Genomic DNA, 288,358 nt, shown 5'->3' with positions numbered 1-288,358 from the left:
CTGTCCCTGGACTACCATTATGGATCCTCATCTGTTTCTATTCTGGTTTTGTTTGTTTGTTGCCAGGACCTTTTCTCATATGCGAAGATTCCACTTTCTTGTTTTGGAACATTGCTTTTTTTAAAACCATGAAGGAGGTTTCAGTATATGTTCAGCTAGCCATTTCATCACTTAAATTTTATTTTATGGGATGTAATTTCCATACAATAAACTGCATCCCTTAAATTGTACAATCAGATAGGTTTTGATTAACCTATGTCTGTGCCTGTGAACTCACTGCCACAGTCAAAATATGTATTGACCACACATACGAGGTTCCTCAAAGTGCTTCGCAGCCAGTTCTTCCTTTTTCAACCCCTCCCCAGGCAACCACTGATCTGGTTTTTGTTTTAGTTAAAATTCTCTAAAATTTTATATGAATAAAAGCATGCACTGTGTGCTCTTTTGTGTTTTGTTATTGTACTTTCGCTTCCTTTTCCCTGCTACATAGTGTTCACGTTTTGTTTACCCATTGATGGACATTGAAGTCATTTCAGTTTGCAGTCTCTTATGAATGGAGCTGTCATGAACACTCACATACACATATACACATCTCCATGTGAACATACACCATTACTGTTTTTGAGTAAATAATTAAGAGGGAAATGGCTGGTTTGTATGGTAGGTGTATGTTTAATTCTTATGGACATTTATGCTAAATTGTCTTCTAAAATGCTTATATGATTTTATATTCCCACCAGCAACATATGAAAGTTCCAGCTGATCAGCACTCTCATCTCAGTACTGTCTGTCTTTTTTATTTTACCTACTCTAATAAGTGTGTAAGTGGTATCTCATTATGCTTTTAATTTGCATTTTTATGACTAGTGAGGCTGAGAAACATTGTTCTTTTTTACCAATTGATTTATGTAATCTAGATCTTTTGTGTTTCCAAGTAAATGATAGTAATGACTTATCAATTTTAAAATTCCTGCTGGGGTTTTTGTATTGGACTTTTCTAAATTTGAGGAAAATTGTCATTTAAAAAAAAATTATTTTATTGTGCAATTACAGTTCTCTGCATTTTCCCCCTACCGCTCTCCCTGACTCCAACCAAACCCACCTCCCTCCCTTGCTTCCACCCTCCCCCTTGGTTTTGTCCATGTGTCCTTTATAGTAGTTCCTGAAAACCCTTCCCCCCATTATCCCCTCCCACCTCATATTAAATGCATGGATATGTGCACAATACCATAAGACAAATACAGTGTAGTTAAGCATAGATGTCTCTACTAATTAGCAAGAACAGCAGGATAAACAATGAAAAGGAGGATGAATGAGTTTCTGTCATTATTCCCAGGAAGAGCATTTCATTCATTTTAAGGAAAGAATTTCATAAAGGCTGTTTAACTACTTTAGAAGCAAAACATACACATACTGGAAGCACTAGAGACTTTTTAAAATGAATTTACTGCCAAAAAACAAACAGATCTACGCTGCAAAAGTACTGGAAGTTAAGATGAATTTGTTCAAGTGTAATTAATCTTTCTGGTTATTTCCTTGCATAACAATGAGCTCATTTCTCTGTCAAAGCTTTCGTTGAAAGTAGGACTGAGTTAACACGTTGGGACTCCTTAGTACAGTTTTCCCAAACTATTTACTAGTATTAGAAGAGATGGTGTTTATACATTTCTCTGTCGCATTATTTTTCACATTTTCACGCAGTAAAAGAAGTGAACTGCTGACACACTGCAGCATGGATGGATATCAAAATCATCAAGTTCTGGGAAAGAGTTCAATCAAAAAGGACTTTATCCTACATGATTTGATTTGTGGAAAATTCTAGAAAAGACAAGACTCTAATGGTAGAAAGTAAGTGTGTGATTACTTTCAGGAAGACTGGGGGGGGTGGAGAAAATGGACTGAAAAGTTTGGTAATAGATGTATTTTATATCATGATAATGGCGGGGATTAGACAGCTGCATACATTTGTTGGAAACCATCAACTTATATATTTGTGATTGGTGAATTAAATTCCCAGGAAAGTGAAAAAATGTCAGAAGCCAAAAAAAAATCAATTTCAAATTGTTTCAAAATAAATATCCTCTAAATCTGGCCATAAAATTCTTATTAAAATAAAGATAAAATAGTTGAAAAAACTCTTTGCACAACCAAAGGTTAAGACGAAAGTACTGTATATGCTCTATACTTGATTGAGATTGCTGCGGTGTTGGAATCTCAAAAGAATGTAAAGTATTTTATTTATTGGATAAAAAATAAGAAATCTAACCCTTGAGAAATGAAGATTATGTCTATATGTGAAACTGGCCTCTTTTAAGGTTTTGACTAAATGGATGAGTACATTTTGCATATCAATCAATCAATCAAATTTGCATGGATTTAAAAATGATTTCAGCAGCCCATTCTTTATTATAGACACAGTGTACTCACCATTTAATTGTAGCTCCCCAGGCTTCATACACATGTAGGCAGATGACTCAAGTTGTTCAATTTATAAAAGCTGGTTCATGAGCCACTCATTCATACCTCCATTAAAAAAATTTATCTACTTCATTTTCCTGACTGTGTGAAAGACTGTTAAATTTCTTCTTATGGAAAATTCTGAAATGCTATAAATTTCACAACGATGCAATCATTTTTGCCCCCTTCATTATGTTAGCTTATAATTCCACAGACACGGCTTATTTGAAGTAAAATAGGTTATTATAATAAGCATGAATTATTCAGGTGTGGCCATATGTTCAAACATTTCCGGAAAGAAAATTTATTTTTCAGTTTGAATTATGCTACCAAGCAAACCAATGATGTAGCAAAGGCAATTATTTAACAAAAATCCCAGTTTGGTTGTCATCATTTTTTTTAACCTCCAAGTGTTCAGTCATCTCAAAGAGTTATTTTCGAAACATGAATCAAAGATGTGTGATTAAGTTTACCCACTGAGCTAGTCTGATTAGTTACTAGGCCAGATATAAGCTGCAATTAGGTAAAACAATAATTTTAGACTGTCCATCAGTGCCAAATGTGGAATGACAGAAAAAGTCCCTACTTTTAATTTCCTGCTTAAATAGCAAAGAAAGCATTAAAATTAAATAAGTATAATTTAAAAAGCCTACTAGAAACATAAAACAATGAGCTCAAATGTTATACAACCAAGATAAAATTGCAAAATGAACAACAGGAAATATAAATATGATATAAAAATAAAAATTAGAATTGCAAAGAATGATGAAGTAAGATAGAAATGTTAAGTAATATAAGGTATTCATATACAGGGTAAAAAGCAAGGAAATTGCATTATCAGTAAAATTTAGCCAGAAAAAGAATTAAATAGTATCTAAAAATAAGTGACTTATAAAATCTATGACTACAGAACACGGCAAAAATAAACTACAATATTTTATTTTTGTGAAGAGGTAATTTAAAGGACTTTCCAAAGCAGAATAAGCAAAGGCAGAAGATTCGAGTGGATCCAACCTATTCCCATGGCCTGACATGGAAGCAAGCAAGAGGAAAGTTTTTTGTTTAATTTCAAAAGTGTCATCAGGATTTCTCACAAATGATTCCTGAGAATGAAAATCCCCTACAGATAACTCCATCATAGAGACAAGCCCCAATCCTCTTGTTCACAATTTTGAACTTGTAGATGCATTTTTATCTAAAGACAAGACAATTTCCAAATTGCATCACGCAAGAGGCACACCCAGGGAGACGGTTTGTGCTATATTTCTCATCAAATAGGTAGACCACCCTTTTGCCTGCTTCAAAATAAATGCACACCAGAAGCAATTTTTATATAACCCTAAACCATCCACACTGCAGATACACAACGCACTGTACCCTAAAGTCATGCTTAGCTCAAATCTTTTAGACTCATTGCTCTTCGAAACAAAGTCACAACCCTATTCCTTATCAAGATTAATACAATTTCCAAGTACGCATTTTTAAAACAATAGAAAACAAATGGTTATAGCTGTTCTCATTTTCAGGCATCATACTGTATGTTTTCCTCAACAGCTAGAGATGATTTTATAATATAGTTCTAATTGTAATTGATTGCTAAATATTATAACATAATAACATAACAGGCACACAATGAAATCAATTACGGTGATTGACTTTACTGCCCAGATTTAGTAATTTCCTGTTATCTTGATGAGCCTGTTATTTCCAACTGAGTGGAAATAACAGTGTATTTTTTTAAGAAGACATTTAAAAAAATAGAAGACATTTAAAGAAAAGAGATCTCTTTTCTTTATAAAAATAAAGAAGTATCTCCTTTTCCTTATTTCCAACAGGACAAGATATGTTCTACTTCTGCAGTATTTTGTTCTCTCTTACACTCACGAGAAAGCAAAATCTCTCTAAAATAAGTGAGTCGTCTAGGCAAACAGGTTTGTGTGCATTCGGTTAAAAATTGGTTAAGCTGCAGAACTGACTTGGGGACAATGTGGAGCCAGCCAGTTTTGATTTATTGGGAATGGTTGACGTTAGTAACCGGCCATTGGTTTAACTCAAATAAACACAAGGGATTTGTTACTGGATAGAAGTGAACCTGTTTGGGACTTTGTATTTGTTCTTGTTTGTAAATGATTTCCTTTGCCAGCATTTCTTTTCATAAATTGTTAACTAGAACATTTGGTAACTGTCTTCTTGTATTGACTGTTCAATGTTCATCAGTTTTACTGAGAATGATGTCTCCAAAATCTTACGACAAATTGAGACTAATTTTAGAGATGTAATGAAGATGTTCAGTATTTTTGTTCTCTGATATTTCATCAGTGCTAGCTCAAAGCCCATTAAAGAACAAATATTTTAAAAACAAACAAACTTTTATTAGCATATTTTTTATATCTAACACAGGGAGGCCTCCAGGAAATGTACAGCTACGTCTTTTTTCCTTTCCAGCTGCTGGTTTGTTTTGGTTCCGGGTCACATTTTCTATACCAGTTTATCCGCAATTATCACTGAGTTAGAAAGGAGGGAAGGAAGGGAGGTTTCTAAATTGCCATACTCATGCCATTTTATGATGAATTCTGCTGCTGCTCAGGTAAACAACTGTTTTCTTAAATATTTGTCACAGAATGGAAAATCAGCGAGTTTTCTTAACGATGACAGTACCTCGGTTTCCAGGTAAGGCATATGACTCTGACCGAATGGCTAGAAAATGATGAGGCCGATTAAAAATAAAAATTGTGCTATCAATATATTATCTGAGCCCCTTCTTCATAACTTTGCCTCTATGGAGAGAGAGAAAGGATGATAAATAGGCCCATTTAGAGCAAATTGCAAGGCCTTTGTTTGGGATCGTGGGTCTTCTCTTTCCAGGTATTTTGCTCCTTCGTGTACCCATAAGACACTAATGGAAAAATTCAAGTACTATCTTCAGATCAAATCTGTGTTTTCAGTGAATCTGTTTTCTGGGGGCTTTCTGGTCATCTAGAAAGAAATAGAGTCATGACATTTTAGTGCCGGAACACCCTTTTAAAGTGACGTAGACCAGATCTCCGGTTTTTACAGAGTTTACGGTGAGATCCAGAGCTCACTGAATACTTGCCCAGGGGAGCTAGTTAATCAATGAGTCACGGACCACAAGTGTCCCTCTTCAACTCAGGGCCTCTCCACTCTCCTCTGACCCTGGCTCCATACAGTTATGTCCACTGGTCCCCTTCTCCCCAGCAAGGTCTGTAACAAGGTGGGATGCTGCGACTTGGAATCCCCTGGAAAAGAAGATCCCAATTCCCGACACTACCGTACAGAGCAGCCCCGATGCACCAAGCAAGCAACTTTTAAGGGTTGGAGCGACTTCCCTGCAGAGGCCTGTGTCTGAGAAACAATGGCTCTTGATCAATCTTGTTGACAGCAGACAGGACTTTTCCAGCTACGAGGGGAATTGTTGGTAGGGGGAGAAAATGAAATCATGGGGGAGGAAGAGCTGATTCTGATGACAGACAGCCCCAAAACAACATTCAGAATAATTTCCTCCTAAACAAAAGGAACACGTTCCACAGAAGCAGGTGAAAATGTGATTTTCCGAGCAGTTGATAAGGGTCCTGTCTCTGACTTGTGTTTATTCTGAAAGAGCCGGGGCATCTGTTGCTTATTTTGCAGGCAGTATGTGGGGTCAGTAAGGAGATTCAGGGCTGGTAGTGGTAGGCACAGTCTCTTCCCCAGTTGAAGACCATTATGGTGTTTTGAAAAGGGCAGGAAAATCAATCCTGACTAGGAGGGGTGGCCGTGAGATGACATCAGTGCAAATGCAGCACCTTGGTCAGGAATGGTATGAGTGAGCGCCAGTAACGTGTGCAAGAAATGAGGGAGCTCTGTCTGGCTTAGGAACTTTCTTGTCTTTTCGCAAATGACCAAGCAGTGCCTGAAATTTACCTCAAGGTTGTATCCATCCTTGATCCAATTTAAGAGAAATGTCTTCTCAGTTCCATTGTCTCTTCAGCCTGATCTCTTGTTCTCCCAAACATATTCTGTTCCAGGGACACTTCTCCTTAGCCACCTTTACATGCAATGTGCCTTTGCAGGTGAAATATCTCTCTCTAGAGAAATAGTGTCTCTCTTCTTCCCTAGTTCATGCTCCTGACCTCATCAAAAAAAGCTTCGCAGGGTGTCTCTGCCAGTGGGACTTCTCCTCATTAAATCTTTCCTATCCCAAGTAGGTACTTGGTATGATGCCTCTTGATATGCTTGTACTTGGATTATATGGCATTGTTTTTGATCTGTAAGTATTTTGTTTGACAAAATGCTTGAATTATTGCTATGGAGTTCCAAAAACTCATGGAAATTTTTTCTTATTTGCTCTCCACTTTTACTGAAGAATGTAGTGCATTGCCTGGCGGGCAATGGACAGCCACTGCTGGGGGGTTTTTTTTGTTTTTTTTTTTTACCATTTCCAAAGGAATCCAGTCCAATTCTCTACCATTACTCCTTTTTTCACCAGTTAGTTCACCACGAGCTGTGCCAATGAACTGTATTAAGAAAGAGGACAAACTAAGAAACAAAACATCCAATATGCTTGATTGGATTAATTTTTCCAAAGTAAATCATAATTTTTATAGATATGTTGACCCTAAGAGAGGATTAAATACCACCTGCTTCCACTTAATTTAGAGAGGTAACCGGTCCTATACTATTTTACCCTACAGTGTGCTATACTATATTGTACTCTACCATACTGCACTACATTATGCTACATTATTCTATACTGTACTACATTATACTATATTGTACTACACCATTCAATATTCTACCATACTATTCTATAATACTCCATGCTATTTTATACTATATTACACTGTTCTACATTATTTTACACTATACTCTGCCATTTTATACTACACTATGCTGTGTGATACGATGCTTACTATAACATACTACATACCCTATATTGTACTATACTGTACTGCACACGAGAAAACATGACCCGAGACGGCCTTAGAGCATTTGTCTGGTGTCCTCTGAACTGACCTTCAACCTCCCCAGGCTGAAGACCTGGAAGACAGAAATGGAGACGGAACTCTCCTTCTGCCCTAGGCCTTTGGCAAGGGATACCCTGACTTTCATTCTCAATAAAACTCTAGTTTTTAGAAAGCATCCCCAAATTTGTAACCTGTAGGTAATAGGCAGGAAAAGTCCATTTAGGAACTGTTTTAAATGATGTGCTGTTCTTCTGGTCCCACTAATACGACAGAATCCCTGTTGTTAAAGTCTTTGTATAGCTGTTCTTCCAGGGCTTTTGCTTTTTTAGCCTGGTTACGGCCAACCAGCATTTTGACTAATGCTTACATGGACGCTTCTGGATTCAGACAGTTAATTCTACAACAATACTACACCGCAGGACTCTTTATTTGAAATCTGTGTGACAGTGTTAGGAAAAATCATTCACACCATGGGTAAACATAAAAATCTACTAAAAACTAAAGTTCACTATAGTCGCCATTCCTGCTTTACAGTCAATCATTCATTATTCACCACTTCATTTAAGAAATTTGTTTGAAGGACTCAAAATGGCTCAAAATATGTGGAGGAGGACAAGGACAAACAAGCTATGATCGCCAACTCAGGGAGCTTAGAACCTTTTTGAAAGACAAATAAACATATCATGTGTTCCAGTTTCCCTGGGGACTCATCTCCTTGTGGTAGAACTCACACCACGGAGATTAAGTCAGTGTCTTACCTCTTCACTACAGGTGAGTGCCATGGACCACGGAGGGGGTAGGTTGGGAAGTGAGATGGAAAGTACAGAACATTCCAAATTACCCGCAAAGGGCCAGTGGGATGGGCCCTGATGGAAACCACCCCGCCGTCATCTTGTCAGGTCCAACTCACTTGTTCTCCTCCAGCTGAGAGTGCCAGGGGAAGCAGGGACCATAGTTCATGAAAAGGAATTGTACTTTTAGAGTATGCAGTCGCCCCCAGCTGAGAAAAGGCTCGCACTAAGAGTCAGTACCCAGGACAGAGAACTCCATCTGAAGACAAGATCGTGCTTTCTGTCTCAGGCTTACTTCACCCTTTTTGCTCTTTGAGTGGAATGGAGGACTGACATTCCACACTATTTATTTATTTTTTAATTAGTTGAATTCTCAAATACAACATGGTGTGACCCCACTATCTTTTTGTCACCGTGTTTACTCATTTTGATCCTCTGGCTGTGTCCGTAGGTCTCTCTCTGTCTCTCCCTCTGCTTTTCTCCCTTTTTCCCTCTTCCCCCTATACTTTGCATGGGCTTGCCATTTATTCTGGGGTCCGAATATTGAGCTGCACAAATTCTACGCCATCTTTAGAGTCCAGCTTATTTCAGCTCTTGCTACTCCTGTTGTAGCTGTAGCTCTTCACCTTGGCTTTAGTTCTGCAAATATTAACTGAGCATCTTTGTTTTGGGCACTGTGCAAAAACACAAATCAAAATACAAGAACATTTACAGTCCAGAGGCACTATTTTCATGATAATTATTTTTTTTCTTACTTTTTTTTGACCTCTAAAATTTTCATAGTTACATTGCACTGCTTTATTCTGAGTTCAGCTCACCCTCATGCAACAAAGCTGCCACACTCATTCGTGGCACTGAATTTACACTTTCTAATCCAGGTCATGAAATTCCTACCAGACATCTTCCTCCTATTTCATCATAAGGAGCCAACCACACGGCAGCAGAGTCAGCAACCTCCTTACTCTCTTCTTTTCTAGTCATGCCATCATCCTTGATTGCTGGTGCCAAGTTGCCTAGTTTTACTTGGTTTTGCAGCGAGGTTGCCTTGCTCTCTGCCTTGTCTTCTGCCAATTGGAAGTGACTTAATTCCCATGGGCTGGAGTGGAGCAGGACTAGCTTCCCAGCTGGGAATTACTATCCTTGTGGTGTATTTTTAAAACCTCGAATTTCAGAATGCTCAATTGGCCCCCTCTCTGTTTCAAAGCTTTCCCCCTCCAGTAGCTAAAGTATAATACAACTCGTCTTCCAAAGATGCCTGTTCGAATTTAGTTGCAATAGTTCCAGAAAATCTTTGTTTTGAAAAACAATCTGTTGGCTATTTAACATTTTCTTGCCTACGGCATGGAAGTAATTCAAGTATAATTTAAAGTGTTGCCACTTCTAAGAAATCTCTTTCTGGAAAGTCATTTTCCGTGAAAGAGCTAACTGAACATTTGGAACCACACCAGCCAGCCTGAGTGGACTGAGTCTGATTCTGTCTGAAATAGACTCTTTAAAAAATTTTTAAATGAATTTACTGGAATGACATTGGTTAATAAAATTATACAGGTTTTAAGCATACAATTCTATAATGCATACAATTCTATAATGCATCATTTATTTAGAGATTGCATTGTGTGTTCACCACCCAAAGTCAGGTCCCCCACCATGACCATTTATTCCCCTCTTTATCCCATTCTACCTCTCTGGCTCTGGGTAATGGGAGAGAGACAACCTGAGTGACTCTTGCCCAAGCCTCACCAAGGAAATGCCATCATTCTTGACCAATGAACAAAATGAAAACTCTGATTTAAAAAAAAAAAAGCATCAGCTATTCAGAAACCACCACTGAGAGATTCTTCTCAAAGGTACCTACACAGGTCAAACAAATGATTCAAAGGATAAAAGGACATTAAAGGTTACGTGACAAGCCTTTTATCTATTTTCTCACTGCTCTACCTCGACATCTAAAATAGTGCCTGGAACACAGCGTGCCCTCATGAACTATGCGAGAAATGAATGCAAATGCTTTTTTCAGCAAAGCTAAAGGCAATGCATACCCAAAGGAAGCAAAGGTGATCTAGGAAGGACGTTCTGGAACGGAGAGGGGAACTCGGTGATTGCCCTTTGTGTGAAAATCCTGTCTGCGCTGAGGGTGTTGAAGGAGGAAAACGCACAGAAGGTAGAGAAGAAGCTTGTCATTGTGAAGAAAGGCGGAAGTAGCCATGGGGAGGACTTCTCCACAAAGTGGTACAGAATTAACTGTCCCTGGGAAACCCGTTCACATGCTCAAAAGCTTTTAGTTTCACTGTTTGGTGAGGACGAATAATAGGTTTTGTAAAATCAAGAGAGAAATTCAGTCCTCTTGAGATTAAGACAGGCCGATTTTTACCCTTCCATGTGAGGAAGGAGTGGCTATTCTCTCATTCCAAACCCTCATATTTTTGCTTCTCTCTTTTCTTACTCTGGCAGTGCTCAGCCTTGGCGGCCCATCAGAGTCGTCTGTGGCGCTTCAGAAAAAAATGTCCCGATGCTCCCAGACCATTCCCACTTCATTGTGATTTATTTGGGTGGGCTGGGGTCGATGCATTGGAATTTTTCCAGTCTCCCCAGCTGATTCTAAAGTGTGTAGATGGCAGAGAAATTTTGCCCTGCCCCATTTTTTATTATAATTACTTGTGTTAAAATTTTATTTATTTATTTTTAGAAAGAGGGGAAGGGAAGGAGAATGGGAAAGAGAGAAACACCAGTGTGTGGTTGCCTCTCATATGGCCCCCAGTGAGGACCTGGCCCACAACCCAGGCATGTGTCCTCACTGGGAATCGAACTGGCTACTCTTTGTTTCCCAGCCCGTGCTTGCCCTGCCCCATGTTTGACTGAGGTATATGCTCTCCCACAGACAGGATATACTAATTTTTTTATGTGAACATTTTTATGGATCCATGTGTCATCTTCCCCTTTCCCCTATGTTACATTCTGCATTCTTTAGGGGTCTCCAGGAATACACCATAGGATTCTGGACTTTCCTTCATGACCACTCTGACTTTTCCAAAAACATTGAAAAACAGATATTTCAAAAGACCTCTAAAAAGTTACTTGCACACATCAATCCACACAATGTAGATGTCCAATTTTATTCTCTTTTGGTTCAGAAAATGACTATCTCAAGAAAGAAAAAATGTCAACAACAGGAGGTCCTTTAAACAATAAACACCGCTGAGATCACTCAGTTGGAATGTTAGCAAATCTAGAAGAGGAGAAATATCATAGCTTGATCTTCAAACGGCTTTTCTCTATTTCTTTTTTTAAAAAAGAAATTAGCTCTGTAGAGTTAAAAAAAAAAAGAGGTTCTAAAGCCAAAGCAGGATAGAGGCCTAGTTTAATGACTAATAGGCAGAGATGCAGTTCTATAGAAACATTGTTTGCTTTTATACAAATAATTTAACCTATCTATAGCTTGCCTTTTATAGCTACAAAATGAAGAATATGGAATATGTCAGCCCTGATAGTCCATAAAATGTGATGGATAATCAGTACCCTGGTAGCATTCTTTGTTTTCCAAAGCAGATGAAGGGTTAAATAGAAGTTTTCAAAGCCTAAGTGCTTCTAGACCAGCTACTCCTGCTGAAGTAAACCTACCTCCTCGTGCATTCACTTCAGAACTCTGCAGCGGGCTGCGGGGTAACACACACCTTTGGAAGGAAGTTCTCAATCTTAGGCTCCCTGGTCTTCAATTGTCACTCACCGTATCCATTTAATAGGTGCACACTGATGAGATATGAACTAATTCTTCCTTCATGTTCTGGAGCAATGCTGTTCTGATACAGTTATGGCAAATTTGGGGCTCTATCAGCATACAAATTTTTTGACAAAATTATGTTCCAACAATGCTTTATTTAAAGTATAATTAAATTAAAGTCTAAGGTACTAAAGTAGAGGGGAAAAAAAGAAGTTCACAAAATTTCTGGGACTTGACCTGAGATAGAATTATTAGTAGGTATTATTAAGAGAGCGAATCATCCAAAAGTACATAGGAAATTGAACAATATAAAAAATCCCAGTCTGGCAGCAGGATTCTTACCATTTTTAAGATACAGCAAATGCTCTTATGACATGAGATAATTCCACAGCCCAGGACTCAAGAATGGAACTGTTCTTTATCTGTGTTTTAGTTTATAAAAGTAAGCATTAGCCATATGTGCAAGAGGAAAATGTTAATAAGAAAAACCTGAAGAATCAGGTCCTCTGTAAGGAAGTGGGTGGAGATGTGGAGTTGATGGATACCATGTGAGGACTATTTGGTAAACTGAGTGCAGTGCAATGAAGACTGAATCCTTTGCACTAAGATGCTTGGCTAGCAAACAGTAGCTACAGGAGTGTGTCATGATGAGCTCTCATGGTTGTAAATGTGGTTGTGGTAAAAAGCCTTCCCCTACTAGTAAATTCTGTGTTGAATGTGTTTTCCTATAAATGGCCAAAGAAGAAAGGAGATAGAATAAAAAGTTGGCAAGCTGAAATGACTATGTCCCATTTAAAAAACATCATTTATTATTGATCACTCATAAACTCCAGTCTCAAGTTCAACTCTTTATTCAACCTCTTCACTTGGATGTCTAGTAGGCATCTCATGATTGACATGCCCTAAAACTCACCTCCTGATCTCCCCTCCTAACTTTTTATTCCAGCCTCCTCCATTTCCGTTCATGGCAATCGCATCTTTCTGAGTGCTCGGGGTGAAACCTTGGAGTCATTCTCTTTCTCACCCTGCATTCAGTCATATAGCTTTTGCTACCTCCACTAACACCAGAATCTAAACTACGCTAATCTCTCACCAGATTATTGCAAGAGCTCTTTAACTGTTCTTCCTGCATCTGCCTTGCCCCTCTCCTTATTATAACATACTCTCAACACAGCACCAGAGTGATTCTATTAATCTGCAGGTCAGATAACTTCCTCCCTGCTGTTCTAGGACTTTAAATGGCCCATGGCCCCCAGAAATCTAAGTCCTTATGCTGACCCACAAGGCCCCTCCAAGACTAGAATCATGCCACCTCTCTGACCACATCTCTTCCAACATTCCCCCTGTTTTCTCAGCTGTAGCCACACTGGCCCCTGCAGTTCCTCTAATATGTTAACCAGGCTCCGCATCTACTGTTGCCTCTGCCAGTGAGCCCTGCATGCTGTTTGCGCGCCTCATATCCCTCACTTCTTTCAGGTGTTTCTCCTAAAGTCACCCTCCCAGAAAGACCTTCCCTGACCATTGTACAAAAAAATGAAGCACCTACCAACATGGAGGGGGTCCCTAATCCCCTTTTTAGGGTTTTGTTTTCTCCATAGTCTTTACCACGTGATGAACTGTATATGTGTGTGTGTGTGCACACGCTCGTGTTTATCTCTGCTTCTTTTTTTCCCCTTTAACTCTGCCTCTGACACCTCTTCATTTCTGTCTTATCTCAGGTTACTTTTTTCCCTGGCATGCTTCAATAATATCCAAGCATAGGGGCAAGGTCCCCCAGAAGATGACTTGCCCTTCGCCCAGAAGATGTGGGAGACACAGATTCCCTCCTGAAACCTCTGGGCAATCAATCATCTTACAGTACAATGTTTCATACGGCTGTTGACTGTGACCCCCAGGGCAGATCAGTTCCTCTCGAACACAGCACCAAAATGTCTGACTCATTTCACATCCTCTGCATCTGCTACTACTCCGTCCTAACTGTAATGGAGAATATATACACCGAGTGGGGAAAAGGAGGTTTACAGTTGCTTGTATGGAAAACCTATCATATAATAATTAATAAATACTAATGCAGGAATAAACTCTGCTTTGCATACTCACAACTCTAAACCTACTTTTGTTCCACCCTGTTTGTGTGTGTGCATATGCTTGTAAACATTACCAGTAACATATGTTTATTATCATGGAAGCTTGTATCTTTCTATCACTAAATCGCCATTTATATTCTGCAAAGGACTGAAATGATATGGTAAAAACAAAAAGAAGCTATAAACATTAGCCCAAGAGACCAGCAGAGATGGTTGTAAATAATAACTAGCTAAATATAACAATGCTTTTCTAAAAAAAAAAAAAAAAAAAAACAATGAAAATCCCTCATGGAGAAATGTCTAATGTTATTAGTTTAATTTCAATGCTGACATTTGGATATATGTAATTATTTTCTCTCTTACTTTAATAAGATTGTTCCAGCTGTCTTCTATAAATTATATTATGTAAATGTACTATTGATGAATATAATAAATCCCAATTATATTTCAACATATTAATATTAAGCTTATTATATTGCACTACAGATATGACAAGTTAATTTTAGGTCTCATTCTTACTTATGTTTATAATCAGAATAAGCTTCCACTTACATGAAGTCATAAATTCTCATTGAGAGTTTCACATATCATTAATTATCTAATTTTTATTAATGTTTCTTTAGTTTAATAAGTTTACATACTATGTGATTTTCAATATGGAGTAATTAAGAAAAGTAATTTTATTGATTAGAAGAACTCAATATTCAAGGCAAAGCATATGCCGTTTTTCAGTACTCAGTAGAGCATCTTGAATAAAACATTAAAATTTTAAATTATAACAAAGTTTTCAATTACAATACCAAGTCAATTTTATTGTCAAAGACTATTAAATCAGACATACTTTTTCAATGCCTAGTGTTTAGACTATTTTAATGATAAAATTATGTAGATGTGTTCCTTCACTGAACATTAAATTTGTATTCAGAGCTGCCCTGTTGTAGAACCCCAGCATTTTAAAGGATTCTTGACTAATTAGAGATAGCTGAGCTCTCTTAGAGTGGGATAGTTCTCCTTGGGCATCCTACAGACGTCAGGAACTCTGGAAGGAAGCTTTTCCTCCAGGATTGCTTCCTCGTTCCTTGTGAGACACTCCTCTGTTTAGAACCTGGTGAGCTTCATGGAGGAAGCACCCTACAGCCCCAACTGTTCATCAGAAGACCTGTCAATATCAGTCTCAAAGACCTGGTTGCCTTCTGAGTCCAGTCTTTAGTCTAGTCCAAGACCAATTGTAAGCGTTTCTACTCATTTTTTTTTAATTTAAAACCTCCTGGTTTTTAATAAAATGAGTTTTTCATTTCTATTTCTCATTTATTTATAGATTCTCTCTCATCTTTCTACTTTAAATAAGATTTGGACCACTGAACCCCTCCATGTACATAGATTAAAATTATACATTTTAGCCTTTAACTTAAATATGTCTTGTTCCATTAAATAATCGCATCCCTTATAGAATCATAGAATTTTCCATACGGAATTATTTTAGCTAATATCTTATGCAAGCCTTTCATTTAGTTCATTTAGTAGACTGAGGCTTGGACTGATTCAAATACGAGAGTTATAGCAGGGAAGAAGTTTGAAACTTAAGGTTTATGTCAAGTTCTATGTAATCACAAAGAGCGAGTCCTACTTGTTCCCTCACTTGGTCACAGATACGCGTAAATTGTCTTCTCTCTGGACCCTCAGCTAACATCATAATCTTGCCCATGGATACCTTTAATTTAGGTAACTGCACATATTTGCTAGGGTTACACTCAAACGCAAATCTGACTATGCCATTTTCTTATTTAAACCTTTCACTAAAACTTAGCATGGCATATAAACTATAGCATTTTTCATTTCACAGAAAGGAAACTAAGAATGAGAGATGAAATAACTTTCCTAGGGGCAAATGATTAACCGAGGACCAGAGCCAGAAGTCAAACTTGGCGCCGTCAGCGTTGACACGTGGAGAGCTGGTAAAGAGATCTGAGACAGCTGAAGGGGAAGACTGGAGCTAGCGAGATTTTATTTGGTACCTGTCACATGACAGGCACTTTGCTAATGGCTGGTGCTGTAAAAATAAGTGAAATATTAGTCGCAGTACAACGTAAAGTAGGCGTGGAAGAAATTATTTGTCGTATGTCATTTAATTTTCTTTCCTGTTAATCCAGGATACTACACCATGAGTAATTTGTGAAGTTTCCTACGATATGATTGTGGTTCCTCCTCATTCTTCCAATAGAGCAGCACAGGAACATAGCTGTTAAGAATGTGGGCTTCAGATTCCAACACCGGGGACTCTCGCCTAGCTTCCTGCAGTGTGGTTGTGAGTAAAAGTGGTAATTTGTGGAAAAAAGTGGAAAGTCTTAGTCCAATCAGGGTAAACAATACATTCTCATTCCGTACTAGCTATTGTTAAAAGGGTTTGTACTTGTCTTCCTACTGGTCCGTGGGGTTCAGACATTGATGGTACTACGTCATTCCTATCAGGACCCATAGTCTATCAATGACTGGACCATGTAGTAATTTCATAAAAATGACTTGGAAAAATGACATAAATTGTGTTTCTTAAGCATGGACAAAGGCAAAGACTCAAGAGAGGACAAAACTGTTTTGAGTAGCTTATAATGAACTTGCTAAGCCATACAGAATAGATTGAAATTCACCCTGAACAAGGGAAAAAATAAAGCATTTTATGCTTGATAGCACAATCAAATTTCCAAATTTTAAGCACCAGTACTGACTGTAATATGGAGGTGATGTTGAACAGGAACCTAGTGGGAAGGAGGAAGGATGGGTAAGAGGATCTTGATGGAATGAATCCAGGTAAGAAAGTAAGAAGAGCCTTATGAAAGGAAATGACGGTAGAGACACATTTGAGAACCATTGAAAGGAAAAATACTCAGAACTGTTTTGTAAATTAATGGGGTGCTAAAATAGGAACAAGTCTGTGTAAGAAGCCTAAATACCAGTGTTCAGACTTGCAAAATAAAAATCACCTTGGGAAGTTTTTTAAAAATATAGTTTAAAATATAGTTTCTGGGCTCACCCTCAGAGGTTCCAATTCAGTAGTTCAAAGGTAGGACCCAGAATACTGTATTATTATATTTTAGTTCCCAACTGCAGCTTTTAAGCATCACTTAAGCTTAAATTGCACAGTGTTATAGATTTCTTTTGCCATAATCAATTAATGGCCAAATTACATCTTTCATGTAATTTACATCCTTCACACAACCACTGGCTAGCAGTGTTCTAGCTGATGTGGTGCATATGAGAGCAATGAAACCATTCCCAATTTAGGTATCTTACACCTTCATTGAGAGGACAATGATAACATATATCAAACAATTAAAGAACAATTAACTGCCAACCCAGAAGCTACTAGCGACAGATGGTATAAAATGCTCCGGAGACACAGATCGTCATGGGAACCAAAGCAGACCTAATTTGAATGAACCCATAATAGAGAGAGTATTAGAACACTAAAGAAGGAGACACGACAAAAAAACTATGATAAGATCAGCACAGACTGAGCCCTCACGTGGCAACAAGTAAGACTCAACCATCAGTGGGGTGAAGGAAGAGTCAATGAGTAGCTGGAAATCAATTTAGTAGCCTGGGCAAAGATAATGGAGAACTTCAAAAGAACTCTAGCAACGTGGCCATACCATGAAGAAGGTGAACTGAAAAATGGAAAGCCGAGGAGGAGGAAGACTAGCCTGGGGAGGGGGTGGGTCTGCTTTAATCAGTTCAAATAGCAGGTGATGCGAGCATAGGTTGAAGGTAGATATATAAGTGGAAATAAAGTATAATAATTAATTTTGCTTGTTAAACTTGGCCAGGCTATGGTACCTGATTCTTTGGTGAAACACCGGGCTAGAGCCACTGTTAAAGTATTTTTAGATGTGAATAACACTTAAAATCCAGAGTCCAGCACAAATAGTGCTCCTTTTTTGTTACAAACTCTCTTATTACAAAATCATAAGCATGTAATTCCATAATGCAATCATATCACACTCAAGTACACTGTATGCCAGCTATTTTAAGTGAAATATTCAAATTAAAACTATAAATTATTACACCCATATTATTGCACTACCAACCACACTCAGATAGGTATTACTTCTGATGGACCCTGGGTTTATATCACTGGGTTTTTGAGTAAAACCGATTACTGTATAAATAATGTGGGTGAGTTTCATCCAATCAGTTGAAGGCCTTCAGATCAAAGACTGAGATTTACCCAAGAAGAATCGTCCTCAGGTATGAGACAGAGAAACGATGCCTAAATTTCTAGCCTGGTGCCCCGTGAAATTCAAGCCTAAGGCTGCAAACATTAACTCAGACCTGAATTTCTAGCCCACTGGCTTGCCCTACAGTGCAGATTTGAGGCTGGTCAGTCTCCACCATCACACAGTCAATTTCTTAAAATCCTTCTCTCTGTATATAACCTATCAGTTCTGATTCTCTGGAGAACCCTGACTAGTCCAGAAAGGATGAACACCAGAGATATTTTGAAGGGAGGCAATCTGAAAATAAAAAGAAGATTTTTTTTTTAAATCAAAGGTAACTTCAAAGTCTCCAAAAGACTGAAAGCAGCTGCAGCTTCTGGAGCTGGCTGTGATCTATTGTCTTCAGGTGCTTCCCTCAAAGGAGGTTTGCCCCCCTGAGTGTTTGATGGGGCTGGTGGGCGGCTGAATTATATCACCACACTGTCAGCGATTCCACTGACCTTCTAATGATCCGGTTCCTCTTACTGTCGGTACCATGCAATTTAGACTTTTCTTCTAATCATTTGATGTTTTCTAATTTTAGCATGTTTCAAACATCCCATTCAACTTAAATAGATGCTTAACTACCTTGGAAATTCAGGGCCGAGGTCCCCCTTTTAATATCTAAAAGAACCAAAAGGAGCTACTCCCCTTAGATTTCAGAATCATGTGTCTGCTTTCATGTCAATAGGAGGATCAACACAAATATAACCCTGGAGTAACCAATTATTCTCATTACTTGAAATGGCGATTCAGTTCTATAACCTAACACCTTTCTGCCTCAGTTCCAAGTACGTTCTAAAATGTCCTCCTGTTCAGACTGACCTCTGATGAATAAGTTTCCTCTGACAAAAAGTCAAGGGGAAAAAAATCTCAGAAGGCTTTTGTAGTGCTGTAATTTTCCTTAAATATGGTTTTCTATGCCTACAGAGAGTTCTGTTGAGTACTTGTTTCATGGAGTCACCCTGCTTGCCAATTTCCGTGCATTTCAGCTCACCACTTGGGCTCATTGTGCACCTTATTATTTTCAGTTCTGTTTAGATTATTCAACACAATGCCTTGAATTAGTCAACTGCACTAACTCTTTGCAACAATAACATCAACAAAATTAAAACTTAGCTACCTGCAGGACGTGGAATAGCCGTGATCATTTGCAGCTTAAGAGATGAACACAGAAGAATGCTCTTTTTGTTAACGAACTTGCAAACTCCTCTATGTTGTAAATTGATTAATGTATAAATAAGCACATGTAGTAAACACTATTTTTTCTTGAAAACCAAGCATGAATCCATCTATTTTTTCAGAACCCCGATTTCTTTCAGGTATCCAGTCTCATCTATATGCTTCAGGGAAGCCTCATTGGTTTCAACCACTTCTGTCCAATAGAACATTCCTGATGTAATGAGGAAAATGTTTTTCATCTGTGCTGTCCAATAACAACAAATTATGAGGGAAGCAAAGAAACAGGAAAGTGTGACCAATACTGAGGGGAAAAAAGTACTGAAAATAAATAATATGACTCCAAGTTGTTCCAGGTCTTGCATGTAGCAGACAAAGATACCAATAGAGTTATTACAAATATATTTAGGAAAATTATGTTTAAACAATTAAAGGAAAATATAATAACTCATCAAAGTAATCTCAAAGTGAAACACAAAGTATGAAAAAAGAACCACATGGAAATTCAAGGGCTGAAATTCCAATAATTAAGTCACCAGAAGATCTGGGCTAAAGAAAATGAATTGGTGAACTTGAACATAGATCACAGAAATTACCAATTAGAAGAACAGAGAAAACACGGCCTAGAATAACATCATTTCGTTCAATGTTGTTTTGTTATAACATTGATGAAAAAAATCAATTCCTGGCCAGGGCCACTGTTTGGTGTGGAATTTGCACATTGTCCCCACATCTGCTGGCTTTTCCCTGGGCGCTCTGGTTTCCTCCCAGGTCCCAAAGATATGTGTGTTAGTAAATCAGCGTGTTTAAGTTGTCCCAGTCACAGTGACTGTGGGCACCTGTGAGTGTCCCCTACGATGAAAGAACGTCCTGTTCAGGGCAGATTTGCACCGGAGGAGCCAGGATAAACTGGTCGCTTACAACCCTGAACTGAAATAAGAAGGTTGGTAAAGCATTATCTTCTTCCTTGCTCCTATTATCTGTCGGATGTTTGCATAGCTCGCATTTATTTCAATGTTAAATAGTAGAAGTGTTTTTGGTTTTTACTTTGAAGTTTGGGGATGGTTTTTGTGGCCAAAAATATACCATGGGAACTTATCAGTGAAACTCTGGTAAAATTGGCTTTGTTATGTCTCTCTTCAAGGCAGTCTTTTCACGTGCACAAGAGTGTTCTCTAGGCAAGACCATACACTGGGCTACATCACAAGACTCAGTGAGGTTTTCCAAAAAGATAACCAAGCCAAGTATACTAAGTATGTCCCTGACCACAACGGAATAGAATTAGAGGTTGATACCGAAAGATACCAGGAAAATTCCAAATATATGGAAACTCAAAAGAACATTCCTAAATGGGCCAAGAAGTAATTTAAAAATATGTTATTTTAAATTGAATTAAAATGAAACTATAATATATCACAATGTTTGCAGTGCAGCTGTATATTCTGTAATGTCAGTGTGCAAACCCAATACATTTGGTTAAAGTCACTTCATGAAAATGACTACAATCAAAACAAAAATACTAAGTGGAGGTGTATATCTGGAGTGAATGGAACCCTTCCATTGCTGGTGGCGATGTAAAATGAGACCATCACCTTGGAAAACTTGTTAGCTTCTGAAAATGTTAAACATAAGCTTGCCAGACATCACAACCATTTCACTCTTTAGTAATCCACCCCCCCAAAATCAAAACATGTTTAAATAAAAAATAAAACATATACATACGATGACTTGTATGTGTATGTTTATAGCAGCATTATTTTTATGAGCTAATACTGAAGATGAGTCATCAGCTGGTCTATAGATAAGTAAGACGTGGTAGAGAGATACAATGAAATGCCATCCAGCATTAAAAAGGAACAAGATGTTGATGAAAGTGCAGCTCTGCAGGGCTGAATCTCCAAAGCATTATACTAAGTATGAGAAGCTAGATACAAATGGTCACATACTGTTTGATTCTGTTTCTAATAAATGTCCAGGGTAGACAAATTTAGAAATCTAGAAAACAGACTGATGGTCGCTTGGGGTGGGTATAGAGATTGGTAAAAAAACAAGCTCAAAGATATTTTTTTGTGTGGTGAAAATGTTATGTAATGATTGTAGTAATGGTTGTACAACTCCATAAATTTACACATGTGAAAAGTTGTCATCCAATTCAATATTTCTTCTATTTTAGTTTTACCTAAATATTGTCATTTGAGAAATTACCTAAATTTCAACAAATTGCTAAAAGAGTTCAATTATAAAAAATTAATACTTTGCCTTGAAAACAGGTTAATTAACTCATTATTCATTTTTGATTCAGGTTTTAGATTGACAAAAGTATTCTTTGAAAGATCCACCATCAATGACGAATTCATCTGACATAAAATTTCCTAATTATAATTTATTGCTGCACTGTATATATACAATGTAAATTTATTTTATGTATTTTAAATCTATGCAAGGTTTATAACATAAAACCATGACATGATTTACAAAATAAAATGGAATCTTAAAATATATGTACTACCTAGCTAATGTTTGAATGGCTTCAATGAACTAATCTATGTGATTTTTCTGTGATAGAATTATTAATAACACCATGTGTTAATATGTTTAAAAGGCTGGATAAAATTCACCAAAATGAGCACATCGAATTTCAAATATTATTAAAGTGCCAGAGAGCAGAGGCATGCATACAAATGGGTGGAGCTAATCTATTCAGAGTTTTCCAGATGAGAAATCCCAGATGAAAGAAGGCTTTGACAAAGGAAGTAGACAATGAGTGGGGAAGGCCAGACAAAAGGACAGCAAGTTCAAGACAGGATAACTCGGTTGGCTGGAGATCATTTTGGCAAATAATGACAAAGAAGAGAAGGAGAAGGTGGGGATCGGAAAACATGGGCAATGAGCAGGGGAACTTCTCTTTTACCTACAGTTTTACCCCAAGACAAGCCAGCATCGACCTAGATCGGTGATTTTCAACCAGTGTGCCACAGCACACTGATGTGCTGTGAGAATTTTTAAAACATGCATTGCCTGACTACTTAGTTGGGGCTGCTGACCTGTGCTCTCATGTTGTCAAATTAAAAAATGACAACAGCCAGCACCACAAGAGCCGCCCAGTATAAATGAATCAAAATCATACCCATCTTTTTGTCAGATCAGCAAAAAAAATAAAAATAAAATAATACATTTGTTGGTGTGGTGCAGAATTTTAATAATTAGTTTTAGTAATTCACATGTGCCATGAGATGAAAAAGGTTTAAAATCACCTAGATGATTTCGAATGAGTCCACCATTATTCACAGGAGGTTCAAATATCACTAAGGAACATTGCTCAATTGGTGTACCCTACAGGTGTTGGAAATGAATCTGTCTCTGTCCTCTGCGATTTTTCTCACTTTTTTAGAAGAGAAATGTGCTTTGGGACTTGATGTTCTTTCAAATCTGTGAAGTGAAGCCAAAATGTACAGTTTGGGGTCCACTAACTTTATTTAGATAAGAAAACATTTCCTTTGAGAGTTCTCTTGATTACAGAAACAACTAACTTCGCATAATAAACAGGACAAAAATGACTTGAAATAACCGATATTATAATATTGTATTTATGAAGCCTCACAATCTCATTTGAAACAATTCTTCAAAACTGTTGGCTTTAATCTTTTCCCCGGCACCGAGGTGCCCATATGAACTGGTTTGTCACCACTACGCCAATCGCAATTGCTAATAGGGAAGCTAGGAAACTGAAAACATTATTTAAACTTCAAGAGTCATGGGAGAAAATGTCTTTTGGCGTCCTATTACTGGTGTATTTTACTCCAGTCATAAAAGTACACTAGTTATGAAAATCTCAATGAAAATACATAGATCTAAGTGTAAACCAGCCAAACTTGTATGTATCAATGAAGTAGAAAATATACAATTTCATGTGCACCATTAGTGAAATAAGTTGGTTATCCAGAAGCCCTAACAAGTTTTTTCATGTATACCCATATAGATCCATGTTGTTCTCACCCTCTATGGCCCTTTCCAGAATCGCCTTCTTGCATCTGAAGGCTTCCTTGGAGTTCCTGTCACTGGTCTATCTAATCATCAATCTTCTGTCTCTGTGTTACCTATCAGGTTTCTTTTCTCTACCAAGCCCAATGTTTTCTTCTCCATCTGGAAGCGCTGCCTCATTTCTCATGATTTGAACTTCCTCTTGACCTACCAGACACTCAGTCACCCCCCTAAGTGCATCCATATTTACATTTCCAGGGACCTTCACCTCTACTCTACAAACATCCACAGATACTTGTTGGCCATGTCTTGGACTCGGTCATTAACTTGAGCGCCTCATTTCCACAATCTTCATTACCAACTCCGCGTTTTTAATCATGCTTCTGTGTTTCTTTCCTCATATATTTTCGCTCCTTTGACTCTTCTACTTTCTCCTCCTGTCTTCACTGGTTTTCCTATTTAGTTTATACACATTGGTTCGTTATTATGCCAGTCTCTCATTGGTATTTCAAATCTCTTCATGCACTATCCTTCTGTAGAGCCAACTCTGAAGTCTAAATAAATAAAATGAATGTTTTTATCACACCTGTGTGGCTGAATGTTGTTTTTTAAACACAACATAGAAAGCACACAAACTAACACCACTATAAATTCATGATACACTGCCTAAACTGAGCTCTCCAGGATGCCTGGGAATTCCTCTATGCGTATCTTTTCAGTTCTTGGTAATCTCATTTTTCACTATCTTCAGTTTTCTCCAACTCAAGCCCCAGATTCCATAATTTGCTTCCTCACTCATACCCAATCACTTTACCTCTCATTTTCCAGAGGAAAGAGAAGATATAGTTGGGAAATCATCTAACTTCTAGTTACCTTCAAATTTAGTTCAATCCATACCTATTCTGTCTGTTAATTAGAAAAATTATCTGTTATCCTACTGGACTGTAACCTTCCTATTCTCTGGATCCAGGCCCTACTTGCTTATTCAGGCTCAAAGCACCATCAGTCATTTCTTTGCATTTCTTGGATTTCCTCACATTTCAATTTCTACTTCTTCCTCCCTATCTAAAAGGCCTCTCAAACCCTCACTCTCCTTTGGATTTCCAGACTGTTTCTCCCCTAGCAAAGAGTTTTCTACACTTTCTGTATTTATTCCCTAATTTTCAATTCAATTTTCATTCTATCTGACTTTCTTTTACACAATTAACACAGAATCCAGTCTCAACAAGTTCTCCTAAGAAGACATCTTTTTTGCTAAATTCAATCAACGCCTTTTATTAATTACTTAATACCTCAGCATATTTTGTTGTTGTTCACTTATTATTTGAAATGCTTCCTCTCTCTTCTTTCAGAATGGCACAATTGTGTGATTTTCTTTCTATTTTCTGAAAGCATTTTATAGGCTTCAAAAGACCTTGCAAGTAATTTTTCATATTTTCTCATAAATGCATTTATGACATTCCAATAGTTTATTTACATATTCATCTTATCCCACTAGTTTGCAAGCCTCTTAAAACCAAGAAGACCATGAATCTTGTTCACCACTATTACAACAGCTAGCATAGCTGTTTGTACATAATAATCTAGTGAGTGGATGAACATAAATAAAAATATAAAACCCTACTAGTCCAGTCTAGAATCACCAGAGCGCATTGGTTGATCATTGCACCCATGCTAGAACCATTAGATTTACTCTTTAAGAAGAAGAAGTCATAAACATTAATGCCAGCAAGGAACAAGTAGGAAGCACAAGTGAATACAAGCAGCTGGTGGGGGGTGGTGGGAACGTAGTAAGCAAAAGAGCAGAATCTTTGATTAAAAGGAGGAGTCACTTCTTAGCTATAGTTGGTTGCTTTGTGGGAATTAGAGCCCAGTGTTGCTAGATCTTCTGATTTTAAGAAATAATCAAGAAATCTAATCTTGATATTAAATCCTCATTTTTGTACAAATGATTGAAAACTGTGCAGTTCAAAATCAACAACCAAAAAAACACACATTTGTAACAGAAATTCAACTCTCAAAACTCAGTTTATGACTGTTCAGCAGCAGTGTCATACTAAGAAGGAGGTACTATTACTATATCAAATTAGAAAGTTTTCTTCTGCATGGCAAAAGAATAAAAAGACAAAATGAAAAGGCAACATATGGAATGGAATTAAATCTTTGAAAATCATATAGCCAAAATATATAAAGAACTTATACAACCCACACAAAAAGAGAAACAAACCATTTGATTTAAAATTGGGCAGAAAACTTGGAGAAGACCATTTTCCAGCGATGATATGCAAATGGCCAAAAGGTACATGAAAAGGTGTTTAACATCACTAATCATCAGAGAAATTCAAATCAAAACGACAATGAGATATCACCTCACACTTGTTAGAATGGCTATCATTAAAATGATGAGATGGCCATTGTAATCAAAACAGCATGGTACTGACATAAAATTAGACATATAGATCAATGGAACAGAACAAAGAGCCCCAAAATAAACCCACACGTTTACAATCAATTAATATTTGACAAAGAAGGTAAGAACATACAGTGGGGTAAAGACAGTCTATTCAATAAATGGTTTTGGAAGAATTGGATAAATATGTGTAAAAAATGAAACTAGACCACCTTCTTACGCTGTACACAAGAATAAACTCAAAATGGATTAAAGTCTTCAATGTGAGACTTGAAACCATAAAAATTCTAGAAGAAACTATAGGCAGTAAAATGTCAGACATTTCTGGTAGTGATATTTTTCTGATATATTTCCTCAGGCAAAAGAAACAAAAGAAAAGATAAACAGTGGGACTACATCAAACTAAAAATTTTTTGCACAGCAAAGGAGACTGTCAACAAGATGAAAAGACAACCCACTGAACGGGAGAACATATTCATCAATGATACAATGATAAGGGGCTAATATCCAAAATTTATGAAGAAATTCTACAACTCAACACCAAAACCCCCCCAAACAATCCAATTAAATGTGAGCAAAGGGCTTGAATAGACTCTTCTCCCAAGAGTATACACAGATGGTCAATAGGCATATGAAAAGGTGTTCAATGTTACTAATCTTCAGAGAAATACACATTAAAACCACAATGAGATATTACTTTGCACCTGTCAGAATTGTTATAATCGATAAATCAACAACAAGTCTTGGAGAGGATGTGGAGGAAAGGGAACCCTCATGCACTGTTGGTGGGAATACAGACTGGTGCAGCCACTGTGGAAAACAGGATGGAGATTCCTCAGAAACTTAAAAATGGAACTGCCTCTGACCTACAGATTCCTCTCCTGGGTATGTATGCAAGGAAACCCAAAACAGCATTACTTACCATAGTCAAGCTATGGAAGCAACCCAAACACCCATTAATAGACAAGCAGATAAAACAGCTGTGGAACATATCTACAATGGAATATTACTCAGCCACAAAAAGTAAAACCTTACCATTTGCAACAGCATGGATGGACCTGGAGGCTATTATGCTAAGTGAAATAAATTAGTCAGAAAAAGACAAATACCACATGATTTCACCTGGTGTGGCAAAAGTGGGTTTACAATTTGTATGGAAAATAATACAACAATTTATGATATAAGAATAACCTACTTCTGCTCCACCATCTATGTGGAATCTGAAGAACCATAAACAAACAAAACAGAAACAAACTCACAGATACAGAGGACAAACCAATGGTTGCTACAGGGGCAGTGTTGGGGGACAGGTGAAAAGGTGACAGGATTAAGAACTACCGATTAGTAGTTACAAAAGAGTCCAGGGGATGTAAAGTACAGCATAGGACATATAGTCAATGGTATTACAATACCTACGTGAGGTGCCAGGTACGTACTGGAAATAATAGGGGGAACAATTTGTAAAGTATATTATTGTCTAGTCACTATGCTGCATACCTGAAATTGATACAAATTAACATTCAATGTGAACTGTAATTGAAACAAAATTCTAGAAAAAGAATTAAAAAAAAACAATAGGGGGGAAATCAACAAGAAAGACCAAGTATTTGTGAGGATGTAAAGGAAAGGAAACCCTTGTGCGACAACTAGGAAAAAAAAGCGTAGCGGTTGCTCAAAACACTTAAAATAAAACTTCCATGTGAGCCTGCAACCCCCCTTCCAGGTGAACATCGAAAAGAAACCAGAGCACTGTTTTGAAACGACATCTGCACCCCCTGTTCATTGCAGCATCATTTACCATAGTCAAGAAATGGAAACAGCCTACGTGTCCAACTGCGAATGAATGGGTAAGTCTGTGTGGTGATGAATCTTAGTTCAACTTCTTGTAGTAATATTATACAGTACATGTCTATACCAAATTTAAAATGATTATCTTCTCTAGGTCTGTCATACAGAGGGACATTTTAAAGTTGATGAGATGCAAACACGACTTAACATTCTTACTTCACCTCCATGCTCTTGACATGGGATCAGAAATGCATTTCCATCCATGTGCACAGAGATACTCATTCCTGTATTAATATGTGACAGGGAAAGTAACTATGAAGGTGCTGCTATGCGCATACTGCCTTTGAAAACTTTCTCCTTCGGATTGTCTTTGCCTCCTCTGTTCCCTTTTGGCCTTCTCTTTACTGCAGACTGTTGTGAATTCCTAATGATTTGCCTATGATTCACCCCCTCCCCATCTGTCTGTAATCTTCATCTGTTTCCTTCTAATCGCCCAGTCAGTTCCTTCCCTATAACGTGACAGCAAACAGTTACGAATGTGGGTAGAACTGATTTGCACGGGTGAGTCCACAGAGATGTGGGTGTGCACATACCTGAATGGAAACCTGGATGAACAGAGAAGGCAGAGTGCCCACAACAGTGATTAGAAGGGTTGCTGGAGTCCTCTAATATTGAGAAATACTCCACTCTTTCTCGACTTTTCTGTAGCATTTCTTTTCCCTTCGCCCCACCCCACTCAGGTACCATTACACCAACATACCTTTCAAAATGAAAAACTCTCTTCATTTTGGGATGTCAGACCTGATCTTATCTCATTTTCTCTCTGTGAGGTTTTTTTTTAAGTCAAGTTCTTCTGGGCTTCCAAAGTAACATTTGGCCCAATTATTTCTGACGTGCGCAGACTTGTTCTACAGCAAGGCATACAATAACAGGCAATTTGAGCAAGGCATTTCATGTCACTTTTAAAGGACCTGTAGAACATTTTTGAAAAATAGAAAGCAAACTCACATCCATATGAAATCAACATAAATTCGGCTTTGACACGGCTGTGCCAAAAATGCTCGGTGCTAAATTGCAACATTTAGTTAACTTTTATTCCAGAGACCATTGAAATGGGCTGTTTGAACAAATCATTGCCTAGAAAATAAATACATACATGGAGGGTAGGTACCTAGATGACAGAGTCATTGCATTATTATTCTATCTCTAAATTAGGTTTTTAAGTGGACCTCTTACTGTTCACTTTTCACATAATAGTACCCTCATGATTTCTTTAGCATTATAATTATCAGAGCCTATAGTACTCATATTTGGGGGCAAAATGTACCTTTGGGGGTTTTTCTCCCTGCAAGCTAATATTAGCTAAAATGTGTTAAGTACTTACTACTTGCCAGGCAGTATGCTAAGTGCTTTGTTATAGAATAGTAAGCGGCAAAAGCCAAAATTCAAGCTTGGGCAGTTGCGTTAGTTTCTTAGGCCGGCTGTAACTAAGCACCACAAATTGAGTGGCTTGGGGCAGTTGCGTTAGTTTCTTAGGACGGCTGTAACTAAGCACCACAAATTGAGTGGCTTGAAACAAGAGAGGTTTATGGGGTCACAGCCCTGGATGCTAGATGTCTGAAATCAGGGTGTCAGCAGGACCGTGCTCTCTGAAGGCTCTGAGGAAGGATCTTTCCTTGCCTGGTCCTAGCTTCTGCGGGTGGCTAGCGGTCCGGGGTGTTTCTTGGTTTGTTGAAACACCTGGACATCTCTGCCTCCACCTTCGCATGAACATGTCTCTGTGTAGCTCCTGTGTTTTCTCTTCTCTTCTTGTAAGGACACCAGTCATATCAGAATAAGAACCCACCCTCCTCCGGTATGAACTTAGCTTAAGTAAATACTTGTGCAAAGCTCCTATTTCTAAATGAGATCCCATCCACAAGGACTACAGGCTAGGAGTTCAACGTGTTCGGGGGGATATGATTCAACCCACCACAGCAGGCAAACTTCAGGGCTCTGCACTGTTTAAAAGTTTTCCTCTTCCTGCCCATCTCTCCCTCCTCCTTGTGCTTCCCACCCTTCTGCTGATGTCCTGTTTGCTCAGAGTAATACACTGTAAACACTCTTTTCTGAACACACTACTTAGGGATCCATACAACAGGATACAATTTACCCAATTTACCCCAAGCTCCAATTAAGATAAAGTGTCAGCACTTTATTCAGTGCTTGGTAAATGACAAGGGGCTAGTTAACCAAAATCGACCAAAGGGAAATTTGTCTAAGTTGTTATTTTATACTAATGCTCCAGAGGGATGCCTTTCGCAGATTAAAAATGAATAAGTAAAAAATAGAAAAGAAATCACTTCTAGAAACAATGTCTTTCCACTACAAAATACAAAACAAACAAAGACGTTGTTACAAGAATGGGAATTCCAAAAAGCCACATAGCCTCATTCTAAACAGTGCTGGCTTCCTTTTACTCAACCAATGGAAAAAGTAAGCCCACAGCTTAGTTCTCTATTAGGCAGCTGGATCCTGATGGTGAGGATTTGATCTCTCAGAAAACGGTTACTCCTTTTTCAGGTTTGGGGCATATTCTGCACCCCCCCCCAAAATTGCTGGTAGAAAGCAGAGCTTCTTAATCCGTTTTCAAGGCTTAGTTCACTTTTACAGACTAAAGAATAAGTTGGTACATCTAACAACATTGCATTTGGCAAGGTCCGATGACAAACTATTCTTGTACGGAATATTAGAAAAACGGCAAACATGCTGAGCATTCTTAGTCTCTAAGCTATTGATATAATTCTACCTTGAAAGTGACCCAAAATTGACTTCTTCTGGCCCTACTGGAGTAAGAGGTACTAGATTTACCCTCTTTTTGTGAAATAAATAATCGGATAAAATACACAAACAACAGTTTTACACATTTAACAACAGGCAACACGGGGTGGGATCCCTGAAGAAAGCAAAGCAAACGAGGTTGCCCTTCAACTGGCCCAGCTTACTGCCTGGAGATATTTTCCCAGGAGTAACACAAGGTGAAGGAGTCCACACAGGGCCTGAATGTCCTGCTGAGTTAAGGGTACAAAACGCAGAATTCGGGGAGCCTGGCTTTAACAGAATTTATGGAGCTGACTACCAGAAAGTCCCTGCACAGAGAGGAAACTCCAGGGATCTGCAGAAGGAATCCTTCAAGTCTTGGGTGAAATACTGATCTAAACAAGCATGTGAAGAAACTTCTCAGGACAGGGAAAAAGCCAATTTAAAAAACCTTCAGCTAATCGATTTGTGTGGCTCACAAAGGTATGAGAATAGTTCATGTTCCCACCAGCCAGAGAGGAAAAACCAAGTAATGCATGGGTCAAGAGTATAATTATCAGAAAGAATCCCTGCAAGAAGTAGGGATTAAATCATCCCTGGGTTAAATGAAGGCCTGAACCAACTCACAAAGTTTAAAAGTAAGCTGGGATTAAAGGTGAATTTTGTTTTTACATTACCCAAAATTAAAGATAAGGAGAGAATCTTAAAAGAAGCAAGAGAAAAGGAGACAGTTACCCATAAAGCAGTGCCCACAAGACTGTCAGCTGATTTTTCAAAAGAAACTTTGCAGGCAAGAGGGGATGGAAAGAAGTATTCAAAGTCATGAGAGGCAAGGACCCACATCCAAGATGACTCTATTCAGCAAAGCTATCATTTAGAATGAAAGGGCAGATAAAGTGCTTTCCCGATAAGGTCAAGTTAAAGGAGTTCATCATCACTAAGCCCTTATTATAGAAAATGCTAAAAGGGTGTATCTAAGAAAAAAAGATAAAAATATGAACAGTAAAATGACAATAAACTCACAACTATCAACAATCGAACATAAAAACAAAAACAAACTAAGCAAACAATTAGAATAGAAACAGAATGACAGAAATAGAGATCACCTGAAGGGTTATCAGTGGAGAAAGGGAGGGAGGAATAAGGAAAAAGTTATGGGGAATAAGTAGCACAGATGTAAGTAGAAATTAGATATGGGGAGGTTAAGAATAGTATAGGAAATATAGAAGCCAAAGAACTTATATGTACAACCCATGGACATGAACTAAGGCTGGGGGAATGTGGATGCAGGGGGGTGTACAGGGTGGAGGGGAATAAAGGGGAGGAATGGGAAAACTGTAATAGCATAATCACTAAAATATATCTTTAAAAAATGAAAAAAATACATAATCTAAAATGGGGGANATGGGGAATAAGTAGCACAAATGTAAGTAGAAATTAGATATGGGGAGGTTAAGAATAGTATAGGAAATATAGAAGCCAAAGAACTTATATGTACAACCCATGGACATGAACTAAGGCTGGGGGAATGTGGATGCAGGGGGGTGTACAGGGTGGAGGGGAATAAAGGGGGGGAATGGGAAAACTGTAATAGCATAATCACTAAAATATATCTTTAAAAAATGAAAAAATACGTAATCTAAAATGGGGGAAAAGATGGCTGTTACTGCTCAGCTTTGGTCAGTTATTGTCATGAAATGATTCCCATATGGACAATGAAGTCCCTGTATGCCCAGATCATCTATCTTCTCCAGAAAACTAGAAATCTGGATTTTTATATAAAATATCCCATTTTCAAATGTTGGTAATCAATTCAAAAATCACTATCTAGTGTGGGCCAACAAAATATGTCTGTAGGCTGAGTTCAGCGAGTGGAACCCAGTTTGTTTCTGCTGCTATGAACCATTGGACAAATGTTAGGTATTATTAATATTCATAGTGATGATAATATTTATTGTGATAGCTTTGACAAACACATGAGTGGCTCTAAGCAATAGCCAAATATAATTGATAAAACATGGATGTTCATAGGGAGATCAGAATCTAATGAGATTCACAATGGTTAATATTTTAAAGAAGATGACACAGACTTCCAATTACCAGGACATTTTCTGTTTGGACCTAAAAGTAGTTCACTCTGAGTTTCAGCTGGTAAAGCAAGTTCTAAAAAAGGTCATTGTCATGGAGCAGGAGATGAAGATGGTCTGCTCTTGTTTCTGTACATCCCCCAATTATAGTTGGTTAATTTATTTTTTCAAGGGTTAGGAAACTTACCAACATCATCCATTTTCAACTCTTTTTGTCTGTTAAGCCAGGTAGCTCAGTATAGAGCATTCCAATAACTACACTCATGTAACTTCCTTTCCATTCATTTTCAGCCCTCCATCAATGTCTTGTTGATGGTCGTATGTAAATTCCCTTCTCTCACTTATGGTATTTTAATCATTTAGTGGGATGATTTCTTAATCATATTGTAGCTGGTAAAAAAATGGCATAATTCTTTTTTATAAGGGCAAAATAAGTGTTGAATAAAGAATTTGTTCAACCTAGAATCCACCACTAAATTGAGGAAAATTGGTTAAATAAACAAAATCTACTACTCCATTCATTCATACAATCATTTAATAAATAACACATGAGCACATTCTTGTGCAAAATAATTGACTAACACTTTTCTCCCTATATCCTCCTTATGAAGGGAAGAAGAAAGAGTAAGAGAAAAGGAGGGAGACGAGAAAAAAGAGAAAGTCAAGTTTCCTCCAGTTTTCAAAAAATGAAACTGAAAAATCTGTCTTTGGGGAACTGTATTTTATAGGAAGTGGAAGATTTGAGATTAGCGATTAACCTAGCACACAAATTCAGAAGGGAAGCTACATCTTTGAGGTATTTACCAGACTTACTACCTCACTGAAATGAAAATAGTCACTGAAATAAGATCCTCGAACAATGTGAGAAACAGTTTTCTACTCCTACCCACCTGCAGGAAGAAGTCCTAAATCAAATCTAAATAGTTTCAGGCCTGAATTTCAACTTGAGTAGTAAGTAATCAGATAGCTACTGTTTTCTTACAAGAAAAAAAAAATCCGTCAAGAGATCTTTTTCACTGCAGTTGGGTATGATGTGCTAATCTCCCCCCTAAAGCAGCAAAGCACTTGAACACCTGTGATCTATCCCAGACTGGATTGTGAGTCCACAGAGTTACAGGGACAAAGAGTACCCTACTTGGAATTTCTGCCTGTGGCATTTTCCAAAACTTCTCATTTGTATAGATACTCAGCGGGCACCCCTGTTCCCAACTAGATTCCTCTTTTCCCTTTGTAGGACTGGGTGTTTATGAAGGCCCCCAGAGGAGGAATACAAATGAAAGAAATAAGGCAGAAGATGCTAAGAAATTCTGCTATCACCCTGAAATGAAAAAAGCGTTAGAAATCAGAGGAATGAGAATCAAGAGCAAGAGATTGGGGCAGGGTGGGGAAAGAGCCCTCCAAAATTGCCCTGGACATTTCACTCCTGTGCCCGATAAAAAGAGATGTATTAAGTCTGTCGACTATAGGATCTAATGCCATGAAAGACCTATCTTTGCTCTCTAATCCTTCAGAATATATTTACAACACGGTGCACACACAAAAATAAGGAAACGTTGTAGTTGGTCTGGAAATACTAGGCTTTGGGGAGTCACTTGAAGTCACCTTATTTAAGCTCCTCATTTTTCAGGTGTAAAAGACGAAGCTTCCTCAAGTAATCTTACCCCAGTGCAACACAGGTAATTAGCAGCCAAGCCAGGTCAAGAAGCCTCATTTTCTGATGCCTGGCCTTCTACTCTGCTCCAATGCCTTTGTCATTGCATGATTAGTGAGTGTTTGGTAGCTGTGAAATGGTATCAACAAAATTTTTAAAGGCCAGATAGAATAAAAATTAGTTTCAAGAAGAAAAGAGTCACTGATGAATTAGGAAGGCACTCATATCCTTGCTTCTTTAAAACAATATATTTCAAATTCCAGTAGAATCCTACAATTAGAAATATGTGTGTCACCATTCTGAATTAATAATAAGGCTTTCTAAAATGTTGCTGTTGTCAGGGAAGCACATTTTCCTCTTTGCTTCTCACAGTGCAAGAGCTGAATGATCATTGTTTATATTTTTGGACACAGAAAAGGGACCCAATTGTCTGCGGTTGTCTTCTTCATTCTGTCTCTAGCTTTTTTGTGTGACCTTCCCCACACATGAGAACATGACCCTTGAGTGAAGAGCAATCAAAAGTCTATCTTCTGCAAATGAGATACTCAAGAAAGTGAAGGTTTGGATGAGATGGCTTTACACACAATACTGTGAGGACTTGGACCCAACTAGTCTTCATCGAGAGCCCAAGAGATGCCAAGCACTGTGTTAGATGCCTTTGCATCTATTAGCTCGTTTACCATCTGAGCTTCTGAACACACTCGGCATGTGTATTTTGGCAGACTCCACAGACGTAATTGAGTTCTGCTGTTTAATAATACTTTCATTGGTCTCTTTGGATTCCTTCAGTCTCAAGGTTCCAAATAAAATGGACTGGTAGCTTCCTCAATTCTTTGTTTTGTTTGGCAGATACTTTGAAAAGGCATAAAACTCAGAGAAGAATATATAAATGAATGGTATAAGCAGAAAAAAGATTAGTACTTGACATTCAGGCCAATGTCCTACCAGCTGGGTCCTTGGGAAAGATATCACTTCTTAGGTCTTAGTTTCCTCATCTATAAAATTAAACTCCTAACTTCACTTCCTCTATTATAGGCAGATTGTGGAGCAAGAATGTGATCACAGTAATAACCTACTATTCAGGGCAAGGCGTAAAATGTTCTCATGAAAAAGAATGAATGAATTGAATTATCATCAGGAGTTTTTAAAAATCTCAAAAACTCTGTGCATGTTTTATAACAGAAGTGATAATTTGACCAATTTTGGCCCTTATTATTGAAATTGGATTTTATCACTAAATTTCATTTTTTATCATTAATAATCCTGAAAGATAACTTGATTGTGCAAATGAGTTTTGAAACGACCTTATTTGTAAAAGTAAATACTGTCAAAATCACCAGGAGAGCCTACTGGCTTACAAAACGTGCCATCGGACAAGTCAGCAAGAACTGGGCCATCACCCTTAACTTCTTTTCATGACCTGAAAAGAATACTCGTATTATTATGATTATTAAGAATGAATAATCACATACTTCTTGCTCACTGAACATGTGTCCAGCCAAATACAAACTCGGGCATGTTGAATTTGGCTTCTTAAAGAACACATCATGCCATTCTCATACTTAAATGTATGTGCTGCTAATACTTAATCATCATTTTACCATCATTGACCCATAATGTAATAGAGGCCTTTAAAAGAATCTAAGAAAACCTGAGAAAAGACATTAATAAGAGATTAATGCAGATCAATTATTTTTCCTGGAAACACTGATTTCTTTCATAGGCTTTTAGGACTAGTCACAGATTCTACCTTAACTAGTTTCCTTATCTGGAATGTTCACTTCCCATTTCTAACAATTATGGTAACCTATAGGCTATAATGAATAGACCCCAAAATGCATAATGACTCAAACACAATGGAGGTTTTCTTTTAATTTATGCTTACATAAAAGTACTCACTGGTAAATAAGGAGGTTGTCACCAAAGCACAGCCTAGTGTATTTTGAATTATTAAAAACATAACTACGTAATTTTCCTCATTCATATAAGTAAACGTATTAGTTTGCTGGGGCTGCCATAATGGATTCCCACAGGCCTGGGTGGCTTAAACTATGGAAATGTACTTTCTCATGAGTCTGGAGGCTGGAAGTCCGAGATCAAGGTGTTGGAAGGACAGGGTTCCACTGTGATCTCTGTCCTGGGCTTGTAGAGGGTGGGTGTCTCCCTGTTGCTTCACTTGTCCCCTCTGCACTTGCCTATGTCCTAATCTCTTTTTATAAGCATGCCAGTCATATGGGATTAAATGTCACTCTAATGACCTTATTTTGATTTGATGACTTCTTTAACGGTCTTATCTCCAAATACAGTTATATTGTGAGGTACTGAGCATTAAAGTTTCAACATATAAATTTTGGAAGCACAATTCAGTCCATAACAGGAATGTTTGTTCACCTGGCCTACAGTGCATCTTTTTATCACTTATCTAGGACAAAGCAGAGATATACATCTGTGGCCAGAGGCTAGTAATTAATTTGAGATGATGCTCCAAGAGCATCTAGACCAATTCAACTTATCCATCAATTTTGGGTCAGAAAGACATAGATTTATTTCTACTTTTCATAAAACATAAAAATCTAACAGTTGCATCCATAAAGACTCAAAACAACCATAGAAATAGAAATAATTGGTCAAGTAAAGAATGTTTTCATTCCATTTAATACACTGCAACCTCTTGGGATAAAAAGAACTTCACTTTTTTTTTTCAGTGAACAAAGATTGCCTCATGTAGGGACAGAAATGAATAAGTAGATGAATTAATGAGTGAGAACCAAGAATCCAAAAGTTGGCACTGATTTGATTTGCATGGTCCAGGAGTATTGACCATAATTTCTCCAAAATGATATTTTTATGAGAAGATTGGGTATCTCGAGGCATGTGTATCTCAGGAGAGTGTGTATCTCAGCAGGAAGCATACTACCAAGATGTTAATACAAACACCTTCATGAATTCTTATCTGTTTCTCCCAATGACTCTTCTTCTATCAGTAAGGGGTTGGATGCCGAGATGGCTGAAAGGACCAAAGTAAAAAAAAAGAAAAAAAGTTCCTGGTGTTGCAAATGGCAGCCAATTTCAGGCATATGGAGAACGCCAAAGAAAAAGAAGCAACAGTTGTCACCAGTAGAATGACACTGCGTGGTAACTTAGCAATGAGACCAGTATAACATCTTTGGCCCCTCCCATCATTCACGCAATGGCGCTGAATCATGGGCATTTCTCTGACCTACTAGGCAGAGGAAGAGCAGCCCTCCCTTCCAATGCTACCGTGGAAATGTATCTGATGAAAAGGTATTTACAGCCTGTAAATATTGTGCTCAACTCAAATATTTTTTCCATTTTAAAACTATTGTTCTCCACGATTTAATTCACCAGTGACTTGAATACGGAGGTGGAGGTACATTACAATTGAAGGAAAGAACTAGAAGTAAGGAACCAGTTTTCTGGTTCATCTCTATGATAAATAAGCTAAGTGGTCCTGAGTGAGCCACTTAATCTCTCTGGGCGTCAATCTCTTCATTCATAAAATCAGAAGCCCAACACAAGATCTACTGAGACTTTTCTCTTGTCAAAGTGATGGGTCAGGGGGGGCAGAGCCCGGCACATTCGGCCTACTTGCCCACAGACCTCCCCGCAGCACCACCAATGGTCCATGGGGAACCTTCTTGAAACCCAGGGCTCCTCGGCTCAGGCCGAGGACACCGCTTGCCTAGAAGCTCACGATTGTCCCCCACTAATTAAAATTCTGCAATCCATATGAGTTTTTCTTTTTTAAGTTCCCGAGTATAAGCTGAAACCTGTTTTATAGTTTGAAGAAACAAATTTGCCTACATTTTCGGTGGCACACTCACTTAGGTTTTTTCAAACTTTGGACATCTGCTGTTGTAGATGCCTGCAATTCACTCTGCTCCTTCCCCTAACATGTTCACCATTTCTACTAGAAAACTCCCGTTCTTCCCTAAAAACCCTATTCAGGCTTTCTTACCTCCACTAGGAAGCATTTCCTGGGTACCAGATAACCCTTCACTGGTTCTCAGACCAATTACTTTATTTTACTATCCCTCAGCCACACCCAGATCCCTATAATTACTGGGCCTCCCTGTCTTGTGATTATTTCTATAGATAAATACCTGCCTTCCTCTGGCATGAACTCAAAGGAAGAAACTGTGTCATACTCATTTTATTATCCCCACCCCCACACATAAAAGTGTTTTTAGTGGTTATTCACATGTACTAAACAAAAAAAAATGTATTGGCTTAAAGAGATATTCGGGACATAGAACAACTTTCTAAGAGTAATACACAGAAGCCAGTCGAGAGGTGAAACTGAGTTCATGGACTCCCCCAGATCCAACTGAGTTCATTGATCTAACATCAAGCGGATCTGAATTCTTCTCTGATAGATTTACCAGGAGGGAAGTGGGATGGCAATGCAAGTGGGCTAAGGGGGAATTTTTAGCATTGCTACATTACAGTGTTAGGAAGAATTTCCCCTCTTTGAAAGTCTGGCTTTATACTCCTCTTTAGTCATTTTTTTTCCATAGGAAATTAAGAACTCCTATTTAAAGATCATTTTTTTCCTCTGGAGTACCTACCGTGGGCTTGAGCATGATGTCCTAGAACAAAATACTCCATAGAGTGATCTGAATGAGGAGACAGAAACAAGGTCATTTTCAAACCAGCTTCAGATGTCAGCCTGTTCCAAGTCTTTTCCCAGAAGCTAGACCCGAAAGCTAAAAAGGGGTGATCTGGGTTAAACCGCTGACTCCCTAAATGTAGCTGCACACCCCACATACTTACTGCTCATTATGAAAATGTGGAGTACACTGACATTTCGGTGGGGGTGAGTTGGGATGGGGCTAGAAAAGCAGGCTATTAGTGCTAATTACACCTTACCTTTCACCTTGCTAGCAAAGCAAAGGGACAAATGTAAGGAGCTTGACAGAAGGCACTCATCTTGACTAGGCACTTTTCCTTTTAGTAGCTATGATTTTTTTTCAGTTTTACTAGCAGAGAAAAAAATCAATTTCTGGAGGATAAGATGTTGAGACTGATAACGCTGCAGTTCTCCCAGGCTGGAGCGGGCCGATGGCTGGTTGAGCCGTCATCTGAAAAGCAGCCCCATTCTGACAGCATAATCCAAATTAGTTGTTGGGAGTCCTAACCTGTCCTGAAAACCTGTGGCACGTGTGACAAATGTTGTGACTTCATGTAAATAAGAAACCCTGTGAAGAGGGGAGGGTAGAGGGCCTGGTGAGCGCTGAATATATAGTCACAAATAAATCGACAACAATATTCTGAGCTTCTTATTCCTTGGCTTGTGCAAACAAAGGTCTTGGGAAGAGGTCAAAGCTGGGTGACTTGGAAACAGGTAAAGATCTCCTTAAATTTGCAGTTCCCGTGGATGGGGAAAAGAAGTTGACTGGGATGAAATACAATACTAGAGCATCAGAATGTGACTTTGCAATTCAGCTTCACTAAGCCCTATACCATTTTAAAATCTTTTTTGTTTATAAAAGAATACTTTAACTGATGCAAGTGGATAAATGTATGTGGATCATACATTTGGATAAATACATTGGATAAATAAAATTTATTTGGAGTAAATAAATTAGACTCCAAAGTCAACATATTGCTGGTTCTACAGGAAAAAATGAGAAAGATACAGAACTTGCATACATTTCTAAGGAACATGTGAAATGAATATCAGGACAAATGCATTTTATGAATGCTCTGAGCATCTTCAAAGAGGCAATAGCATAATTGGTCGTAACCACCAAGAAACTGGAAATTTCCTCTGGCACTGTCTTTTCCATATGTTGAGGAGATCCAATCCCTGAAAATGCTGGCATCTGTCTCAGAACACCCTGAGATGGTGATGTAGACAAGGATGTCATTTAAGCTAGAACAACATTTTGCTCTCAGAAAATGTACTTGCATTCTGCATGTGTATCTGAACCACTCTGTGGGGTTGAAAGTAGATACACATTATGGGCTAAATGTTTGCATCCCCTCAAAATGCATATGTTGAAACTCTAACACCCACTGTTAGACTGTATTTGGAGTTAGGGCTTCCAAGGCAGTCATTAGGGTTAAATGGGGTCAGAAGGGTGGAGTCCCAATCCAATAGAATTAGTGTCCTCAGAAAAAGAGGCCCCAGAGAGCTCATAGGAAAAGCCATGTGAGGATAAAGCAACCAATGACAAGCTAGGAAGAGAGCTCTTGCCTTGATCTTAGACTCTAGATTGTGAGAAAATAAATTTCTGCTGTTTAAACCACTTAGTTGGTGGTATTTGGCCATGACAATCCAACCAGGCTAACGCAATGTACTATTTGAAGTACATTTTTAAGTACATTTTTAAGTAAATCACATTTTTAAGTTTTTTAATATTCTTCTGTTAGTCATTGCTTTTGTCCTCTGCTAGTACCAAATGATAGCAAATCTCAGAGATTTAAGAAAAAATCAAAGATAAAATAAGCAACACTCCTTATTAACCCATTTTTCTATAATTTTAAAAGAGAACATCGTGTATTTCAAGTCAATTAGCTTGTTCAACTCCTGGAATACCATTTTTTTTTTGAGGGGATGACCAGAAGCCAATGAACAGACAAGAAATGTCATAAGCTTTGTCAGTTTGAGAATACCTTTTACTGTGAAGATTTTTGTTTTTAAATTGTTGTTTATTTTGAAAATAATTTTATAGCTAATGAATATATGTTGGAAATTTCTGGAGAATAAATGTATTCACAGTACCGTTATCCAGTCAAGAATCTGAATCCACATCAAGATGTGTCTCAAATTCTGTGACTCAAGGGGTACCAGCAGCTGCTGTTAGGGTTTGGTATCTAGGATACCAAACTTCTCCTTCATTTAGGTGGGTCTGGGTCTTTGAATTGCCTCATCTCCAGAAACTGGGTAAGAGAATATGACTCTTTTTTGTGTTGACTTAAACAAGTCTTTATTTCCCAGTCCTTCATTGTACCAGTTATAAAGTTGACTGCCAGTATATTTTATACTTAAGTACTTTGAAAAATTAGCTTTTGCCAAGAATCTCTGAAAGCTGAAACTGATTATAACCCTAACCCCACATATTTATACTTTGCAATTAAGTACTGCTATCTGCCATGTTAATCCCTTGGAACATGCTGGGATCTCCTTCTAACTGTGGGTAAGGAGCCAAAAATGGGTGTTACAGATAGATCAGGAGGAGAAAGAGAAACTAAGTTCTGGAAGGTAACTGCTGGCTTTTCAGGCAAGGGAATGACAGAGTCTTCAGAAAGGAGAGGAGCTCCTTTGAAAGCAAAAGACCCTCGGGTGGTTTCATGTTGGGAACCACCCTGCCTGGTTTCAGGAGCTGTAACCCCGCCCCCCGTAGCTAAGGTTGAGTGAGCCACCTTTGGACCATAAGCCACTAATGAGACAAAGCTTATCTCCCTAGCAGGGGTGCCGCTTCTGTTCCTTTTACTTCACCCTGCCTGTCCCTCTTGCATGATCCATTAGCCAATGACAGGTAAGATTCCTAAAGGGAGGAATCTAAAGGGAGGGATGACCTAAGACAGGCATGATCATGGCCGTCCCCAGGGAAGGACGTGGGGAGCTATAGCAAAAAGGAGTAATGGACCCTCACTCCTCAGCTTTGACATAGCCTGAGTCCTCATGCTGTCTTCAAGAAGTCTCCTAATCTCTTGGCTGCCTTACTTCCCCTGCCTGACTTCAGCCTGAAATAATACTGGTGGTGGGTGCCACCCTGTGCTGGAAAGGGTGGGTTCCCTAGGGTGATCAGAGCTAAGAAAGAATATGTAAAATCCTGTGAAGACTGCTTTGTTTAGAATTCTCTCAATTAAATGATAAGGGTCCAAGCAAGAAGTGAGTTTGTTCCCCAAAGTTTTATGGCCCTTTAGCTATCTGACCCTGACTCAAAATAGGCCCTCAGAGTCCTTTGTATGCTATCTATTATTTGATCCTTACTTCCTGACAATGATTGATGAGCTTTCCCTGTATTCCTGTGCAAAACAAACCCAATAAAAGCCCACGGAGGAAAAGGCTCTTGGCCCTTCTCCTTTGAGAGATCGGCCACCTTTCCTCCCCAAGCAGATCATGTCTTGGTAGATTTATTCTCATTCGTGGCAGCTGAGGGGAGCCCTGCAGGTGGAGCCCTTCCACAGTTTCAGGGTTCGAGGTCCTTAGACTTATGTGAGTACTTTCAATGTCCCCATTCCTAATATAGTTCTCAGGGTCCTCAAGGTCCCATCCCTTACCAATCATCACCCTAACTTTTATGTACGTGACCTTGTGAAGCAGTGAATTTTAATTACATCACAATTCTACAGCCCACAGGAATGAACTGGGGGTCTGATTCTCAAATGCGTCCATCCTGAGTTTATAGACTACAGTAGATGAGAGATTTGGGGGGAGGGGGTGCATCAGTAAAGATCTGTGGTTGTCTGACTAAGATGGAGCTGGGAGCTAAAAATACTGAGCTTTTTATTTTCTTTCTGTAACTCTCAAGTGAAATCAGAAGCCGCCAACAAAACTTCAAGTCTTTGCAATCATCCCTTCTCATCTCAGCAGACGATTGGTCTCCCGAAGTCTTTCCTGTAGGAGACAACTTATCCCAGGCCACTATCAACCACAGTTTCCGAGTATTCCATTTTCCTCTGTCATTTCAGATTATCCATGCTCAAGCACAACCCAGTCAATAATCAATCCCGGATTCTATCTTTGAGGGTTTGTTTTCTAGGATCCCTATTCATACTATTGTTGTTATATCTGAACTAGTCAGGAAATTAAACTCACTTTAAATTTTTTAAAAAGAAAATGACTCAGTGAAGAAAGTTGGTTATAAAAGTATTTGAGGAGCTGCAACAGCAGAAAGGAGAAAGAGTTTATTAAGGGTCAGGATGCTACTATTGCTTCTAAACCATAATGTGGTATGAACAGAGGTACCAATGGGCTGCTGTGTGTTAACACGGCACAACCACAACCGAACAGGAATACAGAGATGCACACTACACTACTGCTAAAAAGCTACACTCCCAATGCGACTGCAGCTGTTGCCCGAGCTCCACCAGAAACAGGAAAGGTGGCGGGGTGGCAGGGAAGGGGAGAAGCATCTTCCCTCATCTCATCTTCCAGTTTGCCATTATTTCTCCCTTTGCAGGACCCAGCTAGGAGCTAGCTTGCAAAGGCATCTTGGAAACGTACTATGTAGCGTGCAGTCTTCTACCTCATTCCCTGCACTTGTCCATGGGCAAGACAGTTGGGAACAGAGCTGTACAAGAGAGAGAATGACTCTTAGAACAGGAATTCTATTCATATGCGTTATCTCATTTCCTTCTCCTAACCATATCCATGCTGGACATTCTAGGAAGACTTATCTTCAACTTTCTGACACTTCTCTTTGCCTGGAGCGAGGAAGGATGGAAACTAAGAGAAGAGTAGTGCTGAGCAAGTTGTATGAAAGTATAAGAGTCTTTGGTATTTTTTTTCAGGTAATAAAATTGCTATGTAAATGTATGCCTACAAATAGCCAGGTACTCTTTATCAATAGCATCAATGCAATACTTTAGATAAACACCTTTAGTGGTGATGAATATTTCTTGGATACCCAGTAAAGCATATTTTTCCATTAGAGGATGTTTTGTGACAGAGAAATGAAGCAGCATGGGTGGTATAGGTGAACTTTTTTAAAGCATAAGCCTCTGCTCCGAAGTCGGGCTTTTAAGGATCTCAGTCAGGCCTCCCTGGCTAAATACTAATGGATTTTTGGGCAACCGCATCATGTGAGAAAACTCATGTCGTTTTTTGTGCCCAAACAGAAACAAACCTTGATCAATTATATACATTCTTCCTTTCTTTATAGACATAAAAATGTGACTTCTGTGCTGTGATTCACAAAGTAAATAATTTTTTGGTGTAACTGGAAATTGTGGGTCTCTGACTCAGAGTTGCCAGAAATTGTAATCAGACTCTGGAGATGTAGAAACATATTAAAAGGATATTCTGTTCTGATCAGATGAGATTGAATGGGCCCAAAAATCTTCCCTTAGATATCAAACAGAGTTGAATTAATAAAAAATCCATATAGAATTTAAAAAGCAAAAAAAAAATTAAATTAAATTAAAAACCTCCAATATCTAAGCTAAAAATAAATCCTGATTCCAAGGCACAGTTTCTTTCTCTTTCCCATTCTATGTGTCAAGCTTTTTATAAAATTCCTTTCACTTCAGTCACAAATGTGTAGTAAGTGCCTACTGTATACCTGGCACAGGTACAGATACTTGAACTACATCATTCAACAAAACTGACAGAGTTTCCTGGACTCTGCCTTGTGGAATTCATATTCTAACAGAGAGACAAGAAAAATGCATAATAAAGAAATTACATGGTAAATTAGCAGATTACAAGTAACGTAAGGGGAGAAAAAGTAAAGCAAGGAAAGAGATTAGAAATGCTCAATTTTAAAGCATACAATTTTAACTACGGTGGGTCAAAGAAGTCTCAAAAGAAATCTTAAATTATTTTCACCAAATAAAAACACAATGGACCAAAATTTGGGGGGGGGTGCAATTAAAGAAGTGCTTAGAGGAAAGTTCATCACATTGGACATGACATGTGCACTGGGAAAGAAGGAGCACGTGAAGTCAGTAATCTAAGCTTCCACTTTAGAAAACTAGGAAAGAACCTTTTAATAACAAGACAACAGAAGAAAAGAAGTAATAAAAATAAGTGCAGAAACCAGTGAAATTCGAAACAGGAAAACAACAGAGAAAAATCAATAAAACCAAAAGCTTATTCTTTGGAAAAAAATCAATAAAAATGATAAACCTGTAAACAGACTAACCAGGAAACAAAGAGAAAAGGCACAAATTGCCAATATTAGAAGTTAAAGAGAGATCATCGTTACTGAGTCCACGAACATTAAAAGAATAATACACACTTGCAATGTATAAAATAACACTTGTAATTATTCCTCAAAAACATTTTTAAGGATTATAAAGGGATACTATAAACAACTCTATGTCCACAAATTTGATGACTTAGATGAAGTGGACCAATTCCTAGAAAGACACAAGTTACCAAAATTCACACAAAGGGAAATAGACTATTTAAATAGGCCTATATCTGTTAAGTAAATTGAATCAATAATTAATAACCTGCCGAAAAAAGAAACACCAAGCCCAGATGGTTTCACTGATAAATTCTACCAAATACTCAAGGAAGAAATGATACTAATTCCTCACAATCCCTTCCATAAAATAGAAGCCAAGATAACATTCTCTAATTCATTCCAAGATCCTAATATAACTCTAATGACAAACTAGACTAACAGTGACTTCATTTGCCATTCCTCCAAGGAGATTTTTAATTTTAAAATAAAAATCTCTACTAGTATGACTATCAATCACTCTGGTACCTGAATGCCCTTGAGCCCCCTAAATAACGTCACAGAGAGGTAACCCTGGGCAAAAGGCTTATCTTTGAGGAAAATATGGAGACTCTTAAGAAATACAGGACAAAGCTGATGACACTAGTTTCTTGACTTTTTATTTGCTAAAAAGGGTAGAAAATGCATTCTCGGTGACATTAGAGGCTTCTCGCCTGTACTTCTGCAAAGCCAAAACCTAGTGTTAGCCTGAATAGACCAGCCTGGCTGTGCTCTGTTTGACCTTCCACCCCTTTACTGGCCCTGCCTCCCCTCCTTGATCTCCATTTCCCAGGAGCCTCCCGCGTGTGGTCTGGACAACCCCCCCCCCCTCCCCTATGCTTCCTTCCTGGCTCCCCTCTGTCCTCCTAGTACTGGTTCTTCTCCTTCTCCCCCTCCCTGCTGTCACCCACGGTCCTGGCACCGAGAGCATGATCCAGACGTATTGCTTCCCCATATCACACGCCCAGATATCTGGATACCATAGAGCGGACAGAATCTTTCCTTTTGCTTCCAAGGATTGGCCTGTGATTCAGGCAGAGTCTCTGTATGGTCTAGTTCAGCTCTGGAAATGATCAAATTATTTGTGAAGAAGAATCAAACAGACATGAGGGTGAGGGACTCCAGTGAGTTTAAAGAGATCACCCTAAATTTGACCTTGGCAGCCAGTTTTACTGAGTTAAGAAACATGTGCAAAATCTTTGTCTTCGTACTGAAATACCTTTTGTTTAGCCTTCGAGGGGGTAAAGTCAGGGACCAGTTGGGGAATTATTTCTCCTTTGTAATTCACTAAGAACTTTTATCCCAGAGAGGGGTAGGGACACAATCTTCCTCTTTAAAAGCCATTAGAAATATCTTTGGACAAAGCCCCGGAAACTTTGACTGAATGAGGTAATGCAATAGAATTTCATACTTTTTGACCTGAGAACATATTGATTTGGAGCATAGGCAATAGATCATGTCATTTCCACTTGACCTTTTGAATGAACTGGAAACAGCAAAATGGGAATTGGAAAGTTTTACCCATGGGATGCAAAACTTACGAGGATATTTGGTTTTCCTAGGGCAGAGTGCAGATTGCCGGAATTATAGCCATTTGTAATCTCCAGGGTGTTTAGTTTTACACTTTAGGTGCTTGTCCCTTTAACACGTAAAATAAGTATCTAAGTACAACGATCAAATATGGTCCTTCCGCTGTATCAATTCTCCATTCTTGGTCTAATTCAAACTTTCAAGCATGTTTATCACACACAAAAAAAGAGAATGACAAACTTCATAATGATCAGTAATCTTGCAAGGAGTTGAAAGGCGCTGTGCTTCATCTGTTCTGTTAAGGTGATTTATTTGGGAACTATCTCAGTCTTTTAAATCTGTGTAAGCAAAACTGTTTAGGTCAACTACTTATGACACCCGCACTCAGAATGTCCTAGGAAAAGTATTCTAATTTAATTTGAGGACAATTACTTATTGTTTTACAAGATAATCCAATATTGCCTTTTATAGGTAGATATGGTTTTTAGGCAATTTTATCCTTAACATCACAAAACCAACCATAAGATCAGTTCAAGACATTTGACATTTGAGTTTTCGGTGAGGGTAACTGGCTTCTCCTCCTTCAGTGTGGTTCCCTGGAAAGAATGACCCTTGAGGCTCAAATTTGGAGGCAGCTGCAAAGTTCTTGAACTACAGAGGTCTGGTTTTTTTTTTCTTTTTAAAATTTTTTGTTGTGTTTTTATTGTGGTAAATAACACAAAGCATAAATCACTCCCTTAATGTTTAAGCGTGCACTGCAGCATTAATTAGAAGCACACTGCAGTCCGGCAGATTTCCAGAATTTTCACCTTTTGTGACTGAGACTGTACCGTTGAACAACTAAGGCCCCATTCGCCCTGCCCCCTGCCCTTGTGTGTACTGTTCTACTTTCTGTTTCTACGAGTTGGAGTACTTCAGGTACTCTATGAGTAGACGCGGGCCTAATCTCTTTTTCTACTTTCCTACTTCATCATGAGCATCGATATTTAACACGTGCGCAGCATGGTGTCGTTTTATTATCTAATTGTAATGGTTATGGCTGGTTTGCCCAATCACATTTCTCGCTGGTTGTGTCTTCTTGACCTACAGACAGTGCAAAACTAAAAGTAAGATTTCTCATACTTCCGGCTGAGCTCTGGATGCCATTTTGGTTCTGCCGTATGGATGCATAAGATTTGGAAGATTTGTGTAAGATTTGGAAGAAGTGAGACAGAGGCTGTGTTCGTGGTGCTGCTGGCAAGCAAATACTTGAGGACAGAGGTTTTGCCTGGTCCGGTCATTTTCTTTGTGGGTGTTGCAAGGCAATTGGTAGTACTGGTGGCAACTGGAATCCGTGTTCCAGGATCCAGATGGCAACTTTGTTGTGCCCATGAGGCAGCTGGATCAGAAGGGACCGGAGCTTACTGGCCATGGATTGCAACTACAGCAAACTGTCCTTGACGCCCCTGGGTTTGGGGGCCCATCCCGGGCCTTCTGCTTCCTGCTTATGTTAGACGTTGGCTGCTTCACGGACAGGCCAGTTCAGCCAAATATTGCATTCTAGGAGTCTTTCCTAGAGACCCAGACTAGTGTGCATTCCTTCAACCTTTGCCATCATTTTAAAAAATACTTTATGTATTTACTTATAGAGAGGGGGGGGGAGGGAGAAAGAGAAGAGAAACATCCATCGGTCGCCTCTCATCTAGACCCTGGCCAGGACATACCCACAACCCAGGCATGTGCCCTGAAGGGAATTGAACCCATGACCTTTTGGTGTATGGGACAATGCTCCCACTATCTGAGCCCCTTGCATCAGCACTGCCATCATTTTTTGAAGCGTCTCATCCACTTCAGATTATTGAAGCGTTCTTCATTCCCCCAGCTGGCTCTTGGCTGAGGCACCCACGGAGAGGATGATAGCGTGTTTTAACCAGATTCTAGCTTCACTGCCCCTCCTTCTCCCCTCAGTTTATTAGATTCCTCGGCCTTTAATCAGCTGCAAGCAGAGATGGAAAATCACGATGCGTCATTTTAGGGCTAGTCTTTCCCTTTGCTCTGATTGCGTTGCTGCAGCAAAATGACAACCCAGCATCTCAGCATTTGCTAATTATCATTTTGAAATACTATGCTAATACCAGTATTTCACTTTAAAATGTTCAGAATTCAGAGTATTGTGAAGACCGATGAGACTAAAAATGTAATCGATTTTAAATTTAAAAAACAAGTAAAAATGTCAATTAATTTATATGTAAATATAAAACCAATTCTGATTCTGATTCAACTAGTAGAGGATTAAATGAATACAAAAAAGTATTATCAGAAAATAGTAAGTCCAACGTTCACATAAGATAACAAAATAAGTAGTGAAGATTTTAAATAAAAAATTGTTTCAGGTATTTTTTTTCAGTGCCGATTTGGCAGCAGAAAGCGTGCATACATGCAAACGTGACTTTGTCAGGTATTTTGTGCCAAATATTTTAAGCTTTAGTTAGAAATTCTGCACTGTACCTGTAAGTAGAACGTTGAAGAGTTAGTCTGGTGTCCATCCACACATTTCCCTCTAACTCATTCAAGCAAATACCTATGTTTTGACTTATCATTTTAAAGGAATCTTTTGATAGACTTTTACTTGGGGGTGGGGCGAGAGATCTGAGGCTGAGATCTCTCTATGGAGAGTGAGATGCTCTTGTCTAAACAAAGCGCTTCTTGTTTGCCCCTCTGCTTTCGTTTCCCCGTGGAGAGGTGGAGATTCTGATCCAGAATCGCCTGCATGGATTTGGGTACTGCCATATTTTCTTTGTTTGAAATGTCTTCTCACTAAAACACAATTTGTTTTTCAACAGAAGCTGGCCAGAACCCTGATGTGGTTGCTTAAACTCATGCAGGCTGGGATGTGTTGAAAACCGCGGACTGTATATCATTTCTCCCATCCAAGTACTAACGAGGCCTGACCCTGCTTAGCTTCTGAGATCAGAGGAGATTGGGCGCGTTCAGGGTGGTATGGCCGTAGACTGCATATCATTTCTTAAAACAATTTTAACAATAGATTTTTCAACTCTTCTTATTGATGTTCAAGCACAGGTGTCTCCCTTTTCCCATCCCTTCCACCCCAGCCATCCTTGATCTTACCTCCCCTTGGTTTTGTCCATGTGTCCTTCATAGCTGTTCCTGAAAACCTTCCCTCCTTTTCTCCCCATTATCCCCTCCCAGGGGGGGATACTGTCAGTTTGTTCTTAATTTCAGTTTGTTCTTAATCTCAACGTCTCTGGCTATGTTTTGCTTGTTTGTTTGTTTTGTTGATTAGGTTCCACTTACAGGTGAGCTTATTGAACCCAATAGAAATACTATTATTTCAACACGTAATCAATACGAAAAGCTAACAACAAGATTTTTACATTCTTTTTTTTTTAAATCAAAAGGTTGGGAATCCAATGCTTACACTCACAGCACATCTCAGCTCTCACTTGCCTCATTTTTCCTTTTGCACACCCACTTAATAACAACCTAGGCACTGAACTTCATCTCACGATGTGAATTACTGAGGTTGCAGACTTTTTAAATTTTTTATTTATTTTTAGAGAGGGGAAGGGAGGGAGAAAGAGAGGGAGAGAAACATCAGTGTGTGGTTGCCTCTCACATGGCCCCCACTGGGGTTCCTGGCCTGCAACCCAGGCATGTGCCCTGACTGGAATCAAACCTGCAACCCTCTGGTTCACAGGCCTGCGCTCAATCCACTGAGCTATACCAGCCAGGCTGAGGTTCCAGATTTTAGAAAACAGCAATATATACCCACAACAACGCAGTTTTCCACACAGGACTTTATTCCTCCACGCCCCTGCTCCACCCACATATTTCTGTTCAACCTGTCACCCCTCTATCTCCCTGACTCTCAGAGGAGTGCCCGCTCCTTTCTTTGTGTGAAAGCAGAAGCCTTCCAATAATTGCCCTCACGTGATGATTTCTCTTCATTCCAAGCACTTTTGTCTTCACATGTGTTGTTTTTCATCTTTCCTTTTTCTTTTTTTTTTTTCTGTCCCAGGGGAAGATGGGTATCGGCTTCTCACCTGCTTCTAATTCTTTCTCTTCCTGTCTCCTGGGAGCCTCATTCATTCATTCTCCATCTCCCTTCCCAGTTTCCCATCATCTCTAACTTCTTTTATCTCCATTTCCAAAAAATGTGAGTTCTCCTTATGTTTTTTTTCCTGGTATTTCCCATCCATTTCCTTTTCTCTTACAGAAGCAGTACAGTTTGGGGGGGCCTGCGTGTTCCGCCTGCTGCTCATCTTCCCGAGTCCGCAATCTAGTCCCCAACTGTCAACAGTGGGATCTCCAGCAGGTTACTTAATCTCTGAGTATAAAATGCTGATGATGTCATTATTAGCTTGTTATGATTCTTTTGTTTTCAGAAAGATGAGCCATGGTTCCCTTTCTTTTCTTCTGTGGCCTCTCTTCCTTACCAACTATGTAAGTTTGAAATTTAAAGTCACAAGACAAACATACCAAAAAGGAACTTTATTGTTTTGTAAGTGAATTTAACTCGCATGTGAGCCACATTTCCGCCCCATAACAGGTAACACAGAAATTAGCCCTCGGAGGAAAAGGAGGTGAAGCAGACTTGAAAGGTTGCCTCTGATGCATTCAAGTGCCATGTAAGCCTCTTCCATTTATGCATCTAATTACATCCAAGGGAACAGAAGGAAGCTTAAAGCAGCTCTGTTGATAGCCGCCTTGGTGAAAAAGAGTGTGTAGCAGGTTTAGCCTTAGAATCAGAGACAGAAATCTTTATCCTACAGCTCAATTTCAATTAACAAAAAGGCAATGGAGTGTAGCCTGCAATGGGGTGTTTTGTTTTGTTTTTTTACCACAGCATTATATCTGAGAACTAACTTCTACACATCATGGCCGTGTGTATCTTTCTAAAGGATGGATGAGACCTGTGAGCAGTATTCTACTATGCTTTTTGGCTCAATGACTGTTCCGTAACATTCTACATTACTTATTCTTTTAACATCAGCCTAGAAAAAAATGTACTAAAACAAAAGGCTTAAAGTTTTTAAATAAATGTATGCTTGGGTGTTGCGGTAGCTGTGTTAAATTGACCCAGCAAAACAAAAACAAAAACAAAATTTTTTGGTTTGCACCAAAAAGGCATCGAAACATAATCTTGGAGCCCTGGCAGGTGTGGCTCAGCTGGTTGGAGCATCGTCCCATACACTGAAAGTTTATCCCTGGTCAGGGCATGTATGTAGGTTGTGGGTTCAAACCCTAGTTGGGGTGTGTACCGGAGGGAACCAATTGATGTTTCTCTCTCTTTCTCTCTCTCTCTCTCAGCCTCTCTCTCTCTTTCAGAGCAATGAAAAAATGTCCTCTGCTGAGGATAAAAAAATAAAACATAATCTTGGAAAGTTCATTTTTGACTGCTCAGTTTTTTTTTTACAATGGATTGTAAAAGGATTAAAGATTTCATTTAACTGAGACAATCCCTGCTTTTTCTGGTGCATCAAGTCTTATCTCTCCGGCTCTTGGAGTGATGCCTGCAACAGCCGGAACCGCAGGAGGAAAGGCCCCTTAAATCCAAGAGACCATCCTGATTAGATGAGACTTCTTACCAAATCCATCAAGTCTAAATTAGATGGAGGTTCCAGAAAAAAAAGGGGGGGGATAATTAAACAGATTGTAGGTGGAAGATTATTTATACTCTGAGGGAAGATGCGCTCTGAGAGTTTCTTCCCCCCTAAAGTCCATCCGAACTTTGCCCCCTTCCCTTTCCACTTCTTCCCATCATGCTGGGCTGAACACAGTCTTCACAGATACCAATTACAGAATTAATTATCTGGGTGACCAACCTCCCTTAACAGAGTGACCAGCAGGTGCTCAGGCAGACTACATACAGCTTATGCAAGAATGAAGACATCTGCTGCCCCCGATCGCTGTGACACAGAGCTCAGGTCGGGGGGTTGGCACATACCACAACACGAAGGCAAACGGACGGTCAGCCACTAAACCACAGGTGACAATACCCATTTTAGAGTTGAGCCATTGCCATTGAATTTTTCTGTAAACATTAGAAAATAAATAAATTTGAAGTCATTCATACTTGACAGACATAAGGGAAAGAAGTGAACAATTTATGTGCTTAAAGAAACCAAATTGCTCTATTTTTATTGGAGAAAATATGTGTACTGTATGAACATGTCTGCTTATTTCTCTGCTAAAGATTCTAATAAAATGGATTTCATCATATCTTAATATACATGACGCAAATTCTAGAACCATACGTTAACTAAGCCCATTTTTAATTTACATAAATACTAAAACATTTTCCATTACAAATAAAAAATTAGTACATCAAGCCTATTCCTGCAGGCCCTAGCTAACATGAGAAAGAGGGTATAGCCTTTTTTTAAGTATAGCTACAGAAAAATGCAAAAATCTTAAGTGTATAGCTCAAAAATGTTTTACAGAAGGAAACACACCCATCCAACTGCCGCAACATGGAATATTATTTACCTGTATCCCAGGTGAGTCCTTCCTGCTACATCCCAGGACTTACCACCTCAAAGGGAACTGCCTATCTGACTTCTATCACCGTGGATTATTGCCGCTGTGCGCAAACCTTAAATAAGTCGGGTCATACAAAGGGCACATATGTGTACTCTTATTTGTCTGACTTCTTCCACTCAATAGTTTGTGAGATTTAACTACAGAAAGGTTCATTGTTCCACAGTTCACTTGTGGAAATATATCCACAGGTGTTTATCCATCCCATTGATGGCCATTTGAGTTGCTCGGGGCTGTTAGACTCCACGCTTCTCTCTGACCCCTCTGGCACACACCTTCAGGCGCACGCACGTGATCATTTATCTTGGGAACGAACCTAGGAGTAAAACTGCTGCGTCATGGTTCGCGGGTGCTGTCAAGCCATTTTCCAAAGTGGTTTCCCAAACATAAATTCCCACCAACAGTGAACAAAAGTTCCGTTTGTTCCCTATTCCCAGCAATTTTTGGCATTCTTGATTTTTAATTTTTGCCACTCCAATAGATACGTGGTAGGATCATCATGTTTTAATTTAAATTTACCTACTCAAAGTTTCAGCGTTTTCTTAAATGCTTATTGGTCATTTCAATAGACTCCTTTGGGAAATTCCGGTCCAAGACTTTTCCTATGTATTAATTAGATTGTCCTGTCTTTCTCGCATAGATTTATTATTTGTGTCTCTCTATATCTACATATAGATATACATATACATATACATACACATACTCATATATACATATACATACATACCCATATATAAACATATACAATGTACGTGGAGAGAGACAAATGGACAGAGACACAGAAGAGAAAGGTGAGGGAAGCAACAGGCAATGATATTCAAATTCATGTGTGAGTTTATTGTATCTTCCTGATGAATTGACACGAGCATTATCAAATGTTTTCCTCTCTCCTGAGTAATGCTTATTTACCCTCAATATCTGCTTTACCCTGAATATTTGAGTTTCAATCATACATTTTAGCCCTGGCTGGTATGGCTCCATGCATTGAGTGCCGGCCTGTGACCCAGAGGGTTGATTCCCAGTCAGGGCACGTGCCTGGGTTGCGGGCCAGGTCCCAGCAGGGCTATGTGAGAGGCAACCTATGTTTCTCTCCCACTCTTGCTCTCTCCTCTCCCTCCCTTCCCCTGTCTCTAAAAATAAATAAATAAAATCTTTAAATAAATAAATTTTACATTCTGCTATTTGTTTTGTACTCGGCCTGCCTGTTTAATGGTTCCTATTTTTTAAATACCTTATGCTTTTTAAATTAATAAAGCATTCCTTTCATTTTTTCGATCGTTATTAACTTGGTGATGATGTATGTTCATATTATTTGTGTTTACCTTGGATACTAAACAGGCATCTTTCCCTTAGTAGAGTCCGTTTTAAATTTGTACTTTTCTCTACTTTCTCAACTTCATTTTCCTCACTTCCAAAATGACATTGTAGTTTTCACATATTTAAATTCTACATATATTTGAAACCACCTAAGATCGTTTTAATGGTTTTAGATGGTGATACTCATATATATTTGCTCATATATTTACATGTTCCATCGTCCTTCATGCCTTCCTGCGTTGCCATGGTCCCATCTGGGATCACTTTCCTTCTGATGAAGAACTCTGGTATTTCTTTTGGTATGTGTCTCCTGTTGACACATTCTCTCAGGGTTATTTGTTGTGGTTTTTCTCACCTGAATTTTTTTCAAAATGTACTCACCAGTCAGCAATCATTTCTTAGGACTTTAAAATTATATCTGCTGTCATCAAGCTTCAATGCTTTCTGCTGAGAAGACTTCTTTCAGTCATCTCATATTCCTTTGATAATGTGCCTTTGTTTTTTTTCATTGCATGCTTTTAAGAATTTCCTTTTTTTCCTTTTCTTTTAAAGCAGCTGTACTCTGATGTGCCTATCTATGCTTTTCTTTGATTTTGTTCCATATGGGATTTGTGAACTTCTTTAATCTGCCTTGACATTTCTAATCAGGTTTAGGATATTCGTAACCATTATCTCTTCAAATTTGATCATTTCTTATTCTCTCTTCTTTAATGGGGCTCTGATATATCAGACCTTTTTACCACATCCCATTTGTCCTTAATTTTTCCAGAATGCTTAAATATGAATATTTTCTATGAATTTAGTCTCTAGTTCACTAATCATTTCTTCTTCTGTGTTTAATCAGTTATTAAATCCCTAAATTTTCCATTTCAGTTACTATAATTTTAAGTTCTAATTTTTATTTGATATTTTAATATTTTCTTACTCTAACTATAGCTTCAGTATTTCCCCATCTTTATGAACATATTGATTACCATTATTTTGAAGAAGATCTGGTGATTCAAACACCTGGATCATTTATGTGTCTATTTCTATCATCTTTTTTCACTTAGCTTCCAATCATTTGGTCCTGTTTTATGACATGCCTGTTAAATTGGGACAGTGACATTTTATGTAAAATACTTAGACACTTGGATTCTGTTACATCCTCCAGATAGGATTTAATTTTTTTCTGGCATTCAGATAGATCGTGGACAGATTGTTTTGATCCAGTCCAGGACTGAGATGATTCACAGCAGTGTTTTGGAGGCTATGAGTGCCCCTCTATTTACTGTTTTCCCCTGCGTGCAGGGCTCTGACCTTCAGACACCTCCACTGAGCACTTGGGGTGTTGACCTGGTTCCTGTTCTTAGGTAGCTCTGAAGTTGATAGAGGACTCAAGACTTGGAAATTTTTAGCTTAACGTAAAAAGTTACAAGTCTAGCTAGTAATGTGTATGTTAAAGCTTTTGTTAAGGATAAGGCCAATCCCTGCTCCTGGGAAAATAGCAGACCTCCTGGGGTGCTGCTAGAAATTATTGCCTGGGGATAAGTTGGAGGCATCCAGGCCTTTGTGTTCCCTGGAGAGACAGATGACCACCCTCCCCGGGGAACAGCTAACCGCCCAGGACAGGAATGTTGCAGCTTCTTCCATTCAACCCTCCCTGAATCTCAAAGCCCTCACCACACCTTGTTTATCCACCTTGTTTAAAAGATCTGGCTTGGAAAGAAAAGACAAGGTGGTCTGTTAGGGTATGAATCCACCATCTTCTCAGCTCACCAGCCATCTGAATAAACCACCCATAAAAGATTCAATTGTTATCACTACTTATTGGGTTTGGTAGTGACAGGCAGCCAGAACGCTAGTGTCTTTTCCAGTTACAAAGTCAGGTTAGCTCCTCAGCATTATAACACTTTAACAACAACAACAGTAATGACAACGAAAGTCCCCAGCTTGGATTTTTAGCCCCTTAGCTGTACTTCTGATTGTTTCTTGACCTCTCACCTCACATGCACAATTTAAGAATTGGTAAATTCCTTATAGGGAGATTTTGTGCAGAATGTAGCTTTTCTACAGTTCCCTTTCTATAAGTCTTGGTTGCTTTGATAGCCCTGAACCCCAGCGATGATCTTTCCAGCCCAACTAACATGCCTCAGCCTCTAGGCCACCATCACTATAAAGTAACAAATAATCAGATCAGAGACAGCAGTAGGTCTACAGGGTTTACTTCAGTGTTTCCCTTCTCTCTAAAATCTTGACTGCACGAGTTCTCTCTGTTTACCTGTTCACTTAAACAGTTGAAGTTTTGTGTATGATTTCATTTTTCTTTTTTGAATTTTATCTATCTTTTATTTGGCCTGATAGGATCCGTTCTTCATACCCAAAATCTACAATTAGCACAATATGGCCTCTCTTCCAAACACCTTTAATAGTTACAAACAGGTAGTTTTCAAGAAATAAATTACATACTTACTTTTTAAATAATGCATTTTAATTCTGTACATAAAAACCCCAATATTGTTATACTTAAGTTATCTACATAGTCTATTGTTTATTGGATCCCATAGCAGAGATGAAATGTCCATCTAATTTTGGCATAAATGTAAAGAAAAATTTTCTATTTGTTTGTGGTATTAACTGTGTCAAAGAGAAAAATAAAATTTCTTAAACTGAAAACACAGTTTGACTAAATAATTACTGATATGAAAATCATAAAAACAAAGCAATTGATGGGTCACGAAAACTCTGCCTTTAATTTTCTATAACTTCCTTGGGGTGACAGGCACTGTTACAAAAGAAAAAGTAATAAATGAAATCTTCTATTCTTTATAATTTCCTTGGGGGGGGGATATTTCCATATGTAAGAATCCCAAACAAGTGCTAAAACACAGCACAAATTAACATTGCAAATGAATGCCAACACAATGAAGAAGACTGAGGAATAATTGACATCTTTAGAGACTACAAAGCACTGTCGCCTATAGTATTCCATCTGACCTTGGCAATGACCCTCAGAGCAAGGTATATTTTCAACACGATTACTGGTGAGGAAACTACCATTGACAGAGTCAACAAGTAGGGAGATCTAGGCTCAAATGTAGGTCTTCTCACACACATTCACTCTGTCCCCCGTGTGCAATGCTACTTACCAACTTTGGGCATTCGCTGGGCTAGGAGGCATAGTGCAAAGACTAAAACTGAAGTTGGCAGTGCTCTCCTGAAGCTTCCGAGGCATCAAGAAGTCAAAAATAAAGAGTTCTCAGTGATAAAATCCATGATGGGGCAGTGTGGGGTAAAAACATCAGATCAAAGACAGATAGATGGTCATGAAAGTTTTTTGAGAGAAGGAAACCTCCAAGATAGATGAAATAAAACCTAGAGGTGGGAAAGTACTGGCTGTTGGATGTGCTGAAAGGAAATCACCATGGTTGGAAAACAAAATGTGGGCATCTGGTGGCCCTGGGTGAAGCTGGACATTTCTAAGTCTATCTTCTTAGCCTAAACTATAGACTTAATAAAAGAATACTAACAATTATTACGTGCTTAAGAGATTTAAGAATGCTGGTCAGCTTGCTACATTGTATTGAACAACTGTAGTTTTCAAACAGATTTACTTTCCTAATTTCTAACTATTATTGATAATTAATTTTTAGAACACTGCTCAGAACGGTCAACTGGAAGTTAACTAAGCAAGCACCAGAACTCAAATTCCAGGAAGCAAGGCTAAAGTTGGAAGCATTAACAGACTAGTGTGCACTTGGACCACCCAGGAAGGCAGATGTTGAAACAAGGATGACTTTCAGACCCTCTGCCTCTTTGTGGTGAATCAGCACAGTCCCTGAAACACCTGGGTAAATCCCTGGGAGAGGCTGCTTAGGATTCAACGAGAAATCTGGCCTCTTTGAGTCAAGGACTTGTACTTGGCACGTAGATCCTATCTCTAAACCACAAAATGTACAAAGGTTTTTAGGTCCTTTTCAGCCTTGTTGCCAGCCCAGAGAACTTTTCTGGGAAAAACATGCTCCTAGAAGCAGGCATGGTCCCTTCACTGGGCAGCTGTGGGGATGTATAATGCAGCATCAGACGGGCTACTTTAACCTGAATCTCACCACGGTTGAAAACCTGGAGTGAGCGGGCAGTGCCTTGTGGAAGGAAGATACACCATAGTCACTGTTGCTAAGGCAGAAGAAGGAGAGAGCATCAGCCAAGCCCATGTCATAAATCCTGCCCACTCACTTTATGTTTTAATGTATTACCCCTTCCCATTGCTGAGTCATGCTCACTGTGATGCTCCAGGTGCCTTCCAGGAAATCTGTCCCAAACCTTTTCTATGGTCATCCTTCCAGCTTCCCAGCATGAGTTCAAATGTCACTATTGATATCAATTTATTCTATTACTTTAAAGGTTACTTCTGGAATTTACTATAAACTAATGTATTTCTTGGCTTCAGGGGGTATAACCTATTGGAACAAATATGATTACAGATCTATAATTTCAGGTCCTACATGTTATTTTAATAAATCAAGATAAATATTTTCCAAAATTTTAATTGGGCTTCACCCCCCACCACCACCCCAACTTGATAAATCTCTCTCATCAGAAGAACCAGGCTAACAGGGATAATAACTGCCCCAGGAAATGCAATTGCCCAGATATTAGAGGTTTGGAGCCACCTTTTACTTCCCTCTCTATTGTCTTTCTCCTTGGGGAGGTTATAACTGCTTTCTAAACAAACCACCATTCAAATTACTTAATTCCATGAAGCCAAACTGGTGAAAACTGGTGAGCTGACTGCTCCATAACAGCCAGTTGACTGACTTAATTGTTCCATTTTCAAACCTTGCCATAATACCCCTTTTCGTGTCTGTGTGGAGGTGAACTCGGAAAAGACACCTGCATTCTGGCTGCCTGTCACTACCAAACTAAATAAGCAATGACGGCAATGGAAACTTTATGGTGCTTTGTTCAGATGTCCAGCAATCTGAGAAGAGGGCGGGTTCATACCCTAACAGACCTTCTTGTCTTTTCTTTCCAAGCCAATGTTTTTATAACAGGAAATAAACAAGGTGCGGTGAGGGCTTTGTAATTCAGGGAGGATTAGTGAAAGAAGCTGCAACATTCCTGTCCTGGGCTGTTAGCTGTTCCCAGGGGCGGGTGGTCTTCTGTCTCTCCCTGGAACACAAAGGCCCAGATGCCTCTAACTTGTGCCCAGGTGGTAATCTCTAGCAGTGCCCCAGGAGGTGGGCTGTTTTCCCTGGAGCCAGGATGAGCCTTATCTGTAGTTTCTGAAACAGAAGCTTTAACATATACATTACTTGCTAAGCTTGTAACTTTTTACCTTAAATTAAAAGTGTCCAAGTCTTGAGTCCCCTATCAGAGGTACTGAGCGCACATCCATGGCAGATTACCACCCAGACAGCAGGCAGTGTGAATCTGCTTTCGATTCTCCAAGGGTGCTCACATGATTGGTTCTTTAGGTCCCTCTTCTCCGATTACTGTAGCACAGAGTCAGCACAGAGGTAGATTAGGTCTGAATCCTGGCTCTGCAACTTGCTAGCTCTACAACCTCGATAATTACTCCACCTCTAGGAGTTTCCATTACTTTCGCTATAAGATAATAGTCAGGAGCTCCAGTGGCGCAATCGGTTAGTGCGCGGTACTTATAAGATAATAGTCCTATGACAACTATTTGGCACCACACAGAGTGGGTTAAATGAGTTATTTGTGAATGCTCCAACAGAGTGTAGAAAGAGAATACATACTATTTTTTTCCTGTCAGTGCCTGGAGTGTATATCTTTTTCTTTGATCTTCACCTGGAGATTATTTTTTAAATTTATTTTAGAGAGAGAGGAAAGGAGAGGAAGAGAGAAACATCAGTTGCCTCCTGTATGTGTCCGATAGGGGAATGAACTCTCAACCTTTCGGTGTATGGGACGATGTTCTGGCCAACTGAGCCACCTGGCCAGGGCTGGTGTCTGCATCTTAATCTCTTCTCTGAATGCTTACTCCACCTCCCTGCCTTAAATAAAAGAAGCTCTCCCGAAGCCGGCACTCAAATCCTCATCACTCCTTGTGACAACAGTGTTGGTGAGGAGAAGAGGCGATTTCCCCTTGGACTTACTAGCTTTTCCAGACCTTATTTTTCTAACCTCTCTGGAAGATCAGCCTTTCCATAACTTTATGTCTCCATTTTTTAAATTCCCTTGACCTCTGAATATCATCAAACATTTCTTATTCTATGAAAGTACCTAAAGTAAACTGATAAAAAGCCTTTTTCTTGATTCAATGCCCCTAATTGTCATAATAATCTTGAGTGGAAAGTCAAGAATATTTCTTTTACTACATCCCATGCTATGAGCCATGAAATAAATAAGTGAGCATTCTTGCCCTGAGTTTGTACATGGTACTAAAAATCACACATCTCCATTATCATGTTTAGTACCTTGTACTGTGGCTCTGTTCCCTCATTTGTAACAGGAGGTATAAAGGTTTATTTCTTGCTCATGCAAATATGATGTGACTCTCAAAGCCTTCCACACACCCCATGACCGGGGAGGAGAGAGCTTCGGAGTCCTATGTGACATTTTGACAATTGTAGGCCACTAGCTTACATTGCTCATGGTCATGTCCAGTCGACCAGAACTAAGTCACATGTCCCCAACCTAATGACAAGTACAAGGAAAATGAAAATATAGTTTTGATGTGTTCCAGGAAGAGAAAACTATGCTGAGCATACGGCATTATTTCTGCTAAATATTACCATCTTTTCAATCACTATTTCTTTCACTTCCATGTAATTTCTTCTAGGATATATATTGCTTCTCTACTTCCTAACACAGAATCCAGTCTATGGCAATCACTCAGTAAATACCTGTTAAATGACAACTGACTCATTGCCCATATGAATGAGTGCCTCAGAAAATAAGTGAATGATTAATGTCTAAAGTACCTGCTAATGGTTAAGACTACAATCCAATATCACAATATTCCTATCAGGAGATAATTCTCCAGAGGTCTCTCACATTTCTACACATTTTGCAAGTAAGTCAGTGGCTACCCTTTGCTCTAGACTATTATTTTAAGGATGTTTGCCTAGTATAACAGCCTTGGAAGATAGAGATAATGTCTCTCTCAAGAGCTAAGAGAAGTTTTGCTCACAGCCTTCTAAGACAGTGGTAATGTTCCAAAGCAAAGGGCTGGGATGACTATTATTCAGGCTGATAAAGGTAGCATCTAAGTTGAGAGCAAAAGGAAAGCATGCCCACTGCCCTTCATAGCAAATTCTGGGGCCCAAAGCTCAGAACTCCTCTCCTCTGATGCCACCCACCGAGCGGCAGGTGCCATTGACTTCTCTTTGCATCACCCTGTAGGAAGAGGGCCTCGGAGAAGCAGCACAAAAATGCAGACACTCTGGCTACTGCTGTTGCTGTAAGTAATAAACAGGCTCTCATTTCTGACCCAGGCACCTCATGCCTTCTCCCAGCATCCATGAAACTGTCGGTCAATCTTGTTAGCTTGTACGTAGAGTAAAATCTCAGATCCTTCATAGTTCTTGACAAGACCTTCCACTAGACATTTGCATTGTCTTCTACTATGTTCTTTCTGCTTTGTTTTGCCTGACCTTCACACAGACACCTAAAAATCCAGCTTCCAAAAGCAAATGTTCTGCATCTCTGTTTGTTTTGACTCGTGTTTTGCCAATAAATGTAAAAGCAGTTTCCTGTATTTATTTACCAAAAAACAACCATTTTGTTACTGATGTAAAAAATATTGTCATGCTGCTGCTGCTGATATATTTTTGAGGGCTAGTAAAAGCTGTTGATGTCATTACCTCTCCTTGCTAAAGTTGCAAAGGTTCCTGTCCACAAAAGGCATTAGCAGACGCTGCTTCTGAGTGATCTAACACGCAGGAGGGTCCGTGAGTACACGGCGAGTTCCAGCAGTTTGGAAGGCTTCAGGATGGCTCTCCACCTCCCCTTCGTTCCGGTGAGCACAGTTCTGCCAGAGTGCAGGGGGGTCTCTGTGGTGGCTGTCCTCGAAGGGAACGAGCACCATGCCAGAGGCCAGCGGAAGTGTTTTTCCAGTTTCCCAGGGGAAAAATCAGCTGGGATGGTAAATCGCTTGGAAAGCAGATGAAAGCCAGGCATTAATGCATGGATTCGTACTCTTCCTTGTGCTCTTAGACACCCACATGTTTGTCTTCTGCTACCAATTGGAGAAAAGTCAGAAGAGAATACATATACATTTCTAGAGGATCAAATGAGTTTTCCCTTGGCTAACACTGAGGGCATCCTCAGCCTCCAAGGGGTTCTTCACACTCAGTACTTCTACACTGATTCTCTTGGAATCTTCCAAAGTGGAGCCGTGCTCTGTGGCCTTAAATAAGGTGGAAAGATCCAAGCTGCTGCCCGAGAGAGTGGAGGAGGGAAGGCATAGCCTTCTTCACGCCACTGGCCAGCGAGACAAAAGGCACAGTGTTCTGGGCTGTACATAGTTACGTGTTTATAACTAAAGAAACAAGTTCCCTCTGCTTCATGGAAGATTTTTAATGGGTTCATCTCTTGGTCCATTTTCAGCACCAGCCATGTTGTTTTTCCAAAAGAAATGAAATCCAAGCAGCCAGAAAACCTAGAATTTGAGGGTTTCGAGAAAATCTTTTCTCGTTTCAAGTAAGGATTATGCTCTGTAATATCGGAAAGAGTCTCAGAGAGAAACAGCAAGTTTAATTTGCCGCCGATTAGGTTCCTTAGATGGTATAAGAAATCTTGTTTCTATCAGTACTTTTTGATGCTGCGAGGCACCGTAACATGGAAAAGTTTCCGATGCACAATTAATAACCACGAGCTGTAGTGCTATATCTTTGAACTTACTCTTTTGATGTGACGTCAAGACTCCCATACACAGTACACAAGTCATCTGAACCCTTCTACAACAGGGTTCTTCAAGGGCTCTGTCTCCTCGAGGTTTTTGCTGCAGGTTTGCACCGGGCGGCTGGCTACCTCTTTCCTCGGTGCTGGGCGACAGGCGCCCTGTATGTTGCTCAAAGAGGCCACCCAGCAAATAATTGTAAAATTGCGTTAAGATGTCTAAGCAAAACGCTTCCTCTGGCATCTGGCACAGTGCTCACCCTCCTCCAGGACAACCGTCTCAGCTACCTGCAATCTAGCAAACACGGAGTTTGCTGGAACTAAGGAGAAGCGGCAAGATGGTCCTAAACACGCCAAGCTGCTTGGAACCTGCCAAGCATTAGCAGACCCTCATAGGGTTAGACCCTTCTAATCATGTCTGCTAATGCCTTTTGTGAACAGATACCTCGTACCAAATCAAAGCGAGAACCATGAACTATCCTTTGCTCTCTCCTGTTTGCATAAATGGACTCTTTGAGAACTAACTGAAAATGGGGTGTTAGCATGGGGTTACCCATGCATAGGGAGAGGGGAGAGGAGAATAAGGTCCTTCTTAGATCCCTTTAAGGTCCAGAAGCAGAGACAACCGCTCATGGTTGCTTTTGTTCTTTATAGCTACCACTCAGTGCAAGCTATTTTGAGGTCTCCATTTATTTCCTTATATAGCTAATACATATCCACTGTAAAAAAAGACTAGGACATATAGAAAAGCAAAAATATATGGTGCCCCACCCAAATCATTCGACTATTTTACCGGCATAGACAGTCACTGTTATGTGTTGACATAATCCAAGGGTCCCAGTCAGGCTGGGGCAGCTGTAACAAAAAGCCAGAGACTGAGTGGCTTGTAAACAGCAGAAATTTGTTTCTCCAACTTCTGGAGGCTGGAGTCCCGAGACCAGGATGCCAGCAGAGTAGGGTGCCAGGGAGGGCCCTCTTCCTGGGTGCAGATGGCCATTTTCGCACTGTGTCCTCACATGACGAGGCGCCAGGGAGCTCTGTGAAGTCCCTGTTTAGGAAGGACACTACTCCCATTCTACACTCCTTTCATTTTTGTTCCCCTTTTCCCTCCTCAAACCCTCCCCCCAGGGCCAGGGAATACCATCCCCCACTGACTGTGTAGGGAGCATCATCCTCACCTCATTCTCGCAGTAGGTAGCCCCACAGGCTCTGAAGTCTGTCTTTCATCATGGCCGCCACCTGGGCATGAGAGAACCAGGTTCTTCTTATGTGTGTATGTGAATGGGCATCTCCGTACTATTTTCACAAGGTCAAAACGTCCTTCTGTCCAGAGACTTGGCAAAACAGAAGCCCACCTGATACGGGTGGCTGAAATTTAAGAATTTGCTTTCTGCCTTAAATTCCATCCTGCTAACTATGGACAGACGGGGACACACCAAGTGATGTGCCAACCACTGTGTCCCGCAGCAAGTTTGATTCGGGCCAGATGGCGGTGCCAGACAGGACACATGAGTGGGTTAAACTAACCTGCTCCGGTTTCTGGGTTATATTCAAGCAAAGCTAGTCTTCCCATCATGCCTCTTGCACTACACCAGGTATATGGGCCTGATTGCTCGTCTTTCAACACACCCTCACTTCTCACTCCCTGCTCCTTCAGGGGGCATTTTTCTTTTTCAGTTTGGAAAACTTAACCAGAAGTTTCTCTTTAGCACACACACAAAGGCAGGAAGTCAATTTTGTTTGGAACAAGCTGAACTAGATCAGCACCATCCTTCACTGCTAGTCTGGGCTCTACATTTCCTGTCAAACATGCATGACAGTGGATTTGGCTGGTTTTTTAAAAGATTTTATTTATTTTATTTTTAGACAGAAGGAAAGAGAGGGGGAAAGAGAGGGAGAAAGAGAGGGAGAGAAACATTAGTACAGGGACCTGGCCTGCAACCCAAGCATGTGCCCTGACTGGGAATCGAACCACTGACTGTTCAGTTTGCAGGCCAATGCTTAAAATCCCCTGAGCCACACCAGCCAGGGCAGATTTGCCTGTTTAAAATATGCTGCCTGGCCTGGCAGCCCAGCTTTTGGCATCACTGACCTCTGCCCACAGACAGGCTGCTCCTTCTTCTTTGCTTGTATCGCTTCGATTTCCTCTTCAGTCCCCAGAATAATTTCCCTGGTGAAGGTGACTTTGCTTGATTCATCCTTTGAAATGAGCAGTAGCAAAGGCAACACCCTGCCCTGCCCCATCTCATGATAAGCTTGTCCTTGGAGCCATTCCCGTCACATTGGCAAGGTTACCGTGTCAGGAAGTCTGGGGTCTGGACTGAGCCATCTGTCACTTTGGTGGCAGAGTCACACTGCACAGGCAACATGCTATTCTTTCCTTCTAGCATTTGAAACACAATAGTCACACTCTGCGTGGGGGTACCATTCTAAGGAAAATGCATTTCGACCTAAAAATTCTACTAAAAGAACATGGTCTTGTCTCCAGAAAATGTGAGATTTGTTTTTGTTGATGCCTTTAATAATGCACGCATCATCAATGCGTTTATCTACTATGGCAGCAGGCCTTGTATGGGCAGGATGGTCCATCACGACCCTAAAAGCAGGCGTCAGAACTGTGGCATGCTCAGAAAGTGTGTGCAGAATGCCAACATGCATGCTTTTCACAGGAATACTGAATTAGACTTGGAAACAGAGGCGCCCAGGCTCAGTCAGACCTGGGCTCTGCCACTCGCTAGTTCCTGGCCCTTGGGCAAGCAAGCTTCAGATTTCATCCCCACCTCTATCAATCAAACGGGGGTGGGGATGATAACCAGAGCTACCCAGTCCTACTGTGTCCCAAATACCATGCTAAGTGTTGTCTACCCATAGTGTCATTTAGTTCTCGCAGCAAGCCTGTGCGTTAGACAGTTGAATGACCCATTTGACAAAGAAGGATGCAAGACTCAAGAAGGTTAAAGGTCCACAGAGAGTCGGTGTGAGGATTCAATGAGGTGAAGTGCTTCACATGCTCTTCAGGAACTGTGACTGCTGTGGCTCTTGTCGTCACTAGTGATCCCCTTCAAAACTGCCCAGTACTTTGGTCCAATTTGGTACTCGTTTCTTGGAGCGCACCCTTGCTTCTTGTCACACCCTTTCCCTCGCTCTCTGCGAGATCCCATTCTCCATGAAGCTTCTATGAACTCATTACAAGTGAGATGATCCACGCTTGTAAAACAGAAAGTGTAACTTGGTTTCTTCAGCTTGACGATCTTAAAATAAAAGGCACCCTCTCTCAACTGAACATACGGAAAATATTTAAACCCTGAAGCTGATATGTTTTCTGTTTCTTGATTTATGATCCTCCAGACAGTCTTCACTTAGGCAAAGTTGGCAGTCCTCTTGAGTTTCATTTTTAATTTTTCCAATTTTCCCAATCATATAAAATCCAAACATTACAGAAGTGATTACCTTTAAGAAGGAATATCCTCCCCACCAAAAATCTACCTTCCAGAAATGTCCACTGCTATAGGATACAACATATCATATTTCTCCATCTTTTCTCCATATATGCTGTTATTGCTGTGATTTTTATACAGGAACAGAGCGGGGGTGGGGAAGGACAAGAATGATGAGGTTAGATGTGGCTGAATATATGGCCACAGAAAGAGACTAAACTTTGGACAGTGAGCACACATTGGAATTCCACATGACATGTTATAAAATTGTACACTTGAAACATATCACCTTATTATCCCATGTTAGCCCTAAATAAATTTAATGTTATAAACAAATAAATAAAAATCCAGCTCTACACCCTTTGTCTCGGCAGGCTGGGCAGATGGTGGCAATGTCTCTGTGCGGGAGACAAAGGACAGGCCAAAGCCAAAGAACGAAAAATGTCCAGACTTCAGAATCACCAAGGAAGCTTTTACAATTACAATGGTACGTCTACAGTCCTAAAATTGAACCAGAGCCCAGAGCTCTGCATTTAATAGGCTGCTCAGGAGAGAACGATGCAGATAAATCTCTGGACCACACCTTGAGGGTCACCGAAGGGTCTGTGCTCAAAAGCAAATGAGACTAAGGTCCTTCATGAAAAACATGTGCGTTGATTTCTGATTCTGACCATGATGCGTTAGCTAGAAGGAAACTTACTCTCCCCATGCAAACACCTGAAACAGGGCCAAAGATATTAAACAACTTCTTCTCCACTACAAAAGACAATGCAGAACAGACAGTGCAGAACCAAGTTACCTGAGGGAAAAAGAAACAAGCAAGGTGAGCCCAGGAGGCAGTTTCTGGATCACAGCACAAAGAGGTTGGCCCCCACGCCCCCATTCCCCAGAAAATAACCATCTCAATGAGAACTGAAGAAGAGACGGAAGTGACTGGTTTGCAGAGCTGAGTAACAGAGAGGAAGGCATTCTCAGACAAAACGCCCCCCCAGATCAGCTGAGCATTCCCTCTGAGTCTGTTGCTGGAGAAGAAGGCGGGGTGGAGGAGTAGGACGAAGTTCAAGAAGACAAGGGGGACTACTGTTTATGTTGTCATCGATCCATTTATATGAAATTCTGGAAAAGAAAACAGCAGGTTTGCAATTATAGAAAGCATGTCAATGGTTTTGGAGACAGGTAGGAGAGAGTGACCGCAAAGGCGCATGAAGTACAGGAAGGGCTGTGTGTCCTGGCTGGGGTGGTGGCTGTGCTGGTGGGTTACACATGTGTCAAAACTCACCCGGTGCTGTGCTTAGAATGGATGCCTTTCATTGCGTGCAAATTCTACCTTGAGAAAGTTATTTTTAAATGGTACGTGCTGGCTATTATTTTCTCGTTATCCTGGGCTTATCTTGTCTCTGTTGCCCATAACTACATAAATTAGGGCTTGTTTTACAACCTTTCTTACAAAGATAAGCACAGATCATTTCGTAATATAACAGCAACACTTTAAATGTTTACTGATAGATGTTTCTCCTAATTCTCTCCACTGTTTCTAGATACTTCCCCACAATCGAATTTCCCCGTAGCACTTGCCTCTCTAACTGACCACCTAATGACCAGTAGCTCTCATGCTTAGAGTGTTCTTGGGATTGACCTTCTCTCCCAAAATCAGTCAAAGGTATGCCCAGGTGGTGGTTATATTTATCGTCCTTGCACCTTCCTTTGTTTTAGAGAGAAGCTGGAGATGTTTTTTGCTAGGCTGTCTGAATATTTACAATCTTCTTTCTGGGTATGAGTCCCATGTGACTTTGAGATTGCCTTAGGTTTATCAATTCATTCAGGAAGAACTGACAGATTTAACATATTTAGATTCCCCAGCTGGGAATGTGGTATGTCTCTCAAGCTTTCTTTTATGTGGCTCAGGAATCTTTCATTAGGTTTCTTAAGTATTTTCTGAATTATTTCTAAGCATTTCATATTTTTTATTGCTATTTCATGTAGGGTTCTTTTCTGTTTTACCTTTGAGTTGGTCTTTGCTGATGTTCAGGAAACAGCTATTTTTAACACCAGTATATTTACTTCATAATTATTGATTTGTTTGCATATCCTACTTTTTACTCATGTTATCTATAAATAACAATTTCATTTCCTTTTCCAATACTTACAGCTCTTATAAAATAAACATTTAAGTTTTTATTTATATTTACTTAAATGTGATATTTAAGTTTTTATGTATACTTAATGTGAATCATTTATTTTATTCCCTTTATAATGTAGCTAAAATTTCTAAAATAGCATTAAATAAAAGTGGTCATCTCTTTGCCTTGTCTCTGACTATAATGGTAATCTATGCCTACAGTGTCTACCACGAGGCGTTGGCTATTGGTTTGGAGTCTGGCTTCCTTACCAGAACAACCCTTACACAGCTGTTTTATCCGGATGGGTGTTTTGAAAATACTGCCACCACTGAGACAGATTAACGTCACCCCCATACTTAATGCTGCTCCAGTGCCTTCCCCGAACACAGAGAAGAAACTCCCGGATTCCTTACCGGGGTCTCTCAGCCCTGAAGTGCTCCAGGCCCAAGGCAAGCCCTCCCACCCTGTCTCCCCCTCTGACTCAGGCCTGTTAACACAAGCCCTCCTGGCTTTTTTCTGTTCACAGAACGAGCTAAGCATGTTTTCCCGTCAAAGCCTTGGCACCTACTATTCCTGCTGCCTGAAGCAAATTGCCTCCAAATTATTTCAGACCTGAATTTTTCTTTACAAAGTGCAATGTATAACCAGGTGTCAGGTTTTTTTTTTAAGAAACCCCAAAGCCAATTGCATCTTTACTCAATGGCACCAAAGAGTTGAACTTAAGTTCAACTTAAGAAATAAAAAACAAATTAATTAAAAATATAAATTTTTATTAAGTACTATATTAATTAAAAATATAAATAAAAAGAAATTTATAAAATAGTTATAAAATGTATCATAAATAGGGAACAAAGGGGGTTATATTAAGATATGAAAGTAACATATTAAAGAATGATAAATTTGACATCAAAATTGAAACCTTATCTATGCTAAAAATGCCATAAATTAACTTTTAAACCAAACAACAGAAAAGAAAAATGCATTTAAAATTCACATAACAATCAAAAAGTTGGTATCCAGCATATAAAAACAACTCTTACAAATTTACATTTTAAAGGTTCACAAAAAATGAGAATACATTGTAAATGGGCAATTCCAAAAGAAGAAACCTAGTAAACATGAGAAGACATGCAGCCTCACTGATCAGGAAAGGAATGGAAATTAAAGAATGTAATACTTTTTTTAAAAAACAACCTAATTAGGAAAAAATGTGATAATGTCAAATGCTGCTGAGCTTAAATGGGAAAAAGAAAATTCTCCATAATTCCTAGTGGTAAATTGGTGCAGTTACTTAGAAAGCAGTTTTGTGGCATTTGTTAGATTTTTGAATGCACATTTTCTACGTCTTGTCACTTCTAGTCCCAGAGATTTCCAGAGAACCACTCCAATAAGTGTGCAAAGAGACGTGTGTGAGGTATTGCAGTGTCAATTAAAAATACTTATTTAAAAAAAAAGAATTCACAGGAACAAGTATAAAGGATACACGGACAATAACTAAGGGGGGTAGAAATGGGAGGGAGGTAAGGAGCGGGGGCAGTGGGCTGGGATGGGAGTAAAAGACAGAAAACTACTTGAACAATAATTAAATAAAAAATGCTTAAAAAATAAAAAATAAACATGCAACACTCTAAAAAAAAGAAAAAAGAAAGAAGAAGCATATACATTACAGGGAAGTGGTGATTATACTGTAATGGGGTGCAGCCAAGAGGGGGGCCCCAAATAGGGATTTGGAATGGGGTCCAGAACTCAAGCTATCCAGAAAATATTAGAAAAATATACATATAGGATGTCCTCACCCCGAGCAGTCTGAATTGGGGGATGGGACACATGGAGCAGGGCCATTCAGAGCTGTTTTGCATAGCAACAGCTGTGCAGCTAACCTCTAGCATGGTCATTTGACATATCTATAACCTTTAACTGGTTTCATAGATATGTTAAATAGCTGTGACCATGCTCTGAGCTAGGGGGATGGAAATGACTTCCACCCAAGATGTGACTGGGAGGCAACTCCCCCTGGTTACAGCACCTGCGGGAGAGCTTGGAGATGATTGGCTCCCTGCCATGGGGCCACACCTGCCCAGACTTACTATGGCAGCCCAATACATGTAGAAGAATACAGGAATGCTGGCAGGTGTAACTGATTGTAGGAGGAGTCAGAAATGGGGCTACAGAGTAAGATTGGTGAGGGGATTTAAACCCAGGCACGGCAGCCATGCCAGGGAGGACCACTCTGCTTTGGCGAAGTAGGGATCCCTCGGCTTGGCTGAGGGTCAGGTCCACGTGGCTTAGAAAGCAGGAGAGACTTTGCCTGGAAGAAAAGGGGTGAAAGGACTCTTGCTGGTGGGCCAAGAGAAAGTGCCATATGGCTTTGAATTAGCTGGAGATCATGGCGGCAACACAGCTGATGGTGCCAGGAGCCTGAATCGTGGACTTCGACTTCTTTTCCTGAGATACGGTACCCTGAATTAGGGCAGAGGGAGAAGGAAGGACTGTGTGTGTCTGTGGGTATTCTAAAGGACTTTGGTCTGTATAACTTTTAAATAAATAATAACTCCTTTTTTTCCCACCAGTCTCTGGCATTGAGAGACGTCTTTCCCCTGGAGGTGGGCAAAGTGAACCTAGTACAGGGGAGGAATTCCCAGAAAAAAGGGGGGGGGCTCTTTTATATTGTTCAGCAGCTGCCCAGTCTGTTCTGTAACCATACCACCATATGATGTCTATTTTTATAAACTTCTAGTATATTGTGGGGAAAATGATTTGAGCCTAAAAATGTACAGTATATTATTATTTACACTTTAAAAAGCAATACTCTGTATCCTTTTTAGAGAGATATTTATGAATGCAAATGTGCAAATAGCACCTGCAGCACTGGTGTCATGGCGAAGTAAGACATGGTTTTATCATAATGTTTACATAGTTTACAATGAGAATAAATTGACGCATTCATTGTTAGTTGTGTGACAAAACAAAACAAAGTCCTTTGTCATGCTTAGATGCCGCTGGCATGGGTTTCAGGAGGCACCTCTGTCTAGGGGTTCACACAATGTGTCAGACAGTATCATGGTCCCCAAAGACGTCCATGTCCTAATCCTTGGAGCACACAAGTGTGTTACTTTACACTTACAAGGGGACTTTTGAGGTGTGTTAATGTAAGGATGTTGAGATGTGGAAACTGTCCTGGGTTATCTGGGTGGACCACTTTAGTCGTACAGGTCCTGGGATGAATTAAGATGGGATCGGGAGGGTCGGTCAGGAAAGGTGATGTAACGATGGAAGGAGGGAGAGAGACTGGCAGCTGCTATGCTGGCTGCTGGCCTTGAAGGTGAAGGAGGGGGCAACAAGCCCATGAGTGCAGGCAGCCTCTCGGAGCCGGAGACGGTAAGTAACTAGAGTCCCCCCTGGTATCTCCAAGAGGACTACAGCCCTGAGGATCCACTTTGAACTTCTGACCTCTGGAATTATAACAAGTGTGTATTTGTCGTAAGCCTCTGAGTTTGTGGCCATTTGTTACAACAATAATAGGGAACCGATACAGCTAGTTATAATAATAATTGATGAGTCAGTCAATAAACAGACATCAAAAATAAGAGTTTGCCTTACTAGCCTCCACCCCATCGCACATAAAAAAGGTATTAACTTCAAGATATATTTAATTAAAGTTTCTATATACAGAGATGATACCTCAGAATAGAGGCTAAAAGAGTGACCTAAATTATTGACATCAGCTACTATTTTCATTGAAAATTCTCCTATACATAATATTTTTATTCCCACTGGGGAAATTTCCAGTCATGTTATCTTGCTTCTGGTCAAATTGTGATGTTCTTAGTACTATCTGTGATTAAGCTGTCCACAGTTGCAACAGGTAAATATCTTACTTGCCAGCTTGTGCCTCTTTTGCCCCCCTGGTTTTACCTGGGATTTAGAGCAAACATTTTCTACAGGAGAGCATGTCAGCCGTCTGGACCGGCCACGGCCATCCAGGGCTACAGAGTGCATGCATGGGGCAGGTCCCTAAGCACACTTTGAAGTTCCCTCTCAGCTGCTTTATCTTCTTTAATAACCACAGAAAACATGAAGTTAAAAAAAGACTTTAATTTTTAGAGCAGCTTCAATTTTACAGGAAAAATAATAGGAAGGTACAGCCCTGGCTGGTGTGGCTCAGTGGACACGGAGCATCAGACTGCGAATCAAGGGGTTGCTGGTTCAATTCCTGATTAGGGCACATGCCTAGATTGCGGGCCAGGTCTCCAGTAGGGGGTGCGAGATACGCAACCACACATTGATGTTTCTCTCCCTCTCTTTCTCCCTCCCTTCCCCTCTCCAAAAATAAGTAAATAAAATATTCAAAAAGACAGGACGTTGCTGAGATTTCCCAATTTTCCCTGCATCCCCCAGACAAGCACAGCCCCCCTCCTTATCAGCATTCCCCACCAGGTGGTACAGTTGTTACAACCGTTAACCTATCTCCAATCCATGGGTTTGGACAAATGTATAAGTGACATGTGCCCATATTATATCACACAAATAGCATTTTACTGCCCACCCCCAATCCTCTTATTTCTGCTATTCCTCTCTCTCTCCCCTCTAGTCCCTGGTCACCACTGGTCCTTTTACTGTCCCCACAATTTTGCCAAGTACACGTCACAAAAAAATAGAAATAAAAAGATTAATGAAGAGTACCTTGAAAATCCTTTTTGACTTTAGCTTCTGTTAAATCAGACTGATGAGCGAACTTCACCAGTTGCATTTTTTCCACTGACAGTATTATTCCATATTGTTCTCTCCCAATTTATTTTCCATCATCAAAAAGCACTTAGAATACCAATGAGAACTCCAGAGCAAGTTCATGGGTGAGATCTCCCGGTTGACTGCTAACGGGTCAGGTTTACAGCCTGCTTCAAAAAAAAAAAAAGGTTTTTAAAACTATCTCCAAATTCAAGGGTTTCAAAAAGACTGCTTTTTATTAGAACACTTTGGTAAGCCTGCAGTGAGGGACGCTGTTTTTGTGGGAGCGGTGGGATTAGGAGAGAAGAGGTTTACGATAAACTTTTCCATTGGTGGGATTAGTCTATTATCAAGAAATTGAAATATTAGACAGGTTGCCCTTTTCCCCACTTCTCCTATTAATGTCGTCTTTTCAATTTAGAGTCTCTCAGGCAGAAACTCCAGTGAGCACATGGAGGAAGCAGCGAGGTAATGAGAATACAGAGTAGTGGTTTTATAAACCAGGCTTTGGGGGAGAGTACATAACAGTACTTTTATGCGCTTTAAACAGGCCATACTATTTTCTATTTTCAAGACAATTCAATGTGACTAGTTTGTTGAGCTCCCGAAAATACAGGGCCTGGCACAAATAATGCCCCTGTTTATTACACGAAAATCTTTTATTACAAAATCATAAGCATGTAATTCTGTAACATTACAATGTCACACTCAAGCGTACCATATGACATCTCGGGTGAAAAGTTCAAATTGCTGTCTGTCTCGTGCGAGACATTCTCATGCCCTACCAACCACACCCAATGGCATCACTCCTGCCAGACCCCGTAGACCGGGTTGCGTTCTTTCTCAGTAGTCAAAGCATCGGCAGATGCAGTGAGTGAATAGATCCAGAAGACAGAATTTGGAGTTAAGAGCATTGAATTTTCAGTCCATTTCTGCCAAGCCATAGCCAGAGAATATATGAAGACCTTAGCTGGGGTTCATACATTCTCTGAGCCTTTGTTTTCTTACCCATTAAATGGGCCTGGGAACACCTTCTTCCCTTGGCTGTTGGGAGTCTCACGTGAGATAGAACCCTTCACACACTATGTCGGGCACATACGATGGACTTATTAGCTGACAACTGTTACTATGCAGTTTGTATTTTTTAAATAAGCATGGCAATGAGGGGAATGTACTGCTGTGACTAATAAAATCCATTCGCTCAGCTTAAGCCAATTCATCTTTGCTGAAATCTGTACAGTCCTTAGACCGAATACACACCATGACACCTCCTTAATTATGTCATTAGGCAAACAGTAATTTAATCCAGAAGGCTAGTCAGGTTCCTTTATGAATACAAATGACTGAAACAGACAGCGATTTGGGATTAGATGATAAATCTAAAGGAGGTATATTTTGTTTGCCCACATTTCTCCAGGAACGGGATGTCAAATAAATTTCTCTTAAGACTACAGATTGAGAAGTTATCTTTAAATTCCGTTCCTCGAGCTACCCTCTGTTCTTGGAGACTCTTATCCTCAAAACGAGGAATGAACCAAAAGGGAGAGTGTGGTGGGCAGTCTTCGGACTCAAGTATGGGTCTGTGAATAACTAACCCCTTTCATCCTTCATTCACGTAATCAGTATTTTTTTTTTTGGAGTGCCTGCTTGGTGTCAAGGGTAGTTCTAGGAACTGGGAAGAGAGCAGAAAATGAAACAAAGCCCTTCCCTTAGACGCACGAGACATGGGCTACAAGCAAATAAGCAAATGAACATATAGGTCATATTGCAGGATGTACTATTGTCAAAAGCACACCGGACGGGGCTCACAGGGAGTGCCACGTTGGGAAAGGGATGGGGCAGTCAGGGAAGGCCTTTCTGCGAAGACGACACTGGAGTGCACTCTGAAGCCATGTGCCACGCAGGTATCGGGGGTAGAGTATCCCTGGCTGGGATCCTCAGCCTAACCACAAACAGTATATTTAGTGGCTTCACGACAGTGACTCAGCGTTAACTAAAAATCATCCAGAAAGAGTAAAACAGCATTGTGAATTTATATAATTCATGACCTGAAAAATATTTCCAACTTTATAATTCAGGGACAGAACCATTGCACCAAGAACGGAATCTCAGAACGTGTGTACTGGTGGCTGTCCAGGACTTTATGGTAAAATCAATGCACGGCAGAGGGCAAAGCATCAGCAGCACAGCGATGCCCACTGTGCTCTTGTGTTAGGGAGACTGAAGGGAAGTGATTCCACACTGGGAAGCAGGAGAATGCTTTCCTGTGGTGCGTGGATAGACGGTGCCGGGACAGGACCCCTGGTGCCGGCCCGCCGAGACGGCACTGATGCACTGGGTAAAGGTTTCCATCCGAACAAAAGGCAGAATCCTAAAGTCTCAAAACCTTAGAAAAGAGCCACGACCATTCATCCAAAGAGGGACCTAACACATACTCAGTGAGAAAAGCCACCGCGACACAAACAACGGCATCCTCTAAGAGCAAAAATTGTGTAATTCGAAAACGCCCTTTCAAAATGCTCAAACACACAAGTTGACTCCATTTCGTGTGTATTGGTCACATTAAAGATAGACATCCAATTCCCGATGCTAAAAGGCACGGCATGACATGACACAGTATGTTTAGGGTAGAAGGAACAATTTAGCCTTAACTACCATGCAGTGCTGTGATGGTGAGGCTTGTGTTGAATCCTAAAAGCTCCGTCTTCACATCCTCTGCCCTTATTTGGCTTTAGAAAACCTGTCAGTTTAGCCTCAGGTGTAGATCTTGTCATTTTATGGGTTGTATTTTCATGCTTTTTAAAAGAGATTTTGTTTATTTAGAGAGAGGGGAAGGGAGGGAGAAAGAGAGGGAGAGAAACAGCAATGTGTGGTTGCCTCTCACACGGCCCCCACTGGGGACCTGGCCTGCAACCCAGACATGTGCCCTGACTGGGAATCGAACGGGTGACCCTTTGGTTCATAGCCCGAGCTCAGTCCTCTGAGCTACACCAGCCAGGGCTATGAGTTGTATTTTCAAAGGCATGCAGGTGGTTCTAAAGGCACATGCTGATCACGTGACTCCACCTGGTATAATCTTCCAGCACAAAATGTAATAATCCAATTATGAAACTCACACATGTCCGTACTAGAGAAGTTTTGACTTTCTGTGTTTTCTTTCCAGGTTGAGTAACATGTTTGCTTCTTGGTCTTCAGTTTCTTCCTATTCAGTACCATGCACACACGGGTTTCTTGGGATTTGGGGCTTATCTGAAATAGAGGAATAATGTCAGTGGCGTGCTGTTTGCTGTGAGTTACCGGTGATTGAAAGCGACGCCATATTGCGTAAGGCGGAAGTTATGAGGCAATTTATATGTGACAAATCCTACATGAACTATTAAAATTAGCACTCACCATGAGCCAGGCCCTGGGCTGGGTAATGAACGAGTGAGAGAAAAATAAGCGTTCCTTATTTTAAGTTGATTATGTTGCTTCAAACAGTTTAATAGATTCTAGCTCATTGGCCACATTTTAAATGAAAGTTTGGAAAATCTTATTTTAAAAGACGGGGCCATAGCCATATTACAGGTTAGAATACACTAAGGATGCCAAGTTGAAGAGGAAGGAGAAGAGCAATGGAATGAGGAGGCCAGCTAACTCTTTGCAAAAATGTCAGACAATTACCAGTTTCAGACTGTATTCCTCTGTCAGATTTCACAGCCATAGTACATTAAATGACGAAGAAAAGTTATCACTGAGGTGATCGTCAATCAAATGCAATTTACTACAGACCTAAACATTGTGTTTGAAATCACTGAGCTCCTACAGATTGTTCTTGTACAGAAAGTCCTGAAATAGGCGGGAAAATGGTCGAAGCAGGGAGCACAGGGCATTTTATCCACTACTGGCAACTTGAAGGACTTGAAAATAATGGATAAATTAACGTTCTTAAAATACCGAGATTTCCCTTCAAACTTAGAGAACCTGAGCTTCTGAAACAGGATGGGGCATATCTGAGTAACCAATTACAGAACACCTCAGATCGTTAAAATCAAGATATCATTGCACCTGAGAATAAATTGACTGTTAGGACATGTCTGGTCAACCTATTTTCAAATGATTTTTTAAAATTTATTGTGGATCTTTGTATTATAAAACTCTTCTCATGAAATCGAGTGTGGATAAGTCCCATAGAGGGGGATCATAATTAAATGGAGAACTTGAGAAAACGTACCTCTAAACCAGCATTTTTTTCTGGCAAAGGACTAAAAATGAATTTTAAAAAACAGAAACACGTACACATTTCACATGATGCTTCATATATATTCAGTCCATGAACTTGAGTTATATGTTTTCTTTTCCAAAACACTAGCCCATGCTTAAAGTGACTTCACACCAGGTTGGTGGTGCTGAGGGCGTTACCTAGAACATCTCTTTTAATCCTCACCATAACCCTAGAAGACACCCAGACCGGTCCTGTTGGGTGGTTTCCTCAGCAAAAATACACTTGACTTTAATGGCATGGCTACTAACGAGAGTGACACGGCGTGTGAGACTGCACACGGCTCCTTGTATCCATCAAGGAGCCCCTTCGTGATGACGACAGAGCTCTTGTTTTCACACTTCACCGCTTGACATGTCTCAACAGTTCATTATTTTCCTGGCTTCTTCTGGAAACGCATAGTTTAAACACCGATGCTCAAAACATTAAATCTGCACCAGCATAGACCCATCACTGTGAACAACAGAACTGAAGGCCCACAGAGGCAGGAAATTGGTCCTGTCTTCCAAATGCCCGGGACAGCACCTGGGGCAGACGGAATACCTGTTCAGAAAATGAATACCTGGCGATGTGGATTCAAATCTATTGCTTGAATATCAAGTTTTACATGGTATGGGCAGGTGTTTGGGCCACGGGTCCCTAGTTCTCATTAAATTCTCAGAAGGGGCTGTGAAATAAGTGATGAGGCATGGCTGGAAGGAATGAGGGGTTCCAAGGCTGGGCAGCAAGTGGCACTAGATGGCCTCTAAGGACTTTGAACTCTAATATTCGACCTTGAAATACTTATATCTTCTATATAATATCAGTATGTTTATACCTCATGGTGCATCAGTCCTGAAAGCCCAGCTTCAATCCATGAGGGAGAAGTTCCTTTCTTAGAAAGGAATTATAAATTGAATTAAAACAGAGGGGGCCCTGATGGAATTCTGGAGACCTATCACAGAAGGACCTGCAGCTTTTCTAATAGAGGAAGCCCCACCCTCTGGGGTTTTCCATCAAGTTCAGGACACCTGAACCCCCTCGACAGCAATCCACCTGTACTGAATTTCCAGGAGTAGGAGTAGATTCAATGTGCGGCAAACACACTTTCTAGACTATTGTTTCCTGTGACCAATTATATAATATATACTTTCTAACCAATAAATTAATGCCTAGAGTGGATAAATACAAAAAGTTTCATATTGATACAAAAATAAAGTCAAATGCAGTTATACACTTAATGATGGATTTGTAGTGATCATAAGTCCTAAATCCAAAATGTGGGTCAGAAAGCCTAAAAAAATAATAATTTTTATTGGCAAATTTATTATGCTAAGAGCCATACAAAACCTTCCAGCTACCACATTAAGTTATACCTTTAGTATTTGTTTGGGGTGATGTGGTTGGCAGGTAAAGAGGAGAGAAATTAGAGATTAGTATATATCTTCTAGGCATTTTTATAAGCTGGATTTTTATTTTGATTCCAATCTTCTATAAAGGCTAAGAAAAGAAGAAATAACAGGAAGTCAGGAAATTAAGATTTCTCCGAAGTTTGGATTGAAAAAAGCCAGAGCCAAGGGAAGAATGGGAGGGAGGTCTCAGGCATGGGGGAGAGTCTCACTCCATAAGCAAGAATTTCCCCGAATCCTCTGGCTGTAAGTTCAGTTCCTCCCTGAGGACTTGCCCTGACCTCTTCTGTCTCCTGGTTGATTCCCAGACCTCTTCATCCTCCCTACTTTGCCCTTAAGTTAATTCTTCTCACCTAGTGTAAAGTCTCTATTTACAGTGCAAGCTTGGAACACGCTGTTCAACTAAACAAATTTGATACCCTTTTAATCCTATTACTCAGTCCTAGGCTAAAGTTATTACAAAGCTTGTATTATTCCCGCAGTGTGAGAGAGTGTTTGCCTTGAACTTGGAGCTGCATAAAAGAAAATCAGGTAAAACTATTATGTCTCTGTCAGTGCCTCATGATCTCAGCCAAGGAAATGAATGTTTTCTGATTATGCTCTACCATTCTCCAGCATGAAGTCTGGGATTCATAGTTATTGACACTTTTATAGTTGGCCTTCAAGCTGGTTGACAGATTTCAATAGCGATGTTTAACGACAAGAAATAAATCACTCTCCCTGCCAACTCTATACTGTTGGTGATTCCTGGTCCTCTCTTTCTCAGCTCTATTATTTATCATCATCCCCTCATAGAAACAAAAAGCTAAAAGTGGAGTGATACAATGTTGGCCTATGAACTATATTATAAAAAAGTGTGGCTTATTTAATATTGCTGGAAAAATAGAGGAAAACATTCAAAATAAGGAATAGCTCTTCTAAAATAATGAGGATTAAATAAATCCTTTTGATTCTGTATTTTGCATTTATGGATCCCGATGGACATGGACCAATATCGATCAACAAAGGGTGTTCTATGGCAATAGTTTCTGTCATTTTTAAGAAAGCACAAATATAGAAATCTGGTTAAATTTCACTTTGTTTCTTATAATATCCAGGGTCTTCCAATTTCATATGCTCTACATATGTGTATCGAGTGTACATGTGTATGCAAATATATATATATTTATATATATATAAATTTATATATATATATAAATGTGTATTTATATATATATATATAAATTTTACAGATATGACTTTAGGATATTTTGTATTTTAGAATATTTACAGAAATGTGAATACTTAAAACAATTTCAAACTATATCAAAAACTAACAGGCCCTAGCTGATGTAGCTCAGTGAATTGAGTGTAGACCTGTGAACCAAAGGGTCACTGGTTTGATTCCCAGTCAGGGCACAAGCCTGGGTTGCAGGCCTGGTCCCCAGTAGGGAATGCATGAGAGGCAACCACGCATCGATAATTCTCTCCCTCTTTCTCCTTCCCTTTCTCTAAAAATAAATCAAATCTGTTTTCAAAAAAGAAAGAAAACTAGCAGACTGTCATAAATATTTGAACCTAAGGATGTGATCTCTGAGAATAGCAAAAAGCTAAGGGCATTTCAGTTGCACATTATTTTGTGTGAATACTAATGCATGTGAGCCCTTCCCTATAGTCCAAGTATCCTGTTGATAAATGCATTTGTATGAGACATAAAATACTCTAAACTGCATGTATATACCTATTATAATGGGCAATTATATTAAATTAAATTAATGAACTGATATGTTTGATAAAAGCTTGGGTCTCTGTATACCTTGCCAGAAGGGGAAGCAGGGAGCTTAAGGAAAGTATCTGATTTGAACATTAATCCAAAATAGTCTAAGCCCTGGCTGGTGTAACTCAGTGGATTGCCCCTGGGAACCAGACAATCAAGGTTCGATTCCCAGTCAAGGCACATTCCTGGGTTGCAGGCCAGTTCCTGGCAGGGGCCAGTTCCCAGCAGGGGATGCACAAGAAGCAACCATACATTGATGTTTCTCTTCCTCTTTCCTTCCCTTCCCCTCTGCAGATAAATGAATAAAATATTTAAAAAAAGAAATACACACACACGCACAAAAAAAATAAAAAAAAACAAAAAAAACAAAATAGTCCAAATGTAAAAAAGAAGGTGGGATGTGAGAAACTCGAATGCCATAAAAGAAATTTAGAAGTAACTAGATCAATGAAAGATTTCAAGTAGGCTTAGTAAAAAATTTAGTCAGTTGTGTTTCATCTACACAATGCCAGTTTTTCAAAGTGACAATATACAGTCACTTTGAAAAAATGTTTATGTGTGTCTAAACAGAACTTTTCTGATCATTAAATATGTTTGGACCTTGAAACAGGTTACTGAGAGGAAAACAGAGGAATTTCCTTTCCTTTATTTTTTTAAAGCTGACTATAGAGCTATCTGGACCTCTCCCTGAACAGAGGATTTTATTCTGCGCAATTTTTGAGTTTCCTTTTTATCTTGCTGTGGCATAAAATTTTCTAAGGCTACAAGATTAACATTGGCATTCTGCAAGTTCTCTTGACTTTTGGCTTTTATTTCCATTTTCTCTAGCACAGCTGAATCCAGGCTAGCTAGCAAATGATGGCGTTAGGGCTTCAGTCCTTCAAAATTTTCTTATTTCTTTGCCATCTACCGGAAGTTGTATAGCAATGCCTCACAGAAGGATGCTGTGAGTTTTACATGGCATTCCTGGAACAAATGAAACTTGCACGGTGGCTTTGATACTCCCTTGATCATTGGCCCCATCTCAAGTCATGCCTCACTAGACCATAGCATCGCAGTGGATACACAACCCTTGTAAATTCAGTATGACTGTGATAGACAACCATGAAACCCAAATGTTCACGGGTCCCCTGATCATGACGTGGTGAAGCCTAACCATTGTGCCCTCCACAGGGACATGATCTGTTGATGTGGTCTCACTAGTTTAATCAACACAAGAACGAATTTTCATACATGAACCATTGCTTCAATTTGGGTGAGAAACAATTTAGAAAATAATGACTTATGTGGCTGCATGTTTGGTCTACTCCCTTAGACCATAATGACTATATAATTTACTGTCCAAATTAGGATGTTCTCATCAGAGTGAAATGGAAGATAGAGGTGTCATTAGTAATAACCATGGGGCCACAGAGAAATGGACAGGGACTATCCTCCCCAAGCCCAGGGGTACAGCTGCCCTACCTGGAACCCAAGCCCCGGTGTAGTAACAGACGAGAAAGGTTGCTGCTGGAGGAGGCATGATGGTAGGGGTGTTTATCATTCCAGTTAATTCCTGACAAGGGAAACTACCAAGGGGGAAGACACAGAACAAGTACATCCATCATTGCGTTCTTATGTTCTCTGACACCTTTTGTATTTTGACGGGATACTGTAACACATAGCGTTCTCAAACATTAATTTCAATAAAGCATTCCTCCTCTACAATTAAGGTATTTACTTGTATGTTAAGGGCTTTGATTTGGGTGGGTCCAGTTCTGACATCTTACGTAACACATCATCCCAACTGTAGCAGCAAAAACAACAGCAATCACTTCTTATGTCTCCCCGTTCTGGGAAATGACTGGGCACACCTTAGCAATTCTTACTCTGGAGTCCTTGAAGTCCATATGGTCAATGGGGTCAGCTATAGGGTCCTCTCAAAGACTTCCCTTCTCACATGAGATGTCATCATTGCTGAATGCCCTCCAGGACTTCAGCTGGGCTTATCAGCCAGAACCAGCTATGCACGGCCTCTCTGCCTATGGAGCAAGGCAGGAAGTCTGGGTTTGAAGACCAAGCACCCCAAGGAAAAGAGCTAGGAGGAAGCTGTCTCTCTTTTTATGGCCTAATCTTGGGAGTCACCTACCATCACATCTGCACTACATGATGGTAGGCACACAGATCCACCCAGTTTCAAGGGGAAGGGATATAAACAAAACCTCCTGATGGGGAGTGGCACGATCATATGGGAGAAGCATGTGAGTTGAGAGACATTTCACGGCCATCAGCAGAAAATATACTATGTCCAAAGGATATCCCCGCGATGCAAGAAAAAAGGAATAACTCAAAAAGGCAAACATTTCTGAAATAGACTGCATAAGTTGCCTACTTTTCTTGAATCATATTTATATCTTATAGCTTTCTTATTCTTTCCAAATAAGATAAAATTATTGACTTTTTATCGTTTTAGCATTATAGATCTCAAAAAAAGTATTCAATGCATTAGCCCAAATGTGCATGCCCAAAATACGGCACTGTTTAGTTCCATACCAGTGTCCCTGCTGCATCCCAGCACTCAGTTTCCTTCCTCCGAACGTCTGCCATTGTTTCCTAAGGGTCACCCTTACATCAGTTTCTCTCTCTGAAGTTCATTTTGGACATTGGCTGAATGTGCCTATGTATCTTAAAACAGAAAATTCAAGCCAGGAATATATATTATAATAAATACTCATAATAACACACATTGAAGTATTACGTTGCTTGTATAATCAAAAACCGTAAGAATGAATAGAAAACGTTTTGCTTCCCTTTAAGAGACATTAAACCCAAATAGATGTTAAACTTGACTCAACATGCATTTCCATAACCTACGAGAACCTTTCTCTTCACACCTAAGGAATTACCAATGTGAGAGCCATTCAAGTTTCCCCCTGTAGCCAATCCATCAAATTTAATGATGCATTCAAAACCAGGAGCTGGGAATGACACCTAGAGAGGTTACATGAATTAGAACATCGCTATGTGTTAAAGATGTACTTGGAAGAGAGAGGGGTTCCCGAAAGTGCTGATATATTTCATCTCGCTCCACAGAAAGATCACAGAAATAACACAATAGTGAATTAAAGTTAGAACTCATTTTGAATTGCTTTGGGGCAAACTGATTCTCACAACTAATTACAGATCTTGAAAGAACTTGCGTAACTATTAATTTAGGGGTGCAAAATAGCATCTTTAAGTTTATTAGAATTGCTCAACTTCTCAGTAATTGGTGTTATTTGAATTGGACGTCAAATTACCAGTTTAATTTTTGAAGAATAATTACCCCAAACTGTGACCTTCAATAAACATTTCCACACACTGCCCATTCTATATACTTTATTAAAAGTTCAAAACTCAGAACAATAGGTGGCTTGGAGGAAGGCACGGTTGAAGGGGTTGGTGATGATGGTGTCAAAACCCTGGGGAAAAAGCTTGGGACATTGCACAGAGGCAGCAGCTGACTTTATGCCTGGGACCCGAGGAAGCTCTGGGGCAGAGCTGAAATTTACGGACCTGTGAAACACTCAAGAGGCTGAGTGAGAAAACGGGACCTGGGAATGTCTTATCTGTAAATCCTCAATAATTCTGCCCCCTTCCTTGAAGATACATGAAAATAGTCTGAATAATTTTGTCTTAAAGCCAATTGTCCTGTTTCCTAAGTTTTGTCTAAATTGATTGAAATCGTTAGCTGATGTTCTGAATTTCCCAGCGCATCGTTCTCATTCACTATCATCTAGGAAAACCCTAGTTGGAAATTAAATCATACTGCATTTCCCACTAATTATTCAAAAATAATGAAGGGATCATCATCTAAATGTAAATCTCAAGCCTAAAATCTTTTTAATCTATCAGCATTCATTTAAATCAATGCCTGTTAAACTTGTTTGGTTCTCCATCTTTCATAGAATGCTTGCAATTTTATTTCCGGATCATTAATACTTGAGTTACAGACAGTATACTGCTGCGAAAAGAAGCATGCATTAGAAGTCTGAATCTGCAGCTCACTGAATGTGCCAGGTGGGTAAGTTACCTAACCTCTCTTTCAATTTTCTCACCTTTAAATCACTATACCAGTGTGCAGTAGTACTCAAAATGATAACTTCAATAGTAGATATTAATGTGGTATCCCACCATGGATCACACAAGAATGAAAAGCAACCATATTCTACCCACAAAATATGAAGAGGTTCTTGAAAGGGTGGGTAAAAGTAGGTTTAGAGTTGTGAGTACAGGGAACACAGTGCTTAACCTTTTATTATTATTTATTAATTATTGTATTATTTTCTATATGAACTGTAGACCTACTTTCGTCCACCCCTGCATCCACGTTCAGAGGTTTTTGATACCAAACATGTAACTCCTGAACTGCAATAACTCACATGTTGTTGGAAAATGACTAATGCTTTGTTCTAAATATAATCTTTGGAGAGGAGGTAGGAAGAAGATATAAATATGAAAAGAAGGGGCCCTGTCTGCAGAAGTCCATTTAATACATGACAACTATGATTCCTAGGCCTCCATTAAGGAAAAATGTTTTTGGTGGTTTTTTTTTCTTGAATAATATTCAAGAAGGGCAGAGGAACATGAACAAGTTGGCTGATTCCATTTTCGTGTGAGGCTATTGAAACTGAGCTCTTTCTGGTACAGTGACTGATGAGAAGTTTTCATTCAACATAATAGCTGGGAGTCATGAATCAATTCAGAGTAATCGCAGGAAATGCCCATCAATAATTTAGTGTATCAGTTTTTCCGAGTACTTCTGGTTTGGATTTCTGAAATATATTTAGCCTGTGGCAAAGAATAGTCAGATGGTATTTGTTTGGATTAAGGCAGCTTCAAGGTGCAAATAGGATTTATAAAATAACAGAATGCTTCTCACTCTCCTTCCAAAAAAATTTAAAAAACCACTTGGAGCAGTATAAAAGTCAGAGAAGACCTAAGATGACTGAGGGAAAACTGAAAATGAGGACTGAGAAAATGATCACTAGACAATATTTTAAAATGTTGGAAACTTGGAATTTCTAATGGAATGAACCTGTGTTGGATTTTTATTTCTAACACTTCACAGGACATCACCCCATTTCCTTTCGATAACTGAACCTGGGTCCTTTGAGGGAAATGCTTTTCCCGGAAACCCTCCCTGGGAAGTTCTTGCTCTCTTATTTCCCATGAACCACATGGTCCAAATTCATGATAAGCAGGGCCAGCTGCCCAATTATTAGCACTTTCATTTCATTTCACCTTCATTAACACCCTCCTCCCCGCTTTGATGTTCATGACCTTGGATTACACCAAAGACTAGCTGGGTTTGTGCTCATTCATTACCTTGGGGCAATGAGGACAGGCCAACATTCCCCTGGCTGCTCACTGGGGCTTCCAGGCCTCTGCTGACCGTCTTCATTCAACAAGAGCTGCTTTTTTGAACCTCATGCCTCTAGCTGATACCAGCTTAGCTTCATTGTGCACTTTTCTAGGCCACTTCCATTTATGGGTGATTTTTATCCATGGCTCGCTGTTTTTTCTCTAGGGTGACTTCTTCTGTCACCCAAGGACGTATGACTGGGGTTCAAGGTCTCTACTCTTATGGCTTTCCAATCCACTCTACTGTAATGATAGTAATAATAAATCAATCTTTACCTCGTTAGGGCCCAATACAAGTCCTTACAAGAAACTCGAAGTGGATATGATTATTCTCCATACAGGAATCATTCAGGTTTTCAATTTTTGCATTTTTCGCAGATGCTAAATAAGGGAGTTGAGACACACACCCTAAAGCTGAGTTATTGATAGTTATGCCGTGCTGGTTCCTAATGATCTTCACCTCAATTGGCATTTGTTTCCTTATTTCCAAGTCCTTGTAGAACAGACATCCTCATTGCCCAATCCAATTCCTTTTTGAAATACTGAACTGGAACATTTCTAGTCACGACTACCGACATCTTTCCTTTCGTCTGCCTCTTACTCTGACTAATCCTTCCCTTCAAGCTCGCCACAACTTTTGGTCTCTTCACAATGCCTTGTTTTATCAACTTCCCTTCCATCCACTTCATTCTCATCCTGAATCACACTGATGAAATAATTATATGATATTTTTAGTGGTTCCTTCCCTTGACTTGCTGCAGACAATTTGCTAGTGCCAACTCAACTGCCCTTTTCTCCACTCCAGTCCCAGGCTGACAAGTATTGTTGAAAGGGGTATTTATTAATATAGTGTGATGTAGCAGTTAATGTGTGAGGATGAATTACACAACCCCAAACTCAAGAGCACATGGTCTGGAGGAAAACGGTATACAAAGAGTTAAGTGCCGTAAATGTTATTGAAACATTCACGGCACTTAACTATTATGGCACTTAAAAGCCTGCATTCAGTAGAGGGAAATAAAGGTTCACTGAAGATCAGTAATATAAAACCATACTAATGGGTAGTCACTCATATAAACACTGAAATCTCCCAGAAGACTGGCAAAAGTTTGGGTAGAGGAATAAAAAAAACATAGTGATCCCTTTGTCAAAATCCGACATTATTAGAGAAGTGACTTCGAAAATGGGGTGACAGGAGATGCAAGTATGGGATGAACAAACTTAAGAATTACAGTTGAAATATTAGTGAGAATTATAATAGGAATCATCACTTATCTTCTGGCAACAATTGTGATTTTCCTTTGGGAATTCAACCTCCTTTCTGTCTTAAGTTGGTCCAAATGCAGTAAACAATAGCAAGAGCTACCTAAAAAGAGACACTCTATTTGCAACTGAATTTGAGCTTGAGCCTCTGCTATCATTTAGCAAGTCATGTGAAGGCTGAGAATAGAATAAACACACCAAAGGCAGCAGAATGTAGAGAAAAAGTCAGAGTTCTGATGGAAGTATCTGAGCTGGAAATGAAGCTGCATCTGAATCCAGCTTCTATTCCTGGACCACTTTTCAGGATCATTAGCCACCACACTTCCTTTTTCCATCCTCATGTAGTTAGAATTGCATTTTTTTCTATTATCTGCAACTGAAGGAGAGCTAACTGATATACGACATATAAGAAAGGTCGAGGAACCAGGCATAACTGAACAATGTGTGTTTCTTTCACATACAAAAAATAAGGAAAAAAGCAAATAGCTTATACTCTTATCAGCAGACTATTTGGATCTGAATTCCAGATTTATCCATTATTAGCTGCACAACTTTAAACAAGTTAATTAACTTCTCTGTATCTTCTTTGGGAAAACAGTAGTTCTCACCTCATCCCTGTGTCCTGAGGATTAAACAAGTTAAACCCTTGGAACAATCTCAGTTTTATCTGTCAGACCAGGATGATCTGGGAAGGGTGAGGGTGTAGCGGGCAGAAGTGGATTTGAGGGTTTGCACCAGAAACAGTGAAAATTCATTCTTAGAAAAGTGAAAAAGTAGCATATGAACATCAAAGCAGAAGAAAAAAAATAAGATCCCAGGCAGGCCAATGTCAAGGAGAAGTTTTGGAGAGGGTCTGTGGAATGAAGTGCGAAGGTCTAAGAGCTACAGGAATAAGAAGGACAAGGAAAGAAGAGCTTAATGAAGGTTGGTGTGTTTTACAAATTGGTATTTATTTCAAAGAGATAAGGCAACGAAGGAGGTTGTTTCATTGACGTTACCCCACTCTCTGTTTGAGCCGTGCCCAGCGGCTCTTTCTTTGGGATTGGTAGTGAGTGTAAAGGCAGGAATGTTCCGTCTTTAATATATACTTTTTATATTGTATGGATTTTTAATAATTACATATTTATTTCATTCAGTGTAAAACAAAATAAACTAGAAATTGGATATTGGAAAGGCTACTTAAAAGTTTGCCTTTTTAAAACTGGATTTTAAATCATGCGAAGAGCCAGCGTTTAAGGTAACGCGATTTGAAATATTAAGCTCAACGGTTTTTCTGTGAGCAAAATACTTCATAAGGTAAAAACCATTCATATGTATGTCATAAGGTACTAGGTACAAATATTCAGAGGAAGATGAGCATGTAAACCATGTATCTGAGAGTTAGAATTCTTGCTTATTAACTGTCAAGGGCACGTTCTGGATTTTCACTACAGTCTAAAGAACCAGGATCATTATAGCCACTCTCCTCCACCCATACAATTCCTGCTCACAAAAACAAACCTGCTTTTTATTCTATAGGAAAAACACAAAAATTAAAAAGGGTATCTATAATTTTAAAAATCATAATACAGTATGAATACATGAATTCTCTAATAAGTTACTAGTGTTAGGTTAAAAAACAACTTTTAAAAGATTTTTCTTCTGCTAAAACCCAAGTGATTTGCATTCACATTATTACTCATATATGGTAGTAGTGATAAGTATTCTTCCAGCAATAATTATGGAATGCATTGATATCAGTAAAGCCTGTATTTTCATATCAAATCAGTACAGGAAGTAACTTTCTCTTTCTGATTTCAGCTTTAGCTGAAAATATTTAATTCTAGGACTACTGCCTTTTTTTTCCTCTTTAAGACTTTAACATCGAGTACACCTGATATATAAACTAAAAATGCTTAAGAATTCTATAAACAAAATCAAATAATTTTGCCAATTGCTTTATTTGCTTTGACTCTGTGGTGAATGTGTCAGAAACATTTGTTTAAGGAGAATGATGAGGTTAATTATTTTGTTCCAAGCTGTTAATATTTTGTACATTCAAAATCTCCTTTTCCTGTAGAAGTGTCAGACGAGCTTCATAAATATTTTTAGTCAGAAATTAAAGATTAGGCACTGAAATGCTGAGCAGTGAACTTCTAGTGACATAGATCCATGGACTTGCATTTTGCAATGCAACGCGTTTATATATTGTGTATAGCATGATAGGATGCAAGAATGAAATGCCTTCCTTAAGACTGGAAATGAGGGCTGCATGTATTACTGATGACGAGGTTTACATTAGAAATAAAAGCCGAAACTATGTTAGAAATAAAATCATGTTACTGCAAACCTCACCTCAAATCAGTAGAACATTAAATTGATTGTGATACAATATTGGGGTAAAAACTGGTTTAAAGAAATCTGGCAGGAGATTGGGTATTGGTTTGATGAGAGCAAGTACTTTTCTCCCCCACTGAAAACTAATTGCGTTGTGACTACGTGAAAAAAAATGTTAGAAGGGAGAATCTTTTTGGTTCTTCTCAATAGAGAACCTCGTCTTATGTTTTGAAAATTGTCCATCATAGGACTGTCTATTTCCCACTGAATATAGAAATTGAGAAGGCAGCAGGGGTGCCAGATTTAACAAGTAAAAATACTATAAGGTGCCCAGCTGAATTTAAAGTTCACATAAATGTCGCATATAAGCCCAATAAGTACATCCCCCCAATTTTGCAAATATCGAGACTCCTATATTTTATTCTGCAACCCTAGAAGCAAGATACTTGCTTTCCCAGCCTTCTGTGCAGCTATAATGTCACATAGGATGACCTTGTGGCCTAAGATTGACCAATTAGATAAACTGGCCCAGATCTTGACTCAGAAAAAGCAGAAACAGTGGAGAATCCATTTAGTCAGTGGTGGCAGCAGAGGCAGCAATGTGAAGTTTCCATGGCAACACTGGTTGTTTCGCAGTGGTGCCCGGCACGGGAAGCTTTGGCATCTACGTCCAGGAGCAGCAGGGATGTCTCCACTGGACGGATTCTGGGATGTGATTTCACGGCTTAGCCTCTCCCCTCCCTGTCCCATTTCCAAGAATCCTTTAGAATTCCTGATCAGTCTTTGGGCTGCACAACGTGCGTTCAAGAAATACCTTTTCTATTGAAACTGCTCATAATCACTTTTTAATATGTAAGACCCTATTTAATAGCAGAAAAGAATGTTCTGGGGAGGGAAACAAAGAAACCCAAACATTCAAACACAATTGTCAGACGTCCTCCTGAGACCAGAGTCTTTACTCCCTTCCAGGAGCAGGGCACAGGATGAGCGCGTGGTGGCTCTGGAGACATAATGGCCCTTTGGTCACAGTCCAGCTCTGCCACCTCTCTACCTGGCGGACCTTCAGCACATTACTCCATATTTCTATTGATCAGAAAAGTTTGTGCCCTCACCTATGAAGTGACCATAACAATAATGTCTGTTTTGTAACAGTGTGTTGAATTTCAAATGAGTAAATATTTAGATCAGAGGCTGGGCCATAGAGAGCACTGAACAGATGTTTAAAAAACAAAAAGCCACCATCCTTCGTCCCGACGCTAGAGAGGGTTTGACAGATCTCCAGATCGTGTGGATGGAATAGAACATTCAAGAGCAACATGGTAGAAAATGAAGTGAAAGACATGCCCAGTCATGAGATGGGTATTTGAACCACTCGGTCTTATTCAGAATACGATAGAAACCACTGGAAAAATGTCCCTTTGGGTGAATCATTTCCGCTGATGTTTGTCTCACCTATCATACACCGCCTTTGTGCCTCACTAAAGCTCTGCCCAGAGCCATTAACAATTAAAATACTCAGCAGATGAATGAGCTGTTTGTGTGGCCCCACGAAGCAGGCTGCTCTTCTGTGTAATGGAATACTACTCAGCCATAAAAAAGGATAAAAGATTGGCATTTGCAGCAACATGGATGAACTTGTATCGTGCTAAGTGACATAAGTCAGCCGGGAAAGCATAAGAACCACATATTTTCACTCCTATGTGGGATATAAAACAAAGAGCAACAAATGAGCAAACAAAACAAGCAAACTCATAGACACAGACAACAATATGGTGGCCACCAGAGCGGGGGTGGGGAAGGAAGAGGATGATGAAGTTAGATGTGGTTGAATATATGGTGACGGAAAGAGACTAAACTTTGGACAGTGAGCACATATTGGAATTCCACTCCCAGGCTCTCCCAGGCTCTTCTTAAGAAATGACTGGAAGAAAGTCTGATGAACTGTGTATTGTTTATTGAGCCATGGTTTAAAATGCTCCTTCAGTCCGGATGTCCTTGTCCCATTTGTGTCCCTTTCCTCTACCCCTGGAGACAGAAGTAATCAGTGTTCTTGGTGCTCCTGTTGTCCTTTGAACAGAAAATATCAATGGAGCTGGACTCAGCTGGTCCTGTAGTTTTGAGTATCACGAGTTGTAGACCTAGACAAACCTCAGTTTGTGATGGATGAACCCATCTTCCCCTTTAACTTGTAAAATAAGGATGTAAATATATACCCTTTAGGAGTTTTTTAAGAGTTGCAATTATTTGTATAAAGAAGTTACCATGACACCTCGCGCTTCGCAGATGTTAAATAAATATTACGACTTTTAGAAGTTTATAATGTACACCGGACTGTCTAATGAAATAAGTTCACAGTTGACAGGTGTGGGTTACGCTCTGTCGGGAACTTTCCATGGGTGGTTTTCCACGGGGGTTATTTTTGCCAGTGTGCAGCCTCACATGCCCCAGTGTGTTCCTTGAGATCAGAACTCTACGCACGTAGTTCATATAGTTCCTATGCCCAGTACCCAGTGCTCTCTGTCTGAAAAGGTGGGTGCTCAATAAATGTGCGTTGGGATTTGTAATGTGTGTTGAAATCTGTAAGGCCCTTGGAGCAACTGAGGGTTACAGATTTCTGCAGGTTGGTCCAGAGCCAGATCAACGCAGGTGGTCCTCCACCAACCTTCCCTTAACCTGGCAATGCAAAGAAGGACACCTTCTCTACCCGTCTGGGGTGTCCCTAGTTTGGATTCCCTGAGAAATCAGTCTTCTTGCTGCTTCTCTGTCCAGAAAGCCCATGTATCTCCCTGTCTGGACTGCTTTAAATATTCCAGGTAGTACCATCTATTCTGTCCATGAAATTCACTGACACTCCCTGGTGGGAGAAAAACGTGAAATACTTCTAAGCAATGTCTCATTGATGGGGACTTGCAGGTCACATCTGGATTTCATAGATTCCAGTAATTCGAATATAACAAGGTCCTCCCTAAATATTATTTGCTACTTGGTCCATCTCTTCTCTGATAAAGGCTATCATTTTGTCTCTGTTTCTGATAAATCATACACTCCATGTATCTAGTTATATAGCACATTAGGAGAAACACCTCTGGGAGCAAAGTCAGCTGGTTCATATGCTCAATTTTGTGGGGACTGTCATTTAGATAGTTTGCTGGAGTCTTCATGATTTTGCATTTTTTTTGTTACTAAATTGCTTTTTTACATAGACATTTTTACACCAGCAAAAGCAAGACACTAGAGTGTTTTCTGAATTTGGTATTACAATGTCAAGGTGATAGCTTTTATACTTTTCAGTTTTGGGGATTATTATGTTCATCTTTATGAAACTTTGCAGTAAATGATTAAGTTAGTGGATATGTAAGAAAACACAATAAATTCCCCAGGACTTCCTAAACCACAATTTACTGAGAAAATTTGAACTGAAAAGTCTTAAATAAGTAAAGAGTGCCACAGTGTGGTTATAGTAGCTAATTTCATACAAAGCTTCACCCAAAGATTTTTTTAAAGCTAAAATGGGGTTAGTTTGCAGCTATTAAAGCCTTTTCTGTTTACTGCAAATGAAAGTAAAATTTTAAAAGCTGTCAATTGTTTAATTTAAAGCTTCCCCTAAACTAGACACACATGGTAATTAATATTAATAATAGGCCAAAAGTCACACTAAATGGCTGAGCGGTAGTTTTAAAATGTATTTTTCTCTGATTTCAGGTCCTACACTTTTTTATAGGATTTTCTAGTTTTTTTTAAAGATTTTATTTATCTTTAGAGGGCAAGGGAAGGAGAGAGGGAGAGATATATCAATGTATGGCTGCTTCTCTTGGGTCCCCTGATGGGAACTGGCCTGCAACCCAGGCATATGCCCTGACTGGGAATCGAACCTTGATCCTTTGGTTCGCAGGCCAGTCAGGGCATACACTCAATCCACTGAGCTACACCAGCCAGGGGTAAGGGCTAAACTTTTTTTTAAAGATTTTTTAAAAATTTACTTATCTTTAGAGAGGAAGGGAAGGAGAGAAGGAGAGAAACATCAATGTATGGTTGCCTCTCGTGAGTCCCCCGCTGGGAACTGGCCTGCAACCCAGGCATGTGCTCTGACTGGGAATTGAACCGCAATCGTGTGGTTGGCAGGCCTGAGCTCAATCCCCTGAGCTACACCAGCCAGGACATTGATTTCAGGTCCTACACTTTAAACAATGTATCATTTGAGGCATGTATAACTAAATGACACCCCCTCTCCCAATAATTAATAATCCTGGATTTGCAAGTCTATAAAATCAACTATATCGCACACATATTTTCAAGAAATCCCATTAATAACTCAAACAGAACTTATCAGTGTTTGGGCATTTCATAGCAACCTCCTCAAACTGAAGAGAGAGATGTCAATATCCTCATTTTTCAAACGAGAAAAATGAAACTCAAAATATTTAGGCGATACTGTTTGTGTGGCACTGAAGTGACAGAAGAAAGAGCAAACCCCTCTGGCTCCAGGTCCAGACATCTGGGGGACTATGAGAACCTGGGGGAGCTGGAGGGCTGGGGACCAGAGCTGCACACTGAAGACCATTTGATTTGATGAATTTTGGGCCCAATATTATAATACCTCGGTACAGTGGGCAGCAGAGTTTACACATGGGTGAGTTTGAGGTTCATTCGGCAAACAATCATTGGTTCCCCCCATGGAACAGGTACCTCTCTCTGCCAGGCTGGAGCCCTGGTCCCTGTGCTCAGAAGTTCACGGCGAGGTGGGGAGACCAATAAAGAAGTACAAATCACTGGGCAGTGGGGAATACGCACAGGGACCTCAGGGGCACGGAAGACCGCAGAGGGGAAATGGTTTATCCTCGCCTTTATGGTGAAGGGGAGGATGAAAGCGTGGGGGGAGGCAGCGCCCAGACAAGCTAAAATTTTAAACAAACCCCAGGCTCACAGATAACGTGTGCAAAGCTGTGATTGCAAAATGGTTAGAAACTGGGTGGTGATTACTCCACTTTATTTCTATCTTTAAGTTGTTCTGCAGCATAAAACAAATCCCTTTTTAAAAATATGCTACATTATTACAATTCAATTACAAAATAGTACACGTGTGTGTCTAAGTGCAAGATGTGTCCTGCAATAAGATATGTGATCTTATTGCAGAAATAAACTATATTTGCATTAAGACAAACTACGGACTCGCGGATTGTAGAACAGTTTTTGGAAGAATACTTCCATCTAGTGGTCAGATTGAGAAACTTACTTACAGGTACTCAATAGATTTGAAAATGTGTGAGTGTTCATACATTGAATAAATATTTTCCTTTTCACTGACGGTTAATGATTTCTTTGTCATCAATTAAGACTGTTAAAAACAAGACTACGGACCCAAAAAAGAGTCCCTTATGCTAACCCCTACACCACCAAACCAAGGCTTAATTACAGAGTCTATTTTCCCAGGTGTGCAATCTTAAAGCAGTTAATCCGGAATCATCGCCCCATCACCAGCGGTTCCATCATCTGCCCTGGAGACCCCTCCCACCCCCAACGGAAAGTGCCGCTGCAACAACCAATCCGCTTTTTTGCGTCATACAATGTCCGTGCTCCTCCGCCCTCCGGCCTATGGAAGTCATTTCCTACAGCTCCTCAGTGCTTCTTCCTACCTGCTACTGGATGCTGCCTGATTCAAATTCCTTCTGGTTAAGCAAACTTTAAAAACGTTAAATGTTTATCTTTGAATAATTCTTATATCTGGCCTCTTGATTCTCAAGGAGATGAAGAAATATAAGATTCCCCAGAGACCTTATATTTGTTAAAGCTTTCACAGACCCTATATCATGTGATAATCGTGGATACCTTATAAGGGAAAAATATTTAATATATTGTCCTCTTTTATAGATGAAGGAACAGAGGCATAACATATGAAACTCATCTCAGGCCACTATGTAGAGAATGGACTCGAGTCAGGAAAACTTCAGTTCTAGGGTTCTTTTTTTTTTTTTTTAATTTTATTTATTTTTAGAGGGGAAGGGAANGAAGTCATTTCCTACAGCTCCTCAGTGCTTCTTCCTACCTGCTACTGGATGCTGCCTGATTCAAATTCCTTCTGGTTAAGCAAACTTTAAAAACGTTAAATGTTTATCTTTGAATAATTCTTATATCTGGCCTCTTGATTCTCAAGGAGATGAAGAAATATAAGATTCCCCAGAGACCTTATATTTGTTAAAGCTTTCACAGACCCTATATCATGGGTTAATCGTGGATACCTTATAAGGTAAAAATATTTAATATATTGTCCTCTTTTATAGATGAAGGAACAGAAGCATAACATAAGAAACTCATCTCAGGCCACCAGGTAGGGAATGAACTCGAGTCAGGAAAACTTCAGTTCTAGGGCTCTTTTTTCTTGGCACGTTAGAAACTGGTTTTATCATGAACTCTCTTGGTAGCATTATGACTCTTTAACGCGATGTGAATAATATCTATTTTCTAAGTTTGGAATTTGGAATGTCTGAGGCTTTTGCAATTCAACGTATTCATTGTGATAGGCCAGGGTAACAAACAACTTCCAACCCCCAGTGGGTAAAATCGCATTTCATACCTTGGCTCGACAGTAAGTCAATCACACCCACTTGCATTTCACCGGGCTAGTTGCAGAGGAACAGGAAAGGAGGGAGAGCAAATTAAAGATTTGAGGAGGACTGGCCCCTGCCACAGAAGAATATTTATTCTGCATTTCGTCTTATTAATGAGGATACATTATAAGGCTTTTGAAGCACATGGGTTTGCAGAACATTTGTGCACCTTTCCTTGTTTGTGTGTGTGTTCCTGTAAAGGACCTCCAGATCACAGTAGTGGTTAATATTAAGCCTTGGCCCATGGGACCCTTACCGATGGTCCGTGAATGGCTCTCTTTTATGTATGTATATATGTCTGTATGTGTGTATTTTTAAGAATGGAAATGCACCCGTGGTGGACCTAACAGCCAAAATGAAAGCTCAGACTTCGGCAAAGTTACTGCTAGCTGTGCGGTCCTCACTCCATCCAAATGCAGCTCCCTTCCCAAGGTAACCGTCTTCCTAAACACTGTGTGCTTTCTCTCACACTGGTTTTATCCGATATGTATACACATACACACACACATATATATGTTATATTGGCATATATAGTATACAGATATGCATGTATACAATGTACATACTATTTATATATTGCTTAAAGGCATACATTTTTATTTTAGTTTTTGTACCTTGATATATTAGGTTAAGATTCACCCATAATGCTGCATGTCATCACAGTTCATCTATTGAATGTTGCATAATAGTCTTGTTTGACCATTTCCGAGTTTATTCATCCACTCTCTTTGGGGATGTGTGGTTGGTATTCTCCCCAATTTTTGCGACTGTAAACAGCTTCCCCTGTACCTATGGGGCTTCATCGATCAATAATTCTTCCTTTCTGGTCAAGCTTCCATCCTCACTGGTCTCTTAAACATACCATTCTATTTCCTGACACTCATCCTATTTTCTCCATCAGTGTGCCTCTATACTTTTTTCTGCATTCTTAATTCTACACATCGTCCAAGACCAAAGTGAAGTCTCACCTTCTCTGTAAAATCTTCCATTACCATTATTATTCTTTCTTGCTCTGAATGTTTCAGATGAACTTTGCATTCCGTGGGAATATTTTCATTTGGATATTTCTGGGCTTGGGAATTGGACTATGCTTTGTTCCCCAAAAGTCCATCCTGTGACGGGGCTTCTCTGGACCTGCCTAGTGCCAGGTCCCAAGCCCTCTTTTAGTTTCCTGGCCACCGCTCACGTCCCAGCTTCTGTGTATATAGTTCCCACTTTCTATGCCTCCAGTAAGGAGAAGGCCCATTCCAGAAAATCACCTGAGGGGCAGCTACAAAATGTGAGTAACTACACCGTCAATCCCGATGTAGAGTTACAGCCTATGTAGTCCGGCGGTTTTCCAGAAACCAGGGTTCCCAGGTGTCGGCTGTTGGTTGATACCCCGCCCACCACCTCCACCACCGCTGTCCCACCCTAGCAAGGCAGGACGGCATTCTCCAGCTCTCACTTCTACGTAAATACGCACATTTGTGTTGTTTAGAGCTTAGAGGCAGGCCTTGTGTCCCCAGATCCTGCACCACTGACCCAACTCTTGGCTAGCCTGAACTTTGCTGCCCGCACATGCGCAATCTGCCCTTCTTCAGATGGCTTCGGGCGCCCTGGGCCTTCCTGGTCGGTGGAACTGGGGACCTACCTCACTGGCCTGCATGTTCTCCACTGTGGGAGGATCTCCGTCCCCCCTTCCCCCACCCCCGAAATCACTCTCAGGTGTACCTGTAAATTGGCCACAGTCATACTCTCGGCAGGGGCCAGACTTCTACCCGACTTCTCACAGGGGACCTAAGAACACTCCACTGCCATCCTTCAGACACGTCCCCAGCTCGTGACCCCCAAGAGCTCTCCTGTGCCCTGCTATGCTCTGCTTCCATATCCCTTGTCACTCCAAGTTCATCAGCACATGCACGCGCAGAACTCACCCCTGAGCCTTCCAGACCCGTGTAGCTGGGGCCGGCCGAACAACCTGCACCGTCTCCACTCAAAAGGCGGCCCAACTGGAAAACCATTCTTCCCGTGGCAGCTACAAATTGATGACTTCAGTGCTTATGCAGACTCCAGCAACCAGGGTCCTATTAGATGCTACCAGTCAGCACGCCCGGGTTGCTTTGCCAAGGCAGGCCAGTATCCTTCTGACCCGTTCAGAGGGCATCTGCGCATGCGTGTAGTTTAGGGCTTGGAAGCAGGCTTGCCTTTTGCCACCACCCTGTTTCTGCTTCAGGCCTCGCCTGTCCCGAACCGAGCCGGGTTCCAGTTCTGCCACCTTAAAGTGAACTGCTTGCGCATGCACCGTTCTCGCATGCTCCTGGTGTTGTACCACTGGCATTGGACAGACCTATGGAGCCGGGATCTGTCCCCAACCTCCTGCATAGCCTGCACTGTGGAGGGAGTTCATCCGCTGAAGACACGTGGGGGCAGAAGCTGCAAATTAATGCCACTCACAACCACTTGGACCTGCTGCCTGTGGGTCTCACGTGTCTCTTACTAAATCATTCCCCTCCAGCCTGCCTGGTCCTGTTCTAGCAAGACAAGACCGTGTCCATCAACAGCTTTGCCTCCGGCGCAACGTGCGTATTTGTGTAGGTTGGGGTTTGGGATGAGGCAAATGCCTCCTGTTCCCAAGATCCTGGCCTCTCCGGACTAGGGTCCTGTTCCAGGTTCCTGGGCACCCGGTAGTGTGCTTGTGTTGCTTGTGGAGTCCCCATTTCTTCGGCCAGCCTGGGGTAGCCAGGACCCTCTGGCTTAGAGTCCACTGTGGAGGGGGCTGACCCTGAAAATTACCTGGAAGCAGCAGCCACAGCAGGCCCCATTCGGACTTCCTGTCTGATGGGTACCTGAAGTCTCGGTGAACCAGCGCTCCCGCGACCCTGTCTCTTGCTGCGTTCACAGCAGTCCCACCAAGCTAGGCTTCTGAGTCCTGATCCACCTGGGTGCGAAGGCCCTTTGTGTAGGTGCAGTCTTGGACATTGGCAGATGCCTGCTTTCCCCCAGGAGCCCGTGATGGTGACAGAGAAAACCACCAGGTTTATCCATTTGCTCTCTCCTCATACTTGAGATCAGACTACGGTGGCAGATTGAGGCTAGAATCCTCTTTTTCTTCCCCCTGCACCCAAAACATGTCAAGTAATTCAATATGTTCTTTCAAACTTTTCTCTCACATAATCAATTTACACAGAATTATCCCTCACTCGGCTCAGGGCACCTTGGTCTCTTCTCTGTTTCTGGAACATGCTTGGTGCTCCACCTCGTAACACTGGTGTTTGCTGTGCCTCCCGCCAGGAATGCTCTTCCCCTGTGCACCCAGAGGTCCTTCCTGCCCCTTCATAGCTTTACTCTGATGTCGTCCTCCCATCAATCTTCCCCCGGACCCCATTTAAAGGTACACACCACCACACTTCCCATCTCCTCCCTTCCCTCCTTAGTACAGGTGACAAATATTCTAGAAACATATTTGTCTCGTTGATCACTGGTCATCTCCGGCAGAATGTAAAGTCTTCGAGGACAGGCACTTTGGTCGGTTTTGTCCCCTGCTGTACCCCCAGACCCCGCAATGTGCTGGACGACCTGCTGGGAGCACTCACCCCCAAATAAAGAATTAAACTTCCAAATGTTCCCTCCTCCTTTTCTTTTATACGTCTTTCCTCACAGGTGGAAATGTGAAAGAAATGAAAGGTGAAAAGAAAAAAGGCAAATGAATAGAGAACTTAAAGAAAGATAATTTAAAGAAAGAAGAACGAGGAAACCCTTACTCTTGTAATACAGACTGTCCCTAAGACAAGTCTTGCATATTCAGCCACTCTTCTGGATTTTTCTCTGGTGCTTTCTGTAGGGTAGATACTCAGTCCGGAGTAATATTAACAAAGTAAAACGTCCAACTAGAAGTGGTTACAGTTTCTTCTACTTTCTGAAAAAATATATATACCATTTGTTCAATAATTTATACAACCTTCTCTTTTAAGAAAAATAAGAATGATTTATCATAAGTGTTACATTTGAATTTAGGATTAACAACCTTTGTGTTTAAAAGCCATGGATCTGAGAATCTTTCATAGCAACAATGCAATATTTCATTAAAATAATAAAACTCAGTTACCTCATGATAATTTGCAAAACCTGTATTTATTTCATATAAGTATAAATGCACATATAAATAAAAATAGTGTTGTTTTGTGGCATGACTAAATCTGGTCAGTGAATAACATTCGCACACAAGGCAAAGTCTTACTTATTGAGATCGAACTGTTAAATATTCTAAGAAGAAACCACATTTTTTAAAAACTGGACACATAACGTAGGTGGTGAGGAATGTCTAAATATACAATCTAGGTCCGTACATTTGCATCAGGAAACTCGTACTGACAGAAAATGTAGTATATTTTTACATAATCAGCATCATCTGTTAACCTAAAAACAAACTTAGAAGGGTATTATTCTCATGCAGCTTTACAGAAACAACTGCAAATCTGCGCATCAATCAGCCTGTAATGGTAAGTGCCAATGTCTGCACTGTGCTTTTAATCCAGTTGTCATGGAATTTCAAACAGCCTCAGCGTCAGAAATTGCTGCCCCTTCCAGTACACGCACTACGAGGTGGGTTTGCTTAGAAATTCTTTGTTGAAGAATTTTCTTGCTTCAATGTTACTGAGAGAAACAGAGCAACGAGATGGATTCTGTTTCCTGTATTCAATGCTCTCCACGATGGCGTTCTTTATCACCTGCAAATAGAGGCAAAAAGGGGTAATCAGTGCTGCTCTGAACTCATTTAAACATTTGGTCAACACAAAAATCTAATCAATCTTTTTATTACAGAATTCTCTTTGAAATAGAGAAAGAAATCTCTGAGTCAGGCATGTGGATATTTCCATTAAACATCTTGCCATTACACTCCCATTATGCTCATATCCAAATACCCTTCCCTCCCCTACCAGAGAAGAAGCAATTCTTGGAGTTCCAAACTTTGTGCTGATAAAATTGGAAATAAAATACTTGTGACATGGTAAATCTATCTCCCTTTTTCCTTTACTAGGAAGGTGATAAGAGGGGAGATACATTAATTACTAAATCTTGAATTTATGTTTGTTACCAGGCGTGGACAAGTGGACATGAAGAACCACAAGGAAGGAAAGGACTTTTCTAAGTCTAGGGAGAGAAGGCGATATGACCAAACTGCCCTGCTGCCTTGATTAAACAAACGCAGTCGTAAAACATGGGCATCTTTTACCTAGAAAACACCACCTGTGTGATATGAGTGATGATGGCTATTATTTACTCAGAACAATCTTTATATATGCTCAAATGCATGGTGACTGCCACCTCTAAGAATTTCTGTTGCAATCATCATATACTTCTCTGGCATGAAGCTAACTTGGCTAGGAACTTCTGGGAAAAAAGAGGAAGTTTGGGATTTGGCTGAAGAAGTTACTGCAGAGCAATGGGAATGGGCTTCGGAAAGGAGGCCTGAGTAGCCACCTTGGCTCTGTTGCTATTTTATAATCCTGGTACCGTCAGGAAGACTTCATTCCTCAGGACGACACTACAGGATTGCATCTTCACGGCCACTGTGGTAGAAGTTTCAGGACACAGAGGCAAGTCACAGGGGTAACCCACAATCCCCCCTTAACTGCATGCACCCCAGGGATCTTTCAGCAACAGTAAGGGGTTATGTGCATGCTGCCATGGGGAGGAATAGTTGGCAGTCTGGGCAGTTAGGATCCCGTGGCTCCCTGCCACCCAGAGTTGGTGTAGTGCCCTTGGCCTTGGAGAGGTGTGCAAAAAGAGGCTATTCCATTCTGCACATGACCTCACTGTGCAAGCTGGGTTCAAGGCCTGGAGAAGAGAGATGTGTGACCTGGGTGGTGTTAACATGCAAGTAAAATTCCATGACTTTATGTCAGGCCCAATGGGCAGGCTTCTCTATCTTTTAATAGTAACTTTAAACAGCAGGCAGTTGTATTATAGAAATAGGGGTTTATCACAGCAGTGTGACACATTGATTTGCTTTATAATTTAAAAATTTACATCTATAGAGGTGGGCTAAAGTAGGCTTACAGTGGTGAGTATGCAAGAGTTTATTCTTGTATTACTATTTCTTAATGACTGTATTATGTTCCATACTAACAACTATAAATCTACTTTTGCTCACCCCTGTATAAATAATTATCTTCTGGGAAAAATGGGCTCAATGTTACTTTTATTAAAGCAGATGTTTGCTGACACCATTTCTTCATGAGTAAGGTAAATGTAATGAAGTCTATTACCACAGAAGAACTTTAAGCCTAGGAAAGAGACCTTGACCAAGGGCCTCCAGGCACTGTGCTTTTTGACTAGGTGAGGTCAAGGGAAATTAACTTAAATTCTTGAGTTTGTTCCCTCTTCTTTAAAATGAGAATAATAACACTAATCTTGGCTTTTGTAGGGATGGAGGATCATTTATACAAGTATTTTGCATGCCCTGGTTGGCATGGCTCAGTTGGTTGGGGCGTCATCACATAAATCAAAGAGTTGTAGGTTGTAGGTTGTAGGATTCCTAGTCAGGGCACATGCCTGGGTTGTAGGTTCACCCCATCAGGGCTCATGATGTTTCTCTCCCTCTCTCTCTCCCTCCCTTCCCCTCACTCTAAAAGTCAATGAACATGTCCTAAGGTGAGAATAAAAAAAGCACCAACTGTGTGCCATGCCAGCACTTAGGAACCATTTCCCATAAGCACCTATTTATTGCTGTAATTTTCGCACTGTCCATATATGAGAAAATTTAGGAGTTTTAAACTAGATGTGAGGTTTATAAAGTTTACTACAAACAAAAACACTATGTACAGCCAAGAGTGGGTTTATTATCTGGTAAAAGTCAACACGTTAATTCTGCAGCACAACAAGATGTGTTCTACCACATTTTCTGATAATCTCCCAGCCTGCAGTTCCGGTCAAGATGGCGGGGTAGGCAGGCCTGCGCCCCTCCTCCCTGACCACATCAGAACTACAACTAAACCACAGAGCAACCGACCTGGAGAACCATCTGAAGACTGACTGAGTGGAACTCCTAGAGCTAAGGATACAAAGGAGAAGCCACGTCGAGACCAAACACAATACTGAATGTCAACTGTGATGGAAAACGTTTTAAAAAGGGGGGGGGAATCTCCGTCCTGTGTGGAGATGATGTCACCTAGTTTTCAGTTGGCTTCTCCTTCATTACAGCCGCTCAGGACACCTCAAGCTGCACGATGGGTAAGTGCCCAAGTAAAATAAAAAACAGCCATTTACTTTCCGAACACCTAAAAAGCTTTAACATATAAAAGACCACAGGGGAAATTATACTGATAACGACTGTCCACTCCTTTCTAACAAATTCATGAGCACAAACAGGCAGCAAGAATCAAAATCAATAACTAGCATAATCACCATAACCCTGGCAGGCGTTTCTAGTAAACAGGCCATTCTTATAAAGGAAAAGGAATATTTACACCACTCTGAAAAACCCAGATCACTGAAAAACCCAGATCATCTGGAATGAGAATGTGGAAGTTAAACCACTAGGTGGCACATTAACACTATAAAACCATTAGTCATATTTGTCCACATGGCTGGAAAAAATACCAGTCCGCTGTCATTTGTAATTCTGCGATACAAACAGAAGAGGCTAAACTCAGCGCTGCATCAGCTGCTAAGTTCAAACCTTTGAGCATGATACAGCTTGATGTCTCCAGACAAGCAATGTGTCATATTGAAGTCTTCCTTTTTTAAAAACTAGAAGTGTTCTTATGTAGTGCATGCATTGCATTTCCTCTGTCATTCACCCCCGAAATTGACTAACATTCCAAATCCTCCTTGCCAGTGGTGCTGGCAATGACCCTCCTATCCCCACTCTCCATCCGCATACAGGACCTGTGCCAGGCTTCCCTCGTGCCATTCAAGGGCCTCCTAACGGTGGACCCAGAACATTTCAGTCTTTGGCAATAAGGGCAAAGAGAAGGAAAAAGAAAAACATTTCAAAGTTGATCTTCTTCACCAGAGCAACACATTTAGAAACATGAGTTTGGAAGCAATGCACAAGCAACTATTGAATTCCCACAAGAGGAAATGAGAAATGAGCCCAAAGCAGAAGTTCCAATATATATTTGGAGAGAAAAATTAGAAATGGAAATATGAAAAAATACAAGAAGGGATACTGGTTAAATTACTGTGAATTTTTTGATTACCTTCTGCCTTCCCAATAAATAGTGAAGTGTCATGGAAGCAGGGACCTACTGAGTCTCGTCATTTTTGATCACAGCTCTTAGCACATGGAACAACAAATATTTGTAAAGTGAATGAATGCACTGAAGGGCATCACGGAAGGTGGAATTAAACAGGATAAACTTCAACTCGAGGGGAACACAGAGATCTGGGTTGAGTGGAAGGGCAGGCAGGGTTTTGTAAGTGGTGTAGAAAGACTGGGCATGCTCAGTAGAAGGATAATCTTATACAAAGGCTAAGGAGGGAAGGTCGAGGCAGGTTACAGGAAAGACCTGGGGACGGGCCTGGCTGGAAACGAGGCTGTGTTTGGGGAATACTAGGAACCGTGTCTGCTGGAGACGGAGATGAAAGGAAAGAGAGTGTGGAAAAAAACCATGGCTCCCCCTCAGCGTCTCACACCCGCCTGCGACATCTAGCAATCTGCCTAAAGAGTCCGCGACTCAGTTCTCTCACATTCAAGCAAAAATCCCTACCTCACAGGTTCCCTTGGAGTGTTCAATATTTGAGGGAGAGATATTCAGTTTATATCAAAGGCTCAAATCTCTCTTGTGTTTTTGTTGCTCTTGTTGTTTTGTCCACTGTTGCATCTCGAGCTCCTAAAACAGTGCCCGGCACAGTGGATATTCGATCAACAGGTTGAATTAATGAAGAAATAAGATGGAAAGAGAGGACAGGAAGCAGGGAAGGTAGATGAATGTGGGCCTCATATACTGATTGGGCTGTGACACTTAAAAAGCTTCTAAATTATTTTTAAAAGATAAAAACTTTAACTGATACCTCAGCATTTTTATGAATGATGATGGAATATCAATAAAGTAAGAATTAAATACCAGTTCTTCTGGACGGGTGCTTGTCCTCATTTTAATTAACATCTATCATTTAACACTGTATAGAGTTGTTTGAGAATGCGTTTTAGAAGTTCATTATTCTGCACCATTGAGATACGCTGGATAAACTGACATAAAACAGGTTTTTAGAATATGCCTACTGAATTAGTAAATTGAATCAGTGAGACTGCATAACAATACTTTTTGTGTGGGGGACAGCTGAATCAACTAGGCCCCAGAAAAGAGATCTCAGGAAGTACGTTCCCTCCAGATGGAAACTGAGGTTTGGGCACAGCACGTGCCCCCAGTAGCTGGCAGGCAAACATTGTGCAGACATTCTCCATGGTCAAGAACACTGCCGCCAGGCCTGTACCGTGACCCTTGTTATCCCTTCCTCCTGTCACATTAAATTCTTCAACAGCTTTGGCCAGTAATGACATTTGGAAACTTTACTGTGTATTTATTTTAGGTGTCAGGCGCTGTGATTACTATCCCAGGACACAAGGTAAGAAGGCAGTCATTGTTTTTCACGGATTTAACTCTTCAGTTAAAAGCAGAAGATAACATCAACGGTGATAATAATCTTTATCATTATCTCATTGGCTGCTTCAGCTCATCAAGTGTCTCTTAGATGCCAAGTCCTTAAGTTGTTTTACTTAATCCTCTTCTTGATCTATGAGACAAGTAGCACTGCTTCCCCTTACAAATGAGGAAGGTAAGATCTGGAAAGGTTAACTAACATGCTCAAGAGGCAGTGAGTGAGGATTTGAACACCCAGTTTGGTCCGACTCCAGAGTCTCTGCGTTTCTCACATACCATACGTCCACCAGTATAAGTCGTTGTATATTAAGTTTCTATGAATGGCACTAGGAAAACAAGACAACCATGGCTGGAGTGGCTCAGTGGATTAAGTGCCAGCCTGCAAACCAAAGGGTCGCTGGTTCTATTCCTAGACAGAGCACATGCCTGGGTTGCGGGCCAGGTCCCCAGTAGGGAGTGTGCGAGAGGCAACCACGCATTGCTGTTTCCCTTCCTCTCTTTCTCTCTCCTTTCCCCTCTCTCTAAAAATAAATAAATAAAATCTTTTTAAAAAAAGACAACCACGAAATTGTGCCAACGTGAAAGAACAGAGGCAACGTTCAGTGAAACGGAATTTGGGAAAGTTGAGTAAGTGCGGAAACCTGACACTAACAACGAGCCCGATCTGCTGTCACGGAGTGAGCATGAACAGAGGTTTGCTAGCGGTGAGCTGGAATTCAGCTTCACCAAAGCAGGCCCTCCGGGAGATCCGGGGGAAGTATCTTTACTGATGCAGGGGGGAGCATCAGCTCGTGCACAGCTATCAGAGACAGGGCGGCCTTTTCAGAGTCAAAACATACATAGGCGTGTGAAGTGGAGATGAGCATTTGCCTTGAGACACGAGGCCAGGCCAGGATTTGGCAGCCAATGTCTTTGGATTGGAAGAGATTATATTCAGTGTCCACCATTTCAAACAGCTCAGACTGTCCACAGCAAGTGAACCTGGGCATCGGTGTAGCGGGAATGAGTAACCTGGTGTATTCATACGGGGTGGGAATGAGTGACTTAGCTAACGACTGCACTCCAGGAACTCTCCAGCACCCTACCTGACTATGGGGTGTTCTTTATTCATCCACATTTCCCAAGAAAGTTCGGTTCTGAGAAAAGATGTTTTCTTGGTAAAAAGTGGGGGGCAAGGCCATCAGGGGAGAGAGAAAATGTCAGTGAAAACTGGGAGTCTTCCCAGGGTGTGAAGGGCACACAAATGCACACATGCAACTAATAATCACCTGAATACAAGTCTCAATGGTCAGATAATTTAAGAGGAAGTCTATATCCATTCATTCAAAGAATGTTCATTTACCGCCCAGACTGCGGTTACCTGTGCAGACCTGTCTATATTCTTAATTCTGGGCATTTGCAGAAATCTAGAGGTGTATCCATCCTGGTACAGGGTACAGACACACGCAGGTAAGGTTCCCATTTATCGGGCAGCTTCGTTTGCACGGCAATGTACCAACACCGTCTGATTCAAGACTCACTACTTGCCAATGTGGTAGGTATTCACTAGTGTTTTAGAGATGAGTCAACTGAGGCCCCAAATGCTTAAGTCACCCAGGGACTTATCCAATCACCCAGCAGCCCAGTCTATCCATGATATAAAGCCCATGACCTTGCTTCTGCAGGCTGTTCCAGGAAAGTCTTTAGACACAATCAGTGGTTTGCGAAGAACCAACATCTGGTGAGCTGTAAGTCAGGGTGGTTATTTCGGTCCTGAGTCTATTTCTGTTCAGGCTTTAACTTTTTCATCTGTGTGTCAAACAGACTCCTTTGAAGAATGTTTGTAAAATATATAAATAGAACTCTATCATTTTAATAGCAACTAGTCTAACAGGTTTTATGTAAACCAGAACTGAAAGCAATGAGAGAAATGTTTTTACATATATTTTCATATATGTAAATATATATACTCATATATATATATATATGCATGTATAGATGTACATACAAGGGGAGCAAAAGTAGGTTTACAGTTGCAAGTGAATAAAATAGAGTTTATTCTAGTACTATTATTTTTTAATTATTGTTTTATTTGTCTTCTGTCAACCTACTTTTGCCAACCCCCTGTATGTATGTGCATCCTTTATTTTCTCAAGTCCAATAAAGTATTTATACATTCCTAAAATCTATTTTTTTTTCATTTAAAGATAAATGATCAAGTATAATACATTTTAACCCAAAGGATATTTAGTTGTGAGTTTGTTGGCTCCCAGAGGAAAAACAGGTTTTTTTCAATATTACCCCTTAGGTCATTTTTAACAGCAGGAGGGTTTATAAAACACAGCTCTATTTTTAAAACGCCTTGCTCCTTATAAATTATAGATGAAAATACTGATTTGATCTTAATATTTTTTAAATTTTCACCATCACAACAGAAACAAGGTAGCATACAGATTTCAAATGTTCACTACTTGTGAGGTAAAAGAAAGAAGGAGTAAATCATTTAGAAAATGATACATGCTATAAAAATATGCTAAGCATGCTCTACATGAATTATCACATATTCTTCACAAATGAAGGCTAACAAGAAAGCATTTTAGAGTTGTTGGAACTAAAGCTTATTGGGTAAAATATCCTATGTTGACACAAATTAAAGATCAAAATATTAACAAACGTATTACAGTGGAACTGTTGTAATTCCTCACAACTGACCATTTCTAGTCTCAGGCCCAACTAATGAAGCAAGCAAACCAGATGTGCCAGAATTCTGTTAGCTAAAAAACCCTAATTTAATCTCACATGTAAAGAACAGTCATCCACATACAGTGTGTTCTGTGGAGCCATTCACAGAGTCTCCAAAAAGACTGGCAAGTTACATACAGTCAGGGAGAGTACGATGCCTTCCCCTCTCCATTTAATTCCTTAAAAATTAATATCGCACATAATACTTCCTCATGTGCAAAATCCAGTGTGGCCAATGAACTTGGGCTTTCACGACTGATCATAATCCGTCTTGCACTAGGATCTGGAACCACAAGCCAACACGATTCCAAGTACACAATAGTGTTCTTCCATGGTGAGCCAGACACTGCAGAATTTTACACAGGCACACAATCTCAGTAGTAGTGATAGGGATGATACTGAAGAGAAGAACTTGTTTCTAAAGTTTCTAAAGCAAAGAGTGCTTGATATCTCCAGGACTAAAAATGGAAACTGTTGGCACCATGCCCATGATCCAGAAGAATAAAGATACTTGAAAGCATGAGTGTTTCCGTTAACCACATTTCTGGTCACACTCACTTTCCTACTTTTATATTTCTTTTCTTACCACTTTTCTTCCCATTTAAATACACTTTATCATATGATAAATACATTCGCTATTTGGGAAGAAGCTGAGTACTAACTTACCTGTCAATAAAATAATAGTATAAAATGTGGATAGTATAAATAGTATAAAATCTGCCAATCTGGAGGCATTAATTTTCATACGTGGGAATTTTATAGGGTTCTTCTGGAGATTAATCAAAATAATTCATGACAAATAAAATGGTACAATTTGGGTGGTACCACTCATAAATGTTTTAATTTTTTTATGAAAAAGAGGTACGCGAGGATCACGTGATCTGAAACATCTGACATTGTCAACAGGCGTAGGAGACACTTACATCAATGTTGTTCAGGGTGTTGAAATACATCAGATCGTGCAGCCTTTTGAATGCTTGATTTGGGTATTGAAAGTTGAAAGTTGAAAATGGTGATTCGGGGTCGTCGAAAATATCAAAATCGGCTACTTCTTTCTCTTCCTGAGTTTCTCTCGGAACACCTAAATACCAGAAGAGTCTCAAATGAGGTCACTGGAAAACTACAAACTATCTCTAAGACCCAGGGAATAACACATACAAACAGTCGTAAATATAACTCTGGGAATCCCCCAGTGTGGTCATGTAGCCTTTAGCATACACTGGTGTGTCCCCACCCGTATACCCGGGGTGAACATTTCTATGCTTTGCCTGGGCAACTTCCAACTGCCAGTGACTACAACTCTGTGCCTAAGGGCTTTCTGCCTGTCCCTGCAAGTGGACACCTGCTTAACTCACTAACAGCAGGCTGGGAACTCGTATGTAACATCCCACCCCAAGCAGCCGTCCACCAGAGTCTAAGAACTTAGGCTATAAATACCCGAATTCCTTGCCTCTTATGTGTGAGGGGAAGGATGGTTCTAGAACATAGGTTCTGTTTCATTGACTAGGGTTTCCCAGCAGGATCCAGTTCTTGTCCCCGTAGCCAGCTCACTAACACATCCTTTGTGTCTGCCTTCCTCCCTTCCCTTCATCATTTCCTTCCCTAGTTCACCCAGAAAAAACTATTTGCACTTGAATCCTTTGCTAAGAATCCTTTGCTTTGGGGGGAACCCAAACCAAACATTACTTAATTGTCTTCATGCCACAGAAATCCCCTCTACAGCCTCTCCTCGAGAATGAAGTCACAGAAAAGTCTCCAAGTTTCAGGTACTCCACTCACTACTCAAAAACTAGAAATGCCAGTCAATTCTTCTTTCTCTTGTTTTGAAATGTGACTCATAGTCATTTCCATCCCTATATATCCTTCCTCTATCTCCAAAAAGATCACGTTCTTCTCCACAGTCCCCCATTAAGTCTTCCATGACGTCTTTTCTGTTTTTCCTTTTACAATTTTATTTTCTGGTCCTAAAATAATATACTTTTTAAGCCTTCAGCATCCTGCCTGTCAATCTCTAGATCTCCTTTTGCTAATCAACATCTCCCAGGATACTGAAGAGTTTATAGGCTCCTCCGGATGTGGTACAACAGGAGGACTTGCCTTAAACTTGACCTTGTTTTCCCCTATGAAATAAACCATAGCACCATGAAATTCTCAGCCACGTTGTATGGCTAGATTACATTTATCTTGTGGTCATCTGAAATGCCCAAACATTTGCATAATTTGTTCCAAAATAAGAGCTCTTTTCAATAGTGACATTCAAAATACTTACCAACCCTTACGGATTAGGGTTCCAACCAATGCAAATATAAATAATCGGAGGTTTTGGAATAAAGCCCCAGAAATTTTCACTGAGCTGGTTGTTAAACCTCCCGTTGCTAATCTGTGAAGAACCCAGGTGATCTTGGAGTGAGACAGATGGGGAGTTCTGGGGGTGGGTCTCAGGACAGTAGCTCTTCAGCAAGGTATGGGATTCAGAACTGTCCGCTGGCACAGCAAGTGTGAAGCAGCCTAGGTTCAGTGTTGCTCCTGACCAGATTTCTACTTCAGAGACTATACAACTCATTCTGAGCGTACCTGGAGCCTTGTACTTCCTGAAGTTGATGTTGGCCAGGACAAAGTGGATGATGGTGGGGCAGTCTTTCTCCACATCAGTGTTCTTGGGTTTGAAGACATAGCACTCTTTCAGGCCTTCTCGGTCAAACACATAAGGATCAATCTTCGGAAAGGGGAGCTTGTTCATTTTGGCCCACTTTTCTGCAAGGAGAAGTTCCTAGGGAAAAGAGGGGAAGACACATTGGGGAATTTTCAGTCTTCAGTTGTTCCGCTGGCCTGGCCGCATCCTTCCATACTCATCAGGTGTCCCCTATGTGCAAGCAAGGTGTTTCTTGCTAAGAAGAACAATGACCCTGTTCTCAAAGGGCTCAAAGAAATTCAAAATGCCCTAGGATCAAACTCAAATTATGTTAATCCTTGGTTCAAAAGCAGCTCCATAGGAGGAACTGGAAAATTTATTAATAAATGGAACTGAATAAAATCATAGATGCAATTGCTACAGGAAAAATTACTATGGGTTCTGGGCATTTGTAAGTCATGTAAAAATTTTTTTAACCCTGAGGAGTCAAAGAATCTGACGAAGCAGAATGAGGACACTGTTACTAAATTTCTACATATATATCATCTCCACAAAACTAATTATAGTCGATAAATTGTATGTGTGCAAAACCTTTTACTGTGAATCAGCTTGGTTTTTTTTTTTTCCGTCTTTTCCCTCTGTTGATGAAAAGAAGTTGAGCTTCTGGCTTCAGCATGTTATTATGACATGCGTCACGGCCAAGAGTGGGCCGTATGGAGGTGCCAAGAGCGTGGTAGGTTGTGTGATCGTTTTCACGTATGAGCTGCCAGAAGAACAGGCAGCCACATGGGACGGAGCCACGGCAACTGATTGGCAGCTGTGGACAAGTAACGTGACCAGGAAATACGTGTTTGCTGTCAGCGCCTGAGATTTTCGGTTTGTTTCTGCAGCAAGGCTGACTAAGGCTGTGAGCAAACACACACACACAAAGTCCTGCGTTGACACGGGAGACACTAAACTGAGATGGAGAGGTGCAGTGAACAGAGCTCTCATTTCTACTTACATGCAGCTTAAAGGAAGTGGGAGAAATAGGAAACAGACGCTGGGCCAGACTGCCCAACTTAAAGCGTGAGCTACGGGACCTTGGACACATCACTTATTTTTTCTACACTCAATACATCCAGTATAAAATAAGAAGGGTATTAATAATACATGTCTTGTAAGACTGTTATTGGAATTATTTGGGGGCTGAAGTATGCAGTGATACTTCCCTAATGTCGCCTTGGAGATCATAAGTAATGACGACCAACCAACCAACCAAACAAACAAACATACGAACAGGTCAGGCTGTTCCCTGTGCACGAAACCATGGCTCCCAAGCTTCTTGCACCTGCTTCTCACCTGTTCTTTGTTTCACAGCCTCTCAAATTTTACATCACTGTACAATAAAGTTGATGCTGTTTTCTGTCTCAGGATTGCTGTGAGGATTAAATAAGGCAGTGTATGTTCGAAACTTTAGTAATTTCTATTTAAGAAAAGAAGCACTTTAGAATAGCATCTAAAATTTAGAGGGAAAAATGCTTTTTCATTGAATTTCCACTGTTCTTAATGCTTCTGAGATGTCATGAATTTCAAGTCAATCAATTCTCTCTCAAAGCCATTTACAAAGAAATACAAGTATGGGGGAACAAAAAATTGAATGGATACTGAAGCATTTGTTTCATAAACTACTAAGCTAAATACAGATTGGGCAAAACTAGGTTTACCATTGTTCTTTTGGAAAAAATACAGTAATTAAATCATAATACAAGAATAAACTTCCATGTTTCACAAACCTACTTTTACCCACCCCTGCGTGATTCTACTTCACTGAAAAATCCCATATACGTATAAATACTTTCTTGTCTGCAACTTAAGAAGACTTTTATCACTAACTCCTTTTCCCTTCCTGTTCAGTTGAATTATTCAGCTTGCTGTTTTTCTTGTCTAGCACAATTCACGATTATTCATTCGAGACTGTTCAACATCAAAATAAAACCAAAAGTTTACACTGTGAATCAATTGCGTGAGAAGAGGGAGAGAGACGAGCTTGCCCGTGTTTACAAACATGAGTCAGCAGCATGACCAATGACCTGTGACTGTGTGGAGAAAGAGGAAAAGGGAACGGCGTGAGGTAAAGGATCCTGCTATTTTTAGACAGATATTTGATGCTGGAATTGGGGAGTGGTAGAAACTTTCCCTTTCCTTATGGGATCCTGATGTGGAAGAGATTTTCCATGGGTGACGATAACAACAGTGATTATGAGATGGAAAAACCATGTCTCAATCCTCTGCTTGTAAAGACAGAAATAATGACACAGAGTGAGCACAGCAGATGAGTTTGAAGAGCATTGGAAAAGAATGCAGGGAGCAAAGAAATTGCAGCTTCACAAACCATAGCAGCGTGCCAACGCTAAGCCCCAGCATAACTCTTCATTTTGGCTGTTGTTGGACACCGCAGGTACTCCAGATTTCCACGGAGTAGTGCATGGAAAATTTAGAGAGGACTAGCTGAAATAATTTTCCATGCAGACAATTGGGTAGTATCCTTCAATTGGGTAGATACTTGTATGCTCATTTTAGTACTGAAACTTCCTGAAAGACATTGACGATCTAAATAACTGAACTAGAGTCAAACTTTAATGTGAATGGCATATTTTTATTTCACCTGTTTATACATGTAAAACAATGTATTTATAAATACATAAGTATATTTACATACATTATAAATTTTTTTCTTTTTGAGAAAAGAGGGTTTTTTTCCTGTACAAACCTAGGATATGTGCCTTCTGTGATGTTTCTCAACATTTAAAAGCAATTTTCAGATTGAGGAGAAGTACAGAATATAATATGCAAATGAATCTAAAGAATCTTTAGAAATTATTGAAGCAACTAATATAAGATAAAACAAATAGAAACTATATTTTAGAATTCATCATTTTGTGTTTGGGACCATTCTCATTTCCAATAGAAGCATGCTGGTATTAGGAGCCAAGAGCTTTATAATGCTGTGGGCATGAAAATAATTCTCTATATCTAATAGTGTATAGAATTTACGCAGCATTTTGCCCTTCATGTTAGTTGTTATTCACTAAGAGGCTACTATAAATTCATCAAAATACATAGGAAAAAAGTAGTGTTGAGGGCATCTATTCATCACATAATGTTAGTTCATCTGTTCTTCAATAACCAGCACAGGTATAGTGGGCGGAGTGCTGAGAAGTGGCCTCCCTAAAAGGAACCCCATGCCTTACGCCCCCCTCCTCTGAACCCGGGAATGTAACTTATTTGGAAAAGGGTTTTAATAAATGCGATTAGGTTAAGAGTGTGAAGATGAGATCATCATGGATTACTTGGGCGGTCCATGAGTCCGATAACAAATGTCCTTCTAAGCCAGGAATGGGCTTATAAGATACATACACAGAGGAGAAGGCAGGGGTGGAAGTTGGAGTTACACAGCCACAAGCCAGCAAAAGCCTGGAGCTACTTGCTTTTGATTTCTGGCCCCCAGAACTGTGAGAGAACACATTTCTGTTGTTCTAAAAGCCTCATTTATGGTCATTTGTCGTGATGACCCCAGGAAACCAACACAAGAGGTAACCTGTAAATGCCACAATTAATAACATGCAATTCCCTGTATCAGCCATGGAAAACCACAGGTTCTTTTTCTATAATTTGTAGGTTTCAATGGAATTTTTATCTTGGGTAACATACAGGGAGACATAATTAATTTAAATACATTACTTCTATCATTTGTGAAGACTGACTCATTTCGAATTTCCCTTTCTCTCTTTATTTTCTCCTCTCATTGCTTTCTTTCCCCCTTTCCTTTTGTTTCTAGGAAAACGAACCCATTGTTCTGGCTTCTGGTCATTAAGCATTAATCACTGAGCTAGATTTATGTCCAATATATGGCAACATAATATGCCAATATAAAATAATTTATGGCACAATAACTCAAAACTTTTATTCTCCCTAAAATGTAGTAAGGTAACGGGGAAAATAATCTCCAGTTGCAAACTCCGAATTCTCCCATATTCCTTGCTTATTTCCCAAAATATTGCAAGGTTTTTCCCCTACATTTGTAATCTGATGATTTTTTAGACTTCAGATGAAGGCCTTGGATTAAATGCATGGCCAACAATAAAGACAGATCTTATTAGAATTCTTGAATGGATCTTAACGGTATATTAAATTTGCATGGCATATATCTAACTTATTAAATGTTTAACAAAAAGAAATGACAAAATGAAACACAGAACTGCTTTTTCAAAATAATAAGAGTATTACCATATTTTACTGTGCATAATGTGCACGTGTTTGCCCAATTTTTTGATAAAAATTTCCCAAATTTTTGGCCAAAACATGGGTGTGCATTACACACAGCAAAATAATGTATTTGGATTCATGAAGCTCTTTATATGTGAACTGTTTATTAGAGTATGTATCTGAAAGTCTAAAAAAAACCCCACAAAACTCCAGCACTGGCATCATCAACATTCAAGGCCAGTTACGATATAGATACAATAAATAAAGCAGTTGCCCTTATCAAAAGCCATGATATCCATCATCCTCTATCTCCCTGACAAGATCTGAACTTTATCTAGACTTATGAAATGCTTATATCAGTAACTGTGAAATGAAGTTAATGTCTCTAATATTTTGCCCAAAGTTTATGCTTTTATTTTTTTAATTTAGATTTATTTAATTATTGTCCAAATAGTTTTCTGTCTTATATTCCCAACCCTGCCCACTCCCTCAGTGCTCCCCACCGCCCTCCCATTCCCCCCCCCCCCGACCTTAGTTATTGTCCATGTGTCCTTTATACTTGTTCCTGTGAATCCTTCCCCTTTTCCCTGTGATTCCCTCCCCTCTCCCCTCTGGACCCTGTCAGCCTGTTCTGTATTTCAGTGTCTTTGGTCATATTTTGCTTGCTTGTTTGTTTTGTTATTTAGGTTCCTGTTAAAGGTGAGATCATATGGTATTTGTCTTTCACCGCCTGGCTTATTTCACTCAGCATAATGCTTTCTATGCTCTTTTATTACAAATGCCATCTATATGTCATTCTCAAAAATAGAAAATGATTCATTATTTAATCACCTTAATAAAATCATATTGCATATATTCATTTATTACATTGAAACCTTTCCTCTCCTATTAAAAGACTTCATGTAGATTTCTCATTAATTTTTAAACCTTGGTATATTGTATCTAAAATAAATAATCTGCCCTGGCCGGTGTAGCTCAGTGGATTGAGCATGGGCCTGCAAACCAGACGATCACAGTTCGATTCCCAGTCAGGGCACATGCCTGGGTTGCAGGCCAGTTCCCAGCAGGGGACTCACGAGAAGCAACCCTACATTGATGTTTCTCTCCCTCTCTCCTTCCCTTCCCCTCTAAAGATAAATAAATAAATAAATCTTTAAAGAAATAAAATAAAATAATCTACTTTAACATTAATAGTAAAGTATTTTCACCAATCTAAAGATTATATTTGGGTAATCTTTTAGAGCTATGTAGAAACAGATATTTTTGTAATAACAATCACAACAATGCTCATAAGTTTTAAAAATCCTTTCCAATATTCCAAGTGAACCTGAAAAGTTCTTTTCTACTGTGAACTTTGTGAAGTTCATTTTTACCAAAAAAAATGTATTACGTATCATATAGTGCAATTTTCTTTTTATTTAGCCCCTGAAAATACAATTCACTCTTTCCACAGTAATAGGTTTCATGCTGAACTAAACTAATAACAAAAGGAGACACGTACACATGGAGGAGAGAGGTGGAATAGGAAGGATTGACACAACAGCCTTACTACCCGCCTATGAGAACACACAGCTGGAGATGTCTATTGCAGACGCATAGAGAAAGTAAACACAGGAAGGTCCAGGCACCCAAACACAGCGTGGCACTGAGGTGAGAGCTGGGGGCGTCTGCCCTTTGATTCGGGACCATTGCAACTCAACACAGATCCAGTGTTCTGTAACTGCACTGTGCAGTACAGAAATCACCACAAACGACATTAAAATAGTTAAGAGATTGTGTTGTTACACACCCCATATATTAAAAAAGATGAATGAGTTACAGTATTTTAAAATATCATAAAAAGAAACTATCAATCCACATGGAATTGATCTTGATAAGCAGTCTGAATTTCAAAAAGAAAACCAACAGAAGAAATCACTACACAAATATTTAAAACATTAAAGTCATCAGAAATAAAATGGCATCATGTGTGCAAAAATAAGACAAACTTTAATATCTTTAAGATATAAAATAATACCTATTCATGAATAGCAGCAACACTCATAATCCAATTAAAAGCCATGTTAAAATGTGAGTCTACAATAAACTTAACTATTTCATCTTACAAGTAAAGGGTGAAAATTGAAGCAAAAATGTATGTGTTTTGCTTTCGGTCACATCAGACATTTTTTTAACTCGGTTTTTAATTTTTTGGTTCATGACAATAAAGCCATGGAAAACAAGGGTCTGCATCTATAATCTGAATCAGAAATGTAAATTGGAGCAGCTTATTTTTGGAAAGCCATCTGGAAATATTTCTTTAAATATTTCATGAACTAAAACGAAATATTTCATAAACGAATACACATCTGAGAAAGTAATTAAAAGTGTGATAAAGATTCATGGGCAAGGATGATCACTGGAGAAAAAAGTAACAAGATAGCATAGACATATTCTAACAATTAAAAATAAAGCACTGTTAAAGAAATTCTTAAATATTCACAATAGAAATTCTGTGCTGTGTTTATAATTATGTTTAAGTTTTTTAACGGTTTGGGGGAAAAAATCACTGCAAAACTAGGACCCAGACGCATGCATATGCACGCACAACACACAAGAGACTAAAAGAAAATAATCAAATATCATCAGCTGTTGTTTCTGAATAGCAGAAGTATGTGATGTATCCTACATAGCTTCAATTTTTTTACAACGAATACATATTCTTCTTAATTAGAAATAATGAATCAAAGTACATTTACAAACTAACACACTATAGTGGTTCTTTTTAGAGCCACAAAGGGACATTCTAAAACCTTCTTCCAACACCAGCTCCTGGAGGTGGTGGAACTCGGATTCAAACGTAAAATGATGGCTTTGACACTTTCTACTCCCATGGGTGAGATGCCTAGACGGATGGTAGTTACTCCACCTCCAAAACCAGCTCCTGAGCCATCGTCTCAAGAGTCATGCCTTGGAAGTCACTGCCCATTGCTGCTTACGGCTCATCCTGCCCTTGGCTTTCACAGTCACCTGCCCTGACACGGTGCCTCATGATCCTATGCTTGGATTACAGTAAATCCTCCTTAATTTTAATCTTTTGCTTTCCACGGTCAAATTAATCCTCCTAAAACTACAACTGCATCAAATCTTTTTTTTTTTTTTTTTTTGCTGGAAACCTTGCACTGAGTTTCCCTTTTGTATCATCCAGTCTTGAATTCCTCCCTAAAGCCCTCCTCCTGCCAGCTGTCCCGCTAATTAGATCGCCCCAGGTCCTCCAACGTGCTCACCACCATCTCTGTGCCATTTCCATCCTGTTCCATTTATTTCCTGCTCATCTACTCCGGGACACCCCAATCTATTCTTGGAGAGATTTCCTATAACCTACACAATTATATAAATCCAAATTACTTTTTAACAACAAGTTTCTCAATTTCCTTCCAAATGACTGTCGTGCATAAAATTCTTTCCCTGCAAAAGCTAAAATGTTAGCTTGGCCTGCCGCATGGGGCGCCCAGCACCCAGCAGAAAGGAGCTCCAATGCAGTGGGTGCTCAAAGGAGGAGCCACGGATGGGAAAGCGCGTTAGACCTCACTCTGGAGTCTCAGGCTTGGTCCTGCTTGACCACTTCTTACCTAGCGTTTCCCCAGGTAGGTCCTGGGTGAGGCTTTTTCACCCACTGTCTCATTCAACTTGTGGGTGCGAAGGAGAGATCACTTATCTCAACAACTCTATCTCCTTGGCTGAACACCACTAACCGCCTCAAGAAAGGTAAAATATGAAAGCATTTTTAAAATAGGAGGTTTTACATATATACATACACACATGTATATGTCAGACAGTTATAACCATTATCAGGCTTGAGAGCAGTTTAATCACAGTAAAATAGAAAGGAACCCAAGTGTCAGAGGACCTACGTTAGCACTGCCTTTTAGATTCGCGTTTCTGTTTCTTAATCTATCAAACAGGGGTAACTCCATCTCTCTTACAGTATTTTATTCAATCACCCACGAAAGTGTTCTATATGTATTTTGGCTGGCACTTAGAAGGCAATTAGAGCCAAATAATTTGTAAACACACACACAAATAGTGCTCTTGTCCCCAGAGTTCACAGACAGTAGAAGCAATGAGTAACTTCACTCGGGTAGGCAATCGATACAGACAATACGCCATGAAAATGGCTGTATTCACAGGATTCACTAAGCCTTTCATACTGAAACTACATCTGTGGAGGTCAACAAAGATCATGCTTGAGATGAGACAGCTGGAGGAGTTCCAGGTGGAAGGAACAGTTACTGTTTCGGTCTCTCCTGGGTGAGACCACAGGGCAGCCCAGCCATCTTCCATCTGTCCATATTGCCTACTCAGAAACTTCTTTCCTCACTGCTTCACAGAGGCAGACTTTTATTCCCTCCACACCCCTGGCCTCACTGCCTCCATCCTCTCACCCTCCAAAGATAACGCTGACCCCTAATTCCCATAAAAGTCACAAGCCATCAGATGAGTACTTTCTTCACTTCCCTTCTCCAAACCTCACAGCAAATCCCCTTCCATGGCTATTATTTCCTTCCTTCCCTCTTGTCCCCATACGGACATTTCCACACTCCTCTCCACCTGCATTTTTACATCCCCTCACCTCTGAGACCTGCCCCGGGGTGTGACTCCATCACATGTGCCATCCCTCCATTCTCCCGTAACATCAGCAGCTCGAGTCTTTCCTATCAACAACCCCCCACTCCAGTTTTCCTGGTCCCCACACCCTCCTGCAGACATAGTCCATCTCCTTCTTCCCTGGGGACCCCACAGAACTGTCTCCATCCCCGTAACATCCACTCATCCCTCAAATCACAGCAGTATGATTCATGCCCTCACTGCCCTGTCGAAACTCCTCTTGGCCAGCTCACCGAGAACTTCCTTGTTCAGTACCTTCAACTGGTTTTCACAACACTGCACACTTTCTTGGTCTGTGCCCTTCTCCCCTGATATTGCTGAGTCTTCACAATACCGTTTTATTTCCTCTTCTCTTCCCACAGTACATACTTTCCTTGTGGGGTTTTAATTACCTTTCACCTGCTAACTCCTAAATCTCAGCCTCATTTCCTTCCTGAATTTCTGATACAGTCCTGCTCAGGACTATGAACTTAATGTGGGTCGTGGGAATCACATCTGTGCTTTACGAAATAGTATGCATAATAATGTAGAAAATAAGCTCATGAGAGAAGAGATTGGGGTCAGGAGGACTAAGATATCCACAAGCATGCAAAAGAATGTGGTAGGTAATGGAATGCTACATAAACTCTTCTTACCTTAAATGGAGGACTAGAGTCGCTCGGCCTCGCAGAAAAGTCAAAGGAGATGATGAGATCGACACCCCTCTGAGGTCTCAGAATCAAGGGGTAAGGCAGGTTAAATGTGAGGCCACTGTCCACCACATGGATCTTTTTACTTTTGACATCCAGAGGCTCATATATTTGCTCAAATTCATCAGGATCTTTTCAGAGGAAAAAAGAGAGAGAGACTGAATGAAATAACCACTTAATAACCACTTTCCTTTAGAATGGAAGGGCAGATAAAGTGCTTCTCAGATAAGGTCAAGTTCAAGGAGTTCATCATCACCAAGCCCTTATTATATGAAATGTTAAAGGGACTTACCTAAGAAAAAGAAGATAAAAAATATGAACAGCGAAAGGACAGCAAACTCACAGTTATTAACAACCACACCTAAAACAAAAGCAAACTAAGAGGACAACTAGATCAGGAGCAGGACCATAGAAATGGAGATCACATGGAGGGTTAGCAACAGGGGAGTGGGAGGAGGAGAAGTGGGGAGAAGGTACAGAGACTAAGTAGCATAGAAGGTAGGTAGAAAATAGACAGTGGGGAAGGGCAAGAATAGTATGGGAAATGTAGAAGGTAAAGAATTTGTGACACATGGACATGAAGTAAATGGGGGGAATGTGGGGGAGGGGGTGTGCAGGGTGGAGGGGAATGAAGGGGGGAATGGGACAACTGTAATGGTATAATCAATAAAACATATTTTAAAAAGACTTAAGTAAGATAATAAATGAGTGAACACATGTGTTTAAACCCAAACCGACCATGTAATGAGAGGTAATGCCATGAGAGGGATCATGCTCCACAGTTTACAGTTACCACCAGGGCCTGAGCCAGGTACTCCCATACAGTAATCCCCACAGCAATCTCATTTGACAGATGCTTTTACCCTGACGTTACAGATGAAGCAACTAAGAGTTAAAGGCAATAATTAATTGACCCAGTGCTAAAGTGTAGCAGCTCCGTTTGCCTCCAAAGCCCAGCCACGTGGAATTCCATCTCACGAATGTATATAAGAAGTATTTTTATATTCTAAATACTGTTCAGTGGTTATTTCATTCATTCTCTCTCTCTCTTTTTCTGTCTTAAGTGAAAGCTTTGCTAGATAGAGCAATCTTGGATATAGGTCTTTGGATTTCATGACTTGGAATACTTCTTTCCAGCCCCTTCTTGCCTGTAAGGTCTCTTTTGAGAAATCAGCTGGCAGTTTGATGGGAACTTCTTTGTAGGTGACTGTCCCCTTATCTCTTGCTGCTTCTGGGATTCTCTCCTTCATTTTGATCTTGGCTAATGTAATTATGATGTGCCTTGATGTGTGCTTCCTTGGGTCCAACAAGACTTAAGGAAGATACTCTCTGAGCTTCTAGGAAGTCCAGGAAGCATCTTACTTAAGTCTTACAACAGGCAAGATGGAAGGCAACATGTAAGGTGGAGGAGCTCTATAAATGGAAGATGGAATAAATTCCTCTTTCAAGTGATACAGCAGTGGAGTGGTGGAGTCTGAATGGATCTCATTGCACCTCTCTAGGGGATGGGAATCCAGGGAAATAATCCAGCCAATGAGCTCAGCAAATGTGGGTTATCCGCAACCATTCAGGTACCCTTTAGGGTGCTGCACAGGATACGTACCAACTGTACCAACTCTGTTCTTACAGAGCTTACATTCTGAGTGCACTGCTGATAAATTAGTATACAAACATATTTAAAGGCAGTTCAGGCAGTGATAAATGCACTGAACGAAAGAGGAGGAGGATGTAGTAGGGAGTAACTTCACTCGGGTAGGCAGGAGAGACCTCTCTCAGAAGGAGGTCCTGAGCTGAGACCAGATTAATCATACAGAGCTGGCCACCTAAGGATTGTATTATTAGTGTCATTTTTTAAAAGGTTTGTATTTATTTATTTTTAGAGAGAGGGGGAAGGGAAGCAGAAAAAGAGGGAGAGAAACATCAATATGTGGTTGCCCCTCACATGCCCCCAACTGGGAACATGGCTCGCAACCCAGGGATGTGTCCTGACTGGGAATCGAACTGGCGACCCTTTGGTTCACAGGCCCGCACTGAATCCACTGAGGTACACCAGCCAGGGCTACTAGTGTCATTTTAAAGGGAAGGAAGCTGAGGCCCCCAAAATTCCAGTTTCACATAGATAGTGAGAGTCAAGATTCCAAGCCAGGAAGTCTAAGCCCCATGCACGGCATCACTCTGTAACTTAAGAAGGTGGCATGGCCGTAAAACTAAACAGGTTTGAAATGGATAACTGAGAAAGCAGTAACTATGTTGCAGAGACACTGTCTGCACACGCATCTATTAATCGTCATTAAAAACATTAATCTGTGCATTTTAGCACAATTAAAAGAATTAAAAAACCCAGTAATGGAGACATCTTTTACAAGACAATCATTTTTAATATAATGAGGGTATATCATTATGTAATAATGATAAAGTATAATAATAATTCACAAAGAGTTTTTTTGGCTTCATTAACTTTGTGCTTTTAGAATTTAAGCTAAAAGATTAACCGAAAATAGATCATTTGCCCATGTTCTATTTGATTTGCCCCCTCTCATCATAAAACCGAAGTCTCCTTTTCCCTCTTTTAAATCCATGATTATGTTTGAGAGAAAAACCATTATGCGAACCAATGCCCAGCCCTGGCAGGCAGTTAAACACCACGGTTCCAATCTGCCAGATAAACTGACAGAAAGTAGTGTTTCCTAATTGTGTTTCAAAGCAAATAGTTTTTGCAAGATATTAACAGATATTCTATGCACAAAATAAGGCTTCATGATCAAATACATTTGAGAAATACAAGTAGAATTCAAGAGCTACTTGAATTCAAGAGTAATAGGCCAGTATATCTTGTCTTCCCTGTTCTCATTACTATGCCTTGGACTTAACGGTGCTTTTTCAAAAATGAAGATGCTACATAACCCTGACTATGATTTCCACTTTTTAAAAAGCGAACTTGGAGTGAAAAAGTGCAGGCTGTGTGTTCTCACTAACCTAGAGTTCCATTAGGATCGGGGTTCCTGGTTTTTAGCCTTACTCTACTTTTCTATCATCATTAACTAGGGCTTGTACTAAGTAACTGCTCAAGACTGTCCAGCCAATGAATGGCCCAGCCAGGAGGCCAAGGCAGTAAGCCAGTCTGCTCTCAACCTACTACACTCAAGGCACCTTTAAGTGGGGCTTCTCCAACTCATCACAGTGTCCCCTTGCATTGTGAAGAAGGGGATGATGTGTTCAGCTTTCCTGAATTTATTTGAACTTGAACCCGACTTATTATATAACATCTATTTAAATGCCATAGAGAGTTTACAATGTCACTATCCAAGAATAACCTCCCATAATGCGAAGCGTACATGGTTGTCAAACCTGAGAATGAGTTCATCAGGTTTTCCAATAGGTATGGCAGTGCGCTGTGTCTGTAATTACGACCATGTCCTTAAAGCAGTTCAGCCGTGGACATTTCCGGCGGTCATTGTATAATCACACAGATTCACTGAAGAACACACAAATATTTGGAAGTCTGCGTTTTGAACTCTGGCCTAAAGGAACTCATGTCTCAATGTCTTACTCCAGATGGCACATGTCACAGCAAACAGCACCCACACAAAAGTCAACAGAAAAGAAGTCACGGACCCAATGGACAGTGTCTCCGAAATTAGTTTCTACAGGTATACAACCATTTTGAAGTAAACAAACTAGGGTAATTTTAGCATCTTGTTATTTCTCTTGTTTCCAAAAGACTGTCTGTAAACAGGGCACTAATTTTAGGTTGAAAGAGTGTTTTCCTTCTAAGATGCTCATAGTGTAAGCTAAAATGTAAGATTTTCCAAACATAGTATCTGGAATAGATAAAAATCTCAGTTGTCTTTTTGCATTAGGGGTGCAGAGATGAAAGAAAAATTGTCTGAATATTTTAATTAAAGTGTGATATTGTGACTGTGTAATAGGACTTTTAATAAAGATTTCATGCCCCAGTTGATCAGAGTTTACATTCAACCTCTAACTTTTCAGCCCACACACAGAGTAAACCTGACACTTGGCAAGAACCAGAGGGAGACAAACAGAGTGTATCTCACGGAAGGGCATTGTCTGAATGAGCACTTTTGAATTCAACCGATTCAGCCTAAACCGCAGTCGTTTTTAGCCATGTGGGTCTATAAATAATAAATTTGAATCAACTCAACACTGACCAAACGGCATTTTGTATTAAAATCACTATATCATGTACTTTGTTGTTTTCAGATGGAGAAGTAGAAAATCAGCGCAATCGAATTTTAATAGGAGGCACTCTGAGCAATAAAATGTTAAGTCCTTTCTAAGGATCATTCATTTAAAACAATGTTAGGTGAAAACATTTCAAAATGTCTCAACCAATGAGAAATTCAATTTTAAATGGGAATGCTATAATTTATGTAGCAAACCCAGCCCTTCCAAATCTACATAAAATGTTGCGAAACTACCAGGGAGGAAGTTGTTAAAATGTGGAGTGCGGCAAGTGTGCTCCTGGGTGGTGCGATCAAAGCCACACGCAAAACTGATGTAATAAGGTGCACAAAAAGGAAACTTCCACTTTTACATCAGCAAGACAATGACTAACAACACCAAGCACTGGCAGGAAGGGAGTTCAGCCAAAGGGACAGGCCTCTGAGGAAAGCCAAGAGGCCCATTCCAACCCCTGATGAGCTGAGTGATTTTAGGCACAGATGATAGCTATCTTCTGTCATCTTCCTTGTTTGTAGAATAAAATTACTACAGACTTTTTGTTAGCTCTAAATTCTCTCCGAGGCCAAGTTGTTTACTTAAAGCCCATCATCATTCATCCATAAAGCTTAGGTTTCTAAAAAAGACACATTTGATTGGCATTGTAATAGAAATCAATATAATCGTGTCTCACAACACAAGAAAAATACTGTCGCTGATTGTAAGGTCAAGTATTTTGGCGGGGGGGATTTTGAATGAATTTAAAAATTGATAGTGACTCGAAAGCAAACAGACTTTCATTCTAGTTCACATGAAAGGATTCGAAGGTCTAGAACCAGACATAAGCTCACATTCTAGACGTGGATGCCATAAACAAAATGCAGGATATAGTGAGTTTCTGCTCCCCTTGTTTAAATAACAGGGGGCACTTTTCCTTTTGCCATTTTCATTAAGTTCAAGCAACACAGAGAAACGGCACAAGCAAAACAACAGCAAAATGTAAAGCCTTGTCCTGATTTGTACAAATATTGTACGGGTACAATGCTTACACAGACAGCCGGAGAAAGTTTTTTGGGAAAATCCCTAGGTTTTTAATAGCATTCTATCAGTGTTTTCAGGGAGAACTGACAGAGAAATGACATTTGAACAGTTAACGGGAAAATGATGGTGTGATGAAACAGAGTGAGTTAAGATGACAGGATCATGACAAGAAAGATTATTGTGTAGAGATTAGTCACGAAGGTAAATTTAACTCTTAATTTGAAACATGCATGAACAGAAGCATAAAAAGAATTATTCTTAGAATTTGGCTGAGTGCCAAACCGAATAGTGAGTAGGTTCTTACCAGGTGGACTTCGGAAGGTTAACTAACATTTCTGAGAACTGAGGACCAGACACAATGAGCAGCCAGATGAGCACAGCAGACTGGTAAACTTGACCCCGCTCCACCCTCTGCGTTGCATGCAGTACAGCCCCACATTGGAGGGTCAGGCTAAGGATGAAGCTCACCAGCCTCCCCTTACAGTCCGAGCCTGGATCTGCTGAGACCTGTTCTTTGTCTAAAACAAATACCCCCACGAGGTTGGAGGGAGGAAACGAGACAGAGGTTACGTTTCTGCTACTTGTACTACCAGGCACAGTCATGGCGGTATTTGGTTTAAGTTTTCATTCCAAACGGAAGGCAATCCTGAAATTTGGCACTATCCAGAGAAAGATAAACAGGACCTATCTTCCTAAGGACACTGTCTGAAAGAGCACTCTTCAATTCAGTAGATTCAGTCTGAAACGCGGTCATTTTTAATAAATAACCTAAGCACTTTTATTAAATGGGTTGGGGTAACACTGGTTGATAAAATTCTATGTTTCAAGTGTACACTTCTATGATACATCATCTGTATATTGCATTGTGTGCCTACCACCCAAGGTCAGATCTTCCATCACTGACAAAACGGGTGATTCCGAAGTGTTTTTGAAATCATTTTTGGAAGCTCAGTCTAGAGTTTGCTCCTCCAAGCCTTGGAACAATTTTGTAAACACTTAATCCCCTGCTTTAAACCCTTTTCAGTTAAACAAGGCAGCGGGTTCCTGTTTCCCTGAGTGAAACTTGACCAATGCAGGGAGGGTCTCCGGTCCCTCTCAACACTTCCATGGAAATTCTCTCAGCTGATACAGCTCTGCTACTTCCTGTCCAACGTGTTTTCTCCCGAAAAAAAAAAAACACAGTAATTTGAAACCCTACACATACACAATGCATGTTTTTGTAATTCAGTATAAATGGATAAGTACTAACAACTGAAATCCTTCTCCCAGAGAGAGAAGAAAAGTCCCCTGAATTAGTGTTCACAGACTGCATTTTCTGTACTTTACCTGCTACAGCTGCGTCCAATTCATCCTCATCCAAGGATTCCTGGGTGTTAAAGTCTCGGAAAGGAGACAGGGGGTAGGAGGTATTGAGATTCAAGCCCAACATGAAGTTGTGCACCTTCCCAGCACGTCCTTCCCTGGTATTGAATAAAGTGGAGTCGCTCATCAAGGCCATTATCATCCGATGGACCCAACTGGCTTGATTTTCGTTTTGAAATTCCCTTTCAGCATCTTCATTTTCAGTGCCTAAGGAGAAGGAGAGTTTTGTTCTACAGTTTCCAAAATTCACTTTAATAAAGAAAAAGATCTTCTTTGAATGTTAAAACTAACAATGAAGTTCTATGGCTTTTGATTTAATTAACATTTATTTGCGTAAATTAATTAACACAGTAAATATTTCTGTTAAACATTTTTGTCCTTAAAATATTCTTACTTTACCCTTTACCTGTAAGTTGGTCTAGGATTGTATTGTTGACATTGTTGGTCTATTCTTAGATTTCCAGGGCAATTTTTATTTACCCCTTTCTCCCCTCCCCCAATTCCTCTTCTTCCTTTTGTCCTGTCTGCACACACACTCACACACACAGAAAACCCACAGTCCCTGGCCCTGGGTGGTGTAGCTCAGTGGATTGAGCTCAGGCCTGCAAACCAGGCGATAGCGGTTCGATTCCCAGTCAGGGCACATGCCTGGGTTGCAGGCCAGTTCCCGGCAGGAGACACACCAGAGGCAACCATACATTGATATTTCTCTCCCTCTCTCCTTCCCTTCCCCTCTAAAGATAAATAAATAAAATCTTAAAAAAATATTTAAAAACCCCACAGTCCCTAATCCTATCCTCTTCATTTCCTAAATCTCCTCTATCCTGTTCAGTAAACTTCCAGAAATCATGCAAACTGAGAACAGACAACCGAGGGATTCAACATGTACTTCCTGTTCAATAAACACCTTATAAACTGTTATTTCGTTCCTACTTACAGAGTTTGGGTTTTAAAACCCTGAAATTTAAACCCATGCTTTAAGGTGTTTTGAAATTCAGCAATCTCCCCAAAGAAGCAGTTTTGAAGGACTTTTCCCTCAAAACCTACAGATACACATCAGCATGGCTGGGAGGCTGTGTTGTGTAATTGCTGGAGAGCGTTGGCTCTGCAATCCCGCTGTGAGGGGTCCCAGGGGTCCCAGGGGTCCCTAGGGGTCCTGGCTCTCTCTCTGCCCCATTTACTGGTTCGTGAACCCTCCTCAGCCTTCATTTCCTCAACCTCCTAGCATTGTTGTGAGGATTAACAGAGTGAGTGTGCTCAAGCACATTCCTTAGGGAAGTGCCAAGCCTTGTATTAAACTCTTAACATTATTTAATCGTAGAAATAGTAGAGGCGGCAGCAGCAGCATAATCAGTATTTTTGCCTATAGAACGTTATTCCACTGCCTGTATCCCTTTCGCTTGGACTTCTGGGAGCTCTGTATGGAAATATACATAAAAATGTGCATGGGTGCATGTAGTGAGAGAAAAGAGAATCTATGTTCAAAGTTCAGAATTTCCAGCAAATGTTAACTAAACACATGTAAAACCAGAACAAATACAGATTTTTAATTTCACAAAGATTAGTGTAACTGTGCTGAGTAAATGGAGGGATCTTTCTTCCGGGAACCAATCCAGAGGACTACGTGTGCACTACAAAACAAACACTCTTTTCTGCCGCCACGTTTGCCTAATGCCAAATCTGACTGAGAAAATCTTTTTTTAGAACAAACCAGGCTTTAAAGTGAATACCTCCATGTACACAGGATGTGAATAAAGTATCCGATTATTTTCCAAAGGTTTGGAGCTGCTTCATCATCACGATCGTGGTCAATATCATCATCGTCATCACTATTGTTTATAATTTCGAAATAAACCCCACTTCTCTGACGGCAGAGCATCTCCTTTCCCTGAGATACACTTGGCAAGGGCATCACTGGTGGGACGAACCCAGCCGTCAACAGATCCATGAAAAATGGTACCAACTGCTTTTAGCTACACTACTCATCGTAGATTTCTGTTTGCTGTCTCATACAACTGAAAGCCCTCGGTACACATTTTTCAATTTTGATGGTTACAGCAATTCTGTGAGAGCAGGAAAAATGATGACAACATAGATTTGAAGAAACTAAAGCTGAAAACTGCCTAAAGACCTTGCTTAAAACCATGACCAAAAATGAAGGAATTTCAAGAGAATGAGAAGACAAGCCATGGACCGGGAGAAAAGGTCTGCAGAAAGACACACCTGACGGAGGGCTGTTGGTGCAAAATACCGGAAACTCTAAATCTCAATAATAAGAAAAGAAACATGCCAAATAAAAAAATGGGCAAAACACATTAATAGACACCTCACCAGAGAAAGTATACAAATCACAATTAAGTAAGCACATGAAAAGATGCTCCACATCATATGTCATCAGGGGATGCAAATTAAAACAACAATGAGCTAACACTACACACTTCCTAGAAACGCCAAAATCCAAAACACTAACAACGCCAAATACTGGCAAGAATGTCCAGCATCAGGAACTTTCAAGTCCTGATGCTGGTGAGCATGCAAAATTAAACAGGCACTTTAGAAGACAGTTTAAAAATCTTCTCTTGCAAAACGAAATCATATTCCTACCATATGATCCGGAAGTTATATTTCTTGGTTTTTACCCAGAAGAGTTGAAAAATTAGATCCACACAAAACTTTGAATATAGATGTTTACAGCCACTTTATTCATAATTGTCCAAACCTGAAAGTGACCAAGACATTCTTCAGTAGGCGATGGATGAACTGCGGTCCATCCGCACTATGGACTATTCAGCACTGAAAAGAAATGAACTATCAAACCATGAGAAGACATGGAGGAACCTTAAGTGCACATCACTAAGTGAAAGAAGCCCATCTGAAAATGCTATTGTACCGTACGATTCTGACTGCATGTCATCCTGGAAAAGACAAAACTACGGGGCCAGTGAAAAGATCAGTGGTTGCTGGGGGCTAGGGAAGGGGACAGAGGGACGGATAAACTGAGCACAGACTTTTAGGGCAGTGAAATGACTTTGTATGACACCATAATGGTGGATGCATGGCATTTTACATTTGCGAAAATCTCCAGAATGTGCAATACCAAGAGTGAAGCCATAAGTTGGGACTTTGGGTGGTGGCGATGTGTCAGTAGAGGGTCGCTGATTGTGACAAACGCACCACTCTGGTGGGGGATGTTGAGAGGCTGTGTGTGGGTGGGGTGCAGGGGACGTATGAGAACTCCATATTTTTGCTGAATTTTGCTGTAATCTAAAACTAGTATAAAAATAGTCTATTTAAAAGGAGGCAAATGCCTATTAAGAGCTAATATTAAATATAAGTTGTAATACTATGAAAGTCCGAGCAGAAAACATGGGTAGTAAAATTCCAGATGTCCCATATAACAATATTTTTGCCCTCATACGTCCTAGGGGAAGGGAAATAAAGGTAAAAATATGCAAATGGCACTACATTGAATTAAAAAGCTTCTGCACAGCTAAAGAAACCATCATCAAAATGAAAAGGAAACTGCCTGTGTGGGAGAACATATTTGCCAGTGATATATTGGACAAGTGTTCAGTCGTGAAAGGCAAGGACCTACATCCAAGATGACTCTATCCAGCAAAGCTGTCATTTAGAATGGGAGGGCAGATAAAGTGCTTCCCAGATAAGGTCAAGTTAAAGGAGTTCTTCATGAGCAAGCCCTTATTATATGAAATATTAAAGGGTCTTATCTAAGAAACAGAAGACGATCAAAAATATGAACGGTAAAATGACAACAAACTCACAACTATCAACAACTGAACCTAAGAAAACAAAACAAAAAAAAAAACTAAGCAAGCAATTAGAACAAGAACAGAATCACAGCCATGGAGATCATCTGGATGGTTATTGGCAGGGAGGAGAGAGGGGAAAATGGGGGGAAAGGTATAAGGAATAAGAAGCATAAATGGTAGGTACACAATGGACAGGAGAGTTGAGAATAGGATAGAAAATAGAGAAGCCCCATCTTATATGTACGACCCATGGACATAAACTAAGGTGAGGGAATGCTGGTGGGAGGCGGGGTGCAGGGTGGAGGGGATTGAAGGGGAGAAAAAAATGGGACAAATGTAATAGCATAATCAATAAGTTATACTTTAAAAATCTCCAAAATATATAAAGAACTCATATGACTCAACACCAGGATGGCAATCCTATTAAAAAATGGGCAAAGGACCTGAATAGGCACTCTCCCTGCCTCCCTCCCTCCTGCTCTCTCTAATCAATGATTTTTTTTTTAATTTTAAAAATACATTGTTTAAAGAACAACTTTGACTTTTTAAAAGCCACCTAAAGCTGCTTTCATGCAGAAAGTCCAGTAACATAATTAGGCTTCAAACAGAATTTGGTATTTCTAATATCTCCATTTGTTCTTGACAACTGATAATATTTTTGAAGTATTAAGAAGAAAAGAAGGAAGAAATATTTCTGTGTTGCCTACTTGGTCACATACACAGCATTCTCTCTCTCTCTCTGAAAGCTACTATTCTCTCAGTGCCTTGACCAGACTGCCACGTGCACCTGGAGTTGGAGAGAATCACTCATAACCGTCTCCTAATGGACTTCCACCAGAGAAGGTTCCAGCTCTCTTACCTTTGGGCTCTTGGGACTCATCATCGCTATCCGAGCTGTCATTACTCACAATGTGCTTTGCGGTGATATTTTCTGTGGAAAGAAAACAAAACAACTGGAGGATCTCGGGTGTCAAGACTCACAATTAAATTTACTACATGGATGGAACCTCTGCAAAACCATGGAATGAGATGTACTAGGTTACCAGTATGAATTTATATCAATTACTAGTATACATGTAGATCTATTTGGTTCAATTTTTCCACTGGACAACAACATTTCCCAGTGAAAATTTAGTTTGAAATTTATTCACTGGTGATGTAGAGGGAAGATGTTTTGTTTATCTTCATTCTGAAAGGAAGAATAACTTGAGTACAGAAAGCTTCTCCTTATACAAAAAAAGATATTTCTTCAATTAAATATGCAGAAGGGGTGTTTATGAAGGACATGCAGTGTAAAACCAAAACCCACAGGGGGGGCTACAGAGCAGTTTCATCAAAATAAATGAAAGCTACTAATAGAAGGTATCGTTTCATTTTCAATACCACTGAAAATTGTTGAAATGTACCTTTTGTGTTGAGAATTTGTGCTTCCTCAGAACATATGAAAAGAGCATTTATAAAAACGAACATAGAAACCACACATCCTTAAGACAACAATAGCAGTAAAATCTAAAACAAAAACTAGTTGTCTTTTTCCAAGTAAAAATACCTAATTTATGAACATAGACCATCCCTTATAATGATCATTTATAGAAAAATCAAAGTTTCTTTGGATGCTTACATAAAACTACTTTCTGCAGCATGATTTATTTTTCGTTCTATTAGCCAATAATTTTTTTATTTTAAGAAACTGACTTCAAATCTATAATTTTCTTTAATGGAGTCATTTTGGGGCTTTAAACTCAGAGAAAGATAGATATATCCTTAGGTTTTCCCATGTTACTCTACACGTTTACTATACCTACAGAAATGTCATGTATTTAAATGATCTAGACTATATAATGGTCGGACTAATACAGGCTTCAAGCAGTAAATTGACTTTTTCATGTTTAGATCTCTGTAATTTTCCTGGCATAATTACACATATGCAATTCAGGAAAGAAAAGCATTCACTGGCCAATACTATCCACTTTCGTGACCGTTGGAGAAAGTAGTTTTGTTGTAGAGAAGCGGGGTGTGCTAAGAAATTGTCCACTCCGGGTATCATGTGTATTAAGTGTCTTCCTGGTCCAACATGTACTTCGGTGAGATAAAGCTTTCTTTCTTTAAGCATTTTTGGGGTCATATTTGATACTCTCACTTAAAAAGACGGTTCACCCAAATACTGCCTTCTTCATCTGGCAGTTTTTATGGGATAAATAGCTAAATATTCTGAATTTATCTACTTCACTTTCATTTATCTGACTGTGGTCCAATGACTTCACAGTCTTTCTTCAGAAGGGAGAGGAAAATAAGCCCCACCTCTGAGCACCCCTCTAGGAGGCAGACTATGGTTGGCTAGCAGATGAAAGAGTCACCAGAAGTCTTCTGCTCAGTCACCCTGCTGGTCGCATTTCTGGAAACCCTTCTCTAATCTAAGGTAACAGGCATCCTGCTGACCAGCGTCCTCAAGTTCATGATATCCCCCTTAAGTCTGACACACAGAAAAAGTAAATAAACTGCCGAACCACCGGCCTCAAGGGGGGCGCCTCACCCCAAAGAACAGTCTCAGGACTACTCAGTATAAACATTCTCCTTTTTCTTGGCCTCTAGCCATTGCCTCGCTCACCTTCAGATGTGTTATTTCAGTCTTACTCTCTTCCTGCCTTTGGAGGAAAAACTAACAAACCCTAGGTTTATTTGAATTATTCCACAGAGAAAGTGTACACAGAGGCAAGCCCCATGATGTGTGGTACTTTAATGCTTTTCTCTTTTCTTGTCCTGAAATCTTTACGTAATTTAGAGAAGAGTGACTTATGGCCACAAAATTAGAGTTGATGATATCTGGAATATAATGTACATTCATAAATGAGGTGAGAGCATTTCAGCAATATATACTTCATCTTGTTGCTAACCTTGGAGAATGTGGCTCTGTAGTTAGGAAGTAGTATACATAGTACGCCTAGAAAATATGTAGGTGGATCCAGCCAAAATTTTGATAACTTTAGAACAATTATCATTTTTATGAGGATTTAATTTTCTCTCTACATATATGTTAGGGAAATTTGTCAACATAAGCATGATTTTACAATACCTAATTCTTCCTCCATTGTGGAACCTTTATTTTGTGAGCTGGAAACCCCCAAGACCCTGTTGAACAATATAGAAAAGGCACTGCCCCAGACACCTAAAATAAAGCAAAAACAGAGAATAATTTAGAATGCACCAGACTTTGACATAGTCAGACCAATGAGTGGTAGATTTTGATCACTTACCCATTAAGAAATGCAAGGGGTTTTCTTCATATTTCTTCACAACTTTTCCCATAAAAAATTTGCTCCCAAATAAGTCAGGACTCATGAAAGTACCATATTTAGCCATGCCAATCTCGTATGGACTAAATTCAACCCAATCTGAAAAGCATTAAAAAAATTCAGTCCATTAGTAGAAAATATTACAGACATGTGCAACTGTTAAAGATCACTTCAGTACCATAAATATCATTTGTTGATTTAAAATATGTTTTAAAAATTAACCAAATGTGCTCTGGCCAGGTGGCTCAGTTGGAGCATCATCCCCTAGACTAAAAGTTTGCAGGTTTTATTCCTGGTCAAGATATAACCCTAAGTTCCATCCTTGGTCAAGGTGTATACAGAAGTTAAAAAATGTTGTTTCTCTCTCTTCTTTCTCTCTCTCTCCTCCTTCTCTCTCTCTCCTTCTCTCCCTCCCTCCCTTGTCCTTTTCTCCTCTCTCTCAAATCAATAAATGTATCCTCAGGTGAGCACTCAGAAAAAATAACCAAAAGCTTACCAGGAAAATGGCATTGTCTAGAAGATGATGGGAGAAGAGTTAATAGATGAGTAAAATGAGGAGACAAAAGGACCCCTTCTAATTTGCACCAATTGAATACCCCTTTGCACTTAAAACCACAGGCATCTTTTATAAATCTACCTTAGTTCTAAAGAGTGGAAAATTGAAAACCACTGACGCACATTTAAAATCCACAAAGGAGACAGAAGAAATTAAACTCTTTCAGGTAGTGCAAGCAGACTATGAAAATGGAAGAGTGTTCCTAACATTTGCTTTTCTCCATCTTTCCTCGATTTTGCTTATTAACTATTATTCTAACTCATAAGATTACAATGTCACGTTTTCATGCTTACTATCTGAAGAAACACATGGTAATAGGGTCCATGGAATGTACGTTCTAAGAACAGAGGCTCTGGAGCCCGAGCCCTGGGTTCTAATCCCGTTCTCCTGCTTACTCACTGCAACCTTCGGTAGGTTACTTGTGTTCTCTGTGTTTAGTTCCCTGATCTGTAAAATGTGAACAAAATCAGTGGACAGTTTGCAGAATTATTGTGAGGACCTAATGAGTTAACAACGTGAAGAGCTCAGAAGAAGGCTTAGCACATTTTCATCACTCGACGAATGGTAGCCACATTATACTTCGTGTCTGTCCATGGCTGTAACATGCCTAATTATTATCTGAATCTTGACGGACCCCAAAAGAGTTCCAGGTTTCTGAATCCTCCTTCCTGTACTTGCCACTCTCTCAGCCATCCCCTGCTTGGGAAATTGTACTGCTTCTCATACGTTCATACAGCTATTCCTGCTTTAGCAGTACCCTTAGTTGTTCTCTTTCCCTTGTAGTCCACATACAAAATACCAGATTCTGTAGGCTCTATCATCAGATATGGTTAGAAACTGACTCCTTATCCACTCGTCACCAAGACCAAACTGGTCCAACACATGATGTTTTCTCCCTGATTCTCCACAACGGCCCCTCAGAACATCTCTATCATTCCCTTCCTATCTTTTGGATACGCCGTAGGCAGAGTGAACTTGTATTTTAAAAAATACAAGTCATAGCCCACCAATACCAGCTGAAGGCTTCCCAATGACTTCCCATGGCCCTGCAAATAAAGACATGGCCGTGATGGTCTGCCTCACACCCCCTGTCTGAACACACGCCCTAACCAATCCCCTGTCGTGTTTGGTCTTACTCGAGTCCATTTTAGCCACAGGGGCCTCAGCGGTCCTTACAGACGCCACGCTCACTCCCACCTCACGGTCTCTTCTGCATTTAGAAGGCTGCTTCTTACTAACCTTTGATTTAAGGTCTTTGTGGACCACACAGCATAAAGTCCCGCACCACCCACCCCGGGATAAACAATCACCTTCCGTCCTCCCTCATTTTCAATTTCAGTCTTTCCATTTCTGAAACGATAACATGTCTATGTATACCTCACCGCAAAACTCCGAATCCAAAGAACTCCTAAATCCACAAGGTTTCCTCCCCCCACAGGGTGGTAAAAGCCTGACTTGAACTCATTTAGTAAAAAATACAGTCTTGAAATGCTGCAAGGCTTCATCTTTACATATCCCTCTCAATCTAAACACAGATACGTCCTATGGAAATCACCCTAGATTTCACCATCCTGGAGAAATCACCCCATTTAATTATAAGACCCAGGGGGAATATTATGCAATATATAGTCTAGATATTTTTGAACTTTAAAATCTAAAATATTCTAAATTCTAAAACATCTGTCCAGGAAGTATTATTAGAAAATAAATTGTGGCTGTATATTTATTATTGACTCAGGGATGGGTCAGAACCTTCTACTTCTGTGGAGGTAATGAAATCACAGTTATGATGAGAACATACTTATAATTCATTTTGAATCAAGGCCGACGGCACCTACACCCTTTATCAGGTAGCGGTGTGTTTCACGGTGATTTACATGGCGTTAGCGAGACGTGACTGGAGATGAATCAGAGGCTGTGAGGGAAATTTCTGTATCACTACAAGTAATCTATCTCGGAATTCCACAACTCTGCCTTGGGTACTGACACATAACAACTTCCTGGTTCCTATTTCTCTAGTGATCTGCTCTTTGTTAATGCTGTAGCTTGCATCCATGTCGATTACAGATGTTCTCAAAAGGTAAGATTTGCTCTCTAATCCCTACTAAAGACCTTGCCGTGATGGTGTTTAACTATCATTCCTTTGCTGTTTGCTCGTCCATTTCAAACTTGAACCTTCCTGCTACATGTCCATCTGCCCATTTCTGACTGCCTGTTGGCTTGGACAGGCGGTCATCACATCCCACTACCGCTGCCTGGAAAGGAATTTATCACTTCTCCTCCCATTTAGCGTAAAGGAATTTATCACTTCTCCTCCCACTTAGCGTACCTGTGTCCGTAAACCACGACATCACAGCCCAGAAAAAAATTCTTTTAACAGCTCATCAAATCATCAGCACACCTCACCAGTCACCTGTAGGCTTTCCACATTTATCTTCTCCCTCTTTCCTTATCAGTATCTCCCTAGTTTCCAGGACCTTATTACAAAAACAGTGATGTCATTGCTCCCAGTTTCTTTCCTTGCCAATAAGCTCATAGGAATCATCAAAATTCTTTTTATCAAAAACACTACTTAAAGAATTGTATTGTCCTGCCCAAAAGCACTATTTTCCATTACCATCATAACTGAATGAAAACGTCAGTCTGGTATTAAGATTTTTTTTTATTGCTTAGCACTAATGGTTTTCCCAAATATACCACCTACACTTCGCCAGTTCATACCGAGGTGAGTGGTTTTTGGCTTTTTGTTTTCTCCCCAAAGCGTACCTTTGACTTACTTTCTGAGTATTGCTCATACTGTTCAAAGACGACTTTTCACCTCATTCATTTTTCAAATTTTATTTTGTGTCGTTAGTGGAACTGTAACTTTTTTGAGAAAGAGTACTCCAGTTTGACCACTTTAGTGTCTGTCAAAGAACTTAACCTGATCCTGAGTTCATAAGGTGTGCCCAGTAAAAGACATTTACTGACCAGGGGCTATTTGAAAGTGAAAGTTTTAAATCCTGTCAGCAATGTAGTGAAGTGGAGGAGTCAAAAACATTGAATAGTTCAAACAGCCAGTGTTTATTTGTTTAAAATCTTCAAAAGAGGAAAACAGTCAAAACAATTCTAAGAGGAAAGAAAAGCAGGCTCCGTATTGCTGAAGTTGGTAACACTCCTGTAAGCTAACATGGTTCTTTGACTTTCAAAAATACAATTCAGGTAGTTCAACTTTGTCTCTTGAATAGCCACCTTTAATCTAAGAAAATTTCAAAGGCATACATTACAGACATGTCTCCACCCTTTTTTTCTCAATAACTGAAGTTACTTAAATCCTCATAACTTGCATCTTTGATTGTCTTATCTGGGTACAAGATCCACAAAACTAATGTTTGATGGCTTTGTCCAGCTCTGTTGGAAGAAACAGCTTGAACCCCTTTATCACAAAAGCTTAACAATGAAGGTTAATGGTGTACCTCTTTATCTCAGTAACATCATCACAGTTAGTCAGATGGCCCAAATCAGACATTTCTGAGTCCTCAGCCTACTAACTGAGCATAAAACAGCCCTTTCTCACTTTACATGAATCCCAAATATTCACTTGCTGAAATATAATTGATTCTTTAATTCTTTTAGTCAGACTTTCTGCTGAGAATGGCTGCTAAAAGTTCAGAATAAAAAGAGACTGTGAAATCCTAACTATAGTAATTAAACTATGATATTTTTATGTTTTTAAATCATATGCGGTCTCATGCATATTTCATGGGATTGTCATAATCGTTCTGTAAAATAAACCTTTTTTTTAAATGATGAGAAGAATAAGAATCAGAGAAGATAAATGACCCACCCAAGGTATTTCAGCTTAGAGGACAAAAGATAGTCTTCCAAACTAGCAAAGTCTGTTTGACCATCTCACAATGTGTCTGGGGTAAGAGACGGCTTATTTGCCTATGCATGGATTGAATTAGCATGTTAGTTGTATTTACTAGCCAATTTCCAGACATTACAAGACCTCACAAGACAACAGCTATGGGAAAGCAAAAAACAAAAATAATTTAATCCCAGCACTTGCTTTTTTACATGATAAATCTTAACTCCCCCCGTACACCCCATTGCAGTCAAGGTGTGGTTTCTTATTGCTGCGAAGCATACCTTGGTTACCCGAGACTCCTAGTGCTTGCCTTACCCCAATTAATAATTAAGTTTCTTTTATATACCAATCCTATTCATCTTTCAGAGGTAGAATTTTGACTTTTGTCATACAGATTTCATAGAACACTCTCACTTGTTAAGATGTACTGAACCTTAATAAACTACTTTAAATACTTTATCTCAGTTATTTAGTAAAACACCATGAAGAGAGTCTTATCTTTATTTAACAGAAGAGGAAACGGGCTAAAAGATATTATATAACTTAGTCAAGGGAATAGTGCATAGTAACATTCTGTTCCTTCTTGTGCCTTCAGTTCTTTAATAATTTTTGTGAAATTTCCAAACAGATTATAAGGTTTTATAGAACAATGTTCTGTGGTGGGGGAGGGGAGTTCCAGCTTGCCCTGGCAAACCCTATTCTACACAGCCAGTAATCAGAGAAGACAATATTTTCATAAAAGGAACAAAGGATTGTTTGGGACTGAGTCTCAGCTCTGCTATTACTTTCTCTGTAGCAATATGCAAATCATTTAATCTTTCTGATGTTTTCTCTTTTTCTTTTGCGAAGCATAGGTAAAAATCTCTGCCTCGTGGGGTTGTAGTAAAAGTTGAAAAAGATAATAAAGAGAAGTGCTTTCTGAACCATAAGCATGATAAACATTTTACTGAAGAGACTTAATAAACATTTATTGAATTAATCATTGCCGGTGTACCATTTTTTATAAACTATTTGAAGTTCTTGCCTGAGAGTAAGTAGTTGGTTGGGACAAAAAGTGAGAATCAATAAAACCGAGAAAGGATTCTGGATATAAATTGTTAATTACATGCCATTCACAGTGATTTTTTTTAAGCTCATTGTGTGACTGATGTCACTGAGATACTTTCCCTTAAAACACAATGAACCTTACTGGCCACAGTCAGAAATGCTGCCACTCTGCAAAGCAGGACAGGCAGAGGCTCCCAGGACTATGCCACAAAATTTTAGAGCACAGAACGAGAAGCAAAGCTACAGAAGAAACAAGTATTTGCATCTTAGACTTCACAAAAAGGGGCATTTTGTTCACCAGCTGCCATAAATATAGATTAGCACTATTCAGGTGCTGAATTATAAAAATTAGAGGACTGGATTGCATAATAAACATATATCATGTTACCTAATTTAATTAAAATATCAGCAGCAAGAAAGAGACTGCATTGCCTAAAAGCACCAGGCATATTATCTTGTTGAACGTTTTTGAGAAATGAGTAATTAAAATTGAGTTATTGATTATATTCATGACTTTTAATAATTTTTTAGTTCACTAATATCAGCGAGGGTATATTAGTAACTAGTTTCCTGAAATATTCTCTTCAATCAGAAAACCACCTAGCTCTATGTTTTCTTATATTTTCAAATGTTTTTGTTACCCAAAATATATTAAAGTAAGTGACTGAAATGGCTTCCTCTAAAGAAAACTATTAGAAGTCACAGTTCAAAGTTAGCAGGAAACGTTCTGAAAGAAGAAGTGCCATACCTGCAAACATCAGTTCTGAAACATCGGGCTTGACATGTAGACAGGTGAACAGAGGTAAAGGGCATTGTGCTGTATCGACTTTTTCCTTCAAACTACTCAAAGTCATGTTCATTCTCTGTCCACAGAAGAAAGGAAGAAAGGGTTTTTATTCTTATTTATTTATTAATTCGATTTTTAGATTTTACTTATTTTTAGAGAGAAAGGAAGGGAGGGAGGGATGGAGAGAAATATCAACGGTTGGTTGCCTCTTGAGCGCCCTCTACTGAGGATCTGGCCCACAACCCAGGCATGTTCCCTGCCTGGGAATTGAACCAGTGACCCTTTGGTTCACAGGCTGGCACTCAACCCACTGAGCCAGCTAGAAACAGATACAGGCAGAAAATGATTTAAAATAGCACTTCAATCAAGATACTAATAAATCTTATTACTTTTAGAAATCTGTGGGTCTTGAATAAACAACAAAAGGTAAGCTCCATGAAAGTAATTACCTTCATTCTAAAAACCACCAAATCTTGGGGGGCCTATGTCTACGTGTGAAGTGGAGAATGATTTGGCAGCTAAAGAGCCCCAACAGACTTTAGCCCCAGATTTCCTGGCACAGACTCACTGTCTCCCCACTTTGTTTTTCGACGAAATGTCACCCTATAGTCGTCTGACTTTGCTCCATGTAATTCACTGTGTTTTCTGACTTTCTCCAGGAAACCTCCATTTTCACTCTGCCACTGAAATATTACTCGTGGTCTCCTCCTTCTCTGAAGAGATTGTCATTTGGGGGGGGAGGTGGAAACTGAAGAGCTCAAAGGTGTATTCTTCCAAAGAAAAACAATGCAAAATACTTCCTGACATCAAAACCGATCTACAGAATAAATTAGCAAGCACTCGTTTGAAATGTAGAAGAGTTACGTATGGCAGGAAATACGTGCTCTCAGTACGCAATGTTAATAGGATCCGTTGAATCAAGTGACTTTTACAAAACATATCACATTTTGTTTTATGTAAGACATAATGATAGACATGAGAAGGCATGAGAAGGGTTGTAGAATGAGCCATAGCTTACATTGTGAATTAGGGTTTCTCCTATTAACATCCCAAAGATATCAGTAAAGGTAACAGGCTGTCCCGACCGTTTCTTCTTCCATAAAGACTCAACGTATCTTTTAACTTTCTGTGGTGTGAGAAGGAGAAGGGGATTGTGGCTAACATGTTTCATGAGCTCTTCATTAATCTCTTCCGGCCCTTTCTCTGGAAAATCAGGGTGAGAATATAAGGTTGACATATACCTGTAAAGAAAACAGAAGATAATTCATAAAGATGAAGAGCATTACATAATCTCCAAAGAATGCAGGCACTCTTTGCCCTAAGAAAAATAAAGGATCGTAGAATTGGCTAATTTAATGAGCTGGTACTTAATTAGCTGGTTGAATACCATCAACCTGGATGGTTGGTGGTATTAATCCATTTAAGGAAAGAATGCATTGATCCGAAAGGAGCTAGTCTTCAATGGAAGTCGCGGAAAGAAGAGGTTTCAGAGGCAACATTGGACTTGGCATGCACGGACCAGAGGAGACGGCGCCCTACTGGGCCTATGTCCACTGAGTAGTCTCCTCCAGGAACGGACATCCCCACCAGAGACCAAGGACACAACTCCTCTGAGTCGTCTAAGTAAATTGACTTATCTGAATATAATACTAGTCTAGCAATCTGACAATGTGACTTTTGATGATGATTGTCTACAGGTAGAAAATGTGCTGTATGAGGATTGTAAATGTCTAATGTTAAGAAATGCAGTTTCTAACTGTCCATTGGCCAACTATAGGTCTCAGAATTTCTGAGTATACAAATCTGATGGTGAAATCCTGAAGAGCAGTAGGTCTTTAAGACAAAGGCTTTCTTGTAAAGATTCTTGGCCATCAGCCATTTGGTCACATCTAGGGACACTAGAAATTACCCTGTGCCTTGATACTTGATATTTAGACAGTGAACATGCAGTTACCACCATCTTTCCTGTGGACTAATATCCCTAGCACTGTAGCTGTCTTACCAAATATTAATTATTAGTTTACCTATCTGTCTCTTTTAATAAGCTGTGATCTCTTACAGGGAAAATTGGGGGGGGGCATTTTTTGTTTGTTTGTTTTTATCTTCAATGATTGGCAAATGCCTGATACATGGCAAGCACAATTTTTTGACTGCTAAACTGAAAGAATAAAAGAAGAAAGAAAGAAATACTCCACCACTTCATACAACCAAAGAGAAAAGAGCACACATTTTAATCTCCTGTTTCCTGCCAAGGAAACATTCAAATAAAATAAAAAAACATTCAAATAAAAATGCCTACCATAATGGCTTCTCTTCCCTTCAGGGTTGTTCTAGGCCTGTGTTGGTTAATTGCCCTTAAGCTATTATCTCGGAGACTTGGCAATAGCTTTTAATTTTTCTATTTTAAAGACAAGGAAGGAGAGGATTGCTGAATTTAAGTAACATATTCACAATTCTCCAATTAATAACAGAAGAACTAGCATTTAAAATTTGTCCTCTCCCTGATAGGTGCTATTTTTAAAAACTTTTAAGTAAGATCTTATTTCATAGAGACTAAACTATTCCCACTTCCCATCAAGTTAGAATTTCTTGTTGGATTCAGAGTTCTTTGAAGACAAATTAAGAATATTTATAAGTTAACACGTAGAGAGTAATAACAGACCCAAAATGGAACACATGCCTGAAAAAACACGTTAAATTCTTAGAAAGTATTTATCACATGAATTGGATTCACAACATTTCCCACAAATATGTGGGAAAGAAAAATCAAATGGACTTGCTCTGAACGCAAACCTGGTACAATCACAAAGTATCTATTTTAAAAATATTAGATTGCCTGAGAGATACAGAGTCTACCCATTCCTATAGTTACCCCAAGGTCTAACATATGAGTCATCCAAAACGACAAAGATCTGATTTTCTGGACTTCACCATACTTTTAAGTAAAGACACGCATTGGTGTAATGATTTGGTCTCATTTGGACATGATAAAAAGAAGAAAATTAAAAAAAAAATCCTTTTGAGCCTGTAAAGGGTCAATTCTGGAACTATTCAGGATATACTTCAATTTCACCACAGAATGATTTTTTATGAAGGTAGGCGAAAGGGAAATGATATAATCATTCTACTATTGGAAGTTGTCATTTCTAATTGGTCAGCAGGGTGATGTCATTACTCAAATCTCATTTGCACTACCTAAGACTTCCTTCTATTCGTATGTTTAGCAAGTCTTTAAGTGAATTACCCTATGATTCTGTCAATTCCTCGGCCCATGGATCGCCTCCAGCAAGATCTGAAAGTCCTCTTCCTTCCAATGTTAGCCATTGCATCTAGACTGTGAAAATCTTTCTCCTGGTTTGGGAGCTCACTCAAAAGCCAGGCCTCAAAATGTATTTTCTCTCTTTTTGCTCCATGTGGAATGGTTACAGTCCATCTCTGTTCTCTAAAGGCTGAAATAAACTCATTGACAGAGGGAGTCTCTCCCCTTCCCCCACCGCCCTTTTCTATTTCTTCCCCTCTCGTGAGGCAGTTGGTGTGAGGACACAAGCCCCAGTGAGAGCCAGAAGGACTGGAGTATTTCAACTGTTGACATTGGTCTGGGGTTCTCTGCTCGTTCCGTTAAATTCACTAATGTGAGTTGGACAGATTTTTCACGATGTCATTGTGGCGACATCCAAGACTTGGGTTTTGGCTTCAGTGAGAGCTAAACATAAAGTGGGAGACAATTTGCCGGTTTTCCTTCGATGGCTTTCTGCGTGCCTGTGACTGCACCACCGCAGGGTTCTGCTGTGGCCGGCTTCTGGGGATGCACAGTCCTCCGAGGTACACAAACATCACCCCAATCTGCATCCCTATAGCTAAGCCTTAACTTTCATCTCTTTAACAATAAATGATTCTCAATTATACCAATCAAGTTTCAAAGACTGAGTGTCTTAGACCCATCAGGGCCTCTGTGAATTGTTCATTAGTAAATGAAAGTGTCCTCTACTTATCTCTCAATCTGAAAATATTTGCTTCTAATTGTTCAACATAGTTTATATGAGAGGACACCTCATACTCTCCATATGAATGCATTTTTAGGTTAAGCACAAATTTTTTAAAGCTAAACTATGCTGGAGAAAAGAACTTCTCAGTTCCATCCCTGTCTCCGAATCACATAGCCAATGATTTAAAATATCAGTGCCTGCCCCCTGCCCCAGGACCTGCCAAATCAGACTCTTCAGGGGTAAACCTTTAGAATTTCTGTGCTTCAAAAAGACAACCCATATTCGGAATGACTCGAGAAGACTTTTGACATGTGGGAAGCACTTCTCCTGAAATCTTAAAGAAACCCTTACATTAACTGTTTCCCCCAAATGTAACTCTGCACGCAAGTCATCATCGAGTCATGAAACATGTAATAAGTGGGGAAGATTCGTTAGAGAACAAGACAAGAATAGGCCACACCTCAAAGAACATATTTTCTCTAGCAGACATTTTGATCTTTTAGCCTGTCACCTCTTACACGACAACGTCTGTTAAGGTTGTTTCCTTTTTCAGTATTCCAGGAAATCTTCTGAGTGTTGAGCTGGAAGTTCTCATTCTTAAATTCCATGGTGGGCAGTTTAATGAATTGTACTCCACTGTCTAGACAGGCAGAGCTGCGCCCGTCTCTCTTTAGATGGTGTTACCATACACACAAGGCAGTCCACGTCCAGCAGCCTCTTAGGATGCTACGTGTGAATGGCTGGACTGAGGGACAGAGGGGAGCTGAGTAAGAGAACCCAGGGTTCCTGCCATGATTCTCTTAACCCACTCACGTCAGCTCTCCAGTTGGCTAATACGGGTGTTTAATGAATGAATAACGAGCATCATCCAAAAACAATCTCAGACATACTTATCATAAAGGCAGGAGCAATTACAATAACAAGGGAAGCTTTTGTCCTACATAAAACTCTTCTGTGATCACAGAAAACTTTTGGGGAGGTCCAGAACTGCTCTAGACACTCTGTATTACCTCATCGGTGCCCAGTCATGGTCACGTATCAGCACAATATAAACTTGCACACATGGAGTGTAATTTGTTTTTCTAAGTCTTTCCGAATTCCTTCCTCTGAACTTTTTACCTCCTCACTCATACTCTCCAAGAGAATTTTTAGCATGAATCATCCCGACCACCTTTTCTTTCCTCTCCGGAAGTGCATCTCCCTCCCATGGTTAAGGGCATTAGTGCTTTTTATCTCCTCCTGTCCTGTCTCCACCTGAATCCTTTTCCATCCCCGATCCATCTATTTCTTTGGCTTCCATCTATCCCTCTACACTATTCCCTTCACTACAGACTCTTACAAAAGAGCTCAAATCTCTTATATTCTGAAAACAAAACAAAAACCCTTGCCCGGTCCCATATTGCCCTTGAAAGAATACACTCATGTTCCTACCTTTCCTTCTTTCACCTTCTATTTGCTTCTCATTTGAAATTTCACGATCAAATGCAGCCTTTATTTACTGTATCTAGTGGTTCTTGTTAAAACCACTGGTGATCTCCAATCCCAGTTCCAAGCTAAACTCCCCCACAGATCTGTACTCCATTAAAATACCCACTACGCATGAAGCACTCTTCACCCTTGATCTCTGGAATTCACCTTTAGTTTGATTCTCTTATCTGATAGCTACTTTACATTGTCCATTAAGGTTACCTTTTTTTTTTTGGTCCTTTAACTTTCGGCGTGTTCTAGAGTTTCGTGAATGCAATTATTGGTGGCAATAACTGAAGTGACAGAAGGTGCTGCAAGGACCAAGGGAGGACGTGTAGCTGTCGTGGAACAGAAGGCAGGCCCCAGAGGAAAGCTCCCATTAAGGAGGAAGGCAAAGAAAGTAGTACAGACCACGTGGAGGAGCCAGAGCAGTGAACACCAACGGGCCGCCAGGGGGCACGGTCTCAACCCCCAACCTCAGGGGAATACACTTCAAAACCACCATTCAAGTTGGAAATTGGGTGATCTCTGTGTGAAAATGGACTTGTAAAGACTTTAGGAGTGAACGGTTTTTAAGGAAATGGAATAAATCAGAGTGATCTTGGAGAAAATGAGACATTGAAGGACAGAGCAGAAGTTTTTATAGACATGTCCATGGGGCGTGTAATATTTAAATGATCGGCCTATAACATTTAAAGCTCTCTTAATGACCTTTCGCAGGACTTGTTTTCAGCACTCTGACAGGAGAACGTAGGATGCTGCCCCAAATCTACAACCAAAGCGATGCCTGAAACTCTGATTGAGCCCAAACATACACTCTTACACCCCCAAATCAGCACACAAGGCCCTGTCTTTCTTTACTACATGAATTTTAGAAAGTAAGCATCTTGCAATGTTTCAGCCAGTGAGAGACCACAGGGACCTAAATCTCTGTGACATGAATATAGAGGACGAAAACCACCTGAAGAGTAAAAATAAAACGCTTGAGTAGGCAAATTAATCTACGGGTCCAAGTGTTTTCATGTCATTACTCATCAAACAGGCAGGTGCCTGCTTTCCCTTCAAGGAAAAGGAGGGTGGGTTATACCCTTCCTCTCAGATAAATTATTTGGACTGTACATACCAAGAAGTTGGTGACCGGGGTTCTAGGTTTTTGTTTCTAGCTAAACAATCTGGTTCAAAATGTTTAAGACACTATAGATTCATTAAATATGAACCTCCGTGGAGAATAAATAACATCCAAGAAAAGGTTATGGTTTAGCTGAAAGAATCCTAGAAGAGGGAATCAAAAGCCAGAATTTATTTTCTGGCGCTGCTAGTAATCTTGGATAAATCCTTTGGCTTCCGAGTCAAATTTTCTTGAAAAGCGAAAAGAAGCTAATATCTGTGTCACAGACTGAGAAGGCACTGAAATTTTAACATTTTAGACATATGTAATATGATGTTATGATAGATGAGCTTGCCTATGGCTGAGTGACTAAAAGGCCTTACAAGTCAATGTTAGACATTTGTCATAAGGTGACACCTTGGTTTGACATGTCTAGGCATGTCTACTCGTTGATGTTCAGCGTGCTTAATTGTGGTAGGCAACCCAAAATGTGTGCAGTCGCTCCTTAGAAAATGTTTATGTTTGGAAAAGGCAAATCTACAGTGTACAAATATCATCTATAAATATGCTTTTACTCTCCAGCCAAGTGTAGCTGAGCTTAAGTACATTTAAAGGATTCATTTCCTCATTCAATACAAAGCAGTGAAATTTGTTACATTTCTGCACTCAAAAGTTGGTCTCCTTCTGTATATTAAGGTATCCTACATTTCAGTTTACTTGTCCTCAAGAAGAATATGAATATCAGGTGAATCATGTAGACGTAGACATAATCACAGAAACAGTACACTTCAGCAACCTATAGGAAGATTAAATTAATTATGGGTGGAGTGGGTTATTCCACTTCTGTGCTATTTACACAGAATTATCTGAATTCATATATTCCTAATTTTATGTTTCACTACATTTTAAGTTGCAGACAGGCTTCAAAGGAATGGATTGGTGACAAGGGTCATCATTAGTTAGGAATTCGCCTTCAAACACACGTTTCAGAAGCCAATTATTGCATCAAGCCAGACCATTTCAATCATTTGCCGTTAGTGTTCGCTTTTCTAAATACTCTTTTTTCCCTCCTAATGTTTCAGGCAGATTAAGGCTCAACATTGAGGATGAGGAAACTAAGATGTAAAATGTATACCAACCACGTGGAGCCAGAAAGGCCAGCAACGTAGGTAGTACAATCTAAAATTCCCGACTCGTACAGAGCCTTCATCACGCCGGAGAATCCCACCATGGCTCGGAAACCCCCACCTGAGCCCAGGATGGCCACCACAGGCACCTGGAAAGGCGAAACACAAAGGTCACGTGCAAAGTAAAACCATGAAATGCATTTCCTTTCAGTTTCAATGTTTACGTTGTATGTTCCACACTTGGTAATAAAGAGTTAAGTTCACTTATACCTTAACCATGTCTACTTTTTTTATAAGAAAAGAATGGTTCCTATACTAAAATCAAGAATTAATGTCTCTTAGAAAGCAGGCATTATTAAAACGATCGACCAGCTATATTTGATAATAATAACAATAAAAATTCTCTATATGTGCCCCACCCTTGGCAGTTTTTGGCTTGCTTTTGGGTGCACATTTTTAATTTGACCCTTCTCAAAACTCCTGTAAGGTGACCAAACAAACAGTTGCCCATTTTGCAGATGGAAATTCTGAAAGGATATTGTCACTTCAATGAGATCTACTAGCTGGTGGTCTGTAGTTAGGGAAGCATCCTTCCTTCTTGGCCCAGAATTCTTACACTCCTTTATGCTCAGCTTATTTCAAAATATATGTTATTCTTTAAGCCAGAAAACAGAATTTAATCAACTTAACCATACCTACAAAGTTTATTTCTCTATTCTTGAATTCATACAATAAATCTGAATAAGTGGTCTCTGGGTTTCATGGGTGGATCTGGGAAATACACTTTTTTAAGTGGGGTAGATATACAAAATTATGATGACAATAAAAAACAGGGATAAATGACATTCATGAAGCCCTTAATATCTAATAGAAACTATTCTTAGTGTTTTACAGAAGTTGTCTTTGAGCCTTACAAAATTCCTATAAAGTTTCTCTTTTACAGATGAGGAAACCAAAGCACTTGAAACCAAGACCTTAAAAATCCTGTTCAGGGTCATGCAACCAAAGTCAGCAGTCAAACCCCAGGCTCCTGTATCCAGGCTCAGGTGGAGAAAGCTTCATAGACAAAGGAGAAACCTGGACTTAACTTTTAATGCATACCTATTTAACAGGGAGGGCAGGGGCGTAGGCTGTTCTGGCAAAAAAGAGTAACACGAGACAATGAAGGGTTTTTACAGTAAAATGGAGAAACACAGGCTGCCTGTAGCATGCCTATAACACAAGAGTGTTTGTTTGAAGACAGAAACATTGTCATTTTCTTTGGGGCCTCAACCTACGATTGCTCTAGAGAGGTGGCTGTTTGATGCATTGAGGCGCCAGTTCTCAATGTGTGTGTAGCTTTCAGGGGGTACGCAGAGCCAAACTATCTTCAGAATAACACTAAAATGTTATTTGCCTTTTCTCATTCTCATTCTTTCATGAGTGTGCAGTGGAGCTTTTTCAGAGACCACATGAGGTGTGTGATACAGCAACAGACTGAATTCAAAAGCAAATATGAGAATCCAGTAGTCTCCTGTTAAGGAAAACAACGGAGATACTTGTAAAAATGTAAAACTGCCCTTTGCACTTTAGTTTTGCTCTGGAGAATACTGTTAATTTCGTAAAATATGTTATTTATAGTAAGATGAAATTGACTGATTTAAAATAAATGAATACATATTTTAATCAAATTCCTGTTTTACTTTTTAATACAGTAAATATTCATAGATATAACCCATATAAACACAATCTCTTAGAAGTGTTTGATATATTTTTTATGCTTTTATTTATCTTTAAACAGAGGGGAAGGGAAAGAGAAAGAGGGGAAGAGAAACATCAAAGTGTGGTTGCCTCGCACATGGCCCCAACTGGGGACCCGGCCCGCAACCCAAGCATGTGCCCTGACTGGGAATCGAACCAGTGACCTTTTGGTTCACAGGCCCACACTCAATCTACTGAGCTCCACCAGCCAGGGCAGAAGTGTTTGATAATTTTTAAGAGTGTAAAGGATGTCTGAGACCAAAAAGATGAATAACCTCTGTGCTAGAGCATCAGGGACATGTCGAGTGCAATCCAACAGCAGAAAACGTCTTGAGCCTGCTGAGGACAAGGCAGCTGGGGGACAGGAAGGGAATGGGAACGATGGAGCAGATGGATGGAAATCTTTGCTGGACAGTCAGAGGCGGATGCAGAGGTACAGTCGCACTGCTGAGAAGGGGTGCATTTTGCTTGACGTTGTTTTCCAATAATAATAATTACTGAGACAAAAATCATAGATAGAAGACCATAATTAGTGTAGCAAAATATACTAGATTCCAAAGCAGTCCAGAGCTTTGTAAGAGAGGAGGAAACAAAGGTTGGAAGGCAGAACCTGAACCAGGACACGATGCTGTGACCAGGGTATCAAATTCAAGTTCGATCAACATGGTCATACTGCTATCAGATTTGTTTTCTGTTTGTGACAAAAATCTGATTTTAAGAATAAACATATGGCTCACAGAGCACATGTGCACAGATGAGCTGGGGTACTTCTGACGGTTCCATCTTCCTCTAAGAATCCCATTTTTAAGTTTTCTTCTGAGATGTGAATGAGATGCAATGATCCCTCCTCCCTTCTACCAGGAAAGCTAAGCTTATAAACAGGGACATAGACTCAAGGTACATTTATATGGAGAACCTTTAACATACGGTCTGATGACAGGAGTGAACGAGGAAGGAGTGGGGTCAGACAGTTAGGGTTTCTACTTCTCCTCATGACAGATGATACTGTCATCATTACCCAGGAGAAGGTACCAGAGTACAAAACTAGGCTAAAGGAGAAATATCATTCTCGACCTCGGAATGCAGAATACACAACTCAAACGTATTGTGTTCCAAGCACTTGGACCCAAACCCTGGGGTGTTCGCTTACCAATGTGATAAATACACTTAGCCATGGAATCATTAGTTTAGAACTGGAAGGACCATAAAGCCTATAGAACTCTTCTATAAGGCAACGGAGTCTGTGGACATAGAACAGTGACAGGACAGAGCGCCTGGAACTAACGCCCTAACCCAGGGCTCTTCCCCAGAACAGAGTGGCCTCAGATGGAAAGACCCTCGCCATCCAATGAGATGTGAATTGGAGACTTCATTCATGAAAACACATTCCACCAGTTCAGTTCAATGGGTCACCTAAACGGCTTTGAACCTGTGTGTATTCAGGCAAACAGAATGTTCTCAGAATGTGGATTTTAAAATTGTAAGTAAAGTAAAACATATCTAAGTTCCTAAAACCTTGTCTGGCATGTTAACTGCAAGAGTGAGTGTAAGGAAGCCAAATAAAAGGCTAGAACGAGCAGGAGGAATTTGCCTGGAAAGAAGACTTAAGCTTATAAACAATATCATAATAACAGTAGCAATAATAATATAGCAAACATTGACCTTTGCTATGTGCCAAGTATTGCACTTAAGGGCAGTCCAAGGCAGGCCTAAGCAGGAAAGGGTATGCGATTTTAGGACCAAAACACCAGTCTTATTGTAGCAGGAGCACACTAGAGAGATGGGAAAAATAAGATTCTGAAGGGCTTTAAGGGGGGGAAAGTCAAGGTTGATACTGTAGGAAGTAGAGGACTGTTTATACTAAAAATAATTTAGGGGCATTGGAGCCCATTGATTTGGTTGCTTATAACATTGCATTATTGAAAAGAACATGAAGCCTGATAAAAATCAGGTCAGTTGGAGGAAAAAAATTAGTAACAGATTACACTGGTTTTTTCAACACACAACACACAACCCGTGCTGTCTGTGGTTCAGAGGGAGGTTTAATCAGAGAAGTTGGAAGACTGAACATAAGGCCTCCTCTCATCCTGAGAAAACAGCTCCCAGATGTTCTCTGCATGATGGTAGCCCAACACAGACTTCTGGGCACTTGTTTCACGATGTTAGAAATTTTCTGGAAACGGACAGTGCGTAAACAGGAATTCGTGTGTTATCTAACCCATTGTGTTCACTATTGCTTTGTAGCAATTCAGGTAAGATTTTTAAATCAAATATTTCAGGTTGCTGTCAGATAAAAGGAAATGTCAGATATTTGTACATAAAAAAATTGAATGATCAAATAATGGAATGATTTCTAAGAATATAATTACCAGCTCGATTTATTGCACGAGCTCGTCTGTTTGTATGCATCGTATCATTTGATTTTCACAACAGTATGAAATAAATAATACCTCCTTTTAAAAGAAAGGGTAATTAAAACACAAAGGAGATCATTTCTCTATTGTGGCAAAGTCATAAAGAGGTCTCCTGTAGATTGTTTCTCTGTCGTGGCAAAGCTGGGTTTGCCAGACTCCAAAGATTTTAAATATCTCCGCTCCCCTCTGGTTCCAACAGCTTTCTCTACAACAAACGGTGACCTGAGGCACAGAAGCTTTTCCATGCACTCAGCTGATTTATGTATGTGTCAAAACAATGGGTAAATTTAACAACGAATTTGAAGCTTGTGGCTACTAATTACACTCTAACACGTTTTCTGTAACTCATATAGAAAACGAGGTGTAGAACTGAACAAATATAGTTTTTATTAACTATAAAAAAGAAAGGGAACTTAGACCTCTCTACAAAATACTGTGTTGTGCCTGACAGTAGCATAAGCTCTGCTTAATTTATTTTTATTTTTTTAGAGAGAGAGAGAGAAACATTGATTGGTTGCCTCTTGTACATGCCTGGACCGGGGACCAAACCTACACCCCAGGCACGTGCCCTGACTGGGAACCAAACCAGCGAACTCTTTCTTTGTGGGATGATGCCCAACCAACTGAGCCACACAGGTTAGGGCTAAAATCAGCTCTTTTCCTTAACGTATTTCATGTAACTCTCACAGCCCTCAAAAGGAGATCACATTATTTCTGATTTTGAGAGGAAGAGGTACTCCATGCACATATAATACCTTGCCCACACGGATAGCTGAAATAAGTAGCAGAACCAGAATGCAAAGTGATACCATAATTTATACGCTTTCCTTATCTCATTGCTCAGAAACTGAGTAATCTTTACTGAGAAAAACCATTTGATATTTAGCTAAATTGTGTTTCAGATCCATGTGTCAGTTCAGATGATACTTCAGTACAACTTCATGCAATAAACGACACCTAATTTTGAATCTTTTAATAGTCTGGTTCATTCAGATATAACTTTCAAAAAACAACTGGGAAGTTACAAAGTGCAGCTGTTGGTCCTGGCTCTAAATCTAGAACTCAACAGATAAATGCTGTGGAGAGTTCTTAGGTTATATTTAGAACGAACAGCAACACGATTTACGTGTAAATGGTATCAATGGATATTTCTCATACTTCTGCCACATGATTACAAGAAATGAATTTTCATTTACCAAAAACCTTCTGGTTTGGATTAAATGATTCTGATGCATGAGCTGATGGATATTATTAATTTCCTCCCTTGCAAAAGAAAATTCTAAAGAGCTCAAAAAAAATTTTTTTTTACATTTCCTTAAATTTTTAAGGTCTGACAATTCCATAAAGACTTTTTTTTTCCTCATTGGCTCCTGTGTTAGGGCTCATGTGGTTATAAAAAATGACAAGTTCAAAGCTGCACTATGGGCCAGTGGGCTCCAGAGCCAGGAGCCTACAAAAGGCCATTGCCCTGTTCCGTCAAGCCAGTTTCCTCAGGATGGCGGAAAAAAACATGAGCAAGGCAGGTGAATTCCATCACACGGGCCCACGGCCATGCTTCGTTGGCTTTGAGGTTAGTTCCTTGATCAGAAGCAGTGCTGGGTGGAATATTATGGCCTCGTACAGGCATTTTGTAAGTCCACAGATGGTAGTTTTGGCAAAAGCTTTGAGTGCGGGGAAGGCAAATCTATATCCAGAATAAGCATCTATTCAGATAAAAACAGAACACTGCCCCTTCCATGATACAACTGGGCCAATGTAATCAATGTCACCAGGTAGCTGGCTGACCACCCTGGGGCATGGTGCCATATGGGCTGTTCAGTGCTGATCTCCACCTCACGCAGATGGAGCTCCCCACAGCAGCTGTAGCAGATCAGCCATGGTGAACGGAAGTCCGTCTTGCTGAGTCCAAACGCCACCTCCATCCCTGCCACCGTGGCCACTATTTCCATGGCCCTTTTCGTCAAGGACAGGGATCATACTATCGTTAAAATCCTTCTCTGCTGAGGACACCCTTTGGTGGGCATGGACATAGGACACAAGTATCTTCACATTTCTCATCCATTCAGAGAAGCTTCTTCGTCACGAATTTTCTAATCGAGTATCTTCAAAGTCCTTAAACATACAGTCAAGCCATGGGCCACAGACCAGGAATCTGTATGTAATTGTATCTTATGTCTCCTTTTAAGCAAAATGCAAAACCAGGTGTACTTCTTGAACTTCCGTACCACCAGAAGTTTTTGAGGGACCACCATACTATTTTCCACAGTGGCTGAACCAATTGTTAGTCCCACATCCTCACCAAGACGTTATTTTCCACATCCTCATGAAGATGCTCAATTTTTTTGTCTTTTTTATAATAGCCATCCTGGCAGGGATGTGGTCATATCTCATTGTGGTTTTGACTTGCATTTCCCTAATGATTAGTGATATTAGTGATATTAGAGCATCTTTTCATTGGTAGGTTGGCCATCTGTGTATCTTCTTTGTAAAATGTCCATATGAGTCCTCTGCCTATTTTTTAATTAGATTGTCTTTGATGCTGAGTTGTATACATTCTATATATTTTTAGATAGTAACTTCTTATTGGGTATATCATTTGGAAATATCTTCTTCCACTGAGTAAGTTGCCATTTTGTTCCACTGATGATTTTCTTCACTGTATAATCTTTTTTACAGTGACATAGTCACATTTGTTTATTTTTGCTTTTACTCTTCTTGTTAGAGGAGACATATCCAAAAAAATATTGCTCAGACCAATGTCAAAGATTTCACTTCCTGTATTATCTTCTGGAGTTTCATGGTTTCAGGTCTTGCATTTAGGTTTTTAATCCATTTTGAGTTTATTTTTGTATACAGCGTAAGAAAGAAGTCCAGTTTAGTTTTTTGCACATAGCTTTCCAGTTTTCCCAACACCATTTACAAAAGAGACTGTATTCCCCATTGTATATTCTTGCTTCCTTTACAGAAGATTCACTGACCGTATAAGCATGGGTTTATTTCTTGGCTCTCTATTCAGTTCCATTGATCCATGTGTCTGTTTTTGTGCCAGTACCATACTGTTTTAATTACTATAACCTTGAAATATACTTTGAAATTAGGGAGTAAGATACCTCCAAGTTTGTTCTTCTTTCTCAAGATTGCTTTGGCTCTTTCGTGTCTTCTGGGGTTCCGTATACATGTCAGAATTATTGGTATTAGTTCTGTGAAAAACTGAGATCTTAAGCTAGATGTTATCTGTTGAAAACTGTGAAGAAGACAGACCAGTCTCTGCATTGAAAATTGAGGAGAAATGTTCTTATTTAACAAGTTGTCACAATAGCATGCTCCTCCAGAAAACTTAGAGAGGCCATTTAGCTAGTCCTGAATAGAAAGTGAAGATCTTGGCAGGGAGCGAGGGAAGTGGGGACTGAAGACACCCTCGGCCCAGGAGTAATATAAAAATAGGAAAATGTTACTTGTGTTGTGGGAATGGGTGGTGCTGAATATATCTAAACTAATTTTTTTCTGCCAAGAGAAAAAGGTCTAAAGCAAAACCAAAACTACAACAAAAGGTTCAATTCTAAGAATAACTTCCAAAAACATGAAGTTCATATTTCTGACAAATATCCTAGAGAAAAACGTAATTACCTCATTCTCCATCTGTTGCCAAAAGAAGCTAATTTGCATGACTATCGGGCCAAATTTCGTTTTCCCAAAAAGATCCCTTTTCACAAAACAAGGAGGGCCCAGGGGTTGTGATAGCAACAACTCTCCTTTCGAGAAGGACAACCAAAGAACAGGCCGACTGGATACCTGCAATAATATTCCCCACCTTCAATTCTAACTGAACAGCTCAAACTGAATGTTTTCATCCAAACCTTCTTCTCAACCTGCATCTCCTCCGAAGTCCCGATACCAGGAGCTCTCAGTTTTGAGTCCCTGATGCCTCTCATTCTAACTAATTCATCCCACGCGTGCAATGCCAAGCCACTGCCTAAGCCTGTGCCCTAACTCATACAACAAAGATTTACTGAGGATCTACCGTTTGCTGGGAGCTGGGCTAGGTGCTGGGGAATACAAAGGTGAATAACCCAGACCCTGTCCTGGTCCTCATGAAATTTACATTTTAATGGAGAGAACCGACATGAAATGAATAGTTGGCACAGTAATTTTTCAGTATGATCGCCGTAAACTCTAAGAAGATAATGTGCCTATTTGTGCCATAAGAGAATATAACTGAGACTACTAACTTGGACTTGGGAGTCAGAAGGAAGGAGCTGGTGAGGGAGGGAGAAAATTTCAGAAGTGACGTACGCACAGACCCAAGTTATCAGAAGGGTGGGTCGGTTGGAGAGAGGGATGAGATGGGGAAGGCCATGCTATGAGAGGAAACGTCTGCAAAAGCAGCGACTGGGCAAGGGTTCTTCGGAGACAGGGGCCTAAGAGGCACCTAGTGGGGAGGGGCAGTGAATTTGGGATAAACGGGCAAAAAATGAACCCGCAGAGATGCTGTGAGGCCAATCCCTAGAGCAGGGGAAGGTTTTTAAGCTTGGGTCTGATAGAATCAAGATTTATGTTTTTAAAAGACCCCTCTGAATTCACTGTGAACAGGAACTACGGGGAGAGAGGACAGGCATAATAAAACTATAGAGAAGAGACAGGGTTTTGCACTCAGGTTTAGACACACTCAGTTGGAGATGTCAGGAATATTAGTAAAGAATTCAAATAGGTGTACAGGCACGCATGTTGCAGCTCCGAAGAGAGGTTCGAAGGTGTTGGTAAACATGTGCAAGTTCATAGCCCACAGGCGCTGGGTGACATCATGGAACAAAGAAGTAATTCCTGAGAAGAGTACAGATTGAGGGGAAAGGTGGCCAAAGACTGAGCCTTCAAGAACTCTTATATTTAAATAACACGCAGAAGGAAGACGATCTGGCAAAGGGAACCAAAGGGTCATGATGAACACAAAGACCAGAAGTGACGTGAAGGGGAGAGAATGTGCCCAACAGTAGGAAGGCATTTGCCATTTGCAGCTGCAGGGTCGGGTAAGACAGGCCCAGAAGAGGATCCTTTGCATGTATTAGTACTGGCAACCAGCTGAGCAGCTGCAGTGGAATAACGAGGGCAGAAACCCGAGGACAGGGAGGAAGTAGAATGAGATGGTGAAGAAAAGTTCAGAGAAGTTGGTCTGTGAAGACGAGAGAAATAGAGCAGAAAGGAGAAGGGAATGTACAATTCAGGGAGATATTTTTTGTTCCTCTTTTCTCTTTATATCAGAGTTTAGAACAGGTTTATATTTTCATAGGAAAATTTATGCAGATGAAGAGGCAGACCGTGAGGGTGGGGTGTGGCCCTGGGGAGGCTGGACAAGGACACTCAGGGTTCCTACCTGGGTCTGCAATCCATACCCAGTGTGGAGCTGCATTTGAGAAAAAAGGGCTATTTCTTCCACTGACCTCACAGGGAAGGGGCAAAGGAAATGCGTAGGTTATGGATTATGGAGTGCGTCCGTCCTATTGAGAGAGGCCACGAAGTGGATCAGCTGCAATTGATAAAAGCTACAGGAACTGGCCAAGAATAGCGAGATCTCCCCCCCACCCCCCACCGCCACTGGATTTGTGGCTTAAAACTGGCAGACAGAGGCCAGCTTGATCCAACATGGCGACTGTTTTCATCCAACAGTAACCCCTAGCCTCCTTACACACTCACTGCACAACTACATCAGCCTACTAAACAACACAGCCCGCGCCACAGTGATGGGAGAGTGAAAGCCCATATACGGGCGCAAAATGGCCTGGGGAGGTCCTCTGAGAAATCTCCACCCCTCTCCCAGGAAGATCCTGAATATACCTCTCTCTCATCTAATGCCCTTCACCTCCCATTAACTGAACCTCAGGAAAGGAAGCCAATTCCACTCAAGGTGGGGGGGGGGGGGGGCAGCTGCTCTGCCCATGGAGTAGCCCATTCTCAGTCTCAAAGCTTCACTAATAAACTCACTCTCATTTTAAGGAACCAAAAAAAGGTCGTAGAATTGCCACTGAAAGGTTTACTACAGGAAAAATAAGATTTCCCAGAAAGCTAGAAACGTCTGAGTAATACGCAGAGAAGGAAGTGTTTCCAAGGACTCATTAACCTGAGATCCCAGCCGACCACAAGTGCTGTATGCTGACGGTAGGACAGGGTTCAAGAGAAGTCTGGTGCATTTTTTTTCTAACAGAAATTTCAATGGAGGTTTTGCTTCTCCTCCCAGCTTCTTGTTAGAAAAAATCTCCACAAGCAACATTTTCATCTCAGAGTCTGTTCCCATAACAACAGCAGCCCTTCCAGCCCCAGCAGGTTGGCTTTCCAACCCTATGCTCACCCGGAAACACGTTGGGATACCTGCATCACAGGTGGGACTGGGTGCCCCTCTGACTCCCTTACTAAGAATTTACATCTCATTTCCAATTGCATTTATAATGCAATTCACAATTCAATTTACAATAATCTTAAATCCCTGATCTGAGGATGCATGTATGGGAATATATGCATATACAGTTACTTATGCTTTAAATAAAAATAGTACTTTCTAAAACTAAACTTTGTTTATTTGAAATATCCAATTAACAGAAAGTTCAAAGAGAGAGGTAAAAATAATGAGCTGGTATGCCACTAAGCAGAAATTCCATCATACCACTTAACGCCCGTGATCGTAGCAATTAATTTTTTAAATTTTTTATGGAGATATAATTCACATAGAACATTATATTAGTTTCAAGTGTACAACATAATGATTCGCTCTGTGTATACTGTGAACTGATCACCACAATAAATCTAGTTAACAACCATCTTCATACAGAGTTTAAAAATAAGGACTTTAAAAATCGACTATCTGAGCAACTTTCAAATATGCAACACAACATTAACTATAGTAGCAATTTTTTGTAGATTTCAGATAGAAAGATAAACCAATAGGTAATGAATGGATGAATGGATGAGTGGATAAATGATAGAGAGATAGATAAATTGATCAAGGGGTATTGAATAAATAAGCAGCCAAAAGATGGGTTACACAATACCAATTATTGAATAATAATTGCCATTTATTTTACTGTAATTTAAGAAAATAAAAGGAAGGTAAAGACAATTGAAAGAGTGGACCTTCGATATTTGTTCACAAAAAATACTTTAATTTTAAGATCTCTTTATAATTAGTATTATGAAAAACATTAAAATGTGAAGGTCATTATATTTAGCTAATTGCTCAATTTTGAACGACATCTTTTAAGTTTCTGCTGTGAAATATTAAAAATTTGGAACATTTTCTTTTATCCCCTATTTATATCTACCTATTTTTGTTAATTGTGTTATCATTATCAAGATTTATAACATTTTCTTCTTGTTCCATAATAATCCCAGTTATTTAATCTTAGCCTATATTAAAATGAATTCCATGATTCTTTTATAGCTGACACTAAACTTTTCCTAGTAACAAAATTAACATCTTGCTTGTACATAGGTGTGCCTATGCCTCTTCTAATAAGTACATCTGATCATTCTTTCCAAATATGGGCAGCATCTGTGATGACCTTCCTCAAAGAATTTGTTTATGAAATACGTACCTTATCTTACCGGGCTGAAGAGACAAAAGGCTCAGTCTTAATGCTTTTATATTTGGGCACAATTGGAGAACAAATACACATAAAATTGTGAATAAATTGCAGTAACATTTGAAAATCTTTCAACTCACATCGCGTGTGGAACACAAGCCTTCACTGTCCTTTGGACCCAGGAGTCTCTTCATGTTTTCCATTATGTTTTCTTTCCTCTGGTGTCTGAAAGCTTTTTCCTGATCACACAGAGCCATGCTAAAGCGGAGGTCCGGGGAGGAACTGCATAGAAAACACACGGTCCTGAGCCACGGCCCCCAGAAGCCTTCTTATTCATAGACCTCATCCAGTCCCTGGAAGCTGCACTGATAAAGGCTCACTGCTTCCCTCAAGCTATTTCCTCGGAGGGACCTTAAACAAGATACTAAAGGATGGCTCTCTCGAAGCATGTTCCAAAGCATGCTCTCAGCAAACAAGAGGTATAAAATGTTTTAGAAAAGAACCAACAGGCAAACAAACACCCTCCCTCATCCGTTATGGTAGTAACAGCACTTTGGAGAGGTGCTTCAGAAAAGAAACCTTTAATTATATGCCTTTCTCATAGACGATTGTCTTTGCCACTCATAAAAGTAAGTCCTTCCCTTCAGAGTGAGTTAAATTTAAGGCTCATTTCTGTTCATTCAATATATTTCTTCCTGGTAAGCTACAGAATGAGAGAAAAGACTGCAATGCCTCTGGACTCTGCACTCGTAGTGATATTTGAGCACTGCAGCTATTTTCATTACAACTTCCCAAAGAGCAAATATAGAGAACTCACAAGACAGCAAGTATGAATAATGATGAAAAGTAGATGAATAAATATTCAAGTTCACTAGCAAATTTTTCAAATACAGAGATTATTAAATTTATCATTTAAAAATATTTTAAACATCTATTTCCTGGCATTGGAAAAGGTAAAGTAACGGTTATTCTCATACATTTATTTTAGAAATATAAATTTGCCAAAAACACTTTTGAAAAGGGACTAGGCAATGGGCATAAAAAATAATTAAAATGTGTATTTCCTTTGACTTAGTAATTCTATTTCTTGATAGCTGCATTAAGGAAAGGAACCATGAATTTTGAGATCATTTAACTTTATTATCATATTATAAGGTTATAAAATTATTGTGTGCCAATTTTTTAAATTATGCTTTTTTAAAATTAAAGCTTTAAATTTGATTACACAATTACTAAATTTGATTATGATGAAGATTATGTAAAAAAGCAGGAAAAAGTAAGATAGTGAATTAGCACTTTTAAAGTCTTGAGGTCAACTCTTTTCTACTATTATTTTTTATTATTTTACATTAAGTTCGATATCTTCTAATCACTTAAAGAAGCAGAAATCTTACCTGCACAATTGTCCCTGTGAATCTTCAATTTATTTCCTTTGCCGCCCCTCAGAGATAACTGGTACCGTAAATTTGCTCTTTATCTCAGTGAATTTGTTTATAATTTAACAATACATATTCATGTCCCTTAACAAGATATAGGTTTCCATTTTCCAGGTTTAAATTTTTTATATGAATGCTACCAAGTGTGTGTATTCTGCAAATTACTTTTTCCAATTGAACATTTTGGTTCTGAGATTCATCTCTGTTTATGTAACCAGAACTCAAATATTTTTACTAATTGTGGAGTATGTTTAGTATATGAATATAGCATGATTTTCTTATCCAGTAACATTGAGATGGCTTCCAATTTATTTTTAACTATTACAAAGAATACCACTATGAACATGTGTATATGTAGAAAAGTTTGCTATAACATATGCACTTTGGAAAGAGCATATGTTATATCTTATTAAATCATCATAATAGATATAACGTACTCTTTTCTCATTTTACAAATGAGTAAAAAAGTGTTTAGAAATCTTCCAACCACTAACATAATTAGCAAGTGACACATTTAAATCCAGGACTTCTCGTTCTGGGATTTATGTTTCCTTTAATAACTAGTATAATCATTATTGTCTTACACTGAGTGCAAGAAGCATAATTTTAAAAAAAATAATCTATAAACAGAGATGTTTAGAAGATACCAGTAAATAAGTGTCTGGAAAAAAGAACTTGAGTATTGGGAATAGAAGGTATGCCTGGAAGCTCTCCGAATTTTTGAGACAGTCCCATCTCTTTTCACATGACAGTCATTTAGAGTTAAGGAAACCAGGCTGGTAAGACAGAAATTGTGAGAGCCCGTGTGGAAACTCGTGTGGAAGCTGCTGCGAAAAGCTGAGCACTCCCAGCCCTGTCGCCTCTCAGCTGTGTATTCGGAGCCAATTACTCATGCTTTGTCTGGACCTCACATTCTCCACTAATAAGCCAGAAACACGAGCCTTGCTCCAGGTTTTGTAGCTGAGTCTAAAGCCGTGTTCAAACCTGATACCGTCTGAACACAGAGACTCAATCTTTAAACTCATCATCTGGAGGCCTTTTCAAAGACTTCTTAAAAATGACCCCCATTATCTGCCATGGGGTATGAATGGATTAAATGTTGTACTTATACATAATGATCTAAATTTATTAATGAACTTGATGTCCATTAACAATACCTGCAATACCAAATATGTGGATCTATTCTAAAAGGGTAGATATTCTTCCTATTCATCATTTAATTTTGCAGTTATTTTACTTCCTGATGGTTATTAATCTATGGATATATTTTATCATACAAATATTTTTAAAAATAAATATCTGGAAAAATTTTAATGCTGAATAATTTTATAAATATGGTAACAGAAGTATGTTTCATTTATGTCTTCTCTTCTGTATAATCTTCAGTTTGTTTTCTTTTTCTAATTTTATTTTATGTTTACTAGACAATATACCATGGGAAATTGAATCTTTCTTTAAAGAAAACATTTGTATTTTAGAATCAAGATGTAAGCTTACATACAGAACTAGAGCTTGATTAAAGTTCATTATAAATATATAGTAAGTTGCTTCTGGACTCGTATGCATTATTTAGCTGAGTTTTTTTTCTATACTTTTTGATAACTGTGTTTCATTAGACAATATGGCCCTAATTATGTCAGTGAAGATCTTTTTCCATTAAAATAGATATCATTACTTTCAGAGTCAAATAGCCAAAATATTTCTAATCACTGTGAAATTACATCACTTTTAAACAAGGGTTAATGTGATGGAAATTAATGCAATCCAGTAACTTGAACGCTCCTGCCATGTGCTGGGGACTATAGTAATTTATGCCAATAATTTAGGAGGTCAAGTCAACGTGTTCCAGAGATCAAAATAAGAGGAAGAAGTGTCTAAACCCAATGCCAAGGTACCATAATCACACATGTGGCAAATCACAAGACAGGAGGCTGTGACTTCAACTGATGTGGTGTTTGTGTACGTGAAATTTGTACTGGAACTTGCACTTCAACAGGGAAGTTCAAAGAGATGCAGAGAGTGGTGGGAAGTGAGTGCCCTTCAAGTCTGTGTTGGGTAAGAGATCAGCTAATTCCGAAGGTGCACCTGACTCCCCTGAGAGCTACCATTTGACAGTAAATAATTTTCCAACTTTCATTTTCAGAACCAACTTTGAAAGAGCAACTCCTGGAACCTTACTGTTTTTAGTCCGGCTGATTACCACGACAAGTCAGTCTCAATTTTCAGTTCCCCCTCTTTCTAGTTCCCTGCTTACGTTCATGTTTTTTTGAACATCTCTCTACATCAATGATAGGAAATAGGCTTAAATAACTATATTCATTTCTATGGAATAAACGTGTGACTTAAGGGAGGCCCCTTTCTAAAAGCCTTTACTTTGGCATCTGTCATTTAACCTGTAAACTATAGGAAATTTAAGCAAAGAATATGAGATGTATTTTCCCATGTTGTAGCTCTTAAGAGTGAGCTAAAGAAATGCAAAGTACATTAAATGCATTTCATTGTCAGAGCTATTAGAATTATTTCATATATTAAAAAATTTTTTTCTTCCCCAATTTTTTTTATTTAATTATTTGTCAAGTACAGTTTTCTGTCTATTAACTCCCATCCCATCTCACCCCCCGTGCTCCCCCATCCCTCCCATTTCCACCATTAAAAAAATATTTTTTAACAACTAAAAGAAATCAATGGATTATTCACAACATTTTCCACCCAATGAAATAAATGCACTTACCAAACTTCAAGAGACATTTCCAGAATCATTTCAGTGACCTAAAAGAGATATATTAGTTTAGGTCATCAATAGATATGCGTTATATATAATGCAAGCAAAGTCAAAATAATTTTTGAGTGGTACATTATTTTTAATCTAAACAAAAACTCTAAAAATAAAAGTAATGTAGCTCCATGAACACCTTAAATTACAGATGTATTTCAATACATTTTTTGCTGTTTTTTTTTAATAAGTCTACTTAAGTCATTTTAGCAAACATAAGAATTGCCTTTGCATGGTATTTTTTCTTTCTTTCACTACGCTAAAGTAGTAGTTCAGTTCCATAACCATTATCTATAAAACATAAAAATTGCCTGGGATCTAAAAACTATAAAGATACTGTGTTCAGTAGTCAGTAGCTATCCCGATGGCTCAAAACCAGAAGCCAAAGTGTCCAAGGTTAAAGGAAGCCTGGGTGACAACTTGCACACGTGCATCTGTGTCATGTGTGGGCTGCAATAGACTGGGGACTAAACACCTACTCGAGGTGGCCAGCAGGGCCCAGGTACCAGCCAACTGTGGTCAGCTCAAGAAACACCTCCAAATGCAATGTGAAGCTCAGGGTTTTATTTTTTTTCAATACTATGTGAGCCAACCAAACTTATGGGAGAACCCATCCTGCAATGGGCTGGTCCAGTTTAATAGAAAAAAGAATACCCACAAAGCAGAGAGATATTAAAAGTGCCTTTCCAAGAATATGAATTTGTTGTATAGAAAGACCTCCTCAATACTCTCCCTGCATTAGGTATAAATAATGGGACCACAGGTTGTCATGAGAGCCACACAAGAAGTGTTTGGAAGGTTGCTGTACAGTTTGTGAGATGGTGCTATTATTTTTGTTGAATCAGTTATCATAAGAATACAGTTAGAGTGGATCTATTCAACCCCTGTGCATAGAACAAAACTAGAATATGCCTTTTAAAATATGAAGAGGATTTTTTTAGAACACAAATATAGATATTTGGCTTTGTTTTTTTTTGTATGTGTGGTTTCAGGGAATGGAAAAAAACAAACCAGAAGGAGCCTTTCAAAAGGTTAAAATAAGTTCATGGATAATTCTCAGTACTGAATTTTATGAGTAAGAATAAGGTATTGAAGTCATCTGTACAAAAATCCACCTCCCCACTTAATTCTACACTGTCTGACCTAGGTCCCTGTTTCTAGTTTATTACTCAGCATACAACATATAATCCATAAATACTTGTTGAAATATTGCGCATGTGTACATGAGAGAGCGCTCATCCAGCAATCTTTTCTTATCAAGAACATCTCATTTCTACTCAAGATAAAATCATGGGCTGGTCCAACCCAGACAGTATTTGTTACGTATGAAATTCTATGAACATTCAGTCAGTGTGCAGCATATAATTATTACCTCAAAGTTAATAAATAATTGAGAAACTCAGTACAAATAGTTTTTATGTTTTAAACATGCCCAGATGAATCACAGTTCAGTTATAAGTCAAATGGTCGTTGGCTTCTAAGCAGATAATGGAATTGCCATCTATCCTATCCATGAAAACACCACTGAGACCACACCCCAGCACATATGTCTAGCACTCATTTCAGATTTTCAGATAGAGTCTTTTCCAAAGAAAGATTGAAAAAAAATATGAAATGAGATTACTTTAGATATTTAGTAAGAAAAACAAGACATGGATAAAACATGGTCTGTTTATTTGCAAAAAAAAAAAAAGGTACAGGAAAACTGCTATTAAAATAAGACTAGATTTAGTGTTTTTATCTCGAGAGGGCAAAAGCGCCATGGGAGAATGGAAATTAAAAAGACAATATTACAAGTCAGTACGGAGTTTTCTAGCAAATGGAAAAATCCAGAGCTGGACTGGGCTGCTTCTTCCTGTGCGCCACCTCCAAACAGAAAGTGTTCGGGGAGAAAAGCGGGCTTCCCACCTGGCAGGACTCCAAGCAACTTGTATGTTACAATATTCAGTGCCTGAATATATCTAATGCCTACTTGTTCTAGAAAAATTTAAAAAAGGAAAAATCAACTGTGCTACGTTTGGGGTCATGTTTATCTTCTCCATAAGAATATCCCTTCTAGCCCTGGCTGGTGTAGCTCCGTGGATTGAGCACAGGCTTACGAACTAGAGGATCGTGGTTCGATTCCCCCTCAGGGCACATGCCTGGGCTGCAGGCCAGTTCCCAGCGGGGGATGCACAAGAGGCAATTATACATTGATGTTTCTCTCCCTCTCCCCTTCTCTTCCCCTCTAAAAAAATTAATAAAATCTTAAAAAAATATCCCTTCCACACCCACCCAACCCACATTTCTGGCTAAGATATTCGTGTTCCTAGACAGACTGATATGACTCTTTCATTGAAGGCACGAAGGCAGGAGGAGAGAAGAACCAGGAACCAGGATTCTCCTGCCACTTGGAGGAGCCCAGACTGCGTTGCCATGGTTCTCGTCATGCGGATGGGGATCCTTCCTTCCACAGGCTGCCCCAGTGCATCACCCACAACCAGGAGGAAAGAGTAAACTCTTGCACCTGGAGCACTATGTTCAGACATGCTACAAAGACTGCCATTCACAATCTCTCCACACCTTTTACTTGGAACATGTTATTCAGATCAAATAGCCACAAAAATATGCACTTCTTGTATGGCATTAACCAGTTATTGTAAACTCCTTCCCACACATGGCATGAAGCATCTCGATGTTCCCATCACCCGGGTTGCTTGCATTTTCAAGGTGATGTGGAGAAGGAAAGGCACTGGACTCCGCCCTGGCTCTCCCCACACCCGTAATGTTTGGTTAGGAACCAGAACAAATGAGCATTCCACCTCTTCTAGGAATTAAAATGCAAGAAGCAGGCTGTACTCATTGTACATTCCTGTGGGGAAACAACAATCCCTTCCAATTTCACCATGAAAAACAATCCCAGATGCTCACAGTGGAGATGTCCCATTGGCGGAGGGGAAGGGAAACTAGAGCAGAGCCATTTCAGACTTAAAAAATACTTCTTGAAAGTATCTAACCCACTAATAATCTTGCAAACTGTCCAGGGTTGTTATGAAACAATAAAGCTAAGATAACAAGAACAGTGCCTGGCATTAAGGAGGTCCTTTGAAATTATTATTACAGAAAGATACAAATAGTCAAATAATTTTAAACCAGATGTGGATCTAACGAGGAGGAAATTCACGTGCCTAGCAGAAATTACAACCCGGCCAATACAAACTAGGTCACATTTAAATAAATTTTTCCTGTTTAAAACTGAATGAGACACTGTTAAAATCACTTTTAAATATATATTTTTGTAACACCAACGTTTATTTTTTATTGAGGCATAACTGACATATAATATTACATTAGTTTCAGCAGTGTAACATAATGATTTGATATTTGTATACATTGCAAAATGATCACCATAGTAAGTCTAGTTAACACGTATGATTTCTTAATAAAATAAAATTAGCATTTACTACCAGAAATCATCTCATTCAACACCCAGGAAGTTGAAATAATTGTGCCCCCCCAAAATCCTAATCTTCAAAGATTTGAAAAAAATACACTCTCTACCCTGTAGCCATAGTCTACCCTATCACCCACACGTTTCCTGCTCACATTGGACATAACTCTTTCTTTCCTTAATTTAAGGTGTGTTTGCCTTTGCAGTGGACACTGGGAATTCCAGAAGAGCTGCAGAATCATTAGCCATCGTCCAACAGACCCAATTTCCTGGAGCACTGCTACCAAACCAATCCTCTCTGCTTCTCCAAGTGGCAATCTCTCTGATGCTCCAGTTTTTTTTCCTTTTCCAAACTTCATCGACTTTCACGGCACCTGTCTGAGCACTTCCCAGTTTTTCTGTATTTTCCACAAGTGTATTCATTTACCCATTCATTCAGAAATGAGGCCCTGGCTGGTGTAGCTCAGTGGATTGAGCACGGGCCTGTGAAGCAAAGGGTCGCTGGTTCAATTCCCAGTCAGGGCACATGCCTGGGTTGCAGGCCAGGTCCCCAGTGGGGGACACATGAGAGGCAACCACATGTTGATGTTTCTCTCCCACTCTTTCTCCTTCCCTTCCCCGCTCTCTAAAAATAAATAAATAAAAATATTTTTTTTAAAAAGAAATGATTCAAGGAACTAGTGTGGGTCGGGCTGGGCATGCAACAGTGACTAAACTGAATGCATTCGACTCCTTGGAGGAACTGAGGTCCCACAATGGACCCCAAGAACACAAGAGTGGTTGGTCCAACATGCCCTGTAATTTAAAACCTGTAAATTGCAGAAAGGTCCAAAAAAAGACTCACCTAAGCTTCCATGGCTAGCATCCCCAAATAAAAATGCATTCTCTCTAAAGGCAGGAATTGTTTGACCTACATTTGAACTCTGCTCCGCATCAATCTGATGGCATCCACGTCTTAGCCAAAGATCCCCCAAATTTCTCACAAAATTATATGGTTCTCTTGTTTTCTCTCCAAACTCTGCCTTGTCTCATTCACTTACCTAATTGTAGTCTTTGTCTTCACACATCAGTGCATAATTTTCCAATGAAATCATCCTGATATTACCTTCATATTCTGATCTCACCATCAAAACTACAATTTTTAGAGCTTTGCCACTATTTCTCCTACAGAACTGCCCTATTCATTTTCAAGTTGCAATCACGAATGAGTAATAATAATAAAAAAAAAGCAATCAGCCAAAATTAGATGCCACCGAAGACATGGCTATTTTTTTAAATATTTTTTTATTTATTTTTAGAGAGAAGGGAAATGAGGGAGAAAGAGAGGGAGAGAAACATCAATGTGTGGTTGCCTCTCACGTGTCCCCCACTGGGGACCTGGCCTGTAACCCAGGCATGTGCCCTGACTGGGAATTGAACCAGCAACTCTCTGATTCACAGGCCCGCACTCAATCCACTGAGCTATACCAGCCAGGGCAACATGGCTATTTTTAAACAATAACACTAAATTCTAACTAAAGATGGCAAACCAAAACACTGTACCCTGTAAACATAGAGGATACCATCCTCAAATTCAGTACAAAGTATCTGAAAACAAATTGATTTCGTCCAGAGAATGAGGAAGGGTCGTCTTCCTCTATCTTACTGCAAAACCTTAGCGTTTTCATGATTCTCTTGAAGAGGACTGCTTTCTTTGCACAAAACCCATTTAACTCTGAAGACACTATTTCTTTCCACAAGTAACCCAAAGCCACACTTGTATTCCGTAATGGCTGACAAGCATTTTTTAAGTGCATCGAAATGTGATCACTAAATATATTGGCTCTACCTATATGTAAATAAATTGATTTTGGTCAGTAAGTTCAAACACGTAAATTAAGTGTAATAGTCAAGTCAGATTCATGAAGCACATGACAAGTAGTTAAATCTGGCCAATTACAATTACAAGGTGCCTACGGTCATACCACCCCAAACCCACCCAATTTCATCTGATCTCAGAAGCTAAGCAGGGTCAAGCCTGGTTAGTACTTGGATGGGAGACAATTACAATAAGAATATCTAACATTTATTTAGTGTTTACCAGGCTAGGTAAAATTTTCTAAAACTTTCCTAGCATTAACTCATTTAACATAAGAAAAACTCTAAAAGGTAGACACTATGCGTATCTATAGCCCTGTTTTACAGATGAGGATGCATGGCCAAATGGAAAAAAGAGTTGTCTAATATCAGACAGTAAATAAGTAGCGGAATCCAGATTCCAACCCAAGCATGACTGTCTGATGCGGAGCCTGGGGTCAAGGGCAGCGGGTCCCACCGGCGTCTCTCAAAAGCCTACGCTGATGCTCTTTAGAGAGACCAACAAACAACCTAACCCACATTTTAAATATGATAGCTCGGGGGTTGGGGGGCAAACAAACTTATAGATCTAGCCCTAAAATTGGTTTTCTCTTAAAAAAAAGAGTTCTAAAGTTGAGTTGAATGGTGACAAATTGTTGTCTCAAGAAGATCCAGATCCATTGTAAGTTCCTGTTTTCCACGTCAGCGGACCCTCACTGCCACTAACCAATCATTCAATTCAACCCTTAGTGACACATTAAAGCTGCTGCTGATCTTATTTCCCTCGTCCTCCTGTTCTCAGACTCACCCCTTTCCAGGATAGACCGCTAAAGCGGCATCAACTTTCCGTTTTCCACATTGAACGCTCTTTATCATTTTACCGACTGTCTTTTTGCTTACTAACACTTCTGAGGAAGAAGACAAATCCTGTTTGCCCTAAAATCCCCATTACTTGGTCAGAAACCTTCCGTGGCTCACTGATGTCAGTAAGATAACACGCAAATTCCAACATCTTGAATGTGAGCTCTGCAATGATCAGATCCCCAGTGCACCTGTTCTTTCTTGTGCACCAATGCTCTGCTCCCATGTCTAGACAGTGTTTCCTGAACACACCTGTCCCGTCTAGTCTGGTGACTGCAGGCAAAGGTGCAGGCTGTTATCTCCACCAGAATCGCCTTTTTTTTAATCCCTTTAGTAACCCAACTACATCCTTCCTTTAAGGATAAGCCTCAGCCATTGATGGCCACTATAACCCACCATGGTCTGCTGCATCTCTGTCCCCCTCAGCCTCTCTGTCCTCATCTCTCATCACCCTCCCTACCACCTTCATATTCCAGCCACCCTCTTCCCCTTGCTGATACTGAACACGCCAGGCCAACTTCTTCAGGACCTTTCTACTCAGATGCCATCAGAGATGTTTTTCTTAGCCACAGTTTTTAAGTTTCGTGTGCAACCCCCTTCACGATATATACTCTCCCCTCCTCCTTCCCTGGTTTATTTAGCACTTATTATCACAATCTAACACTAGCATCTCTTACTTATCTTGCTTCTTATTGATCTTACTAAGGAGAACGTAACTTCCATACGGGTGACAATTCTGGTTTTCATTCATGGCAGAATGGAAATTGCCCACAGATTATCTGCCACACAGTAGGTGCTTAAGAGTTGCTTGTGAAATGAATGAATGGAGAAATAATTACTTTTTATAACTCTCATAGAACCTGTTGTCAGCATTATTTCTTAGGCACTTAAACTTGTAATATACAAATACTGAACTCTAGTTAATATGCTGTACTGTTAAGGGAGGAGGCATAGTGTTGTATGCAATTTGTTTTTAAACTCATTATGCATGTAAAACTGAGATTTTAAACTCAGGGAATGCACGAGAGTCAACCATACATTGATATTTCTCTTCCTCTCTCCTTTATAAGGTTTGATGGATGGATAAATGGAGACATGTGTAGCAAAACAAACCCAGTAAAATGTTTATGGTAGAACAAGGGTGGCAATTATATGGGTTTTCAATGTCCAAATCTTTCAACTCTTCATATGTTCAAAAATTTTAATAATAAAATTTGGGAAAAATATAATACTTCAGAAAGGCCTTCGCTGATTATATAAACTAGTTGCCTACCAAGTGTTCTCTACCACTTCTCCCTATTTTATCTTCTTCATACTATTTATCATCGGCTGATGCTGTGTTGATTAGCTCTTTGCTTTCTGTTGCCCATTTGCCTTCCCCATGAACGCAAACTCCTGGGACCTCATCTGCCATGTTCCCTACTGCTTGACTATCTCCTAGGATGGGAGACAACAAGTGTTCAATAATAATTCAAAAGTAAGCAAATCAATGAATGGAAGCCTTATAATGTTTATTATATTAGTTATCTGTATGCACATGCATGTCTACTTCTTTCCAAATAGATCATTACTTCCCTGAAAGTGAAACATTTTATAGCTTTCTTAATATTTAGTAAAGTTTTACATGCATAATAAAAGCTTTCATTCTCATGTTAAAAATAATCCATTGGCCCCGGCTGATGTAGCTCAGTGGATTGAGCATGGGTCTACAAACCAAACGATGCGGTTCAATTCCCAGTTGGGGAACATGCCTGGGTTGCAGGCCAGTTCCAGGCAGGGAACGCACGAGAGGCAACCATACATTGATATTTCTCTCCTTCTCTCCTTCCCTTCCCCTCTACAGATAAATAAATAAAAAATCTTATAAAAAAATAATCCATTGACAGGTCAATATTTTTAAATTATCTAATAAAGATTTTTATTATGACTATTCTGTATCCGTATCTGTAAAGTGGGAAGAATTGAAGACTTTGGGGTAAAAATACTGAAATGGAAAAAAGGATTCTTTCTAGATCTGAAGATTTTATAAATTAGAATGGACCTTAGAAATAAGTTAACGAACATCTTCAGCGGAGAGCTGAAGAAAAACAGGGCAGCGAGAAAGAATGCGAAGACACGCTGGAGGGAGGTTAGTGACAAAGACAGAACGTGAGTGTGGGCCCCCCCGGTTCCCAGTTCCTACCCCACGTGGGCAGAACGGGTCTTCAGAGTCTTGCAATCTCCCTTAGGAGGCTCCTATTTTCTCTCCTGCTGGCTCCTCACCATAGAAGTCACTCCATGTTGATGTCTGCTTTTCTGCCTGCTGAAATTCTGTACTCTTCTCAAGGCATAATAACAGCATACTTACTATGTACCAGGCACTGCTGTAAGCACTATATATATGTATGCTTCCATACATCTAAATGTGCATAGTATTCATACATATTTCTATAACCAATTATCATTATATATTTAGTACAAAATAAACTGTATAGTTAATAAATAATAACTAATATGCAATCTAGATTTCACATAATAAATTATATGGAATTATAATTAAATATGTAACTAGGTTTAAATATATTTACATGTGATGCACATTATATGATGTGTATATTATATAGAAGTTATAATAACCCTCTTATGAAATACTGTCTCCACTTTATAGATGAGTACATTGAGGCACAGAAAAGCTAAGAGATTTCCCCAGGATGAAGAAGTCGGTAAGGGACAAAGCTGGAATTTAAACACCAAAGTGCTTGGCTGCAAATACCAAGACACTCACCACTACGTTCAGGGTTCAGGATGTTCAAAATCACCTAGTGTTATAGCGCCACCCCTGGTCTCCTCTCAGAACACATTCTGTCTGTATTTAGCCTGGCCACTCTACCCTGTATATACAACACTGGACTGGGGTTTCTTTCCATCACATGCATGTATCTCCTCATCCACTTCCCACTCCAACCCTCACCTCACCTCACCTCCATCCCAGAAGAATCCAGCTGAGATAAGAGCTTCCTCAGCCTTATCTGCGTTTTAGTCTTTGCATGAAACACAACGGCTAATATCTAAGAAACATCAATAAAGTCTTGCAAAAGGAATGAATGCAATAGAGCTTTAAAAGAGATCCGCAGAAATGTGCACAGTGGTGTCCCTAGGCACTGGAAGCATAAACTGCTCAGGTAGCTTGATGGCCTGAAGTTGGTTTCTCAAACAATATATATTCATTCAATCATATAAATTCTGTATTAACTCTATGATTAGGCACATGAATTCAGTACTCCAGGTTCCTGTCCCATTGGATTGTAGTTTATGGGAACAGAGGATAAGAAATGAAAAATCGAACAATTTAAATAGTATAGTCCCAACGAATACCACAGGTAATTGTTGCAGAAGTTGAGGGAGAACGGGGTCATTTGGGATAATAATAATCAGAAAAGAGGTGAGAGTTAAGAAATAGGTAGATTTGGGCAAGTGGAGGAATAAGATAGGTAGTTTTGAGGAGGGACAAAACACAGAGCTTCTCCCCACAAGAAGAAACCTAACCCTTCTGCATACTATCTTCCACTGGCTTATGTTTCTCACTGGAAGGTATTAACTTGGTTTCTTATAAAATTCAAAATCCAGTAAGTTTGGCCTGTATACAATTTTATTCTAGGGTTTTATTCCTCCAGCATCCATTACTGAAACTTCAGAGAAAGTGACATCAGAGCAATGGCGGCACAAAAGGTCCCCTTGGTCCCTCTCCTTGAAGTTTCAACAGTTTCAACAGATATCTTCCAACAAAAGATTTCCTGTTTAGCACACAAACACATCTGAGAGGTGTGTGCATTGAAATAACCAAAGGTGGGCAAGTGGGAAGGAACAGGGTGGGTGGAGAAGGAGAAGAGTTGAGACCGCACCAGAGACACAGCCAGGAGCCTGCAAAGCTCAGCCTGAAGAGGGGAGAAGTCCGGTGGGCCCTGGCACTCGCTTCCGCTGGCGGGAGCAGAGAGCTGCGGTGGGCATTCCCGTGGGTGTGGTCAGTGCGCACTGTGGCTGAGCCCAGTGACTAGGACAGGATGAAGCACAGAGGAGCGGTCATGGCTGTGTGGCAACAGCCATTCCAGACGGGGAAGCAAAGCCACAGAGCTGGGCCACTTTCCCTCTCTCTCCCACAGCTCACCTCCTCTCACCCTCCCAGAGCCAGCAGTGGGCTCCAGAAGAGGCTGTAGGGGTGAGTCCTGGGCTGCAGAGAACATTATCTGCAAACCTGAGAAATGGTATGAAAGAAACTTTGTGTTTTCCTTGAGCAACAGGCACACTCTGTGAGTAATCCCAGGCTCGGGTGGAGATACAGATGGAGGTTGCTGAGGGCTGCCAGTCATCATTACAGGGAGAACAAAGCAACAAAGTCAGCAGCAAGCATCCCCAGCTGGCCCCAGCCCCACCCACTGCAGCTTCACTATACGTAGCTCCTGGCTGCAGGGGACAGCACCGAGATTTCTCAGATTTGGAAGCCAATGGCACGCCACATTGCCTTGCCACATTGCCCCGCAAGGTTAGTTCCTTGAGACTGAGACAACCTGAACACAGAAGAGATGCCCACCTTCCCAGGGAACACAAGATATTTTTCAGCAACCTCCAGAGACTGGAAAAGCCAAAACAGTGAAAGACAATTTAAAAATTTGGGCTTCAGCGCTACCTACTAGAAAGCAATTAGAAGACTCCTTATTATCGAACTACTACAGAAATGCCACTCACTCATACATACATAGATACCTAGACAGAAAAAGGAATCCATCAAATACTATGAATGATCAAGGTAACAGAGAAGCTTAGAAGTAAAATGAAAAAAACTCTAAAAAATAAACTTGAAGACATGGAATGTGTCATTTAAATGACAGAGAACTCAAGATCTCAGTTCTGAAAAAAAAAACAAACAAGTTCCAAGAAAATAGAGGCAGTTTAATGAACTCAGAAATAAAATCAATACACAAAATGAGTGCTTTACCAAAGAGATTGAAACTTTAAAAAACAACCAAACGTAAATTCTGGATATGAAGAACACAGTAAAAGAAATAAAGAATGAACTAGCAAGGTTAGGAAATGAAGCTGACCAGACGGAGGAAAGAACTGCTGGTATCAGAAATAGGAATCTAGCAGTGACGCAGAGGAAAGAAGAGAGACTTGAACATTCAAAAAATAAATAAATAAAAAGAAAGAACTGAACAAGAACTATCTGACTCCATCAGAAAAGAGTGATGTCATAATGACAGGCATACCAGAAGGAAAAAGAGAGAAGGAAACAGAAAAACTAGTCAAAGAAATAATTGGTGAGAACTTCCAAAACCTATGTTAGGCCCTCTAACTCAACAAGCCAACCGAACACCAATTTATCTCAATCCAAAAAGGCTTTCTGCAAGGCATGTTGTATTAAAACCGTCAAAACTTACTGACAAACTAAGAATTCTCAAGGCAGCCAGGGAAAACTGTACAGGAAATCCCATTAGATCATCCTCGGATTTCTCAGCAGAAACCCTACGAGCTAGAACAGAATGGAATCATATATTTAAACTACTGAAAGAGAGAAATTACCACCCAAGAATAATATGGCCAGCAAAGTTATCCTTTAGATATGGAGGAAAAATAAAGACTTTTCCAGACATACAGAAGCTCAGGGAATATAAGATCTCCATTGGAGAAATACTCAAGGGGTTATTCTACCTGAAACGAAGAACAGAAGGTCACAAAGTAGGAGTAAAATCACTGATGGGCACACAGAGGCATGGTACAACCCTTTTTTAAGAATAGGGTATTACACACTTCAATAACACATAAAAGTTAAAGAAGATATTACCATGAAAAGGAAGGAAGATAACAATAGCTACTACAATTTGGAAATGAACTCACAGCCTACAGAGAGATAAGGTAGGACAACAAAAACAAAAGGGGGAAAGGTAAAGATCTGAATTTGCAAAAGAGGAAGAAGATTAAATGGGCTCAGAAGAAGGAGGAGTACTTTATTTATACCTGAAATGTTCTTTTGCATAAGCTTAATGGTAACTGCATTTACCATTTCCTGGTTTTAAGTTTTCTTACCAAAAAACTCAAAACGGAGACACATAATTAAAAAAAAACAAAACAAGGAACAGAGGATAAATTATAGAATACCACCCCGGCCAAAATAGGCAGAAACACAAGGAAAAAGAACCAATGGAGCCACACAGCCACCAGAAAACAAAAGATAAAATAGCTATAGGAAATCCCATCCATCAATAACTACCATAAATGTAAAGTGACTGAAATCACCAATAAAAAGGCAGAGAGTAGCAGATTGGATCAAAACACAAAACCCAACCATATGTTGCCTTTAGAAGACTATTTCTACATTGCAAAGACAAACTTAGACTCAAAGTGAAAGGATGAAAAATGATTCTCCAAGAAAACGGCACCCACAGAAAAGCAGGGGTAACCATACTTCTATCTGACAATATAGATTTCCAGATAAAAAAGGTAAGAAATGACAAAGATGGACATTTTGTGATAAAGGAGGCACTACGTCAAGAAGACATAACAGCCCTGGGTGGTGTGGCTCAGTGGGTTGAATGCTGGCTGCGAATTAAAGGGCCACTGGTTCAATTCCCAGTCAGGGCACGTGCCTGGGTTGCAGGACAGGTCCCCAGTAGGGGTTGTGTGAGAGGCAACCATACATTGATATTTCTCTCTCTCTCCTTCCCTTCCCCTCTAAAAATAAATAAAATCTTTAAAAAATAAAAATCAATAGATCATGATCCAGTGGGGTTAATTCTAGGGGCATAAGGATGGCTCAACATACACAAATTGATCAATGCAATATACCATGTTAACACAATTAAGTGTAAAAATGATATGATCCTATCAATAGATGCAGAAAAAGCATTCAGAAAATTCAGTATCCATTTTTTATTAAAATACCCAATAAAATGAGTGTAGAAGGGAAGTACCTCAACATAATAAAGGCTGTATGTTGCTAACCCTCAGCTAATATACTCAGCCATAAACAACTGAAATCTTTTTCTCTAACATCAGGAACAAGACAAGGATATCCACTCTCATCACTCTTGTTCAACATGGTATTAGAAGTCCTAGCCAGAGCAGCCAGGCAAGAGAAAGAAATAAAAGGCATCCAAACTGGGAATGAAGAAGTGAAATTGTCATTTTTTTGCAGATGACATGATTCTTTGTATACAAAACCCTAAAGACTCCACCAAAAAACTATTAACTATTAGAAATGATAAATACAGTAAAGTTGTAGAATACAAAAATCAATATACAAAAATCCATTGTATTCCTATATACTAACATGAAATTTCAGGGGGAAAAAACAGAAAATAAATTCCTTTTGCAACTGCAACAAAAAGAATAAAATACCTAGGAATAAACTTAACAAAGGATGTAAAGGACTTATATATTAAAAAGTACAAACCATTTTTTTCTTTTTTTTAAATATTTTATTTATTTATCTTTGGAGGGGAAGGAAAGGAGAGAGGAAGAGAAACATCAATGTATGGTTGCTTCTCCTGCATCCTCTGCTGGGAACTGGCCCCTGCCGGGAACTGGCCTGCAACCCAGGCATGTGCCCTGACTGGGAATCGAACCGCGATCGTCTGGTTCACAGGCCCGCGCTCAATCCACTGAGCTACGCCAGCCAGGGCCAAACCATTTTTAAAAGAGATTGAAAAAGACACAAAGAAATGAAAAGATTTTGTGTTCATGGACTGGACAATATGAACCAATTGCTTTGGACAATATTGATTTGGGTAGTAAGAACACTATAACTATGTTCAGTTAGAGATTTAATATGATCCCCATCAAAATCTCAGCGACATTTTTTAAAGAACTAGAACAAAAAAATCATCAGATTTCTATGCAACCACAAAAGACCCAAGTAGCCAAGCAATCCTGAGGAAAAAAAAAAAGAATGAAGGTGGATGTACCACACTCTGTGACTTCAAACTATACTACAAAGCAACAATAATTGAAAGAACAAGGTATGGGCAGGAAAAACACACAGAAACAACTGGAACAGAATTGAGAGCCCATAGTTAATTCCACATGTATATGGGTGAATAATTTTTTTAAAGATTTTATTTATCTATCCTTAGAGGGGAAGGGAAGGAGAGAAGGAGAGAAACAGCAATATATGGTTGCTTCTGGTGTGTCCCCTGCCAGGAACTGGCCTGCAACCCAGGCATGTGCCCTGACTGGGAATTGAACTGCGATTGTGTGGTTCTCAGGCCCGTGCTCAGTCCACTGAGCTACACCAGCCAGGGCTGGGTGAATAATTTTTGACAAATGAGCCAAAAATATACAGTGGGAAAAAAAAAACCCTTTTCAATAAATGGTGCTGGGAAAATTGGAAAGCCACATGCAACAGAATAAAACTAAACTACTGTTTGTCATCCCACCATGCAAAAAATTAACCAAAAATGGATCAACATAATACCTGAACATATATACCTAATCATAATACCTATACCTGAAACAATAAATTACATAGAAGAAAAACATAGTTATTAAACTTATGGGCCTTGGTCTTAGAAAGGATTTTATGAATTTGACCCAAAAGGCAAGGGAAGTGAATGCATAAATAAATGAATGAGACTCTATCAAACTAAAAACCTTCTGCACAGCAAAAGAAATTGCTAAAAGAATAAAAAGGCAACCAAGAGAATGGAAGAAGGTATTTGCACACAGCTCTGACAAGGGGTTAGTAATCCAAAATGTATAAAGGATTCATGCAGCTGAATTCAAACAAACAAATAATCCAAGTAAAAATGGGCAAAGACCTGAACAGAAACTTCTCCTAAGAACACATAGAAGTGGCCAATTGATATATATACAGATGCTCAACTTCACTAGCTATTCGGAAAATGCAAATGAAAACTACAATGAGATACCACCCCACACCTGTTAGAATGGCTGTTATCAACAACACAGGCAAGAGCAAGTGTTGGAGAGGTTGTGGAGGAAAAGGAGCCCTCGTTCACTGCTGCTGAGGCTGTAAACTGCCCCAACCACTATGGAAAATAGTATGAAGTCTCCTCAAAAAATTAAGAATGCAGTTAGCATATGACCCAGCAACTCCTCTTCTGGCTTTCTACCCCCCAACATTGAAAACATTTATTCACAAAAATATATGTATTCATTGCAGCATTATTCATGGTGTCCAAGACATGGAAACAACCAGTGTCCTTTGATAGATGATTGGATGAAGAAGATGTGGTACATATACACAATGGAATACTACTCAGCCTTAAGAAAAAATTAAACACTACCATTTACAACAACATGAATGGATCTTGAAAATATTATGCTAAGCAAAATAAGCGAGGCAGAAAAAGCCAAGAATCGTATTTCACTCATATGTGGGACATAAAACTGAAAACAACAATTGAACAACCATAAAAATGAGCAAAGACCCATAGACATAGACAACAGTATGGTGGTTACCAGGGGGCAGAGGGATGGGGTGCTAGGAAAGGGTATATGGTGATGGAAGATTTGACTTTGGGTGGTGGGGACACAATCAGTATACAGATGATGTATCACAGAATTGTATACTTGAAACCTACATCATTGTATTAATCAATGTCACCCCAGTAAGTTTAATTTTTAAAAAGTATAAAAAAGAAGCTTGAGAATGCAGCAAACCTGGAAACATAAAGATAGCAATAACCCCCAAAGCATTCCTGCTGACCTTTGCATACTTCCGCTCTAACTAATTGAGGATTGTTTGAGACAGAAATACTCCTCCACACAGGCTTAATTTATGACTAAACATGTAATTTTGGAATAGTTTGGGTGTCCCAACAGTTTTTTTTAAGTTCCCTCGGTCCTCCTCTCTTCCTGAGCCAGACCTCTCAGTGTTTACATCTCCTCAGCCTCCCCAATGTTTGCTGTTAGATGTACCAATGGGGTCAGAGTCCTTGCTGTACCCAGTTGTCTTCATCTGAAGCAACTGAAGAGATTAAGGCCTCAGCAGGACTTGGTGGGAGACCTCAACCAAAGTGAGTGTGGATGGCTAGATAGATTGATAGGTAGGTAGGTAGACAGATTATAGATAGATAGATAGATAGATAGTTGGATAGATAGATAGGTACATGGAGATAGAGATCAGAATAATAGAAGATAGGTCAAGAAGCAAAAGGGAAAATTATTTTTCTCTTTAAAAAGCAAGACATTCTCATAAATACCTAAATAAATCAATAAAAAACCACCCAAGTGTCAAACGCTACTTTCAAAAATTAATACATTTTATCTGATAAAAAGTTGAAAAAAAGTAACTCAAAAAAGTTGCTTACTTGGTTGAAAATGAAAGGAACCTCTTTTTTCTCTCCCACTTTCATCGACGATATGGGAAATGTTGCCGTCCCCAGAGTTTCATCCATGACATAATTGGCATCCATTAAGGTGATCTATAGAGAATTATAAAATAGAGCACATGTATAAAATTTCTCGTGGGTCTCTGAAAATTATAGCTAAAATCCCAACCACACTAAAAAACTAACGTTCTCACAGGACATTTAGTAGTCATTTGAGATCTTTAGTATTCAATTGGTAACAAAGTACTTTTTCCTAAATACTATATTTTCAACTAAAATAATGATAAAATTTTTCATTTTCCTCATTGCCCTATTCATGATTGTTCATTCAAAAAAGGAAATGTATCCCTTCTCAGGGGAAAGGCTATTTCAGAATATGAGAAATAAATTACTGTAGAAAATCCATGCAACTTTTCAGGAAACATTCATACCTTATTTTAACAGCAACTGAAAATACTTTTATTCTGGACCTGGCTGGTGTAGCTCAGTGGATTGAGCACGGGCCTGTGAACCAGCAGATCGCGGTTCGATTCCCAGTCAGGGCACATGCCTGGGCTGCAGGCTGGTTCCCAGCAGGAGATGCACGAGAGGCAACCATACATAGATATTTCTCTCCCTCTCTCCTTCCCTTCCCCTCTAAAGATAAATCAATAAAATCTTTTAAAAAAGAAAATACTTTTATTCTGTTGTATTGGGATCCTTCACTTTATAACAGAGATGTTTGCTCCAAAACCCATGGGGAAGATGAAAGAGTCTTTCCAGCCCTACCTACTCCCACCTGGCCCATATAAGTTCATGTGCACCGTCCAGGAAGCTGGTCTACTGTGCTGCCCCACTAATCTCCCCTGCACCTGAGAAGAAAGAAGGCACTAAAGGGACAAACTTCAGCATCTACTGCAAATGAATGACAACCATCTAGCAGTCAGTCCCAGAGGATTACTTACCTCCAAAACATTTTCCTGATTGGGATCCAAAATAAACTCAAAGGTCTCATTCCACACCGGGTTGACGTCATTGTTGAAGTGCCTTGTTCTCTTCCTGCTGTCAGGGGTTGAGGAGATGAAAAGTTCCACGTAGGGATCTGGAGTGTCAACTGCAGACATTGAACCCAAGTGAGAAGGAGGCAAGAGTGATTCATGGTTCCTAATTCGCTTGTATTAACAGGTCAGGTTATTTTCAATGAATCTGCCGTAATGTATTCAACATGTCGAAGGCAAAGTCATACGTAACAGAAAAATATCATAGGTTATGTACTGTTTTATATATGACGCCTCTGCCCTCCATAATAGTCCCATGAGAGGGATTCATTTGTAGGTAATTTGTTCAGAATTTGCACACTCAGAGAGCACGTTCACTGTGGTCAACATCTCGGCCCAACTTCCAGACTTCAATGTCCTCTGTGTGCACACTTAGCAAGGCAACTGACCCCGGACAGTTAAAACATTAATCTCTCTTTCTTCACTGCTTTCATGGAAACCTGCATTACCTTACAGCATTGTACACTCTCTATTTTATGAGTGAAATTATGGTCTGTCTTTTCCTGCAAGACTGTCAAGCACCTGAGGGCAGGGGCCACGTCCCGCTGATCTTTAGATCTTTGGAACCTAGTAACTACTACAATATTTGTCTGCTAACTCAAGGGCTCCTCTTTCTCTTGAACACATCTTTTCCCGTGGGATCATTATCATTCATAACCACAAAAACCAACTGAATGGTGACTGCTAGGATTTCTTACTTAGGCACTTCGCACACATTAGTCTAATTCAAATCTCACAATAGCACAATAAGGTAAGTTCTTTGTTCGTGTTGAGGCAAGAGGAACTTTGACATGTTAAGCAACCAACCAGTCCAATGTCATCCAGCTGGTAAGTATGAGAGCAATACCTGACTGCAAAAATTGTTCCCTTAGTGACAACATGCTCCTACATTCTACAGATGAGATAATAAGGTGTGGATCACCATGGCCAAAGGAGCTGGACTCAGAGATTTACAAGAAGAGAAAGGGAAGGCGTAGGGATTAAAAATGGTGCAGAGGTCTCCATGAGAAAAGATGCAAAAATTGAAAACCAAGGAAAAGTAAAAATGATCGTTCTGATTCATGATCGGTTTTCAAAAAGCATACATTGTCCCTCAACAGTAGTTATGGTTATCAAATAATATAATCAATTCCCTTTGTTTCATTTTTATTTTTAAAGATCTTATTTATTTTATTTTTTAGAGAAGGGGGAAAGGAGGGAGAAAGAGGAGTAGAGAAGCATCGATGTGGGAGAGAAACATCGATGGGTTGCCTCTCACACCCCCTCAACCAGGGACCCGGCCCACAACCCAGGCACATGCCCTGACCAGGAATCGAACTCAGCAAACTTTTGGTTTGCAGGATGACACTGAAAACCACTGAGCCACACCAGTCAGGGCCTTTGCTTCATTTTTAAACATGCACCTATGGACATACAGTTCTTTTATGGGATCACTGGACTTTTTTGGTGTGCTTTTTTACTATATTGTGGGAATATCTACAAATCAGGTATAAGCATTTGGGGATATCTTTAATTTTCCCACTTGGAGCTTATGCATCATCGGTTTAGCACAGCTGGGTCTCATAAGCAAGAGAGCAGTATAAGTGCCTAGGGTGCTGGTTACAATACAGACAGACCCCTGACCCTCATCTCCTGCGATCCATAATCAGTAGATATCTCGTGGGACTAGGGGTCTGCATTTCTAAACAAATATTCTACCTGACACCGATGTAAGTCATGTTCTGTTCACATTTTTGATATCCCATTTTAGAGGAAGAAAAGAAGTAGCTACTGAAATTGTATTTAATTTTTGTTTATTTCTATTGAGATATCATTGACAATAACATTGTACAAGTGTAAGGCGTACAATGTGTTGCTTTGATATATTTATATATTGCAATTTCTAATTCACTGCTGTACAACGGTACCCCTTATCTGCGATTTCACTTTACACAGTTTTAGTCACTCACAATTAAATGCAGTCTAAAAACACTACATGGGAAATTCCAGAAATAATCAACTCTTGTTTTAAATTCCACACTATTTGGAATAGTGTGATGAACTCTCACTCGGTCCCACTCCATTCCACCCAGGATGTGAACCATCCCTTTGTCCAGCATATCCACAGTATGTGTGCTCCCCACCCCTCAGTCATATAGTAGCCCTTGGTTATCAGATCGATGGTATCACAATGCTCGTGTTCAAGTGGTCCTTATCTTACTTAATAATGGTACCAAAGTACCAAAGTAGTGATGCTGGCCATTGAGCCTAAGAGGAGAAGGACCCTACCCACCTCCTCAGTGAGGAGATGACTGGACCTTCTCCTTACTTCAGCCGCCACTAGGGCTCGGGTTGCACATGAAAAGTAAAACTACCTGTTTAGCATAGCTGGTTATAAAGAAAAATAGTTTTCTTCTTTTGAGTAGAAGTAAATATGTGACTTCTCCAAGGAGGACATACAGAGGATCCAGAGACACATGAAAAGATGCTCGATATCGCTAGCTATCAGAGAGATGCAAATTAAAACCACAATGAGATACCACTTTACACCAGTCAGAATGGCTATCATAAACAAAGAAACAAACAACAAGTGCTGGAGAAGTTGTGGGGAAAAGAGGACCCTAGTTCACTGTTGGTGGGACTGCAGACTGGTACAACCACTATGGACAATAGTATGAAATTTTCTAAGAAAACTAAAAATGGATCTGCCTTTTGACCCAGCAATTCCACTATGAGTATATCCTAAGAACCCTGAAGTACCAATCCAAAAGAACCTATGCACCCCGATATTCATAGCAGCACAATTTATGACAGCCAAGAGTTGGAAGCAACCTAGATGCCCATCAGTAAATGACTGGATCAAAAAACTATGGTATATTTACACAATGGAATTCTATGCTGCAGAAAGGAAGAAGGAGCTCCTACCCTTTGCAACAGCATGGATGGAACTGGAAAGCATTATGCTGAGCAAAATAAGCCAGGCGGTGAAAGACAAATACCATATGATATCACCGTTAACAGGAATCTAAACAACAAAACAAACAAGCAAGCAAAATATGACCAATAACACTGAAATACGGAACAGGTTGACAGGGTCCAGAAGGGAGAGGGGAGAGAATCATAAGGGAAAAGGGGATGGACTCACATGAACAAGTATAAAGGACACATGGACAATAATTAAGGGTGGGGGGCGGAAATGGGAGGGAGGTGGGGAGCACTGGGCGGGGGCAGGAAAAATGTACTTGAACAATAATTAAATAAAAACTAAAATAAAAAAAAGAAACTTGATGTTGGCAGCATTGAGACAGTTTTTAGAGTTATATAAAAATCTAGTTTTTAGATTTATTAAAAATGTAGTTATGGCTAAATAAACGATTTTAAATGGAAAAAATAAATACAGTTATGATGTTTTAACAAAAAATAAAGAGAATATTTAATATTCTCATGGGGCTATTGTTTCTTTTTATCTGTTTCCCCGAAATACTAGAAAAAAACCAAACCAAGGGAAAACTAAGCAAAACACAAAAAGTGAGCGAGAAGGGGAGGCATGCAAATGGTAAACATTGGTTCATTCAACAAAAATGTGAGTGTCTGTTATACGCCAGGAACTCCTCATCAAGGAGCAGTTGGCTTTGATTCGGAGCCAAACACCAAACTGCAGATGTGAATAATGGAAGTGAGTCAAATGCTAATAGACTAATTTTAGAGGCACGGGTAAGTGGGAGACAAGTAGATACATTAAGCCCATGACTAGTAACTCAGTCACCCAGATTACTACACAAAGTCAACTCGTAGGTGGGTCAATTGTCTTTTGAGGCTTGGTCTTGAAAGAGTCTTCATCTGAGTCTTGAAAGAGGTGAAGGGAGAGGTTTTCTTGGGCCAACCAAGAAAGAGAGAGCAGAAGGTGAAGTTCCTTGGGAGGAACTGGAACGAAAACAAATGCGTACACTCAAGTGGCAAAGTCAGTCAGTGACACAAGCATCTTCTCCGTCAGACATGTGCTCTAGATGCCAAAACCACCTTTATCCATCAAAGCATTGATGGACCTTTTTCTAAAACAAAACCGAAATCCTGCTCAATGCTGTCGCTTTGGGTTCATTTACTTTTAAGTGAAGTCAATATTCTAAATTTTTTTTGTCAGGAATGGTAGTATTTCTAGTGTCTCCTCTTGCTTCACTAACAAGAGGCTTCAAAAAATGATGGTACATATACACAATGGAATTCTATGCAGCAGAAAGGAAGAAGGAGCTCCTACCCTTTGCAACAGCATGGGTGGAACTGGAAAGCATTATGCTGAAATAAGCCAGGTGTTGAAAGACATGTGCTCTAGATCATATGATACTATATGATCTCACCTTTAACAGGAAGCTAACCAACAAAATAAACAAGCAAGCAAAATAAAACCAAAGACACTGAAGTAGAGAACAGGGGGACTGTGACCAGAGGAGAGAGGGGAGGGAATTTCAGGGGAAAGAGAGAAAGGATTTACAGGAACTGGTATAAAGGACACATGGACAACAACTAAGGGGGGTGGAAATGGGAGGGAGGTGGGGAGCACTGGGGGGGGGTGGGCTGGGATGGGAGTAAAAGACAGAAAACTGTACTCGAACAATAATTAAGTTTAAAAATTTTTTTAAAAGAGGCTTCAAAGATGTGAAAGGGTGCTGGGCAGTGAAAACCTAGATGCTGCAATTTGCTAATCTTTGCACTCTGAGAAAGATCTGTAGCAGTGGCAGGCTATATGAAAAGAAGTTTTAGGAGGCTAGTTTAAAATGGGATTGCAATAATCACATAGCTCAGCTCACTTTCTTTTATAATTTATAATCTTCATTGGCATGGCAACATATGAAAGCTTAGAAAAGGGAAAGCAACTCATTTTGACAGCAAAACTTAGCCCAATGCTTTGGAGAAGTTCCTAGAAATGCATTTAAAAAAGTCAAATGTAGGAAAAGAAATGTTTTTTTTCTCCTCCCACAGCTTTGTGAATTAATGCTGTTGGGTAACAGGGTGTTGAGTCACAGATTCAGTTTCACCTTGATTAGTTCCAGCCAAACAGGTGGTACAGAAACAATGTAATGTATGGGCAAGGGCTTTCTTCCATCTCAACCTTTTATCTACAAACAAAAACGCTGGGGGTGTGGGATCACACACCAGAATAGCTTCAGAATCCCCGAGCTGTAAAATGTTTCATAAACCTCAGTAGTTCACGGAGCGCCTGCCTAAATTCACAACTGGTCTGTCTGTCATTTTAGCTTTGTCTGAGAAATATATATTATATGATTAGGGCCTGATGGCAACTCCTGAACTCCGAGTTCTGTTTTAAAGAGTCTCCATTTGCTTTCTCATGCCAACTTTGCTCAGTAGAAACTGAAACCCTTTGCTTAAAAACAACAACAACAACAACAACAACAAAAAAAACAAGATGACCCATATAACCTGTTACGATTCTTGCACTAAACAGCAAAAAAATCTCAAAAGGAGAAGTCTCCCCAAATTCACAGTAAAAAAATCACCTTCTGCGTGCCTACGATACTCTGGTGGGGAGCACGAAGCAATGTTTCTCAACACGCAGCCCACTAAAGTCACGTGCACTGTTAATGACACAGACACCTTTGATACGCAGTCACAGTCTTCGGCATGAGCTTGGAGATGCCTTTTTAACAATTTGCCCAGGTAAGTCTCCTGCACCCCAGTTTGAAAAGTGGGACTTTGAAGTATTTTTATCAGAACCAACAGAAGAACAATGGTATAAAAACACCCACAGAAAAGTGGAAATATTTTGGCAAGGAAAAGCCAACAGCCTTGCTGGCATTCTGTCCTGGAGTTACTCTGCTCGTAGAGTATACTACGCAAACCCAGTAATTCACTTCTATTTCTCTCCAACCATCAAATGCATTGTCAAGTGGCCACATGAAAACAGATGTAAGAATAAAGGCCGTGGGGGTGTGTCCGTTAGAAATCTGCTCGAGGGGATGGGCTGATCAGGTCAAGCGTTCTGTTTCAGCTGCCTTCCAAAGCAGGAATGCCACAGTGAGACCAAATATCAGAGAGCCATTTGTTGAAAGAAATGCCTCTGAAAACTATTCTCAAATGTGGCCACTCCTTCGTAACACTTATGATTTAGTGATAATGGTAACTACATGGAGAAATTAAAGCTTTTCAACAGAAAGGCTTAAAAATTTCAAGTTTTTATGATTGGCAACCTTTTCACTCTCCCTGTACTATGCTTGTTGACGTGCGGGCATTCGTCCTAGGAAAGTGGTGATTAGGCCTACTATAAATGTATAAATTTTAACAACAGTTTAGTTCTTTTTAAAAATATATTTTATTTATTTATTTATTTATTTAGAGCGAGGAGAAGGGAAGCAGAAAGAGAAGGAGAGAAACTTCAATAGGTTGCCTCCTGTTCACCCCCAGCAGAGGACCCAAAACCCAGGCCTGTGCCCTGACTGGGAATCGCACCAGGGTCCTTTTGGTTTGCAGTATGACACACAGCCTACTGAGCCCATACCATCAGGGCAAAAACTCAGTTATTTTTTAATGTAGTTGTAAGTGAAGGATAAGATAACATGCAGCAAAGTTAGAAGATTGCCACGGTACAGTCTGTTGTATCTTCATAAACTGAACTCACGCCTGATCCCACCACCCAGATCAAGATGGAGATCATCACCAGCACTTCCAGAGGCCTTTCTCACACCCCTTCAGAAGGTAAATACCAGCCTGCCACCTATCGCCACAAAATATTGTTGCCCATTGTTGTTGTTTTTTTAATTTTTCCTTAAATAGAATCAATATAGACTCCTGGGTCTGACTTTTTTGGATGACTATTAAGTTGGCGAGATTCAGCCATCTTGACACATGTAGAATACTACATCCATGTCTATTGATGCAAACTCTCCCATTGTGCGAATATGCCATAAACTGTTTATTGCCTCCACTGGTATTTGGCAGTTGGACTTTGGCAGTCTGAGCTATTACCAATGGGGCTGCTACGAACATTTTTGCACATGGCTTTTGGTGCACACACGTGTGTGTTTCTGTTGTGAGATTTCTAAAGAATGGGACTATCGGAACACGGAACTGTGTGCAACAGTATCTCAGCGTGGGTTGAATTCCCAGTCTTCATGCCCATATGAAGTCCAGTACTCCCTCGTACGTTTTTAATGGTCAGTTGCATATTCCCTCGACTGAAGAGCATACACAAGTCTTCTGCCCATGTTTTTCCCATTGGTTGTCTGTTTTGTATACTGATTTGTAGAGTACTTTATGTATTCTGGATATGAACTCTTTGACAGATACACATATATTGCAAATGCATTTTCCCAGTCTGGGGTTTATCTTCTCACTACTTTAATGATGTCTTTTGATTTTTTAAAAAAAACCTAACTTCAATATAGTCCAATGTATGTGTCCATCTTCTTCCTTATGATTCATGCTTTTCTTTAAAGACTACTTTAGCTGTTTAGTACCACAAAAGTTTTCATTGATTTCTTCAAAAAGCTCACATTACCTTTCCCTTTTAGATCTAAAATCCAATTAGAACTAATTTCTTTGTATGGTGTGAGGTAGGTGTTAAGATATTTTTTCATATATACAACCAATAGGCAGCGTCATTTACTGAAAATACCACTTTTAAACCTTCCATTTGCATTAATCAATGATCGTATAAAGGTAAGGCCTGTTTCTGGACTTCTGTTTGTCTACGAGTCCAAAGTCTATTCATGAAGCAGTATCACTGTCTTAGTCATCACAGTTTCATAGTAAGTCTTGATATCAGTAATATAAATTCTCTTTGTTAACATCTTCAGGATTATTTCAGCAGTTATTCATTTCAGCCCCTCAAAGACATCATTCTATTATCTTACTGCTTCTATTTGTTCCATTGAGGAATCCACTCTCAGTTTTTTACTTTGTTGAGTATCTTTTTTTCTCTGGATGCTTTGTAGAGTTTTTCCCTTTGTCTTTAGTTTTCAGCAGTTTTGCTACAATATATGTAAGATTGGTATTTTTTGTGTTTCTCCTTGGGTTCAGCATACATATACATAAATATAGCTTGATGTATTTTATCAGTTGCAAGATATTCTCAGCCTTTATATCTTCAATTATTTCTGCCCTGCTTTCTCTCTCTTTTCCTCAATGCTTTTTAAATCGTGTCCCAGACATTTTTATGCTTTTATCCTGTATTTTATTTCCATTTTTGTTTTCTGTGGTTCAATCTGGATATTTTCTACTGTCCTATTCAGTTCCCTAATTCTCTCTTCCACTAGGTTCAAATGGTGCTAAATCCATCTGCTGAGTTTAAATTTCAGTTACTGCGTTTTTAGTTCTAAATTTTCCATTTGACTTTTTCCTCTATATCTGGTTTCCTGGTTTAAAGAAAATTCTCCATCTTGCTGTCTCAGATATCTGAAAGTCCATACTCAGTACAAATGGATCTATTTGTTCTTCCTGATTTTTGTTGTTGTTGTTGGTGGTGGTGGTGTTATTCCTGGCAAATCTGATCTGAATGCCAGACCTTTTTTATAAAAAATTGGGGAGTGGTAGTTAGATCTGCCTCGACAGAAGACCCATCTTATGTTCTGGCAGAAAGTGTGAGTAGCATGGATCTCCTCATTCTAATCAGAAATTGAATTGACTAGAATCTTTGTAGGGTTCAGCCTACCCCCTTGTTCACTTCCACTAGAAGCTCCTCTACCAAGAGCTTAGGTTGTTCACTAGATTCCTTGTCATTTGGCAATTCTGATCTCCAATAGTTTTTCCTCTTAGCACTGTGGGACTGCTGCTATCTCTGCTCTGTTTTCGGGGATTTTATGCTTGCGCTTAGCCTGCTGCCCTACACAGACTTAGAATTTGGCGCAGGCACACAGAGAAAGCACCAACTATCAGGATTCTCTATGCTTCCCTTTTTCTTGGGGAACTTGCCCCTCAAATTCTAACTGACTTTGTCCTGAAACTCAGCTTTTATGTCCCCAAGTCTTTTGAGACTGCCAGAGCTGTGATGGATTCTCTGTCTCCACTGTTTAGCTACTTCCCATAACATCCCTATTAGCTCCCAAATCTACCTAGATTCAGCAGTGGGCAGAGGGGGAAATGGCTTACAGAAAACTGGGCCTACTTCAGGGACTTTTCTTCTCCATGAGATCTTGGTCTCTCAGATCCCAGTTCACTCAGCAGCTTCCAATCATTCAGGCACTTTAAAAATGAATTTCATCTGTGTTTTCTAAATTGCTCTTCCAGGAAATGAATATTCTATCAGGTACTTCAGCATAATCTGATAACCGTTTAATTATGAACTTGACCAGACATGTATTAATCCCTATTCATTTTGGTTTTCATTCTTCATCCGGCTGTTTAAACATTTGTGGCTTTTTCCAAGTCATCTGCCCCACTCACTACTCACCTGAGGACACAACTCAGGTCCATACTTCGCTGGGAAATAAAAGGAAAGGAATGGATGTACTCTTTCAATTTCCCTTCCATATACTCCCATGACTTAAAAAATATATATTTAGAGTTTAAAAATGTATTTATTCATAGTTAAGTTCTTCCCTCATGTCCTAGAAAAAAGTATTCATTCATATACTCTTTTCTCAATTCAACACTCCATTCCACCTTCTCTCATAGATTTCTCATTTATTTCTCCCCAATCCAAAATTTAATCTATGCATATCTGCTTTGCCCTGGCTACTTTCTCTCAACCTATCAATATAAACACACATTAATTACCCTAAAAAATAAATGCAACTTTATCATCTGCTAGTTTTTCAAGAACTTTACTCTCCTCCATCAATGCTTTTAGAAAAATAAATGTCATCTCATCATCCCATGAATTTCCAACTGTGTTCTGCCTTCTTCTACTATTGTCATTATCGCTCTGTTCTCTCTATTGTAACATCTTTGCAGCTTTATTGAGATAAAATTGACATATAACCTTGTGTAAGTTTAAGGTACATACTACAATGGTTTGATACACTTATATACTGCCAAATGATTACCACAGTAAGGTTAGTTAACACCTTCATCACCTCACATAATTACCATTTCTTTTTTTGTGATGAGAACACTTAAGATTTATTCTCTAAACAACTTTTAAGTATACATCAACCTGTGGCCCATGGATGACATGCAGACCAAGATGGCTATGAATGCAGCCCAACACAAAATTATAAATTACTTAAAACCTTTCTTTTTTGCTCATTAGTTTTCATTAGTATATGTGTACTTAATGTGTGGTCCAAGACAACTCTTCTTCCAGTGTGGCCCAGAGATGCCAAAAGATTGGACACCCCTGTCATACAATATTGTCAATTATAGTTATCAATCTGTACATTAGGATTAGCTGAACTTATTCATCTTACAACTGGAAGTTTGCACCCTTTGAATAGCATCTCCCTATGCTACTACACGTTCACTCCTCCCCACCCAGCTCCTGCCAATCACTATGTCCCTATGGTAACTTCAAGGTAAAATTCAATGAGCTTGTCTCAGTTTTCACTTCATTTGGCAAATACGCAGCATTCATTGTGCAGTTTTCTCCTTTTGTGTCCAAGATACCATTATTTTGTGATTCCCTGCTTCTCTAAACGTTTCTTCATTGTATCTTTTATATGTTATCATTGTAAGTCCCTCCCTCAATTCACTAATAAACTGTGGACTTCTTCCTCTCTCTTGCAAGCCTCTATTCAAACCTTTCAAAAGGAAGTAGACCCCTTAAAAATGTAATGTGCATGTCGTCAAAAGTGATTCAAAAAAGAATGATCACAGTTTCGTCAACAGTCTTAAGAACACCCAACATGCACCCCTCAGGGCACAGGGAGGCATCCATCCTGTTGTCCCATTAATCGTCTAATTAATGTCAGATGCTTAAAAGCCCATCATCTCCAGGTTCAATGGCAGTCAGCAGGCATTCTTCCATTTCCTCCAAGTTGCAAGCAGGACCGCCACAAACACAACAAATAGGGGAGTCTTGATTACATGTTCATACGTAATCTAAAGCTGAGAAGTACATTGTGAAAGACTCCCATCTCCTATAGCCATTCTGAATCAGTGCTGGCTTTTCTTTAACTCTCCCTGGACTCTGGCCTGCACATAAATATTCTCATCGGCATCTAATCTACATCTGTGTTCCCCACCTCTACTCTGAGATCTTCCATCTGCCCTTGAAAGCCTTAAAATTACCTCATATACCCACTAAGTACTTCAAATTTGTTTGAAATCACCTCAAATGCATTTTTTCACATCTTCCCTTCCCTAAATGTACAAGAGAAAAACAAAGAAAAAAACAAAACAAAACAAAACAAAAGCAACCCCCCCCAAATCTAAAAGTAAAACCTTATACGTTTTCCTGACCTTCCTGCTTTCCTTAAGGGCACCCTCATTTCTAGCTGCTATGGTCAGAAACATGAGAGTTGTTCTCTTCCTCGCAGCTCCTCCAGTTAACATATCCTAGATTGACCTATTTCACCTGTCACAGGCCTCTCACACCTGGCTCCTCACTCCTCCCGAGTGATCACTGCCCCAGTTCAGCTAAGCACCACCCCTCGCCTGGACTAGTCATATAATTTTATAGTTGCTTGATTTCTCACAATCAAGGCACGTCCCACTGTGCCGCCACAATTGTCTTTGTGAAAGCCACTTTTGACCTCCAGGGCCTGTGAAGCAGGCTTGAAGGGAGCCAGAAAGGCCAAGAAGGGCCCCCACCACCAGACCCCGGACCACGTCCACGAAGTGGTCGTCCTGCACCCAGCACTGTGGTGTTGCTCTCACAAGTCCACACAGAGGCCACGAAGCTTCTTCAAGATTCACACGTGTCAAACATTCACCCCGTCGCACTGAAGGCAGAAGCATTTGTTCTGCCGCAGGGAACATCGCTTCTCTGTCACTGGAGTGTATCATTATGTTTTAGTTGATAACTAAACATTGTTGAAGCCGTTGTCCTTGTCCTCAGAATATCCAAGATAAGGGCCCAAAGACCGTACACTTAAAGGTTGAGTCGAACGCGATGTTCTCTCCCTGTTCTCCTTATCTGATACATACATGTTCTGTTTTCCTCTCTGGTAAAATCGGCCACTGCAAATTACATTCCCTAGAGACTCATGTACAGACATCTGAATAAAAATAAACATAGTTCCACAGAAAGCCTCCACTTGCTGAAACTGAGACTCAGAGGCGTTTAGGGAGTAAGGTCATTTACAGACAGGGTTTGAACCTAGTCTTTCTGCAGCCAATTTCCTTGCTCTTTCATTGATACCAACATTAATAACTCATACTTATTTTTGCCTCTGTTACACTCTAAACTCCACGATGGCAGAGACCACATCTTTCCTATGCATTACCTTGTCCAGTAGTCTGACACAGAGCCTGACCCATTAGAGGAACATGATAAATATTATGAAAATAATGGATGGTGACCTAGCCCTGAGCAATACTGTAAAAGAGGTGACCTTTGGCGTAGGCACAACAGTCCCTCTTACTTCTTTTCCCTCTGGGTAATACAGCTCATCCTTCCTGGTGCGTTGTCCCATCCCATGCATTTGTCTTTTAACATATATCAATGTTGGCCATTTCTTGCAAGTTCCTTCATGTTTAAGCTTTATTTCCAAATAACAAATGCCAAATAATTTTTAAAATATCATCAAATCCCAATTTGCCTCTCTTAATAACGCCAAGGAATAAGGTAGCATGCTGGGGGGGCTTATTTGTAGGGACCAGACTCCCTTGGGAGGAGGCTCCAAATTGGAATCATTATAGCTCCAGATGCTGTCAGATAGTCCCTGCAAATTTCTGCAAAGACAGAAGCTGGGAAAGTTGGTGACGAGCAAAGCCCTTGCAATGGCAGCATTTCCTAGAAACCCAAATAATCAGGGAGTACTTCTCTCATTTGAAAGTACAAAGCAGCTTTTTTTTTTTAAATAATTTTTTTATTTAATTCTTGTTCAAGTTGAAAGTACAAAGCAGCTTTATCAACAGTATCTTGAAATCCCTTTATCAAGCACAGTCTCCAATCTAAACTCTGGTTTTCTTTCTCCTTTTTCTCAGGGTCTCAGATCTAGATTAGTGCTTTCTCAGGTCACATGTTTCCTTTTATAAAGAGACATGAAACTACCAGAAGGTACCACCAGCCAAATGGATGCCAGGAAGAAAGACCAATATCATCTACTCTCAAAGTCACTCGGTACATTGTGTACATTCATGGGGTGGGCTATCCGCCGGCGTATAGTAAAAATGACATTGTAAGAAGTGTTGATATTTAGGAGAAACCAAAGAAAGATACATGCAAAACAACACAAAGAAAAGTGTAGATCTACAGCAGAACTGAAATTTTTCTTGTTGCTTATAATTGCCCTTTTACTCCAATCTCAATGATGCCCTTTTGGAAGAAAATAAAAATATCTTTGTCATCAGTATCTATGCTTGGAATGTCTTAAAGGTGTATAGTCCAGGGATGTTTCTTGCCATCTGTTTGGGAGAGGGAGAGTAATTCTCCTGAAGTTTTTATGTGATCTTATAAAACATATTTATGTAGATTATTCATGTTACTGTATGGATTTAACTATATGTATGGATTACACTCTATGCAAAAATAATCCTTTTTTATTAAGACAGGAGTTCTCAACCTTGACATTTTGAGCTGGCTTGGCTCTGGGACACTGTCTTTGGCCTCCGCCCATTAGATGCCAGTAGGTTACCTCTGTTATGACAACTAAAAGTGTCTCCAGGTATTGCTGAACGTACTCCAAGAGACAAAACTGACCTACAGCTTACGACCACTGCCCTAAAGCAAGGCACTAATCTTGCTACCTGACACTAACCACCAGCATAAATCATTACAAAATAGCCAAGTACCCTAATTAATGTGTATTAGATACACTATGTCAGGCCCATTTTTACAACCTTTTCTCATGATTTTTTTTCCAAATAGAAATGTCCTTCATCCACTCTACATATGAAAACTCTAAGTTATAAAACTCTCCACCTGCATTCAAATTATAAAGTAAAGCTTATTGCCAACCATTTTTTACAACCAGTAATGCTGTGTAATCTAAAGGCACAATTACTGAGCACATGCCCTCTTCAGCTGGTTTTCCAAAGATGTATTTTCACCCTGTTCTTCTCCCCAGCTAATCCCATAAGTTGCTTGAAGGCAAAGCTGCTACACAATTAGACATGAGAGAAACACACTTGAGCTATAATCTCAAAACATAACAGCTGCACGGTTTTGGACTTTTTACTTAATGTCTTTAAATAATTTTTTACATCTGCAAAATTTAAATAAAAACCGCACATATCTCAGAGTTACTGAAGGGAACAAATCAAGTCTAATAAAAAGTCCCAGGAACTCTGCTTGGCATTTGTATGTGTTTATTTAACAAACACTTCTATTGTATACACAGCGCATGAAGTACTTTTCCAAACACTCCATAATCTCATTTAATCCTCATAAAATAAAACCTACGAGGAAGATGTAATTATTACCACCATTTAACAGTTGAGGACCTTGAGACCTAGGAAAGCTAGACACGTTGCCCAATACCCATGGTTAATACACAGTGAAAGGAAGAGTGGAACCCAAGGCAGCCATCACCAGACTCCTTGCTCTAACCACTGAGCACCTCCCCCCTTTGGTATAAAATAGGCACTCAGTAAAGTTATCTGCCATAAGTGCTGTGTTTATTGCTTCTGCAGTTCTTTAAGGCACTGAGTGACTACTAAGTACAGAGCAGATGCTCAGCTTTCATTGCTGAGACGTCAACAATAGAACCTTGCTAGAATAAGCATGGGTTTGTATTTCTGCAACGTTTCCTTTCCAAAGTTAAAATTTCAAAATTGATATTTCATTCTGTATCTGGAGATGGGGATTGCCTCTGTACTCAATTTCAAATCATTCTGCCTAGATTTTCTCTAAAATACTTCATAAAAAACATTAAGTGAAGAGTGAGAATCGAAAAGAGTATCTAAGGAATCAGTAAAATTTACAGACACCCTCAGACGCAACCTCAGTGAAGAAATTAGTCATTTAAATTTCCATGTCCCATAATTTTTACTTTTAATAACATTTTAATATATGAAAGTATATTAAAATAACATACAATTGTTTTCACATAAGTACTTGAACCTTTGGAGTAGCAGAGGTATTCGCTCTGACATAAAAATGTGAAGAGCGTACTTTTCTTAAAAAAAATTTAACCTATTTTAAATTTAGTTTCATTAGATGTTAATTACACATTTACGATATAAAAGTGGTACATGATTTTTGGTAAAGAGAACTTAGTTAGCATAGGAAAAGTTGGCTGTATAGCACTCAGCTTTTAATTAAGGTTTTCCTTCATTTGGTAGAACATTAACAAGGGAAAGTATGGATTTGAAAAATACAAAAAAAGTATTTTAAGAAGAAGCAGCTCAAGTTTAAGACGTATATGTAAAGAACTGAATGAGTAGGACCCATTACTGACAGACAGGTCTTGAAGAGAAGGGGACAATGGGACTCGTGTGGCTGTTAGTATGATAATGTGCTCTTCGTTTTGACAGGCACCTGCTCACATTGTCTCACCAAAGCACCACTGCCTGACATACAACTGGACTATAGCCCTGTTTATCCTACTGAATAAATGTGGTGAAAATCCACCCAATGGCCAATTAATGTTATCAGAACATCTCAGGACAGTATTATTCACTGGATTCATCAGATCTATAGAACACAAATACATACGAAGTAAAAACACACAATCGAATAAAATTGAAGTCGCAAGGAAAAGGACTAACTGTACTCATAAACCATTTTACAACTTAATAAACTGCATAACATTCTAAATCAATGAGCAAGCAGCAATGACTTCCCGACACATCCCATTTCCCCACTGCATAAAAAACAAAGGCGAGAGATGAGATGAGAGGTAGACATGTGTCCTGGAACACTTTATTCATTGAAAAATTACCTTTTATAGCCCACTAGGAAATTATATCTTTAAACTTAGAATTTAAAAAATCTTGGGTGGATGCTCAAAAACATTCCAAGAATATTAGTAAACCCAAATTCATGTTTACAACCTGAGGGCTGGTGTTAGAAAAATATTTGATTCAGAAAAGATATATTTGAGGGTAGCCAGTGGCTGTAGGCCAAGAGCAGTGCCACGTATAAAAAATAGTATTTGACACTGCATAATCAACCCAAGAAAAGATTGATTTGATTAATCAAAAGTGTTATAAAGTCTCTGTACATTGAAACCCAAGAAAACTCCAGATAGCCATAGATAGAAATAACCAGGGATATTTATTATTCACAAGAAATGGAGTATAAAATTATTTTTAAACTTCTCTCTCTAGTGAAGCAAAAAAAAGCAATAGCCAAGAAAAGAAATATATAATTACATATGTATATTTTTTATTCATCCAAAATTCTCTGGGATCTCACTACAATGCTAGGCTCAAGACTAAGGACCTATTTCCTAAAAAGTAAGTGAGACACAGGCCCCAGGTCCTAGAAGGGCATGGGTAGACTGCCACGTGACACGCACTACCTCACATGACAGGAGTCTGTGAGGCAGCCCAGCAGTGTGCTGTGCCCACGGGTATCAGACTATACAACAGAAAGACCATTCCACCATTTCTTTCTCTCAAGCTAAAAAAAGAAGAAGAAGAAGAATCTATTCATTTGCCCAACATAGAAATCCAGGCTGGAAATTTCTTGTCTTCAAGGTGAAAAACTGAAAATTATCCCCATGCACAGAAAGAATGTGCTTTGGATCATCCGAAGGTTATATATAAGAAATCAATGTCTTATACTGATATCCGAAAAATCTGAACAATAAGAGATAATATTTATTGGGTGCTTTCTATGCCTTAGGCATGTAAGTGCTTCACATGTATCAGCTCACTGAATTCTCACATGGCTTAGATGACAGAGAGGAAGAAGACAGAAAGAGGAAACTCGCCAAAGACACAGGACTGGGGAGTAGTGTTTCGCCATTGGACATGGTTTTTCATAAATCTGCCTCTTCTCTGGAGATGCTGATCACCGTAGAATTCAAGAATGGCTATTAGAGAGGATAATATATTTTCATACCAATTTGGACATCAGTCTTGCTGCTGACAAAGATTCTCAAAAGATTCCATGGATGATGTTTCTCTACATACATACCCAACATCCTGTCTGTCTCCCAATATTGACAAATGGGAAGGTGGAGTTCTAAGCTCCTTTCCAGAGAATTATTAGCACTTTATGTTGAGATTCTTATTTCTTGAAGAGGTTTCAGTCTCTGGGTTGTCCCAGAGGTGAGTAGATTGTGGTGGCTGCATTGGAGAGACAAGACTGGAGGAAAGAGTGTACCTTTCCTAAAACTTACGTGGGTTTGGATTTTCTTTAGTTTTTACAAATGTTGGAAAGGCACGTTCCTCGTGCACTGTGCGTGGAATGGTAACTACAGGGTGGCCACAGAGTCTGAACTCGAAGCACTGTCACCCTGAATGCGGGGTCAGGTCTCCCTGGTGTGGCTGGGGATCACCGGGAGGACTTCCCAGAGAGGCATTTCAGCGCCTTCCACAAGTGGAATCCAGGGTCCATGAAATCAGAGGTTTGATGCCAGCGATGGAAGCCACCCTTACAACAGGCCCTGCTCCTCATTTACAGGCAACTCTACGTAGTACCTAGAAGACCTGCAGGTCCTCGGAGAGGGGGAGATGACCCTTATTCTCCCACCTGATCTAGGGCTCAGAGTCCAAATTAGTGAGGTTTAGACAAATCAGGTAAGGCGAGATTTCACAGACCTGGGCGCTGTAGAGATGATCCATTTCACTGCACCGGCATGTGTTAGCTCTTAGAGTAATTAAGAACAGCAAAGCCTTACAAAGTGACACAATGCAGCAAGAGAAATTGAGTATATGCCAATAATTAGTACTTGATATCTACTTTATATATGAATATGTAGTAAGAATCAATTTGCAAAGGAACTTTCATGTTTATTTCATGTCATCTTCCATGTGCTCCGTACGCATCCCTCATGCCACACGTCCCACGCCAGGTGGTTGCTGACTCATCCCAGACCACACATCACTGAAGGAGAGGTGAGGCCCCAAGTGCCTAATCTCTTCTTCCCTCAAGACCACAGATGGTACACACCCAAGGTTCTCCATGAATCCCACAAGAAGCCCGGTGGCCTAGGACACTTTAAATTCTCCCATTCCCTCTGAATCGCCCTGTTTTATACCTATAGTCTCTGACAATAGGTGAAAGGTGTCCCTTGAAACTTCTGTTTCGGAGAACAGCCTGGTTTTCAATAATAAGCATTTATTTAAATGGTATGCAGCCAATGTATGGTGCACCACAGGTGCGCCACGTCACAACCACAGCCCCGGACAGACAGGAGGAGAACAGGATGTCCCAACGTTGCTGTACAATGAAAATCAGACTCCTCCCTGCCTGGGTCTTAGTGATCTCTCAAATGTCACAGAGTCACAAATTAGAAAGAAGGAGAATTAAGTCATATTAAAATACTTACGGAGGATATCTTTGTATGGAGGAGAGAATAACGTATCTGTGAATGTGTGTGCATTTATAGTGCACTCCATACATTTGACCATTTAACCTGAAGTGTGCACTGTGACCTTTGAGACAATAAAAATATATTCCCTACTTCTCTGCATTGCTTGCAATCTGGTATAATCATGACCACCACATAGAAGAATTTGAAATTTCATAGATAATAAACTGTACTCTGTGGTACAAGTTTAAGATACTGGTGTTTATTTTTATTATTCTTCTCCATGATAATGTACCAGGTCATTAGTCCTCTACAGGGATTTTAAAAATAAAAAGTATCAAGATGATTATGGTTATTTCATTTAAAAAAAGTAATATCAGCAAAACCCCAAAACCTTAGAATCTTTGTTTCATTTTAAAATATGTCAAGTCTTGTCTGCTCGTAAGCTCTACAGACTCAGGCTACGCAAACACAAAATGGAAAAAACTGCCTAGATCTTATCTCTCAAAATGCGGTCCATGTATCAGCAGTGTCTGCATTATTTATACGGTAGAATCTACTCCCCAGACCTACTGACTCAGAATCTGCATTTTGAACAAGATCCCCCGGTGATTCATATGCACCTCAAGGTTTGCAAGGCACAGTTTGGGCAGATGAGGTCAGCCTCCGTCCTGCAAATGGCCTAGCCGTTTAAAAATTGGGAACTTGATACAGATCTTGCTAGGAGTTTATCTGAAATAAAACACCTTTTATGCACAGACAGAGAAATTATGAAAGGCAGAAGCTGAAGTTTCTCAAGAAAGCCATAAAACGGTACCTAAGACATTAAGTTTATGAAGATTATAAGCTTGCAAAGAGATTGGTTCAAATATAATTTCATAGTTCTCACAAGTGTATTTTTTCTTATAGTTTAAGTGTTGCCATTAAACTCTGTTGTCTCCTGAATCCTTAAGGAAAGTAGGTCTATCTGCAATCCTACAACTGTCCCTAAAAGACCTAATGTGAATGATGCTAATTTTGAAAAGAGAAAGAGCTCAGTCTCCAATGAGACCAGACAAGAATCCTCAGCACATATGCATACCTGGGACATTGAACATATCTATCAAGGGTATGGTATTTTATAGTTTCAAAAACGCTGTGGTATTCATTTTCTGATTTCATCTTAGGGAATGAAACAAGACTTTCTTTAGTTCTGAATTCTGAGACTAGCCTCCATTATCACACGTGACCTATATTTCCCTCAACACATTTCAGAAGCAGCAGAAACTGTGAGGTCGCCACCACCAGGTGCCAGCTAACTCATTTGGTTATAAAATGAGGTTGGTGACCATGGATATGTGTTTCATTTCATATACACACAAAGTGAATTTTATTACCAACTGAAATTTTACAGTCACTGAGGTCATTCTGAAAACATATATCTTCTGTTAGAAGAGGGAAGGGACAGTACAGAGGTTCACATGCATCCGCCCAGCACTTGGCTCCTGGCGGGATGCTGACCTGCTCTCTGCTCTCATTACCTGTTAGTTACCTGTGACATCGACTAGAACCTCCCAGAGTTCCAAAAGTGAGTTCTGTTCACACAGCCAAATGAATGCAAACTACCTATTTGAAAAATAAGACTGCGGTGAGTCAGGTGCACATTTGAACTTCAGACTCCCTTTCCGTATGCCATTAACATAAGAGGATGAGGAGGGTGGTGCCGGGTATGACAGGTACACCCGAGCATCCTGGGAAGAGCAGCTACGTCTCGGAAGGTGCTGTCTGTCCTTGGCTGGCCCGGGGCCCTCAGGCTTTAAACACCACGAAATGAGTGAGGTGTTGTGATTAAAATGTTAGTTCTGACCCCGCCAAAGACAGCTTATGGTGTGCTGCTGACTTTACTATGACTTAGAAATGCAGTGAGATACTTCTAAATGAAGCTAGTCAGGATTTATCAAGGCACAAAATAAAATATAGATGAGATACATATAATCTTATGCTTAGAGAGAGAGAGAGAGAGAGAGAGAGAGAGAGAGCACAGATATGGGTATTTTACCAGAAACCAATTATTTGATTTGTGGAGCCCTGGAGAAGCCCCCAACACTAAGCTGACAAGCTTGCAAGGCCCATTGTAAGCCGGGCAGATTTGTAGGCAACGCTGACAAGCATAACACTAAGGCCATTCTTTTTCACAAACATGTAAAACTTTATGGAAATCTGCCTTTTTAAACGAATGCAGACCCTATCAACAACAGAAGAGAGCATAGGTTTCTGTTCTCTTAGACATTTTTTCACAGCCTTTAAACAACGTTGATACGCAAACATCCCCCACTCAGCTGACCTTGGTACTTGGTGTAGATCAAGTTCACCCAGCAATGTCATTCTGATTTCTCCTAGAAAAGTGGCGCTCATGCCTACCCCTTTTCTCACTACAAGCCCCTCTGACTTCTCCAAAATAAAGTGTTGGTGCCAGGCAGTGTCCTTTTCCTTTTTCACACCAACCGTAGAATTTATTTCTCTAAGACTCTCCCTTGTTCTTTCTCCTTATCGCTTCCTGACTTTCTGCAAACTCATTAAGGTGATATAAAGGGTTGGCAGCAATTCCTTCCTCTTGCCAAACCAAAAAAAAAAAAAAAATGTTTGACTCAACCAACATAAAATCAAGTTACAAATGCTGAATGAAAAGTTCAACAGAATGTGCTGGCGCGGTGCTTTCTCCTAGCGATTAATCTCCAGTGGCTAATACATCCACGGGCCCTTCACCTTAAAAAAGAAGGTTCCAGAGATCAAGGGTCTCTAGACCCTGTGGGGACCCCAAAGGTGTCTGCTCCCTGTTTTGTGAGATGAAGGAGTAATATCTCACGCTCCCTTTTCACGTCAACTCAAACAGATTTCAAAAGCCACGTGCAGCCTTTCTCTCTGCCTTGTGCGAAGTGTAAGAGCTGAGGAGCAAGGCGCCTGCTGCCTCTGGTGGAGTTGGGGAGCAGTCAGACCCGCAGCAGCTGCCAGAGGCTCACACAGAACACCTGCACTGCTCTTGGGCTTATGGTAAGGGCAGTGACACCCACATTCGGTGCATGACTGAGCTTGCTGCCGCCTTAGTAAGAGATGATTAGATCTCTTTAAAGTCACACCAGGTCAGTAACTCGCATGCCTGGCAAGTTACTGATACAGTCTTTAGTTGATTTAAGAATGGCTTTGCTAACTAACAGCATGACCTCTTGAGTCGTACGACCTGGGTCTTTCTCAAGGTCATGAGGGATAACCTTTTTGAAACGTGGCTTCTACTGCGGCTTCTAACGTGGCTTCTCTTTCATAGGAGCCTTCCTTCCTGTGAATTCTCATTTGAACGATGGGCATGCAAAGAATTATAAAAAGCAAAAGAAGACTCACTTAAGAAAAGCCAAGGAGTGATGAACTGGGTTAGACTGAGGTAGGAAATAAAATTTACAAGATAAGCCCCTGGGCCAGACTAGAGTTGAAAGAGGTGCTCTCGTTCCCCTCACCTCTCAGGCGAACCACCACTCACCCAGAGTCTTGCATCAAATTCTACCTCCCGTTCACCTCTTTACTTCTCTGACTTTTACCGGCTGCCCGGACGCCTTTCTTCACTCCCTGAAGTCTTGAGCATAGAGCCCTCGTTCTTCTTTTCTTAGTACTTAACCTCTTTCTATCCTCCCATTTTCACTGTGATTTAAAAAGTTCCACCCCCTCCTGGTCTTCAGAATTAAAAGTGTATTTCCACAGTCGCCTCCAATACATTTAACAGGGTTTGGCCCGAAAAAAAACATTTTTCAAGATCCACTTGTGTCATTTTCCCCATGGCATGCGTCTCTGATGAAATCTCAGACCTCCGTCTTTGTCATAGCCCTGGGTGTCCTCCTTGACCTACTGTCCTCTTTTCTAACAACACTGGACGTGTTCTCTGTTTTTACAAGCGCTCTGCTCGTCTCCTGCCCTTGAACATGCCGTTGTTCTCTAGGTCTTCACCCTGTTCTCATCCTCCACATGCTTCCCTTTCCAGTACCCTGTCATTCGGCAGGGAAGCCTTCCCTGTTTCCCACACTGACCAACTGAATTCTCCATTCCTTCTCCAGAACCTGTTCTGAGGGAGAGATTGCCCTCCAGGTGTTTTAGAAGGAATCTATAACTTTATCAAAGTCAACACCATCGTATTGTTCCACCTGTCTTTGTATTCCCACTTCAATGGCTGCCAGCCATTGGGGAGGTCAAGACTGACCGGGAAACTGCTTTCTACAGCTCAGAGAAGGGTACTGACAAGTTAATTCAACACTATTCTCAGGCTCTGGTTCACATCATTTCAAACTGTCATTGCCAATCTCTGTAGCTATTGCCACACATAGTAAACACACTCAGAGGCATAAGAACTAGAGAAACTGCATTTTTTAAATCCTACAGTCACAGTAACTCCCAGAGGCAGCTTGTTCGAAGTCAGCTCAGCACTCTTTCCACAACAGAGTTAAATAAATTTTTTTAGAACTCCAAGGACCTGTGTAAGACAATAATTTTGTCCAATTTCAAGCACTCTCAGGTCATGTAAAGTGAAGGTGAAATCCTATTCCAACAGACACAAGAGCATCAGAGAACTGTTCAAAATGTCACCGTTCAGAGATCTAGAAAAAGATATCCACGTTTAAAGAAGAGAAGGCCCCTGGCTTGTCCAAGAGCTCAAGCAACTGAGTAAACCATAATTATGCACTTTCAACAGAAAAGTAAATGAAGGCACTTACGCATGTCACCGAAGGCGCCCTTTGTCACTTTGGTGGCACGTAACACCACCACAGTGAACTTGTGGGAATACTGGTGCTCCACCTGGAAAGAAAATGACAGCAAAAAACAAACATGAAAAATAGACTGCTAAGATAGAGTCCAAATAAATCAGTCTCATTGTTCCCTTGAGTCTAATGAAACATATTCTAGTTGAAAGGAAGGAACATGCATACCAGGAACATTCTTTGATCCGCAGGCTGTGCTTGTCTGGGTTCTCTCCTCTCTCCCATCATCTAGTTAGTGAGGAGTGTAGCTCTTGCTCCGAAGTGTCATTACAGCCTGACTATTAAGAGTCCTCTGCTGTTAGGTTTACCAGGCACTTGGGAAAAAATGTAAATCAGGACTGAAGTCCTTCTAGGAGCACAGTCAGGCTTTGTACTGGATGACTAAGAAGCCCTGCCTTAGAAAAGCAAGGTCAGAGCAAGATGTTTGCATTATTTAGGTTTGTTTGTTTTCATCATTACTGTTCAATGAAAAAAAAAATTTTTTCCGGCAAGACATTTCCAGAGTGGTTTTCAAAATCCTTTGGACCCAAGGCAATAACAAATAACCTACTTATATCAATGGTAGTGCATTTGTTATAAACCACTTGCAACCATGTTACAAGTTTCTATTAGTCTAACAGTTTGCACACATACCATAAACATTAACAGGCAGAAGGCTTGATCAAACACCTTACTACAATTTCGTTATCGCACAACTCTAGCCGACACACAGAATAGGGAAGTAGAAACGCCCACAGTTCTTTGAACAACTGAAAAATTACAAGCCTTTCTCTAATGCTCAAGAATTTCTGTTTCCTTAGAAGAGACTCACATTTATAAGCTACTCCTATCATTCTTGTTTTTAACAGACTGGGCTTACCTGGCCAAAAACTCCATGATTGGTTAAAAGAAGCTAAAATACTAATATTACTGACAAGTAAATAATAACAGTCCAAAAACAAAGAAGCAGAAAAATATGGTAGAAAACAGAGAGTCATAAAGATCAGAATGAGTGGGATTCAAAGTTATACAACATTCTCATTTTCTCAAAATGTCATTCTGTCAATAGAGTCGTTGATGCCCAGATTTATAATATAGCACTGAGGAGAGGGGAAGTCGTGAATGATGAGCATATTTTATTTGTAAAGGCAGAGAAGCATGTAAAACCCTTCAAGAGACGTACCTTCTCTATTTAAAGAGCTCTGAGTAGCCAGGGTTTTATGCTACATAAACAAAAGTACCAATCATGAGGAAAACATGAACCCTTTTTTTTAAAAAAGTGTATGGCCTTAAACTACAGTTAAAATTCACATGCATGCACTCTCCCCAGGAGAAAAAAAGAGGGAGAAAGAGAGAATCCGCTATTACAGTTGGAGACTTCAATACCCCTCATCACAGATGGACAGATCCAACCGGCGAAAAACCACTAAGGGCCTGATTGGCCTCAATACCACCATCACTCAACTAGATACGATTTCCATCTGAAGACTCTTTTACCCAGCAACAGCAGAAGACACTTTCTTCTTCAGTTCCCATGGAACTGGGTCCCTCACACTGCAGTGGCATTGAACTAGAAATCAGTAACAGAATGAAAGCTGGGAATCACAAAGTACTTAGAGATTAAATATCACACTTCTAAATAACACATGTCAAAGAAGAACTTTCGGTAGAAGTTTTAAAATGTTTGGAACTAAATGAAATTGAAATGACAATTTATCAAAATTGGGGGGAATGCAGTGAATGCAGTGCTCAGCAGGAAATGTAAAGCATTAAATAATATATATTACATGTATTTATACATATATAAAATATATATTAAAATATGTATGTGTGTCTGTGATCTAAAAGCAATCACCTAAGAGTCTACATTAGGAAACTAGAAAGAGGACAAATTAAGTCCAAAGTAAGCAGAAGTAAAAGAGTAAAATTAGAGCTGAAGTGGATAAAACTGAAGTTGGATAATCAATAAAGAAAATCAATGAAACCAAAAGTTGGTTCTTAGAAAATATGAATAAAGTTGCTAAGCCTCTAGCCAGGTAAATAAGGAAAAAAGGTAGAGAACATAAATTACAAATATAAGTGAATGAAGGAAGTTCAGAACAGATCCTATGGACATTAAAAGGATAATAAAGAAACAACTCGAAGCCCAAAATTTTATAATCTAGATTAAATGGACCAATTATTGAAAGATATAATTGTCAAAAGTCACATAAATAGCAAGACAATTGGAATAGAACTGTATCTATAAATATATTGAATCAGTATTTAACCTTCCAAAACAGAAAGCACTAAGTTTTCTGATGGATTTATCAGATGGATTCACTGATAAATTCTATCAAACACTTAAGGAAGAATTTACACCAATACTCTTCAATCTCTTCCATAAGATAGAAACAGAGGAAATAGTTCCTAACTCATTCTCTGAGGCCAGCATTACCCTGATAACAAAATCAGAAAGAGACATTACAAGAAAAGGGAAACTATAGACCAATGTCTCTCATCAACACATATGTAAAAATTCTCAACAAATTTACCAATTAAAATCCAAAAATATATAAAAGAGTTAATTACCACAACCAAGTGAGGCTTATCCCAGGTATGCAAGGCTGGTTCTGAATTAAAAAATCAATTAATATAATTTATCCCATCAACAGACCCAGGAGGAAAAATCACCTGATTATGTCAATCGATGTTGAAAAATTATTTGAAAAATCCAACATCTATTCATGATAAAAACTGCCAGCAATTTAGGAATAGATGGAACATCTTCAATTTGACAAAGAATATCTATAACAACCCTACAGCCAATATAATACTTAATGGTGTAAAACAACGCTTTTCTACAAAGATCAGGAACAAGACAAAGATATCCCCTCTCACTACTGCTTTTTGGCATTGTACTGGGTGTCCTAGCTAATGCAATAAGATAAGAAAAGGAAACAAAATGTATACAGATTGTGAAGGAAGAAATAAAACTGTTTTTGTTCATAGATGACGTAATTGTCTATACAGAAATCCCAATAGAATTGATTTTTAAAACTCCTGGAATTAATAAGTAATTATAGCAAGGTTATAAAATATAAGGTTAATATGCAACCTTTTTCCTATATATTAGAAATGAGTAAGTGGAATTTGAAATTAAAAACACAATACCATTTACATTAGTACCCCCCAAGAAAATGAAATACTTACATAAACATTTTTATACAGTGTATAATGTCTTTATGAGAAAAATGACAAAACTCGAATGAATGAAAGCAATGAAGATCTCAATAAATAGAAATTCTATGTTCGTGGATAGAAGACTGAATATTGTCAACATATTAGTCCTTCCCAACTTGATCTATAGATTCAATGCAATCCCAGTAAAAATCCCTGCAGGTTATTTTGTGGATATCTATACAATGATTCTAAAGTTTATATAGAAAAGCAAAATGCCCAGAAGAGCCAATAATATTAAGGACAAGACCAAAGTTGGCCCTGGCTGGTGTAGCTCAGTGCATCGAGTGTAGGCTGCAAATCAAAGTGTCGCCAGTTAAATTCCCAGTCGGAGCACATGCCTGAGTTGCAGAATAGGTCCCCACCAGGGGGCACAAGAGAGGCAACTACACATTGATATTTCTCTCCTTCTCTTTCTCCTTCCCTTCCCCTCTCTCTAAAAAATTTATTTATTTATTTATCTTTAGAGGGGAAGGGGAGGAGAGAGGGAGAGAAATATCAATGTATGGTTGCCTCTCGCGCATCCCCTGCTGGGAACTGGCCTGCAACCCAGGCATGTGCCCTGACTGGGAATCGAACTGCAATCCTTTGGTTCACAGGCCTGCGTTCAATACACTGAGCTACACCAGCCAAGCCTAAAATTTTTTTTTATAAAAACCAAAGTCGTTTTTTATAAAAAATAAAATGCTACCTGATGCTACCTGGCTTCAAGGCTTATTAAAAAGCTACAGTAATCAAAACAGTATGATATTGGTTAAATCACACACAAATAGACAAATGGAATGGAACAGGGAGCCCAGAAATAAAATGACACAAATATGGTAAACTGATCTTTGACAAAGGAGCAAAGCACAATACAATAGAGAAAAGATAGTCTATTTATCAAATGATGCTGGAACAACACATGTACATATAAAAAAGGATTCTAAACAAATGATCCTCGGGCTTGAAAGAGAGGAAGTAGATGCTCTTCAGACCCAATTTCGGGATTAGTTTTCTCCACTAAAGAGAAATCATGAATAATTATTATACAGAATAGCATACCACCCCAAATTATTTATGATGTTTTTACATATCCTAGAACTTCTAATACCACATGGGTTTTTCAAATGTCAAAAACTTCCTTGTGACATAAATTATTGGCAATATTTTATCTGTGATTTAACACAATTTTTTAAATCGCTGCAAATGTACTCATATGTCAAGTGTTTATTAATGCCACGCACAGAGAAAGACGTTGTTATTTTAATATGGTTTAATATGGTTTTCATTGAGCATAAACCATATGTTAGACATTCTATTAGATGCAAATTCTTATTTAATTTTCCCCAAGCCCTATAAAACAGATGTTATTAGTTACATTTAAGGGTGAGTAATGTGAGATTCTAAATGATTAATTTCCCTGTATCTTATAAACAGTGCAGGTTAGACTTGAATTAGAATCCAGTCTTGCTGTTCCCAATATTCTCCTCTTTCTACATTCCTTACCTCGCACAAAGAATAGTACAAATATGAGTACCTTTCATAGTAGAAGCAAATAGTTTTCCCTTAGTAAAGTAGTATAGAAAGTTATAACCTAGTCAGTCTATTATATCTGTAGTTGATCTAAACTCCCTCTAGTAATTGGGTTATTTCAACTATCATTGTGCTTTACATTTAATTTGCCTTTGTTGCCATTGGCCTTAATTCTTTTTAACTACTCATCTAAGCAATGAAATATTTGCATACTGTTCACAAGAAATAAGGAGCAAACCAACTCTTGCCTGGTTTTTTACAAGTTCATTTTGGAAACATAAATCTTCAAGTCACCTGTAAATTATTTTCAAAACAGAAGTGTCAAAATCAAGCCAAACTCTAAGTGCTGTAATGATTAATGAAAGGGTATCTATCTATAAAGTATACGCAAATTCTTGGAGAAAAGGGCTCAGTTTCGAGCACTGATTATCTAAATAGTTTTTGATAATCCCTTGCCCTGTTCCTGGGACCAGTATTGTATAAAATTTCAAACTAGTATAAACAGAGCTAGCTTCTGACTTGAACAGGAGACTCTTCATTCTGTCTCAGGGATGGTGCCAGAGGAAATGATGTTACTGAATCCACAACCAGCGTTTCCAAGGAAACTAATGACTCAGCCCCAAAAGAGATGCCATATTTCAATTGAGATGTAAAATATAAGCTCAGTATACTGACTTAGTCACCAAGAGTAAACCTTGCCTTCAGGTCTTGGATTACCTTAATTTGAGGGTCTTTCTTCACCTATAGTATTTTCTATCGTGAAAATAACAACACTGTTTCTTTTCCATATTATAATAACCCAATCATTATGAAAACAGCCACTGCATTAAATTCATTCTGAAGAATGACATAGACATCTGTAACTAAAATGATTGGACACTGGAAAAAAAGAATCAGTCGATTTGTACAAAATCAATTTGATGATTGTCCTAATCTGTGAAAAAGCTCTACTGTGATAAACACAAAACAAATCTGATGGAGGAGAAGGTGGTTTCTGCATGCAAGTATTTTTTCTCTATTCAATTGCCACTACCCACTTCTAACTCAAATTAAAAGTCAAGACTGTTAGTATGATAAGGAGTACAGAAATCTCAGTACTGAAAACAGAGACCGTGCTCACCACAATCAACAACAGGCACTGCAAACAGATCTCAGGAATGCCTTTATAATTTCATTTTTTTTAATGATTGATTTTGGAGAGATGGGGGAAGGGAGAGAGAGAGAAAGATCAACCCATCGTTCCACCGTTCATTCACTCCCTGGTAGACTCCCGCATGTGCCCTGACGGGGGATCGAACCCGCAACCCCAGTGTAGCAGGATGACACTCCAACCAACCAAGCCACCCAGCCAAGGCTCAGAAATTTTTTTTCTTTTTCTATTTTTTGTCAAGTAATGAAGGTTTATTTCTTTTTCTCCCCCTTTATTTGTATTGTCGACACTAGTACAGATGTCCCCATTCCCCTCGCCATTTGACTGCCTCCACCCATTGATGTACTGACATCACCCACGAGTCATGATATTTGCTAAAATAAGATGGTTATTTTCAGTTTCGCTTTGTGGCGTGGAGTTTCATTCTAATACATGTAAAAGGTACAGGCAGTGTGCTACTGTCTTCCCACATTTTTAGAAGAATAATCACTTTATATATTTGCAATCTACAGTGCTATTTAACTTTGCTTTACAAATTCTTAGTCATGGATTGACTATATATACAAGTAATCCCAATGTCCAAAACACCTAAGTTGGCAAAACGATTTGTTAGTTCCAGCATAGATCTTTAAAAGAAAATCATACGCAGAAATATGTCTGGAGTTTCCTTGGTGAACAAAAAACTTTCCACTTGCAATAAAATATGGTAATAACATATTATATTATAATGTACATGTCTTTAAAAATTAAATGAAGTACAGAGTTTATTTTCACTGCCATTAGAAAATTTTAACTCCTATTTTAATCAGGATTACGGAGGAAACTCCAGCAATAAAACCAATATAAAATAATATTTGATGATGACAATGTGGGTCTAAAATACTCATTTAATGGTTCATCATGAGCTTACAATGACAGTTATCTTCAAGATATCTATAATAAAACAATCATGAAAAATTTCAACACCTAAATTTGAATTCAGACACAGATCTTAGTCCAATAGTAACTAAGTAGCCGTGGTGCCAGGCAACTAAGTTTGACCACCAGCTTTTTCTCCCACTTTGGTGCTCCTGAAGAAATCTCCACTCTGCTAGGAATAATTTCAGCTGAGTGAAGGAGAGTGAGGGGTAGGTACACCTTCACCCCCACCAAAGGGCTTCCTACAGCACATGAAGTAGCACGTGCACTTGAAAAGTTGTCCTCACACATTCTTAAAGGCGCTTTGGGTGACAGAGATCCTTTTGGTTTGGAATTACTGACCTAGGTGACATGTTAGGGTCATTCAGATCTACATCTGTTAAAAGAGGTCTTTGCATTGATGATGTTCAGTTGTGAGTGTTTAGTAGATCCGAAAGACTTGGAAATACAGGTATAGTTACAGACGCCATTTTGAATAATTCGTTCTTCCTTTAAGGGACTTCTTAAAAACCTTCTCTCTGTTTTACTTGTTCCTTTCATCAAGCATTAAGTGAAAGATGCATAACTAAAAGGCACAGACAAAACTCATAAGGGTACTGGCAATGGCACTGAAGGTGCAAGGAACCCTCATGAATGAATTCGCGACTTTATAAAAGAGAATCCAGCCCTGGCGGGTGTGTCTCAGAGGACTGAGTGGCAGCCTGCAAACCAAAGGGTGGTTGGTTCGATTCCCAGTCTAGGGCATATGCCTGGGTTGCTGGCCAGGTTGGGCCCCCAGTAGGGAGTGCACGAGAGGCAACCACACATGGATGTTTCTCTCCCTTTCTCCTTCCCCTCTCTCTAAAAATAAATAAATAAAATATTTTATAAAAGAGAATCCAGAGGTATTCCTAGCTTGTCAAGACACAGCAGCTGTGAACCAGGAAGAGGGGCAGCACTGAATGCACTCACGCGAATGCTCTGATCTTGGACTTCCCAGCCTCCAGAACTGTACGCAATAAATTTATCCTGCTTTTTAAGCTATTCATTCTGTAGTATTTTGGTATAGCAACTTTCATGAATGAAGACATTATGTTTGTATACACGTATGTATGTACATTATCTATCTATCTCCCATGAATTCTGGTTTTCTGAAGGACACTGAATGGTACAGCAACAAAAAACTAACAAGATAGGAAGGCCTTCACCATCTGGGCCGAGATCAGCAATCGAGGAGCACACGGAAACCCAGAAAGGTGAGTGAGGTTTCGCCAAGGGGGCATTTGGTGATTCAGATAAAAGGAGACGTAGGGACTGAGCAGCCATGAAGGAGGAGAGCCTTCTAAAGACAAGGACCCTAGTAGGGCCACCCCCTTTGCTTCAAGTTGAACACTCCATAGAAGTACCATAGGAATAAGCAGGAACGGCCCATCCGTGGAAGAGCAGCCCATTTCAGTGCCTTCCGGGGAGCCCAGAAAACGACTCACCTAAAACCGGAGCGACCTTGGCCCCAGACAACGAGCTTCCCTAGGAACCTGAAACTGTTTTTAAAAATGTCCAAGAAGTTTTTTAAAGAACCAAACAGAAATTGAAGAATGGAGAGGTAAACCTGGTGGCTTTCTAGGAATTTCTGACCTGTGCTTCGTGGTAAAGAAGCAGACGTGTGGGCAATACGTGAAATGCATGGACTTTGGCCCCAGGCAGAGCCTTGTGGCAGGGACTGACCAGGTATCAGGGAAGGGGTGAAGCTTATCGTTTCACAAATATCGTTTGTGAACCCATTTGTTTGTGGACTATGCTGTTGTAATAGCAATTGTCACCGTTATTTTTGATTTCCCAGTAGCCGTGTGTCATCTTCGGAAGCTTCCTGGGAACACCTTACCGTATTAAGTCTCTCAAGAACACTTTTGTGCACACAACAGCTTATTTGTGTAAAAGCCCCATGACACAGACACAGTGGGTACTATTCACCCCCGTGTTCCATGTGAAGCAGCTAAACCTCAGAGTGTAAGTGCTCATGAGCACGTCGCTAAAGCCTGAAACTACCACTAGAACACTAGTTCTTTGATTACTTCCCCAGTGGGGTTTTTTGCCCTTCTGTGTTACCAGAATCATCTAGAATAATATCTCTATACTTTGGGGGTAAATTTTCCAGCCGCCTTACGATGACCTTTTTCAAAGTTCCCAGTATTTTAGCAAGTGGTCATGCTGGGACCCATGTGGCTGGCTGTCTAGTGACTCATGTTTTCGGAGTAAAAAGATGGAAATTTTTGTAAGTGTTTTATTCTTGATCTATCCTTAAAAAAACTGATGTCTCTCTGGCCCCCCAAAACCTCAGTAAGTTCTGGAGACACAAATACTCTTCAGGTTGGAAAGTACCGCACAACGACTCCAAACGCGTGGAAACTGAATTCTGCCATATGGTTATCCCTCCATTTTTCACCACTTTCTTAAAAGCTGGCACCATTGGGAGCCAGAGAACTTGCTGGCTGAACCTGCTGTGTTATTAGCTCACGGGACTCTCGAACATGGAACGCATCACATGTGTGAACACGAGTCCAATTCCTGTGCCTTGAGGCAGCCCAGATTGTGTCGATCCATCTGGCATCGTTCATTCCTAACTACCTGGCTTCGTTTTCCCCATCTTTTCTCTACACTAAAATTGTTCTCTGTTGAGTGTGCTGGCATGTATATTTCAAAAAGTAGCTTTCTGTGAAAACTACAGCAGGGAATGTTGTCCCTAAAAAATTTATACACACACACACACACAAGCACATCGTTTTTCACAGATGCGCAGCAAGAATAAGCAGAATAAGCAAACCTGTAAAGCTCTTAGGATCTCTGCATTTAAAAGAGCTGTGAATTGAAATACTGGCTCAGTGTTCAACTCCAGTGCTGGGGAAGGTAAAGAAAATGTGATACAAATATGTGGCTTCTGCATAGTTCTCTGAAGGTGGTGCAGTGAGAAAAATTAATCTGCACATAAGATATAGAAACTTATTTAACAGGAAAAACAACAGAAAAGAAGATACTTTCACTGTTTAAATTCATCTATAGAAAATCATAATTGTGAAAGTAGGATATTGTTTTAGAATATAAGAGGTATGTCATTTTAAACTCACTACTTGCTTTTCACAAGAACAACTCTTTAAAGAGAAGGAAAAATATAAGTTGCATATAAAAGGATGCATATAGTAATCAGAGAAACTAGAAGGGGTTATAGTAATAAAAGACTAGGTAAAATTGAAAACACATTGTTAGAGATAAAAAAGGGCCTATCATAATGATAAAACATCAATTAAATAGAATACAATTCAGAAATTATATGCACTAATAACATGTCTTCAAAATTCACAAAAACACTGAATATGGATTATATTGTTGCATATGAAGGATACACCAAAACAGACCATATGCTGAGCCATGACCATGTATGAACCTGTTACAAACCGATAGAGTATGTTGTGTGAACACAGTGGAATTAGATTAGGAATCAATGACAAAGACAACTACATGGACTTACCAAATGTTTGAAAATTAAGAAGCACGAGTTTGAGTAACCCATGTGTCAAAGAACAAATAAAGAAAACTTAGAAAATATTTTTAATTAAGCAATTATGAAAATATGACATTTCTAAACTAATGGGCTAGTCCTAAAGTAGGTGGTCAAAAATTAATTCAATGAGAAAGAAATAAATATTTAAAGATTAAAAAGAAAGAAGACTGGCATTATTTACAGATTAAGAGGAATGTGTAAGTCAAAAACCCAAAAGAATCCCCAAACAATTAGAATTATAAAGAAATGTAGTAAATTCACTGGATCTACAAAAAAAAATCAACTTCCATACATATGCAACAACGAATTGGAAAATGAAACTTATAATTATCTTTCCAGTGTCACTAAAACATCAAGAAATATATCCAGCCCTGGCTGGTGTGACTTAATGGATTAAGCGCTGGCCTGGGAACTGGAAGGTCACCAGTCAGGGCACATGCCTGGGTTGTGGGCCTGGTCCCCAGTTGGGGACATATGAGAAGCAACTGATCAATGTATCTCTCACACATTGATGTTTCTCTCTCTCTCTCTCTCTTTCTCCTTTCCTCCTCCTCTCTCTAAAAAGTAAAATAAATAAAATCTTTAAAAAATACATCTATAAAAAGATGCAAGAAGGTTCTCATTGAAAAATATAATACGCTACTGGGAAAATTAAAGATGATCTAAATAACACTAGTTTGGGATTAGACTCGTGGGTTGGGAACGAATTGGAAGATTCAGTATTGTTAACATGTCATCTCTCCCCTAACTGATCGATAGACTTATGACAGAACCAATGAAAATCTCAGCAGTTCGGTCCTGGCTGGTATAGCTCAGTGGATTGAGCTTGGGCCTACAAACTACACGATTGCGGTTCGATTCCCAGTCAGGGCACATGCCTGGGTTGCAGGCGAGTTCCCAGCAGGGGACGCATGAGAAGCAACCATACACTGATATTTCTCTCCTTCTCTCCTTCCCTTCCCTTCCTCTCAAAAGATAAATAAATAAAATCTTTTAAAAAATCTCAGCAGTGTGTGTGTGTGTGTAAATTGACAAACTGGTTCCAAAATGTCTATGGAAATGCAGAGGACAGAAAGTCGCCAAGACAACCTTGAAGAAGGAGGAGGATTTCCATCACCATAGGTAAAGGCCCATTTCAAAGCTAGAGAAATTGAGACAGGTCGGTAACGGGGCAAACACAGACTCATAGACTCACAGAACAGGATAGAAACCAAGTCACACACGTGTATGGCTGCTTGGTGTAGAGCAAGGCACCACCGGTGTGAAGTGGACTGTTATCCATGGACGAGATGAACAGTTTATAGTATATCCAGATAATAAAGTACTACATGGCAATGTAAAAGTGTAAGATTCTGCTACTAACAACAACATGAATGAATCCCACAGATACCATGTTGAATGTCGACATCTATATGAAGGTCAAGAACAAGCAAAACTTCTCAATAGTAATAGAAGTCAAATAGTGGTTACCTTTGAGGAGTTTATTGACTGGAAGGGACATGAACAGCTTTCAGGAGATACATATAATATTGGATTTTTTTATCTGGATGATAGCTTCATGTGTGGAATACATATGATAAAATACCATCAAGCTGAGCCCTGGCTGGTGTAGCTCAGTGGATTGAGCGCAGGCCTGCGAACCACACGATCGTGGTTCGATTCCTAGTCAGGGCACATGCCTGGGTTGCAGGCCAGTTCCCGGTTCCTGGCAAGGGATGCACAAGAGGCAACTATACATTGATATTTCTCTCTCTCTCTCTCCTTCCCTTCCCCTCTAAGATAAATAAATTTAAAAATCTTTTAAAAAAATTTAAAAACCCATCAAGCTGAGCAGTTAAAATTTAGTCTCTTTATATATGTTATTCTTCAATATTAAAAAGTCAAACAGAAAGAGAAGCTTTCAAAGAAAACCGAGAAGGAATCAACAGCAAAAAAATAAATGAAAGAATAAGAAACTATACCTGAGAAATCTGAAGCAGAACCAGAAAAGACTGAATCAGTGAACAAGCGGCAGACACAGGGGTGGGGGTGGGACGGGGAATGTGGATTCCATTGGATTCCACACCAAAGAGGCCCTTAATGGGACCCTTTGGTGAACTGGAAGAGCTGAGACCAGTTTTCGGTGATTGAAGCTGTGAACGGAGGGGAAGAAGGCACTGCAAAGAATCCTAACACATCAGTCCTTGCTATCCAAGCAGGGGGAGAAAGAGGACAGTACCTAGAGAGAGATGCGGGGTCAGTAAACGGTTTTCCATTTTAAGTGAAAAAGAGACTGTAGATTATTCCTTAATATCCATAAAAACCATTTCTAGTCCCAATAGACCTCTCTGGGTCTCTAGTATTAAATTCAGCAAAGAAATGCCTCCTCTGTCTTTTTTTTTTTAATCAGAAGAAAAATTCATATTTCCAATGGAGTTTGAAAAATTAAATCTTAACATTTGAACTGTTCCACTGTTTCATCTTTTGGTTCTACTTATTTTTCCCTTTTTTAAAAGATATATTATTGACTATGCTATTACAGTTGTCCTATTTTTTTCATCCCCTTTATTCCCCTCTGCCTTGCACCCTCCTCCCATGAGCTCCCACAAGCATTCCTCCCCACTTAGTTCATGTCCATGAGTTGTACATATAAGTTCTTTGGCTTCTCCATTTCCTGTGCGATTTTTATCCTGCCCCTGTCTATTTTGTACCTACCATTTATTCTTCTTACTCCCCGTACCTTCCCCCCATTCTCCCCCTCCCCCCTCCCCGCTGATAACCCTCCATGTGATCTCTATCTCTGTGATTCTGTTCCTGTTCTACTTGTTTGCTTAGCTTGTTTTTTGTTTTGTCTCGTTTTTAGGTTCAGTGGTTGATCACTGTTGAGTTTGCTGTCATTTTCCTGTTCATAGTTTTTATCTTCTTCCTTTTCTCAGATAAGTCCTCTTAACGTTTCATATAATAAGGGCTTGGTGATGATAAACTCTTTTGTTGTTCAGTTATAGCTGTCCCTCCTGTTTCCCCATTTCTCAGCCCACCCCAGACCCCCCACTCCCCCAGTCGATCCTTCCCATTGTCCGAACCCATGAGTCCTCTATTCACGTCCCTTTGCTTGCCCCTCCCCCTTCTTTCCCTGCCACCTTCCTCCCTCCTCTCCTCTGGGCACTGCCAGTTCTTTGTTTCCAAGGGTCTGGTTCTATTTTGCTCCTTTGTTTGTTTTGCTGATTAGGTTCCACTCAAGTCTTTAGCAAAAGTTAACCACCCATAGAAAAGTTTGTTTAAGTATCTCTAACTAAGGGAAAGTTTACAGAACCAGTTACCCTGAAATGCACACCAAGATACAACCTTCAACTCTATAGTTCTTTTATCTCCTCTTCACCAGTTCACTCGAAGGACATGCAGGCTGATAATGGCTAGGTGATAACCATATTTTTTTTTAGTTCCATGAAAGTTCAATACCTTTGCAGATGTGTTGGGAGTTTTTTTCCCCTTTGAGTACCTTATTTTCTGGAAACTTGCAGTGATTAAAGGAAGAAATAGGTTAGTTTTATTATACACTGTTAAAATCCAGACTTGGTCATAGAGTTTTACTTTACAAGCAACATCAGCAGTGCCCATGCACAGAAATATAGCGGCCTTCCTCCCAGAAGGAGTTATAAACAGTACATGACTTACTATAATGTGCTGATAAGGATCTATAAATGACATCTTGGCTTCAATTACAGGAAATCTCTTCACACTTCAAAGGTCTTCTCTGGCACCCTGGCTTCGTTAAAACCTACAAAATAAACAATCATTGTTAAGCTTCCTCTTGGATGTAGTTCCAAGATTTCAGTGATGATGGGCATGAACCTTAGGACATAAAAGGGGACCAGATACACTGAGGTCATAATTGTTTATTAAGTAATTATTAACAGAGTAATTATTAAGAAACTCCAGGATTTTTTGCATTTGCCAAGTGTTTTATGAGAAGTTCACTGAAATTACGGAAAATTTAGAAAAAATTTGTACTATTTATAACTAAAAAGCCACATGCCATTGTTAGCTTTCTCGGTTGGGTCAGTATGATACAAATTCACAGTCAGAAAGAAATGTTTTTTCACCATAACTCTTGAAAAATTTTCAAAATACATTCATGTTGAATTTCAACTTTAATGCTGACATTTTCAAAGAAATGTTTGCCCATACTAAGGAACCAGTTTAGTTCAGAAGCAGTGAAGAAGTATTTTCATGGAAAAAAAATTCTCTATACTTTGTTTTTCCTCTACAATTATTACCCTCCCCCATTATCAACTTCCTCCGTCACTGACGTCCTCCATCAGAGGACCTGTGTCCCAACTGATGGACCTACATTGACCAATCATCCAAAGTCCTCAGTATACCTCAGGGTTCACTTGGTATAGAATATCCTATAGGTTTTGACAATATATAATGGCATGTAACTATTATTATTGTATCACAAAAGCATTTGCACTGCAATGAAAATCCTGTGCGCTCTTCCCGGTCATCCCCCCCTACCCCCCAATCTCTGGCAACCACCCACCTTTCTCCTGAGTCCATAATTTCCTCTTTTCCAACTGTCATAGAGTTGTACGTATGCAGTATATATGTAACCCTTTCAGATTATCTCCTTTCACTTAGTAATACGCATTTGAAGTTTTCTCCATGCCTTTTTATGGCTTGACAACTCATTTCCTTTTAGCAGTGAGTGACATTCTGTTTCCGAATGTACCACAGTTTATTTCTCTATTCGCCTACTGAAGAGTATCTTGGTTGCTACAAAATTCTGGCAATTGTGAATAAAGCTGCTATAAACATCTGTGTGCAAGATTTCGTGGGAAGAGAGTTCCCAGCTACTTTGGGTAAGTACCCAGGAGGACGATTGCTGGATTGTATTAACAAGAGTAGGTCTAGCTTTAGTAAATAAAACCACCAAAGTAAATAAAGTCCAAAGTGGCAGTGCCCTTTTGCATCCCACCAGCAACGCACGAGAGCTTGTGGCCCCACAGCCTCAGCAACATTGGATGCTGTCAACGCTCTGGGTTTTGGCCATTTTAATAGGTGTGTAGTGGTACCTTATTGTTGTTTTAATTTTCACTCCCCTGATGACAGGCAATGTGGAGCATCATTTCACGTGCTTATTTGCCATCTGCAATATCCTCTTTGGTCTGTTACAATCTTTGGTCAATTTTTCAAATTAGGTTCTTTGTTTTCTTGTTGAGTTTTAAGAGGCTTTTAAAAATATTTTGACTAACAGCCATTTGTTAGATGTGTCTTTTGAAATTACTTCCACCCAGGATGCTTTATTGTTTTAATGTTAAAAAATTTGAATCAATATTATAAGAAAGGTAAAAGTCACCCATAGCCCCTATTCAAAAATTACATAAATGACAATCCCTCATTTTCATTCTGCCTCATCAAGAATCATTATTTTTACTGGAGGAAAAAAAGCTATTTTTAAAATAAAACACTTACTTTAATCACAACACTTTTTAAGCTTCTAAAGCTTTATTATTTTTCTCTTCTCATGGTGAATCTTCATCGGGATGAAAATTTAGGCATCTTTCTAAATCACAATGAGGCTAAGCCACCAGCATGAACTTATCATAATACATTGCCATAATCTTTGCCTTGCACTTGCTTGTGTTAAGCCTAACGAAAATAATTGCTAATAACATTATCCAATCACTAATATCCTTAGTTATTACATTTATGCTGTTTGGGTTGGCTCTGTCTCTGATGTATTTCCCTTTCAGATCTTTAGTTCGATGTCATCTTCCCAGTAAGTTTTCCCTGTGTTATTTTACTAGAAACCCTGCTTTCTTGATTATTACCATCTACATCTACTACATAGTTTTCATTGTTCTTGTCCATCTCTCTTCCCTCTTAACTGAAACATAAACTCCATGAAGGCAGCTATTGTGTGCTCGTGTCATTCTTTGTGATATTCCCGGCTCCTCTGTAGGTGCGTAGGGCCAATTAATACATATCCATTGAGTGAATGAATGTCAAGCAAAAGAAACAATTTTTAAGCCCAGTGACCCCAGAGCATTTTAATCAAGTAAAAGAAGGTTCATTTTCTATTCATCCATAAATCGTATTGCCTTCATCTCTATCTGTTTTTTCTTTTTTTATTATTGTTCAAGTACAGTTTTCTGTCATTTACTCCCATCCCAGCCCACCCCTCAGTGCTCCCCACCTCCCTCCCATTCTCCCCCCTTAGTTTTTGTCCATGTGTCCTTTATACTTGTTCCTGTGAATCTTTCCCCTTTTCCCCTGAAATTCTCTCCTATTTTTTCTATATCACCTCACTCTGCTCACCAGTACCAGTATGAGTTTCTCTTTTCTGTCTTATTCTTTCCCCCTATTTAGTCTCATATTACAAACATCATATGAACATAACACAAACATGATTATTTATTTACCACCATCCTATACTGTGCCTTTGATTTGGCACTAAGGATTCTTACAAGTAAGGAAACCTCATGTTAAAGGAACAATTGTATAAGAAGATACGGGCAAAACGTCAATAGAATAATTGGTGTTTGTATCTGCAATGCAAGAAATGTGTGTCTACATCAGGTGGTATGATGTCAACTATTAGTGCGTCTCATTATCAAAATTTTCTAAGGTGTTTCTATCACTTTCTTGTCCCAAAATATCTGCAATGACTTAATCTACCAGGATGGCTATTGTTTCTATGCAGATCACACCTCCATCAGTTCCCAGGTCCGAATAGTGTCTGTACTCTAGAACTGCTGATAGAATATGTTTTTCTGGGTGATGTAGTGTGAAAACTGCCTGCCTCTTCCTCACTCTCACCTTCCACATCCCCTATATTTACCCTCAAAAGTGAAGTAATTTCTCAATATGAATCCTGCTTTCAAGCACAGAATAGGCCACATACAGCCCCTGGGTCCAAAGTAACCCCTGAGGTCCCGCCTCTCTTTCCAGCAGCTGACTTGCCGGTGCAGTCGAAGGCCCGTGGCAGGGCATCACTTCCTGTCAGGGATTCATGTCTGAGGCACAACCATGATTTCCTCACTGAAGCAGCATAGTTTGGTGAAAACACCACGGAGTATGGGGTCAGAAAGACCCCGATTCAAACTCCAGTTTCACATTCTAAGACCAACAAATGTGACTATTGCTACCTTAAATGCTGTCGTGAGCACTAATGAGTTAATGCCTGTGAAAGACACCTGTCCACCAATGGACACTTGATACACTTAAGTTCCCCTTTTCTGACCAAGATTATAGGGACCGACCACTAATAACTAGACATTGACTTTGAACATGTACCATCTATTGTAACCACTGTTGTGACTGGAAACATGGAAAAATTTTGGTGGATTCATCATTCAGCAAATGAATACCCACAACATCCTATGTACTATGCAATGTGCTGGGGAGCAAATGATGTACCATCCAGGTGTGTATGATGAGAATCTGTGGCTCTATACACTCTTTACTTGAGAAGATGATAGGATATGATATGATAGTATTGATAGTGAAAACTCAGCAAGTAAACAGGACTATGGCACTTATCCTCACCCAAAGTTTCCTTCTTCAAAATAGTGCCACTGACAGAGGCAGAGCAGCAGAGCATCTGTGGGGCCTACAGACTTTCAGGTCACAAGCAGTGGCTTTACATAAGAGATCTAAGGCATGGCAGGCATGGAGAACGCAAAGGAGAACAGGGCATAGCTCCTGCCTTCAATAGGCAGAGTAAAGCAATCCAGAAGTGGCACTGCATGCAGCCAAGACTCCATGCTCACATATTGCTAAAGGCAATACCATATTCTATGATTAACGTCCAGAGCTGGAAGGGACTCTTGGAACCTAGTCCTCTGTGAACACAGTTCCAGTGACTTCCTAGTCCTCTACTATAGAGTCAAAATCTTTAACATGGTCTGTACTGTGGCCTTCATACCTGTTTCCTAAAAACCAAAGCACAAAAACCTTTTTACATCACAATAGAACACACATTTATATACACACATATATAAATACAATAGGGAAAATGCATGTGATGTAATGGTAAAATATGGAAAATTTATGGGATATAACAGTTTGACTAAGAACAATGTACTCTGATTTTGTTCTATTTCATTTAGCAGAAGCCCACTAAATTGACCTCATGACCGACTACCAGAGGTNCACTGTTGTGACTGGAAACATGGAAAAATTTTGGTGGATTCATCATTCAGCAAATGAATACCCACAACATCCTATGTACTATGCAATGTGCTGGGGAGCAAATGATGTACCATCCAGGTGTGTATGATGAGAATCTGTGGCTCTATACACTCTTTACTTGAGAAGATGATAGGATATGATATGATAGTATTGATAGTGAAAACTCAGCAAGTAAACAGGACTATGGCACTTATCCTCACCCAAAGTTTCCTTCTTCAAAATAGTGCCACTGACAGAGGCAGAGCAGCAGAGCATCTGTGGGGCCTACAGACTTTCAGGTCACAAGCAGTGGCTTTACATAAGAGATCTAAGGCATGGCAGGCATGGAGAACGCAAAGGAGAACAGGGCATAGCTCCTGTCTTCAATAGGCAGAGTAAAGGAATCCAGAAGTGGCATTGCATGCAGCCAAGACTCCATGCTCACATATTGCTAAAGGCAATACCATATTCTAAGATTAATGTCCAGAGCTGAAAGGGACTCTTGGAACCTAGTCCTCTGTGAACACAGTTCCAGTGACTTCCTAGTCCTCTACTATAGAGTCAAAATCTTTAACATGGTCTGCACTGTGGCCTTCATACCTATTTCCTAAAAAACAAAGCACAAAAACCTTTTTACATCACAATAGAACACACAAATATTTATATACACACATATATAAATAAAATAGGGAAAATGCATGTGATGTAACGGTAAAATATGGAAAATTTATGGGATATAACAGTTTGACTAAGAACAATACACTCTGATTTTGTTCTATTTCATTTAGCAGAAGCCCACCAAACTGACTTCATGACCGACTAACAGAGGTATGAAGTTGCTGGTCCTAACGCCTTGAAGATTGGATTCCTACCTACTTCCCCTCTTTATCCCCAAACCCTCCTCTTTTCTTTCTATGGGACAGCCAGACTGTTTTTCTTTCCTTTCTTCAAATGTGTCCTACTCTCCTCCACTCAGGGCTGTAATCAGCCTCTTCCCTCCATCCATTTACTCAACGAATATTGAAGACACAACTTCTGTTGTGTCAAGCATCCCAGGGTCTGGAGAAGCCAACCTGAAGGAGTCAGAGACATTTCCTCCCCCTTGGAGCTGACATTTCTAGAAGACAGTCAGAAAACAAGTAACCCAAGAAATGAACGAAAATAGTAGAAATAAATGTGCATCACGTGGTGGAAACAAGCAAAAAGCAGAACAAGAGAATAACCTGAGGCCTGAGCGCTGGGAGCTGGCCACAGAGGGTAGGGAAGGAGTGGGTTTAGAATGCAATGTTCTGGCCGAGCCTTCTGAGGAATTGAGAGAAGAGAAGTATCTAGTGAATGTTCATCAAAAGTGGCTTCTGATGATGTTGGAAGTAGAGGTGAGGGGCAGGCCCTGTCGGGCCCAGTAGGCAACTGCTGTCCACCTAACTACAACTCATCCACATTCCAGGACTCAATGAAAATGCCACTTGCTCCGAGAAGCTTCCCATGACCTTCAGAGGAGGCATGGCCTGCCTGTTACTGGCTCCATTTGCACCAGGAAATTCTCCCTCAAGCCTTTCATTCCACTTTACACATTGTCTGCCTTTCCTGAGAGAACTAAAGACGCATAAACTCAGGGCTATATTTATCTTGTTCATAGAGTTATCCCTAGTGCCTGGCACAATGCCGGAAATACAGTAGTTCCGGCATAAATATCGGTTGGATAGATGGCTGGATGGATAAATATTAGTCAATGCCAGGTGTATGCATAAAGGAAATTCAAATAGTATTGGCATTCTATTTTGAGGTTTACTTTATTCATTCCTAACTATTCTTTTTTTTTATTGTCACCTGAGGACATGATCATTGATTTTAGAGAGCAGGGGAGAAAGAGAGGGAGAGGTAAAGAAACGTCGATGTGAGAGAGAAACGTCAATTGGTTGCCTCTCATACTTGCCCTGACCGGGGACTGAATCCCCAAGACAGGCACGTGCCCTGACCAAGGATCAAACCCGCAGTCTTTCAGTTTACGGGACAACGTTCCAATCAACTGAGCCATACCAGCCTGAAACGTTCTTAATATCAAAGAATGTTAAATATCAATCTCTAATTAAAAATGTCAAAAGCAGAAGAAGTGAAATTCCAGAAGGGGTGACATTTAGTTCTCAAAATGTCAGCAACTTTGTCTTCTCCTTTCCAAGAGTGCTGTTCAGAACCACTGTGTTCACCCGTCAACAACCAGCATCACTACTGTATCTCGCAGCAAGACCTGGATAGATGCTCCCCCAATGTCAAAGCCAAAAACAGGAAATACGCTTCAGATGACTAACTGCCCAGGTCTACCAGAAACTGCGTGGTCAATAGATATTAAACAAACATTACTCATGACACTGAATCGTAGATACTCTCTTTTTGTTCTTTAAATCCATTCAGGGCAGGCACTTTTCATACCTCGCTGAAACCTTAGTCAGCCTCAGAATTTTCCTGTTTAACAATTATATTACACACGCACACAAGTATATACAATGAATTCAGAAATCAGAATGCTGTGTCTATGTATTCACCCAGAATTAAGCTTGATTTGGAGTGAAGGCTTCCCCGCCTCTCCAAGCTGGAGCATGCATGGAAGGTGAGGTCTCTGACTTCTCCTCTCTCTCCATCAACCTCCCAAGCTTGAGAGCTGTGATTTTTTAACCCCTTGTGGTTGGAAAATGCTGAAGGGTAAAAAGTTATTACTTCACCATCCTATTGTAAACCAGCTTCGTGAGCTCTGAGCCTGGTGCATGTTCAAGCTGATACTTTCTGCTCATGGGTGCTTTTGTGGATTTTTCTGAGATCTCTTTCCTGTCCTCTTTTTTTTTTAAGATGTTTTATTTTTTATTGTTAGGCAGAGGGGAAGGGAAGAAGAAAGGGAGAGAGAGAAACATCAGAGTGTGGTTGCCTCTCAAGCACCCCCTACTGGAGACCTGGCCTGCAACCCAGGCAGGTACCCTGACTGGAAATTGAACCACCGGCACTCAGTCCACTGAGCCACGCTAACCAGGGCCCTTCCCCATATTCAGATGTGTACCAACCAATACATCTCTCTTCCAGCTGGAGTCTTGTGCTTTCTCCCATAGCCCCAATGCATCCTGCAGTCTACTGCCACGGGTCTTTCTGAGGTTCTTTCACTCTACCAAGCAAACTTCTTGTGTAGAATTTAAGACTACAGGACTCTCTTTAGTGCATGGAGAACATTCATAAGTGCATCCTATCTCCCAACAAGCCCTAAGAATAAATTTACTGGCCAAATGAAACACACTCTTCTGCTCCCTGTGTCCCTATGTATTTCTCAAGCATGACTAGACACCAGCTTACAGCAGGAGACACATATTCAACGCTCTGATAAAACTTCTGAGTAGCATCCTTAAGGACCCCTCTCTGGATTGAGCGTTAGAAAGTATAATCCTCCCAAACAAATAAACAAACAAACAACAACGACTCTTCTGAAGTTCTCCCCACATCCCTGCCATCCCAAACCTCTTATACTTGTGAAGTAGGTGTGGGGGGTTAGAGTTAAATAATATTTTCAACCACCTGCTTTTTTCAAAACATGAAGGAGTAGGCTGTATCACAACCCATGTTAGTATTTGATATCTTAGTTCTTATATCTAGGATCTTGATCAACATTTCCACTTTAAAGTTCCATAAGTAAGTGGCCCAACATCTAAAACGGCAGAATGAGAAACCTGGGAAGTCCTCTCTGCGAAAAGCACAGAAAAATGTCGTCAGAGGCATCACAAACAACAACTCTGGAAACTGACCAAAAGACACGCAAAACATGAAAAGCATTTTTTAAAAAAAAACAACTACATTTTAATAAGAACAGTGGGAGACTGTGACATTTTAGCAAGAAGCTACTCTTGCCATTACCACCAGCTCTGTTCTGCAGATAGAAATTCTGTCTGGAACACAGGGCAGCCCTGAGGAGGCAAGGGGTAGAGATGGGGGATAAACGTATTTGCCAGAAAACATGGAAAGTTCTATGTCCGAGGACACTGTCAAATACAATAGAGGTGCGGTAGCAAACAATGAGTAAAGTTTAATGTTAGCACGGGATCCGTACTGGTTGGAGCAAGCAAATAAAAAGGTAAATAAGCCAGAAACTTCCCAGGGAGATCTGGAGACTCACAGAGACAGCCTTGCTGAGTTCCACTCACTCCTGGTGGTCTGGACAACACTCTATATGCAAGACTGCACATAACAAGAACGCTCAGGGGACCTTACCAAGATGTGGCTTTGTGCATTCAGAAGGTAAAGACCAGGGGTGACTAGTAAATTCCACATGCTTTGAAAGCATTCCCCAGGCTATAAGCAGATTAAACAGCAAAGGCTGTGAAGATTTACTTTCTCAAGTGTTAAAGCAAACCTCTGGCTGAGCACTGGCTGACAGATAAATGATGCTGAGCCAGGGGCAACTCATTAACCAGGCTTAAAAATAAAAACATGATGAAAAATAAAAGCTGAGCTGGCACATCGGAGGCTGCACGCTGGAGGGACAGACTCCATAGAACACGGTGAGGAAAGGCATTCAAACAAACCAACAAAAAGCAACCATAACCCATGCCCCCTGGGGAAGGATTAGAATCCAGAGTTGCTACAATATATAATCTAAAATTTTCAACTTTCAGCAGCAAAAACAATAACAAAAATAGTAAAATGTGAGCTAGATACAGGGGAGTGAGGGATGGGAGGGAGGAAGTAATAACTATCCCTGAAGGACTCCAGATTATAAATCTAGCAAATATTTCAAAGCGACAGTTACATATATGTTCACAAAACTGAAGAAAACAATGCTCAAAAATTAAAGAAAAGTATGACACAATAATCAGATAGAGAATAGCGATGAAGAGATAGAGACATCTAGGGTTAGACAGGGTTCCAGTGCCAGGAAGATAAGTCCCCATAACTTCTGGCTACAAAAACCAGCAGCAATTGCGTCGGCAGAAGAAACTCCTGGAGTCGCAGGCAGTTCCTCTTAAAGAACCCACACACAGACTTACTCAGACTCATCCCTTATGAGCTCCAGAACCGGGGTAGCAGCTTGAAAGGCACCTGTGGCATACAGGGAGGAACTGAAGCATCTAGCATCAAGGGGAGAGTTGGAGGATAGCTCTCTCCCAGACATAAAGGTGGGCAGAGGCCATTGTCCCTTTCCTGAACCTTTCGCACAGAGCCACAGAGCCGTGGGTGCCACATCTGAGTCTCCATCAACCTGGCTAACACTGTTTGCCCTGCACTTGAAATTCTCTGAGGCTCTGTCCCAACCAACTTAAGGGCCCACCCAAGCTGTTAACAGTGGTTTCCCCGTACGAATGGCTGGTCTTGGCTCATGCTTCATAACTTCCTAAATTCTCGCAAACAAGCAACGGCTGGCCTTCTGTGATCCTTCAGCTCCTGTAACTCTTGTGAAGTGGCCCCAGGCCCAGCACCAGCAGCAGCCAGCCTAGGTTCATAGTTTGACTTCACCTGGGAAACTCCAAGCCCAGCACAAAAAGCAGCCATCTGCGGAGTGCTTTGGAGATCATGCAGGGTGGCTCTGGGCAGAACACAGGAGGGGCCTGACATTGGCCTGCACTCCTGGGAACCACAGAGTCTGCACAACCAGTGGACAACTACAGACCACATCAGAGCACCACCCCCCTGCCCCTGCACAGCTGATCCTCACGGAGGGAGGAGGTTGGTGGTCAGTGGTCACAGCCACTCCTTGCCACTGACTGGCCTGTATAAATCTCTCCCATTGATCTGCTGACAGCAATCAAGGCTCAACTATAAGAGGAGGGTACTCAGCCCACACAGAGGGTGCACCCTGAGGACCGAGCTTGGGTGATATATGTGGCTGTGCCACTGGACCCTACAGGACACCTACTATATTATAGCATGGTATAAAGACAGAGTCATAGCAGCTCTACGTAATACATAGAAACAAACCCAGGGAGGCAGCCAAAAGGAGGAGACAAAGAAACATGGCCCAAAATGAAAAACAGATCAAAACTCCAGAAAAAGAACTAAACAAAATGGACATAAGCAATCTTATCAGATGCAGGGTTCAAAATACTGGTTACAAGGATGCTCAAGGAACTTACTGAGGACCTCAGCAGCATTAAAAAGATCCAGACCATGGGATGATATAGTCAAAGTGCTGAAGGAACAGAACTATCAATCAAGAATCCTATATCTAAAAACATTATCTTTTGCCCTGGCTGGTGTAGCTCAGTGGATTGAGCGCGGGCCTGCGAACCAGAGGATCGCGGTTCGATTCCCAGCCAGGGCACATGCCTGGGTTGCAGGCTGGTTCCCTGCAGGCCAACTCCCAGCAGGGGACACATGAAAAGCAACCATACATTGATATTTCTCTACCTCTGTCCTTCCTCTCTGAAGATAAATAAATAAAATCTGTAAAAATAATAATAATAATAAAAACATTATCTTTTAAGAAATAGGGGGAAATGAAGACATTCCCCCAATAGTCAAAATGAACACATTTTTTTGCTATGGGACAAGCATTATAAGAAGATTCGGGCTGACAAAAAGTTACACCAGATATTAAGTCAAATCCACACAAAGAAATAGGATAAAAAAGGAAGTATATAGATTAAAAAAACTGTATAAGAAATTGTATAATTTCTTATACAATTTAGAAGTTGGTATAAATACAAATATTTCTTCTCATTTCTTCTCTTGACTGTTTTAAAAGTCAACTGCAAAAAATAAACCAGAGGGGAGAGAATTTCAGGGGAAAGGGGGAAGGATCCACAGAAACTAGTATAAAGGACACATGGAGAACAACTAAGGGGGCTGGAAAAGGGAGGGAGGTGGGGAGCACGGGGGTGGGCTGGGATGGGAGTGGGGGACGGAAAACTGTACTTGAACAATAATTAAATTAAAAAATTTTTAAAAAATAATAATTATTATAAAACTGTATTGTTGGGCTTACTTAAGGATGTATCCCATATAAAAATAATAGTACAAAGAATGAGGAAACAATAACACTGTTATGGAGTAAGAAAATAACACCAGACAGTATTTGAATCCACAGAAAGAAATAAACAGCATCGATAACAGCAAACAGGGCCCTGGCTGGTGTGCCTCAGTTGGTTGGAGTATCATCCCATAACCAAAGGGTCTCAGGTTCAATTCCCAGTCAGGGTACATAGCCAGGTTGCAGGTTCCATTAATGGTCAGGCGTATACAAGAAGGCAACCAATAAATGTTTCTCTCATATCGATGTTTCCCTCTCTCTCTCTTCTGTTTTTCCCGCCTCCCTCTCTCCCTCTTTCCCTCTTTCTTTCCTTTCTCTAAAGCAATGAAAATATGTCCTCAGGTGAGCTAAAAAAAAACAAACAGTAAATGTGTAGGTCAAAATAGAGTATTCTACGTAGTTTTTCTCTTTTCTTCTCTAAGCTTCTTTAAAAGACATAAAATGTGTAAATCAATAAATTAAAATACTATATTACTCGGCTTCTAAGATATATAGACTCTGACAATAGCACAAAAGCATGGAGATAGATTGGATCTATAATATAGCAAAGTTTCTATATTATAGCAAAGTTTCTATATTACACTGAAATTAAGTTATTGATATACATTAGATTATAATAAATTAAAGTGCCTATAGAAATAATTCCAAGAGCAACCACTAAGAAAATTGTTTAAAAATACAGTTAAAACTTCAGCAAAGAAACTAGAATAGTCCACTGGAAAACACCTATTGAAAACAAGGAACAGAGAGGACCAAAAAAGAAATGAGACAGAGAGGAAACTGAAGGCCAAATGGCAGGTGGAAATTCAACTGTAACGACAATAACCTAAAATATGAACAGACTCAACACTGCAATCAAACGGCAGAGACTGTCAGACTGGATAGACTCTGATACGTACAAAGGCCTAATAAAATCCAAATAAAGACTGTAGCTTAGTTAGTGGCCTTATACCAGTGACAGTTTCCTGGGTTTTATCATGTATGATAGTTATTACAGTTGGGAAATGTGGGCAGAGGCTACATGGAAATTCTCTGTGATATTTTTGTAATTTCTTATCGTACATTATTTCAAACTAAAGAAGTGACCATGAACGTTCAATAGTGACAAAACAGTCCCGAGGATGTAAAGTCCAACATGAGAAATACAGTCACTAATCTGGTAATAATTGTGCATGGTGCCAGGTAGGTTCCGAACTCACCATGGGGATCATGGATTAGATAGATGTCTAGCCGCTATGCCGTCCACCTAACACTAATACAAAATAATGTTGAATGCCAACTGGAATTGGCAAATAAAAAATAACACGGACCTATTCACACGTGCACCATTTTCATTCCGAAGTTACGTGAAAGAAGTAACCAGGCAGTCATATCGGATAAGGTTCCCTTTTCTCGGGATAATCATTCGCCATCTTTGCCAGCCAGTGTTGGCATTTCCAGGTCGTTATGAATGGGCGCCCATTTGTCCTTGTTTTCTCCTCCTCTGTTCATAGTAGCAGTCGATATTTTAGGTTTCTGTGTAATGAAGGCCTTTCTGTTAAACTAGCCACAGTAAACCAAGAAAATGTTGTTCCCCCACAATGAGCTCAGTCCTGGAAGCCTTCCTGCAATGAGGTTGCACAACCATTCTCATGAATGCTCCGTAATATAGCAGTTTGGGGTTTTTTTAAACTAGCTGAATAACTATTCTTGGTGAGTCGATAGTCTTCTAATTCTGAAGCAAGAGCTATGAAGTTCATGCTTTATTTATTTTTTCTTTCTTCCTTCCTTTACTTTTCTTTCTTTTTTTTTTTTTTTTGGACTGCCCTGTAATTAGAAACTTCCTGAACACTAATGAGAGGGAATCTGGGATATGTTTTCAACACACACTTGTCTGTGCAATGCAACTGTTGGCCCTCAGTGAATGCCTAACAGTGGGTGGTCTGTCCAAAGCCCCTTTGGTCATGCGGTTAGTGCAAGACAGACTTCTCTGCAAAAGTGAACCAGAATCAGAAACACGAGTGGGTTCTGTCAATTCTCTTTCCCTGAGTGACAACAACAGGAGAAGGGGACGTTACCAGGCTGTGGTTTCGAGAGGGAAGAAGGATGAGAACAGAGAGGGACCTCTGCCCCTGCCCACCCTTTGACCATGTAGCAGAGAAAAGGAGGTAGTAAGAGGCTTGGCCCTGAAGTCACGGCGGGCTTCTCTCTGGCGCCAGACCCAGGGAACTCCAAGCCTGCCTCCCCCTTGCTCCGATTGGGCAATCCTGCCCCTTGGCTGGGAAATGGGGAAATGACCCACACACCTCACAGAGATGGTAGGAGGACGAAATGAGAAAATGTATGTCAATCATCAAGCCTGGTACCTAGTAGTTCATACAATACAAAATATGTCATCTGTTATTATTATTGTTGTGGATAAAACATGCTTTCCCTCAAACGGCTTCAATTTCCTAAGACTTATGCGGCTCTTTGGAGAGTTCTAACAAATTCAAGCAGGCAAATCTGTTGAGCATCTTTTATAAAGATGGAAGGTTTCATCTTTGACAATGCGTTTTAAGAGAGAGTAAGAAATACTGCTATTTTCAAAGCTTTCTCCATTCAGCAGCTAGAGAGGTTTCGCAGTGAAAAGGGCCATTCGCTGTTGTTTCCATCATCCTCTTTTCATACAGATATACAGCAACGATGGCATGACTAAAATTTTAAATTCTTAAATTATTTTGCTGGCATTAAAAAAAAATATCTAGCCTAAGCAAAGGGTTTGATATCTCCAACAGGCACCAAAAAAAAAAAAAAAAGAAAGAAACAAAAGGAATTAAGACAAGTAAATGCACTGCTTTGTATTAGAAATGTCTCTCAAACCACGCTCCCAGAGTGATACAGAAAACCTGCTCAGAGAGCTTCCCTGCTCCCCAGGCAATGGCAAAGCACACACCACCAGGTGCAGAGGCACCCTGAATTAATTAGGTCTGCCTGTGTCCCCCAGACACCCGGTTCCTGCCGCCTATGTCCACGCTATTCCTAGGGAACTGACTTTTCTGCTCTGTTTTTGTTCGTTCCCCAATCAATCCCTGACGGTGCTTCTTTATCTCCTAAATCTGTATTATTATTGAGCATTCATTATTTACACAGACGAGTATGTTTGGATTATCTACCAGTTTCGGAGAATGCAGAGACTGAGGTGGTTTAGAATGGAAGAGGCCTGGTAGAGGAGGTGGATAACTATGCTGCTATTTGAAACTGTAAATGGGTGTAAGTGTGCAGAAAGGGGAAATGGGCAGATATGCTCCAGGAAAGTCATTGAACAGGAAGCTGTGGCCACACTGGGGAGGCTCCATCCCACCTCGGGTTCTTACTGGCACCGCCTCTTCCCCCCAACACACCCCTTCTCTGCAGGGTAGTCTGCCTTTCCATCAGGGGTCTGTGCAATATGCTCACTCTCTAAAGTTAACCGTCTTTTAAACTATCTGCCAGGTCAAGACCCTTGTAATTCTCCCTGAGATGCCTAACCACAATGTACGTGATACATAAGGAGTACGTGTCTCCCTAGCTGTGAGCAACAGGTGGGCAGTTCCGCCTCTTTCCCCCTATCTTCCTGCTGGGCCCCGAAGCCATCACCCAATGACTGAAGGAAATGAACAAACTTGGGAATTTGTACAGGGTCTTGGGGGGCAGAAATAGCCAGACCACAGAGGAGGCCTTGTGTCGAGAAACAATCACAGGGTGGTGGAGCCTATTTATGGAACCTAGGATGACAGACTAGGAGACATCCTAGCCATTGCCAACTTGCTGACTTAATTTTAAAAGTTCACGTGTATTCCACATTTCCCAGGTGCCAGGTACTGTGCAAAGGGATTCATATCCACCATCTCGTTTCCCCTTCGTAACAAAGCAGGGATCATTACTGTAAACATTGTAAACTAACCTTTGGAAAGGTTGAAGGATTGGTCAAGTGACAACTCAGAGGAAGGCAGACGGACCCCCGACCCACGCTTGGCTAGAGAACCGCATCTCTCGGAAAGGCTAGGTCAGCACCTTCCCGGGGTCATCTGTGTACGCAGGGCCTGAGCTGGCCCGGGGGTCCTGATGCTCTGCCTCGTACCAAACCCTTTCTTTCTACACCCTTCTGCTGCTCTACCCTAAAGGACAGGAGGGACTGTGAGATGCTATACGACAAACAGCAGTGTTATGAGTCTTGGCAGAGAGCTAGCACAATGGAAGTGGTCCTCTGTATGAGTTTGCTGGGGCTGTCGTATAACAAAACACCACAGCTTAGGTGACTTCAACAACAGGAACTTCCTTTCTCGCCGTTCTAGGGGCCGGAAGGATCAGTGTCAGCAGATTTGGTTTCTTCAGAGGCCTCTTTCATTGGCTTACAGATGGCTACCTTCTCCCCGGGTCCTCACATGGCCTTTCCTCTCTGCCCACACATCACTGCTGTCTCCTGGTGGATCCAAATTTCCTCTGTGAGGGCACCAGCCAGATGGGTTTAGGGTCCATCCTAAGGGCCCTAACTCTACCAGCTCTATCGAGGCTCTCTCTCCAAATGGAGTGATGGGTGGAGGAGGCGGGGGGGGAGGGGGGGTTCACCGCATGAATTGGGGGCAGGACGAGGGCACAATTCAGTGTATGACACGCCAGTAACACAAACAGAGCAGTTACACAAAGCATACGATTGTGAATGGAGAAAAGTCGTGCTTGAGGAGGGAGAGACACAACCAGCCAGAGCAGCCCAAGGGTGACATGGTACACTCCTAAACTCGGATCGTGGAAGTGAAAAGAGGAGAGAGCGCAGCACGTTTAAATGGGCCAGCCTCCTTCGTCTGGTTATTGAAAAAGCACACGTGTGTTCTGGAGAAATGGAACACGATCCGTAACCGTTTCTTTTACCACTTCTCAACTACCGAAAGCTTGTCCCTGTGAACGTATATTAAGGGCTAGGAAACCGGCTGGTACAGTCTCGCAACAGTCCTATGAACAAAACGAGAGCATCTCCTCACGGGGGGGCCAGTTCCCCAATTTTTTTTCCTTGACCATCTATCTGGTTTGTTGTTATTTTCCATAGCTTCGCCTCTGGGTGGCCAAACACAAGCAGCCATTGGGGCTCTATTTTAGGTCACACAATTTTGGAACTGGAAGACGATATTTCCAATCGCCACCCAGACAGCACTTCAACGTACACAGGCGTAAGCTGAGGCTAAAGATGTAAACAAATTTATCTAAGCTCATCCCAGTGAGGGGAAATAGCTGAACCCATCTCTTTTTTCCTTCCCCAACTACAGTTTACATTCACAAATTTTCTATGTTCGTTTCAGATGTACAGCATAGTGGTTCGACAGGCATGTCTTGGCGGAGGCTGGACTCCGAAGGACCAGAGAAACAAATCAGAAACAGACTCATGGATACGGAGAACGCATGGATGGTTGACAGAGGGGGACTGGGTGCAAAAGGTATGAGGATTAAGAAGGACGCGTCGGTGGTTACAGAATAGTCACCGGGTTGTAAAGTGCAGTGGAGGGAATAGAGTCAACAATATTCTAATACTATGTCTTGGGGCAGGTGGGTGCTGGAAATATGCGCGGGGGACAGCTGAACGCATCTCTTTGCTCTCCGCTAGGAACCTTCTTTATACTCCCAGAACACCCTTTTCTACCCCCCTGCAGCCCAAAAGGAAACATAGCCAAAATAAAAAAAGAACAGAAAAGTAAATTTTCATTTGACCCCAATTTAAAGTTGCCAAATTACGCTTTGTTGTCAGGCTCAAGATATGACTTTGAGGGAAGCGAATAACTGAACTTCTCTCTCTGATTCATCAGATAAAACTTAAAGGGAGTCATTTCCATCCTCTATCCTTTTCTAGGTTTGAATAGTAGTTAGAAGATGCTTAGTTACAAACACTTAGGTGGATTATTCCCAAAATTCCTCTTCCCACACAAGCCACCATGGAGACTTGTTAACTATCTTACATTTATTTTCAGAGACTGTAAGACAGTATTCTACCTTCTACTTCAAAGAAACTGAGAACAGCAATGCGTTTGGTGGTAGCATTTTTTCAATCTAACTGACAACGTCCCACAAAAGGCTAGGAAAAGGAGTGTGCTTTGCGAAGCGCATTTTATTTCTACAGCTCCCTCTCTCCAGACCAGAGACAGTTGGCAAATATTCTCCCCGAGGGAGCATTTGTGTTTTGTTGAGACTTCCACGCCCTCTGTAATTGCTGCCTTTTTTCATGACGTCCTCCTGATTGCCACAGCAGGCAAAGCCATTTTTTCCCCCTAAAGTAAACAATGCCGGGAAAACTCCCAGGAAACCCGTCATCCTGGCTTTAATGTTTCACGATCGAGAGGCTGGTCTTGTAGTTAACGTAGGAATGCTGACTATGATCTCGAAGTGGAAAAAATGGACAGAAAAAACATAGCAGGAGTGGTGGCCGACAGGTCGAGCCGAGTGTCTGCCCATTTCAGGTGTGAGTTCCTGTGAGAAGCAGCGGAGCATTCCGCAGTCCCGGAGTGGGACATATGTAACAGGGGTTCAAGTTCACCGTTCACTTGTCAGGTTGTAAGAAGTTTAGAAATATGCTTCTAGATACTGGGAATGATAATTCACTTTTGAAATGAACAGGAAACCCAGTTTTTTTGCCATGTTAAGAGCCCTGTAGCCCTGGCTGGCGTGGCTCAGTGGATTGAGCGCAGGCCTGCGAACCAGATGATCGCGGTTCGATTCCCGGTCAGGGCACATGCCTCGGTTGCAGGCTGGTTCCTTGCAGGCTAACTACCAGCAGGGGACGCACAAAAGGCAACCATACATTGATGTTTCTCTCCCTCTCTCCTTCCCCTCTAAAGATAAATAAATAAATAAAATATTTTTTTTAAAAAAAGAGCCCTGTAAATATAAAGTATGCATCTGAGAGAAGTATCCTTAAGAGTTCTTCATCTTTTTTGTAGCATGGACCACTTTGGCAGTTTGGTTGAAGCCCAGGGACCTCTGGATACAGCATGGCATTATAAAATTTGTGAACTAAAACTCTGGGTTACAAAGGAAACCAATTGTGTCGAAATACGTGGAGTCGGTGCAGCCTAGAAGACCCCTGAAGTGATAACCCATGCATGCGTTAGGCGCAGGGGTGTCCAAACCTTTGGCCTCTCTGAGCCACACTGGAAGGAGAAGAGTTGTCTTGGGCCATACGCTAAATACACTGTGACACATAATCACACGCACAAAAAAATCTCATAATGTTTTAAGTACATTTACGATTTTGTGCTGGGCCGCATTCACAGCCCTCTTGGGCTGCCAGATGGACACACCTGCTAGAGATCATCATGCTTTCTCCCTCTCATTCTACAGAGTACACCTGTATAGTTCTCAGGTCTGGTGTAAGAATGTCGGGGACAGAAGAACTTACAGGACAATAAAGGGTAAAATAATAGAAAAGTAAGTTACGTTGATGCTACCAACTTCAGCTGGCACTATAAGTAAACATGTAAGCACAACCTGAATATTTAGGTGTTGCCTAGGATAAACACAGGTTGAAATGAAATAGAAACACTGTCATTTCTCCAAAATGTGAAATTCACATTTTCCCAACCATTGATCAGCAAGCTAGAAAATAGTGTCAAGGACATTAGTAAAATTTTAAGAAGGTTTTTGGTTGAGCTTCTGCTGGTGAGATACAATGCCTCAGTGGCTTTTGTGAAAATATGGAATTAAGGAAAACAGTGTTGTACTCTCCCCTTCATTTTACAGATGTCTCCCTCATTTTGGACCGGAGGCAGCTCAGAAACTGTACCTAAATCATAGCCTGACAAATACAGGAAGAGTTGGCAACAAAGTGCAGAATGAGTTTGCAACTCACATGTCTCACTGAGACAGGAGGGAAGGAGGGCAAAGAACCTTCAGAGTGCCAGGCAGTGCAGCTGGGGCACAACTCGGGCACAAGCACACTGCGGTGCATCTGACCACAAAAAGTGTCCCCTTCTCACCACGCTGCCCAGCTTAACCCACACAAGCTCACTGCTTCCATTCATGGGAGCGCTTGTCCATCATTAGTAAGAAACTAACGTAGTCTAATGTTAAGGGTATTTGTGAAAAATGGCTAGTGAATTTTTTAAAAAGAAAACATGAGTTTTTTAAAGTGAGGAAATATAGAGTCCATGTTTCAATGATATTATTTTAGTTCTTGACACACCTGATTTTAACTACGGTAACCAGGATTTCAAAAGAAACAACAGGTCCAAAATGGAGTCACTTGTGCTAAGCCGTGCAGCGGCAAACCGAGACTTAACTCCAGATTCAATGTCTCCCAGGGATGTGACCCTTAAGCAGTCAATGTGGAATTACTTGATCAGCACTAGTGAGGTAATCTGCATAACAGTCCCTCACCCTTTCACCCTAAGGAAAGCAACCTTGGCTGAAACAACCCACTTATTATTATAAATTTCCTGATCCCACTCCTTCTGCCTGTAAAAGCCTTCCATTTTTTACAGTTCCTAGGAGCTCCTTTCTACTTGTTCGATGGGATCCTGCCCAACCCATAAATTGTTGAATAAAGCCAATTAGAGCTTCGAAGTGATTTGGCTGAATTTTGTTTTTAATATGAGCTGTTCTCTAAAGCTCTAAGGATTGGGGGGAAAAGGAAATGACTTTTAGTTGCAAAAGGAAGGATTTATGTCAGGTGGAAGAAGGAACATCCTAGAAGCAAGGGGGTAAAGACCCTCTTTGTTGATGATCAACTATTAAACATTTTAGTCATCTTTATGTGGTAGAGCTAGCTATCTTTGTTCCAACTGTACAGAGCATTCTCTTGAGGAAGCACCAACAGGCTCTCAAGGAACCTGGAGAAGTACGCACACACTAAAAAACGCTGAGACACGTGATGCAAACCAGACACAGGAACTTAGCCGGGCATCCAATACAGGGGGTGAGGCAGCTTTTAAACAATCAGAACTGAAAACAACAATAACAAATCTAGAGGCTGGGACTTGCAGAAAAAGGACCCAGCACGTGACTCCTGGAACAGGTAAAAAAGGCATTGAGATTCACTGAGGTGTGGAATCCAGCTGGGCCTAACAACCTCCAACCAGAGTCTGGAAAAACACAAAGATTCAATTACTGCCTACCACACATTGGAACTCCTAGTAAACAATTACCTTAGACAAAAGGATATGTATGTATTCTACATGATCGTGAATTCCTGTGCAGTTTTGTTTTATGAATTTATGTTTTGTTCTTATATTGCGTTTTTGCTTAGTGTACTGATCCTTCATTTGAAAGATTTCCAGATTTTCTGTCTTTCCTTCTGTGAAAACTCCTGGAAGACCTCAGTGGGTCTAGCGGCTCTGAGTTTGCTCCCTGCATTTTTAACAGAGCTGGAGAAAAACCACATCACCTGGCAGACTGGTTGCATTTCTAGGTTCACGTTCTCGAAACTCCAAGGGGCTCTCAACACTATACGGCATCTTTCTAAGTGTCTCTGGCCACCTTGCATTCCCACTTTAGAAAATGACTTTCTTCTTCCCCTCCAGTCTCTCACCCTGCCCCCACCTCCACCCCACTTTCAGCTGATGAGCTCATCTCCCTTCACTGAAAAAACAGAAGGCGCCAGAGGGAAGTTGCTCAGCTTCCCACCACCAGATCTGCAAACTAACTCCTCTACAAGCACACAAAGCAGACAGAGTTCCTATTAGAGACCAGGCCCCACACAACGCCTCTCCAGGTGCAAAATCCCTCTCTCCGTGCCTGTCTTTTCTCAATCAGCAAACTGTGGTTTCTGTTGCATAAACGGACCGACAAAGCTGTTGTTGGTCCCCCTCCAGCCCCTGTCCCTTTGCCCTGCATTTCCATTTTTATGCTGTGTTTCCCCCCCACCGCCCCCCCCGACAGATTCCTCAAAGGGCCACTTGCTCCCACCATATCCACCCGCTTGGCATCTCAGTCACACTCCCTTCTCACTCTCTTCTGTCCACTGAAACTGCCCTTAACCAAGACCTCTCCTGACCACCAAGTGTTCAAATGTAGCCTCACTTTCCCACCCTCTGTGTCTCTGGGACCACCTTCCACCCTTTGCTTCCATGACACAACTCCCACCCCCCGGTTTTCCATCGGATTCCTTGGTTGTTCCTTTGTGGGCTCATTTACAAATGTTGTCCTGGGCCTGGAGCCCCCACCTGGGGCCACACCATTCTTACTCCATCACCTCTCACCATGGCTTCTCATCCCTCACACTGTGGCTTAAGTTTTACTTCTCAGCAAAACCTTTCCATCCTTCACTTTCCCGGGCTACTGTCTACCATTAAAGTTCACATGCTTCCTTTATTATCTGTTTATTGTTTGCTCAATAACTGTCTCTCTCCACCCTAAATGTAGCACAATGCCTACATATAGCCAATATTAATCAAAACTTACTGAATTGGTGAAGGAATAAATGCACACAGCCCTGTGAGCAACGATTCTTGGTTGATATCAGCATCGGCATATTTTTGATCTAATGAGTGAAATTCTTAAGTGAAAAAGAGGACGGTCTATCTAATTTCTTCCTATAGTATCTATTCTTTTTCTAAGCATTAAAAAGGTACACTCTGCTTGCCCTGGCTGGCGTGGTTCAGTGGACTGAGTGCCAGTCTGAGAACCAAAAGGTCACCGGTTCGATCCCTGGTCACGGCACATGCCTGGGTTGTGAACCAGGTCCCCTAGTTGGGAGTATGTGAAGGGCAACTGAGCAATCTTTTTCTCCCTCTCTTCCCTGCTGTCTCTAAAAATAAATAAATGGAATCTCTAAAAAATACATTTTCTCTACTATTTTCCCAGCTCTGTTACACGTATTAATAAAATAGTATGTAGAAATTATTTTTCTCGCAGAACACTGTCATTCTTATAGGAGTGCTCTTTTCCTTGTGACGACAACTCTTAAGATATTAATCAACCAAGTCGATGTGTCAACACAAAAATGTAAGCAGATACTAAGATTTTCTGCAAATGCTAAATTAATCTCACAAAATTAATTCTTTTGTATACCTTCCATTGACAAAAGAGGCATTATTGGTGATAAAGATAAAAGAAAAAGCATATAAGTATTGTGAACCTCTATATATTTGAAATATAAATTCCTGGTTGCTGCCACCTTAAAAAGTAAGTGCCTAGAAATAGATTAGAAGTACCCACCTTAATATGTTGTAATTAAGCTCTCAATTAACCACAAAATCGGTTTCACTTAGAATTTTTTGCTAGGAGAATCTTCCTAAAGTACACATCAGTAGCCTCTTCTTCGGAGAATCAGGAATACGACACTGCATGCGGGTTACCGTTGCACATTGAAAGCAGCAACTTACAAGACTGTCTTGAACTATGGAAATGACTCTGGGTTATCTCTTTGAGATCTAAGTTCATGACCGCCATTATTTTAAGTTCATGTTTCTGTTCTTTATGGCAATTGAATGGGAGGAAAGGCAATACCTGCTGAGGTGTGGGGGCAGATATCACTAGGGACTGTGGCTATTGCAAAACCTGAACCACAGGTGCAGGAGCCTGCACAGGAGGTCCCCACAACTTTGAGCACTTTTCCCCTGCTCGCTTTTCTGTAAATTCTTACAGAGTTGCTCTAAATTACTTGTCTCAATACTTTTATAACATTACATCAAACATGGCATGTGAAAGCCCCTGAATAAAAGATTACCCTTTTATTCCCATAAATAAAAATAAGAGCTTGAAGAGAACTTGAAGACACAATTCATCTGCGCCTGAACTACTTGGAAGGTATTGTCTCTTTCAGAGACACAGACCCATGAAGTCAGCAAGAATATCTTCTGCCACAAGGGGCCTACCCGCCCAGCTCACCACTCACTGACTGCGTGCTGAACTCAGCTTGCTTATCTTGTTAAAGCTGTGGGCATTAAAGTGTGGGGCAAAGAGGAAGTGTGCTAATTTACTGACTGAAATTCAGAAGCCATTCAATGACCTGGGGCTTCTAGGGGCATAGTTGCATCTTGCACTCAAACTTGACCTACTACATATTGTTTATTATCAAGTTACACATATGCATAATAAACTATATTACACCTAATGTAAGTTTTTCATTCCTGAAAAGAAGTATCAGGTTTACCAGGCTGCTGAGTTGTTTAGAGAGGTAAAATAATAATGATTTTTTCTATTAATGATTAATCCAAAGTTGGATTAACTATTTTTATGCAAACACTTTATGCTAACTTCCAGGGTTAATAAAAAGAGCCCAAAAGAGCTACAGGCTCTAACAGAATGCTCTATCGCCAAATGGAATTACAACCACTAGTAAAATTAGTAGTTCTTCTATAACTCCTAATGTGTCTATTTTTTATTTTTAGGGAAAACTTTATATACTTTATTTTTTGTAAAGTGAATTTACAAATTCACTGAATTTCTTTTATATACTTTATTTTTTATAAAACACATCTATATTAAATGCTATTACCAAAATACGATATTCATACCTCACTTTTTAAATCATTCTTACATGTTTATGCAATTCTCTCTATTAGGCCCATCAATAATCTAGTTAAAAGAGAAGAACAATTGAGCTAACACGGAAACCTGTACTGGATCTTCCCCAATAAATGTTCTGATGTTAACCAACAGAGGACGAGCTTGACAGCCTCAAAAATTACAAAGATAAAAACTGCAAATATAAACCAGCTAATCAATTGATGCATTCAAAATGCATCAAGATGGCAACCATAAAACTGGGACATTAAGTAAGCCATTTGATATTTCAACATCTCTCTTTTCACATTTGCAAAATGTGACTACCCGCTCTGCTAGCTTACAAGGTCCTTGTCGAAATGAAGTTCTGAAGTGATCTCTTCACAAACCAAAAAACGCTGTGCAAGTGAAAAATATCATTGGCCCTCTGATATTTTTTTCAAACAGAATCACATAGCAAGAGTAGCAGAAATGGGGTGCGTCTATTTTCTCAGGCAAGTGATGGTACCGAGAGACCAGAACACTATCTGTCCTATTTAACTATCTTCCTTGAAATCCAAGAAACAACTTTCTGCTTCGCCCAACTGTTCACGCCCAAATCATCAAGGAGTAGAAGAGCAAGAGCCAACTACAATTTAAACTCACTTTCTCTAAGTCGGTTCATGACAAACATGGACACGAGTTTTCTTACGAAACCTGTGGAAGGAATCATCACGTAACCCTTGGCCCTTCTTGGCATTAGGTAAGTCTGGATGTTCTTGGACCTGTAGGGGAGTCTACAAGGATTTGGTCCTCTTCTCAAAACTCTCTGAAATTTCCCTAATTTTGTAGAATATGACCGTCCGTCCATGAGAATGAAAATGACTTACTTCCATTTTTCTAGGCATCTCGCCCATTTCCAAAAATGGGTTTTCAGGAAACAATAAGGTCAATCCTCTAAAACGGAGAAAAGCAATGTTCCCAGAATTTATATTTCCATTTCAAAAGTTAGCCTTTCACGTTAAGACCCTGAACACTTTTCAAAACGGAGGACCCCAAGGGGCCTTGGATCATGTGAGTCATATCTGTTGATATTTACCAAAGCAGACATTAAAACAGAGAAAGAAAAGATTTAAAACTCACATTGAAAGAGGTAACTCGTAAACATGGACCCGTAAGTGGCCACTTTGAAAACTGTTCAACCTTGGTTCTAAAAGAGATGCAAATTTAGACGAGATACCATTTTCATACAACAATTGTCGAACTTTTTAATTTGTTCCTTGTTGTGATAAGACAATGCTGGCTTGGGGAAGTTCTCTCTTATACTGCTTATAAACAGGTCCAATCTTTCTCAAGAATAAAATAGCAAACATAATAATAATTTTATGGTTGACAAAAGAACATTCGGCTAAAGCAATTATTGGCTTATCTCACAATGTGTAAGTGGTGGATCTTCTGTTAGAACTCGTGACACACAATTGTAATAGTCTACCCAAAGGAAGTAAGCAAAGATGTGTACGCTTACAGACAAGGTCCTAGCTGAAAAGGTATTTATAATGTTGGAAAACTGTAATCTGTCTAAATATCCAACAACTGATCAGCAGCCAGTGCAACATTTCCACAGACTAAAATTACATCGTGGTGAGAACCATATTTTTTTTGTGAATAAACTGTCCTTACTCGCACAGGGTGAAACATAGCAATATGTTACACAATAATATTTGTTTAGGAAATAAATACATACAATATAGCGCAGAGACACACAAAAAAATCACACTTTAACAGAAAATTTCATGATGGAGGTGAAAGCATGTTATAAAACAGCGTGAACAGTATATTAAATTAATTAAACAAGGAGACCATTACACTGAGGTGCCTTGCACGCCGCCGAAGCCTCCGAAATCCGACCCTGCAAATGCTTCATTGTTACAGACCCGAAACCTAAGGACAGCCAATCACACACAGCCAACTAGGCTTTAAGCTGTAGCCCATCAATAATTTTCTTACTGCGCTTCCACTTTTTCCTCTACATCTCGGGATCCTGCTGGTGGCGCGCTCCTCACCACTTCCGGTTTGGCACAGCCTCATCCCAATCAGTTTTTGCTCAAATAAATTCTTAACGTTTTCCATATGCCTGTTTATCTTTCAGCCTGTATGATAATGTTTTAACATCTACATGTGAGTACAGGTATGGAAAAATGTCTAGAAACATAGGAGTTGTACGTAGAGGATTTCCTGTCTCTTTGTTGATATACGCTAGTCACTCAATAAATATTTGTTGATTGAATAAATGAATGAATGACAAGTTTACAAGTAGTTATCCCTTTAGGGAGCTATAAGTAATTTTTTTCCTTTAGTTCTTTGCAATTTTCTATATTTAATGAAATTTAAACACTGAGCATGAATTATCTTTGTAATAAATGAGAATACTATAAAACATAATCGTGCTGAGAAACACAGTTAGGAATTTTGAAATATAAGAGCAAATATAGATATCCCATAATCCAACTAAAAATAACTTGTGTCTTATTTTCTTACTATGTTTTACTTAGTGCATTCAGCAATTAAAAATGTATGTTACAGGAAAATGGCAAGCTTAGTATTGTACAGATAGTTATTATTGGGATTAAGACTAGAATCCAGGTCACTTGGTTGCCAGGCAAGTAATTTTTCCATTCCATCAAACTTCTCAGAGTTCCAGCACACTAACAAATAGGTGAAGAACATGGTCATCGCAGTATTCGCTGTTACATGGTACCTTACTTATAATTAAAATCATTTAGTAATTATTTGATATTATCAGAAAACTCAAAAGTTTTACATACTGCATATTCATGTGATATGAATTATTTTGGGGAGAGGGATATGCACTTCCTAAAGCTGTTTCCAAATTTGTGCGTGTTGGGGAGCAGGTGTGCATTTCAATGGGAGGGGTCAGCCTTCATACTCCCTGTGAAAGGGTCTGTGGTTTTTAAAAAGTTGAGAATGACTAAGGCTATACCGTCTGTAAGCAAGAAGAGGGGGGAAAAGCTGATGGTAAATAAAAGGCAAAATGAGGGGAAAAGGAACCACAGCTAATTCGGTCTTCCTCTTTTTTATTCCTGGAACTTATTTTTAATATGCAAATGACTTGGTTTCGTGACTTTGCTTTCCAAGCAATGATACTAAGCATGATGCCGATGAATTAAAAACAGGCCCAAGTGTCTCTGTGTTGCGAACTTCTACTCGTACTTGGAAATCGATTCCGTAATTTTTGTTTTCCTCCTGAAACGTAAAGGCAAAATACTTCACAAGTGACTTCTTTTTAACATGGTAAATCAATCTTGACTTCCATTTCGGGAGGGAAAAAAATTACTGAATCGATTTCTGAGCTTTTTGACCTATAAAATGTGATTCCCCTGTAGAAAGTCTGTAAAGCTTCTGTGAGCAAATGCAGATTAAACACATCTTTAGGTATTTCACAATTATTGCTTAATTGAAATGTTTACTCTTCCTCCACTGGATGAAAGAAGCAAGTAAATATTTCTTATCTCAACATCAAACTTGACTGGCAAGGTCTAGGTACCTCTGGAATATAATTTAAATACTTGGAACAGGATTTGTTTCACCAGTGCTCTGCAAATATGTCTTGGGCTACAATTTCACGCTCATGCACCAAACAGAAATAAACTAAAACACAAATTCTCCTTGAAAGTATTAAATATGCAAATAGCTTAGAATTGACACCCACCCAAATGATGTGCCTCTAGTACTTTCCATGTGCCTCAGAAGAATAAATGCTTACATCATCGACCAATAGGAAGAGCATTTCTTGTTCTAGAACAGTTCGAAGTGAAAAATCATTATTTTTAGGACTAAAATGATTAGATAGTGTAGGAGACCTAGATACGTTAAGCTGCGATTATTTCAAATCCAATGCCCCTTTTTACTGTTTCTTCAAAAACAAAACTACGGAAATAGTATTTCACACTCAACACTTAACTTTATTCTTATTTGATCAAGTGTTTTCCAGGATTTAGCTTTGGACTCTGTTACACTCAGCATGCCCACTAACTTAGGGAAAAGGCGAAGAGAATACCAGTTGTTTTACAGTTAACTTTTCAATGCTGTCTTTTTTTTTTCCTCCAGCTAACAATGCAGCACATTAAATACCCAGGAATGCTTTGCATAAGTAAACGAAATGACTATTTTTTATTCAAAACTCAAGTGAGTCCACACATTCCGTGGCTAAGGAGCCTTAGGGTTGTCAAATGCACGCTGCTCTAGGGTGGGCGTCTGTGACCCTGGGGTAGCTTCACGTGGAGCCCTAAGGAGCGCCACCACGCTGCCTCTCGGAATGTGGGGTTGGCTTTCTTTCCCGGCTGTAAGTGAAGACAACACCTCATCGTGCATTTAGACCCCGGAAATCAAAACTGGCATTTGTTAGAAGAACACTAAATTCCCTGATCTGTTTCATTGCCAAGGCAGAGGACGGGCAGACTTTTCAAAGCGGTGCGTACTAGGATTCCCCCGCGTCCCGTGCTCCTTCCAAGTAAGACACAAACTAAAAGCCGAGGAAGGGTGGGAGAAAGAAGTGGAGCGGAGCGGGGGTTAGAGTAAATATATCGCTTACAGTTCTCAGAGTTACATGAGGTTCTTCGGGCTCCTTTATGCCTCTGGCTTTCTGTAGGGATCCTTTTTCATCCGGCGACCACTGAGAAATTAAGCCCTTTCCCTGGTGGGAGGGGCTAAAACGTGGGCTGGTTTTCTTTATTCTTCGTAGAAGTTTTAAGGTGGAATGAAAGAGGAAGCGAGAGGAAGCGTTGTCCCTGAAGAAGTTAGTGTCCTACTGTAAGTGACCAATTAACAGAACCAGGAGTTTGAAGTCAGAACACTGGCTTAAATAACATGTGGGTTAACAACTCCTAAATTATATGGATGCTGGCTGTTGTGTGTTTCTCTGTGTGTGTTTCTCTGTGTGTGTGTCTGTCTGGAAGTACTTCTTGTCCTTAAGCAGTTACTGCTTCCTCTTTTTTCCAAACAAGTGAGAACTAAATTAAAAAGATGAATAACCTAGAGCATTTTTATATTCTTAACAAGGCAAAGTGTATAGCCCAAAATATAAAATGAGTACATTTTGAAGATGAACAATAGAAAACCACTCTAAAATCAAATCTGTTCAAATATCTTTTCCCCAAACTTCAAATACTCAAGTTGATAACTATTTGTTTGTAAATTTAAGATTAAAGGCATATCAAAGACTGTAATAATTATGTTGAGATCTGGGGGTAGATAGGACCAAATCAGGTGAAACTGCAGTTTTGCAATGTAAATTCAAATACCTGATACCACTGTAACAAAGAAGGTGCTCTTTACATTTAGCCAGATTTCTCTAGAATGAATCAGTATCTTTAAAGATTGATTCATCAGTATATCTCTTCATCAAACCCAGCATCTTGTATTTTCACCTTTAATCAAGTGCTGAGCACACTTTCCTAGCTTTCTTATAACATTTTCAAAGAAGATAATTTCAGCAGATCCCATCATCCATTCTTCTGGATTTTCTGCTTTCTGTAGCTCAACACTCAACCTCCCTTTGTTTTTATTTTCTCCCATAAATTCAACCTGATATGTTATAAATCTCTCCTGATATGTTATAAATCTCTCTTAAGGACAGGCCAGTAGTGTCTAATGGGGATGAAGATCTCTCTCTTTGCAAAGAAGACCCTGAATTTCTTAAAACCTGGTATGTGCGAAGTAGAGGAGCAGAGTACACTGCTATTTCTCCCCTTTTCCTCCAGGTACAATTGGTGAAGGAAAAAGTGTGCCTTCAGGACATATTCATCCTAAGACCGATGGAATAAAGCCCTTCTTGAAACAACAGCTTCACATGTTCTTATCACTTTGCTAATAAAAGGTTGTAGCTCCCAATATTTGAAGAGGATACCCAACACTGCATCACGTTAAAGATAAGAAAAAATTATTTTTTGTTTTTATTTTTTATTGATTCTAGACAGAGAGGAGGGAAGGGAGAGAAGCATTGATGGGTTGTCTCTTGCACATGCCCCGACTGAGGGCCAAACCCACAATCTAGGCATGTGTCCTGGCTGGGAATCAAACCCATGACCCAGGACGATGCCCAACCAACAAAGCCACAATAGCCAGAGCAAAGATAAGGAAAATTTTTAATTAAATGTTTTTAAAGAAAATTTCAGAGTATGTTATGGCTAGGGTTAGAACTTATGGGAAGACGTTCACCTCTTTGCAGGCTTACTAAGTCATGCTGACGTATCTCCATGCTTGCAGTGAATGAAACCTTCTGCAAGCATGTCTCTCACGCCATGTAACTGGTGTAGGACCCCTCCCAATTCTCTGTGCTGTGGTTCTGTGGCCTCTGTACCCACAACCATTTTGACTCCCTACCTATGATCTCATTGTTCACATAGACCTCGAGATGCATAACCCAAGTTCAGATTTATTGTCCTTATTTTGCCCATTTCTACCCACACAAAAAAAATATTTCCAGTATTAGTCTACTAGTTCCAAGAATCTCTGCCTCCACCTTAGGTAAGAGAGACCCTACCCTCATCGCCTACCCAAGGCAGTAAGATCAATTCGGTCTGAAAAACCCTCTTCCTTGCATCTGTCCACCAATGAAGATAAGTTAGGAGAAGGAATAAATGTGGAAATCAGCTGAAACTGAGCAATATTGTAGCAGCCTGTAATTTAAATTGAATCCCACCTCTTGCATTATTGCCAGTGAGTTTCATACCATTTGCTAATAATAATGATCAATGACTTAGAATTTTAGACTGAGAACAGTAAGTTAATTTTAGCACTGGATGAGTGAGCAAAAGGAACAGCCTCAAAACTGGCCGAATTAACTAACAAGGAAATACCTACTTGTCAAAACCCATGGCTCAAAAAGCAGAAAAGAAGAACCTTCTGTGTTCATGATTATATACACAGTTGCTTCTATTCTCTTTGTATGACCTTCCACTTCATCTATCCTGTACTCTAAAACTGCATGAAAGTCATTTGTTGCCCATAAGCCTGGACATAAAGAATGAAATACTATTTCATAGTTCAATCCATACATCCAGTAAAAATAATTATCCAGCACGCTAATCACCATTTTATTAGGGTGCTAAGAGACAGTGAATAGAGAAATCGAATCCAGGTTGTGGATGGGCATAGAGAAGACTCTCAATGGCCACCAATTAAACAATCTGCTTATAATAATATGTCCCTCTTACCCACTGCTATGCTTGAATATTCTGCAAGTATATTTATGGTAAAATAATAAGTTCTTAGTACTTGTCTGTGAATATCATTCATGTGAGTCTTTCCTCTCTTTATATACTAGCAAAATCAAGTTAGTTGAGACATCTGAATCCAAGTAAAGTGAGGTAATTCTCACCTATGAACTTTCTTCGCATCAAGCTATTGGACCCTCATCTTTCATTCAACACAGAGACCATTCTCCTTGCACAGCTTTCCCTTAAATTCCGCTGAACTAATCCTATGCATCCCGGAAGCTTTAACTCAATTACTGCCTCGTGTAGAAAATGTCTCCGCCCACTCCCCCTTTCAGCGTGAATAATCCTTCCACTTGAATAAGAACATTTAATAGAACACTGATCAATTTGTATTATACTTGGCTACACAAGAAAAGGATATTTTATGCTCCATGATGGTGGGAGACTAGACTTCTTTATTTTGGTAAACCAAACCCAACCCCAAGCCCATAACAATTAGGAGCTCAAAGGCTGTTTGTTAAATTTGGTATCCATGATATTGGGTTGAAAGATATCATGAACTTGACACAGCACTCTACTTGCCACTGTCATTTCATCTTTACTAAAGAAAAAGGTTATTTTTAAAACCACTCCACCCCTCACCCCACACCCATACTAATAAAATTCTGGATACATGAGGCTAATCAGAGAGAAGAGTCAAATGAGCCCTAAGTAAAATACATTTACAATGAATATAGATATTAAATGTCACAATGAAAGCACAGATCTAGGGACAGAGTATCTGCAAACAATAAGCACTATATCTTAATAGTTAACTATGTGTAGGAAGTTATCACTTATACTTTCAATGTAAACTTACTACATCCATACAGTTCCAATATGATTTTGACCTGAAAGGTGGAAGCAATAATTTTCTCTCAAGTCTTCTTTTTGAGCTGAAAATGTTAGGCAGATTATGACTATTCTATTAAAGTTTTCCTCCTTAATGTTTAAAAACATATTAAAAGAACCATAACAAAGCAGTAGTAGTATCATTGTGATTCGTTATCGAGAGCCAAGTGCTTTGAATTATCACGACATTTTCAGTATCATTAACCACGACAGTCATGTCATTGGGCCTCATCATCTTTATTTAGAATCCTAATATCACCTGAGCACACAAAAAGGTAGTGAAGCCAGGTTTTCAGCCCAAATCCTCACTTTTTTTTTCCAGCGTATTATACCAACTCTTACAGCAAGTTTGGTTTGATCATCTTTTTGGCTTTGCCCCAAGGCAGGCAGATCCCTGCCTATAACACACTCGTGGCAGCGGAGAGCCACTGATAGAAAATAAAGCCCCCTAAGCACCCAGGCTAGGAGTTCTCCCCTATTCTCTTCCTCCTCAGTGATGGTAACTGTCTTGCTCCTCCTGATTTTTCCCAATTCGTTCATTCATCTTTGGGTTTCTATATTCAGATTTTTTATATCTACATTTTCATTTTCACTTTACTGTGAAAATATTCAGTTACTCTGTTGCATTACTATTACTTACATATACTATCAAAAGGAATATACTCCTACATTTCTGCTTCCTCTTAAAATCACTCTAGGTTGCCTTCCCAAATAAATACAATCTGATGCACGTCAGATCATTCCACTGTGGTACTTATACCATGAAGTTTTCTCTCTACCCATTGACTTCGACAAAATACCCTTAAAATATTTCTTTTTCTTTTGCAGACAAAGTGGAAGCACAAATTATTTCAGGATCCCCCCAGGTTTTGTCACAGATTACAAACTTCTATTGTACAAATGGAGAGGTCATGGAGTCAACCATTAATATGACTGACTACACAGTAGAATATTTTGACTACAGACAAACCACATTCAGGAACTTTTGACAAAGCCAAATTGTCCTAATTCATTTTACCTACTTGTGGCAATGATTCAGCAAGTTGTTTTCTGCTCTTTGAGGCCCTTCTAAACTTGCTAAAACAAGTGCCACCCTGGCTGGTGTGGCTCAGTGGATTGGGTGCCAACCTGGTAACCAAAGGGTCACGCGTCAGATTGCCAGTCAGGGCACATGCCTGGGTTGTGGGCCAGGTCTCCAGTAGGGGGCGTGCGAGAGGCAACCACACACTAATACTTCCCTCTCTCTCTTTCTTCTTCCCTTCCCCTCTCTCTAAAAATAAATAAAATCTCTTTTAAAAATTTAAAAAACAAGTGCCTGTCTAACTTCAACAATGGGCTCAAGCCCAATTCACAGCGCAGAAACAAAATTTACAGGCACTTGACAGGCTTTTAAAATATACTTGTGTTCTTATATTTAAACATGCTGGTGACCACGAGAGAGCCTGAGCCCATATCCTTTGCTTAGGAAGTAATTTTGAGTAGGAAGTTTACTGCCAAGTGAATGGCTGAAGTTCCTCAGGTTATTGAGGTCTGATAGACGTCAGCAAAGGGTTTTCATAAGAAACTGAGATAATAATACTTATAAAATCAGTGGCTAAAGAGCATCATGAGTACTTTTGCTTCTTAAAAAATTTGATTGTTCAAATACATAGTCAAATCCAACAATTTCTCTTTCTATCTATATTATAGATAGATAGATACATACATACATACATACATACATATCACTTTTCTCTGATTGTTAGCACAACAAACAGGTAACTCTTAACCTTCACCCAAATGACAAAGATAGTCACGTACCAGAAGTTAATTTCATTACATTTATGATCTAGCCTTAAATCTCAGTTTGCCCCAAATTAATTTTTTAGGGTGAAGTAGAATTTGAGATAATTCAAAACTACAACATAATTCCAAAAATTGCTATGAAAAAATAAAAAACAAAAGCATTTGTCCTAATCAAATTTATTCCAACTTAACAAAATGATCCAACTGTTTTACTCATGGAGATGAGACCATTGAGAAAAATATTGCTGACATAATATATGTAAAGATTTATTAATACCTATTGAGATATTTTTACTTTTTTAAAAAGATTTTATTTGTTTATTTTTAGAGAGAGAGGAAGGGACAGAGAGAGAGAGGAACAGAAACATCAATGCGTGAGAGGGACATCTCGATGGGTTGCCTCTCTCATGCCCCCAGCTGAGACCTGGCCCACAACCCCAGGTATATGCCCTGACCCAGAATCGAACCAGCGACTTTTGAATTTGCAGACTGTTGTTCAGTCCACTGAGCCACACCAGCCAGGACAATATCTTTACTTTTTTGATAATAGCAGACTGGTCCAAGAACTGAATAAAATAAAAGACTAATATCCTAAACAGTTGTATGTCCATTCTTGATCCTAATTTGCTACAGTTAAATTTTAATATCAGATAATAGTTTGATTTATCACTGAAATGGGAAGAAGAGGGTATGACTACTTTTCCATCTATACTAGTTCTAGGAAACAAATCTCCCTTTGGTTTGGCTTTCTAGATATTTCTATTTTCCTTAATATCCTTTCTGACATTTAAAATAAATGCACGGTTTAAGATATATCATTTGTCAAAAGTCATTTGGTTTGGAATATTTCACCAACTCATACATAGCATTGTTTTTGGATATAGTATGTATTTAATAATTAGCATCTAATCGCCTAAGTAAGTGTGATTTGTTAAATTGATCAATCATTCACAATGATTTTTAAATATCTTTTTCTAGGAGAGCCTTTAAAAATTTTGTAACTTAGCCAAGGCCAGGTAGCTCAGTTGGTTAGAGCATTGTCCTGATACATCAAGGTTGTAGGTTTGATCCCCAGTGAGGGCACATACAAGAATCAACCAATGAATGCATCAGTGGGTCGAACAACAAATCAATGTTTCTTTCTTTCTCTCCTTCTCTCTCTCTCTCTGTGTCTCTCATTCTCCCTTTCTCCCTCTCTAAAAAATTAATCAATAATAAAATTTGGCCCTGGCTGGTATAGCTCAGTGGATTGAGCACGGGCTGCGAACCAAAGGGTCGCCGGTTCAATTCCCAGTCAGGGCATATGCCTGAGTTGCAGGCCAGGTCCCCAGTGGGGGCCGCATAAGGGGCAACCACACATGGATGTTTCTCTCCCTCTCTTTCTTCCTCTTTTCCCTTCTCTCTAAAACTAAATAAATAAAAAAATTTAAAAGAAGTGTAGCTTGCTTGGGAAGTAAAAATGAAATTCAATAAGCACACATTATTACTGACAGGCCCATTGACCAAGTTCTTCACCCCTTCCACATAAGAAGCTGTTGTTGTTTTCTGTTGTTTCTGTGTGGTCTTGGAAACCCCTGAAAACATAACCAAACTTTACCAAGAGCTCCATGTAGCCCTTCCCCAGAAGTCTTGCCTGCTTATCATGTGCCTACCACTTTGTTAGGCACTGCAGGGAGAGCCACTGAATAGACAAGCTCCACGTTTTCATGGAGTTTATCTTCGAGGGGACAGGAGAGGCAATAAACAAGTTAAACAAGATAATGGCTTCAGAAAACAACAATAAAGACAACATGTCCTAGAAAGGCCTCCAGAGAATGACCAGCCATGAAACGGAGTATGGGAGGAATGTTCCAGAGAGAAGAATCAAAAAGTACAAGCACAGAAAGTTGTGAAAGATGCACAGCGTTGAGAGCTATCGTCAGTCTTTCAAACAGGAAGCACCAGAGAGAGGAGAGAGAGACAGGGGAGAGCTGCATTGGGTCCGAAAGCCATGAAATTAGGAATGGAATGAGGTGGGTCGTCACCATTGAAGCAGCAAAGGCAGAGCCAGAATCAATGGTCAGCAGGAAGTACAAAGGCAATTCTGGGAGAAAAGGGGGAACTTATGGGGAGACTAACAGGAAGGGAGCTTAGAAATGTCTATCGGGGGTGAGACTTTTAAAATTCCTGATTAATAGACTGAAGGATTTAGACATTTTCTTATAGGCAAGAAAAAAATGTTCAGATCCGAAAGATGGCAGTGGGTAGTTGCACTGCTTTGTTTTAATGTTAGTAGTTGATTGCTTTCGGAGGTGAGCATTGGATTCTGGGATTTTCACGGAGAATGACGTTTTTAATGGGGATTCAGGAAGCCAGCAGGACAAACCGGAGAATGGAAACAGCGAAATGTGAAGGAAGAACACCAAAGGGATTACTGTGTGAAGAAGATACGATCTACTTCGTAGAGGAGGAGACCTACCAAGATGGAAACGGTGGAAACGGAGGGCTGAATCTATCTGACAGAATCAACACAGGAACAAACCACACCCCACGGCGGGAGAAGATAATCTTCATAAGACGAATGATTCAGAGACTCGATTTAGAATTAAGGACTTCATTCTCCTACGTGGAACATATTCGATCACTTTCACTAAGATTTAAACTTCAAATTGCTGTGTACCTCGTAAATTTGTATCATTGGCCTCATGAATTTTGTTACCCGCAGGTTGTGAAAACAATTTGGTGGAAAAAGGAGAGATTCGGGGTTACAAAATGTGCCCCCTGCTATTAAACATGAGTGCTGAGGGAAGGTCTCCCCAGTGTGGGGGGACCATACACTGGAGCGGCGTGTGACTTGGAGTGAACCGGGGGCCCTGCTGGCCTGGCCCAGCCTACACTGCCATCACCCCCATGGAAGGATGGGAAACTCTGGACTCTCAGAGAGGAGGTGATTCACCAAAGACTGAATGTCGGAGTCAGATTTAAACCAAACCTTTGACCTTAAATCACCCATCTTTTTCTAGAGCCATTTCCCATTGCCCACTCTCAGATAGACTAACTGAGCCTGAGAAGTTAAAAAGAAAAAGTTCCCAAGGAACTAGGAAATTTCGAGTTTTATGCACACATGCTTTGTTTTGTTCATTGATAACTTAAAAAATCGTATTAAATATCACTTTGAAAATGCACGTGCCATCCTTTGGAGTTCACTTCTCCTGGGTATGGCCATTTTTCCCTTCTCCACTGCATAGCCTGACCTTGGCGTTCCATGGACAAAGAACCATTTAAGTTGTGCCACTACTGAAGCAGCCAGCATAAAAGAGGGAGGTGACTGCACTGCGCTCCCCAATTCCCTCCAGTCCCCCTCCCAGTTACATTTGCAAAGCTCAAATGCTCAGAGGGAATTATGAGAAGAAGTAAACTGAGAGACAAAGTAGAAAGGATCTGATAATCTGGGGATTTACACAGTATCAGTGTCGTTCATGGCCTCAGAGAGAGAGCAGAAAGCAAGACTTCGGGGGAAGGGCCACTTGGCCAATGGTAGGGGAAGATATTTGTGCAAGATTGATCGATCAGAGACTCCTTTTAAAAGAAGGGACTTTTGTGCCTTATACATAGTAAATAATACATATTATGTAGTGATATATAAGTAGTTCACAGTGATACATATTAAGTTTGTAATCATATTTATTAACATTTCATCTTCACATGGCCCCTTACTTCATAAACTAATTCCTGAACAAGTAAGCCAGTTTATTCTTAGTTGAAAACAGTTTTGCTCTATGAAAATGAGAAAAACAATTTAAGGGAGACTGAAGAGATTTGGTATTATGACATGCATAGCACCCATGGTAACATTGGACTACACCTTCAGGAGTTTTTAGACTCAGGCTTGGCATAAAGGCAGAAGAACAGCTCTTGGATTTTAAGGCATGATGTGGCTTGGCTCTGGACTTATCGTTAGTAACCAGAGTCACCTAAAATCAGGGTATTCTGCTTAAGTGTTTAGGACTTTACAAGAGCCACAGGACACTTGCACGAACTCGGAGAATGGAGAATTGTAAGTGGAAAAACAGTTTCACTAATGCTTGAAATTAAATTTCCTAGCCAGATGGGGTTCAGGAACAGTTTAACTCTGATTTAGGAAAGTAGAGAACAGATGTTGTTTCTTACATCCACTGCGATAGACATCATAGCCACGGCAGCGAGCTACACAGAAGAAAGAGAAGAAAAAACATACACCCTGTCACAGAGAGAAACACTGGCAGGGTGTTTTATGTACACATTTGTTGTGGTTACAGTGGTTACCATTTGTTGCAAATCATTCGGCTTTTTTATTTCACGCATGCACCTATCATTTTTAGGATCCGATATTCCCGGTCTTCAAACACCGTGGCTATTGTTTTTCTGGTGGGCACTGAGGTTGTTTCCAAGTTTTGACTAGTGTAGCTAACGCTGCAGTGAATACGGGGGGGCAGACATCTCTTCGAGGTGGAGTTTTCCGCAGCGGCTGCCCCAATTCACAATTCTACCAACAGTGCACAACGTCCACTTCTCTCCACGTCCTCGCCAGCGTTTGTCATCTCTGGCCTTTTTGGTGATGGCCATTCCAACAGGCTCGAGGTGATAGCTCAGTGTTTTGATTTGCATTTCTCTAGTAATCAGGGATGTTGAGGAGCGTTTCACGTGCCTGTTTGGAAAAATGCCCCCTCTGATCCTTTGCCCATTTTCAATTGGATGATAATGATGATCATGATGACGATTATTATTGAGTTTTATGAGCTCTTTACATTTTTTGGATATTAACCTCTTATCAAATATATGATTTGGAAAGATTTGCAACCATCCCATAGGTTGTCTTTTCTTTTTTAAGATTTTATTTATTTATCTTTAGAGGGGAAGGGAAAGAGAGAGGAAGAGAAACATCAATGTATGGTTGCCTCTCGTGCGTCCCCTGCTGGGTACTGGCCTGCAACCCAGGCATGTGCCCTGACTGGGAATTGAACCATGGTTATTTGGTTCGCAGCCCACGTGGTTATCTTTTCATCTTGTTAATTTTTGTTGCTGTGCATACATTTTTTGGTTTGATGTAGTCCCATTCATTTTGGGAAAATTCTTGTTATGCTAGCAGGAAGTGTGCCAGTGTTTCTCCTCCCCAAATCAAGACTAAGCTCGAAAGCTCACTTTGTGTAGAGATGAAAATTGCATTGTCTGTAACCAAAGCTTTCTTTCACCAGACACATTATTGTAATTAAGAACAAAGTAAGAAAACCCTGACCAGTGTGGTTCAGTTGCTTGGATATCGTTCCACAAAGCAAAAGGTCCCCAGTTTGATTGCTGGTGAGGGCACATGCCTGGGTTGTGGGTTCGATCCCCTGTCTGGATGCATATGAAAGGCAGCCCAATGATGCATATGAAAGGCAGCCCACTGATGTTTGTCTCTCATATCAATGTTGCTCTCCCTCTCCATCTCCCTCCCTTCCCCTCTCTCTAAAAATAAATAAGTAAAATATTTTACAAAATAATAAAGCTCAAAAGAAATCATTACTCATCAAAATTTTCTCATCACCTATTACTTCTCTTCACGTGCTAATTTGTAAAACTAAACACATGATTTCTACCAAAAGTAAACAAATGATTTCAGAGATGCTCACTGGATCTTTATCAACATTTTCTTTTTTTAAAGATTTTATTTATTTATCTTTAGAGTGGGAGGGGAGGAGAAAGGGAGAGAAATATCAATGTATGGTTGCCTCTCATGAGTCCCTGCTGGGAACTGGCCTGCAACCCAGGCATGTGCCCTGACTGGGAATCGAACCGCAATACTCTGGTTCGCAGACCCGCGCTCAATCCACTGAGCTACACCAGCCAGGGCTTTTATCAATATTTTCTATCTGAATTAATACATACATATGCAGCTATTTTATTTTATTTATATGTTCCTTAGAAAAATACGACAAATTGGGGAAGTCAAAATAGGCTTTCAGTTTCTGTTCCTATTCCGAGGTTACTTTTCAACAGCCTTCTGTGGAAGCACAGTGACTCATGAGAATCATGCCATTTTTTGTAGGACTGTATTTACAAATCTAGTAGCCATCAAGCAAAGAAATATTCAGAAAAACATGTGTTTTCCTCCAATGCATAAACAACTAATCCTGCTTTGTCACTAAGGGAGGTTAAGCCATTTTCTAGTCTGTTCTAAAAGGCACAGCTGTGGCCTGAGGTCATATTCCAGTCCTAAACGACCTTGGATAGGTTTGGTTCACAGGTAAAGAAAGCAGTGCTTTTCATCCCGTCTCTGTGAGAGGTGGAGTTGAGGTGTACAACATTCAGCCTCCGTACCATTTTGACTCTAATAAGATGTTATCCCTTCATGGAAAATCTAGAAAAATGAGCAAAATCATATGCACGAAAGTGGTATGAATCATCCTTTCAAAGGAAATAGAAGTGTTGCCATGTATTGTGAGATTATCTTCTTGTTAAATTACAGTGCTCACGTGACATTTTAAGCTTTGATTTGGGTTAGTGTTCTTGGAGGGAGAAGAGGAGGGGGCGGTGGTTTCCTGATCACCGATATCCAAAAGTCTGGGAGCCACGAAGTCTGGTTCCAAAAGTCTGGTTGGGAGCCCTTTGCAGAAAGGCTGGGGTGCCTTGCTCTCATAAAGCCCTTCTGGTAATACATGTGTTTGCAGTGTCACGGCATAGTTTTTGTCATCAAGAAGAAAATATTCACCAGGCAGCACTGTGCTGTCATCATTCATCATTCTAGACTTCCCCTTGCTCTTTCTACCAGATGGCGTTTCCTTACCACCTGAATGTAGAGCAAGGAGATGAGTCTTCCATGAGGCACGTGGAGATGGACACACGCACATTCACCACTACCACCCACTTCCTTTCCAGCATCAGCCAACATGACCGTCATCACAGCAGTGCCCCCATCTGTTGTCACTTCCCTTCAGTGGCACCCCACATCCTTCGGATGCTACCCATTTTCTGTGATTCGGTGTCAAAATGTCCTGATTCAAGTTAGTTACATCCTTCTCTTTGACTCCAAAGCTAAATGGATTTCTTTTTTTTTACTCCTTACCCAAGGATATGTTTATTGATTTTGGAGAGAGGGATGGGGATGAGAGAGAGAAAGAAACGTCGATGGGAGAGAGACACGTCAATCAGTTACCTCCCATATGTCCCCGGACCAGGGATTGAACCCACAACCTTTTTGCTGTACAGGATGACACTCCAAATAACTGAGCCACCTGGCCAGGGCTGAACTTCTTTCAATTTCCACATTGTCTCGTACTCTTGACTGTCTAATTACCTTCCTTTCCCAACACCTCTCTCCGCCTTGCTAACACCTACTTAACCTGCAGTTTTCCACTTCAAGATGACTTTCTCCTAAAACGGGTCTTGCCAGGTCAACAACATCCCTCTTCCTCCGCCCAGAGTCTGGCTTCTCTCCTTGCCTTCCATTCCACCTGCCGTTCTCCATATTTAAGACTTCTGATCATTCATGCGATGCCTACATTACCTATAGCTCTAGACTGCAAGGTTCAGGAGGGTGGGAGCTGTGTATTTTGTGTTCTGCAGTGTGACTCATGATAAACATGATGCCTGAATATGTTAATAATTGCCATTCAATACATATTTTCAAATGCATAAATTCTCTCTGCTTAACCTTTTCAGCTCTATTCTCTTATTAGTTTTTTTGTTGTTGTTTTTCTGATTATTGGTTCCAAAAAGTCCTCTTCATTAACTCAAAAGACATTGTGACTAATCAGTATCCCAAATTCCAAAGCTCCAGTACTCTGAATTTAAAATATTATTTTTTGTGTTTTTTATAATGTTTTTCCTTTGTGCTACAGAATCACACTCTCCAAATTCTCACTGAACTTCTTTTTAAGATAAGGTACAATGGACTCTGGGGCATAATGAACACAAACTGGTATGCTGCCATTTCCCACACTGAGGTTGTAGAGTACACTTTTAAGATTGTAGCATGTCTCAACTATATGACGAACAACCGCAGGGTTTCTCAGCCATTTCTGAAAGTATGCGGCACTGAATTGATTGGCATTAAGGCAAACAGGAGAAGGCTTTTATCAAATGATTGGTGTGGAGGACACCACAAGAGAAAGCCCCAGGGCAAGAAATTAAAACAAACAAACAAACACACCCTGGCTGGTGTGGCTCAGTGGATTGAGCACCGGCCTGCAAACCAAAGGGTTGGTTCAATTCCCAGTCAGGGCACATGCCTGGGTTGTGGGCCAGATCCCCAGTAGGGGGCGTGCAAGAGGCAACCGCACATGGATGTTTCTCTCTTACTCTCTCCCTTCCCCTCTCTCTGAAAATAAATAAATAAAATATTTTTAAAAAGAGGTAGTTGTGTGGAGCAGTGCATACTAAAGTCATGTCACACACATTTCCAAGCCTGGCAAACCAAAAAATTCACTTTGTGTGTACAAAACCAGGGAAAGATGTCTAATTAGATACTTCTTTTTACACATATTTGTTCAGACAGATACTGATGGCCTTCAGGACAACCATTTTGCAATAGAATAAAGGGGAGGAAAGACAGGGGCCTGCAAAGGAAGGAAACTGCTTCAATTCGCAAGAATCATATTCATTGAGAGAGGACAGTGACCCTCAAAATCACCTAAGAAAACTCTTACCAGTTTAGAGATGATGGACTGGTACTTGCATTGTGCACTGATTTGCATTCACCCATTTCAGGATTTTTAGTGACCATGAGGATATCCAAAAAATGTAATGAATTGTAAGCAGCATTTAGCACATTTCTCAGATTAGGTGCCATCCCAAACCCCTTAAAGCTCTTCACATCTGGAGACTGAAAATCTGATAGTCATATTTGAATGAACTCTCTGCTTCTTATTTCGTATCTAATGAGCCTTTAAGTTCTGTCATTTCTTTGCCTATTCAATATCACCCAAATTTTTTCTCTTTTTTATCTAGGGTCATAAGTCTAATTCTTCAGAACTCCACACCTGGAGGACTATGCTAAACTCCTAACTGATCTCTTTGTAATTCAGCCTGTACAGAGTAGCCAGAATAGAGAGAAAAGCTATTATCTCGAAGTTCATTACCATCAAAGCAATTTACAGTTTTTCTTATCACTCAAAAAAAAACTCTGTGGTTCTCCATTGCCTAATAAATGAAAAAAGCTCATAGCAATCAGGGACTGTCTGCATCCTGGCAGGAATGTTTCCTCCTTGCACACATTTCTGCAAGTTCAACACCATTGCTACTGTGATCCTGGCCAAACTGCATGGGACATGTGCGGTGGCGGGAAGAATCCAACACAGTTTCCCAGCCTTTCTCGTCACTAGGACGATGACCTTGCTGCTGCTCCTGTTGATTCTGAGCTACACTGTATTTATTCATCTCTAAACAATAGGTGATTTACTCTCCACCACTCTGACCTGCCGTGATAATGCCTCTTGTAAAAACTTGTAAAGCACCTGGCACATATCACATACTCATACCTTTTCACTACTATTATTTTATGTATTTGCCCTGCCTGATTTCACAGAGGATTTGAGTAAGCCATGATCTATTCATTCTCTCATTCATTTATTCAGTCAAATGTCATATACTGAGTCCTTCCTTGTGTCAGGTACTATGTCAGTTACTTGGGAGGTAAAGAACATTAAGACATAACTCCCCATCCCCCAAAACCTCACCTAGTAGCAAAATACAAAAATAAAAATAGGAAGTAATGTGACTATGTGAGAATAATAATACACTGTATAATAGGGAATCCCTGAGTAAGGATGCCTAAACTCTGCCAAGATCTGGGAGTTACGTGGGTCAAGGAAGATGGGACCCCTACTTCAACTAATAGACAAAGATAAGTAAAAGAAAGGCAGAGAGAGGAAACAGAGGCTGTCACAAATGGGTAGATTATTATAACCATTATTGTCATTATCACTATTATAAAGACCTACACCACTGCCTTGATCGCAAGCTAATTTAGGGTTCGTTTCTTATAGCAAGCAGTTACTGAATTCGAAATTTGCCCACTTTATCAATAACTGAATCCCACACTTGTGCCCACACCTGGCCCCTGACCCCTTTTCTTGGAGATGGTTCTCTGCTTTGTTAGAGCTTCAAACTGTGTGGTTCATGTTCCTGAGATCCTCGCTCACAGGGTCCTCACCAGCTTGCTTGCTTAGCCATTTGCTTACTCCTCTTGAACAGAGTGTCCGCGTGCAGTTTGGGGAGTAGTCTGACCACTGGAATTACTCCAGTCTGGGCTGACCTCAGCCATACACATGTCCCTAGGTGTATATGTGTGTGGCTTCGTCTGGACCTCAGGTCTTTGTTTAAATGTCACATCTTCAGAAAGCCCTTCCCTACTCACTTCACTTCTCCACCCCCAAATTTAAAAAAAAAAACAATTCAGTCTCTTTTCAATATTATTCATTTTAATTTCTGCATTGCAATTATAATCTGGTAAACTTTCTCATTATTTATTTGTATTATTTCCTTGTTTCTGACTCCTTCCCCGAGAGTCTAAGTTCCATAAGGTTGGAGGCCTCGTCTGTTTTATTCCCAATGGCATCCACGGTGCCTAAATAGAACATTTCTGGAAACTTGGTAAAGTATCAACAAAACATTAGATTCATGAATGAACAAATAAATGAATGAACGTCTCTACTCTGCCAGCTGGTTCCCGACCAGAAGTTCCTGTTTCCCAGACTTGCACGGCCACCAGATTCCTGTTTTCAGCAAACTCCCACTTCTAAATTCTTTTGCTCCGCCCCACTGGTTGCCGCAAAAGTCCCGGGATCCACATGACTCGAGGTCATCCAGTGTCTTCCCTGTTTCAACCTTTAACAGATATTTTATTAATTAGCAATCAGATCCCTCTGCTTGGGGCAACAGTTAATTGCCATCTCTCAGTCAAACTTACTAATGTGTGTCGCTGCGCCTTAATGTTAGTCATTACCAGACGGGGCTCGAGGATAAGCATTTATTTTCATCATGACCTTCAGGTTCTGGCTAAACTACTCTCAAAGTTTTCTCCAATCACCTTCCAATGAGAGTTCCCTGTGATCATGTCTTCTGCTAGTTTACTCACCTATATCATATTGTAATTCGCAGTGTCGATTTTAATTTTTTATATCACTGAATATATGTATATATTTCCCTTGCTATGCCACCAATGCTTTAAGCTAGTTATTATCACCGATCTCTTTATTATTGTTGTACTTGTCTTTTATCACAGTTTTATGATTTATCTTTCAGGAGACTAAAAAAAGTAAAACTTTCACAAAAAAATTGCATCCCAGTTACTACTGGCATTGTGCAAGTTTGTTTGTTGTTCTGACTGCTCAGAGTGTTTGAGCTTCCCCTAATCCTACATCTCTTCATCTCAATCATTTTTCTTCAATTGGAAAAACCACAACTCTTTCTTCTTGCCACACCCACTAAGACAGCGAGCTCCTTGGGGACAGAATCCCAGTCTCGCTCATCTGTGAATCCCTAATAGCTAGCACGTGGCTTGGCATACAGCAAGTGTTCAAGACAACTTCACTGAAGACCAAAGTAAATTAACTGAATATCCAAAGGTCTTGGGGAACATGGATCAGATCGTCCACTCCCCCAACAGCTTAGAATGTGATCCCAAAGTGTGGTGGATCCTGGCCTGCAGGATCCGTGTGTGTTGTGGCTGCCGGAGAACAAATGCACACGCACTACAGTCCTGGGGAGAAAAAGGGAAGGCATGGCCACTCTCTGAGCGAAAGAGAGGGCCAGAGGGCCAGAGGACCCCAGTCCCTGCCTGGACAGGCTTTTATTGCTTTTCTGGGTACATTACATGGAGGGTAGTCCTCATTTACTATGCACAGGTTCACTGCAGGGGACTACCTTTTACAGATAACAAAGGAAAGAATGTTGCTAATTACTTCGAAAAGAAGGATGTTGCAGGTCAGGGGGGAAAGTGGTTGCACTGGTTACACTCCATACTTGGGAGGTTTCACAGAGACTTTAGGAAGTTACAGTAGGCACTTTCTGCCTCAATTCACGGTGAGGGAATTTCAGCAAAAGCAAGTCTCAAAGCAGTCTGGGTATGATGGAGGCCTGATTCCCCATGGGAAAACCTCTCCATGGGTGTAGTTCTGTGTGCCACTCGCTCCCTACTGGTTTTCCACCTGAATGCTAAGCTACATTTCCACGCCACTCGAAGCAGTTCCCTACACTGAAGTGCCAGCTGCCCTGCACCAGCTTCCCTGGAGGCACCACCAAGTCTGCCTGCACCTGTTTCAGGGTCTGGGTGCAGATGGCTGTGCTGTAGGCCTGTGCTTCAGTGCCCGGGGCCAAAAAGGGTCAACCCTTCTTAATTTCCTTCCACTTCTCATTGGGGGAAGCCCATTCTTTCCTCAGTGGGAAAAAAATAATTTATAATGTTTCAGGTGCTTTTTTAAATGTATCTGGTTTATAACTTTGTAATTTATTTTCCTATGTTGTACTGCAAAGCAGAAAGGACTTAGAAGACCCAGCTGTGTTTTTAACTAAGGGAAATGGTGAAAGCTAACATGTAACTGAGCCGGAAGCCAAATCAGCCAGGGCTTGGAAACCAAGGAATAAGGAATAAAAAACAAGGACCCAGTTCCATCACATAGGAGGCAGAAGATGAGAACTAGGTAAGACTTAAAGTCAGAGATGGATGAGTAAGATTTTTTAACTCGAGGCTGTGTCAGCAAACTATTATCACATTTTTCTTTATCTGGTTGCAGTGCATATAGGGACCAACGAGGCCTAGGTAGAAAAAGGTTGGGGAAAGGCAGTAAAAGAAGACAGGTGGAATATTAGGCTCTTAGGTGCACTCTATGGTTCCCTTGTACTGGTTTCACCCCTCTGTTGATGAGGCCCATTTGCTCTATTTCTCTCTTCCCACATGCATGTTTGGTGCTGTACTCCTTCCCTTACCAGTCTACTAATAACCTTAAACATTCTCGTTGGATCAGAATTTAATTTTAGCTATAACATGTGATAAGACAGTATTTTGTCATCAGAAATTTAATGGCATTTTTCATCATTCTGGAAGCAATGAAAATTTATTAATTGTATGCAGGTGTCCTTACAACACCACAATCTTCCATGACAGTTGCCAGTCCTTCAGTGGATTGAATATTAGGAGCTTAAGGACGCAGATATTTCAGCTTTAATCTCTTTAGTAAGTTATTTTCTGTAAGAAGCACACTATCTGCCCAGAACTGGACTAATTTTCAATTTTTCATGGTGATTCATACTTAAGTCTCCTCTTTTCTGATTCATTCTTTCCCTGCAGAATTTTGACCTCATTCTCCCTGGATGGGCTATAAATTTTTTTTATTTTGGAATCTCTTTAGAATTCTTGCAGTTTGAGAGACTTTAGTAATAGGCTTATTTTCACCACTGTAAGACAATCCTATAAAAGCAGCATTAATCTTCGCAATGCTAATCTTTCACCCTGTATTTTTTCTTTTTTTAATATTTTATTTATTTTAACTTTAGAGGGGAATGGAAGGAGAGAGGAGAGAAATATCAATGTATGGTTGCCTCTTGTGTGTCCCCTGCTGGGAACTGGCCTGCAACCCAGGCATGTGCCCTGACTGGGAATCGAACAGCGATACTGTGGTTCGCAGGCCTGCGCTCAATCCACTGAGCTACACCAGCCAGGGCCACCCTGTATTTTTTCTTAATAAAATTAAAATTTGTTCGTGGGTTACCACAGCCCTCCTAATTTCTTTTTTTGGTAAAAATTTATTTATGCACTTATTAAATCCTGTTCAAATCTTTAGTAATACTAAGGGGAAATTTGAAAGCAAAGAATGGCTCAATGCTTCCTTTCCAAAAGCTTATCCCCTAATTGGGTGTATGAAAATATATTTACACAAGAGATAAGAGCAATAATAATGACAATAATAAACATTCTTATGGATCTTTATCATTTTCAAGGGACATTCTTTTATTTGATCCTACAATGATCCTGTGAGGTGGATGTTGTGGATTTTTCTCATTTCCATTTTAAACATGAGAAAACCAAACACAAAAAATTGAAATGAATTGTCCAAGTTCCTTGAACCATAACTGGAGTTTTAAATCAGTCTTTGGCCCTGGCTGGTGTGGCTCAGTGGATTGAGTGCCAGCTTGCAAACCAAAGGGTTGTGGGTTCAATTCCCAGTCAGCGCACATGCCTGGATTGTGGACCAGGTCCCCTGTTGGGGGCTCATGAGAGGCAACCACACATTGATGTTCCTCTCCCTCTCTTTCTCCCTCCTTTCTCCTCTCTCTACAAATAAATAAATAAAATCTCATATAAATAAATAAATAAAGTGGTCCTGTAACTCTAAATTTTACTGCTTACCACACTGCCTCTCAACGATAAAAGTCTGGGACATTATTCTCTGTCCCAAGCCCCCCTACATTACCCAGTGTCAAGATCTGAGGCACTTAGGACGCATTCTAATTATAACACCTATTGATACTTTTATTTTTCAATGCTATAAGGAAAAAAAGAGTATATTTCAAAGAAAAGTTGGGACTCAAACTTTGGACAAGGAGTGAGAATGGCACCTGGAACTAGAAGAGGGAGGGGACACTTGTGTGGGGGATGACAAAGGTAAAGCTCTCGTTTTACTAAAAGACATGTTTATGGAACCCAGTGGGAGGGTGTCCTTCCTTGAAATAAAGGGCTCATGAGGGGCCGTAGATAAAAAAATGTTTGAATCCGTAGCCTGTGGACAAATAATAGTGTGGAATGTTCTGAATGCTAGGCCGAAGAATTTTATTTTCTAGGGGATGGTGAGCCTCTGGAGGGTTTTATGCTCAGAAATGACAAAGTCAAATCACTGCTTTAGTCAGATTTTTAATGAGCCTAGAAGCAGAAACATCAGCTGAGAAGCTGCTGTGCAAATCCAGGCACTAAGTGATGACCAGTGGACTGGTGGAGGGCAAGGGGGATGAAGAAGAAAGAGACAAAAGTGAAACCACTTTAAATAAAAGAGACAATACAATTGGGCTCACTGATTAGAACAAGGAAAGACTTCAGGGAAGCTACTATGCTTTGTAGAGAAGCAATCTAAGAAATGGCCATTATAAAGCTAGCAGTAATAGATACGGCCTCAAGCACATTCCAAAAAAATTTTTTTGAACTTAACTATGGTCTACGAGGTCTGCCCAGAAGGTATCCAGCCATGTAATATGACAAATAGAGACATTTATTGAAGAAGACAAGATATAAGAAGCATTGTACATAAGACAATGATGCCTCAGTCCCCTTCAAAGCAGGCACCTTGGGACCTCACACAGTTCTCCCAGTCACCATCAGCTGCCCGGTCGTATTTTCCTGAATCTCACCAAACAGTCTGAACTCTCTTTCCCTTCAAAGGTGATTTTAGTTTGGGGAAAAGATGGAAGTCACAGGGCATCAAACCTTGGCTGTCAAGGGGCTGAGTCACCTGGGTGATTTTAATGTTTTGTCAAAAAACTCTGCACGAGACATGATGCATGAGCAGGCATGTTGTGATAAAGCTGCCAATCACCAGTTACCCATAGCTGTGGCCTTCTGAATCATCCAAATATTTTCCGGGGGAGTAATGTTCAAGCTTAATGCAAAATTTGTTGCAGATTCCTTGTTCTACTCGCTCAGTCGTGTTGAATGTGATGTCCGCACAGTACACATGCTCACTCAATGGTGTGTACCACCCTCACTGACTAGTACAGTGAAGTCATCATTGTTCACTCATGAGCATTCCAGTATACTCTCCTTGGCTGCCGGGTTACATTGATGTTGGACAAACCATTCTTGTTATATTAACAATGGCTGGACTTTTTCCAGAGAGACCTTGTATTATTCCTTCACTGATATCTCCAACTTAAAAGGTAAAAATGTCATCTTGGATACTTTTTAGTTTCCCTATATGGACAAGAACAGTAAACAGCAGCTTGACAACTTTATAGTTGAAATCCAATCATAAATAACCTCTCAAAACCATTTTATTCTTTAATGAGTACATATCTTTAGTCACAAATTTTTTCCCTTTTTCCTTATTTCAAAGCAAACAATTTCTAGAATCACTTCTGATTAGTGTGTTACTATAATAATCCAGTTTATTTCATTTCATCCTATGTTCCAGAGCCCTAAACTAAAGAGCTTATGTGGTGTGAAGTTCTTAAATTTGGGGGGTCTCAAAAGCCCTTTACATTATTAAAATTATTGAGGGCCAAGAACTTTTGATTATATAGCATATAGTTATTGGCATCTACTGCATTTGATATAAAAACAGAATATTTAAGATAATGATCTATATATTCTTTTCTTTTAATTTTTTCTTTAAAAGATTTTATNTTAGTCACAAATTTTTTCCTTTTTTCCTTATTTCAAAGCAAACAATTTCTAGAATCACTTCTGATTAGTGTGTTACTATAATAATCCAGTTTATTTCATTTCATCCTATGTTCCAGAGCCCTAAACTAAAGAGCTTATGTGGTGTGAAGTTCTTAAATTTGGGGGGTCTCAAAAGCCCTTTACATTATTAAAATTATTGAGGACCAAGAACTTTTGATTATATAGCATATAGTTATTGGCATCTACTGCATTTGATATAAAAACAGAATATTTAAGATAATGATCTATATATTCTTTTTTTTAAATTTTTTCTTTAAAAGATTTTATTTATTTATTTATCTTTTAGAGGGGAAGGAGAGAGGGAGATGGTTTAGGGTTATCCATCAATGTATGGTTGCCTTTCGTGCATCCCCTGCTGGGAGTTGACCTGCAGGGAACCCGCCTGCAACCCAGGCATGTGCCCTGACTGGGAATCGAACCACGATCCTCTGGTTTGCAAGCCCGCACTCAATCCACTGAGCTACACCAGCCAGGGCTATATATTCATTTTTAAGAACAATAGTAAACCCACTATATGTTAGCAGAAATATATTATAATAAAAATAATATTTTCCATTCAAAAAATAATAAGAGGAGTAACATTATTGGACATTTTTGCAAATTCCTTTAATGTCTGGTTGAAGAAAAGATAACTGAATTCTCATGCTGACTCTATAATCAGCCTATTAACTTATGTTTCAGTTACAGTTTATGAAAAAAGTCTGACCCCACACAGATATGTCATTGGAAAAAGAGACATCTTTTAATAGTCATTTTAAAAATTACCTCTGAAACCATACCCAAACCTAACAAGTGTTAGTTCCTTGAAGGTAAGTTGAAATGCGGACTGTAAAACCAAACATCAGGAGACATTTTTAACTTTGTTACATTCAAATCCATCGGTCTTGCTCTTAAACAGATCCTTTACCCATGCATGATTTTGTGGTGTAATATGTTTGTCATTTGGGAAAGACTGGTTCTTGAGCTACGCCGCTCTGTAAAAGGTTGACAGGCTTCATTACAGAAAACAAAAGCACGTCTGTTAATGTTGCCACCAATCTCCTCAGAGAAGTCTTTAAGTATTTTGAAGCTGTCAAATTCACAATGGTATAAATAAGTTTTTCAAAATTCTTTTTTACTTTCAATAGTTTATTTTTATTATATGTTCCATCACCATGTATCCCCCTTAGACCCTCTCCCACCTCCGCTCACACCCTCCCCCTCCTCAATCACCACACAGTTATCTGAGCCCGAGTCCTTTTTCTTATTCGCTCCATCCCTCCACGTCCAATGCTGTCCAGCCTGCTCTCTGTCTCCGAGCCTGTTTCTATCCTGCCTGTTAGTTCAGTTTCTTCATTATATGCTACACAGGAATGAATATCCATTTATAAAATCAAATGTTACTATCGGCACCAAACACTGTCAGTTGTTTTCTTTGAAGTGACAAGCTCACTCCCTTCATCTCAAGACAATGAATGCCAAATATTAAAGTCTAGCTAGCCATGATTTGCCTGTCAGTTGGCCTTTCTATCCCCAGTCTGGCAAAGGAAATAGACTTCCAGGAAATTCAGGAAGCTCAGAGAGTGCCAAAGAAGTTGGACCCAAGAAGGAACACACCAAGGCACATCATAATTACATTACCCAAGATTAGAATGAAGGAGAGAATCCTAGAAACAGCAAGAGATAAGGGGACAGTTACCTACAAAAGAGTTCCCATCAGACTGTCAGCGGATTTCTCAAAAGAGACCTTACAGGCAAGAAGGATCTGGAAGGAAGTATTCCAAGTCATGAAATCCAAAGACCTACAGCCAAGATTGCTCTATCCAGCAAAGCTTTCATTTAGAATGGAAGGACAGATGAAGTGCTTCTCAGATAAGGTCAAATTCAAGGAGTTCATTATCACCAAGCCCTTATTATATGAAATGTTAAAGGGACTTATCTAAGAAAAAGAAGATAAAAAATATGAACAGTGAAAGGACAGCAAACACACAGTTGTTAACAACCACACCTAAAACAAAAGCAAACCAAGAGGACAGCTAGATCAGGAGCAGAACCATAGAAATGAAGAACACATGGAGGGTTAGCAACAGGGGAGTGGGAGGAGGAGAAGGGAAAAGAAGGCACAGAAAATAAGTAGCATAAACGGTAGGTAGAAAAAATAGGGGGTAGGGCAAGAATAGTAGGGGAAATATAGAATCTAAAGAACTGGAGACATGTGGTCATAAACTAAAGGGGGGGAATGGTCGGGGAGGGGTGTGCAGAGTGGAGGGGAATGAAGTGGGGGAATAGAACAACTGTAATGGTATAATCAATAAAATATATTTTAAAAAAACAAAAAAAAAGTATATCATGAAAATGTCTGTAGTTTAGTTCACAATTCAATTACGCACATGGTCTTTCTCAAGATGCTGTCACACTTCACAGGTGTCTTAGAAGTGTTTTATGTGTTCTTTTCTTTGCATCACACAGGGTAGCAAAGAGACATACATTCAAGAGTTGAGATCTAATAACATTACTAGTTTTTACTGCTTCATAATGGGCGTTCTTACGTGACACTGACTTCATTTTAACTGCAACTGCATGGTGGTAAAGGATTCAATAGCTATATTAGTGGAGTCCAGTAACTAAATGTTGCAGCCTGATGACTTCTAGTGATGGTTAAATAAATATGAAGCAAAAGATATCTAAGTCTTATTACAAAGATGTTTTGCCTTGGTGGCCTCCTACTGGGATTTTGGAGACCTCCGACTATCCATGCGTCCCATTCTAAGTACTGTTGCTCTAAAGCATTCTGATAACAGCTAATGCTCATGGGCTCTTCCCACATGCCAGGTCCTATTCTAAGCACTGAATTACTTTCAATCTGAATTTGACATGTTTTTTTTTTTTTTTTTTACTTCAACGGCAAATGTAAAGGCGCCAAAGTGAAAGAAGAGAATAGGTTATTGTGAATGAAAAAAGGGCCATATGCTAAACCTGACAAGCTCAGGGGAGGCCAGCACGGCAGACCCTGCAAACTCAGAGATGAAGTCTCTCCACAGGATGACCTGACATAAAATTTTCTCAATAAAAGTAAATCATGGCGGGTAGTCACATCCTAGGCCTGTAGCTTCCTTGACAAAGATCAGTCTTTATCTCAATTGGACTTACTGTCTTTTTACATCTAAGGTAACAAACCTTTGGAAGGTCAGAGTGATCCCCCTTCCAGACCCCTCAGGGGATCACGACTTCCCACCACAGCACAAGAGAATACTCGTTATCTTGTGCCGACACACCATCTCTGGGCGCTGTAAATGCTAACTCTCACGTACCCACCAAAGNCTCAGAGATGAAGTCTCTCCACAGGATGACCTGACATAAAATTTTCTCAGTAAAAGTAAATCATGGCGGGTAGTCACATCCTAGGCCTGTAGCTTCCTTGACAAAGATCAGTCTTTATCCCAATTGGACTTACTGTCTTTTTACACCTAAGGTAACAAACCTTAGGAAGGTCAGAGTGATCCCCCTTCCAGACCCCTCAGGGGATCACGACTTCCCACCACAGCGCAAGACCTGAGAATACTTGTTCTCTTGTGCCGACACACCATCTCTGGGCGCTGTAAATGCTAACTCTCACGTACCCACCAAAGTAAAAAAAAGTGTCTCTCCATTCTACTTTTTACCCAACCTCAGAGGTCTCCCTGGTTTGCTTTCTCCCGTCCCCGTAATCTTCCACCAAGGAATTGCCTGTATCCCTCCTCGGGGCTCCTCCTTCGATTCCAATGCATAAAGGAAGCTATAAAGCCGCCATTGTCTGGGGCAAAACCTCAGTCTCAGCAATGGCATCCATTTGGCTCAAACAAACTCCTAAAATTCCCTACAGGTTTATAGATTCCTGACACTGACACTGTAGTGTCTTGAAAATCATTTTCAGCAGAATACATTGAGTAAATGCTCTTGGTCACCTGAAATCTAGAGTATCTACATTTAAATGACATACACTGGTAAACTGTAACGAAGTCAACATTGTCGAGGGACTATGAACACAATGAAATTTCCCCAGTTCTTAGCACAAATTCCTCCAGCTGGCAAGGCAATTAACAAAAGGGTTTAGAACAAAGGATGCTGGCCTGGGGACAAAGCAGAGCCAGCAAGATCCATTTTTTAACTACAAGGTGTTTGTGTAAGCTTAGGATCAGATTCTAGTACCAGCTTCATTATTTTCTTTCCGTGTTGCCTAATGCAACTCACTCACTTTGGGGGGCTTTAGAAAATGAAAGGAAGGATGTTGAAATGAAGTGCCTAAAATGACCTCAGGTCTGTATCCATTAAAAGAAAACCCAGAGCTGACTCAAGTGTTAAACCAAGGGTTATTCAGAAGGCTACTGGGTCAGAAGTTCCCCTGTGGAAGTGTTTGGTAAGTGGGCCTTTGGTAATTTGGGGAATTGAAAATAGGAAGGACTTTTAGATTATTTCTATGGAGACATCCGTGTGTAACCATCACACTAATCTATATGGTCTGGCCAGTAAACAAATAAGTAAACAAAACAACAAATGAAGAACTAGTTTCTCTAGACTCGGCAATGTATTGCTTATCGGTTTCATTCGCTAAACTTGGTTTTTCTGTCTGTAAAACTGGTCTGTAAAATTGGCTTAAATAATCTAGGATTACCCAGAATGAGCAATACAGTGTCATTTGAAGACAGCACATTCGTGGCTAAATTACAGGACAGTTTTCGTGTCATAGAATCTGACAGCGTAGGGTAAAAACGTGTAAGCGTCTCAAACCATCCTTTACACTTTCCCGCCATTCCCAACGATCACTGTGATGTGGATAAAGGCACATAATGCATCATCAGTCGTGGTAACCATGAATGGAAAAGTCCTGTCTGAGAAAGTGCTCTGGGTGATGACAGCATTCTCCCACAGGTCAGCAGGGGGTGTCACTCCACCAGCCTTCTTATCATTTAACAAGCTTCTAAAGTTGAGGAAGAGATCTTTAGATGAACAAAGCACTCCAGTGAAATGCACCCAGCACAGCTTTTTACTTAATTTTCTTTCATTCACTAAATGGTTCGTTTTGATTCTCAGAATGACGACCTTCCTAGACATTTGTAGAAAATTAATATATTGCCACATAAATAAATGAGGTCCCGGGACCCAATTCCAAAGAGTATGTTTGTGTGTGCACGTACATCGCCCTCCCAACACCCACAAGCAATTCTTGGACACCAGCAATTAAGTTGTAAATTCAGCTAAATTTTGACACCACCTCCCCAGAGGTAAAGGACTCAGTCCCACAAGACTGCCCTCTGCTTCAGCTGCCTGTGCTTCTGACCAACTGGCTGCAGACTGGAGCTTCGTGTGACCACCTCCTCGGGTTCAATTAATTTGCTAGCCTGGCTCACAGAACTCAGGAAAAACCATTTCCTCACTGGAGTACTGATTTATTAGAAAGGATTTTAAAGCACATACCAGTCAACAGCCAGATGAAGAGATATGTAAGGAGGGGTCCCAAATAAAGAAGCCTCTGTCCTCCAGGAGTTTGGGGCGTGCCACAGTGGAATGTGGAAGTGCTCTGCCACATTCCACAGTGGAATGTGGAAACCCCTCTGCCCCCACACCCCTCCTCCTAGGTTTTTATGGAGGCTTAATCACTCAGGCACGATTCATGAACTCATTGGCCATTGGTGACTGGTTCAACCTCTAGCCTCACAAGGGTTAGGACTGAAATTTCCAACCCTTTCATTCATGGTTCCCTGGATGATCAGCCTCCATCCTTAGGTGCTTTGCAAAAATTCCCTCATGGATTTAAACACAGCCATAGTGGAAAGTGCTTTGCAATGACTAACAAGAAACCCGTTTCACCTTTATGGCTCTGAAAGGTTTCAGGATCTGAGGACAAGAGACCAAATATTGTAACAAATGACGTTTCCATTTCTCTTATTGCTCAGGAAATTCCAGGGGTTTGGTAGCTCCAAGCCAGGAACTGTGGATGATGACTTAATGTATGTGGAAAATATATTTTGGTCATTTGAATAAACATATATGCATATGTGTGTATACATATACATATATACATATATTATAAATCAAATATTGCAATAAATATATATAAAATTCTTAGCTTGTATTTTACAAACGTGTCCTTATTTGTCTATCACTGTCACAAAAAGCAACTACTTTAAAATGGGATTGAATTTTCTCATGCTTTTCAAAGTAAACAAATAAATCAATTTAAAAAAAACTATAGACTTTCTCATGTAATAAAGAACATTACAGAGTGTAGCAATATAACAACTTGAAGATAAGTGGGTTTGTTACTAACAAGTAAGCAAGGTTTTTCTCCGTGCAACTCAAATGCAGTATGAAGAGGCACAGTTAGTACTAGAAAGCTGCCCTGTGTTGTGCCCTGTGCAGAGCTGGGAAGATTCACACAATTAGGGTAAAGTCTCCGGTGCACAGACTGAAGAAGCAATGGAGGGGTAAGGACTGAGAAGCCTAAGGCTGCAGAAGATTTTTCCATTTGTTAAAAAAAAACACGTTGAGAACAAATTTAAAATGTTTAGTATGAGGCAAATATAAGAGAAAGCAACTTGCAATGTTTTTAAATATAAAATAATGAGCAGAGGGAAAAAATCACTACTTGGGGAAGAATCGTGGGGGGAAAGCCTGCACCCTAGCTGCTCTTTCTGTTGCTGCGGAAACTAGGAAACTGGATTCCCACATTCGATGTTGTCGTGCCCCAATCCGGACACTTGTCCTTGCCTACTGACACCTCCTCCAAATGATTGCAACTCAATCAAATTTAGCAACGTAGGTGTTTAAGCAACATAGAAAAGAAGCTAAATGTCTTTTACATTAACAGATAAACATAGCTCTGACCCACCTGGGACTTACTTTGAGTATGGAAACAATTTTCATCAGCTTGGTTATTTTACTGCTCATGTGGGCCAGGCAACCCAGACCCAAGTGTAGGGGTTCAGAACGAGACGCCCCGAGATATGCCTCGTGGTAAGCAAATTATTTTGACCTAGAGGCAACCAAGGCCCCATAGACTCAAGAGAAACTTCCGTCCTCCCTGAACTACCTAGAAGAATTTGAATTAGGGGCCTTGCCCATAATCAGAGATTATCAGAGATAACCTTTCCAGGTATGAGATGGCAGGACAAACTACTAGTCACTGAAAATCTGCTTTTACTGGGCCGCAGTGACTGCGGGAAGCCCCTGGGTGCCTGACCTCACCCTCAGCTCAGAATGTTGCACATAATTCATTTTCCTTTTTGCCTCCAAACCTCTGGTGTGTGCAGGGTCTCTGACTCATAGTTGCAAAGTAACCACGAATATGTCTGTAATTAAATTTGATTTTCTCCAATTGATCTGTCTCATGTTGATTTAAATTTTAGACTGGCTGAAAGAACTTAGGAGGGTAGAGGAAAGTTTCTTCTTCTCCATACAAGGGGGACAGATTAGGCCAATGTCTAAACTTTTGGCTAAAGGTTAATGTTTCCAAAGGAAAAGCATCTATAAGTATGAATAAAATTTTCCTTTTTTTAACCTAACTTTGCATTCAATACTTCACCTATATCCACACAGCCAACTTAAGTAACATATATTGTCTATGTATTCAACATAGATAACCTTGGAAATATCACCATTAGGTGCTTGTTAATGTTTCTATGATGACTTGATTCATTATATATCGTCAAAGAAGGTTCACATAGTCAGCAACTAATGTTCACGTTGCTGGAACATAGTGATGTCAAACCATTTACATTGACCACAACATCCCCTCGATCATGTTTCTTCAGTGTGAATACTGTTAGAAAACGACCACCACCACAATTGGGTGTTAAGGAGAGAAGGCAATAGTGCGAATGACCTTGAGTGGCCTTCAGAAAATGACTGCGTAATAACTGAGTTCTCCCTTGAAACAGCATAGTTCATTAGGTTTCTGAATACCCTATTCAGTCATCCCAAAGCCTGTTCATGGTTAAAGAGTAACAACATGATTGTTTCCCTTACCCCAGGGGAATTACCAAATTGCAATATCCTGTTACGGGGACCCAGGCCTCTGACACACATACAGAATAGTAAAACCTTGCTCACTCCTATTACGCAATTGTGGTGTGCGCGGCTGCATTGTTCCAAATGGGGTCTCTGGTGTGCTTTCATAAATGCCTCAAGTTATAGACTATTTTGCAAAAGCATAGCTTATTAGTGTGGGGTTCACAGCTAGTCACCTTGGGATGTGCTTCTGTGTTATGTGGATTGTTTTGAGCTAAGGGCAACGTTAGCTGTGGACTCAGGAGAAAGTTCTGCCCCTACCTTGACAACCTCAGAGAACTTGAATTTGGAGCCTTGCTCATGATGGGAGATTATCAGAGGTCACCTCTTCTAACCTGTCTGTAGGTCAGGACAAACTCTGGTATCCTAAACCGCTGAAATGACCCTTTGAAACCCGCAATGCACCTTATCTCATCCTTAGTTCGAGATGTCGTACAGACCCATTTTCTCTTTCTGTCTCTAAACCTCTAATGCATGTGAGGTCTCTGGCTCATATACGTGGGGATCCCATCTATATGTATCTACTAAATTTGGTTATTTTCTCTTGCTAATCTGTCTCATGTGCGTTTGGTTATTACATCAGCCCAAAGAACCTTGAGGGGAGAGGAAAGTTCCCCCCCAATATTGATTTGTAGTGCATTCTATAACACACCGAGGCATCAGGGAGTTCTGATATTCTTTGTTCAGGAGAACCAAGATACAGACTGATTTTGTTTTTTCCAAGAAATAATGACAAACAGCAACAAGATGAAGTTGTCAAATTTGAAGCTCAGATGTTTGTTTTAAGGTTCTTTTTTTATTTATTTTTTATTTAATTCTTATTCAAGTACAGTTTTCTGTTTTATATTCCCTGCCCTGCCCCCCCCAGTCACCTCCCTCCCATTTCCGCCCCCACCTTAATTATTGTCCATGTGTCCTTTATACTTATTCATGTGAGTCCATCCCCTTTCCCCCTATGATTCTCTCCCCTCTCCTCTCTGGACCCTGTCAGCCTGTTCCGTATTTGAGTGTCATTGGTCATATTTTGCTTGCTTGTTTGTTTTGTTGTTTAGATTCCTGTTAAAGGTGAGATCATATGGTATTTGTCTTTCACTGCTGGGCTTATTTCACTCAACATAATGCTCTCCAGTTCCATCCATGCTGTTGCAAAGGGTAGGAGCTCCTTCTTCCTTTCTGCAGCATAGAATTCCATTGTGTAAATGTACTTTAATGTCTCCTGCATTATTTTCCTATCTCCTCCAGTGACATCCACTCTTCCCTCTGCTGCCCATGGGGACCACACTTTCCAATCTCATCCTTCAGTAAAGAAGGAGAAATAGGTTCGAAAATAACTAAATAAAAACAAGCCCTTGTGGGGAAAGGGGAAAATCCCACCCCCCTCTTCTGCTTCTTTTGGCTAACTGAATAATCAAATCCATACAAGACAGACTGACAACACATCCTTAGTTACGTGCATGGGAACCTCACAGACGTGACACTCAGACACCCTGCCTATCTGAGAGATTCAGAGACAGGAAGGGAAAATGAGGTACATGTGACATTCTGAACTAAGGATGAGGTCAGGCGCCTTGGTGCTTCAGGGGGGGAGAAAGGTCATCTGCATGATGTTAAGTAGAGCAGATGTTCAGTGATTAGTAGCTTACCCCAACCTACATAGGTCAAAAAAAAAACAAAACCCCACCAACATTAGCTCTGATAATCTCTTATTATGGGCAAAACTCCTCATTGAAATACCTCTATCTAGTTAAGCATGAGTGGGGTTGGGCAGAAGTTTCTCTTGAGCTCACAGATCCCTGTTGCTTTTAGCTCAAAATAAGCCCCATAACACAGAGACACATCTTCCACTGACTCATTGTGGACCCGACACATTCGCTCACATCAGCCTCTTAACTTCTGTGAGTAATCACCATGCAGTCACCTTCTTCTCTGGAAAGCAATTGCAGACCATAAAAAGCAGAATGCAGAGGGACTTGGATGAAAAAGGTCTAAGATTGCACAAAACTTTTATCTGGCCAAAAGCCTTCCTCTCCTCTCCCTGCCCTGCTTATCTCTTCTGCCCCAGGGACTTCACACCCCAGGCATCCAAACTCTGCTCTCCTTACAAAACACTTGTATCCCTGATTCATATATATCCTCAAATTAGCATATCACCTGACCTACAAAATATTACACTATTCTGTGTAAAAAGCAGTCAGGAATGAGATCAGGTAGCACGACAAATATGGAAATGGCCAAAAACCGGGCATCTGCCTTTCAAGGGATGATTTCACGTGTTGGAAGAACATCGCTCCCACTCAAACAGGGCCTGTCAGTCAGAGTAGCATCTCCTTTCTCAGGGGAGGAGAGTCAGAGAGAGGAACAGAAATGTTACTCTCAAAACGCCTTTCAGTGAGGGCTGCTCAAGGCCATGGGAGCAGAGGCGGAAACCTCACGAAAGAGACATCCCCCGGCTTTATTGATCAGGAATGTCTGTCTAGTCACTGCGTTTCTGAATTGGGAGCTATTCCTGAAGACCCTTGGAAAGTTCTATCTAGTAGGTCAATGGCTATGGTCTTGGCTATTTGCTACGTGGAAGTTCTTTCACGCGGAAGAAAAGGAGCTTTACACATGGCCACTGGTCGCTCTAGTACTTCTGTTGGAGGGGAGAAGCCTGCTCCTCAGAACCCCAAATGAAAGAGAAACGTTATCACTGATTGGAAAAAAATAACAAACCTTCCCAACAAAGAAAGCAACTTCATAGGTAGAGAGAGAAGGCACCGGTAGCATTGATGTTTGCTAATTAGGTAAAGTATAAAAGAGACAATGGTGACATACTTTTGTCTGGTACCTTTTCTTGGAGTGTTTACTATTTCGTTATCTTTAAAAATAAAAGCAAATAAATTGCTTTTGACTTCAACAAAGAGAAAGGGCTCCTCCCTGACTTTTGCCAAACAGTCCCAGGAAAAGCAAATTGACGTGCATCACCTCGCTCGAAGCATTCTTTTGATCTACGAGGCCAAGCGAAGATTCCAAAGGAAATGCATCATTACTAAGTAATCTTTGGCATTTTGCAGTCACGGTCACGATCACGTAAGGGCTTCATTTTCACACTTCTTATGTGTTTATTTTTGCCGGTTTATAGTGTGCTCTTCAACCAAGTTTTTATTATGCTAGTAACACACAAAAAAAGGAAGAAAACAAATCAATTGACTATGTGAATCCAACCTCACTGGTCACTAGTCGCTGGTATGTTTTTAATGAAATGTAACTTTGAGATTTAATTTTTTTCCTTTTTTTTTGCACCAGCAGCCATGTTTCATAACTTTTCTCACTTATTTACCTTTCTTTTTTGTTGTTCAACATTGGGCGCATTAGACTCCAGAAAAGCAACCAAAGAGCAAGTTGTAATAAATAATTAATGTTCTATAGTGTATTAATATTTGTATTAAAATATAACATTTTACCCCAAATTTGTTTTGGTTATCTTAAATGTAATGATCTAATATGCATTTGTTTTATATATAATGTTCAATATGTATGTTTATGTCTTTATACACTGTAATATTTAACTGTTTGTGATTTTTTGTAGCATTTAATAAATATTACCTTACATCTTATAAAAGAATATATTTTAAAATACTAATTAAATAAAATTTCTTTGGTCATCTCCAAGATCTGCAATATTCAGGAAACTACTTCGAGGATCAAAGTTCTTTCTAAAGCTCTAAAAGATTAAAGGCCATGTAACCACACTCTTCGGAGCTCATTCTTTGCTACCAGTTTGTAATCTCACCTTGGAACTGACAGTGTCTGCTTCCCACCAGAATTAAGGATGGGAGGGGCTTTAAAGTACAGGAAGATAAGATACAGCATCTGGTGGAATTGTCCGCACAGAAAAGCTCACTACCTAGATATCTCCTATCAAACTATGATCAGTCAAACAAACACAAGTTAAGAGTCATTGAGCAGATACAATTTTATTTGGCATGAGCAAGAAACACTTAAGCGATAATTGTTTTTAAAGTATTTTTCTAACAGAACACAATACATGTGATAACATTTTCAGATTGGACAGCGTGAAGCCGACGATGTGAATGCAGTAATGTGGGAATCTGCAACCCGAAAACCAATGTGGAAGATGGAAACAAGGATTAAGGAAAGACAACCATGTCACCTGACTTGCACAATAAATCTCTACCCATTTCCTTTGTCTAATTGCCCTCGAAGTAATAACTCAGTAACGATGGCGGCAACTGCAGCAAATCAGTCTTTGTCATGCTTTGCTACAGGACCAAGATTTGCAGGTAAGCTGATCAAAGTCGGGGAAGATAATATACATCACTATCCTTGGAAGGCCATGCCATGTTATGTCATATTGTAACCACAACTGTCCTGTAATTTAAAAAAATATTCTTCATCAATCACATATCATTTATAGAATATTTATGCATGAATTATGCTAAGTATTATAAGTATTTTAGGTGATAGCATCCTTGCTTGCATTGTGACATGATGATACATCAAATAAGAATACCCATGATTTGCCCTGGCTGGTATAGCTCAGTGGATTGAGCACGGGCCTGTGAACCAGACAATCATGGTTTGATTCCCAGTCAGGGCACATTCCTGGCTTGCAGGCCAGTTCCCAGCAGGGGCCAGTTCCCAGCAGGGGATGCACAAGAAGCAACCATACTCTGATGTTTCTCTTCCTCTCTCCTTCCCTTCCCCTCTAAAGATAAATGAATAAAATATTTTTTAAAAAAAAGAATACCCATGCTTTTTTACAAAGGGAAAAGCTGGAATACAAATGAAAAAGGTTATCTTTATTTCACTATCTTTCATGCAAGGCATTTTCTAAGTATGAGAAGGGGAAATGTGGGCAGAGAGACTGAATGAGCACCTATAAGTAGACAAACAATTTGGCTCAGGTGATTACGAGAGTAAGTCAGTCAGGAAGGAAGAGAAGAGGGGGAGGGGAGGTGGAAGTGGCAAGGGAAGGGGAGGAAAAGGCAGAGGGGTATGGAAAAGAGGACTTGTACAAAGAAAAACAACCATATCAAGAATCTCTTTTAGCTGGGGGGGGGGGTGGGGGGGTGGGCTGGGATGGGCGTGAAAGGCTGAAAACTGTACTTGAACAACCATTGAAATTTTTTTCAAAAGAATCCCTTTTAAAACAGGGCTGTAACTTTATAATATGATAAATCATAGTATTATTAACCTTATAATACTATAAACACATTAAAATGTATTATTCACTCAAAGACTGAGTTGAAAAGGGATTAGCCAAATTCTGAGTCTTCCAGTTCAGTAATTGCTGCCATGAATTGGCATTATTTTAATTATTTAGCTATAATATAATCCATGAGTCCAGATTGGTACTTTTAATTTACCCCAGTTTCCATCCTATTTGACCCTTCTTATGTCAGTTGAAAATGTTTCTCATATCACTGATACAAAGCTAACTCACAGCCAAAATATACAAAATCTCATTAAATTGAAAGATACACCCTTTATTATCAAGTCAGTTATGGAAACAGAAACAAAGAAGAAGAAATTTGGTTTTGTAGTTTTTAAATGAAACAAATGTTTCACCCCAAATTAAGTGCAAGGTCGTACTTGAGAGATGTCTATACAGAGTATATCTGCATTTATTTTAGCCATTGAATTATCAGTGAGAATGATCTTACATTGGAGCTCCTAAAGTATTAAAATCTGTAAATGAAAAAAGGGTTAAGAGATTTGAAAAAGATGTTCTACCCAAGAAAGTTAGAACCCTGGCTTCAGGCAAAATGCCTGTGAAACTTGTCTCCCTTCACTTGAGTGTTTCCTTAATTTTTCTCATCAACACTGCCTTCTCTCACCTGGAATCCTCAGCACCTCAGTACATCCTTCCTTAGCACGCAGTGGTCAAGCACCCCTAGTAGGGAATTATCACGCAGTCGCACTAATGTGTATTTGAAGAACTAGGTTTTATTAATGACCATTCCTAGAAGTATTTGCATCAAGAAATGTAAGATTTCATAGAAATAAATGAAATACTAACGGTGGCCTTTCAAGCACTGTTCGTTCAGGGGAAAGGGTTTGGGACCTGGGCAGGCAGCAGAATGCGTGGACAAAGGATTAATGGTGGCTCCTGACGCGCTGCACAGAGATGATTGCTGACACATGTGTGCATGGCCCCTATTCTTTACAGCACATTCAAACCAGGTGCACGAGGCTATGAAAGCTTTGGATTATAAATGAAGAGACCTGGCGTATAGCTTCACTTCTGGCCCACCCTATTTGTATGATCCAGTCCAAAAGGATTCATTACTTCAATTCCATAGCATCTTTGAGTTCCTTTAGCTGTTGAAAGAGAGAGAGAGAGAGAGAGAGAAAGAGAGACCCTAGAAACTGAGGTAGCATGCACTGTCTAAAATAAAAGTATTATTCTACAATAACAAATAATACAGTTGGGAAGGAGGAGGAAACTTCCTGGTTCTTTCAGCGGATTTAACAGTTAAATCTGCGTGAGACAGATTACATTAACAAGAGAAAATAACCAAAGTTAGTTACATGAATACGTAGGGAACGCGCTCCGTACATGTGAGGCTCTGAGACAGGAAGGGCCATCTGGTAACACGACAGTCTGCACTGAGGATGAGGTCAGGGACCTTGGGGCTTCAGCGGGTGGAGGTCATATGTAGGACAATAAGAAGAGCAGGTGTTCAGCGACTAGATGTTAGCTTTGCCCTTTAGATAGGTTATAAAATGTTACTTCTGGAGATAACGTATTTTACTCCACTTAATCTATTTAGGGAAGTGGTAAAAGTTTGTGCTGAAGCCTCGGGTATAAGCTGATTACCTTCAGCTCACAATAATGTGCGTGCCAAAACAACGCATCCGGGAAGGGGGCCTCTTCTGGGCCTCTTCACAGTTTAAGAGAACGTGATATTAGCACCTCTTGCCCGAGTTAAAATTTTGACTTCTGAGCCTGCCCCTGTAAAATTTCCCACTGTTGAACACTGTCAGAAAGTTCCATTTTTTTAATCCAAATATTGCATTGACAATGAGTTATGATTTCCTACTCATATTTCCACATCGTCTCTGGGCTGGTAAAGAATTGCTTGAATGGGACTATTCCTCTTTCCAAGGGATTTCAAACCCAACAAAGATGAATAAGGTAAGTAAATAGTCACATAAGTAACTATTTGCTTTGGAAACCAGAAAGCAAACTGAACCTAGTGAGTAGGAAGACTTAGCATGGGCATTACAGTATATGGCTACTAAGGTTTTTGAGATACACGACCCATTGGGTTTTCTGTTTCCTTCTTTTACTTTGAGGAATTCTAAATTTTTACTCAAGGGTCTACTGCCTCCTTATAATTATGTAATTACTTTAGTAAATAGCAACACCCTTGTCTACTCCCCAGTTTACAATATAAGAAAAAAGTATCGAGAAACACAAATACATAGAAACACTCCTGACACCAGTGCAAACTCATAAATGACTAACACTCTGGAGTGAATACATCATACATCATAACAATATTAACAATCAGAAAAGGAAAGAATTAGTAGGCTGGGAGTAGAAGCTAAAGGAACAGTCTATCTGCTATAGTGACCAAGCGAAGAGGGACAAGTCTGACCAGGCTTTATGAAGAAGTTGACTATTAATTTTGGGCTGTTCTTATTTCAGTGAAATACTCTTAACATGCTCTGGAAAGTTTGGGAAATTTATTATGACTTTTTGAATGAGTTTAGGTGAGTATTGAATTTAGTTTTGATAAAATACTCATTGTAATAAGTAGGGCTTTCCTTCCCCCTTTGTAAGACTTAGTAGGCTAAAATTCTTTTCACTCATTAGCTCTCCAAGCTTTTAAAAATTCTAAGCTGCTCTTTTCTTCCCATTTCCACTTACCTGTCTTAAAAGCCCCTAAGTTCAAGGTGACCAACAGTGAAACCCACCACCTTTATGTCATCCCCGATCCTCTCCTGGTGTCCCACCTTTCAGTGAATGACACATACACTTGATTGCCATCCTTGACTTCTTAGCCCCTGACATTCCCTCATCAGGTTCGTTGACAACGGACCGATCTGTGGCGGGTTTTGTCTGTTCCTGAGAGTTTCCGAGAGAACAGCACCGGTGCAATCGTAACGAAGAGAATAGAAAGTGCACCACAGGGAATATATATAGTCACTCCTGCTGTTCAGAATGTACTCACCTTTCCTATGAGAACCCTCTTATTGGGGAAGTTATCTTTCCTCCTCTGTGTGTGGTTTCGTGGAAATGTTTATCTGGGAGGCTGATTGCCCGTCTTTGACAAACGGCTGTGGGAGGGTTGCCTCGCCTTACCATGAACTTCTCCTTGCCACATTTCACCAGACTCTGTTTCTGTTTCTCGCGGCCAAGAGCTCTGACGCTGACAGTTAAGGGGCCCTGCACCGCGATGCTCTGGAAGCCTGAGAAACAGTACGCAGGCATTCAACAAACATTCGCTGCTGTGGCTAGGAAATGAACGCAACATGCTACCCACTCTTGATGGACAGTTTTTAAAGGGGGACAAACACCGGAGGATGTCTGCCATGCTAGAGATAAGCAAGAAGCGGCGTGAAAAAGTGGTGGAGAAGAAACTATAAGCACTGTCTCAGGGGTATTAAGCTGTTATTCCAGAAAAGGTAATGTTCAGAAAAGCAGAAAAATACAAGCTCAGTGGCAGATGAGGTGTCAACGTGTGTGACTTCCTTCAACTTTCATTGTTTCTATAGCAACTCCATTTTTTTATGAATGATGCATATTTTATAACGGGTTCAGTGCCTAATTATGGAGCGTGTTGGAGAAGCAAGAAGTCACCCTAATCTTCCACGAGGTCATAGTTGTGAGTGGGCGCAATATTTTAAACGTGATGTGTTTGTAAATCGAGTAACTCCTAAGGGACTTTTATCCAAAACACAATAAAAAAAAAACTTCTCACAATCCAATAATAAAAGTCAAATAAACCGATTAAAAAATGGGCAAAGGAGCTGAAGAGACATTTCTCCAGAGAAAATACACAAATGATCAATGAATGCACAAAAAGCTACTCAAAATCATTAGTCATTAGGGAAACACAAGCCACAATGACAATGAGGTACCACTTTCCACACAATAGAATGAGTTTAGGTGAGTATTGAATTGATCAATTCAATTATTCAAGTATTGTCTGATCAAAACGACAGACAATAATGAGTGTTGGCGAGGATGCGAAGGAACTGGTCCCCTCGACAGTGCTGCCCGTGGAAATGGAAAGCGAGGCAGCCACTTTGGAAAACAGTTTGGCAGTTCCCCCAAAATGAAAACTTTCAATATAAAGTTATCATATTTCCCAGTAATTTTCTTCCTAGGTATCTACCCAGTAGAAACAAAAACACATGTTCACAAAAAGACTTATACACAAATATCCATACCCGTTTTACCTTTTACAGCCAAAAAGTGAAAATAACCTAAAAAACCATCAACTGATAAATGAATACAGGAAATATCAGATATGACTATAGTGAAATAGTATTTAGCAATAAGAGAGGATGAAGTACCAAATGCTCCAACATAGATGAAACTTGAAAACATTATATTAGTGAGAGACACTGGTTACAAAAGGCCACATCTGGTATGATGTCATTGATAAGAAATGTCCAAGAGAGTCAAGTCCCCAGAGACTAAAAAGAGACTAAAGTGGTCCCAGCCTCCGGGAAATTTCCTCCTTCCCAGGAGGAAAATGGAGAGAGACTACTAAATGGTTACGGAGCTCCTTTAGGGGATGTTCGACTGTTCTAAAACGAGATTGTAGTCATTGTTGCACATCTCTGGGAATGTATTAAAGACTACCAATGTGTAGACGGGGAAGGGGTGAATTGTACGCTATATGAGTTATATCTCAGAAACACTGTTACAAAAGCAAATACAGTGTATTAATAAGTGCAAATCTAATATTATGTACCAAACCTAGGGGTGGTGTAAACTGGGGAAAAGAGTGCAACCGAGAAAGCTTTGTGGGAGAAGTGACGTTAAATCTGTGACTTACTTGCCTTTCAACCAGCCGGACCTGTCAGCCCAGCGGGAGGCAGTTCCATCAGGCTCCGGCTGCCCAGAGACATAAATATTAAAGAATAACAATTGTATTCAGTTCTGAATGGAAAACATGTTCCAGAACTCCCAAGCGCGTAAATCCCAGAGATGAAGCTGCAGGCAAACCCAGTCTTCCACAGCCAGGTCTCTGATAGAGGTCATTACTGCAGTTCAGCGACACCGGAATTTATCCACTGACGCACTTCTTTTCTCTTCAAAGACTGCCAAGTACAGGAGGGTCAGGAAACAAAGAACCCCTCAAATGTTTCATTCCCATGGGTTGCTGAATGAGTCCAGTTTAGAACTCACTTCACTCATCCGTTTGTTCCATGCGTAATCAGAACAGTGCAGGTCTCTCAGTGTTGGCTCATGCACTAAAAACCCAAACAACGCAAAGCAGCCCACCACAGAGAGGAAGTACCACCTGAAACACTCAGCACTTAGTTACCGTATCCAACTATAATCTTTTGTGTAAGGGGGAGAGAGTGTATAGGTGTGTGTGTGTGTGTGTGTGTGTGTGTGTGTGTTTATAGTGAGTGTGTATTTTAGGTTAAAGCTGAACACCTTCTGAGTAGTTTGTCCTAAGTAATGGAATGGTGCTAATTTTTTCTTTCTTTTGCTTCTCTGTCTTTTCTGATTTTCTAAAATAAGATTCTAGTTTTTATTAAAACATCTTTAAAAATTTTTAAGAAACAGGTAAGGGTGTTCAATGCGTAAAGAGAAACCACATTTTATCTGGACTGGCGAGAACTTCGGGCTTTGGC

The 288,358-nt window shown here is 40.0% G+C and overlaps 1 protein-coding gene across 1 annotated transcript; it reads right to left on the bottom strand.

Moving 5' to 3' along the window:
• Window positions 1–100,538: 100,538 nt before the first annotated feature.
• Window positions 100,539–248,011, bottom strand: PLA2G4A (phospholipase A2 group IVA). The gene is made up of 18 exons (XM_037035116.1): window positions 247,818–248,011; window positions 219,301–219,403; window positions 205,286–205,367; window positions 182,005–182,153; window positions 181,040–181,153; window positions 164,567–164,604; window positions 160,540–160,681; window positions 148,690–148,826; window positions 142,008–142,230; window positions 140,951–141,065; window positions 134,711–134,848; window positions 134,530–134,622; window positions 132,316–132,387; window positions 127,651–127,893; window positions 121,048–121,232; window positions 111,460–111,655; window positions 109,809–109,966; window positions 100,539–101,283 (listed from the first exon to the last, which is right to left on the bottom strand). The coding sequence occupies exons 2-18, from the start codon at window positions 219,331–219,333 to the stop codon at window positions 101,152–101,154; spliced, it is 2,250 nt and encodes a 749-aa protein (XP_036891011.1). The 5' UTR covers window positions 219,334–219,403; window positions 247,818–248,011; the 3' UTR covers window positions 100,539–101,151.
• Window positions 248,012–288,358: the final 40,347 nt, after the last annotated feature.

Source organism: Sturnira hondurensis, unplaced genomic scaffold (assembly GCF_014824575.4).
Source record: "Sturnira hondurensis isolate 20B ecotype Veracruz unplaced genomic scaffold, ASM1482457v3 Scaffold0022215, whole genome shotgun sequence".
NCBI lineage: Eukaryota > Metazoa > Chordata > Mammalia > Chiroptera > Phyllostomidae > Sturnira > Sturnira hondurensis.
This window is presented reverse-complemented; position numbering and strand designations above follow the sequence as displayed.

What these genes read in the sequence shown, in the direction of transcription:
- PLA2G4A (XM_037035116.1), bottom strand. Translation starts at nt 219,333, where the DNA reads ATGTCATTTATAGATCCTTATCAGCACATTATA. An exon ending in GGCCTTTCTGGCTCCACGTG is followed by an intron (nt 142,231 to 148,689) that starts GTTGGTATACAT and finishes TTTTCTTTACAG; the next exon opens with GTATATGTCAACCTTATATT. An exon ending in ACACCCTGAACAACATTGAT is followed by an intron (nt 101,284 to 109,808) that starts GTAAGTGTCTCC and finishes CTCTATTTGCAG; the next exon opens with GTGATAAAGAACGCCATCGT.